The sequence below is a fragment of the Mesoplodon densirostris genome, chromosome 2 (genome assembly GCF_025265405.1).
Source record: "Mesoplodon densirostris isolate mMesDen1 chromosome 2, mMesDen1 primary haplotype, whole genome shotgun sequence".
NCBI lineage: Eukaryota > Metazoa > Chordata > Mammalia > Artiodactyla > Ziphiidae > Mesoplodon > Mesoplodon densirostris.
Genome location: NC_082662.1, coordinates 112014974 through 112240856, shown reverse-complemented (window position 1 = coordinate 112240856; position 225883 = coordinate 112014974). Strand labels below are relative to the sequence as shown.

The window sequence follows — 225883 nt, the reverse complement described above, 5'->3', positions numbered from 1 at the left end:
TAGTCATTTTCAGGGGACTTCTTATGGGGAACTTAAGCTTATAAAATACTGCAGGCAAATGAGCATCACAGTTTGGGTTCAAAGCAACCTAGGGGTCATAAGACCTAGGTTCTCCTTTTTGACTTTGAGCAAGTTATCTAACTTTGCTGGGTAACTTGAAAATTGGGGAAAACAATATCCATCCCTGTGGAGTTTTGTAATGACTAAATGCCATAATATATAACCCACACTGATTCTTTCCTACCTTTCTCCTTTTCAAATAGACCAGACATCTCTCTTCCCCTCAAGGTTAATCCCTCCTCCTCTGCTCTAGTTCTCAGCTCCTCCCTGACTTCTAAGAGATTTCACTCCACCAGTCATCTACTCTCTTCTATACCTTCTTCCCATCACTCCCTCTACCAGCTCATTCCACTCATTTCCATCAGTGTTTATGTATGCCTAAATCTTCCTACTAGAAGAAAAAAATACTACCTCAGATCCATATTCCATAAATTTCTTGAAAAAAATTAATCTCACCTGCTATCCCCATTTCCTCACCTCCTCCTTCTTAATTCTTTCTGCTCTATATTATGTCTATACCACTCCACTGAAAATGTTTTCGCCTAAACTACCAAAAAACTCCCTCCAATAGATAATTTTTAGCCTTTAATATATTTGACCTCTCAGCAGGATTCACTCTTGTTGGCTATTCGTTCTTTTAAAACATTCTCCCCTTGGGTTCCACAAGGTCTCGTTCTTCCGATTTTGCTCCTGCCTCTCAGATTTATTCTTATTCTCCCTTGTTGACATCTCTTCTTCCTTAAATGTTGATCTTTCTTAAGGATACTGCCTCGGCCCTTTTCTCTTCCCACATTAACTCTGCCCTGGGTAGTTTCATTCACCACACCTCTTCTCCCATTCAGTTACCATCAATATTGTAAAAACCCCACTTGGATGTTCCACAGGCTTCTCAAACTCAACATAAAAATTACAGTTATGAGTTTCCAGTCTGGCATGTAAGAAGTTTGGAAGTCACCACTCCACCTTAACAACAAGTAAAAAGCTGAACAAACTGAGAAATCAAAACTCTTCTTAGATCCATGGGAGAAGTGAGGTCACAGGGAAAACCACTGCCCCCCAAATTGGATAGGTCAACAGGAGAATATAAAGAATCACAACCCACTAGAACAGAAACGTCCATAAGAATCAGTGTCAGAGTAGGGAAATCTGAACTGTAACAGATAAATTACTGGAGGCTCAATGTGGGCAAGTCTGAAAGACAAAAACTCCAGGGAGGCCCAGTCATTGGGAGGCCCCCACACTTCTAAAAAGTTTAGCTCCTGAAGTTTCACCAGGTTCTCACAGTGACTATTAAAGAAAAATCCCAAAGTGCTTCCAGCAGGGAGAAGAGAAACGAGCCATTATGAAATACTCCAGAGCATTCTGTTTTTCTTAACAAGGTCTGTCCTCAGACGAAACTATTAAAACCAGAACTTGCTAGGGTTTTATTAGAGCCTAACTGACCTGAGGCAAGGGAACTACCCAACTCCAGCTGGCTCTATCCTTCCACAGTTGGGAGAAGGAAATACCAAACTTCAGCCCACGGTAGCCACGTTGTCCCACCTAAAGGGAGGTAGGGAGGAACTGAGAAGTATGTGTGAAGTCCACAGTCTAGAAGCACAGGCCTACCAAAAGACCGAGATTAATCAGGACTATAGAATGCTTCCCCTCCCCTGACACTTTACCGTTACTGTTACTAAAGGCCTATTTACAGCAGTTCCTTTTACCTAGTACATCATGTCTGGGTATCAAGAAAAAGTTACAAGACATACTAAAAGGCAAAAAATACAGTTTGAAGAGACAGAGCAAGCATCAGAACCAGACTCAAATATGGCAGTGTTGTTGGAATTACCTGACAGATAACTTAAAACAGCTATGATTAATATGCTAAGAACTCTAATGGATATAATAGATGGCATGCAAGAACAAATGGGCAATGTAAGCAGAAAGATAGAAATTCTAAGAAAGAGCAAAAAAGAAAAGAGACGAAAAACTCAGCAACAGAAATGAAGAATGCTTTGAATGGGCTTATTAGTAGACTGGACATGGCTGAGAAAAGAATCTCTGAGCTTGAGTATATCTCAGTAGAAACCTCCAAAACTGAAAAGCAAAGAAAAAAAGGTCTGAGAAAAACAGAATATTCAAGAACTGCAGAACGACTAAAAAAGGTGTACCACATGCGTATTGGGAATACCAGAAGGAGAAGAAAGAGAGAACAACAGAAGAAATATTTGAAACAATAATGATTGAGAACTCCCCCAATCAATGTCAGACACCAAACCACAGATCCATGCATCTCAAAGAACACCAAGCAGGATAAATGCCCAAAACACTATACCTAGGCATATCATTTTCAAACTACAGAAAATCAAAGATAAAGAAAAAATCCTGGAAGAGGCCAGAGGGAAAGAACACCTTACCTATAGAGAAGCAAAGGTAAGAATTACACCCAGCATTATGCAAGCAAGAAGAGAGTAGAGTGTAATATTTAGTGTTCAGAGGGAAAAAAAAAACCTAGAGTTTTGTATCTTGTGAAATTACCCTTCAGAAATTAAGGAGAGGACTTCCATGGTGGTGCAGTGGTTAAGAATCTGCCTGCCAATGTAGGAGACATGGGTTCGAGCCTTGGTCCGGGAAGATCCCACATGCCACGGAGGAACTAAGCTTGTGCATCACAACTAGTAAGCCTGCACTCTAGGGCCCATGAGCCACAACTACTGAAGCTCGCATGCCATAACTACTGAAGCCCGTGCATCTAGAGCCCATGCTCCGCAACAAGAGAAGCCACCGTAATGAGAAGCCCATGCACCGCAACAAAGACCCAACACAAAAATAAATAAATTAATAAAGTAATTTTTTTTAATGGAGAAATAAAGATTTTCTTAGACAAACAAAAACTGAAGGAATTTGTTGCCAGCAGATCTGTCTTGCAAGAAGTGTTAAAAGAAGTTCTCGGGACTTTCCTGGTGGTCCAGGGGCTAAGACTCCACGTTCCCAATGGAGGGGACCTGGGTTCAATCCCTGGTCAGGGAACTAGATCCCACATGCATGCCGCAACTAAAGATCCCACGTGCTGCAACAAAGGTCCTGCACACATTAGCGAATATCCCATGTGCCACAACTAAGACCTGGTGCAGCTAAATAAATAAATAAATATCTTTAAAAAAAAGTTTTCTAGGGAGAAGGAAAATTATATACAGCAGAAATTTGCAACTACATAAAGGAAGAAAGAGCATCAAAAATGGAATAAGTGAAGGTAAAATTAAAACTTTTATTTTTCTTATTCTTAATTGATCTAATAGAAAATAGATTGTTCAACATAATAATACTAGCACTGTATTCAATTATGCAACAGGAAAAAAAATCCGTAAGGACATAGTCGAATTCAACAGTACCATCAACTTGATATAACTGACATCTATAAACTACTTCATCCAACAACAGTTGGATTCTTCTCAAGTTCATATGGAACATACACCAAGATAGACCATATCCTGGGCCATAAAACATACCTTGACACATTTAAAAGAAATCATACAATGACTGCTCTAATACCGCAATGAAATTAAACTACAAATCAATAACATGGAGATTAAAAGAACACCTGGTGGCACAGTGGTTGAGAGTCTGCCTGCCAATGCAGGGGACGCGGGTTCGTGCCCTGGTCCGGGAGGATCCCACATGCCGCGGAGTGGCTGGGCCTGTGGGCACATGTCCGGAGCCTGTGCTCTGCAGCGGGAGAGGCCACAACAGTGAGGGGCCCGCGTACCGCAAAAAAAAAAAAAAAAAAAACTACAATGAGGTATCATCTCACACCAGTCAGAATGGCCATCATCAAAAAATCTACAAACAATAAATGCTGGAGAGGGTGTGGAGAAAAGGGAATTCTCTTGCACTGTTCGTGGGAATGTAAATTGATACAGCCACTATGGAGAACGGTATGGAGGTTCCTTAAAAAACTAAAAATAGAGCTACCATATGACACAGCAATCCCACTACTGGGCATATACCCAGAGAAAACCATAATTCAAAAAGAGTCATGTACCACAATGTTCACTGCAGCACTATTTACAATAGCCATGACATGGAAGCAACCTAGGTGTCCATCGACAGATGAATGGATAAAGAAGATGTGGCACATATATACAATGGAATATTACTCAACCATAAAAAGAAACGAAACTGAGTTATTTGTAGTGAAGTGGATGGACCTAGAGTCTGTCACACAGAGTGAAGTAAGTCAGAAAAAGAAAAACAAATACTGTATGCTAACTCATATATATGGATTCTAAAAAAAAGGTTCTAATGAACCTAGGGGCAGGACAGGAATAAAGACACAGATGTAGAGAATGGACTTGAGGACACCGGGAGTGGGAAGGGTAAGCTGGGACAAGGTGAGAGAGTAGCATTGACAATATATACACTACCAAATGTAAAATAGATAGCTAGTGGGAAGCAGCTACACAGCACAGGGAGATTAGCTCAGTGCTTTGTGACCACATAGAGGGGTGGGATAGGGAGGGTGGGAGGGAGGGGATATGGGGATATATGCATACCTATAGCTGATTCACTTTGTTATACAGCAGAAACTAACACAACATTGCAAAGAAATTATACTCCAATAAAGATGTTAAAAAAAAAACAATCTCCTAGGGCCTCCCTGGTGGCGCAGTGGTTGAGAGTCCGCCTGCCGATGCAGGGGATACGGGTTCGTGCCCCGGTCTGGGAGGGTCCCATATGCCGCGGAGCGGCTGGGCCCGTGAGCCATGGCCGCTGGGCCTGCGCATCCGGAGCCTGCGCATCCGGAGCCTGTGCTCCGCAACGGGGGAGGCCACAACAGTGAGAGGCCCGCATACCACAAAAAAAAAAAAAAAAAAAAAAACAATCTCCTAGAACTAACATCCAATAAAGATGTTAAAAAAAACCCAATCTCTTAGAACTGATAAGTGATTATAGCAAGGTTGCAGGATACAAAGTCAATTGCTTTCCTATATGCCAGCAATGAACAAGTGGAATTTGAAATTAAAAATACAATACCATTTACAATAGCACCCCCCCAAAAATGAGTACTTAGATACAAATCTAACAAAATATGTATAAGATCTATATGAGGAAAACTACAAAACTTTGATGAAAGAAATCAAAGAACTAAATAAATGGAGAAATAGTCCACACTCACAGATAGAAGACTCAATATTGTCAAGATGTCAGTTCTTCTGGGTGTGGAGGGTATTGTGTTTAGTGAAATAAGTCAGACAGAGAAAAACAAACACCATATGTTTTCACTTATATATGTAATCTAAAAAATAAAACAAATGAACAGGTAAAACAGAAACAGACTCACGGATACAGAGAACAAACTAGTGCCTGCCAGAGAGGAGAAGGGTGGCAGGAAGAGCAAAATAGGTGAAGGGGATTAAGAGGTACACACTACTAAGTATAAAATAAATAACTTACAAGGATGTAATGAACAGCACAGGGAATATAGTCAACGTTTTATAATAACTTTGTATGTAGTATAATCTATACAAATATCAAATTACTATGTTGTACACCTGAAACTAATATAATATTGTAAGGCAACTATATTTCAAGAAAAAGAAGAAAGAAAAAGTGTCAGTTCTTCCCAACTTGATCTATAGATTCAATGCAATCCTAATTAAAGTCTCAGAAATTTGTTTTGTGGATATAAACAGGTTCTAGAGTTTATATGGAGAGGCAAAGACACATAATAGCCAACACAATATTGAAGGAGATGAACAAAGCTGGATGACTTGGTGAAAGAACAGACAAATAGATCAATGGAACAGAAAAGAGAGCCCAGAAATAGACCCACATAAATATAGTCAACTGATCTTTGACAAAGGAGCAAAGGCAATACAATGGAGCAAAGATAATTTTCTTAACAAATGGTGCTAGAACAACTGGACATCCACATGCCAAAAGAAATTAATCTAGACACTGACCTTCATAAAAATTAACTCAAAATGGATCACAGACCTAAACGTAATATGCAAAACTATTAACCTCTTAGAATATAGCATGGGAGAAAATCTAATGACCTTAAGTTTAATGGTGAGTTTTTAGATAACACCAAAGGCACAATCCATGAAAAAAAGAACTGATAAGATATGTTTTATTAAAACTAAAAATTTCTGTTCTGTGAGAAGAGAAGGAAAAGACAAGCCACAGACTGGGAAATATCTGCAAAAGACATATACAGGACTATTATCCAAAATATTCAGAGAACTTTAACTCAACAATAAGAAAAAAATAGCCCATTAAAAAATGAGCTAAAGATTTTAGTAGATATCTCTCCAAAGAAGATACAGATGGCAAATAAGCATGTGAAAAGATGCTCCACATCATATGTCATTGGGGAAATGAAAATTAAAACAACAATGAGATACCACTACATATACACTAGAATGACCAAAATCTAGAACCCTGATTAACACCAAATGCTGACAAGGATGTAGAGCAACTGGAACTCTCACTCATTGCTGGTAGGAATACAAACTGGCACAGCCACTTTGGAAGACAGTTTGCAGGCTTCTTACAAAACTAAGCATACTCTTAATATACAATTCAGCAATCATGCTCTCCGGTATTTACCCAAACATGCTGAAAAAACTATGTCCACATAAAAACCTGCACATGGATGTTTATAGCAGCTTTATTCATAGCTGGCAAAACTTGGAAACAACAAAGATGTAGGTGAATGTATAAATAAACTGTGGTATATCCAAACAATGAAATATTATTTAGCTATTTATTTTAAAAAGAGCTATAAGCTTTGAAAAGACACAGAGGAAACTTAAATGCATATAAGTTAAAGAAGCAATCTGAAAAGGCTACATAGAGTATGATTCCAACTATATCTAGAAAAGGCAGTAAAAAGATCAGTGGTTGCCAGGGCTAAGGGGTAGGGAGGGATGAACAGGTGGTGCACAGATGGCAGTGAAACTAGTCTGAATGACTCTGTAATGGTAGATACATGTCATCATAAATTTTCCCAAACCTATAGAATGTACACCAACAGTGAACATTTTAATGTAAGCTATGGACTCTGGATGGTAATGATACCTCAATGTAGGTTCATCGCTGTAACAAATTTACCACTCTGGTGGGGGATGTTAATAAAGGGGGAGAAGGCTGTGTGTGGGTAGAGGCAGGGGGTATATGGGAAATCCCTGTACTTTCTGCTCAATTTTGCTCTGAACCTAAAACTGCTCTAAACAAATAAAGTCTAATTTTTAAAAAACCTATACTCATCATTTTCCCTACACTAGCCCACCCCACAAATAAAAAGCTGACCTTTTGGGGGTTCTTGGTTCAAACAATAAAGGTCACTTGGGCTTATTGAAGCAGAAGGGCAATTTTATTAAAGTAACTCTTAACTCATCTGTCTACTTCAGTTTTGCCCCATTCCAATCAACCCTCTCCATTCAGCCAAAGTGAGCTTCCTAAAATGCATTCCTGAAAATTCTGCAGTTGATTCCATTTGTTCTTAGGGCAAAGTTTAGACACTTAGGTGTTGCTGTTAGTGCCCTGCTCACAACCCATTGGCCCACCCTGGATATCACCTACAGACTGCTCCCATACAGGCAATGACTTTGTGCCTCTCAGCCTGCCTGAGGGCATTCTCTGAGAAGCTGGGGCACGCCCCCAGGAGCAACCTCCAACCCTCGAGGGACAACAGTGCTGGATAAATGTGTCTCCTTCCTCACATCAATGTGACAACTAAGAGGCATGTGCCACACGGTCTCTCAGGGGTCTCCAGTGGCACTGAGCTTCAGCTGTCCAGAGCAGTACCCTGCTGGTTAATACAGCCTTTACAAGCTTTCTTCCTTCTCTGTCTTACTTCCCCAATGCTTCACCATGCTTCCTGGAACCACCTTCCAAATAAACTACTTCTGCCCAAACCCTTGCCTCAGTTGCTGCTTTCAGGGTACCTCAACCTAAGATAGTGCCCTAATATGGTCTACAATTCCCTTCATCACTGGGGCCCTGCTTCCTCCTTTACCACTTCCCAATCTGCACTCTGTTCTCAAGGTGTGCAGACCTTCTTTCAGCTCCTTTCATGCTCTCGCTCTTCTAGGCCTTTACACATTCTATCTTTCTTCTCCTAGCACACTCTGTCTCCTACTCTTCATCTGACTAGTTCCTATTCAACCCTGAAATATCTGCTTAAATGTCACTTCCTCCAGGAAGCCTTCCTGAATTTCCAAATTCATGTTTTGTGTTCCTTCTATCTGCTCTCAGAACATCCTGTTCTTCCCAAACATAGCACTTATCATATCATTTTGTAAAAGTTTCTTCAATTCTCTCCCTCAGCACTCACTAAGTTTCAGTACTTGCTCATTACTGCACCAGAACAATCTAGCACAGTTCTCAGCCCAAAGCAAAACTTTATGACATGTGCCTGGCACAGGATAGTTTCCCAAAAATATTTGTGGAAATGAAAAGGAAAGAATTTGAAGCAGTGTTCAAAACAAGTTACAGCATAACTTAACCAAACAGGCAAGACACAGTTCAGAGAAGCAGCATACGATGCTATGGTTCAACTTCCTTCTGGTTGTCACATGAGATACTCTGTGGAACACAGAATGGACCAACCTCCAACTCCAGAAATCATGAAAATAGCTTTCAATAAATAGGACACAAATTATGTAGGTCTTAGGTCAAATTATGTAGTATCACTGTCAAAATAATCCATAACTGGATGAACTGATTTACGGTTAGCTTTAGTAAGTTAGCAGCAGATACTCAAAGTCTAATAACAAATTTCTGTAATTTGGCAACAGAAGAGAGGCTGTATCAGAGTAGGTTAACTGCTGCATCAAACAGTGCAATAAAGTCCAATCAGGCCTGGCAGCTCTCCTTCAAGTGGTAACTCAGGGACTTCAGTCAACAAGGGGGAGGAGGGAAAGAGGGAAAACAGAGAGTATGAAGGAGCCCACATCTGATATTTAACTGCCTTGGCCCTGAAGTAAACACCTTCCCTTCCACTTACATTCCTCTGTGAGTACCAGTCACATGTCCCCACCAAGATGCAAGGTCAGGGACTTGCTAACGTAGCTCCTGGCTGGGCATCTGCTTCCCAACAACTGCCCTAGGCCATGGAAGGGGAACACAAATCTTTGGTGGTCAGCTAGCTGCCTCTGCCACCTGCTGCAGGAAACTGAATTGTAGCTTACAGCTCCAATACCTTCATCGTATTGAATGGAGACAGAGTCAAAGATGGACATTGCTAGCTTCTCTCACAAGGACCGTTGCAATATTCTCTGCCCTTGTTGATCTCCCTGCCTCCAATTTCACTCTGTTCCACCCTCATCTCCACTTCCCATTGATCATACAGTTGCCTTTCAGAGTCACTGTTCTAAATTCAAACCTGCCCCATTTAAATCATATCAATGGCTCTCCAGTACTTTTAGGATGAAGTGTACATTCCTCAGCATGGCATCAAAGTCCCGCCAAGGTCTGGCTTCAGCCTACCCCTCCAATCTCATCTCCTGCCATTCCCTCTCTCACTCTATGCTCCAAACTACCTTCAGTTCCCCAAAGCATCAGGCAACTTCATGCCTTCAAGCTTGTGCACAAGCCATGCCTCTATCTGAAATGCCCTCTCCCCTTCTCCCAGGGCACCCTTATGTTATTCTTCGAGATTCAGTTCAAGTCCCTCTTCCTCTGCAAATCCACATCCCCCACCCTGCCCCACTATAGTTAACCATTTTCTCCTTTGAGCCACCACTTTTCTTGTACATACATGGACCATGATACTACACTACAACTACTTGCTTTAAACATCTACCTTACGTTTAGACTGTGAACTCCTTAAGTTCAGGGACCAAGTCTTTTCATGTGTTTTCAGAGTCTACAAAATATCCAATATGTACTAGGAGCTCAATAAATGTTTGATGAATGAGTTAATGCATGTATGTACATGTGAAGGAATCACAAGTCATGCAGAGTAAATCTTCAGTGGTGACATTCTTTTGCTGCTTATAGAAGCCAACAGATGAAGATAATATTTCCAAGCCAATAAATATGCCTCTGGGGCCTCTAATTTCAATGCAGCTTGTGACTAGAAAATTCATAAACAATTTCATTCTGATTTCAGATTTGGCTAGGAGGTCAAAACAGTATTTTCTCATTTTTACTAATCCTTTCATACATATTCATAAATTTAAACCAAACACGCAAAACCAACTCAGACACCCAGATGGAACAGCAAGCAGGAACAAGTTCCTGTCCAACGAGAAATCAACGCAATACAGAATCTATGTCCAGTCTAAACAACTTTCTATGGATGAAGATGGACTCAATTTTGTTTAATTTTTAATTTTCTTTATAATAACAAGAACGAGATAAAAATAGGTGAACTGATTTTATTAAAGAATTTTTTAGGGAAAAAGTTGAATACAGTCGGCCCTCTGGTATCCTCAGGCTCCGCATCCTTGGATGAGGACGGCCGACTGTACTATGCCATTTTATAACAGGGACTTGAACATCTGCAAATTTTGGTATCGCTGAGGGTCCTGGAACCAATCCCCCCATGGATGCTGAGGGACTAGTATATTAACACTTTTCCTCAATTAAAATGTCAATATTTCTACCAAAAATAGAAGTTTTCAAAGTATCAGAAGACAATGCCTTAATATAACCTTTCCTACCCTGCCTATTAAACTTTGATATAAATCATACATCATAGTTTCAATGCTTGAGTCTAACTATATTTTCACAGTCCTGTTAATTTTATTAACCAGGGAGATGCTAGGAAATAACATTGATTGAGATGTAATACATACCAGGTACTATGTTAGATGTTTTATATATATCATCTTTTTTAATCTCCCTAACAACCTCATAAGGAATTGTAGTAAACCCTGGACAGGTTTCAGGCTGCCCAGCATCTGAATTCCCTGCATGTGTTTGAGGAATTCTCTATCTTAGGAGTCTTGTGGGACGCAGTCTGGCTCCCTCTAAAAGGTTGGGAAGCCAGGTACTCATTTTCTAAGACTCCCTTACAACTAGGAAATTAGCAGGAGACCTGCGCCACCTATCAGATAGACAGATCCAGACTTGAATCAGAAGCTAGTGACCCAGAGAAGCAGGAACTATGAAGAATCTCTGCTAATTAAATGCTTACCTGTGGTCACGTGGCATAAAGAACCAAAGCAGGGAAGATATGACGGCCAAAACAATCATAGACCAATATGAACAGTATAGGGAATTCCATTCCAAGGACTATGTAGTAGAGTGGTTTCTTCTAATATTACTGGACAGAACGAAGACAATAATAAGCACAAATTCCTACATTTTACCTGCACAACGTAGACTGAAATCCAAAACTATATAACTCAAAAATTAAAGCTCTCATCTGTATTTTACCACAATTTTTTTAAATGCTTAAAAAATAAATATAAATCTCTTATCTCTTATGGCCACAAGACTGAGATAGTCATGAAACATCACAAAGTTTCATTCTGTGGGTCACCAAATTATATGTTTAATTCATAGCCTTGCAAGACCTTTTGTGTGAGATTCAGGGCACTGAGCATAAAGAATTTAACTCCAAGTACAGGCATACCTCGTTCTATTGCACTTCACTTTATTGCACTTCACAGATATTGCATTTTTTTACAAATTGAAGGTTTGTGGCAACCCTGCATTGTCAGATGATAGTTAGCATTTTTTAGCAATCAAGTATTTTTTAATTAAGGTACCATACATTGTTTCTTTAGACCTAATGCTATTGCACACCTTATAGTGTAAACATAACTTTTATATGCACTGGAAACCAAAAAATTTGTGTGATTCAGTTTACTACGATATTTGCTTTATTGCAGTGGTCTGAAACTGAGCCCACAATATCTCCAAGGTATATCTGTACTGGAATTGGGAAATATGGTATCATTTGGCCAACTCAGAGCACTCAAAAATCTCACTCTCACTGAATCTTCTTCATCAACCAAAGCTGCCATTCCCTCCTTGTCCAATGAGACTGTTACAGCCTCCCCTGATGATTCTGCCATTTGAGTGAGGCACTGCACAAGGGGAAGCCAGTTCATCTCCTATCAATTGACCCACACCGACACTCATTGTCCTGAGCCTTTGACCAGAGCAGATCTCAACATGCCCTGAAGAGCCAACTACAAGGTCAGACTCCTGATGCCACTGGTGAAACAGCTTTCTGCTTGTTACAGAGTTGTTAGAGATGGTTGACCCTGAATATTAAGAGGAAATAGGGATGCTGCCATATAATAAGGCTGGGAAGAGGATGGCTGGATGCAGGAGATCCTTGGGGTAACTCCTAGTACTGCCATGATGACCAATGGCCAGAATGAAAAGATACAGGTAGGACTGCCAAGGGCTTGGATCCCCAGGAGTGGAGGTTTGGGTCACATCACCACTGTATAAAGAACATCAGGCGAAGAGTCTGGCTGGGGCCCAGGCCGGGGGCGGGCTAGAAAACGCGTCGTTTGATTTTGGACAGTGACGGAGTTATCTGAGTTCAACCACTGGGCGGAAGGCGTTTGTCAGGGCCCCGGCCAAGAACGAGGCCCGCCAGATTCCCAGTGGTGTCCATGACTTTCAAGCGGAACCGCAGCGACCGGTTCTACAGCACCCGGTGCTGCGGCTGTTGCCATGTCCGCACCGGGACGATCATCCTGGGGACCTGGTACATGGTCGTCAACCTGTTGATGGCAATTTTGCTGACTGTGGAAGTAACACATCCAAACTCAATGCCAGCTGTCAACATTCAGTATGAAGTCATTGGCAATTACTATTCGTCCGAGAGAATGGCTGATAATGCCTGTGTTCTTTTTGCCGTCTCTGTTCTTATGTTTATCATCAGTTCAATGCTGGTATACGGAGCAATTTCTTATCAAGTGGGTTGGCTGATTCCGTTCTTCTGTTACCGGCTTTCTGACTTCGTTCTCAGCTGCCTGGTTGCTATCAGTTCTCTCACTTACTTGCCAAGAATCAAAGAATATCTGGATCAGTTACCTGATTTTCCCTATAAAGACGACCTCCTGGCTTTGGACTCCAGCTGCCTCCTGTTCATTGTTCTTGTATTCTTTGCCTTGTTCATCATTTATAAGGCTTATCTAATCAACTGTGTTTGGAACTGTTACAAATATATCAACAACAGAAACATGCCAGAGATTGCTGTGTACCCTGCCTTTGAAGCACCTCCACAGTATGTTTTGCCAACCTATGAAATGGCAGTGAAGATGCCTGAGAAGGAACCACCACCTCCTTACATACCTGCCTGAAGAAATTCTGCCTTTGTCAATAAACCCTATACCAGCAAAAAAAAAAAAAAAAAAGAACATCAGTCTGCCAAGATAAAAGGATGTGGAATGGGGGAATGAAGGAGGGAAGTCAAATACTTACTTTGGCCTTGTGACCTGATGCAGTAGCACGGAATATAGCATTTATCCATAGTTTCTTTCTTGCAATGATATATATGTAAATACATATTTAAACTAATTTTCTCTTTCTCTCTCTTACATAGGGTATGTTGGTGATGATTAACTTTACAACTCAGTCTATAATATTACAGAACACTGAGATGGGATCATGCTACACCTGAAGAAGGAATGGACACCACCTACAGATCTTGAATATGGAGATGAACAAATGAGATTTTTGTATGCCCCTTGGGGGAAAAGTGAAAGCATTTTAAATTATACAAATTATAGTTGCATTAGGTTGAGTGGGAGAAATTTTTTCTTTTGGAAGTATAAATATAGGGAAAAGGAGGTAGGTCACTGTTGGGCTACCAATGGAATGGGCTCCAGTAGGGGGTGTTTTTTGGGTTTTCTTAGGGGTTTTTTGAGCTACCTGGCATCTGGATCCTCTTCCTGTGTTTGGAAATTTTCCAGTCTTCAGAGTTTGGGTGAATGGGGAGAGCCCACCTCTCACTACTGAAAGCTGAAACACTACATACTTGCTTTCCCAGATTCCTTCACTGCTAGAGAACAGCAGATGACCTAAGTTCTCCAAGCAGACACACCTTGCCCCAAACATTGAATTGGAAGTTAGTGACACTAGTTAGAGACTGCAGAGAATCCACTGACTCGGTGGCGGGGCAGGGGGGCAGCAATCCTGAGTTTCCATAAGCAGAGAGGGTAAAGGTACCATATAACATCCAGTGTCCAGTGTCAGCAGCATCAGTGTCTAGCTTCAGGACACTGCTGTCTCCACCTGTGGAGGAGAAGTATTTGTAACATACTTCCCCTGTAGTCCTGGCAGCTGCCTGGCCTCTCCTGTTCCTATACATTTTCCTTTCTCGAGACTCCATGAGTTATCCAATACCGTTTTAATAAATCCTTATCTGCTTAAGTGTGCAATTAAATGTGTAGTTGGTTTCTGCTGTTATAAACTAAGAACCCTGGCTAACACAGGTGGATGTTATCTCATTTCCCTCACAGGGAAATCAAAATCTTAGAGAGATTAAGTGACCCACAAAATAAGATATAACCCAGGAGTGGCAGGGCTGGTTTCGATCTAGGCCTGTTTGTCTCTCTTCATCTGTGCTTTTCCCACTCTGGCACACTACAATATCCAGAACTGAAATCCTTCAAATCAAAGACACTGTTAAATTAACGTAGAGAAAGTCAGGCACAACATTTCAATGGAAGATCAGGAAAAATCATTTTTTTCCAGCAACATTTTCCAGATTCCACTTATCAGAATCAACCACCAGAGTAGAAAGCACTGGAATGCAATATTTCCATCCTCTTCAAAACAAACCTGTTTCCTTTCTCTGCCAGAGTGTGCCAGGAAAAAATGTTCCTAAGAAAGCTAAGAAAAATTCAAAAGACTGTATCTTTTTTCCTCCTGCTATAAAGTGGAAACAATCTTTTGAATAATTAATTGACTATATAATTAAGGGATATACCAGGGAGACTCAGAGTCCTCTCTTCCATTAAACAACTGTGGGAGGTACACACACTCTAAGTCAACAAGGCCAGCCCTTTCACAAGAACACAGAGTTGGCTCCATGCCTGTTTTGATTAGAACACCACCCTGCCTCTTCCTCTCAGAGATCTTTCGACTTGTTGTGTCTTGTATTCAGTGGGGACCCAATAAATACTTACTGAACAAATAGATCCTCGCCATTCCTGTATTAAGAGTTCAAAGCCATCTAACTTGGAGTTCATATCCTAAATATATGGAGGATCTGAAAATTAGAAATTATTTTCATCTTTTTTGAAGCTTCTTTCATTCATTTTGTCAATGCGCCAAATTCCATTCCTTGATGTTGTTAGTGCTAAAGAAGACGAACTGGAAGCAAATTAAGCATAACCAACAGGGCCAGACCTTCTTTCTAAAAATGATCCCTAGAAAAGCAGAGAATTCCATGGGACAGGGATGAAAAACTCTGCCCAGAAGGTAGGGTGTTTTTAGCCCCTGATGCCTGCTCTCAAAGAATGTACACTAATAGAATTAGACATGCTATTTCCTTATGCCTGAACTAAAAAGAAAGACAAGACCTATCATTCTCAGTGTCTGGGATTCCCTTCTACCTACTCTGGGAAATCATTTATATCAGATAAATATTTTCATCCCCTCCAGGATCAGTAGGCAGTGATTCTGAAAATAAAACTCAGACCTACCCCATACCACAAACTCCCACTCGTGTTTCTTATCTTTTTAAAAAATCTTCACCTAGAGGCATAGTGTGGGCAGAAAAATGCCTTATTCGCCCCATGCTCCCCCACCCCCACATCCTCATCCCAATCCTTGGAACCTGTGAATATGTCATTTTACATGGCAAAAGAGACTCTGAAGATGTGATTATAGTTAAGGACCTTAAAATAGGGAGATTATCCTGGATTATCTGCGTGGGTTCCATGTTATCACACTAGTCCTGAGAAACTTTCCTGGCTGGATTAGAGAGAAGAAAGGGGAGAAGGAGAGATTGGAAAGGTAAGGGGGACTCAACCTACCACTGCTGACTTTGAAGAGGGAGGAAAGGGGGCATGAGTCAAGGAATGTGGGTGGTCTCCAGAATAGCCCTCAGCTGACAGCCAGCAAGGATTCAGGGATCACAGTCCTACAACAGCAAGGAACTAATTCTGCCAAGAACCCAAATGAGGAAGGAAACAACTCTTCCCTTAGAGCCTCTAGAAAGGAATGCAACCTGTGGACACCTGGATTTTAGCCCTGTGAAACGATGTCAAACGTCTAAACTAGAGAACTGTAAGATAATGCATCTGTGTTGTTTAAACTGCTAAATTTGTGGTAATTTGTTACAGCAACAATAGAAAATTAACACAAGACATAAGCCTCCTGAGAGTTAATTATTCTTTGCCTGTTCAAGTTTACTTTATTTTTTTATTTTTTTTAATGTTGTATCTATTTTATTTATTTATTTATTTATGGCTGCATTGGGTTTTTGTTGCTGTGCACAGGCTCTTCTCTAGTTGTGGTGAGTGGAGGTTACTCTTTGTTGTGGTGCATGGGCTTCTCATTGCGGTGGCTTCTCTTGTTGCAGAACACGGGCTCTAGAGCGCAGGCTCAGTAGTTGTGGCGCACGGGCTTAGTTGCTCCACGGCATGTGGGATCTTCCCGGACCAGGGTTTGAACCCGTGTCCCCTGCATTGGCAGGCAGATTCTTAGCCACTGCATCACCAGGGAAGCCCTCAAGTTTACTTTAGAAACAAGGATGCAGGCAAGCCAAGGGAAGGTGAGTCTGCTTTTCTTGTTGCTATTATTTGTTTCTTTTCTCATTTGTTTTCCTGACCAGCCCTGCCTGCCTCTGGAGTGACTACAAGCATCTTCTTTCCGGTGTGAAATTCCTCCAGAATAAGTGGGCCATTGGGTTGTGATTGTGGACAGGTCAGTATCTGAGCTAATAAAGAAGGCAGTTTCTCCTCAGTGAATCACAGAATGTTGGAACTAGTTAGGGGCCAATCTTATTTAGTGAAGTAAACAGATAACCAGAGAGTCAAAATGACTTCCCTGAGGATAAACCGTGAGCTATTTCACACCAGGGACTCTAAAGCTAGTCTTTCAGCTTCCATTTCAGAACATGGTTTCCATCACACTGGTGGTTCAAAAAATCAGCCCTGGATGTGCATAAAATCATGGGGGGAGCTTTTTAAAAAAACAGTGATGGGTCTTCCCTGGTGGCGCAGTGGTTGAGAGCCCGCCTGCCGATGCAGGGGACGCGGGTTCGTGCCCCGGCCCGGGAAGATCCCACATGCCGCGGAGCGGCTGGGCCCATGAGCCATGGCTGCTGAGCCTGCGCGTCTGGAGCCTGTGCTCCGCAGCGGGAGAGGCCACAACAGTGAGAGGCCCGCGTACCGCAAAAAAAGAAAAAAAAAACCAAAAAAACAGTGATGCCAGGTCCCCACCCCAGGGATTCTGATTGATTCAATTGGTCAGCAGTGGGACCTAAATCAGTATTATTTTTTAAAAGCCCTCCTGTTCTAATGTGCTTTACATCAAGCCTCTGAATTGTGGCCCGATCTCAGCGCACACTGAATTCTACTTAAAGGTCCAGATTAATGATAATTAACGTCCAGTATAACAAAGAGAACAGTACCAGTTCTATTCATGGTTACATAGGGTTTCAGATACAAAGCAAAAGCAAAATATTTAGTTAGATTTCCACATGTTCTTCCTTATAAGACGTTCTCTTTTTCCCTGTGCTCAATTACCTTGTGAGAGAAGACCTTTTGCCACTTAGAATGTCTGACAGCTGACTCCATTTCCTGCCCGGGATCCTATGCTGTCATTGTATCTTGGTCCTTTCCATGCTTCCAGGGACTAAAGTCCCTCCCCAAACCTCAATCCCAAAGGTTGACAGCCCTCTTCTGGTGCTCACCACCTGCCTGCCTGAACCACCTTTGGCCTACCACGGACACCTCCATGCTGTGCTGGGCCTGCAGCCATCCCTGCTCTTCAGCGGCAGCCATGGACTTCCTCCCCAGAAGGTCTGCTACTGAAACCTGCCCCACACCAAGATCAGGTTGTTGGTGTCCAGTTGTACACAGAAAAAATTATTTGCAGATGCTTTGATTTTTAAGATTAACATCTGGTTTATTAAAGTTAAAATTTAAAGCCTAGTATTTCTAGTATAAATCTTCATATTCTAGTTGTTTTTTTTTTTTTTTTTTTTTTTTTTTTCGGTATGCGGGCCTCTCACTGCCGTGGCCTCTCCCGTTGCGGAGCACAGGCTCCGGACGCGCAGGCCCAGCGGCCATGGCTCACGGGCCCAGCCGCTCCGTGGCATATGGGATCCTCCCAGACCGGGGCACGAACCCGTATCCCCTGCATCGGCAGGCGGACTCTCAACCACTGCGCCACCAGGGAGGCCCCATATTCTAGTTATTAATCAAGCAAAATTCAACAATCACTTTTAAGGTGTGCCTTCACAAATTAATTAAATGCCCTTAAGTAATTTAAAATTGACTTCATAGATTTACTATATTTTGCTTTTACTTTTAATTTTTTTTCTATTAATGAGACCTTCTATTTGGCTCTCAAGTCATTGTAATATCATCAGATCTTCTGATCCTAATGGAATTACGTTGTAAACTTTTGTGCTTTATTGCATGATTTGAGTTGACCAAATTCTGTATTCTTCTCTTCTTTTCCTTTCTTGGCAAGGCCATAACTCACAAATTTTTAAATAGCCTCCTTTGGATTCTACATGTGTCTCCTGGTTTTGTTTGGCTCCACAATCATTAGGCTCTGGGCTGCTGACCGCCCCCCCCCCCACTATAGGCTAATAACACCCCACACCTATGCCTTGTCTTGTCCTCAGTTTCTGACCCTCCTTAGGCCTGTGCTAACACCCCTTCCTAGACCAAGTTCCAGTGCTGAGACTCGACTTTTGCATGTTGCTCTTGTCTTTCCCATTCCTGAGTGCCCTCTCCCCCTTCTCTACCCATCCTTCAAGGTTCATCTCAAATCCCACCTGCCTTGACCACAACCCATGGTAATTTCTCTCTCTTCCACACATGTATCACCCATTGCTGATACCATTCATTTTATATTACCTTGTGCATCATATTATTGCTAATTATTTTTTCCTGCTTTTTTTGTCTTCTCTCACTTAGATTAGAAACTCTCAGAAGGTAAGAGCTGTGTTTTAGAGTCGTTACATCTCTGCTCATGGCCTAGCCTGGTACCTTGGGCATGAGGACAGCTCAGTAAGACCTAGAGGGCATATGTAAATTCTGCTCCTGCCCAATATTCTATGGATGATCAATGACAATTGAACAATATTAATCCAGACTAACCACTTGAGACCCATGGCACATCCTAATCAGGGGATAGAATGTCACTCTGCTTCTCAGCTTGCTTGATGCTGATTTACTGACTTCAGCCAGATAGTAAATTCCAGAGGAGTCATATCTGGTACAGATTTTCCATCCTGAAATTACAATGCCTGTAGTTGTTTAAACACTTCTGTCTGAAAAATGTCCTCCCATGTGCTTAACTCCTACTAAAAAGAAAATGCTGAATAACACATTTCAGCATGGCTTACTTATGGATAATGAGTATGTGTGAAGAGACAGGGAATGAATGAAGAAGCAGCTCACAAAAAAAGCCTTTTCTAGGTTTAGTTGTGTCTGGACTGCACGGGAAAACAGACCTTATTTTTATCAGAACTAAGTTTGCAGTTTCTTGATATACGTGGAAGAGCAAAAGGGTATCTATAGTTCCCTCTACCCAGAGAAAGAAAATAGGAGAAAATGTTCACACGGTAAATGAACCATGTGTACAACCAAACCCCCAGACCTGAGATATCTCTGATTTACTGCAGGAAACAGGGGAGTCTCCCAACTCAGCTATTGGTCTGGCTGGCGGTTTTAATTGAAAGCAGTTGACCTCTCCCAACCCAGCCATGAGTATGACTCATCACATGTCCCCCAGGCCAAGTGTTTTACTAAATACTGTGCATCACCATGGCAACAGTCAAGCATCTGCCCTCACTTGGGTGAGGTTAGACTAAGTACTACCGCATTTTTATTTATTTTTTGTATCTGTTTATTTGACTAGTTATAGATTTGAAATATTAATCACAGGAAGAGGCCATTTGGTAAGAGAGCACTGTCATACAGCAGTGCAAGAGGCAAAAAGAAAAGAGGGAGACCCAAAACAATAAAATTAACTTTTTGTTACCAAAACAAATAACTTTTTAACTTTGTCACAGACAACACTGAACGACCTGAGGAAGATGGGAAATAGAGATAATAATTACTGAGGTCTTACTATGAGGCATCCTAATCCTCACAGCATCATTTATTATTATTCCTGTTTTACAGATGAAGAAACTGAGACACTCAGAGCTTAAGGTTATACAACTGGTAAGTTACAGAGCCAGGATTCAAACTCAGGCAGCCTGATCCAAGGACCCACACTCATAACAGCTATATCTGATTATCACAGCTTATAGGAGAGGAGGAGCCTCACAAGTTATCTGTGTTCTTTGTTGATTTACTTGTTTTCCCAACTAAAGTCAAATTATATCAAGGCTTTAAAGAGTAAAACAGGATGGATTTCTAATTTGAAGGTTAACTGATAAATAAGCAAAAAACGGAAGAAGTGGTACAGCAGAGACCCAACTAGTAGGATGGACATGCTCCATACACAGATGCATGGAGAAAGTTCTGTGTTTGGTACCAATCAACCTAAATTCCTCCTTATACCAGGCAGCTTCACTCTTCCACAACCACAGATTTGGCCCGGCATCTCACATATCCCAGCCCTCATTACAGGGGTGTTCTGCTGGGGACAGATCAGCACAAGTCTACTGCCATTACTGGAAACACAACCCACAGAACCCATCCTACCAACAGAGGGCCATCAGGGACACCAAGGACAGCGTTATGCCCTGAAGAAATGTCCTTATTTGCCAGGATGCCCCATCTGCTGTTTGAATTGCTTGAACTCAAGAAAGGGCTATTAACTCTGGGTCCAGAGCCATTATTTGAGAAGATGAAAAGGCAAGCAGTGACCACATTCATTTAATGTGCAGCTAAGAGTGGAGATTTGGTTGAACCTAAATTCAAAAACAAAGAGAATTAAATGTAATCACTTCTTAAGGCATTGAAGTGATTTAAGTATTCTGTCACTGTTGGCTAGCAGTTTTCTTAGACCTAATTCAGGTCATTAAAGGTAAGATGAAGTCCCTGTGAGCTTATGGCATTATGCTGTGTCATGATGCAAAATGGCTATGCCACAATAAACAAGTGCACCAGCCTGTCACTGTGAGGACTGCCCCGGAGAGGTCAGCAACCTGTGATGGCTAGAAATTCATCTCACCGTCACAGTGCGGACCCTGCAGTGGGGCTGCCTGGGCTCATCCCTTACCTCTGCCATCTACTAGTTCTGGGACTGGGCAAGTTACCTTATTCTCTGTCCCTCAGTTTCATTACTCAAAATAGGGGGATAGTAATAGTTCCTACCTCTTAAGGTGATTGTGAGGATCAAAGAAACTAATTCATGCCAGGTGCTTCCTGGACATCCTGCCACACATTTCCATCTTAGATTTAAGAACTTGCCGTTCAGTTGAGCTTACTTATTTCTACCTGAGCTCAGCCTGACCTCTGAAATATGCTTTGTGGGGGAGGACAGTTTGCTTGCTAACTGGGAGGCCACTATATAAAAAGGGGTATTAAAAATTTATCTAATTTGTCTCTATGTTCCTCATGTTCAGTTTTTCTCAAGTATTTACAGCCAAAGGGACCTCCGCAGAATACTGGAGCCCTAACAGGGCAAAGTCAAGCACAGTCGCTTTTTAAAATCCTGTAACTCAGATCACAGTCCCAAGCAAGCACCTGGATCAAATTTGAAGGGGAGTCGGGTGCAGTCAGATGGATTTCAGAAAAACAAATCATAAAGCCACCTCCTCCTTTGCTATGAATCCGCTAATGCAAGGATGGCCAGCTCTGAGGAAGGGGACCCAATCCCCATTGTTTTAACTCACAGTACCCTTCAGCAAGAGGGGTGCAAGCTGCCATCAGCCACATTTCCTCAGAATTCCTAAAAAGAAGAGATCTAGAGGTATCAGTCAGGGGGGCAGTGGGGGGCCATGGGTAACTTACCTTACAGCTTCTTTTGCGATAGTAAAAAGGATTATTTGACCTGTTTGCATATTTACTTATTTACTTGCAGGGCCTTGTGGCAGGTACTCATGAGGAGAATAAAGTGCCAAAGTGCCCCAAATTGCCCCTTGCTTACTGCCACTTCTCTCATTTCATACTCTATGGCAGAAGTGTTTAGTTACATCAAGGATGTCTATCAATCATGTTTTAAGAGTATTTTGAGAATTTCCTATTTTCCCACTCTCCCCTCCCCCATCAAGATCAATGAGGCATCCTGGAGTATTTCAAAACTAGGCTTTGTCTAGATGTATTAGAACAGGGAAAAGGACAGGCCATATAAATGCTATTTGACCAGAGCCATTCTCCTGATTCGAGAACTTCCTTTTGAATTTCCAGCTAAATACCCCAATGTGATGGGCATGTAAATACATTCTTGTCCACTAGCTTGAAATGTTTCTCACGAATGGGCCTAAAGCTGCTAATACTAGTAAGATTACTGATGTTCCAGTTCAGTTACAGGAGTTCTTGGATGATGTGACTTTCAGTAACTTTGCTTTACTGGGCTCTTGCTTCCCAGCTCCTCTACGTGGGAAGGGCTGGACACACAATGGCTATTACAGTTTCTAGGTACAGGCACTGGTTAAGATGTTCTGCATACCAGGTAGCAGCTAACTCAAACGCCTTGGAGCTGGCAGGTGACAAATGAAGAGAGAGTGCCTGGGGGTACAACCCCATCTCAGTTCAGGTTTATTGCTGCCAGGTAGGAAAGATGGCAGATGTACAGACATTCCCACATTTTTAAGAGAAGCCAGAAATTCAGGTTGTTATATGAAACCTCCTGCTTTTTAAAGTTGACAAATTACTAAAATGTTTTTCAGGGACTGCATGGGTGACTAAATATGTAATTCATAACCTCTGACGACTAATGACACCCCCTGAACATTTGCATCTCACCTTTAAAGGTCTGGTGACCTTGGAGCACTCGTGATATTAAGTTAGTGTCCCACGTTACTCCTTGCTTAGGTACCCACGGGCCTGGCTGTTGTACACCCATCATCTCATTTCACCCCCCACAACAACACTGAGTTAGAGACTAGTACTATTTCCACCCACAGATGAGAAAAGTGAGTCTTGAAGAGTTTGAGTAACCTACCCAAGGTCCCAGAGCAAGTACACCTTGGGGATTTGTCACGGGGCAGCCATGCACTCTAGCTGAGGAGTGGGGCTGTACTGGCACCTCGGGCCTAAAACCCTGGGATTCCACTGGGCCCACCTCTCAGACTAGGGGTACTACTACATTCAAAGTCAGTGTGGTAGGATGTTGACCACTCCAAATACAAAATGTATTTAATTCTTCTCCTTCAGTGAAGGAGTGTTACAGTTTTGCAGTGTTAGCAGTGTTACAGTTTTGCCAGTAAATATCTAAAATTAGCAATCTAAGAAGCTACTGTGAAGCAATTCCATGCCATGCATTCAAATGTCTGAACATAATTTGGCATAAAGAGTGTTAGGAGTGGCTGCCAAACCCAAGAAAGGAGTTAAGGGGAAAGATAAAGCATGGGGCTACTAGCGTTTTGTTTTCCCATGACAGTAGTGAGAATTAGAGATTGTAAAAGCGGTAGAAAAAGCCATGTAGACTTTTACCAGAGCCAGTTTCATTTTTTTTCAATTACGTAAAACGGTGAATAGTTACCAAGAAACTGTAACCAAGTTACTACATCTGTAATGAAAATACAGTACACACACACACATGATCTTTCCAATGAATGGCTCCTCATTCTCTCCAGTCCTTACTACCATCGCTCAGAGATCTGCAGTAGCTTTGATATCATCATTCCTTCCAGTGAGCCAGAAAGAAAAAAAATGTGACTGCCGTGTGTGTGTGTGTGTGTGTGTGTGTGTGTGTGTGTGTGTGTAAGTGAGAAATGGGGCAGGACAGCTAGAAAGGGAGTCAAATATCTTGATCAATTTCCCCAGCAGCAGGCTTAGTCAGATTAGCTTAGGACACGCTGATAAATTATAACGGAATCACTTTTATTTGGGGAGAAGTGATTCAAGACTGACCAGTTTCTGATGTAAAGCAGTGGGGTGCAATGGTTACTCACACAGGCTCTGGCACCAGACTGCCCAGGTCTGAGTTCCGATTTCTTTACTTACCAGCTAGGGTTTTTTTTCTTTCTCTCTTTTTTTTTTCTTTTCCTTCCAGGCCACATAGCACGGCTTGTGGGATCTTAGTTCCCAAACCAAGGATTGAACTCCGGCCCTCAGCAGTGAAAGCACAGAGTCCTAACCACTGGACCACCAGGAAACTCCCTTGCTAGGTTTTCTTGAATGAGTTGCCTAAACTTAGTAAGTTTCAAGTTCCCTATCTGTAAATTGGGAATAATAATAGACCCTACCTAGTAGGGTTGTTGTGAGGATTAAATGAGTTTAAATAGATTAAATATTTATTTAGAACAGTGGATGGCACATACTTAGTACTCAGCAAATGTCAACTTTATTATTATCATCTCTCCCAGTGAAAATCACTGGTAACTCAAAAATGCTGACTCCATCAACCAGTGTTTCTCATCAAGGATGATGTCACCTCTAGCCTGGGAAATTTACAAGTGTGATGTTTTGTTTTGGCTTGGTTGTCACAATGATCGGCAAGCACTGCCAGCACTCAGTGGGTAGGGTTAGGGCTGGCGTTAGACACTAGATGTTCTGCAATTCATGGGTCAGTGCAATGGTCAACGGCCCCACATCCTACACAACTTTATATATCCTCCCAGTCTTCATGTAGGTGAAAAAACTTTGATTATCTGAACCTGAAACCTAATTCCATTTCACATATAAATGCAAAGCATTTTTTACACAGCTTAAACATTACTGAATTTTCCAGGAATGCAACTATCATGTAAATCAAGTGAAGCTAAACTTTATGTTATTCAGAACCTTCCTAAGAAGTGTTCACATTTTGTAAAATTAGATGACCAACAACGATTTGAGTCATCAGCATACCTGTATCAGCCAGTATCTACAGCTATTGCAATCACAGTGATTCTATGTGTACTTGCAAGATTCTTACTGCATCATTATGTCTTCTAAGGGAGCTATGCCTGAGCAGTTACATATTGGAACTGATAGTGTTTTGTTATAAATTACTTCTCTTTTATTTCTCTTTTACATGACTATTTGGATGTTAGGTTTTTTTTAAGTTATGCATATAGATGTTATATTATCTATGAATTTTGTTTCAGGAGAGTAAAGGGATCATTACAAAGTATTTGTTATGAAAGGGGCGATGTTGGACCATAAGTGATGGAAGGACAATACTCAGAGCCCACGATTAAAAGAGAATTCATTAACCGACAGATTATGCAAACAACAAATTCTTTAGTCAGTAGAGGTTAAGTATGTCAGCTATGTTGGTAACTGATGTAGCAGACAGAATAATGCCCCCCACCAAGATGTCCATGTCCTAATCCCCAGAACATAAAAATATGTTAGATAACATGACAAAGGGGAATTAAGGTTGCAGATGGAATTAAGGTTACTAATCAGCTGACCTTAAGCTAGGAATTATCCAGGTATGCCCAATGTAGTCACAAGAGTCCTTAAAAGTGGAAGAGGGAGGCAGAACAGTGAGAGTCAAGGAAGATGTGATTAAAGAAAGGTACAGAGAAATGCCAACATTGCTGGCTTTGAAGATGGAAGAAAGGGCCGTGAGCCAAGGAATGTGAGTAGACTCTAGAAGCTGGAAAGGGCAAAGAAACACATTTTCCCACAGAGCCTCTAGAAAGGATCACAGTCCTGCCAACACCTTGATTTTAGCCCAGTGGGACCCATGTTGGACTTCTAACCTACAGATCTGTAAGATAACAATATACTTGTGTTGTTTAAACTGCTAAACTTGTGGTAATTTGTTACAGCAGCAATAGAGAACCAATATACCTGAAAATATAAAATATTATTAAATGAGGGCCTCCCTGGTGGCGCAAGTGGTTGAGAGTCCGCCTGCCGATGCAGGGGATACGGGTTCGTGCCCCGGTCTGGGAGGATCCCATATGCCGCGGAGCGGCTGGGCCCGTGAGCCATGGCCACTGAGCCTGCGCATCCGGAGCCTGTGCTCCGCAACGGGGGAGGCCACAACAGTGAGAGGCCCGCATACCGCAAAAAAAAAAAAAAAAAAAAAAAAATTATTAAATGAAAAAAGCAGAATTCAGAATACAGACACACACACATGGCCCACAGCTGGTTTTAAATTCAGGTGGACAGATGAGTACAAAGGTGGTGCTGCAGTGATTCAAGATGGACAAGCTAGACCAGTGAGCAAGGGTCAGGAGACCCCCATCTGAGTCCGGCTCCACAACAGACTTGCTATATGGAGTTATAAGAATCAGTCATCTCTCTGGGCCTCAAGTGTTCTCATTCAAGTAGTTACAGAACACCTGCTACTGATGAGGGTTTGGGCTAGGCTTTATGGAGTCAAAGAATGCGACCTTGTCCTTGGTCTCAAGGAGACTCACAGTCACTGCAGGAGAGAAAGGGGGTGACTAGATGCTCTCTGAGGTCTCATTCATCTTTAACTGTCTGTAATCCTTGAGTTTAAATAGAATTTAATGCTTACTACCTTTCATGGATGTGTTTGTTAGGTTGCCTGAGTCCGTAAGTTTTTTTAGATTGCAGAAAGCAGCTATGTGAAGTTAGATCACTGAAAAATTTTCTCTAAAACAGTAAAAGAAAGCATAATCTCAATGTATCTCAATTCAAAGCACCTTTGTTAAACTTTCCCTTTTTTCCAAATTAAGGTATAGGTATTGCTATTACTTTCCTTTTTTTTTTTTTTTTTTTTTTTTTTGGCGGCGCTGCGCGGCTTGTGGGATCTTAGTTCCCTGACCAGGGATTAAACCCTGGCCCCCAGCAGTGTAAGCACGGAGTCCTAACCACTGGACTGCCAGTGAATTACCCAATTCCATTTAATTTTAATTCAGCGCCTCCCCACCCCCCTCCCAAAAAAAAAACTACTAGCACTTAGCATTCTCCTCTCTTGGTAGTAATTATTTATAATGTTGGTGCTGCTGTTGTGCTCTTTTTTTTTTTTTTTTTGGTTGGGTCTTTGTTGCTGCGCGCAGGCTTTCTCTAGTGGTGGCGAAAGGAGCCTACTCTTCATTGCAGTGCGCAGGCTTCTCACTGCAGTGGCTTCTCTTGTTGCAGAGCATGGGCTCCAGGCACACGGGCTTCAGTAGTTGTGGTGCGTGGGCTCAGTAGTTGTGGCTCTCGGGCTCTAGAACGCAGGCTCAGTAGTTGTGGTGCACGGGCTTAGTTGCTCCGCGGCATGTGGGATTTCCTGGACCAAGGATCGAACCCGTGTCCCCTGCACTGGCAGGTGGATTCTTTTTTTTTTTTAAACATCTTTATTGGAGTATAATTGCTTTACAATGGTGTTAGTTTCTGCTTTATAACAAAGCGAATTAGCTATACATATACATATATCCCCATATCTCCTCCCTCATGTGTCTCCCTCCCACCCTCCCTATCCCACCCCTCTAGGTGGTCATAAAGCACAGAGCTGATCTCCCTGTGCTATGAGGCGGCTTCCCACTAGCTATCTTACATTTGGTAGTATATATAAGTCTATGCCACTCCCTCACTTCGTCCCAGTTTACCCTTCCCGCTCCCGATGTCCTCAAGTCCATTCTCTACGTTTGCGTCTTTATTCCTGTCCTGCCCCTAGGTTCTTCAGAACCTTTTTTTTTTTTAAGATTCCATATATGTGTTAGCATACAGCATTTGTTTTTCTCTTTCTGACTTACTGCACTCTGTGTGACAGACTCTAGGTCCATCCACTTCACTACAAATAATTCAATTTCGTTTATTTTTATGGCTGAGTAATATTCCATTGTGTATATGTGCCACATCTTCTTTATCCATTCATCTGTTGATGGACACTTAGGTTGCTTCCATGTCCTGGCTACTGTAAATAGAGCTGCAATGAACATTGTGGTACATGACTCTTTGAATTATGGTTTTCTCAGGGTATATGCCCAGTAGTGGGATTGCTGGGTCATATGGTAGTTCTATTTGTAGTTTTTTAAGGAACCTCCATACTGTTCTCCATAGTGGCTGTATCAATTTACATTCCCACCAACAGGGCAAGAGGGTTCCCTTTTCTCCCCACCCTCTCCAGCATTTATTGTTTCTAGATTTTTTGATGATGGCCATTCTGACTGGTGTGAGGTGATACCTCATTGTAGTTTTGATTTGCATTTCTCTAATGATTAGTGATGCTGAGCATTCTTTCATGTGTTTGTTGGAGATCTGTATATCTTCTTTGGAGAAATGTCTATTTAGGTCTTCTGCCCATTTTTGGATTGGGTTGTTTGTTTTTTTTATATTGAGCTGCATGAGCTGCTTGTAAATTTTGGAGATTAATCCTTTGTCAGTTGCTTCATTTGCAAATATTTTCTCCCATTCTGAGGGTTGTCTTTTGGTCTTGTTTATGGTTTCCTTTGCTGTGCAAAAGCTTTTAAGTTTCATTAGGTCCCATGTGTTTATTTTTGTCTTTATATCCATTTCTCTAGGAGGTGGGTCAAAAAGGATCTTGCTGTGATTTATGTCATAGAGTGTTCTGCCTATGTTTTCCTCTAAGAGTTTTATAGTGTCTGGCCTTAACATTTAGGTTTTTAATCCATTTTGAGTTTATTTTTGTGTATGGTGTTAGGGCGTGTTCTAATTTCATTCTTTTACATGTAGCTGTCCAGTTTTCCCAGCACCACTTATTGAAGAGGCTGTCTTTTCTCCATTGTATATTCTTGCCTCCTTTATCAAAAATAAGGTGACCACATTCTGAGTCAAGATCACCAGTCTCAGCTTGTGGCTAAGGTAGAACCAGAATTCAGGTCTGCAAATTCGCATTCCAGAGCTCTTTCCATGTCCTCTCCCACGTCACTGAAATTCCAGACTTCTGGGAAGAATGGCAGCTACACTGCGTTGACGGAATGCAGTTATGTCTTGATCCCTCAGCGAGCACCACCACCAATAGATGGTCAATCAAAAAAACAAAGAGCAATAATTAAAGTCATCATTATATACTAGGTATAAGACAATGTACTGTTTTATATGAAATATCAGAACCTCCATTTACTGTTGAAAAGCTGAGGTCTAAAGGGTGTAGAAAAGTGCTCAAGATCACAAAATAATGAGTTCCAGAGTCAGGAATCAGACCACTGAAAACCTGGTCCATCTTAAAGAGAAAGCAGGTAAGTTGCTGTCATGAAAACAAAGTTTACATGGACAATCTACTTTGCTTTTGGCCCGGACTTTCATAACCTGTCATTACTGAATACTCCAGACACCCTTCCACAGTGCAGAGACATTGTACAGGATGAGGGCGAGCCCAGACCATTCAGTCTCAGGCCACCTTAGCTTTGGGCATGATATTCCCTTTTTCTGTAATGCCTCCCCTTCTACTGCCTTTATCCCTCATGATTTACTTACTAAACTCTTATTCATGCCTCAAAATCTTGATTACTCAGTACCTACTCCCCAGCACCTTCTGGGAGAGTCTGCTACTTCTGAACATTTAAATTCTATATTTAATTATTGGATGTAATTTTTAGTTTAAATGCCAACTCCCTTGAGGAAGGCTCCTTGAGGACTGGGTTCATTAATTCAACTTGGTATCCACAGTACCTATTAGCAATACACCTGAAACAGGTGTTGTTTTATATTCAACTAAAGATTATTAGTTATTGAACTAAAGATACCTGTCAAAATTGACTTATAGCAACTATCACATTCTATCTTACATGACAAATTTCTACTTATGCCTTTTCTATACAAGAAATAGTTCATGTCTTGTTCCCCTCACCACACCAGGAGTACCTTATACATAACAGGTGTTCCAGAAATGTTTGTAGATTTGAAGTGCTTACAGGATTAAAAAATGGGGGGGAGGGAGGGCAAATAACTAAAATCTTATAGAGTGCTTTAAACCTAATTGAGGATAATAGCAAATTTTTCCCTTCCTGAGTCACCTTCAAAGAATGGGATTTTATCACATGAGGGTGTAGAATAAGTGCACTTAAAAACTCAATGACTGAGTCCATGGCTAAAATGCAAAAAAAAAAAAAAAGGTGACCATATGTGCATAGGTTTGGCAGGTGGATTCTTAACCACTGCGCCACCAGGAAAGTCCAGTGTTACCTATAATTTACATGTGTAGAGACAATTTTAAATGAGTACATTTTAAGACAAAGTTGAGGTTCTTAAAAATAAGAGAAAAGGAATTCCTTGGAGGTCCAGTGGTTAGAACTCGGTGCTTTCACTGCCACGGACGGATTCAATCCCTGGTCGGGGAACTAAGATCCCACAAGCCGAAGCTGCGGCCAAAAAAAAAAAGAGAGAGAGAAATAACCTAAAGGGAAGGGGAGAAAAATAGGGAGGAGAGTAAAATGCAATTAATGGTAGACAGGATTAGGAAGAAAGTTGAAAGAGCATGAAAATAAAACAAAAAATGTAAAAAAAGAGGAACAGAAATGTGGTAGGAAAACAGCAGGGAGCAAAGTGAGACATCTCCTTCCATCTGTCAGCTTCATTTCACTTTATTCCTGCCCCTCATCCCCACACACAGAGCCACACCCCTAGTCACAGTGCCCTTTGGCTTCTTTCTGAATTGTGCTCAGTCCTAAGGCTCAGTGGTCCTCTGATGCCCCCTTCAGGTCCTCAAGTCTAACTGCTCTCTCTCTCTCTTCTTTTTTAATGTGATTTACCAGATGGTACTTAATCTTTACATAGAAACCTGGGTCCAGTAATGAGAGAGAGCAACTACAGGCTTCAACAAGTATATGTTTCTGGGAATGATATTGAGATTATTCCTTGGAATTCCCCATATTTATGAAATAAGATATTTCACCATGATTTATATTGTCAGAAAGACCTGAGTTTGAATTCCTGCTCTATAACTTACTAACTGTGTAATCCTGGGAAAGTTCATTAATCTCCTGAAGCTATTTCTTCACCTTTAAAATGGAGATATCAAGACAGACCTTATCGGTTGCTATGAGATAAAGTGAGATATTATGAGTATAAAGTGCCTCATTCAATATCTAGTACCTGGTAGCTCCTCAGTAAGTGGTAGTTTTTATTACCTCATTCCAAAGAGAAAAATATTGAAATATTATATTAAGAGCTCTATATCCCTTGTCATACCGGAAACCAAGTAAATGTAAATAATAGTCTTATGTTCTTTATTCTTCCTCCCTCTCTCCTTTGGTTTTTTTGCCTATTCCTCCATGCTAAAGATGGTTGTAGTTTCTGTAGTTTGTGCTCTGAAGTGAGAAGTTCTAAAGGTAGAGCCCTTGCTACCTGCAGCTGTCGGCTCCCCTGTGAGAAAGTGCTGTCCTCCGTGTGACGCATTTTCCAGGAGGGCCCTTAGAGCTCATAGTTCTATCGTCTTGCAGCCCTAGAAAGTTGGCAGAGCCTCCACCTACAGACTTTTCACACAATAGATTTCTGTGCCTTGGAACCTGCTTTCTCTGACCTTAATCCCATTGGGGGAGGACATAGGTACTGCTCTTTAGCCACTCTTCATGTGTCTGCTGCACAGCCACACTGGCAGAGCACCCCAAAGTAACAATTCAAAAGTCTATCCCCTCTGCTATTCCAGAAGATTTGATGGTGACAAGCACTGCAGTCCAGGTTTCAAGGAGAACTAGTTAGATGGGTATTCTTCGTGGTAATTTCTGAGGTAGTTTGAATCGCTAAATATACTTCATCATCCTCTAGCATATTTAGTCCTGCCACGGATATAAGAATTGTAGAAATACGAGAGGAGCATCTTACCACTCTTTTTATGGAAGAGGAAAGAGTCACAAAGATCTCATTTTATATACCTGTTGGCTCTTTTATACCCAATTTGGAAGCCAAAAAGATTAAATAATGGAGAAATCTATCTCTGTGTGAGGCCCAGCAGACTAAATTTTGAAGTTCTTCTAAGCCCCTAATAAGACAGTGGTCATCAGTTAAAGGTACAAACTATTATTAGGTATTGAGATAAACATACCTATTAGCTTATTGAGGAAAAATAGCCTTAAAGTATATTAGGAAATAATGATGTATAAAATTTTCCTAATTACTCAAAGGATGTTTCTAATTACCAAAAATTTTACTGACCAGAAATTCAGAAGATTCAGGATGGAAGAATTAAATGTGGTATAATCTATAAAGATATGGATCACTATGTTTACACCTGACACTAATATAATATTGTAAATCAACTACGCTTCAATTTTTAAAGAGTAAATGGAAGAAATATATAATTATCTAAATGTATTTGTGGCAGGCAGAATAGTGGGTCCTCATAGATGTCTACATCTAGTCCCCAGAACCTTGGAATATGTTACCCCACATGGCAAAATGGACTTTGCCAGATGTGACTGAGCTAGGGTTCTTGAGATCCTGGATTGTCTGGTTGGGCTCAGTGTAATCACAACAGTCCTTAAGGTGTGAAAGAGGCAGGCAGAAGAGTTAAAGGAGTTGTGATAACAGAGAGGTTGGAGTGATATACAGTTGCTGGCTGGGGGCCCAAACCAAGGAATGAGGGCACCCTCTAGAGGCTGGAAAAGGCAAGGAAACAGACTCTCCCGCAAATCCTCCAGCCCTGCTTACATCTCGATTTTAGCCCCATGAGACCCATTTCAAAGACCCCAGAACTATAAGATAATAAAATTTTGTCATTTTAAGCCACTAAGTTTGTTTGTTTGTTCCAGCATCAATAGGAAACTTTTTTGGCTATTAAGGTTAATGTGCATTTTGGTGAGAACATATTGATCAAAATTGTCAGCAAATTCTGTGATGTTCTTTTTGTGTGTGCTCAGTGATACTATAAGGTAATTTTAAAAGAAATGAAAGGGGAAAAATTTTAAGAAAGAAATGGAAGGCAGAGTTACTATAATCTAAGTGGAAGGATTAAAACCACAAACTTTATGGAATATACAGCTGTAAGCAGTTCCACACAGAGACACAAAAAGAGGGTAATAAAAATGCTATAAGGAATCTGGTGTTATGCCCAATGCATGTCTCCACAACTAGTAAGATATCACAGACTTCCGGGTAAGATGGCGGAAGAGTAAGAGGCGGAGATCACCTTCCTCCCCACGGATACACCAGAAATACAGCTACATGTGGAACAACTCCTACAGAACACCTACTGAACGCTGGCAGAAGACCCCAGACCTCCCAAAAGGCAAGAAACTCCCCACATACCTGGGTAGGGCAAAGCGGAGAGATCCCCACACAGAGGATCGGTGCCGAGCGGCACTCACCAGCCCGAGAGGCTTGTCTGCTCGCCCGCCGGGGCGCGCAGCGCTGGAAGCTGAGGCTCGGGCTTCGGTCAGAGCGCAGGGAGAGAACTGGGGCTGGCGGCGAGAACTCAGCCTGAAGGGGGCTAATGTGCCACAGCTAGCCGGGAGGGAGTCCGGGAAAACTCTGGAGCTGCCGAAGAGGCAAGAGACTTTTTCTTCCCTCTTGGTTTCCTGGTGCGCGAGGAGAGGGGATTAAGAGCGCTGCTGAAAGGGGCTCCACAGACGGGCGCGAATCACGACTGAAAGCGCGGAGCCCGGTGACGGGCGTGGGACGCTGGGGCTGCTGCTGCCGCCGCCAAGAAGCCTGTGTGCGAGCGCAGGTCACTGCCCACACCGCCCTTCCGGGAGCCTGTGCAGCCCGCCACTGCCGGGGTCCCGGGATCCAGGGGCGGCTTCCCTGGGAGAACGCACGGCGCGCCTCGGGCTGGTGCAACGTCACGCCGACCTCTGCCGCTGCAGGCTCGCCCCGCACTCTGTGCCCCTCCCTCCCGCCCGGCCTGAGTGAGCCAGAGTCCCCGAAGAGGCTGCTCCTTTAACCCTGTCCTGTCTGAGCGAAGAACAGACGCCCTCCGGCGACCTACACGCAGAGGCGGGGCCAAATCCAAAGCTGAGACCCAGGAACTGTGAGAACAAAGAAGAGAAAGGGAAATCTCTCCCAGCAGCCTCAGAAGCAGCGGATTAAAGCTCCACAATCAACTTGATGTACCCTGCATCTGTGGAATACAGGAATAGACAACACATCATCCTAAATTGAGGAGCCCGGAGTCAGTGCTGTGCCTCTGAGGTGGGAGAGCCAACTTCAGGACACTGGTCCACAAGAGACCTCCCAGCTCCACATAATATCAAACGGCAAAAATCTTCCAGAGATCTCCATCTCAACACCAGCACCCAGCTTCACTCAACGACCAGCAAGCTACAGTGCTGGACACCCTAAGCCAAACAACTAGCAAGACAGGAACACAACGCCACCCATTAGCAGAGAGGTGGCCTAAAATCATAAAAAGTCCGCAGACACCCCAAAACACACCACCAGACGTGGACCTGCCCACCAGAAAGACAAGATCCAGCCTCATCCACCAGAACACAGGCACTAGTCCCCTCCACCAGGAAGCCTACACAACCCACTAAACCAACCTTAGCCACTGGGGACAGACACCAAAAACAACGGGAACTACGAACCTGCAGCCTGCAAAAAGGAGACCCCAAACACAGTAACATAAGCAAAATGAGAAGACAGAAAAACACACAGCAGGAGAAGGAGCAAGATAAAAACCCACCAGATCTAACAAATGAAGAGGTAATAGGCAGTCTACCTGAAAAAGAATTCAGAATAATGATGGTAAAGATGATCCAAGATTCTATTTCCCAGATCCAAAATCTTGGAAATAGAATAGATAAAATGCAAGAAACAGTTAACAAGGACCTAGAAGAACTAAAGATGAATCAAGCATCGATTAAAAACACAATACATGAAATAAAAAATACTCTAGATGGGATCAATAGCAGAATAACTGAGGCAGAAGAACGGATAAGTGAGGTGGAAGATAAAATAGTGGAAATAACTGATGCAGAGCAAAATAAAGAAAAAACAATGAAAAGAACTGAGGACAGTCTCAGAGACCTCTGGGACAACATTAAACGCACCAACATTCGAAATATAGGGGTTCCAGAAGAAGAAGAGAAAAAGAAAGGGACTGAGAAAATATTTGAAGAGATTATAGTTGAAAACTTCCCTAATATGGGAAAGGAAATAGTTAATCAAGTCCAGGAGGCACAGAGAGTCCCATACAGAATAAATCCAAGGAGAAATACGCCAAGACACATATTAATCAAACTGTCAAAAATTAAACACAAAGAAATCATATTAAAAGTAGCAAGGCAAAAACAACAAATAACACACAAGGGAATCCCCATCAGGATAACAGCTGATCTCTCAGCAGAAACTCTACAAGCCAGAAGGGAGTGGCAGGACATAATTAAAGTGATGAAGGAGAAAAACCTGCAACCAAGATTACTCTACCCAGCAAGGATCTCATTCAGATTTGATGGAGAAATTAAAACGTTTACAGACAAGCAAAAGCTGAGAGAGTTCAGCACCACCAAACCAGCTTTACAACAAATGCTAAAGGAACTTCGCTAGGCAAGAAACACAACAGAAGTAAAAGACCTACAATAACGAACCCAAAACAATTAAGAAAATGGGAATAGGAACATACATATCGATAATTACCTTAAATGTAAATGGACTAAATGCTCCCACCAAAATATACAGATTGGCTGAATGGATACAAAAACAAGACCCATATATATGCTGTCTACAAGAGACCCACTTCAGACCTAGAGACACATACAGACTGAAAGTAAGGGGATGGAAAAACATATTCCATGCAAATGGAAACCAAAAGAAAGCTGGAGTAGCAATTCTCATATCAGACAAAATAGACTTAAAAATAAAGACTATGAGAAGAGACAAAGAAGGACACTACATAATGATCAAGGGATCGATCCAAGAAGAAGATATAACAATTGTAAATATTTATGCACCAAACATAGGAGCACCTCAATACATAAGGCAAATACTAACAGCCATAAAAGGAGAAATCGACAGTAACACACTCATAGTAGGGGACTTTAACACCCCACTTTCACCAATGGACAGATCATCCAAAATGAAAATAAATAAGGAAACACAAGCTTTAAATGATACATTAAACAAGATGGACTTAATTGATATTTATAGGACATTCCATCCAAAAACAACAGAATACACATTTTTCTCAAGTGCTCATGGAACATTCTCCAGGATAGATCATATCTTGGGTCACAAATCAAGCCTTGGTAAATTTAAGAAAATTGAAATTGTATCAAGTATCTTTTCCGACCACAATGCTATGAGACTAGATATCAATTACAGGAAAAGAGCTGTAAAAAATACAAACACATGGAGGCTAAACAATACACTACTTAATAACGAAGTGATCACTGAAGAAATCAAAGAGGAAATTAAAAAATACCTAGAAACAAATGACAATGGAGACACGACGACCCAAAACCTATGGGATGCAGCAAAAGCAGTTCTAAGGGGGAAGTTTATAGCAATACAATCCCACCTTAAGAAACAGGAAACGTCTCGAATAAACAACCTAAGCTTGCACCTAAAGCAATTAGAGAAAGAAGAACAAAAACATCCCAAAGTTAGCAGAAGGAAAGAAATCATAAAAATCAGATCAGAAATAAATGAAAAAGAAATGAAGGAAACGATAGCAAAGATCAATAAAACTAAAAGCTGGTTCTTTGAGAAGATAAACAAAATTGATAAACCATTAGCCAGACTCATCAAGAAAAAAAGGGAGAAGACTCAAATCAATAGAATTAGAAATGAAAAAGGAGAAGTAACAACTGACACTGCAGAAATACAAAAGATCATGAGAGATTACTATAAGCAACTCTATGCCAATAAAATGGACAACCTGGAAGAAATGGACAAATTCTTAGAAATGCACAACCTGCCAAGACTGAATCAGGAAGAAATAGAAAATATGAACAGACCAATCACAAGCACTGAAATTGAAACTGTGATAAAAAGTCTTCCAACAAACAAAAGCCCAGGACCAGATGGCTTCACAGGTGAATTCTATCAAGCATTTAGAGAAGAGCTAACACCTATCCTTCTCAAACTCTTCCAAAATATAGCAGAGGGAGGAACACTCCCAAACTCATTCTACGAGGCCACCATCACCTTGATACCAAAACCAGCCAAGGATGTCACAAAGAAAGAAAACTACAGGCCAATATCACTGATGAACACAGATGCAAAAATCCTCAACAAAATACTAGCAAACAGAATCCAACAGCACATTAAAAGGATCATACACCATGATCAAGTGGGGTTTATTCCAGGAATGCAAGGATTCTTCAATATACGCAAATCAATCAATGTGATACACCATATTAACAAGTTGAAGGAGAAAAACCATATGATCATCTCAATAGATGCAGAGAAAGCTTTCGACAAAATTCAACACCCATTTATGATAAAAACCCTGCAGAAAGTAGGCATAGAGGGAACTTTCCTCAACATAATAAAAGCCATATATGACAAACCCACAGCCAGCATCGTCCTCAATGGTGAAAAACTGAAACCATTTCCACTAAGATCAGGAACAAGACAAGGTTGCCCACTATCACCACTCTTATTCAACATAGTTTTGGAAGTTTTAGCCACAGCAATCCGAGAAGAAAAGGAAATGAATCCAAATTGGAAAAGAAGAAGTAAAGCTGTCACTGTTTGCAGATGACATGATACTATACATAGAGAATCCTAAAGATGCTACCAGAAAACTACTAGAGTTAATAAATGAATTTGGTAAAGTTGCAGGATACAAAATTAATGCACAGAAATCTCTGGCATTCCTATATACTAATGATGAAAAACCTGAAAGTGAAATCAAGGAAACACTCCCATTTACCATTGCAACAAAAAGAATAAAATATCTAGTAATAAACCTACCTAAGGAGATAAAAGACCTGTATGCAGAAAATTATAAGACACTGATGAAAGAAATTAAAGATGATACAAATAGATGGAGAGATGTACCATGTTCTTGGATTGGAAGAATCAACATTGTGAAAATGACTCTACTACCCAAAGCAATCTATAGATTCAATGCAATCCCTATCAAACTACCACTGGCATTTTTCACAGAACTAGAACAAAAAATTTCACAATTTGTATGGAAACACAAAAGACCCCGAATAGCCAAAGCAATCTTGAGAACAAAAAATGGAGCTGGAGGAATCAGGCTCCCTGACTTCAGACTATACTACAAAGCTACAGTAATCAAGACAGTATGGTACTGGCACAAAAACAGAAAGATAGATCAATGGAACAGGATAGAAAGCCCAGAGTTAAACCCACGGATATATGGTCACCTTATCTTTGATAAAGGAGGCAGGAATGTACAGTGGAGAAAGGACAGTCTCTTCAATAAGTGGTGCTGGGAAAACTGGATAGGGACATGTAAAAGTATGAGATTAGATCACTCCCTAACACCATACACAAAAATAAGCTCAAAATGGATTAAAGACCTAAATGTAAGGCCAGACACTATCAAACTCTTAGAGGAAAACATAGGCAGAACACTCTATGACATAAATCACAGCAAGATCCTTTTTGACCCACCTCCTAGAGAAATGGAAATAAAGACAAAAATAAACACATGGGACCTAATGAAACTTAAAAGCTTTTGTACAGCAAAGGAAACCATAAACAAGACCAAAAGACAACCCTCAGAATGGGAGAAAATATTTGCAAATGAAGCAACTGACAAAGGATTAATCTCCAAAATTTATAAGCAGCTCATGCAGCTCAATAACAAAAAAACAAACAACCCAATCCAAAAATGGGCAGAAGACCTAAATAGACATTTCTCCACAGAAGATATACAGACTGCCAACAAACACATGAAAGGATGCTCAACATCTTTACTCATTAGAGAAATGCAAATCAAAACTACAATGAGATATCATCTCACACCAGTCAGAATGGCCATCATCAAAAAATCTAGAAACAATAAATGCTGGAGAGGGTGTGGAGAAAAGGGAACACTCTTGCACTGCTGGTGGGAATGTGAATTGGTACAGCCACTATGGAGAACAGTATGGAGGTTCCTTAAAAAACTAAAAATAGAACTACCATATGACCCAGCAATCCCACTACTGGGCATATACCCTGAGAAAACCATAATTCAAAAAGAGACATGTACCAAAATGTTCATAGCAGCCCTATTTACAATAGCCCGGAGATGGAAACAACCTAAGTGTCCATCAACAGATGAATGGATAAAGAAGATGTGGCACATATATACAATGGAATATTACTCAGCCATAAAAAGAAATGAAATTGAGCTATTTGTAATGAGGTGGATAGACCTAGAGTCTGTCATACAGAGTGAAGTAAGTCAGAAGGAGAAAGACAAATACTGTATGCTAACACATATATATGGAATTTAAGAAAAAAAAAAGTCATGAAGAACATAGGGGTAAGACAGGAATAAAGACACAGACCTACTAGAGAATGGACTTGAGGATATGGGGAGGGGGAAGGGTAAGCTGTGACAAAGTGAAAGAGCGGCATGGACATATATACACTACCAAACGTAAGGTAGATAGCTAGTAGGAAGCAGCCGCATAGCACAGGGAGATCAGCTCGGTGCTTTGTGACCGCCTGGAGGGGTGGGATAGGGAGGGTGGGAGGGAGATGCAAAAGGGAGGGGATATGGAAACATATGTATATGTATAACTGATTAAATTTGTTATAAAGCAAAAAAAAAAAAAAAGATATCACAGCTGTCAGTGGACTATTAACCATGCTTAAAGCCCACCTCTCCCCATACAGAATATCAGCCTAAGAATCCAGATTTATAGTTTCTCAAGCCCCCTAAAAAATGGCATGCACTGGAGAAAGAATATTTAATAAGCAAACAGCTTTATAATGTTGCTGTTGCTTCTCAGTATCTATCAACATTTTTATGTAGGATTACCTAAAGTATATATAAGTCTCAGAACAGGCATACCTCAGAGATACTGTGGGTTTGGCTCCAGACCACTGCAATAAAGCAAATATCACAATAAAGCAAGTCACATGAATTTTTTGGTTCATATAAAAGTTATTTTTATACTATACTGTAGTCTATTAAATATGCGATAACATTATGTCTTAAAAAGTACATACCTTGGGCTTCCCTGGTGGTGCAGTGGTTGAGAGTCCGCCTGCCGATGCAGGGGACACGGGTTCGTGCCCCGGTCCGGGAAGATCCCACATGCCGCGGAGCTGCTGGGCCCATGAGCCATGGCCACTGAGCCTGCATGTCCGGAGCCTGTGCTCCACAACAGGAGAGGCCACGGCAGTGAGAGGCCCGCATACCGCAAAAAAAAAAAAAAAGTACACACCTTTATTTTAAAATACTTTATTGCTAAAAAATGCTAACCATCATCTGAGCCTTTAGCAAGTCATAATTGTTTTGCAATGGTAACATCAAAGATCAATGATCATAGAGCACCATAACAAATATAATAATGAAAAAGTCAGAAGTATTTCAAGAATTACCAAAATGTGACACAGAGAAACAAAGCGAACAAATGCTGTTAGAAAAATGGCGCCAATAGATTTGCTCAACAGATGGCTGCCACAAACCTTCAATTTGTAAAAAAAAAAAAATAATACAATATCTGTGAAGGGCAATAAAATGAGGTATGCTTGTACATTACCCTCTGAGTTAGGCCAGATTATCAGAAAGCTGCATACATATATTATATTGTTTTGCCTCCCCTGCTGGGTCTCTTCCATTCGCCTTGAATTTCTTTCACTGGACTTCAGTGCCATTGCTTATATTGAGAGACATTACATGGTAGAGCCCTTGAGAGACTTTTTGCTGTCTTTGAGAATGTTATTTACTTCATTATATATTGAATATAATCCCCTCTACGAGAACCTCTGTATAAATCCATGTCTTAAGGTCTCAGTACCAGAAACAGGTAACTTGCTTCTAAGCAGAGGGTGATTCTGCTTTTTAACTCTTATAGAAGTATAATACACATCACATTACACAGTTGTCAAAAACCATAGAACTATACAACGTAAAGAATGAACACAAATGTAAATTATGGACTTCAGTTAACGTAACACTATTGTTACATAACGTAATGTAACGTAACACTATTGGTTCTTCAATTATAACAAATGCACCACTAATGCAAGATGTTAATAGTAGGAGAAACTGGAGGAGAGGGAGTATATATAGGAACTCTCTGTACTTTCTGTTCAATTTTTCTATAAACCTAAAACTTCTCTAAAAAATAAAGTCTTTTTAAAATATACATACAGGAGATTCTGGGAAGATAGCGGCAGCAGTGGCAGCAGCACAGCTTTTCAATCTCTGAATCCTCACGTAAAAACAGATAAGCAACTAGAAAGCAAAACTAAACCCTACGGACATTCACAGTAAAGCTTTAATGAAAGCAAGCAGGGACAAATCAACAGTGGTGGTGTTACCTCCCCAAAGGTAAAACCATCTTGAGTTCTATCATTTTAGTTTTGCCTGTTTTCAAAGGTTGTATAAATAAAACTTAAAAATACCCTTGCGTGCCTAGCTTTTTTCTCTCAATATTATGAGATTGACCAGGCTGTTGGGTCTATTCTTCATCATTGCAGTAAAGACACTGTATGCGTTTACCACAACTTTTCCGGTCTACTGCTGGTCGATATTTGGGTTGCTCCCACTTCAGTGCTATTATAAAGGAAGCTACTATGGACCTTCTTTTCCTTGTCTCTTTCAGTCACTTCTGTTAGGTATATACCGTAGGAATGGAACTGCTGGGTCATAGGGAGTGTATATGTTCAGCCTTAGTAAACACAGCCAAACAGTTTTCCAAAGTGGTTTTGTCAATTTAAACTCTTACTAGCTGATCATGAGGATTCCAGTTTCTCCACTTCCTTATCAAAATTTGGTATTGTCAGGGTTTTTTTAGCAGCTATTCTGATAGGTGTGTACTTGTTAATTTGCATTTCCTTTATGACTAAGAAAGCTGAGTACCCTTTTATTTGCTTACTAATCAATTAGATATCCTCTTTTTTGATGTGACTGGTCAAGTCTTATGTATGTGTGTTGTTAGACTTTTCCTTATTGGTGTGTAGGAATTCTTTATACTTAAAGTCCTTCATCAGATGTGTGTTTTTGCAAGTACCTTCTCCCATTCTGAAGCTTGCCTTTTCATGATTACTGGTATCTTTCAATTAATAAGAATTCTTAACTATAATGAAGTTCAATTTATCAATATATTTCCTTTATGGTTAGCGATTTTTGTATTTTGTTAAGAAATATTGCCTCTACAGTCATGAAGATCTTCCATGTTATCTTCCAGAAGTTTTACTGTTGTACCTTTCATGTTTGTATATACAATCCATCTGGAATTGATTTTTGTGCATGTGATATAATAGGGTCAAGGCTCATTTTTTTCCCATCAGCTATCCAATGGATCCAGCACCATTTGTTAAAAAGACCATATTTTCTCTGCCAAATTGCAATGACACCTTCATTGTAAATCAGGTGTCCACATATGTGTAGGTCTGTGTCTATGCACTCTATTCTATTGCATGGGTGTTTTTGTCTATCTCAAACCTAATACATCCAAAACTGAATTCCTGATATTCTTCCCTAAACTTGTTCCTTACTGTCTGCCCCATCTCAACTGTGGACAATTCCACACTTCCAGTTGCTTAGGCTAAAATCTTTGGTATCATCCTGACTTGTTTCTTTCTCTCACATTCCACTTGTAATTCATCAGCAGATCCTGTTACCTTTACCTTCAATTACATCTGGAATAACTACCTCTATCACTCCCACCCTGGTCCAAGCCAACATCCTCCCTCATCTAGACTACTGCAATAACTTCCTGACTGGTCTCCCTGATTAGTGGTAACTGATTGGATGTAAGGCATGGGAAAGAAGGAGGAGTCAGATGCTGTCCAGGTTCCTGGGCTTGGATGGTAGAAACTGCTTTCCAAAGTGGGATAGGAAAGAAATTGGCTTGGGGGTAGAGGGAAGAAAGTCACCCCTTCAGTCTCTTCTCTACCTAACAGCCAAAGTAACACTGTTAAGTTAGCTCGTGTAAGTCAGATTATGTCCCTGCTCTACTCAAAACCCTCCAGTGGTGCCCCATCTCATTCAGAGTAAGAGCCAAAATCCTTACAATGACCAAAAAAGCTCTACATAATTTGGCCTTCACCAGCTCTTTCCATACACTTCACTCACTTTGATGTAGACACAGTAGCCTCTTTGATATGCCTTGAAAAACCAGGCATACGCCCACCTTGGGCCTTTGCATTTGTCATCTTCCCAAATACAAAAATGGCTAGCTCCCCCATTTTCATCAAGTCTTTGTTTAAAATGTCATCTTTTCAGGGAGGCCTTACCCTGACTGCCCTATTTAATTGTAACCCAATCCCCACTCTAGTACTCCTTATCAGCTTTTCCTGCTTTAATCTTTTTCCTTAGTTCTGATCATCTTCTAACTCTGAACTCAACAAGAGCAATGTTGAGAAAGACCAGGCCAGATTCTACAATGAGAACCATACAGCAGAACCTTCTAAGGAATGCATCATAACATTCATAAATGACTTTTTTTCCCTAATAAATTTATTTATTTATTTATTTTTGGCTGAGTTGGGTCTTTGTTGCTGTGCACGGGCTTTCTCTAGTTGCGGCGAGTGGGGGCTACTCTTTGTTGCAGTGTGTGGGCTCCTCATTGTGGTGGCTTCTCTTGTTGTGGAGCACGGGCTCTAGGCGTGTGGGCTTCAGTAGTTGTGGCTCACAGGCTCTAAAGAGCAGCCTCAGTAGTTGTGGCGCAGGGGCTTAGATGCTCCGCGGCATCCTCCCGGACCAAGGCTCGAACCCATGTCCCCTGTATTGGTAGGCAGATTCTTAACCACTGCGCCACCAGGGAAGCCCCCATAAATGACTTTTTAAAAAATATTTGTATATTTTGTTGACTGTTCTATCCCTAGCACTGAGAACTTGATATACAGTAGATGTTCAATAAACACTTTATTGAATAAACTCAATGAATGAATGAATGAATGAATCAAGCACATCTTAAAGCCTGCCAACATTTAAGGGTTTAATGAAAGAGGATGAACTTTCAAAGGAGACAGAGGCAACAGCCAGAGATGGAAAAAGAACTAAGAGAGTCTAATACCCCAGACATAAAGGGAATTTCCTGAGTGACAGAGTGTCTTCTATTATTCATAATAAGCCCTTTTCAACCATACATGAATTTATACTAATGAAGTTACTCAGGGCAGAGCCCTAGATTATCTTCAGGATTGGGGAACCAACCATGTGATTAGAGGCTTGGAACTTTCAGTCCACACCCTGACCTCCAGGGAGGGGAGAGGTATTGGAGATTGAATTCAATCACCAGTGACCAATGATTTAATCAATTGTGCCTACATAATGAAACCTCAATAAAAACTCTGACAAGGTTTGGGGGAGAGTCCAAGTTGGTGAACTTGATGTGCTGGGAGGGTAGTATGCTGACAGGGCATGGAAGCCCTGCACCAATGCCCCTCCACCCTCTCACCTCTACCCTAGAACTTGCATTTGGCTGTCCCTGAGTTATATATTCTTTATAATAAAATTGTTATGGAAACCATATGCTTTCTTGAGTTCTGTGAATTATTGAATTGGAGTGGAGGGTACAGGGAGAGGGATGAGAATCCCTGAATTTATAGTCAGCCAGGCAGAAGTGGTGGTAACCTGGGCACCCCATTTGCAGCGGGCATCTGAAGTGGGAGCAGTCTTGTGAGATGGAGCCCTGAATCCAGGGTCTGTACTGACTCCAGATAGTTGGAGTCATAATTGAATTAAATTATACAACACCCAGTTGGTATCAGAAAATTGGAGAATTGGTCATTGTTTGAAAAAACCAAACATTCAGTCAGGAAGGGACAGAGTCTGATTTGAACCCAAATTTTGTTCCACAATGTAGTTAAAGAATAATTAAGGTCGCCAGATCATGCCACATGAAAAGAAAAGAGGGCAGAGGACAGATGTCACAAAATTTAATAAGAAAGTAAATGATTCCACAAAGAAGCAAATTTCCAGAGACATAGGAATTGAACTTGGATGAGTTGATGTTGAGGAAACCAAGAGAAAAGGAAGTTTAAGGGAAAGTAATCAATACTATTAAATGCTGTGAAGAGATTAAATATGACAAGGCTTGACAAATATCTACTAAATTTAGTAGTTGTGGATGACAATTCAAACAGTACCTGGGGCCTGAACATAAAGAGTTGAAAAATGTGTTGTTTTTTTTTCTTGAGAACTTTGGCCGTGGTAGAAAGAGAAGGGATAGAAATGGGTTAGTAGTATAGGAGTGAGGGTTTCTACTATAATTATTGATTGTTGTTTTGGGTGAAGGAGGCTTGAACAGGTTTAAACAGAAATGGGCCAGAAGTGGAGAGAGCTTAATGGTAGATGCCGGGCCCACAGCTGAAGAGTCTGGTCAAAAAGCAGGCTGACAAGTTTTTACTTTTATTTTTATAACTTCTGTGCTGTTAAATTTTCTCAGCATGTACAATTGATATTTTCTCTGTATTTAATAAAAAAAAACAAAGAAAGATCCTTATTTCAAAAAACAAACAATCCTTTCTTCACCCCTGGCTGCTGCCCTCTCCCCTCCTCAGTCATTCTATTCCTGTTTGTATGAATTTGTCCATATGCCACTCATCCCTCTGCAATCTCCAGTCTGGCCTCCAGCCTCACTTCACATAAGCAGCATTTGTTAAGGTCGCTAATATGTTCTATGTCATTAAATCAAAAGACATTTTCAGGTCTCTCTCTCAAATTCCTGACTTTTCTATTTGCACACTGGACATCTCCACAGGTATCTCTAAAACAGAGCTCACCTTTCTTCCCTCTGCCCCCAAACACTTCTTTTCCCACTTTAAAGAGTACCTTCCACCATCCCCCATCCAAGCTCAGAAACCGAGTGACACCCTGACTCCTCCTCTCTCCATGCCCCAGGTCTCATCCATTACCAAATCCCTTCACTCCCACCCACCCACCATGAGTCTAAAGTGTATTCCTGATTCCAATACAATTTTAATAGTCTCCATCATGATCTTTCTGAAATATCGATCAGATAATGACCCTCAGAGGACATAACAGTCCTCCTGGGCTCCCGCTGCCCAGAGTAAACCCCAGCATGTTAGTATGGGTGGTAATGATCCTTCAGGATCTTGAAGGCCTCACCTGCTTTTCCAGCCTCATCTCTCCCTACACCCCTGTCCTAACAATGCCCAAACCTCACAGAAACTGTTGGTAGTTCCCTGAATTTGAGTGACCCCCATGCTGTCCTCTGGCATGGAGGATGACGCCTGGACGCCCTGCACCTGCAATGTCCTGTCCTCTCCTACCTCATTTCTGGGCCAACTCCTATCTGCCCCTCAAGACTTAACTCAGACTTCACCTGCTCAGGGATTTAGTAATTCATACAGGGACCATGTTACTGTTAATCTACTGTAGCTTTCCTTTCCAAGACTCTTAAGGCATTTGGGTTAGTGTCTAATCCTAAATGGTTTTATACAAAAGTAAAGGAAGTATGGCCTATAGTAATGCCACAACTACAGAAGTGGATTTGTTTCTTTATGTACATGTTGGTGCCTTAAAATTTGTATTGGGCATTTGTAAGTATTTATAAATGGTGCTTTTTATTACTCATGACATATACCAAGGCGAAAATAAGCTTTGTTAAGAAGCATTCTTTACAGAATTCTGTTTATCCAGTACAACAGACCCCACTCATTACCAGAATCTTTATCTAACAGCTTGGATCAACCAATCCAGGTGTCTTTACATAACAAATCTTACAGGAGTCTTTAACTCTGAATTCAATGAAAGTAATGTTGAAAAAGACGGATTCAGCACTCTGTAATGAGAACGATATAGTAGAACCTTCTTAGGGATGCATTATAACATCCATGAAACCCTACATTTGATGATGGCACTGGAACATGTAATTTTCTCCAGGGGTTTTATCTGTAAAACAGGGATAATAATGGTTTTTTCACACAATTATCCAGATGATTAAGTAAAGAGAACTTTGAACTGGAGATAAAAAGTTGGGAGCATCAGCATATGGACGGTGTTTAAATTGAGAACTGATGAGATAACCTAAAGAGAGAGGGTTCAGAGAGAAAAATAAAAAGCCCCAGCCCTCTTTCCAAATGTTTCCCATTCATTTGTTCATTCAACAACTATTTTCTGAGTGCCCATGATCAGTCAGTTACTGTACTAGACACTAGGGATGCAGGGGTGAGCCAAAGGGACACAGAGAAAGTTTATAGTCTCCTGAGGGAGGCAGAGAAATATATATTAAACTACAAACTATAATAAGTGCTTTAAAGGAAAATTTCCAGCCATTATGGGAGAATTTAATGAGGACCTAATTCAGATTAAATATTGTATGTAAAGCACTTAGTGTAGTGTCTGACACACAGTAAACCCTCTAGCCAAGGAAGGCCTCACTAAGAAAGTGACAATTATGCTGACAGCAAAGGATTAGTTGGAGTTGGCTATGTAGAGAATGGAGTAAAAGAGCACTGCCAGCTGAAGAACATACAAGAAAGCCCTGGGGCAGGAAAGAGCCTGGGATGTTCCCAGAGCTGAAAGGGGACCTGTATGGCTAGAGCACATGATAGTTGGGAAATGATAACACCTTCTACCTGGTCACCCAAGGTAGAAATCTCCCTTTCCCCTAAGTGATGAAAATCATTTTAAGAAACCACACAACAACTCTAGATACTACACCAAAATAGTAATGATGCAAATGAATTGTATCTGTCTGAAAATTAGCCTGCAGTCTGCTTTCCAACTTCCCCTTTCACAGTCACCCTTCTCCCACTATGTACCCTCACCTACCCAGCATCTCACTTTGGTGCACTGTCCCGAGGATAAGAAGTCAAGAATAAGTCCTCCCTGAGGAAGAGTCCTGTGATAACAAATCAGAGAGAAATTCAGCAAGAAATATTAAACGAGGCAGCATCTTATTGTCATCCAGGCTACTTATAAATGCAAGGTTCCGAATTTAATTTAAAATTCAAAAGTGAAATGGTTATCAGAGGGATACATATTAACACCATTATTTGAATTGAAAAATTACAGACTTTTTCTAATAGAAAGATTGATTTCACTGACTGATTTTCCAGTGAGGATTGATTTTGCCAATTAGTTCATATGGCAAACATGTTCCAAAACTTAAATGAGCTAAATATGCAGCCATAAGATTTTGACAAAAATATATTTAAAGTACATATTCATTATACAATACACAAAAATTATAAACCTTATAACTAAGTTTATGAGAAAAAATTTAAATATCAATTTTAAGATGTATGAGAATACATAATTTTTCAAAACTATTTTCAGGTTATTCTAGCAAAAAACAAAAATGTGAAGACCACTGGCTTACAGGGTTAACTCAAGTGTCCGCTAACTGAATGGGGTATAGGAATGTGAAACAAGGAGAGGTCAAGGATGATTCCTAGATTTATAACCAGGAAATATAAATTTGAGATTAACTCACAATTCATGTATGTTTAATTTTAAAAATTCATCTATGTTCATGGTTCATTAAGGTACCTCTTAAATTTTTTCCATTATACCTCATTAATTTTTTTTTTTTTTTTGGCCGAGTCCTGTGGCTTGCAGGATCTTAGTTCCCCCACCAGGGGTTGAACCTGGGGCCCCCAGCAGTGAGAGTGCTAAGTTCTAACCACTAGATCACCACTGGTTCCCTATTTTATTAACTTTTAGAGGAGATGGTATATTACGGTGTAGGGGTGGAAAACTTTTCCCTTCTTCCTTTCTGGCTGGTCTAATAATTAAATTGACATAAAGCAGATTAACAGAAGAAAAACAAATTTCATGCATATCCGAGCCCCAAAGAGACTCAGGCAATTGAGGTTTATATGCCACCCTCAGCTAAGAAGAAGGGGTAAGGGTCTGGGGCTTCAAACGGGAGGAAGGCAATTCACAGGAGAATGAGAAGAGCAAATGTTTGGTGAGCAAATGTTTGATAAACAGATGTTTGCCATACCACATAGCTAAGTCTCTCTGATAAAAAGTTATCTTTGGTATTGGCTCTTTTCCTGCTGTCAATCTAAATTCTTTTAGGCAGTTAAGGGGAAGGTAAACAGCTCTTCCAAAGTCTGTTGGGCCTTGTTTGTCATCAACTTAAAATCCACATGCCAAAGTGGTATGTTTTGGGGTCACATATTCTGCTCCCCCTCAATGGTAATACTGGAAATTTTGGAGATTTGTGAAGGTCTTGAAACTTAACTCTCAAGAATACCTAAGGTCCACTATAGCTTATATGTTCATGTTCATTCTGACTTCTGTTTTATAAAGAGGTCTAAGTTTTCAGTTTTTAAAAAAGTAATGTAAAAGTTTACCGGGGGTGGGGGGGAAAGTTTACCAGGAAATAAGGCACCCAGTCTAAGGTTAAAAATTAAAGGACCGACTTGTAATCCAAGATGCAGTAACAAGGACTGGATTTACCCTCTCACCTTAAATAATAATGACCCTACCCCACTCCTCACAAAAAACACCACCACCACCCAAAATATATGAAACAACAATTTTCAAGATACTGGACATCAGCCAGTGAAGGACAGTGATCCCTGACAGACTGGAAACAAATGAGGAGAGAGCCCTACGATTTAACTTAAGAGGGTTTCCAGGCTGCCACACAGGGGAGGAGAACTCAGGTGAACCTGTTGGACTCCTGAGTTGAGGAAGTGCAGCTGAGAGTATGGGGAACCCAAGGTGGCTAGTGTTTGTGGGACAGAGTGCTAGAGAGGACAGACCTGTACAGAGAAAGAACTCTGGAGATCTGCAGAGTGTATTCAGAGTATTGATTGGTGCCTTTGTGTGAGGAAACTATCCCACAGATGCTGAGGAGAGAACTATTGAAAGAATGAGAGTAAACAGTGCCCAGCACTCACAGAGGGCCAGGAAGAGAGCCTGTTCCCAACAGCTTAGACTGGAAAACATCATGTTTCATAGGGCATTGGCTAGAGTATCAAAAAGGTCTTTCTTCAGTAGTGGGAAATCATTAACCCTTGACTAATGGTTCTCAGCCAGGGGTAATTTTGCTTCCCCTGCCCCCAACCAGGGGACAATGTCTGTAACATCTGGAGACATTTTTGATTTGTCAGGACTAGAGGCAAGGTGCTACTAGCATCCAGTGGGGAGGCCAAGGATGCTACTAAACATCTTGCAGTGGACAGGACAACAAAGTATTATCTGGTCCAAAATGTCAACAGTGCTGAGGTTGAGAAACCTTGCCGCAGACTCAGCACTGCTCTGGTCCTTCCTAACAAATCTTAAAAGCAAGACTCAAAAGGATCATACTGTTTCCCAGTAAATTAACTGCATCCCAGAGCAAAGCTCAAGATTTACAGGAATACAAAACTATCTGGCACCTGACAGGGTAAAATTCACAATGTCTGGCATTCAGTTCTTCCTCTTCTAAATAAAGATCACAAGGCTTGCAGAGATGCAGGAAAATACAACCCATATTGAGGAGAAAAATCAGCCAGTCGAAACCAACCCAGAATTGACACAGACATTAGAAGTGGCATAAAATGACATTAAAACAGTTATTATACCTGTATTCTATAAGTTCAACAGGTTACGTAGAGATATGGCAGATATAAAAAAAAACCCAAATCAAACTTTTAGAGATAAAAGTACAATGTCTTAGGTGAAAAATACACTGGATGGGATTTAACAGCAGATTACGTATTTCAGAAGAAAAGATTCGTTAACTTGAAGGTATAGCAATATAAACTACCCAAAATGAAACACAGAAAAGAGAATCTTTTTAATGACACTTAAAAAGAAAGAAAAGAGCAACAGTGAGCTGTGAGACAATGTTATGTGGCCTAACATACAAGTATTTGGAGTCCCTAAAAGAAAGGGTAGAGAGGAGAGAACTGAAAATAAAGTTGAAGAAATAACAGCCAAAAATTTCCCAAATTTGATGAAAACTATTAATCCACAGATCCAAGAATCCCAATGAGCCCCAAACACAAGAAATATGAAAAAAAAACAAACATCAAGGCACATCATAACCAAATTGTTTAAAAAAAAACAGTGATAAAGAGAAACTCTTAGAAGCATCCAGAGAAAAAAGACATCTCACATATAGACAAAAATAAAGATGACATCAGATCTCTCATCAGAAATAATGCAAGCGAGGGCTTCCCTGGTGGCGCAGTGGTTAAGAATCCGCCTACCAATGCAGGGAACACAGGCTCGAGCCCTGGTCCGGGAAGATCCCACATGCCACGGAGCAACTAAGCCCATAAGCCACAACCACTGAGCCTGCGCTCTAGAGCCTGTGAGCCACAAACACTGAGCCCGAGCGCCACAACTACTGAAGCCCATGCGCCTAGAGCCCGTGCTCTGCAACAAGAGAAGCCACCCAATGAGAAGCCTGCACACCGCAACGAAGAGTAGACCCCACTCGCCACAACTAGAGAAAGCCTGCGCGCAGCAACAAAGACCCAACACAGCCAAAAATAAAAATAATAAATTAGTTAATTTTTTTAAAAAGAAAGAATGCAAGCAAGAATATAGTAGAGCAGTATCTTTAAAATACTGAAAGAAAAAAAACTGTCAACATAGAATTCTATACTCAACAAAAATCTTTCAAAAGTGACAGCAAAATAAAGATATATTCAAACACATGAAAGGTGAAAGAACTCATTACCACACTACCCACTAGAAGAACCCCATACCACACACACAGACACACAATACAAGAAATAAAGGAAGTTCCCAAGCAGAAGAAAATGATACCAGATGGAAATCTGGATCTCCACAAATGAATGAAGAGCACTGGAAATTAAAACTACATGGTTAAATGAATAAGATTTTTTTCTTATTATTTAAAATTCTTTAAAAGACAAATGACTGCATAAACAAAAATAATAGCAATGTACCGTGAGGGTTTTAACATTTACAAACGTAAAATGCATGACAAAAAGAGCATAAAGGCCAGAAGAGAAGAAATTACACTACTGCAAGGTTCTTACAGTAGGAATAGCCCTGCACTATCAAAGAAAATGAATGCATGGCTAAAAGCCTTCCCACAAAGTAAACTCCATGCCCAGGTGGCTTTACTAGTGAATTATATCAAACATTTATGAAAAAAATGCCAATTCTACACAAACTCTTCCAGAAAATTAAAGAGGATAATACTTCCCAACTCACTCTATAAGGCCACCATTACTTTAATATCACAACCAGAAAAAGATATTATAAGGAAAGAAAAGTACAGACCAATATCCCTCATGTGGCTTATCCCTCATGTGGCTTATCTGGGGAAAGCAAGGTTAGTTTTACATTCAAAGTCAATCAGAGTAATTCACAATATTAAACAAATTTAAAAAGAAAAACGACATGATCATCTTAATAGATGCAGAAAAAGCATTTGATTAAATCCAACGTCCACTCCTAATAAAAACTCTCAGCAAATGAGGAATAGGAAGGATTTCTCCATGTGTTAATAAGCATCTATCAACACAACAAACGTACAACTAACATCATACTTAATGGTGAAAGACTGAATACTTTCCCCCTGAGATCAGCAACAAGGCAAGCATATATGCTTTCATCACTACTATTCAACACTGTATGTGAGGTTCTAGCCAGTGCAATAGGCAAAAAAAAGGTGTCCAGAGAGTAAAGTAAGAAGTAAAACTCAGATAACATGATCATCTATGTAGAAAATCTAAGGAATCTATTAAAAAGTTGCAGATAAAACGTTTGTCTATGTAGAAAATCTAAGAAATCTAATCAAAAGTTACTAGAACTATCTGCATGCCTAGAGCCCATGCTCTGCAACAAGAAGCCCGTGCACCAAAAAGAAGAGTAGCCCCCGCTCACCGCAACCAGAGAAAAGCCCCCACACAGCAACAAAGACCCAGCGCAGCCAAAAATAAAATAAGTTTATATAAAAAAATTAAAAAAAACAAAACTTTCTAGACCTAAATGAGTTTAGCAAGTTTACAGACATAAGATCACTATATTAAAAAGTAATTGTATTTCCATATATGAGCAATAAACAATCAGGGATTGAAATTTTAAATGTTATTTACAATAGCATCAATACATATGAAATACCTAAAGATAAATATTACAAAAGATGTACAAGACCTGTATTATAAATTATAGCTGAAGGAAATCACAAAAGATTTAAATAAATGGAGATACACAACCTGCTCATGAGAAGTTTTGTTGATGAGTATAACTTGCTTATGAGAACACTCAATATACTAAGATGTCAATTCAAAACCCCAACACGTTTTTTGTAGGTACTGACAAACTTATTTTAAAATTCATATGGTGGGCTTCCCTGGTGGCGCAGTGGTTAGGAATCTGCATGTCAATGCAGGGAACACGGGTTTGATTCCTGGTCTGGGAGGATACCACATTCCGCAAAGCAACTAAGCCCATGTGTCACAATTGCTGAGCCTCTGCTCTAGAGACCGTGAGCCACAACAACTGAAGCCAGTGAGCCACACCTACTGAAGCCCACGCACCTGGAGCCCGTGCTCCACAACAAGAGAAGTCACCACAGTGAGAAGCCCGCATGCAGCAACGAAGACCCAATGCAGACAAAAATAAATAAATAATTTTTTTAAAAATTCATATGGAACTGCAAAATATCTAGAATAGCCAAAACAACTTTGAAAAAGAAGAACAAAGTTGAAAATTATTTCAAGACTAGACACAAAGCTACAAGAATCAAGACGGTATGGTATTGGCGGGACTTCCCTGGTGGCGCAGTGGTTAAGAATCTGCCTGCCAATGCAGGAGACACGGGTTTGAGTCCTGGTCCGGGAAGATCCCACATGCCACGGAGCAACTAAGCCCACGAGCCACAACTACTGAGCCCACATGCTGCAACTACTGAAGCCCACGTGCCTAGAACCTGTGCTCCGCAACAAGAGAAGCCACCACAATGAGAAGCCCGCGCACCACAATGAAGAGTAGCCCCTGCTCGACGCAACTAAAGAAAGCCCATGTGCGGGAATGAAGACCTAATGCAGTCAAAAATAAATAAATAAATAAATAAATAATTTTAAAAACCTACAAACAAGAAATGCTGGAGAGGGTGTGGAGAAGAGGGAACCCTCTCGCACTGTTGGTGGGAATGTAAATTGATACAGCCACTATGGAGAACAATACGGAGGCTCCTTAAAAAACTAAAAATAGAACTACCATACGACCCAGCAATCCCGCTACTGGGCACACAGCCTGAGAAAACCATAACTCAAAAAGAGTCATGGGGCTTCCCTGGTGGCGCAGTGGTTGAGAGTCCGCCTGCTGATGCAGGGGACACGGGTTCGTGCCCCGGTCTGGGAAGATCCCACATGCCGTGGAGCAGCTGGGCCCGTGAGCCATGGCCACTGGGCCTGCGCGTCTGGAGCCTGTGCTCCACAACAGTGAGAGGCCCACGTACCGCAAAAAAAAAAAAAAAAAAAAGAGTCATGTACCACAATGTTCACTGCAGTACTATTTACAATAGCCAGGACATGGAAGCAACCTAAGTGTCCATCAACAGATGAATGGATAAAGAAGATGTAGCACATATATACAATGGAATATTACTCAGCCATAAAAAGAAATGAAATCGAGTTATTTGTAGTGAGGTGGATGGACCTAGAGTCTGTCATACAGAGTGCAGATAAGTCAGAAAGAGAAAAACAAATACCGTATGCTAACACATATATATGGAATCTAAAAAATATATATATGGTTCTGAAGAACCTAGGAGCAGGACAGGAATAAAGACGCAGACGTAGAGAATGGACTTGAGGACACGGAGAGGGGGAAGGGTAAGCTGGGACGAAGTAAAAGAGTGGCATGGACATATATACACTACCAAATGTAAAATAGCTAGCTAGTGGGAGGCAGCCACATAGCACAGGGAGATCAGCTCGGTGCTTTGTGACCAACTAGAGGGGTGGGATAGGGAGGGTGGGAGGGAAATGCAAGAGGGAGGGGATATGGGGATATATGTATACTTATAGCTGATTCACTTTGTTATAAAGCAGAAACTAACACAACATTGTAAAGCAATCATACTCCAATAAAGATGTTAAAAAAGAGTATATACTATATGATTCTATTTAAAACGTGAGAAATTGTAAACTATAAGTGACAGAAAGCAGACCAGGGACTTCTCTGGTGGCACAGTGGTTAAGAATCTGCCTGCCAATGTAGGGGACACGGGTTTGAGCCCTGGTCTGGGAAGATCCCACATGCCTCAAAGCAACTAAGCCCGTGCGCCACAACTACTGAGCCTGTGCTCTAGAGCCTGCAAGCCACAACTACGGAGACCGCATGCCACAACTGCTGAAGCCCGCCCGCCTAGAGCCCACGGTCTGCAACAAGAGAAGCCACCGCAATGAAAGCCTGCGCACCACAACGAAGAGTAGCCCCCGCTCACGGCAACTAGAGAAAGCCCGCGCACAGCAACGAAGACCCAACGCAGCCAAAAACAAATAAAATAAAATAAATAAATTTATTTTTAAAAAAAGAAAGAAAGCAGACCAGTGTTTGCCTTGAGGGTAGGAGGCATGAGGAAACTTTTGGGTGACAGGCTCATTATCTTGATTGTAGTGATGTTTTCATAGGTGTCTACATGTAGCAAAATTTACCAACTTGTACACTTTAAATACATGTAGTTTACTATATGTCCCCATTAAACCTCTATAAAGCTGTTCACAGTATTAAAGAAGAATGGTGAAAACACAAGTTTCACACAGTGGGCTTATTTCATTAAAGCATAGTTTTATCAAAAACAAGGATGAAAATTTATTCTTTGCGTGAGCCACACAAACATCCAAGAAAAACTTCCATTTCCAAGACTATCAATCCTATTCCTAGACTGTCATCCGCCCCATCTCCCTCCAAACTCGGCCAGACATTTCATGTGTTGTCAACATGAATACATCAGATAAATACCTGGTGAGGAAGCCAGGTCAGAGTGTGGGTGACTGATCCAAATGCACTGCCACTACCTGACAAATTTTAAAGTTATACTGAGTGTAACTGACCTAGAAGAGCTGTTGGTACATTTACAATCTTAGCAGGGCTGGAGTCTATTTATGGGTTTTGATGGACTCTAACTACATTGTAATTTGTACATATATACAATTTTAAGTTATCTGTATAACCTATCTTCTTATTCACTAACAGAAGTCATCTTGATTCATGGGTTTGTTTTATAATGTGCCTCTATCTGCATGCACCACATGGAAAGACAATAAACACAAAAAATACTTCAGGCTCTTGCTACTAAACAAGTATTGAAGCAATGTGTGTGAGCTATTAAAAGAAGTACTACAATTAACAAGACAACTTGGCACCGTCCACGCCCTCAGGAAACTGGAATACTATATTGAAAAGGAGACAACTTCTCTTAGAGATAGAGGGTACGGTACATGTGTTGGGGGAAGGGGGGCCATGAGACAGCCTCCTAAAATTACAGAATATCAACAGCCACCCCTTATGCCGAATCATCTTCAGTTTGAGTCGCTTTTACACGCCTTAACTCTCAAATTCCCTCTATCTCAGAATGCTATACCTTTACTCCCAGTTAATATGGTGGGTTTAAAATACACTGGGCATTCTTTCCTACTGACAAACTGATGGAGAAGTTCATGTAATCAAGGAAAATATCTGATACTAATTGCTCACAAAAAAAAAAAGTAGAAGGGGACTCTCTGAACTTAGACCCAAGCCCAAAGCCAAGTTTATTTATCTCTGATAAATCTCTCCTGATAATAATCCCTCCAGTCCCACCTTTACTATGTGAGTAGTTACACAGCTGTGTTGGTGGGAAAATACTGTGTAATGATGTGCTGGGGGTAAGCAATTCTAGTAACCCGTTATTCTAGTAACCATTAAGAGTCTTAAAACTTCACCTCGGGATGGACTAAGACTGTGGTATACTGGTAAATATTTAATAAGGTAAGAAAGGAAGGCCCTCATTTGCAGTATCTAAGTGAATACTCCCAGTCAGTCAATTTTAAGCTACCACTGTGATGTGACTAAATGCGATGTTGGGAAGATGTGTGCCTAGTATTCCCCCCATACAAATGAGATAAAGATAAATAACCTCAAGAGCACATACAATAGTAAAATGTAGTAAAAATAATTAGGTAGTTACAGTTTTTAGTATCTAATACTGTCACCGGCCAAGCCCATTAACAATTCCTGGGAAATAAAAATAGAATCTGGGTAATAAGACAGAGTTTAACCTTTTTCTTTTTCTTTGTGCTTAGTCTAGTTTCACTTGCTCACAGGGTGTTGCATGCAGAGATCTTACACCAGGCCCTTCAGACCAGAGTTCCTAGTGTGAAAAGGCTGGGCCTGGCACCTCAGCTCTGGGCCCCTGTCCAGAAGTGCTGCACAGGCCCCTGCAATCCAAGATGGCTGGAGCAGGCCCAGTGCAGATGTACTGCACCCACACCTCCCACACACTGCTTTCTGAAGCCTTGAGCAGCAAACGTGTGTGTGGGGGGGGTGCCTACGCAGACCTGCCCCCTCCCTGCTGACAAGAACCCTATAAAGCAACCCCAGCCAAACGCCTTTGGGGAAGAGCACGTACTCGAGAGCTTGAACTCCCACCTCTTCATTCTGTGACTTCCTTTGCGTCCGAACCAAACTCGGGTCTCCTTACTGGCTCCAAAATACCGGTCAGAAGGACACTTGCTGGGGACTGACTGGGGAGTGTCATTACAATACCTTCATTTTTTTAATATTACTTAATTGTAAGTTTATATAATTTAAATTTTAATAATGGCAGTGTTTAAGGATTGGCTAGCCGAATACTTACAATTTTAACGAGACTGTTCAAGTCACCTTCAACACACCACTGGCCTGGGGGTACTTTCTTTCTGAGGTGAATACAAGATAACTTCAAGTAACTTCTGACTTCGGTGACTCCTACTGAAAGAGAAGGTCCTGGCAACAAGTAAAACTTGATATATTCTTTTTAATACAACAATGAAGAAACAAGAGCCCAGGTACAATTAAAGAGCGTACAAGGTGTTAGGTGGTGGAGTGGGACTTGGAGCTCAGATATGTCTGCAAAGCTAAGAGGTGAATACATCCGTCAGGTGTTGCTACGACTTGTAGTTGAAAAAGCCAGACTCGAGGGCTTTTAGCTCTGCCCGGAGCCTTAAGGGTGTGTGTGGAGGGGCGGCGCAAGAGGTAGAGAACGTAGCTTTGTAAGCGTATGTCCTCTGCACCCAGAAGTCTCTCTACAGATCAATCCCAACCATGGATTTGTCCATGGCCTCCAAGAAAATATTATATTCCTACAATCCGCTGTGGGCGCTCCTACCCACCTGACAGCTTAAGTCTTCTGCGGGAGGTAGAACTACTAGGGAACAGAGAACACAGAATTCGGTCGGCCGGCGCGAGACGGGAAAAAAGCCAGAGAATCCTCATTAGTAGCGCGTGGCCGCCTGGGCTGAGGGGCTGAGGGCCGTGAGCTGTAGCCGCGGAGCCGCCCTCCCAGGCCCCGTCGTCCTCTCCAGGCCGCCGAGCTGCCGGCGCCGCGCGCACCTCTCCAGCCGCCCTCTCGAAGCTTGACATTTGCTCCGGAAGTGGCTCCGGCGCCCGAGGAGGGCCTAGCATTTTACCGGACGAAAAGACCGACGCCCGCGCTGCCTTCACGCCCCGCCCTCCGCTCCCCTAAGTTAAAGAGGAAGGGCGGGCCGTTGGGTGGCTGGTTGGGTGAGTTGGTCTCTGCCGCGGCCGCGAGCCAGCCGCCGCGCTTCCGGCGGCCGGAGCCCCGCGCACGCTCGGAGCCATGCTGAGGAGCTGCACCGCGGCACTGCGCAAGCTCCGGGCCCTGCGCGGCAGGCGGGAAGGCGCGTCCCCCGCAGCGAGGGACCCGGTACTCGCGCGGGTAAGTCCCAGGCGCTGGGCGGCGGAAGTGGGCAGAGGGGTGGGACTTTCCGTCAGGAACAACCATGTGATATGGATATGTTCAGCTGTTTATCCATTTCCTCAGCCAGCTGACCTCAGAATAAAAGCTAACATCAACTCCAAGAGGCATCAGTGTTAACGGGGTCACCGGATCTTTCGGTTCTGAGATTCAAGCCGTAAGAAATTGCACAGGAGGGTGACGCCGTTTGTTGGTTTTTTTTTTTAACATCTTTATTGGAGTATAATTGCTTTACAATGGTGTGTTAGTTTCTGCTGTATAACAGAGTGAATCAGCTATACGTATACATACATCCCCATATCTCCTCCCTCTTTAGCCTCCCTCCCACCCCCCCTCTAGGTGGGGTGACCCGTTTTGAAGCAGTGTGCAGGATGCTTGAGTCATGTTAGCAGGTCAAGGAATACAGCTGCTACTAATATTAATAAAGAAAGGTTGTGCCTTAAGCAAGGTCACATAGAAAACACGTGGTACAGTTGGAATCTGAACCTAAGCAGTCTGCCTCCTAACCATTACATTATACCTTCAGGAGAAGGGCACGTCTCTAACAAGGGTTTAATCCTAGTTCTCTCTACTAGTTTATCTACTACTTTACTTATCTACTAGAAAAACCGTTAAGATATTCTGTCTTACCATTTTTCAGTCAGCAATTAATACATATATTTGCCGCCTCTCACCAGCTATATCCAAGGAATATCTAAAGATAATAGTTTATAGGGATATTGGCTTAATTCTAGATAATTCAATTAAGTAGTACTGCTTAAATTGTCTTCTCTGAAGGAGATCCATTCAATGAAAATAATCATTTTGGACTCGGACACACACAAGTGGATCCCATATAATGATAGTTAAAACCATTTTAACATCTCTGATGTTAAATGTTAAGTTCAAGAATTTTTTTTTTTTAAATACTGATTTATTTTATTTTTGGCTGCATCAGGTCTTAGTTGCGGCACGTGGGATCTTTGTTGAGGCTTAGTTGTGGCATGAGGGATCTTTCGCTGTGGTGCACAGGCTTAGTTGCCCCGCCACATGTGGGAGCTTAGTTCCCCAAGACCAGGGATCCAACCCGTGTTCCCTGCATTGGAAGGCAGATTCTTAACCACTGGACCATCAGGGAAGTCCCAAGTTCAAGAATGTTAAAACAATTTCTATACAGTCCTTATTATTAAGCAGTCTGCTTGAATGAATAATGAAATAATGTTCACTTTGGGAGAGTCAAGGTAACTAATAATAATTTATAATGAAATCAGCTTCCTTGATTGTTTTAATATTAGAAATAATAAAGACAACCAACTTATATTAAAATAAGTAATAGTAAATGGTTAATTTTTTAAGGTGAAGTTTTTAGCAAAAAGAAAGGAGAGGCTGGCACTTCTAATAGAAACATTTAATAAATATTGTAATGGGATTCTAATGGTGTTAGCTTTAGGGAATAAGTAATAATTGATGGAATGAGGATGTTTTTATTGGCAGTTATTTAAATTTTTCCACTTGAAGTCTAAACACTTATGGTTGAATATACAAAAGAGCATTAAGTATGGGCCATTTATAAGAACAAAGACGTCAAAAGAGAATTCTAAAGTTACAGTCTCACTTCCAGGCTCGTGCAGAATATACTTCTCTTTTCAACTTCGGGTTAAAATAACTACAAGACTGTGGTTGGGAACCTCCAGATAGGGCTATGCGGTAGTCATGTTTCTTTCTTCTGGGCCTTTTGTCTTCTACCAGTTCTTCTCAATCCTTTGGAGACAGGAGATGATACCTCATTCCACTTATCACTATTTTAAGGCATTCAGGATTGTCTTGAATAAGTGGTTCAGCTTCTAGTGTCTTACTTCAGAAATTCTTCGATATAAGAGGAAACCTGACTTTAGCAAGGATGTCAACCATAAATGGCTGGAGATTAGGTTCATCATATTTCAACCACCTGACCGTAGCATCGTAAACCTGATCCTCTGCTCTCACAGTTAGAGTGTCCTGGTTGAGGAGATGTGTAACTCACCTGGCATCAAGTTGTAGAAATTCATCAGTTTTATAAAATTCAGTAAAATGCTGATGAATAAAGTCATCTGCAGTTGCATTCAATTTAGGACAGTCTAGACACTCTGCTAGCCCATTTATATCAAGACAATTGGAAGCATCAACTTGTTCTTTGAAAAAATCAACACACATTTCTTCACAGGTTCAATCTGGTACTGGTTTGCTCCATCTAACAAAGACTGAACATTGTTGCTATTCACAGAAATTCTAATGCTATAAGAGAATTCCACAAGTTATTTAATAATGTCAGGTTCAGGGCTTCCCTGGTGGCGCAGTGGTTGAGAGTCCGCCTGGCGATGCAGGGGACAGGGGTTCGTGCCCCGCTCCGGGAGGGTCCCACATGCCGTGGAGCGGCTGGGCCCGTGAGCCATGGCCGCTGAGCCTGCGCGTCCGGAGCCTGTGCTCCACAACGGGAGAGGCCACAACAGTGAGAGGCCCGCGTACCGCAAAAAAAATAAAAATAAAAAAATAATGTCAGGTTCAGCATCTTTGAGTTCTACTTCAAAGGACTTTGGTTCAAGCATGTTAGTTGTGAACATTAAGTTTAAAAATAACTGGCTGCAGCAAGGACAACAGAGTGAACAGCTGTCTTTTGTTCCTGGACCATAAGGATCACATCACACAGTGTTTTCTTTGGATTTATGTAGCTTGTCAACAAGGTTCTGCAGTCAGTCCCTCCCAGTGTGATTTCAAGTTGACCCTGGGTATAAATCCCTGGGTAGACTGTAGATTCAACTATAGTTGAGTGGTGGATTTAAATCACTGTTTCCGCATGTTATTCATGACGCCCATGAAGCTTGCCAATTTAGCTTCCTCTCGAGCAGCAAGTTTCTTCTCGGTCTTCTTGCCGCTCTTCTCCACCCCGGAGGCTGCCATCCTCAGTCAGCACGATTCACGCCTGAACCGCCGTTCCAGGCAAAGGGTTGCAGGCTCCCGGTACTCTGGGGCTTCTGTTTAACAAACACCTTGACCGGGATGGGTGGCTGCAGCGCCCTGCTCCCGAACCAGCGAGCCAGCGGCGGACCACAGCGATAGGACAAGGCCCTGTGGCCCCCTCAAGCTCGCCAGGAAGCGACGACGCGGGCTCTGCTGCGTCTCCCTTAGAACCGAAGCCCAGAGAAGGAGCCTGTGCCAGCTTACTTTTAAAGAATAATGAGTGCAGATCGGTTATTAATCCTGTACCATCGTGCACTTTGGAAAATAAAATGCCCTGTGCTAATCTCACAACAAAGATAAGTTTCTTTAATCTGTTGGTGTCTTGTAATCTATGTTGAGAATATTTATATTAACAGTATTTACGGGCTTTATAACAGTATTTACAGGGCTTACAAATCATGCTTCTTTTGGTTCAGTAACTTAATCTTAAAAAGAGACACATTAAAAAGTTGTAACTTGGGCTTCCCTGGTGGCGCAGTGGTTGAGAGTCCGCCTGCAGATGCAGGGGACACGGGTTCGTGCCCCGGTCCTGTAAGATCCCACATGCCGCAGAGCGGCTAGGCCCATGAGCCATGGCCACTGAGCCTGCGCGTCCGGAGCCTGTGCTCGGCGACGGGAGAGGCCACAACAGTGAGAGGCCCGTGTACCGCAAAAAAATAAATAAATAAAATAAAAGTTGTAACTTAAGCCCCACTTGAAAAATACATAATCAAATATCTAGCAAGACCTTTCCTCTATTCAGGGCAACAAAAAAAATAGTGATTATCCCTCACCTTTATCCCTCATGCACAGAGTCTATGCTGTGAATTTACAGGTGCCTTTACTTCAAGTATCTCTTAAATCTCATCTCCTTGGACTGAAACTTTCATTATTTTCATTTCTCACAACATCATAGTGTTCATCTGTGGTCCCAAACTCAACATGCCCCAAACTAAAATTAATGGTTTCACTCCTACTTTCCGCCTCCTGACATGTACATAAACACTAACGAAAACCTCCTCTTTCTTTTCCTTCTATCCACTCCAACCTTCAAACCACAAGTCAGGAATCATCCAAAACTCTTCTACATTCTCTTCCCCCATGATCTTGCGCCTCCCTCCCACCCTCCCTACCCACCCCAATCATGTAGTTTTTAAAGTACATAAATTCTGGAAGTAACCTAACACACACAATTAGTCATAAATTAATATGTATTGACTAATACCTGTCAAGAGGTAGAATAGGATGTGTAAGCTTTGGAGTTGTGAATTTGGGCTTACCACATCCATAGGTCTCATCTTAAATAGGGAACTCTAGGTTTGATCAGTTCTAGCATCCTTTCATGGACCAGTGCAACAGAGATAATAAAGGCTTTTAGGAATTAGAATGACTCCCTTGACCCTGGGCTCTCCTACCTGATTGTAACTTTGAAAGTCTGGGGGATTCAGCTAAATGCAACAATCTTTTTTTTTTTCCCCCCTTTTTTGGCACTGCATGGCATGTGGGATCATAGTTCCCTGACCAGGGATCAAACCCACGCCACAATCCTTGGTCCCAATATCCTAAATATCTCTTAAATCTTTTTCATTCCTCTCTACCTAGTTTACCTTCTGACCACATTTCTCCTGGACCTTTACAACAGTCTTTTAACTGGTTTCCTTAACATTGCTTCTCACCTTACAATTCATCCTTTACATCAGAGGGAGCTTTCTAAAACCTAAGTTCATGTTACTGCTTTGCTTAAAACTCCTTAAGCCTCCCCATAATGGAAAAAGTACTTTGCCACTCAAGTACCACCTTCATGATTCTTTAAAGACTCCTTTCTTTAATTAGCCTCATCCTAAGCAATAACATTTATGAAATCCCAAGTGTGATGTGCTATTTATGTCCTTTTATTGATATGATATTCATTTTAAAATACATATATCATTGTCCTTGTGCCAGCTAAAATCATCTTTCCTATTGGCCTTTGGAAACATTAACCCAGAAGATGAAATCTAAGCCTTCGTTAAAGCCAAAGAGCCACTGTAGTGTCATCCCTCTTCTGCTTTGCCATCCCTATCTTGCTGCTGTTCTCTTTGCACCTTTCATGTATGAAGACTGAAATCCTAGCAGTTCCCCATCTCTCTGTGCCTTTGCTTGGAACAGCCCTCCTATTCTTTCCTTAGTGAACTTTTCATACTTTAGAAATCACTGTATCAGTCCTCATCTTTCTGAAGTTTTCCCTGAAAGTCACTCCTTCTGTGTCTGTATCTATTTCTTTTGTAACATTTTTCACACTCAAGGCAGCAATCACTTCAGGACAGGGCCTAAGTCTTCTGTCTTTGTATTACGTGTTCCTGGCACAGAACCAGAGCATATAGTAGGGCTCAGAAAAGTTCATTGCAGGACTTCCCTGGTAGTCCAGTGGTTAAAGCTCTGCACTTCCACTGCAGGGGGTGTGGGTTTGATCCCTGGTCAGGGAACTAAGATCCCACATGCCATGCAGTGCCAAAAAAGGGCGGGGGGGAAGATTGTTGCATTTAGCTGAATTCCCCCAGACTTTCAAAGTTACAATCAGGTAGGAGAGCCCAGGGTCAAGGGAATCATTCTAATTCCTAAAAGCCTTTATTATCTCTGTTGCACTGGTCCATGAAAGGATGCTAGAACTGATCAAACCTAGAGTTCCCTATTTAAGATGAGACCTATGGATGTGGTAAGCCCAAATTCACAACTCCAAAGCTTACACATCCTATTCTACCTCTTAATTGACAGGTATTAGTCAATACATATTAATTTATGACTAATTGTGTGTGTTAGGTTACTTCCAGAATTTATGTACTTTAAAAACTACATGATTGGGGTGGGTAGGGAGGGTGGGAGGGAGGCACAAGAGGGAGGGGATATGGGGATATATGTATACATATAACTAATTCACTTTGTTTTACAGCAGAAACTAACACAACATTGTAAAGCAATTATACTCCAATAAAGATGTTTAAAAAAAAAGCCATCAGTGCATACTGGAATTTGATTGGAAGAATAGGCACATGAGTAATAGCTTTGAAAAATAAATTAAATAAAAAGAGAGAAAAAAAACTATATGATTGGGACCGGATTCTAAGGAAATAATCCAAAGTAGAGAAAAGACTATATTCACAGTGTTCCAATGATCCTTTTCATTTAAAGCAGCAAAAGATTGGAAACAATTTACATGTACAATTTAAATGGTTAAGTAAATTATAGTGTATCATTTTAAAGGACTGTTTTTCTGCTGTTGAAAATGGTGATAACTGAGATTAAGGGCATGAGAAAGTGAATACTAAAGAGTTTTAAGTGATGAAGCAAAAGAAAAATTATATTTCTTACTGAGATTACAAGTATATTAAGAAAAAAGCTATAGTTAAAAAAACTTGGAGGAGGGATTTCTGTGGTGGTCCAGTGGTTAAGACTCCAAGCTCTCAATGCTGGGGGCCTGAGTTCAATCCCTGGTCGGGGAACTAGGTCCCACATGCTGCAACTAAGATCCCACATGCTGCAACTAAAAGATCCCTCATGCTGCAACCCCGCATGCCTCAACTGAAGATCCTGCACGTGGCAACAAAGATCCCACATGCTGCAACTAAGACCCAGCACGGCCGAATAAATAAATAAATATTTAAAAAAATAACTTGGAGGAAATATGTCAAAATTTTGCCATTAGTTATATTAAGATGGAGAGATAATAAGTGGGTTAAAAATTTTTTTCTTTTCTTTCCTTCCCAGATTTTCTGAGCTGAAAGTCTGAAGGGATAAGCCAATCCAAAACCATAGGAAAAAACAAAGGTACAAATACTGAGCTAGGGAGTGGAGTGGTCTCAACCCAACTCATGTTTCCCCTCACGGATTCAAGACTTCCTTTTGTTAGCCAGGATGTTTTTAGTTCCGTAGAGTTCTTGGGACAGGCTCCCTAAATTCTTACCATCAGGCCAGGATCAGAGCCAGCCCAGAGGTCAGCAGAAGGCTGGTTGGCTGCTTCTTCCATCACAATAACAGCACCTCCCTGTACCCTGGGGTGTAGTCCAAGTGTTGTAGGTACATTGAATCTGAATGAATTGATAAGGGTGCCTGAAAGTAGAATGCCACAGAGTTGATAGCTTCTGTGATCTTAATGTTCCAGGATTTCTGCAGAAGTCAAAATAACTGATTTTCCTTTCTGGTGCCGATGGGCATTTGCTTTGTCCAGCTCTTTTGTAGGTGACACTTTGTCCCCCAAGTCCTCCGGGGCCCATGTACCTTCCCACCTGCTGTGTGGGCACTGGAGTGGTAGCAGTGCTAAGTGCTACAGAGAAGTAGCACTGGTGGAAGCTGTGATTATTATGACACCAAGAACTTTTCCCCTCCAACCCCCTCCTCCTCTTTCTTTGTATTCTCTTTCTTGGCATCTGGCTCTGTCACCTACTCCGTTGAACAGTTCAGAAACCTGAGATTGGCTCTTGTATTTTTCCTTTTCCCTCACTCTCCTTATCCAAATAGTCACCAAGTTCTGCTTCATGCATTCATAATTTTTCACCTGAGTTATTCCAGTAGCCTCTAGACAAGGCCCTCTGATTCCAATCTTGAAATCACTCCCACTATCTTTTGTATTATGGCCAAATCTGATCTTGTCACTCCCCTATTTAAAATCCCTCCGAGAGCACTGCAGATGCAATTCAAACCGGTTAACTTAGTGTGGAAGCTTCTCACAGTCAGGCCCTTGCCTACGTCTCTGCAGCCATCTGCTCCTCCCCTTGTACTGAAACAATGCCAAGCTTCCTTGAGGCCTTAGTTTCGTCATCTGTAAAATGGGGATAATAATTAGTACCTACTTCATATGGTTGTTGTAAGGCCCCTCAAAACTGTTTCATGCCTCCTTGCCTTTGCACACAGTGTTCCTTTGCCTACAATACTCTTTCTATCTGGCTAATTTCTGCTTGTCTAATGAAGATTCAAGTCAAAGAACCCCTACCTGAATACCCAATCTCAGATGAATACCTCTCCCCTGTGCTCTGGCTTCCTGTGTGTTTCCCACTGGTAACACTTTTTACATGGAGGAAAACTGTCCTTCATCTCTCTTTATCACCAGTTCCTGGCTGCTGACTTTAAAAAAATGCACCACATGAGAGTTGCAAATTAAGTTTTATTTGAGGCAAAATCGGGACTATAGCCCGGGAGACAGCATCTCAGATAGCTCTGAGAAACTGCTCCAAAGAGGCAGGGGAGAAGGTCACTATATATGTGATTTTGGTGAAGGGGGAGTACATGCAATCAAGCTAGTCTCTAGTGAAGGTTACTGCTAGTCACAAGGAGCAGACGTCACCAAGAAGGATTTTAGTGCTTTTCTAGATATGAGGAGATACAAGAATTGGGCTCATAGGCTTCCCTGGTGGCACAGTGGTTGAGAGTCCGCCTGCCGATGCAGGGGACACGGGTTCGTGCCCCTGTCCGGGAAGATCCCACATGCCGCAGAGCAGCTGGGCCTGTGAGCCATGGCCGCTGTGCCTGCGCGTCCGGAGCCTGTGCTCTGCAATGGGAGAGGCCACAACAGTGAGAGGCCCGCATACTGCAAAAAAAAACCCCAAAAAATCAGCTCCTGAAAATACCTAACTATCTGAAGACTTGTTCTGCCAGTTTTTCTCAGAGCACAGGATGCCTCATTTCTGTCCTCCACCCTGAACTCCTTTCAGGGGGTGTTGAAAATCAGCAGCTGCAGCAGCACATGATTTAATCCTTGTAGAGGTGGATGTCAAGTGCCGGTTTGTAGTTGACGTGGCTCACCTGTGCTTGATTAAGGTTTAAAAAAAAGAAGGGGGTCTGCAGACCTGGGCTTAATACCAACTCTACTAATGGCTAGTTGGATGACATTGAGGAAATCATTTATCCTCTCTCAATCTCCCAATTCTCCCAAGGAGAAAGGACCAGGTGATCCTAGAAAGTTGTTTCCACTTCAAAACAACAAGCTTTTTGGAAGAGGAAAAGCAGCAAGATAGTCTTAGAAAATAAGAGAATATGTTATGAAATAGGATGTACCTCCCATTACTCTCCTTTTTTTCCTTTCTTTTAGAGGTGGTTTTCTACGGAGAAAGTCATTCCTAAGGACCATGCTCTCCCCAACCCCAGCTGGAGCAAGGACTTAAGACTCCTCTTTGACCAGTTCATGAAGAAATGTGAAGATGGCTCCTGGGAACGTTTGCCTTCATATAAAAGTAAATATACTCAAAAGAGTGAAGATTTCAAAACCTATTTTCTTGGTAGGAATAGCTACACTCCCATAAGGAATATTTAAATATCAAATAAAAAACTAAGAACAGATTGAAGTACTTGTTACCACTTGAAAAAGGAAGGAGGATAGTGCAGGGGGGTTGCTATATTCTCCAGTTTTATAGGCCAGAAGTCTCAATAAATTTCACAGACTGTGGGAGAGCATGAAGTCTGTTGCCATTAATAAGAATGCCCCCACCATGGCATCATCATCACCATTATCAGGAAGGGGCCCCAGAAAGCCTCCACCCTACCACATTCTCATCACCTTTCTGTCTTGAGGCTGTCATCACTAACCTCAGTTTACTGTTTATCCCAATATATGGTTCTGTCACCCTAAGAAGCTCAGAATACTCAAGTCATCCCCTCATCTCCCAGACTCTAAACTCCCAAGGCAAACTACCCCAGCTCCAACACATGCACATTGCACTTCCTGTCCTTTGTGTGTGTGTGTGTTTTAATTAATAGACTTCTATTTTTTAGTAGTTTCAGGTCTATAGAAAAAAGAGTGGAAAGAACAGAGTTCCCATATACCCCTTAATTCCTTCTGCCAGCTCTCCATTTATTAACATCTTGAGATAGTAAAGTACATTTGTTGTAATGGTGAGACTGTATTAATACATTAAAGTCCATAGTTTACATTAGGGTTCACTGTGTAATACTTGATGAGTTTTGACAAATGTATAATGACATATATCATATGGAATAGTTCCACTGCGTTAAAAATTCACTGTGTCCCCCATTCATCTGTCCCTCCTTCTCCCGAACCCTTGGCAACCACTGATCTTTTTACTCTCTCCATGGTTTTGCCTTTTCCAGAATACACACAGTATGTGGCCTTTTCAGATTGTTTTCTTTCACTTAATAATATACATTTATTAAGGTACATTTATTTTTTCCACAGCACTTAACACCATCTGGCATGCTTTGTGTTTATTTAACGGTGTGTCTCTCACCACTAGAGTGTTTGCTTCTGTCCACTTAAAAAAAAATGCACAATGTGAGAGTTGCGAGTTAAGTTTTATTTGGGGCAAAATGAGGACTGCAGCTCGGAAGACAGCATTTCAGATAGCTCTGAGAAACTGCTCCAGAGAGGTAGGGGGGAAGGTCAGTATATATGTGATTTTGGTGAAGGGGGAATGCATGCAATCAAGCATATATTTTTTTGCAGAAGGTTACTGCTAGTCACGAGGAGCAGACGTCACCACGAAGGATTTTAGTGCTTTTCTAGATATGAGGAGATACAAGAATTGGGCTCATAAAATCGGTCCTGAAAATATCTAACTATCTGAAAACCTATTCTGCCAGTTTTTCCCAGAGCACACAGCGCCTCATTTCTGCTCTCCACCCTGAACTCCTTTCAGGGGGTGTTGAAAGTCAGCAGCTGCAGCAGCGCATGATTTAATCCTTGTAAAGGGAGATGGTAAGTGCCAATGGCAAATGCCAATTTGTAGTTGACAGCGCCTCCTCATGGTCATAAATTCGACCATGATTTGGGAGGCATTTCATGACCATTTTGTCCCATGGTGCTAGGAAGGCTCATTCCTAGGTCTGGCGAAGACTTTGCTGATAGGCCACTCAGTGTGCTATTACTGGACTAGGTCTTTTAACAGTAACTAAAGACTCTGGACCACCTGTCTTGCTAATCTGTTATGGTCCAGGAAAATTCCCTCTTGTTGTATCTTCCCGTATCTAGAGTTACAGTATTACAATCATTGATCTCCTATAAAACTATATATTTTTGTTGGAGGCTCAGTCACACATTTGGTAATGCAAGAAACAACAATCTTGTAAAACAGGAAAAATGCAAATAACATAGCTAGCAATATTATTAAAGTCATAAGTGAGAATTAAGCCAAGAACTTCCATTAGGTACAGCCCAGTATATCTTCAGGTCACCTGACTTAGTCTGTTCTGTACCAATTGTTATCTTTCAGGGAAATGGTATATTGTCACTGTCCATAAGGCTCCCAGCCCAATTTCCTAGTTACTACGCTGGTTATCCTTAGTATAATTTGATTGTTCCCAAGGTAAAAGGGTGCCTTGAAACTTAAATGACCATAGCCTGGTGTTAACCACATAAATCCATCCCATAATTGCGGGAGCTTTTATTCCTTGGCTGAAATTTTGCTGTTGCTCTGATTGAGCTTGAGTAACTTTAGAGGAAAATTCATTTTTTTATGGCCAGGGTCAAGGCGGGTATTATTAATTGTCTAGGTGAGGGGATCCCATCTAGTAATATCAAGAGTAGCCTAAACAGGACTGAACTTTCTTTCCTCTAAAATAAATGTCTTAAGGACCATCCAGTTAGAGCCTTGGAGTGGAGAAATGCACCAAAGTAATACAGAAGTGCTAGACACAGGTAACTGGACACAAACCCAACAAATGGATTGATTTTTTAAACTAGCATAGGATTGTGTCCATGATAGAAAACATTTGATTTATATGCAAAGGTCTGAGAAGTCAAGAAAACTTTATAAATGATTATACGAATCAGGTCCAGCATCTTGGGTAAGCTGTCTGCTTCTGATGTTGTCTTCTTCTCATCCTGGTGTGAGTGTAGTTTCCTCTGTTTGAGTGGTGTTTTAAGGTGAGTTTGAGGTCAGCAGTCCTCTCTATAGACCAGTCCGGTGCAGCAGCCCTTCTTAAGTGGGAAATATGAATCCAAGAGTGGATCCCTTTAGTTTTGCTGCACATGAGCTAGTTAAGGGTACCTGGTGAGGGCCTTTCCATCTGGGTTGTAGTGAGTCCTTTAAATGATGTCTTTTCCAATATACATAGTCACCTGGTTGCAGGTCGTGGGGCAAATGATCTTCATCCAAAGATACATTACTGAGATAAGCTTCAAAAACAAACTTAGAGTGTGCTTTTAATAATACAATTTAACTTTATACCAATATAACATAACAACAAGGAACTATCCTGGAAGTGAGTCTTAGTAAATACAGACCTCCATTAACAAAACTGGGATTTAACATTCATTGAAACATCTTTTTCTCTCTAAAATTACCCTCATTTCTACCAAATATAACCAAATTAAGACTAATTTGTTTGCAAAATAAATCTGGTCTCAATAAACTTGGCCTGATGATTTATATAACTATAATTGATCATATAGGCTTTTTGCTTGCTGAAACTTTTATAAGGAGTCTCAGGCTGGACTTTTGAAATACCTCTCAGGGCTAAGAAAGTCACCAAGGGCTTATGACAGATTTCGCCTAACAGATCTAGGTGAATTCCTCCCTTTTCAAGGTCCCAAAATACCTTGAGTTTTCTGTACCTGTTAGTGAGGTAGCCTTCCTAAATTTATCTGATAAATCTACTGGCAACCTGAGAGTTTCCAATGTCTGGAGGGGACAGATACCAAAGATAAATGTTTCAATTCTGCTTACAAAGGTATAATTTACCAAATTACTATAAGTCATAATTAGTTTGAGGGGAAGGTTTTCCTTACACCTGGAAAACACAGATTTAAACCAGTAATTTTTCAGATAGAAACCATAAAATTTATAACCATATTCACCAGTTCATTCAGTCCTATGTAACTAATCCTTTTTGTTAACAGCTTTATAAAGCCATCAGGTTTTTCGTTAGAATTCTTCAATTTCTTACCCAGTTCAGCATTATGGTCTGAAAGTCAGAAACTTGTATTTATCCAAAAGTTCTTTGTATAAGTTTTCTTGAAGAGGAGGCATTTTTGCAAAGGCATTAGAGTGAAACCGTAAGTGTCTATAATGACAAAAAACTTAAGGCAGGTTTAAAATCTGATTACAATGCAATTAACAAAGAAACTTGGTTACTACTGTGACATACAACACTTTAAGATAATAACTAAATTATGACTGATAACATTTTACCAGGACATATCAGAATTTTAGGAACTCCATATAATTTCTAGGATATCTTTATTAGTAACATTTACCATACAGTGTAACCTAAGAAGATTTATTACTCATTTGACATTACTTCCCATGCAATTTAACATACCAAATGAATCTAATTAGTTTAACATCTCTCTTTGGGATGTATCAGGGGCCCTTTGAAGCATCCCAGAGTTACCTAGAGGTCAAAAGGATGTCATTAAAATTTGATTTAGGAAGTTTCGTCAAAAAATATCAAAAAGGATTTAGAACACTCAGTCAGATAGGATCACAAGTCACTGTGAAACAATAGTTATTCACTTAGCCCAAGTAACAATAAAAGATTCCAAAGGCAAATACAGATCACTTAAAAGGTAAAGAAACTTGAAATCTGTTATCAAAGGCATTTCAACATTATCAGAAATCTTGCCCTCTTCAGAGAGAAAAACCAAATTCAAGTTTTGCACCCGCTTACTTTTGAAATTCATTTACGGGACTTTCCTGGTGTGCAGTGGTTAAGAATTTGCCTGCCAATGCAGGGGACACGGGTTCAAGCCCTGGCCTGGGAAGATCCCACATGCCTCAGAGCAACTGAGCCCATGCGCCACAACTACTGAGCCTGCGCTCTAGAGCCCGCGAGCCACAACTACTGAGCCCATGTGCCTAGAGTCCCCGTGCTCCGCAACAAGAGAAGCCACCACAATGAGAAACCTGCACACCACAACAAAGAGTAGCCCCACCCACTGCAACTAGAGAAAGCCCACGCACAGCAACAAAGACCTAACATGGCCAAAAATCAATGAATAAATAAATAATAAATAATAAATAAATAACATTCATTTACTCAATTAAATTTATTTTAACCTTAGTCAATCCAGGCCATGCACAAAACTCTTTTCTCAGGGTCCCCTTCCCACAAACCTTTTTATGACTTTCATATCCATCACTTTATTTCCCATTCAGAAACAGCCAGCTATAAGTCAGACCTACTTCCTTTTCCCTTAATAAAATGCAATTCCATTCCTCATGACTTCTTTACTGGAAACATACATCCTACTTTCCTACTGTATACTGAAATGTTTCCTTTATTATTTCTATTAGCTTTAGTTACATGTTTAAATTAGAATCCTCAGCTCTTAAAACCTTAATTTCTTGTGAAAACTAAGAAGTAAGCAATTATGAACTGTCCTTTACATTAGCATTCTGCAGATTGGTGAACATAAATACCAGTGATATTTTCTAAAAACATTTGCTTTCTTTAGAGAATGTGGCACCAAACGTATTCATTTATAATTCTAAATACCTTTTGTTTCTCTGTAAAAGGAAACCAATGTTCAGTAATTAATATTTCAGTATCTTATTTTATTTGGGAATGACCTAGCTATTCAATAAGCTTCCATCACTTAACTTAATTTAGCACAACTCTACAATTTCAAGTTCCAGAATCTGGAGAGACTATTTTAGATACACATTCGTAAAGCATAATTATTCTTAATGGAGTTTATCTAAAAGCTCCTATCTCATTTACATTTTCTTACCTTAAAAGTTTCTTCACATCAAGTTACTTTCCCTGCTGACATATTTGTAACAGATATAACAATATTTTATTTAGCTTATATTACACCTAGGTACAATAAAAGTATTACACTTAATGTTGATGACTCTAAAAACATGTCTGTATTAATTAGATCAACAAACTTAAAACATTAATACCAGATATTAATTTAATACTGAATATTTCCCAGTTCACATGAACCTGAAATTCATTTAGCTTAATTGCTCTTGAATTTAGAATTGTTTGATTTGTGCTTACTTTTTTTTTGAATTTTATTTTATTTATTTTTTTATACAGCAGGTTCTTATTGGTTATCCATTTTATACATATTAGGGTATATATGTCAATCCCAATCTCCCAGTTCATCCCACCACCACCTCCCCAACCCCACCACTCTCCCCACTTGGTGTCCATAAGTTTGTTCTCTACATCTGTTTCTCAATTTCTGCCCTGCAAACTGGTTCATCTGTACCGTTGTTCTAGGTTCCACATATATGCGTTAGTATACCATATTTATTTTTCTCTTTCTGACTTACTTCACTCTGTATGACAGTCTCTAGATCCATCCACATCTCTACAAATGACCCAGTTTCGTTCCTTTTTATGGCAGAGTAATATTCCATTGTATATATGTACCACATCTTTATCCATTTGTCTGTCAGTGGGCATTTAGGTTGCTTCCATGTCCTGGCTATTGTAAATAGTGCTGCAATGAACATTGGGGTGCATGTGTCTTTTTGAATTATGGTTTTCTCTGGGTATATGCCCAGTAGTGGGATTGCTGGGTCATATGGTAGTTCTATTTGTAGTTTTTTAAGGAACCTCCATACTGTTCTCCATAGTGGCTGTATCAATTTACATTCCCACCAACAGTGTAAGAGGATTCCCTTTTCTCCACACCCTCTCCAGCATTTGTTTGTAGATTTTCTGATGATGCCCATTCTAACTGGTGTGAGGTGATACCTCATTGTAGTTTGGATTTGCATTTCTCTAATAATTAGTGATGTTGAGCAGCTTTTCATGTGCTTCTTGGCCATCTGTATGTCTTCTTTGGAGAAATGTCTGTTTAGGTCTTCTGCCCATTTCTTGATTGGGTTGTTTTTTTAATATTGAGCTGCATGAGCTGTTTATATATTTTGGAGATTAATCCTTTGTCCGTTGATTCATTTGCAAATATTTCTCCCATTCTGAGGGTTGTCTTTTTGTCTTGTTTGTAGTTTGCTTTGCTGCACAAAAACTTTCAAGTTTCATTAGGTCCCATTTGTTTATTTTTGTTTTTATTTCCATTATTCTAGGAGGTGGATCACAAAAGATCTTGCCATGATTTATGTCAAAGTGTTCTTCCTATGCTTTCCTCTAAGAGTTTTATAGTGTCCGGTCTTACATTTAGGTCTCTAATCCATTTTGAGTTTACTTCTGTGTATGGTGTTAGGGAGTGTTCTAATTTCATTCTTTTACATGTAGCTGTCCAGTTTTCCCAGCACCACTTATTAAACAGACTGTCTTTTCTCCATTGTATATCCTTGCCTCCTTTGTCATAGATTAGTTGATCATAGGTGAGTGGGTTTATCTCTGGGCTTTCTATCCTGTTCCATTAATCTATATTTCTGTTTTTGTGCCAGTACCATATTGTCTTGATTACTATAGCTTTGTAGTATAGTCTGAAGTCAGGGAGTCTGATTCCTCCAGCTCCATTTTTTTCCCTGAAGACTGCTTTGGCCATTCGGGGTCTTTTGTGTCTCCATACAAATTTTAAGATTTTTTTGTTCTAGTTCTGTAAAAAATGCCATTGGTAGTGTGATAGGGATTGAATTGAATCTTCAGATTGCTTTGGATAGTATAGTCATTTTCACAATATTGATTCTTCCAATCCAAGAACATGGTATATCTCTCCATCTGTTTGTATCATCTTTAATTTCTTTCATCAGTGTCTTATAATTTTCTGCATACAGGTCTTTTGTCTCCCTTGGTAGGTTTATTCCTAGGTATTTTATTCTTTTTGTTGCAGTGGTAAATGGGAGTGTTTCCTTAATTTCTCTTTCAGATTTTTCATCATTAGTATATAGGAATGCAAGACATTTCTGTGCATTAATTTTGTATCCTGCAACTTTACCAAATTCATTGATTACGTCTAGTAGTTTTCTGGTGGCATCTTTAGGATTCTCTATGTATAGTATCATGTCATCTGAAAACGGTGACAGTTTTACTTCTTCTTTTCCAATTTGTATTCCTTTTATTTCTTTTTCTTCTCTGATTACCGTGGCTAAGACTTCCAAAACTATGTTGAGTAATAGTGGTGAGAGTGGACATCCTTGTCTTGTTTCTGATCTTAGAGGCAATGCTTTCAGTTTTTCACTATTGAGAATGATGTTTGCTGTGGGTTTGTCATATATGGCCTTTATTATGTTGAGGTAGGTTCCCTCTATGCCCACTTTCTGGAGAGTTTTTTCATAAATGGGTGTTGAATTTTGTCAAAAGCTTTTTCTGCATCTATTGAGATGATCATATGGTTTTTATTCTTCAGTTTGTTAATATGGTGCATCACATTGATTGATTTGCGTATATTGAAGAATCCTTGCATCCCTGGGATAAATCCCACTTGATCATGGTGTATGATCCTTTTAATGTGTTGTTGGATTCTGTTTGCTAGTATTTTGTTGAGGATTTTTGCATCTATATTCATCAGTGATATTGGTCTGTAATTTTCTTTTTTTGTAGTATCTTTGTCTGGTTTTGGTATCAGGGTGATGGTGGCCTCATAGAATGAGTTTAGGAGTGTTCCTTCCTCTGCAGTTTTTTGGAAGAGTTTGAGAAGGATTGTTAGCTCTTCTCTAAATCTTTGATAGAATTCATCTGTGAAGCCATCTGGTCCTGGACTTTTGTTTGTTGGAAGATTTTTAATCACAGTTTCATTACTTGTGATTGGTCTGTTCATATTTTCTATTTGTTTCTGGTTCAGTCTTGGAAGGTTATACCTTTCTAAGAATTTGTCCATTAATTCCAGGTTGTCCACTTTATTGGCATAGAGTTGCTTGTAGTAGTCTCTTAGGATGCTTTGTATTTCTGCAGTGTCTGTTGTAACTTCTCCTTTTTCATTTCTAATTTTATTGATTTGAGTCCTCTCCCTCTTTTTCTTGATGAGTCTGGCTAATGGTTTATCAATTTTATTTATCTTCTCAAAGAACCAGCTTTTAGTTTTATTGATCTTTGCTATTGTTTTCTTTGTTTCTATTTCATTTATTTCTGCTCTGATCTTTATGATTTCTTTCCTTCTACTAACTTTGGGTATTGTTTGTTCTTCTTTTTCTAGTTCTTTTAGGTGTAAGATTAGATTGTTTATTTGAGATGTTTGTTGTTTCTTGAGGTAGGATTGTATTGTTACAAACTTTCCTCTTAGAACTGCTTTTGCTGCATCCCATAGGTTTTGGATCATCATGTTTTCACTGTCATTTGTCTCTAGGTATTTTTGATTTCCTCTTTGATTTCTTCAGTGATCCTTTGGTTATTTAGTAACGTATTGTTTAGCCTCCATGTGTTTGTGTTTTTTTCCCTGTAATTGATTTCTAATCTCGTAGCGTTGTGGTCAGAAAAGATGCTTGATATGATTTCAATTTTCTTAAATTTTCTGAGGCTTGATTTGTGACCCAAGATGTGATCTATCCTGGAGAATGTTCCATGCGCACTTGAGAAGAAAGTGTTATCTGCTGTTTTTGGATGGAAGTCCTATAAATATCAATTAACTCTATCTGGTCTATTGTGTCATTTAAAGCTTGTGTTTCCTTATTAATTTTCTATCTGGAAGATCTGTCCATTGATGTAAGTGAGGTGTTGAAGTCCCCCACTATTTTTGTGTTACTGTCGATTTCCTCTTTTAGAGCTGTTAGCAGTTGCCTTATGTATTGAGGTGCTCATATGTTGGGTGCATATATATTTATAATTGTTATATCATCTTCTTCTATTGGTCCCTTGATCATTATATAGTATCCTTCCTTGCCTCTTGTAACATTCTTTATTTTAAAGTCTATTTCACCTGATATGAGTATTGCTACTCCAGCTTTCTTTTGATTTCCATTTGCATGGAATATCTTTTTCCATCCCCTCATTTTCAGTCTGTATGGGTCCCTAGGTCTGAAGTGGGTCTCTTACAGACAGCATATATATGGGTCTTGTTTTTGTATCCATTCAGCCAGCCTGTGTCTTTTGGCTGGACCATTTAATCCATTCACATTTAAGGTAATTATCGATATGTATGTTCCTGTTACCATTTTCTTAATTATTTTGGGTTTGTTTTTGTGGGTCCTTTTCTTGTGTTTCCCACTTAGAGAAGTTCCTTTAGCATTTGTTGTAGAGCTGGTTTGGTGGTGCTGAATTCTTTTAGCTTTTGCTTGTCTGTAAAGCTTTTGATTTCTCCATCGAATCTGAATGAGATCCTTGCCTGGTAGAGTAATTTTGGTTGTCGGTTCTTCTGTTTCATCACTTTAAATATGTCATGCCACTCCCTTCTGGCTTGTAGAGTTTCTGCTGAGAAATCAGCTGTTAACCTTATGGGAGTTCCCTTGTATGTTATTTGTCATTTTTCCCTTGCTGCTTTCAATAATTTTTCTTTGTTTTTAATTTTTGCCAATTTGATTACTATGTGTCTCGGCATGTTTCTCCTTGGGTTTATCCTGTATGGGACTCTCTGCACTTCCTGGACTTGGGTGGCTATTTCCTTTCCCCTGTTAGGGAAGTTTTTGACTATAATCTGTTCAAATATTTCCTTGGGTCCTTTCTCTCTCTCTTCTCCTTCTGGGACCCCTATAATGTGAATGTTGTTGCATTTAATGTTGTCCCAGAGGTCTCTTAGGCTGTCTTCATTTCTTTTCATTCTTTTTTCTTTATTCTGTTCTGCAGCAGCGAATTCCACCATTCTGTCTTCCAGGTCACTTACCTGTTCTTCTGCCTCAGTTATTCTGCTATTGATTTCTTCTAGTGTAGTTTTCATTTCAGTTATTGTATTGTTTATCTCTGTTTGTTTGTTCTTTAATTCTTCTCGGTCTTTGTCAAACATTTCTTGCATCTTTTTTTTTTTTTTTTTTGGCGGTACGCAGGCCTCTCACTGTTGTGGCCTCTCCTGTTGCAGAGCACAGGCTCCGGACACGCAGGCTCAGTGGCCATGGCTCACGGGCCCAGCCGCTCTGCGGCATGTGGGATCCTCCCAGACGGGGGCACGAACCCACATCCCCTGCATCAGCAGGTGGACTCTCAACCACTGCGCCACCAGGGAAGCCCTCTTGCATCTTCTTGATCTTTGCCTCCATTCTTTTTCCGAGGTCCTGGATCATCTTCACTATCATTATTCTGAACTCTTTTTCTGGAAGGTTGCCTAGCTCCACTTCATTTATTTGGTTTTCTGGGGTTTTATCTTGTTCCTTCATCTGGTACATAGCCCTCTGCCTTTTCATCTTGTCTATCTTTTTGTGAATGTCAGTGCTTACTTTTTTTTAAGCCAATTATAGAGGTCATTTACAAATTAACCTCAGCAGCATTATCCAAAGAGACACACATACTGAGACATACATATATCTAGACAGACACAACCAGAGATCTGTATAGCTTCATTTTCTAAACTTAGTCATGAATCAGGTATCAAAATATAAAACTCAGTAGTTTATAACTAACAGTTGGAATAAGAGAGAATTTTAAAGGCTTTGTTCCCTGTATTTTCCTCAGATTCAGGACTTAGAGATGGTCTGTATAAGATAATTGTTCCTGAGAGCCCTAGTTTCAAGGCATAGGGAGAGAAAATCAAGTTCTCCTAGTAGGACTTGTTCCTCAGAGTCAGAATTCTGAAGAGATATGTTTCTGTTTTGGGGAGTTTTTTTTCCTTCAAGCTAGCTTTCTCTACTAGTTGGGAATTAAATGGGGGTTGGTTAACCTTCGACTGGCATTGTGTACTTAACTGGCACAATTGAAGGTTCATAATTTTCATAGATACCCCTTTTCTTTCTTTTTAATGGTTTTGAAAAGTTGGTCTGATATAGTTTCAAGTAATTGATTGTTGGTTTCCTGAAAAAAAGTTACTCTATCATTTCCTCTTTTAGAAGCTTCTAGATACCAATCAAAGTAAGCATTCCTTTCAGTCTGTTTGATCTCATGGCTGGCTTTTTTCTAACTGTGTGTGCAAAAATATTAATTTTGGAATATCAAAAGAACCTCAGGGCTTCCCAGGTGGCGCAGTGGTTGAGGGTCCACCTGCTGATGCAGGGGATGTGGGTTCGTGCCCCGGTCTGGGAGGATCCCACATGCCGCAGAGCGGCTGGGCCCATGAGCCATGGCCGCTGAACCTGTGCGTCCAGAGCCTGTGCTCAGCAACGGGAGAGGCCACAACAGTGAGAGGCCCACGTACCGCAAAAAAAAAGAACCCCAGTTTGGTCATTTTAGGTTGAGATCTCCTTTGGTATATTTCCCCAATTAAGTAGGTACTTGCAAATATGAGTTTTGTACATACATAAACCTGCCTGGACTGTTAGTCGGAGGCTGGCTTTCTGATGCCCCTTGTTTCTGTGTTTGAGAGGCTCTATCTCCCATTTTAAGTTGAATTTGTCAGGGATAAAATTTACTAGTGAAATTGTGTGGTGGGCCAGTGTGCTGCTTGTGAGCTTAGCTCCTCTAGGTATCACCTCAGAGTTGTTTCAGCCCTCTTACATGTCTCAGTTTCTCCCTTCAGTGGTCTAATGCCACTGCAGGTGCTCGGATCACTGAATGGCCAATTCTTATGCATGCCTCTGGATGAGGAAGCCTTTTAATTAATGAGTAGGTTTCCCTATGGGATCACTGCATGGCATTAGGACTCTGCCTCCACCACTCCCGTAAATTTCTCAGTCACCTGAGAAAGCCAGAACAAGCCGGGAGGAGTCTTGTGCCCTTTCTTGGGAGCAAAGCTCTCATGTAATATCTTCACTTTTATCTTGACATTCTGTTAAGGCAGCTGAACTGAGGAAAAGCATCAGATCAGCCTCTTACCTAACCACTCAGTGCAGACCACTCAGTCTCCTACACCTGAGCAAACCCTGGTATCTTTCAACCAGCTCCCCCTCCACAGTATCTTTCACCTGGGTGGGTATTCCCTGGCATCTTTCAACCAAGCCTCCCCCAGTATCTTTCAACTGGGTGGATATTTCCCTGGTATCTTTTAACTAGGGCCCCCGCCCTGTATCTTTCAACTGGGAGGAGGCAGGTACCTGCTACTCTGCCAAATAAAACTCAGGATCGTCAACCAACATGAGAGACCTGAGAACCAGGAGAGACTTACCCAAATTCATCTGGACTCTCCAAGGAAGCAGATGGGTGCAAGGGGTCTCTGCTGGTACCAAGGCTCCGGTTCCTCGTAGAGTTTAGGCAAAGGAGAGAAGTCCACTCTGGGTCCCTTCGTGGTCGCCATAAAACTGTCAACTTGGAAAAAAAATGCACAACATGAGAGTTGCGAGTTAAGTTTTATTTTGGGCAAAATGAGGACTGCAGCCCAGGAGACAGCATTTCAGATTAGCTCTGAAAAACTGCTCCAAACAGGTAGGGGAGGAAGGTCAGTACATATGTGATTTTGGTGGAGGGGGAATGCATGCAGTTGAGCGAGTCTCTAGTGAAGGTTACTGCTAGTCACAAGGAGCAGACGTCACCGTGAAGGATTTTAGTGCTTTTCTAGATATGAGGAGATACAAGAATTGGGCTCATAAAATTGGCTCCTGAAAATATCTAACTATCTGAAGACCTTTTCTACCAGTTTTTCCCAGAGCACAGGATGTCTCATTTCTGCTCTCCACGCTGAACTCCTTTCAGGGGGTGTCGAAAATCAGCAGCTGCAGCAGCACATGATTTAATCCTTGTAGAGGTAGATGGCAAGTGCCAATGGAAAATTACCAATTCATAGTTGACATTTCATAAGGGCAGAGATTTTTGTATGTTTTATTCCCCACTATATCTCCAGTGCTTAGAACAGTACCTGATACATAGTAAGTGCCTTATACATACTTGCAGGATGAAGAAAGATAAGAAGGAGGGGAAGAAACACACACCAGGGAACCTGCTTAAGATGCTCTACTTGTTTTTTTTTTTACCTAAAATCTCTTCCCTCCTGTAGTGAACACTCTAGTGATGAGAGACAAACCACTAAAAACGAAAACAAAGTAGGTCAGATGGTGATACATGTTGTGAAAAAATAAATGCACTTTAATAACAACAAAAAAAAGGAGATCCCTCATATAGGAATTGGGAGGAACAGTGGACTGCCTTCTTTTCTGCCCGTTGCTTTCTTTAAAAAAGAAAAAAGAAAAACCAGAAATTTATTAGCACATATACCTCATGTATACCTGGGAGATGCCCAGGGAAAAGTGAGTAACTCCCCGAGGTAGCCTAAGCCACCAGTTTGTTTTTTGTTATTAATTAATTAATTTATTTATTTACTTTTGGCTGCATTGTGTCTTTGCTGCTGCGTGCAGGCTTTCTCTAGTTGCGGGGAGTGGGGCTACGCTTCGTTGCAGTGCATGGGCTTCTCATTGCGGTGGCTTCTCTTGTTGTGGAGCACAGGCTCTAGGCACATGGGCTTCAGTAGTTGTGGCATGCAGGCTCTGTAGTTGTGGCTCACAGGCTCTAGAGCGCAGGCTCAGTAGTTGTGGCTTGCGGGCTTAGTTGCTCCGTGGCATGTGGGATCTTCCCAGACCAGGGCTCAAACCTGTGTCCCCTGCATTGGCAGGTGGATTCTTAACCACTGTGCCACCAGGAAGTCCTAAACCACCAGTTTAAATACCATTTTCAGCTAAAGACAAAAGGAGGGTGTTGAGGGTAGGGGGCGTTGTGAAGAGATTACCAGGAAAAGATGTAAGTTGTTGCTTTCTCCATTGAAAACATTCTCTTGTGATTTAGAGTTGTTCTTCTCTTCCTGGTACTGAGAGGGAGACACCCATACCAATGGAGATTTCCTTTATAAATGTAAATTTTCCTTGCAAAAGGTTAACCTCAGTTGTTTTGGAATAGAAAACGGTTTGGGAGCTACAACTATAGTCTTAACCTTTCTCTGTCTTCTCTTGCTTTCTATTTTAAACCTTACAGCCAGTCATCTGGACTTAATTTGAACCCCTCCAATCATGGAGTACTTGGGATTGGGGTGCTTTTTTCATTTTGGACAGCTCTAACTGTATTGAGCTATAATCTCTCTTGTACTTTCATCCATTCAGTTAGTTCTACCATCTAGGAACACACAGAATAAGTATAATCCTTTCATTTGGTATCGTTTTATATGGATTAGAATACATCAATACATATTGGAATTTAGGAATCAGATCTATGTATCTCACTCCTGTGTACCTGCCAATTCTCATTGCCAGGCCAATCTTCTCTTTTGTTTTCTGGCTTTTTTCCCAGAAGGTATTTCAGTCTCCTTCACATTCCTAGTTGCTTTTCCCAGGACATGTTCCAGTTTCTCAGATCCTTAGTATATGCTTCTCAGAACTAAGATTGAAACTCAAATTATGGTTTTTCCATGCAGAGTAAGACATTAGCACTAAGTAGGATAGCCACGTCACACTGTTGACAGACAGTCAGCTAACACCCTGTGTCTTTCATTTGAATTATTTGTCTCCCCTCTTCTGCACCTATGTGGCTGACTTACTGAGCCTAACTGAAGAACATTATATATATACCTAATATATACACATTCTTCATTTTTAGAGTCAGCCTGTAAAGACCTTTTTCCTTTCTTATTCGCAACGTCCCTTATGTATTAATTCAACAACTATCTGTTGAGTTTCTGTACTGTGCAAAGTGTTGTATTCCTGAAACAAGCCTGAGTACATAGATAGGGTTCCTGACTGCATGAAGCTTATACAGATATTTCTTATTTTACTCATTGTCTTTTAATCATCTAAACATACCTTTAGTAGGTGTTTGGGGATTGTGATCTTTGGAGGGTTTTTTCTTTGTTTTTTTTTCTTTTGGCCACGCCACGCAGCTTGCAGGATCTTAGTTCCGTGACCAGGGATGGAACGCGTGCCCCCGGCACTGGGAGCACAGAGCCCTAACCACTGGACCGCCAGGGAACTCCCATGATGTTTTTTTTTTTTTAATGACCTCAAGTAGGCCCTTAACATTGCCTGACAATCATATTTCATTTTTCCCTTATCTACTCACTCTCCTGCTCTCCTAGATGACTATTTCCTACCTTCTTTTTCTCAAGCCTCACTCTCAGCTGATCTTGTCTCCTGTTTCACAGAAAATAAAAGCAATCAGAAGAGAATTTCCAAGCAACCCCTGCCTCATTTACCCCCTTCCCTGCGTCTGTGCCTGATGTTCTGCTTTTTCCTGTTATGAATGAACTGACCATACTCTTATGAGAGGCCAAGCCTTCTATTGATGCACTGTACTCTATCCCTTTAGCCTACTTAAGGATATCCCTCTCTGCTAGATCTTTCTCATCAGTGTACAGACATGCCACAACTGGGTTTCTCTCTTCCTGGTCTCTCTTAAACCTCTCCAAGCAGACTCTCACTCCCACCACTCCATCAGACCTACTGTCACCAGTGACCTTCATGTTGCTAACCAATGACCTTGCTCAGCTCTTGGCACAGCTGATAACTCCTTTCTCCTTGAATTTGGCTTCCAGGACACCACAGTCTTCTACTTCACTGGTTCTTCCTTTTTAGTTTCTTTTGCCAGTTCCTCCTTGTCCTCAAACTTAATGTTAGGGTGCCCCATGTCTCAATCCTTAGTACTCCTTGCTTCACTAAACTCTGTTGGTAATCTCATTCAGTCACACGGCTTTAGAGGCCATCCAAAAGCTGACAACTTAACTAATTTCATGGCTGAAATATAGTGAGTGGGTTCAAATTCTGGTTCTACAACTTAAAGCTGTGTGACCTTGGGCAAGTTACTTTACCTTTTCTTGCCTCAGTTTCCTCATGGTATTTGCTGAATACTTCAATATTTGCTGAAGAAATGAATGAAACGGGGGCTTCCCTGGTAACGCAGTGGTTGGGAACCTGCCTGCTGGTGCAGGGGACAGGTTCAGTCCCTGGTCCAGGAAGATCCCACATGCCACGGAGCAACTAGGCCCTTACGCCACAACTACTGAAGCTCACGTGCTCTAGGGCCCTCAAACCACACTACCGAGCCCACGCGTCGCAACTACTGAGGCCATGTGCTGCAACTACTGAAGCCCATGCACCTAGAGCCCACGCTCTGCAACAAGAGAAGCCACCAAAATGAGAAGTCCACGCACCTCAACAAAGCGTAACCCCTGCTCACCGCAACTAGAGAAAGCCCGTGCAGCAATGCAGACCCAACACAGCCAGAGAAATGAGTGAAACAAAAAATAAAACTACCTTAACCAAGAAAAATGGTAGAGTTTGTAAGTTTCTTTATAGAACCACCAATATAGAGAGAAATAAGAATTAACTCTGTTTTACGAATGAAGGGGAAAATTAGTAATTTTTGTTACTAATTCCATTCTAACTATCATATCACAAAATTAATTGAATGTCCTTAACCCAGTGCAATCTGGCTTCTACTCTAATAGCTCTACTGAAATTTCTTCACTTAAGCCCCTAGCGACCTAATTGCCGTATCTTGTGGGCATTGTTCAGCCCTTACTGTGCTGGACCTAACTGTTAATCTCATTCTCCTTGAAATGTTTTGTCTCTTGGCTTTCACAAACCTCTGACCAATTTTCCCTTTCTCCTTCTACCCACTCCTTAAATGTCAGTAGTTTCCAGGGTTCAGTTCCCACATGTTTCTGCTCATCCCTTCATCCAACCTAACTATCGTCTCTTGTCGGAAACTTGACCCTCTCAGAAGAGGGAGGAGTTTGAGGTCCTCCTTGCTACCCATACTTGCTTTCAAATTATTATTTCCCCTGCTTCTTAGAAAACCCCCATTCCTTTTGAGGTTTATACCATCTCACTTTTTCCGACTTTGTCACCCTCAACTTCCTCTTCTTATAGCTGTCATCTACCAACCTTTCCCTATATGTTGAGTATTTCAGCACCTGGTTAACTGTTTTCCTCTCTACCCAACTCTATTCACCATTCTCAGCAACCCACCCTCCACACCATGGCTCCTCAGTTTATTTACCTTCTCATCACCTATGACCTTTCTTTTGCACAGCCCCAGCAGTGCACTCCTGAGGACATCTTGAGCCTTGTCATCTTCAGAAAGGTCACAACCTCCAAATCCACACATTTAGACATCCTTTTTCTGACCACACCCTTTTTCCTTCCAGCTTACTTGTTCAAAGCCCCCACAGAAAAAATTCTTTGGCCTCATTAAGACCTTCAGTTCATTGAGTCCTCTACTTTCTCATTGTCCCCATAGCCATCTTTTAGCTGAACTTCTGTAGTGTACTTATCTAGGAAAACACCGGCCCTGGATGAATCTAAACATCTGCCATCTCTTATTTGCACAGGCCCTCATGTAGCTGAACATAGCTGGAGAAAATCACCCCACCAAGCAGAAAAGTTTGGTGATTGTGATTTTATAGTGTTTCAGTGATCTTCTCACTCATCTTTCTTATCCCCCTCCTTTCGTCCAGCTAGCAGAGTGATTCAAAATTCAAATCTGATCATGTTACTCCTCTGCTACCTTCAATGTTATCCCATGTCTTAAAAGATCAGTTCCTCTCAGATTTTAACATGAATATGAAGCACCTGGTAATCTTGTTAAAATGTAGGTTCAGCTTCAGTAGGTCAGGGGTAGAGCCTGATTTTCTGCATTTCTAACAGACTTCCCCACCATCTTTATTTTTCCTATTTTTATGAGGTAACCTCAAGGCTTAGTAATCTAAACCAGAAATTTTGAACTCCTAACTAAAAAATTAGAAGGGTTTGATGCCTATCTTATCCTGAAGTCCCAGAGTGTTAGAGTTGGAACAGATCTTAGAGGTCATTTAGGTTTATCTCCTCACTGTATGGATAAAGTATGGAGAAGGGAGCAAATTCTAGGCCAAAGCTAAGTCATGAAAAATTTCCCAACTTCCAGGACAAGGTTCTTTTCTACTGTACCACGAGACTGATTCTCAATTTTAAGTTTCTTTGTCTGGCCCTCCAAATCATTCAGTTTCTCAACCACTGCTAGAGCGCATATAGTGTGTGCCTATCTGCCAGTTGTTGAGCACACAAAGTCCAAGAGACAGGATGCCTGCCCCCAGATGCTCAAGTCCTAAATAATATCCTCCCTTGTCCTCCCCACTTCTCCCAGATCTTCTCATCTCATACCCTTTTCCAAGTTTGTAAATGTAAATTTGGTATCAATAAAAGAATCAGCGTTAGACATGGCAAATCATGATGAGCTGTGAAAGAAAGCTAAGAGTTTGGGGAATTAAATCTTAAAATGGGTATGAAAGAACAAACATGCCCTTCCCTCAGCAGTAGCTTTCAGTCTTTATTCTGAAATTACCTACATTTTGACTCACAACCCAGAACACACAACTTGTGCATAGTTGTATAATTGAAAAAACATATCTAAATGAGCACACTAGTACTTATCCAGGATATATGTGAAGCATTCATTTTCTTTTTAAAGTCTGCTTACAACCCACTAATTTGATTTCATGAACCCTAATGGTTCTAACCCTGAGTTGGAGACTCAGGAGTCATAATCACATTGAATACTGGGCTGACCTGCCTCTGTTTCTGATTCAGTATGATAACTGTCTTCTGCTCAGGCTAAACTCATGTCTGCAAGGAAAACCTCTCTACTGTTACATTACTCACTTTCTTTAAATCTCATTTAAATCACACTTATTCTAAGAAGGATTTCTGTCTATACCTTACTATTTTATTCCATATACCCTTTGTATTTATGTACTATATTTCCTGATTGCCACGTGTTAGTACTTTGTTTTGATTTCATTTATTTTTACTATGTTCCCAGTTAGACTGATTCCACTGGAGCAAAGATCCTGTATTCTGTTTCTTTGGGACCCTCCCAGCCCCTTCAGTTTTGCACCTGGTTGGCATTTTAATCAATCATCCACTGACCTGTGATTCTTGCAGGGTACAGATATTTGTCTCTGTCATGGTATTTTTCTCATACCTGTTTCTCATGTGCCCATCCACTTCATTTGCTTACAGACTCAAAGCTTGTGAAAGATCAACTGTCACAGGCCCAGCTCTTCACCAGAGGCTATGAGGATGGCCTGGGCTTCGAATATGTGATGTTCTATAATGATGATGAGAAAAGGACAGTTTGCTTGTTTCAAGGAGGTCCTTATCTGCAAGGGGTACCTGGGTAAGAATGATAGCCTAGAAATGTGGATCTAAGAGGTTGTTATCTTATAGTATCACCCTGTATCCATGGACTACAATGAAGACATTAAAGTGGTAATGTAGATTTATATTTATTGACATGGATAGATGTTTACTGTAAATTATTAAATGACAAAAGTATAGGACATAGGGCAAAAGAGTATAATTTTAGAGAGTATCATTAACATGTTAATATTGGTTTGTCACTAGATAGCCTTATAATTTTTAATTTGTTTTTCTTTTTCTTCTGTTTATCTTCATTTCCTAAATTTTTAAACAATGATGTGTATAGTTAGTTTAATAAAAGCGTAATATAAATTTTCTAAATTGGATTTTAGCTTTTTGCTTGCTTGTGACCTGGTTATCATTAGGTTCTGGCTTTGTTACAAATACTACAGTGTTATGCTATGAACAAAATCAAGGTGAGAACATGGATATAATTTGACATTCAGTACGTGGAACATGAATTAAGTGGAACTTTCAGAAGTAGATTATATGGGAGGCTTGGATAATTTTTCTCTCTTGAGGGGCTGTTTTCAGAACTTGTGAACACATTTCTCTTTTCCTCTTGTAACTAGATTCCTTCATGGAGGTGCCATTGCAACAATGATTGATGCTACTGTTGGTATGTGTGCAGCTATACCTGGGGGAATTGTCATGACTGCCAATCTCAACATCAGTTTTAAAAGGTAAAGTCATGGGTATCCTTTACTTCTCAGATGTCATAAGTCAGGTTCCGCAGCAGCAGACCCTGAGAAAAGGATTTCTATGCAAGAAAGGAAGTACTCCCAGAGGAAACTAGCTAGGGTGTAGGAGAAGAAGGACAGGGAAGGGGAAGAAGCCACCCAAGGTTAGGTGCTCAGTCCTGCAAAGGGTAGCTTCAGCCTGATCATGTAAGGAACTCTGGAGTGAAATGTGTGCCTCAGTATTTTCCCTACCTCAGGCAAGGGAGCTGGAGTCCTCATATTCTCCCACACGTTCATCATAGGATAAGGGCTATCCTGGGGACTGTAAATTCCCAGGTACTTCTTGCTCACTGTGTTTGAGCAAAGCAGGCTCTAAGAAAAATATCCAAAAAACAAAGGTGAAAAAATGATTGAAGGGGATCTGAGTGAAGCACCAACATCCACTACATAACAAAACATAAGTTTTACATAACTTCACACAAAGAAGTAAAAGGGCAGCAAGAAAAGTTTGGTATCCGTCAAAAACAAAGCTCAGCATGAGCTTATTTAATTCTTCAATTATGCAGCTATATCTCTACAGTCAAATAGTATGGATACCGGCATAGGCACAGAGAAAGAGAGCAATAGGGCAGAACAGAGTTTAAGAACAGAGTTCAATAGAGATCTCCAAATGAGGTTCTGTGGGTTATTATTTCACACGGTAGGAAGCATGTAGGAACAACTCCATTTTATACCCCAGAGAGTTGTATGGCTTATGTGGCAGTCATCAGGGAGCCATGCTTCATAGATTATGGGTTTACTTATTGAATACTTTAAGTAATACTTAGCCAGGCATATCCTACTCAGGGCATTCTATAGAAAAGGACTCTTCCCCCTAGCAAATATCATTAGTTTATTTCAGGGGTCATCACAGCTTTTTCTATAAATGTTTTATGCTTTGCAGGCCATACAGTTTCTGGCACAGCTAGTCAACTCTGCCACTGTAGCACAAAAGCAGCCACAGACAATATATAAATAAATGGGTATAGCTGTGTTCCAGTAAAATTTTATTTACAAAACAGGCAGCTGGCCAGTGAAACATAGTTTGCCAACTCCTGGTCTATTTACCTGCAGGCCCAGTGAGAAAAAATTAGACAGGGTCACTTGCCTCCTTTTTTTTCCCAGAAGTGTTTCTCTTTGCTCCCCAACACACACAAACACACACACACAGAGTGAATAAATTGGAGGCCAGCTGCTTTAACTTCCTCCTCCCCAGCTGCCAATATTAGTAACTTCAAAATAAAAGTGACTTAAGATAGACATTTATCATGTGAAAGAAATCTAGTATGGCAGCTCCCTGGTTCCCAGAGATGCAGGCTCTTTGTAGCTCATCTTTTTACAGTCCAGAGTGGCAGCAAGAGCCATCATCACATGTCCTACACAGCAGGATTGAGGAAAGGCGGAAGAGCTGTCTTCTCTCTTTCAAAGAGACTTCCTGGAAGTACTACACAACACACCTATTTAATCTCATTAGCATTAAGGGAGATTGGGAAAGTGGTCCCTTAACTGCTATCACTATCACCTCAAATAAATTCATTGTCAGCAACTAACACAACCACAGACATATTAATAAATCCATGCTTATAAATAATACAACAAATTATTTTAAATACTAAAGCATTAATTAAAAACATAATCAGATTTAACTAACTCAGTAAAGAAAATAACAAGCCTAGTATGGTAGTTTTTTCTAAGCAAAATTATCTCAGTGATTACAAAACTTATTATTTCAGCTACACTTAGCCTATTAAAATTTTTTCATTCTGGGTTTGATTAATTTCTTCAAGCTGTCAATACCTATATTTTCCTGAGGTTAGAATAACTCATTCTTATAAACTCCCCAGGCTTATGGCAATTGTGTCAGACTGTAAAGAAACCAACTCATATCAGCGAAATTTGTAGGTTCTAATCCGTCAACCTGGTGATTCTTTTTTTTTTTTTTTTTTTTTTTTTTTTTTTTTTTTTTTTTTTTGCTGTACGCGGGCCTCTCACTGCTGTGGCCTCTCCCGTTGCGGAGCACAGGCTCCGGACACACAGGCTCCGCGGCCATGGCTCGCGGGCCCAGCCGCTCCGCGGCATGTGGGATCTTCCGGGATCGGGGCACGAACCCGTGTCCCCTGCATCGGCAGGCGGACTCTCAACCACTGCGCCACCAGGGAAGCCCGACCTGGTGATTCTTGATGTGACAGGATTTTGCCTTTGAAGATGATTGGAACATGAGCCTGAATTCATGAGGCTGAGCTCCTCTTGGAGTTGAGGATTCCTTGCTGTGTCAGGGGGACTTTCCAAATCTACACCTGTCCTTACAACCTAGTACTTCCCCTTATTTAGTATCTAAGTCTGCTTGTCTTAGTCATATTTACTCTGCCTTGATTTACTGATTACCTACAATTAAATGCATCTCATTTAATTGGCAGAGGTAACATCTCTCAGGAGATAGGACAAGTGTCTATGTAGTTTTCTTTCAGGGGTATTCAACTGGGCAAGACATTCACCTTCTTTCTAGCTGGTTCTTTTCTGTAATCAGTCCTTTCTGTTAGAGGAATAATTCTTGCATTTTGTTAAGGGAATAATTCTTGCATTTTCCAGAATTGTTTGGCTTCCTCACAGTTCTCTGCCTATTGGTGCGGAGGAGGGGATTATTGGGAGTTCTTATGGAGATTATGCAGAACTTTGAACCCCCAAATGGCATACATCCATGGATGTAAATCCACTGAATGTGCATAAATATTCTTTTCACCTGTCAGCTCGCCTGCACCTCACACACTTTTGGGGAACATAAGAGGTAACAGTCCTGATGCAGATGCTCAGGGCTGTACAAGTCTTTGCCTTGTTCGTGCAGACTCTCAAGCCTTTTTGTCTAACACATGAAAGACTCCTTGATGAACATAGGTATCCTCTACATACCTCTACCCACACTTTACAGCTAAGAAAACTATTGGTTTGCTTATGCCATGGTGTGTGTAAGCATAATTCTTTGAATACAGCCTCCCCAAACCTTACATGTACACACCCCTTACTCTGTGTCTACCATTTCCTACTTCTACAGAGTAAAATATACATATAAGACAGATACATACTTCATAGAAGAAACACTTGTCAACACTCTTCTCTATGTGTAAACTGCTTTAAAAATTAAACGTATCCTATCATAGTCGTCCTTGAATTATAGCTATGGTTTTATACTCCTTGAGCTAGCTTTTCCTTTTTTTGAGAATCATTAGGAACTTTCCATAATGTAGTTAGCTATAATTATAACCCTCTTTTCTATGCTTATGTTACATTTGGCCGATAGAAGTCTCTTTAGACTGACTCCTTGTGCTAGCTTTTAAGTATTCTTGTCTCCTGAGAGACAGTATAATCACTAGTTAAGAGGACAGACATTGGAACAGGTTCAAATGCCCATTTTGCCCCTTATTAGCTGTGTGGCCTTCAACAAATTACTTAACCTCTCTGTGCTTCAATGTCCTCATCTTTAAAAAGAGGATAATAATACCTACCTCATAGGGTCATTGTGAGCAATAAATGAATTAACCCATGCAAAGCATCTAGGACAGATCTGGCCCCATAACAAGTACTCAGTAAGTGTTAGCTGCTTGTTATTTTTATCATTAACATTGTTGTTATTATCATTACTTTTACTTCTAACAACAACAAGGTACATCTGTGCCAAGACATAGAATAGCTAGTCTACAAAGATCCCTGATTCCTTTTAATGGAGAATAGTGCTAAAGACCAGAAAAATATTAGATTGTTCCACATGTATTCTCATGGTGGGCAGGATGACCTTGCTGCTAGGCTATTACAGTGTCAGAGCTGGAAAGTTATTAATGTTTAATAAGGTCATGAGTTCACTCTGATACTTTAGATTTAACATCTTTCATGCCTTATATTTTTAAAATATTTTTTAAATTTCTAGCTGTAGTTAAAAAAAGGCATAACATAAAATTTACTGTCCTAACCTTTTTTAAATGTACAGTTCAGTAGTATTAAGTATATTTACACTGTTGTGAAACAGATCTCCAGAACTTTTTCATCTTGCAAAACTATAACTCTATACCCATTAAACAATAACTTCCCATATTCCCCTTCCCTTAGCCCCTGACAACCATAATTCTACTTTCTGTTTCTGTGAATCTGACTACTGTCGTTACATCATATAAGTGGAATCACACAGTATTTGTCTTTTTATGACTGGCTTATTTCACATAGCATAATGTCTTCAAGATTCATCCATGTTGTAGCATATAACAGGATATCCTTCCTTTGTAAGGCTGAATAGTATTCCATTGTATGTATATACCACATTTTGTTTATTCTTTCATCCGTTGATGGATATTTGGGTTCCTACCACCTCTTGGCTATTGTGAATAATGCTATAGTGAACATGGGTGTGCAAATATCTTTATGAGGTCTTGCTTTCAGTTCTTTTGGATGTATACCCAGAGTGGGATTGCTAGATTACATGGTAATTCTATTTTTAATTTTTTGAGGAACCACTATACTGTTTTCCATAGCTGCTGCACCACTTTACAGTCCCACCAGCAATGCATAAGGGTTCCAATTTCTCCACATCTTCACCAACACTTGTTATTTGGGTTTTGTTTTGTTTTTTAACAGTGGCCATCCTAATGGATGTGAGGTGATAGCTCACTGTGCTTTGATTTGCATTTTTCGAATGATTAGTGACATTGAGCATCTTTTCATATGCTTGTTGGCCATTTGTATATCATCTTTGGAGAAATGTCTATTCAAGTCCTTCACTTGAAGGAGCATTTTTTTTTTTTTTTTTTTTTTTTTTTGTGGTACACGGGCCTCTCACTGTTGTGGCCTCTCCCGTTGCGGAGCACAGGCTCCGGATGCACAGGCTCCATGGCCATGGCTCACGGGCCCAGCTGCTCCGCGGCATGTGGGATCTTCCCGGACCGGGGCACGAACCCGTGTCCCCTGCATCGGCAGGCGGACTCTCAACCACTGTGCCACCAGGGAAGCCCTGAAGGAGCATTTTTTAAATCAGGTTTTTGTGAGTTTTTTGTTGTTAAATTGTAGGAGTTCTTTATATATTCTGGATATTAACCCCTTATCAGATATATGATTTGCAACTGATTTTTTAAGTTGCATTTTTACTCTGTTGATTGTGTCCTTTGATGCACAGAAGTTTTTAAGTTTGATGTAGTTCCATTTGTCTATTTTTTTATTTTGTTGTCTGTACCTTTGGTGTCATATCCAAGAAATCATTGCCAAACCCAATGTCATGAAGCTTTTCCCCAATGGAGGTCTGCAGTCCATTTCACATTATTTTTTGTATATGGTTTAAGGTAAGGGTCCAACATCATTCTTTTACATGTGGATATCCAGTTTTCCCAGCACCACTTTTGAACAGACTGTCCTTTCCCCATTGAGTGCTATTGGTCACTTGTAGAAAATCATTTGACCATATATGAGAGGGTTTATTTCTAGGCTGTCTGTTCTATTCCATTAATCTATATGTCTGTCTTTATGCCAGTACCACACTGTCTTGATTATTGTAGTTTTGTAATATGTTTTGAAATCAAGATGTGTGGGACTTCCAACTTTTTTCTTCTTTTTCAAGATTGCTTTGGCTATTCAGGGTCCCTTGAGATTCATGTGAATTTTAGGATGGATTTTTCTATTTCTACAAAAAATGCCATTGGGATTTTGATAGGGATTGCACTTAATCTGTAGATCACTTTGGGTAGTATTAACATATTAAAAATATTGAGTCTTCTAATCAGTGAACATGGGATGTCTTTCCATTTATTTGTGTCTTTAATTTCTTTTAGCAGTGTTTTGTAGTTTTCAGTGTACAAGTCTTTTGCCTCCTTGGTTAAGTTTATTCCTCAGTATTTTATTCTTATTGATGCTATTTTTTTTAATTTATTTTTTTGGCTGTGTTGGGTCTTCGTCTCTGTGTGAGGGCTTTCTCTAGTTGCGGCGAGCAGGGGCCACTCTTCATTGCAGTACGCGGGCCTCTCACTGTCGCGGCCTCTCTTGTTGCGGAGCACAGGCTCCAGACGCGCAGGCTCAGTACTTGTGGCTCACGGGCCCAGTTGCCCTGTGGCATGTGGGATCTTCCCAGACCAGGGCTCGAACCCGTGTCCCCTGCATTGGCAGGTGGATTCTTAACCACTGCGCCACCAGGGAAGCCCCTGATGCTATTTTTAATGAAACTGTTTTCTCAATTTCCTTGTTAGATTATTCATGGTTAGTGTATAAAAATGCAACTGGTTTTTGTGTGTTGATTTTATATCCTGCAACATTGCTGAATTCATTCATTAATTCTAACAGTTTTTTTGTGGAATATTTGGGGTTTTCTACAGATAAGACCATTTCATCTGTGAACAGAGATAATTTACTTCTTCCTTTCTGATTTGTATGCCTTTTATTTCTTTTTCTTGCCTAACTACTCTGGCTAGGACTTCCAGTACTTTGTTGAATAGAAATGGCAAGAGTAGGAGTCCTTGTCTTGTTCCTGATCTTAGAGGAAAAGTTTCAGTCTCTCAACCATTGTGTATGATGTCAGCTGTAGGCTTTTCATATATGGCCTTTATGATGTTGAGGTAGTTTTCTCATATTCCTAGTTGTGCCTTAGATTTTTAACCCCTCACCCAGACTGTTATTGTGCCTCTTTCTCTTATATAACCCTATGTCTCATCAACCACCTCTCTGTATCACTTGAGTGAAGCAAATTAATGTTAGAATAAATTTGTCAAAATCTACCCAAAAGCAAAATATGATTTTGATAGCAGTAATGTTGACCTTAAAGATTTTTTAAAAATAAGTTTATCTATTTATTTTTGGTTGCATTGGGTCTTTGTTGTCTAGTTGCAGCGAGCAGAGGCCACTGTTCATTGCAGCATGCAGGCTTCTCATTGCAGTGGCTTCCCTTGTTGCAGAGCACAGGCTCTAGGCATGTGGGCTTCAGTAGTTGTGGCATGCGGGCTCAGTAGTTGTGGCTCGTGGGCTCTAGAGCTCAGGCTCAGTAGTTGTGGCACACGGGCTTAGTTGCCCCATGGCATGTGAGATCTTCCCACTACTAGGGCTTGAACCCGTGTCCCCTGCATTGGCAGGTGGATTCTTAACCACTGTGCCACCAGGGAAGTCCCAACTTTAAAGATTAATTTGGGAGAAATTGTCATCCTTGCATGTAGTCAATATTTTATATTATTTATGACTAAAAATTAGATTCTAGAAATGGCTTTCTTAACATGATAAATAATATATTTTAAATTATGTTTTTAATATTTTTCCTTGTTTCACAATTTTTTAAATATTTTTCTATGTTCAAATAAAGGTGAAGAATGCAGTACAACCTCCCTTCTCAACAAAATAGGGGGTTCATTTGAAAACAAGCTCAGCAGAGTATTTCGATTACAGTTTAGCTCAACTTGTGTTTGTATATTGAGCACATGCTACTTGGCAGGTCCTATCCCTAGTCCTTGTCTCATCCAACAAACTATTCACATAAATCAGTTACTTAGCTATTCATTTGTTACCCACAATTGGAAAACTTACTGAAAACAAGTTTTACCTGAAGTCACATAGATAGAGAGAATATAGCCAGGATTAGAACTCATGTCTTCTGACTCTAAGTCTGGTTCTCTTCACTACAATGCACAACCTCCATTCTCTTCTATTAATTGATGATTAAAGACCAGAATAAAACATTAGATTATTAGATTGTATAAGTAGTCTAGTACTTTATCAGACCCTATATTTTTGTATAGGGTTGTTAGATTCATAATAATAATAGTAATAATAATAAAAACATGTTTAATCAATTTTTGGCCCTCCAGGATGCCAGAGACAACCACTGGAATTAAAATTTAATTGAAGATAATTTAAAGTGTCAATCATCAGGTGTCTTAATTTACCTTCCTTCTTCTAAGAAGCAAAACTGCTTCTTAATCATACCCAATACTTTCCAGCCCCCTGATCCAAATGTCACACTTGATTTATTCCTTGTGCTTAGCACATTTAGATAAGTAGACAAAGAAGCTCATGATTAGTGGTAGCTAGCCAGCTGAAAGTATCAATTATCTCAACATTTCTATAACCCATTCATGTCATATTGGTTGGGAAGGTCTGGATTAGACTTCTTCATGCAACAGGGCAGACAAGAAATTCTGAAGGACATTCCTTGTTCAGAACAACTAGATCCTGTGCCAAATGTGTAAGGAAATAAACCACCATAAGTGAGAACCAGCAGAAACGATAAATAATGGACTTGGACCCTCAGGGGCTTAAGATATCACAATAATTAGATACACAGTATAAAAGAACTATGTATGAGATGTTTAAAGAAATAAAAGATGAAATCACAAAAAGAGAAAGAAACTATAAAAATTAACAGATTTGCCACAGAACCTAAAACTTTTAGAAATGAAAATGTAATTGTTTAAAAACAGAAGCACCTCAGTAGATAGGTTAAAGGGCTATTTAAACACAGCTGAAAGTGAACAGAAATATAGAGCTAAAGAAATTGACCTGAATTCAGCACAGAGAGAAAAAGAGGTGAAAAACAAGAGAGGTTAAGCTAAGAGGACAAATGAAAAGTCCTAATGTGCTATAGTTGGAGTCCTAGAGGAAGACAGTAGAATGAATGGAAGATACCTAGTATTTGAAGAGATTATGGGTAAGCATATTCTAGAACTAAAGAAAGTCATGAGCCATAGATACAGAAAGTACAACATATAACAAACAAGATAAATAAAAATAAATCTGTATCTTGAGATATTATAGAGAAATTACAGATACTAAAGGCAAAGAGATCTTAAAAGTAGTCAGAGATAAAAGACAGGGTACCCATAACAGAATAGTCTTGTCTCTTAGAAGCAGTATACTTCTTATCAGCAACAGTGGAAGTGAGAAGATAATAAAATATCTTCAGGGTGCTAAAAGAAACATGTAACTTAGAATCATGCTCTCAGCAAAACTAGTTCAAAAATAAGCAAAATAAACACATTTTTATTTAAACAAAAATGGGAAAAGAGCAGAACAATACCTAGGGAACTTCTAAGGGATATACTTCAGAAAGAAGGAAAGTAATGCCACCAGGCAGGAGGATGAAAGAAAGAATGATAAACAACTACATCAGTAAATATGTTGATAACATAAATCTCAACAAAGTCTATATGTAAATAGTAATGGCTATATTCTGGGGTTTTTAAAAGGACAGCTAAAATACTGGACAAAAATAGTATGTAGTTTGGGGAGGAGGTGAACATAATTAATCTTTGTATTTTTCAGGGGGGAGGGTGATTAAAATAATAAAAAATGAGTGCACATAATTAAAGCCTAACCAGTAGAAGAGTAAAAACCAAATAACTAACTAAATAAATAGAAAATTTTAATTTTTAGAAATGCAAGAAAGAGGGGAAAAAAGCATCATTATAGTCAAATAGAACACCAAAATAAGATGGTAGAAATAGCTCTTAATAAATCACTAATTACACTAACTATAAATGGACCAAACCATCAGTTCAAAGAAAGGGACTATAAAATTGAGTTTTAAAATACAAAAAGCTATAAACTGTTTATATGAGACATATCTAAAACATGACACAGAAAACGGAAGAAAAAAATATGCTAGGCAAAAGCTAGTCAAAAGAAAGTGGAATATCAGGAAAAAATAATAAATTATCAAAAAAGTAATATTGGGGAGAGAGACTACTTCATAGTAATGAGATTCAATTCAGCAGCACATAGTAACAATTCTAATTCAGTATGTACATAATAAAATAACTTCAAGGTATATAAACAAAATTAGTAGATTCATAGGAAGAAATTAATCTATTTTCATAGTGGGAGATTCCAGCACACTCAATTATTGATCAAGCAGACCAAAAAATAAAAATAAAAAACAGAAAATTAGAAAAAAAATTTAAACACCACAAGATAACAAGTATGATTTATTGAACATATTGTAGACCCCTATATTTAGTAATTAGAGAAAAATACATTTTCTTTTCAAGCATTCATGGAACATTTGCAAAAACTGGTCATAGATTGGTCCATAGATCAAATCTCAATACATTATAAAGAATCAAAATTTCACAGACCAAGTTCTCTCCACATTAAACTAGGAGTAAAAAATAAGGACTTTAAAAAAAATTGTAGTAAATTAGTTGGGGTAGCACTAGGTACTATTACAAACCCTACATTTTACCTACTTAAATCAATAGACTTTTTTTGTTTACATATAGTCTTGTGTGTCAAAGTTAGTAAAGGACTCACCCCTGAAATGATTCAAAGACCTGGGCTCCTTCTTGGGTGTGGCTTCTCTATCCTCTTAGGGCTTCAATGTCTTTTTTTTTTTTTTTTTTTTCCTTTGCGGTACGCGGGCCTCTCACCACTGTGGCCTTTCCCGCCATGGAGCACAGGCTCCAGATGTGCAGGCTCAGCGGCCACGGCCCACAGGCCCAGCCGCTCCGCGGCACATGGGATCCTCCCAGACCGAGGCACGAACCCGCGTCCCCTGCATCAGCAAGCGGAGTCCCAACCACTGCGCCACCAGGGAAGCCCCCTTCAATGTCTTTTTTATTCAACTCTTCAGGCTTTCTAATCCTTTTCTGTCAATTTTGATAATTTTTCTTTTTGCATACTTTTCCATTTCATCTAAGTTTTTTTTTTTTTTTTTCTTTTTGCGGTATGCGGGCCTCTCACTGTTGTGGCCTCTCCCGTTGCGGAGCACAGGCTCCGGATGCGCAGGCCCAGCGGCCATGGCTCACGGGCCCAGCCGCTCCGCGGCATATGGGATCCTCCCAGACCGGGGCACGAACCCGTATCCCCTGCATCGGCAGGCGGACTCTTAACCACTGCGCCACCAGGGAGGCCCTCATCTAAGTTTTGAAATTTATTGACATGAAGTTATTCACAGTGTTCTCAATTTTTCTTACCTCAGTTAAGTATGTGGTTATATCCTTTTTGGTCCCAATTGTATTTATTTATGCTCACTCTCATTTTTCTTGATCTATTTTGCCAGAGATTATTAGCCTTTTCGAAGAGCCACCATTTAGCTTTTTAAGCCTCTCTGTTATATATGTATGTTTTCTCTTTTATTTTTAAAATTTATTTATCTCTATTATCTTTTTTTTTTTGCCTTTAACACAAGTCTAAGTAAGTTGTCTAACAAAACTGGATAAGTGAAATGATCTGAAGCCTGCTTTCTATGCCAATCAGACTTACCTGTGCCTAAATATTAGTTGCATTTAGAAAATTATACTCTATAAACAGTTATTATATTATTTTGTATTTCTCCTTTCTCTTTCTCTTATTAATCAAGGAATTTTTCATTGTAAGGGATAGATCTCTTTTTTTTTCAATGTATCGGTGGTGGTGGTAATGTTTTTAATATTTATTTGTTTATTTATTTGTTTGTTTATTTTTAATTTTTTTTTTTTTGTGGTATGCAGGCCTCTCACTGTTGTGGCCTCTCCCGTTGCGGAGCACAGGCTCCGGACGCACAGGCTCAGCGACCATGGCTCACGGGCCTAGCCGCTCCGCAGCATGTGGGATCTTCCCGGACCAGGGCACGAACCCGTGTCCCCTGCATCGGCAGGCGGACTCTCAACCACTGCGCCACCAGGGGAGCCCTTTAATATTTATTTTATTTATTTATTTATTTTATTTTTGGCTGCATCGGGTCTTAGTTGCGGCACGTGGGATCTTTGTTGTGGCATGTAGGGTCTTTCGTTGCAGCACACGAACTCTCTAGTTGAGGCGCATGGGCTCAGTAGTTGTGGCACGCAGATTTAGTTGCCCCGCAGCATGTGGGATCTTAGTTCCCCAACCAGGGATCGAACCTGTGTCCCCTGCGTTGGAAGGCAGATTATTAACCACTGGACCACCAGGGAAATCTCAGAGATAGATCTCTTAATTCACAATAGCTTAAGGAAAAACTGAACATATTGGCTTACATGGTTGAGAAGACAGTTATGGCTGGGTGCAGGTATTCAATGATGCCATTAGGAATCTGTGCCTGTGTCTCAGCCACACTTTTCCTTTAGGTCTTCTTCATCCTTGGGTAGCCTTTCCCAATGTAGTGCCACAGCTACCAGGCAGGCTTGTATCTTGCAAGCCTAGCAACTCCAGCAGAAAAAGAACCCAGCCCCAAGGGCTCCAGCGCAAGCTCCAGGATTTACAGTTTCAACCCATGCCCACCTGCACAACCAGTGACTGGGGGGGCGGGGGGTGCAGAGGGCATGGTGGGTAAGAATCAGCTGTCAACTCTAGTTAACCTACATGGGCTGAAAATTGAGGTGATTCTCCAAAGAAAGGGGAATGTAGGTGTGTGAATGAGAGAGTGTGGTGAGCGGTAGGACAGATGGATAAATGAAAGACGCAATGTTAGTAGGAAAGGGAGATGCTGAGCAGGTAAGTACACCTAATGTTCCCCGGGTCTTAGTAAATCCTGGATTGGCAAAGCTCAGTTGTTCCATCGAGAAGTTCAGGAAAATCTACTGGGAGCAAAAACTGGACAGAGGGGTAATCAGAGTGTTAATTTCCTTTCCACATGGAGTAGTTCCTTCACCCACATGATGGTACTATAGGAACATAAAACACATCTCCCTACTCTACATTATGAGTCTACCAACTAAAATTATACCTTTAAAGAGATACCTTTTTCATTATAGTACTATATCTCTAAGATTCCCAGAGGTGACTGTAACCACTAGATACATATAGCTATATAAATTTAAATATGAATTAATAGAAATTAAATAAATGTAAAGATTCAGTTTCTCATTCACAATAACCACACTTTGAGTGTTCAGTAGCCATCTGTGACTACCATATTGGACAACTCAGCTGTGGAACATTTCTGTCATCACAAAGTTCTGTTGGACAGCACTGAATTAGCACATTAAGCTGTTACCAGGAGTTTATTATTCGGTGTCTTTCTAGTGACAGTTACTCTAAAGGGGATTGAGTGAGAAACTTCAATTATGACAGAGAAAATGAGAGAAGCTGACTGGGACCATCCCATGGTCCTATTTTCATTTATTTAAAGGATTTCAGCTCCCTTCAGATGGGGCAGCCTCTGCCATCGCAGAGCTGGAATCATCTGGTGATTTCTTTGAACCTAACCCACGACAGCAGTTTCTGGACCGGGTGCCTAGGAGCCACCTGAGAGCAATGGTGCTTGGGAGGAAGGGGATGTGAGCAACTGGTGGTGTCAGCCCCTTTTAGCAGCATTTTATCTAAAACAGCACCCACTGATACCAGGTATCATAAATTTCCACTCCTGTCATACATTTGATCATCTCTCAGTGCTACATAAATCTGATAAAAGCTGGATTTTTTCTTTTTTTTTTTTCTGCAGACCTATCCCCCTCTGTTCTGTTGTTGTGATAAATAGCCAACTTGATAAAATTGAGGGGAGGAAATTGTTTCTTTCTTGTAATGTTCGAAGTGTTGATGAGAAGATCCTGTACTCAGAGGCAACAAGTAAGAAGCTGCCACTTTCTATTTTAGGTTTGGTTTAATTTATTTTGGTTTTTTTTGTTTCAGGGGGTTTTCGTTTTGTTTTGGTTTGGTTTTATAACCCATACATGCCAAGAAATTCTTAATTCCCTGCATGTAAAGAACAAGTTAAAGGTATTCTTACTCATTGCTGGTAGAGAGCTGGTATATCTCTCAAAATTATAGTCATGTACCTTTTGACCCATTTTCAGGATTTTATCCCATAGGTATACTACCATGTGTGCAACATTACAATGTGTAAGGTTGCTCTAGGGTTCCAGTAATTGTGCTACTCATGCAATGTTATTTGGACTAGCAAAAGATTGGTAAAACATAAATATCTATCAATAGGAGACTAGGTAAAGAGACTACAGTTCATCTATAAACTATATTGTGTGTGCCATAAAAAATATTGTGGAATATTGTGGTACCATAAATAAGAATAAGGAAACTCTTTTTGTATGATATGGAGCTATATATCATTACTATATATTGAATGGAAAACACAAGCTACAGGACAGTGAATGTGTTTATGTTATCATCAGTGTAGAAAAAGTAGAGAGGTTCTTCCCATTCTCTTGCCTTTTTCTTCTTCCTTCCATTTCACCCTTTCCTTCCTTCCTAAATATTTCTAAAGCTATTAGGTAGAGTCAGGCATGGTAGGCTGGGGTAAGGGGGAAGCCACAGGGAGGGGGGGCTACAGCAGCCCATCGCTGTCTGGGAGCCTGAGTGGAGTGGAGGGTGTCTGCACAGGGGAGTGGCCCAGCACAGGATGTCAGAGCCCAACTATGGGAAGGAAGGAGTCCCCATGGCGAGCAGTGTGGGTGTCAGAGCCCACAGGGAGAGGGTGGCGTCTGCGCAGGCTGGCAGCCGTGACGGGAGCTAGGTTTCTCACATCAGAGGAGTTCCAGATATGGAAAAAGAGTTAACAGGAATGAGCCCTGTTGTGTTGGATTGGAGTTGGAGATACTGGACATGGATATTTTCTCAGTCTTTTGCTCTTGCAAATACTGTTGTAATGAGTAACTTTGTATATCGTCAGCTGTCGTAGGGCCTTTGCAAGTGAGGGGTCCTGGAAGCCTCACCTTCAGTAGCTGCAGACTTAGACAAGTTAATTTAGATATCCAATGCTTTTTGTTTTATTTATTTATTTATTTATTTATTTATTTATTTAATCTGGCTGCTCCAGGTCTTAGTTGCAGCACACGGGATCTAGTTCCCTGACCAGGGATCGAACCCGGCCCCCTGCTTTGGGAGCATGGAGTCTTAACCACTGGACCACGAGGGAAGTCCCTTTTTGTTGTTTTTATTTTTTATTTTAATGGACCTCAGATGCACATGTTTGGGTTACTCAGAATCCTTGATTTAGGATACAGAGCCATTATTGGTACGTGAATGGTCATCTTTTACTTACTCATTCACTAATGTATTTATTTTTCTAATTTAATAATAAACATCCTGAAACCTACAATCAAACAAGAACCAGAATCTTAATAATATTATATCCCTACCTAATTACTTTTCCCCACCTCATCCTCCTATTTTTCCTTCAGAGGTAACTCTGATCTAGAATTTTGTGATTTTCATTCCTTTATACCTTATTGGGGTTTTTTTAAGTTTGATTAAGAATATATTTGTGCCTAAGTAATATATTGTTTAGTTGTTTGTTTTTGAACTTTGTAGAAAAGAGATTGTGCTATATGTGCTTTTCTGGGACTTGATTTTTTTTTTTTCTACCCTGCTTCATGTTACTGAAGTTCACCCATGTTGTTGGCTATGAAGTTTGCTCATTTACTGCAGTATAATATTCCATTGTGTGACTATACCACAATGGATTTATCTCTTCCTCTAATGGTGGGCCTCTGACTATTATGAATGGCGCTACTATGAACATTCTTATTCATGTCTCCTGCTGGTGTATATGGGCAAGAGCTTGGCATATACTTAGGAGTGGAATTTCTGGGTTGGAGGGTATAAGAGTGTTCAGCCTTACAGGGAAGTGCCAGATTGTTTTCTAAAGCTGTACCGAATTACATTCCCACCAGCAATATATGACATTCTGTTGATCCCTATCTTTTCTAGCAATTGGTAAAGTCAAATTTCTTGATTTTTGCCAATCAAATTGTTATAAAATGGTATTTCAGTGTGATCTAAAGTTGCATTTCCCTGATTACCTATGGAGCTGAGCATCTCTTCATATATTTATTGACCATATTTGTTTCCTATTCTGTGAAATTCCTGTTTTCTCAGCCTCTTTTATTGTTTTATTTCCTTTTTTTTTTCACTGATTTATAAGAATCCTTTATCTTTTTTTATAAAACGAATCTTTTTGTTGGCTATATAAGTTGCACAGATTTCCTTCTAGTATATAAGTTGTCTTTTATTTGCTTTAAGTTATCTTTTTTATGAGCAAGTTTTTAATGTAAATGTAGTCACATTTATTAAATATTTTCCTTTATGGTTAATGCTTCTTGTATCTTGTTTAAGAAATTCATTTTTCCCTTAAGTGTCAGCTGTTTGCAGGAATGATAGATAAAAGAAGCAGGAGGAAGATCATGAATAATTTGAATCCACAGTCAATTTAAAAATCCTATTCCAGGCTGTGGTTTATACTTTCTGTCTCACTAAACCTTTCAGTATCATAAAGGTAACAGATGGCTCAGTTGTAATTTTACTTCCTTTCACTTCCTTGACTATCTCTAATGGAAGTGGTAATGAACCATGAAATGACCAAGTGGCAGAGGACCTGGTTACCCAGGAGAGCTAATACAGTATTGTGAGAATCAAAAGTTGATTCTTTTTTTTTTAATAAATTTTCTTAAGGTTCTTTCCTTTTTTTTAATTCTATTATTTTTATTTTATTTGTTTTTGGCTGTGTCGGGTCTTGGTTGCGGCACACAGGATCTTCATTGCAGCTTGCAGGATCCTCCACTGTGGTGCGCAGGATCCTCCACTGTGGTGCGCAGGCTCCTCATTGTGGAGTGGAGCTTCTCTCTAGTTGTGTCACACAGGCTCCAGAGCACGTGGGCTGTGTAGTTGCTGTACGTGGGCTCTCTAGTTGTGGCCTGCGTGCTCAGTAGTTGAGGCACGTGGGCTTAGTTGCCCTGCGGCATGTGGGATCTTAATTCCCCAACCAGGGATCAAACCCGTGCATCCCTGCATTGGAAGGCGGATTTTTAACCACTGGACCACCAGGGAAGTCCCCAAAAGTTGATTCTTAATTTGGCTGAAAAATGAGAGTGGGCAGATATCCTGAAGGTACCAATATGAATCAAAGTGCTTTTGTGTACGTATATATGTATTTCTACTTAGAGGAGTCCCATCAGATTGAAGTCAGTTGACTTATAATCATCTTCTGTTATTTTGTTGTTTAGGTTTATTTATAAAGCTGGATCCTGAAAAAAGTTTGACGTAAAAGAGCTTCTGGTGAATTCCACGCCAATCTGTGTAAGGCTGTCCCTCCTCCAGAAGAAGCAGTTGTCTTCAGTCCTGTTCTACTCACCCACTGTTGAATCCCCCATCGGGTGAAGCCTGCTAACATGGACCTTCCTAAACAAGTCTTTTGAATACAATTCCAGGAGCTCCATTTCCACCTTCCAAACTTTTTTACACAGAGACACTCCCTGTGAGAGTATCAGCAGTTCTTTCTGTCTCCTTAGGTTAAGTGTCTGGTTCTCCTAAAATTTGAATGGGCTCCTTAAGTTTGCGTAGGTGTGATGTCTGATCCATTGCATTCTGGAGAAAAAAATCATTGAAACTTTTACCACAAACTTGGAAATGCCAGAAAACCAAAGGAAGGAATAAATATGTGGGTGCACGAATATGTATGTATGTGTGTGTGTTGTGTGTGTGTGCATTATAAATTACAAAACCAGCTTTGTTGTATCTAAACAAATCTTTTTGGCTACAGTAGGAAACACAACTAGTTCCTATAGGATTGGATACCTCACATCTGTTGTCTTGGATTCTAGGGATTAAACTACTGTGCCATTTTAACATAGGCTGTGTTATTGTATCTTACCAATAGCATGGTATTGGTAATAGCATCACTGGAAGGAGCCTGTATTCATTTCCTAAGTGTTTTAATCCATTTGGACTTCTGTAACAAAATACCACAGACCAGGTAGCTTATAAAAAACAGAAATGTATTGCTCACAGTTAAAATGGAAAGTCCAGGATCAGGATGCCAGCATGGTCACCTTCTGGTGAGGGCCCACTTACTGGTTCATATCTGGTACCTTCTCACCGTGTCCTTATTTGGTGGAAGGAGCTAAAGATCTCTCTGGACCCTTTTTTATAAGGACACTAATCCCATTCATGAGGGCTCCACCTTAAGCACTTCCCCAAAGCCCCACCTACTAATACCATCACACTGGGCATTAGGATTTCAACATATGAATTGGGCTGGGGGTTGGTGGTGGGGCAGGGTCTATATGTAGATAATCCCAAAGAATCTACAAAAAGACTAAAGCTAATAAACGAATTCAGCAAAGTTGCAGCATACAAGACCTCATAAAAATTTTAAACTTTTGTGCATCAAAGGACATTATCAAGAAAGTAGAAAGGCAACCTATAGAATGGGAGAAAATATTTGCAAATCATATATCTGATAAGGGTTTAGTATCCAGAATATATAAAAAATTCTTAAAGATCAACCCAAAAAATGCCCACAATTTAAAAATGAGCAAAGGACTTGATTAGACATTTCTCCAAATAAGGTATACAAATTGCCAACAAGCACATGAAAAGATGTTCAACATCATTGGTCATTAAGGAAATGCATATCAAAACCACACTTCATATTCACTGAGATGACTATAATCTTTTAATGGAAAATAACAAGTGTCAACGAGAATATGAAGAAATGGGAACCCTCCTACATTGTTGGTCAGAATATAAAATGGTGCAGCTGCTGTGGAAGACAGTTTGGTGGTTCCTCAGAAGGTTAAACAGAGAATTACTATATGGCCCAGGAATTCTACTCCTAGGTATATGTCCAAGAAAAATGAAAACATATGTCCACACAGAAACTTGTACACAAAAGTTTATAGCAGCATTATTCATAATAACCAAAAGGTGGAAACAACCCAAGTGGAAAATAAAAAGTGTTGGCATAACCCTCAGACAATGCTAGTGGGAATATAAATTGGTGTGACCACTATGGAAAACAGTTTGGCAGTTCCTCAAAAAGCTAAACATAAAATTACCATATGACCCAGCCATTCCAAAGGAATTGAAAAGAGGGACTCAAACAGGTACTTATATGCCAGTGTTCATTGTAGTATTATTCACAATGGCCAAAAGGTAGACGCAATCCAAGTGTCCATCAGCAGATGAATGGGTAAGCAAAATCCATAAAATAGAATATTATTCAGCCATTAAAAGGAAGGAAATTCTGACACATGCTACAACATGGATGAACCTTGAAAACATGCTAAGCAAAATATGCCAGACAAAAGAGGACAAATATTGTATGATTCTACTTGCGTGAAGTCTCTTGAGTAGGCAAATTCATAGAGACAGAAAATAGGATAGAGGTTAAAAGGGGACTGGGGAGAGGGAGGAATAGGAAGATATTGTTTAATAGGTACAGAATTTTTCGGGATGATGAAAAAGTTTTGGAAATAGAGGTGGTAGTTACACTATATTGTGGATGTAATTAATGCCACTGAGTTGTACACTTGAAAGGTCTAAACGGGCTAGTTTTATGTTATATTTTTTTACCACAACTTTTAAAATTTAATGTAATATACAGAAAGCGTTGAATTATATACTTTAACGTGTGAATTGTATGTTAAATTTTATCTCAACAAATCTGTTTAAAAAGATAATACTTAAAATGAAAGTACAGGGACTTCCCTGGTGGCGCAGTGGTTAAGACTCTGCGCTCCCAATGCAGGGGGCCTGGGTTCAGTTCCTGGTCAGGGAACTAGATCCCACGTGCATACCTCAACTAAGAGTTTGCATGCCGCAACTAAGGAGCCCGCCTGCCACAACTAAGACCCGGTGCAACCAAATAAATAATTTTTTTTAAGTAATTGAAAAAAATGCAAGTACGTGTTTCCCCCATTATCCCAAAGTACTATGTTCCTATGAAACCTTTCATAAACTGAAATAGTGTAAAGCAAAGAAGCAATTACCTAAGGACACATCTTGCTAATAAACTGAGATAAAGCACAGATGCTCACAGACACAGTTCAAAGCTGTGGCTGCTTGTTGCTGGGATACTGAGTGTAGTTCCCTGGGAAGGAGTTGGCAGTGCCACTCTCACTGCTGCTCCAGGTACCCACTGCATCTAAAAGACTTGCTGTAGGGACTTCCCTGGTGGTCCAGTGGTTAAGACTCCATGCTTCCAATGCAAGGGGGTGTGGGTTCAATCCCTGGCCAGGGAGCTAAGATCCCATATGCTGCGCAGCACGGCAGCCAAGAAAAATTTTAAAAATAAAAAAAATAAAAAGCTGGCTGTAAAATGCTGAATGCTACTTTTGCGTTTCAACTTTTTTCATAAAAGCGAAAATCCTCTTCAGGTATCTTTCAGTTAGTGAAAACAGGTACTAATATAGGTCTTTTGTAAAATCAAATTTGAGTAAAGCAAACTTTTGAAGAGCAAACACAAGAAAACAGCAGAGCTGTCACTTACATTCCAGGAGTCCTTTGTCAGTCACATTACAAGGATAAAACTGACTGACGTATTCTGTTTCATTGATCTCATTAAAAATACTATTATAATAAGGTGTTTCTAGTAAAAGCAAAAATATGATTTGTATTGATACTAAATAAAATTTAAATTATTTTAATTGTTTAAAAATTAAGTGGGCTGGAAAATATATCAATTTTGTGTTTGTGATATGTTTATTTTGCAGATCTTGTTTAATTTATTGCTCAGACGAAATCAAAATTGCCCAAGCAAGAGACTTTAAAGTTTTCTTCGAAGAAGAAACTTTTCTTCTACTCCTTCTCGGCCAGGTTCTTCCTAGGCTACAGCCATTCTCAATAGCAGAGCTTTTTCAAACGCATTCCACTTATCTTTAACTCTCAAAACCTTTCAGTACTATGACCTGAATCTTACCAAATTGCCTAGTTATCTGACAAAGTAATAAGAAATCAGAAAGTTTTCCCACTGATATCTTAACCTCAAAATCTTAATAAAACTACTTAAACCCTTTCCCTGAAGGAAGGGAATTACAGAATAGGAACAAACTGGTCTTTTTTTTTTTCTTTAACATCTTTATACAACTCTATCTAGTCAATTCTGTTATTTAAACAGGGCAGAAGTCAGCGAACTTTATCTTAAAGAACTAGATGATAAATATTTAAGCTCGTAGTTCATACAGTCTGTCACAACTGTGACACTGTAGCACAAAGCAGTCACAGATAATAAGCACTAGTCCTCCTTATCCATGGAGGATACATTCCAAGACCTCCAGTAGGTGCCTAAAACCTTGGATAGTACTAAACCCTATATATACTATGTTTCTTCCTCTGCTTACATCTATGATAAAGTTTAATTTATAAGTTAGGCACAGTAAGAGAACAACAGTAACTAATAATAAATAGAACAATTATAACAATATACTGTAATAAAGTTATGTGAATGTGATATCTCTCTCTCAAAATATTGTATACATTTAATGCCTTTTCCATCTTAACTAAGCACTTACCATGCACTGTGGCCATAACTTTTGCAGTTTGAGGTGCAACAGCAAACTAGCATGAAGTTCTTTTTCCTTCTTCACAATTTCACGGATAGAAGATTCATTCTTGGGGCTTCCCTGGTGGCGCAGTGGTTGAGAGTCCGCCTGCCGATGCAGGGGACACGGGTTTGTGCCCCAGTCTGGGAAGATCCCACATGCCGCAGAGCGGCTAGGCCCATGAGCCATGGCCGCTGAGCCTGTGCGTCCGGAGCACATCCGTAGCCTGTGCTCCACAACGGGAGAGGCCACAACGGTGAGAGGCCCGCGTAATGCCAAAAAAAAAAACCAGATTCATTCTTACCACAGATCTTAGCAACCTCGGCATACAATTTTTTTTCTTTCCTTATTAAGTTGAGAACTTTCACCTTTTCACTTAAAAGAGGGACTGTCTCTTTGGCAATTCTCTTGGGCATATCTGAATTGCCAACATCACTACTCTTGTGCTTTGGGGCCATTCTTAAATAAAATAAGGGTTACTGGAACACAAGCACTGCGATACTATGGCAGTGAATCTGTTAGGGAAATGTCTAAGTAACTAACAGGTAGGATACGCCAGACAAAAGGATGATTCACCTCTGGGGCTGGATAGAGCGGGACTTGAGCTGTGATAGTTCACTCACCACCTTTTATGCCTTCAGCCTTTTGCTTCCAGTGCAAGGCAATCTAGCCAAGTACAAAAGGGGAGGGAGAAGGAAGAGAGTCAGAAGCTAAGGGCTGTCAACTTCCAGGTGGCAGTGATTTGCATTGGCCTTAAAGAATCTTTACAAGCACATGTACAATAGATTTTAATGCCAGGATTTTGCCCTCCTCAGCTGATGGTGTCCTGAGTTGCCACAGGGGAGAAGCAATGTTCAAGATTACATGCAGAGGCTGCCTGTGAAGAGGTTGTATTCATGAGTGAACCAAGGTGAATTGGCCCATAAGTCTCCTCCAGAGTGGTTCAAGCCTACTGCAGTACAAGTATTGTAAAAAGAAAAAAATGTAGTAGCTATTTCTTAAAATTACAATTTTCCAGGCATTGTGTAAACACGTTATTTACCTCACCCCCTTTCCTTCTTAGATGCTACTGATGGCCTTATTTTACAGGTGAGCAAACTGTGTGAGGTTAAGTAAATTTCCCAAAATCACACCGCCACCCTATGAAATAGGTACTCTGATTATTCCCATTTTACAGATGAGGAAGCTGAAGCAAACCTGGGATTTGCATCTGGGTCCTCCTGACTCCAGACCAGATCCCCAAGCTTCCAACACTGAGATTTATTGTCCCCTGTGATTACTGACTCAGACACTGAAGTGTGTAAAAGTGTGATGGAGTAAGTGCTAGGCCCTGGTGAGAGATCCTGGAGAAGGCAGAGGTGGAAGAGACATTTCTTTTATGTCTGAAGGCCAGAGTTTTCAAATTTGAATTTTGAAAACTTTGTACTTTATAAAGAATGATACCCCAATCAAGAAATTGATTAAAATTTAATAATAGGGCAAAATTTGATAGTAGATATCATTAGTTTCCATTTAGGATCAGGGAAAAAACAACCTCTAAAATAATAACAATAATAAGTAAGTAAAAGTGTAGAGGACTGGAGACAGACGTTATAGAGTTGTAGCTAACTGTCTCTAAATGTACATTAGCTGACTCAGGAATATAAATGAAATAAATTTTCTAAGGAGAAGCACTCGGCCAGCTGTCAATTCCCTCTGAAGTAACTTATTGTTCTCAAAAAAAAAATAAATAAATCCTGCACAGGTAAGGATAAATGTGATAAAAGGAAAAGTACTGAAGTTAAGACCCAGGAATAATATCTACCTCACCCATATCTAAAATGTGGGGGGGAAATGCTTCCATAAAGTCACCCACATCCTCAGCCATTTGTGACATGCCCCACAAACTTTCCCACATTTCTGAAGAACTCTGGAGTTACAACCTCTGAACTGTAGTGCTTCTAAATGAGCCTCAGTAGAGAGAGAGCCACTTTTACTCCTCCTTTCTTTTACTTTGTCTCCATTTCATCCCTTCTCTCCCAAAAACAATCTTTATACTGGGGACATGCCTCCTCGGCCACCCTTCCCCATCATGACTGACCTCTTTGTTTACTTCTGTTCATCTCTGGGGCAAAAACTTCTGGACCACTGCTAAGATACAGCCATGGACGTCAGTTATTTTTTGTCTGTCCATCATCCCTTTCAGGATCCTATGTAAACTAAGAAGTAAAATAACTAACTGCTTACATTTAGTAAGCTCTTTGAAGAGCCTCTTCGCTGGAATCTTCACATTTTAAAGGAGAAGCAAAACGTTAAACCATGATGAGCAATGTGTGGGGCAATAACTCTCAATATCACAATATGTAAACGGGTGAGTGTATGTGCATACGTGTACATGTATGATATTTATGTGAGTCAGTGTGTGAGTGAGCATGCATGTATGTGAATGTGGATACTTATGCCATGTGTATGCATGCACGTGCATTTGTGTCTCTATGTGCATGTGAGTGTGTTCATATTTGTGTTTTTGTGAGGCTGTGTGTTTACACCTGTGTGTATTGTATATATAATAAATGCATACAAGTATTGTATATACATGCATATGAGTATGCATGCATGTGTGTAAATGTATATATGTGCGCACATAAACCCATGGGTGTGTTGTGTGCATGAGTATATACACACATGTCCACATCCGTGTATGAGTGTGAGTGTGCATGTGAATGTTAGTGCGTGTGGGCATGCATAGTATGTTTGTGAGTGCGTGCGCGTGCCTCTGTGTGTGTGTTCCTGTGCAGGCACTAAAAGAGCCAGGTAACTCTGGAACTGTAGTTGCCGAAGGTGGGGGCAGGGAGTAAAGCACTGAGGTCCACGGTGTCCAGGAGCCAGGCCAGCTCAGCCTAGCAGAGGGCACTGGGGAGGGAGAAAGGCTTTCTCTGCACCAAGGAACTCTACACCAGAGTTGTAGCAACATTGTTCTTTGCTGATGGGGCCACCAAGGAACAGTGGTCATGCCGTGTGTCAAGTGCCTGGTGCCCAGCTGTGGATAGGAGAGGAGGCCACATCTCCCAAGCTGCCCCGCCTTGCTTTAGGCCAGGAACCACAGCAACAGGAAGGAAGAGACCTCCCAATAGGTCCTTTTCTCTGTCTTAATAGACAGAATCTAGGGCAGAGCCCCAGAGCCAGATGCTCCTGGACAACCTGGCTTCGAGGATGGAATCCATGGTCAGGCCAGTTTAATATGAAACTTGATCTTTTCCCAGCACTCAAAGAATGGAATGCCAGTGTTTCCCCTCAGTCCCCCGGAAGTATGAAGATAGAGCCCTACCAGCCCCCAGGGAAGTAAGAACCAGTTTTTTTTGGATGCTAATCATTCTGGCTGGGTTTTTTTTTTTTTACCATCTTTATTGGAGTATAATTGCTTTACAGTGGTGTGTTAGTTTCTGCTTTATAACAAAGTGAATCAGTTATACATATATATATGTTCCCATATCTCTTCCTTCTTGCGTCTCCCTCCCTCCCACCCTCCCTAACCCACCCCTCTAGGCAGTCACAAAGCACCGAGCTGATCTCCCTGTGCTATGCGGCTGCTTCCCACTAGCTATCTATTTTACGTTTGGTAGTGTATATATGTCCATGCCACTCTCTCACTTTGTCCCAGCTTACCCTGCCCCCTCCCCGTGTCCTCAAGTCCATTCTCTAGTAGGTCTGTGTCTTTATTCCCGTCTTACCCATAGGTTCTTCATGACCTTTTTTTTTTTTTTCCTTAGATTCCATATATATGTGTTAGCATACGGTATTTGTTTTTCTCTTTCTGACTGAGAGCTCTGGGAACTCTTGTGAAAGAGGGAAGAATTCAGAGAGGAAAGGGGCCTCCTGCCGACTACGTGGAGGTCTGAGGGCTGGCTGGGGATAGAGGAGGTCGAAAGTGTCATTATGGGGTGGGAGTAGCAGGAGAAATTGCCCAACAAAGGCGAGGCCTCCCTGTTTGGGAAGCACAGAGATGGAGGCTGGAGGTGGGAGAGTCTTGGGAGGCTCCCCTGCAAAGGACAGTGTTCAAAACCTCCTCCAGGGCTTCCCTGGTGGCGCAGTGGTTGAGAGTCCGCCTGCCGATGCAGGGGACACGGGTTCGTGCCCCGGTCCGGGAAGATCCCATATGCCGCGGAGCGGCTGGGCCCGTGAGCCATGGCCGCTGAGCCTGCGCGTCCGGAGCCTGTGCTCCGCAACGGGAGAGGCCACAACAGTGACAGGCCCGCGTACCGCAAAAAAAAAAAGTGGCTCCTCCAGGAGCCACTTGGGAGCCGGATCACCTAGTGAGAATCTCCCTCCACCTGCCCCCAGGGCTTGACATGGTTCCTCCTGGGAACCTGAAGAGGACTTGCCCTCATGGCTCTCACCAGGCCCTCGCCCCACCCCATCAGGGCCGTGGGACTTGACTCCATACCCATCTGATTAGCCTGTGTGGACATACTCCAACCCCAGGATGCCCATGGCCCTGAGGAAGAGGTCAGGAGTCCTGTGCACCTAGCAGCAGTTGGTGATGTCACCATCACCTATACTTGGAGGGCTCATGAACTTGGGCCCTGAGCCAGTTCAACAGTTAACAAAACCCTGCTTCAGAGTTTTCAGGGGAGAAAGGGGCTCAGGATATCATGGGGGCAGGTGTTAGTCATTTAATATGTTTTTTTAAATTTTATTTATTTATTTATTTATTGGCTGTGTTGGGTCTTCGTTGCTGTGCTCAGGCTTTTTCTAGCTGCGTCGAGCAGGGGCTACTCTTGGTTGCGGTGCATGGGCCTCTCACTGCTGTGGCTTCTCTTGTTGCGGAGCATGGGTCTAGGCAGGTGGACTTCAGTAGTTGTGGGACACAGGCTCAGTAGTCATGGCTCGCGGGCTCTAGAGTGCAGGCTCAGTAGTTGTGGCGCACGGGCTTAGTTGCTCCGTGGCATGTGGGATCTTCCCAGACCAGGGCTTGAACCCGTGTCCCCTGCATTGGCAGGTGGCTTCTTAACTACTGCGCCACCAGGAGGTTAAGACTCTGTGCTCCCAATGCAGGGGGCCCAGGTTCGATCCCTGGTCAGAGAACTAGATCCTGCATGCTACAACTAAGAGTTCACATGCCACAACTAAAGGTCCCGCACATGACAACGAAGATCTCGCGGGCTGCAACTAAGACCTGGCGCAGCCAAATAAATAAATAAAATGAATGTGACCTTACTTTGTACCCCACGCTTGGAAAACAGATGTGACTGTCCCATTGGTTTTGAAGGTACCACCTCTTAAGTGACTGGGTATGAGAAAGGGGGAATTTCAGGTGCAGGCCTGGCCAGGCCTATGAGCGCACATGTGCACGCTCACACACACACACACACACACACACACACACACCTTCAGGATTTGTCACTTTCTGAGCTTAGAGATCCTGCCTCTCTCTGCCTCTTAGCATTTCACAAATAGGAAATCAGTTCCAGCTGAGCAGTGGTGGGGGGCTCTCACATTTCTGGGAGGAGCTCAGGCTTCCCTCGGTTGGCCTAGTTCCCTGACCCTGTACTCTGCCGGGGGCCCACCCTCTCCTTCAGCCCAGTGACCACACCAGGCAGCAGCACTTGGAGCCAGCAGCTGCCTATCAGCTGCCCAGCTCCCCTGGGCATGGGGTCTTCTGCCACAGCCCCGCCCTCCCTGTGTTATTCTTCTCCCAGCAGCCCACCCAGAGCCCCCCTCTGGGCAGAGTACTTAGCAAAAACTGCTTTTAACTCCACCCAGTATCCCAGGTTTGGTGAAGACAGCTTTTTCTCCTGTCTTGACCAGTCTGAGGCCGAGCCTCCCATCAGCACTTCCCACCCACAGCAAAGACCAAGAACCTTAGAAACTGGATAAAACAAAAACCCTGAAGCACCGTAGAGCCAAATGATTAATCAGTTCCAACATATTTTCCTTTCCAAAGGGCCCACTGTGGGCACCAGAGTATAAAATGAATCTCAGGAAAGTCCCTCCCAGAGGGAACCAGGAAAAGACAGCTGACCTAGGAGGACTCAGAGAGGAGAGATCTGGGGCAGACAAGCAAGAAATGTCTGGAAGAGCGATGTGAGAAAGGCCCAAGAATGAGCTTAGAACCAGGGGGCATGATCAGCTGCGTGCAAGACAAGATCCAATCAGAGTCTGGATCATGCAAAATTTTATACATTAGTTGCAACATTTAAAAGTTAGAAGTTTTCACATAAAAATCTGGATTTGTGCTGGCTTTTTTGGGAAAATGAGAAGAGCTGGCAACTGGGCCTGGATTCTATGGTGGCAACTCCTGAATGGAACGTGGCCAGCACAGACCCCTCTTAGGGCCCTCAAGTTTGCCCATCGCTCTCTGAGTGCACAGCGGCTCGTGTCCAGCCTGCCCCCTGACGCTTAGCTCATAAGAAGGTCAAGAAACCAAGTGTCCCTGAGGGCAGGACCAGCCTGCGCGGGAGTCTGGAGATCAGCCATGAACTGATAGGGAGATGGGCAGTCGGGGAGCCCTCCAGAAATTGCCCTGTGTGAGCCTATAGGGCCGAGTCTTCAGGAGGGATTTGAGTTCACAGTGCACTAAATAGCAATGGTGTCTAGGAAGGCTACCAGGGAAGTTTCTTCCTCATCCAGAAAGGCCAGATGGGTGTCATCCCAGGCAGAACCCCTCCAAAGTGCTGGGAATCCCCCATCACAGCAGGGAGCCAGCCAGCCCTGCTGGCCATCAGGGGAGCTCCACCGCATGTCCAGAATGATCTGAGAGGGCTTCCAGGTCCCCCCAAGATGAGGAGGACTTTGTAAGATTTCTGGAAATGTTGTAATTTTCCTCTTTAAATGTCTTGAAACAACACAAAAATCTTTAAACAAAAAAATGTCCTATGAACTTGTTTGACGGGCAGCAAGGGAGGAGGGCAGGCTGGGGAGACTCAGTGCTATAGCCTAGTCAGTCTTGTGAGGGAAGGGAACTTGAAAAGAGAGAAGAGGGCACGAGTTTACATTTGGGAGGACCCAGGACCGAGAAGTGACCTGCCAAACCTACGACGGCCTTGGTTACCCGTGTTGCTTTGCTCCAAGCCAAAGAATTTTCCAGTTCAGTGGTGTGCCGGAGCCCGTGCCTACCAGCTTGCAAGAGCTGGTTGAGCACACCTCTTCCCAGCCTCATGGTCAGGGTCAGTGGCATCATAATGTTAGCCTGAAATCAGCCACCATGGGAATATTTACACAACAAAAGCTGGCAAATGCTACCAATTAGAGTTCTCCGCCCACCAGGAGCTGTTAATCCCTTACCACTTACCAGCACACCACCGCTGGTTCTTCTGTGCACCACCTGCCAGGTCAGGCCCAGGATGTGCTTCTGAGGATTTGCCATAGCTCAGCCAGAGAAGCCCCAAACTCAACATTCCCCCACAAGGTCCCAAACAGGAAATGCACCAGGCAGACAACAAGCTAAATGAGAATCCAACAGGAGTTCTGAATTATGCTGAACCTTCACTGACTTCCCTGTTTTCTAATTGCTTATCCAGGTCTGGGGAGAAGCTTTTTCTCTGAGCCGAGTGTTCTTTGTTCTCTCTGAGCTGAGTTCACACAGAAGGAAAAGGGCTGTGGCCAAAGACCATGTTCAAGGCACTAGCCAAGCACCTTTCCACCTCCCTGGGTAGCTGAATTCCCAGCCCACATGTCAGAAGAGCTCTGTGTTGCAGAAAGAATCCACAAGATGTGTGAAATGGTGGGAAAGGAGTCCAAAAGGGGGAAAAGAGCGCTTTCTTCACAATCCTAATCTTTCTCTTCCTAGATGGCCTTGGACAACCAACTTCCTCCATCTTATGCTAGCCACCAGAATTCAGCACCCTACATACGATTTTGCCATCACCATAGACGTTCTCCTCAGATATCTTTCTCTCTAATTACCTTCCATCTGTCATACCTTTGATCCCATTATTCCTGCTCTTAAATATCACATACATTGCCAGATCTTCATGTCTTTTATTTTCACTCTTCCCCCCTCCCAGCTGGGAAATGAAGGCTGGTCATCTCAACCACTGTCCTTTAATTTCCCTGTATTCTCCTGGACCACAGCATCCAGTTGAACCTTGGATATTAGCAATTCAAGGAAAATAAAAGTTATACAAGAAAGAAAAAGTAACTAGAGCATATGGCAAGGCTGAGAACAAAATTTTTGTAATCATAATGATGTAAGGATTTGAAAGTTGATTTAACCAAAAATTGCAAAACAACTAGTAAAGTAGGAGGGTGCCTAGAGGAAAAACTTCCTGTGTTTCCCCTTTACTTTCACACACACCTCTGATGTCAGATGTGTGGGGTTTTCCTCCACACCAAGCAATTCTCTGCAACACCAGTTGGATGCCCTATAATTCGATTCTGACACTAACCAAAGTTAGTGCAGACCCCACTGGTTAAAGGCTCAGTCCCACGAGACTGTGCCCCACTTCAAATGCCAGTCGCAAGTAATAGGTCACCAAGGTACCCACAACTTCTGTCTGACTTGGCTACAAATCAGAGGTTCCCATGAGCCCTCCTCTCCTTGGATTTGATTGTTGGCTAGAACAGTTCACCAAACTCACAGAAACACTTACTTACATTTACCAGCTTACAATTTAATGGAGGGTATGATAAAAGATACACATGAGGGCTTCCCTGGTGGCGCAGTGGTTGAGAGTCCGCCTGCTGATGCAGGGGACGCGGGTTCGTGTCCCGGTCTGGGAGGATCCCACATGCCGCGGAGCGGCGGGGCCCGTGAGCCATGGCCGCTGAGCCTGTGCGTCCGGAGCCTGTGCTCCGCAACGGGAGAGGCCACAACAGTGAGAGGCCCGCGTACTGCAAAAAAAAAAAAAAAAGATACACATGAACAGTCAGATGAAGAGATACATAGGGCAAGGTCTGGGAGGATCCTGAGCTCAGGAGTTTCTGTCCCCATGGAGGTGGGGTGTGCCAACCTGGAATTTTTTTAAATTTTGGGATTTTTATGGAGGCTTCATCACGTTGGGATGATGGATCATTAAGTCAGTCTCCAACCCCCTCCCCTTCCTGAAGGATGAGAGGTGAGATTGAAAATCCCAAGCTTCTAATCATGGCTTGGTCTTTCTGGTGACCAACCCCCCTCCTGAGGCTATCTGGAGTCCACTCAGAGCCACCTCATTGGAACAAAGGATACTCCTGTCACCCAGGAAACTTCAAGGGATTTAGGAGCTCTGTGTCAGGAAGCAGACAATGAACTCAGGCAATGAAACAAGGATTTCCATTCCCAGGTTCAGCTACTGATTCTTCTTGGGATGACAGCCCCCGCCTCCTCCTGGGGCAACCTTCCTGGGATCAGCTTCCAGCCTCCGGGGCCCCCTGTGGATCCCTCTCCTTCTCCCTACTCCCTCTTCCTCGGCCTCCTCTTCAGTCCATCTACCCTTTCTAAGATTCCTCTTTTCACTCCTGTCTCCTCCTCGAGTCCCATCTCCCAAATCAAGTGTCACACATAGAGGCTGGCAGAGGGAATGAAGGAATGCTCAGTAACAGGGGAGGGTGGGGCAAGCCAGAGGACACGGGGCATCCACTCCAGCCCACGGCTACTGCATAGGAATGAAGATCCTGTTGCCAGATTTTTCCACTTATCTGGAGGTCCTTGGCCTTCTGCTTTGTATGAAACTCCCTGTTTTATTTTATTTTATTTTATTTTATTTATTTTTGGCTGTGTTGGGTCTCAGTTGTGGCACGTGGGATCTTTTGTTGTGGCACACAGGCTCCTCTCTAGTTGTGGTGCGAGGGCTTCTCTCTAGTTGCAGTGCACGGGCTTAGTTGCCCCATGGCATGTGGGATCTTAGTTCCCCAACCAGGGATGGAACCCACGTCTCCCACATCGGAAGGTGGATTCTTAGCCACTGGACCACTAGGGAAGTCCCAACTCCCTGTTTTTAAATGTTGACAACTAACAAATATTTATGATTAGACCCAGAGACTATACCAACCAAAAAAACTGGGTTCCCCCAGTCCTTGAAGAAGTTTCCTTCAGACCTTGACAAGAGATGAGGAAAATATTTATATCCTAGTCTTCTAGGACAGCTAACTACAGAAGGTGGGATAAAATCTTTAAATTTCCATATTAAATCAGTACGATCTTTCAGAACCTACCAAACTCATCATCATCATCATCATCATTATAATTCCATCTTTGCATAGTTCTGACCTTTAGAACACACTTTATTCTAGTGCATTAAAATCTGGGACTTTTAGTTGAAAACTGGCAGTTTTAACTCAGTACAAGAAATACCACCACCAAAAAGAGTCCGCACCCTTGCAGATGCTGACTGAGCACTCCTCCCCACTCCCCCACTCAAAGCTGGCTCTTTTCCAGGCTCGTCATCAGCAAAGCCTCCTCTGCCCTGCTCCACACACCCCGCCCCCCGCCTCACTCCCAGCATTGTCTGCTGCCATCACCCGCTCCCTGGGGTTCCCAAAGCACAGAATGCCCTTGCTAAGCTGCTTCCTCCCTGAATGATTTTCTGACCTCCCCTTCCAAGGCCTCCCCCCACCCCACCCCACGCCTCCCCACCCCGTCCTCACCAGGGACCAGCAGGTGGAGGCTTGCCTGGGCTGCCCTCTGTATGAGGTAGAAGAAGGGAGTGGCTGAGGGCTGCGAGTTGGTTTTCTGAGTCCCAGGATCATACCAGAGCTTTCAGAGTCTTGCTGCAGAGCACCTGCCACAAACACTCCACCAACACACGCGGACACTCCACCAGTAGCCTCCAATCAAGGATTAGACCTCCCTTATCTTTCTGGGAATATTACTGGGTTCTCCCCAGAAAAACTCCAGGGCAAATCTCCAAAGCTTCATATACGCTATACTATTTCATTATGTACTTTTTTGCTCCTTTAATAAATATTTCTTTCTGAACTCAGGACAGTCCTGCTATGCATTCATGCCCAAGCAGCATCTGCCCCTCCCCAAGTGCTGGGAGTGGGGGGCTCTGGAGCAGGTAAAGTCCCCAAGCATCTATGGATGTTGTATCAAACCAGCCCAGCCTTGCCTAATCATCTGCGGTGGCAGCTTGCTAATGAAAGCCTTGTGACAGAGTGAGGCTTCTCTCAGAGGTGGCTGCCCCGACAGCCCCAAGGTGCAGCCGAATAAGTGCACTCACTTCCCTCGCTGCCACAGCCCTGCCGACCCGATCCCAGCGCTCAACCATAATAAGAAGAGGCCTCCAGGTGGCAGCAAGACTTTGGCCACCACGGAGGCCTTCCTGGCGGCCCCTACATCCTGCCCACGTTCAGCCCTGCCTCAGCATTCGGATCCTCCATGGACTCCCTGGTGAGTGAGTGCCCCACTCAGCCAGATGCACAGCCCTTCTCCTGGGGGCCACGGGTGTAGGGAGCACCCCAAATCTCCTCTTCCCAGATTGTGGCCAGGGCAGGTGAGCAGTTTGTTCGGAGCTATTTGATTTGGCAAAGGAAACCAAGCAGCCCAGATCCATAACTAAGACTACCAGGTTACTTTCATCCTGATCTGAATCTTGTGTGGCCACCACTCACTTTCCCCCTATGGGACTCCGACTGTTGCAGCTGAGTTGCGACACCCCCAGACAAAGGACCCTGTGTGTGGCCGACTGCCCATGGGTGCATTTGGCGCGTGAGCATCCGGCATCACAGAGGACCCCTCCTCATCCCACAGAAGGTACCGCACCATTGTGGGCACCCAAAACAGGTTTCAAAGGAGCCCCCCTTCCCCGGGCAGGCCCACAGCTATGGACAGAGCTAGAGTAGCCCCTGAGGTAAGGGGGTGATAACAGTGGTCCTCACCTGTGGTCACACCCCCAGGGTAGACAGTGTCTCAGGGTGAGATCTAGTCTGACCATCAGCTCTCACACTGACAAGCTTGGCAACCTTAGCCGTGTTTCTTCAGTTTCCCCATCTGCAAGGTGGGGCTAATACTAGCCGTTCTCAGCCTCAAAGAATAGATCACAGGCTTTAAAACAGGACAATTTTAATGCGCCACCACAGAGCAGCATGCCTCTGTCAGCCCCCATGCCTTTCCTTCCCTTCCTTTGCACATTAGTGTCCCCTTCCCTGGTCACCCACAGGAGTCCCCAAGGGCCATTTCCCTCAAGTCAACACTGGCGGAAGGGATTGAAGAGCCCAGGAACCCAGGAGCACACTACCTACAGGTCCCGAAGCCCAAGCAGAAGCCCAACTCCTAGGAAGCTCTCTAGTCTCCCTGATTTTTCCTGCCCAGGTCTCAAGATTCTGTCAGAAGAAGACAGATTTGAAGAATTATGCCCTCCCCGATGCCAGCTGGTGTCCAGACATCCTGAACCTGTACCACGAATTTCTGGAGAAGACTAAGGCCGATGGCTGGATCAGACTGCCATCCTTCAAGTCCAACAGAAACCACATCCAGGGGCTCAAGCTCCCATTAGTGTTAACGGTTTCCTAAGGTAAGGCCTGGCTGGAGAGGGCCCATCGGCACACGTACACCCCAGCCCACCAGGGTAAGATCAGCCAGCCCCTTTCCCTGTGGTCAGAGTTGCTCAAGAAGGAAATTCACAAGCTCTGTGCCAGTTCTCAGCCAGAAGTTTTTTCTGCTAACTCCACCCCTCCCACTGCAGCCCCAGGCAGGTGGATGAGAAAAGCATCCTCTCAGGGCCCTGGCTCCCCTCCTCCCAGGGGAAGAGAGCACACCCTAGCAGCTGCCTCTGCTCCCAGCCCAGAGTGCACCCACTGGAGAACGGCTGACTCAGCTCCCTGCCCCGCTGCCTTCTCTCCCGGGGTGCTTCCCTTACTGTCAAGCCTTATCCCAAGTCCTCCTCCCCACCCCACAAAGGTCTGAGGACTCCCCCTTGCCCACTGCAGACCTCCGCACACCATCCCTGCTCTGCTAGGCCCAGAGGCTCTCCTGAAACACCCGCAGATCAGAGTGATAGAGTTTTCCACTTTGATCTCCCTGCATGTGCGTGTGTGTGAGCAAGCATGTGTGTTAACTTGTCTCTCTCATTCACGTATGTGTTCTTCCAGCCCAGTGATGAATGGGCGGTACATTGGGTTTAGGGAAAAAACAAAGCAGGTGCACCAAAATTTTTTGAAGACTTTGGATTCCATCCAAAAAGGATATAGTTCTTATAGTCGCCTTGAGAAAAATAATCAGAACTTTGGGGGACTCTTCTGCCCTTATTTTTCTGTTCAGTATTGTTATTTTGAATTATATGTGAATTAAATGCCATACACTTTAATTTTCAATGTTTAAGGTCTCTTAAAATCTGACCTTCCCCTGACCCTACATCTATTCTCAGCCAGCGAACTTCATGAGTGTTTCTTCCTCAACACTCAGGGCTCCCTGAGGACAGGGCTGTGTCCCCACAGACTCAGGGCTCCCTGAGGACAGGGCTGTATCCCCTTCAGACTGAGGGATCCTTAAGGACAGGGCTGTGTCCCCCTCAGACCGAGGGCCCTGAGGACAGATCCATGCCTTGCTCTCCAATTGAAGGCTCCCTGAGAGCAGAGCCTGTATGTCCTCTGGTTCTCTCCTAAACCCTATACCTGAGGCCGGGCTCCATCCATCTGAAGGGCCAGATGAACGACTGGCCCTTCATCCTGACTGGGCCCCATGCCCTCACGCACTCCTTTCTTCAGCTGTGTCACTCCCCATCTCTCCCCAGACAAAAGTGACCGTCACATCTTCACCAAGTGTATTGAAACGGAAGGACAAGACTACTAGTATGTCACCTTTTTCCACCCATCCAAGAAGACGTCTGTCTGTCTTTTCCAACCAGGCCCCTACCTGGAGGGGCTCCCAGGGTAAGGCCACAGGCAGGCCCGGTGGGGGATATCTTTGGCTGCTTCCTGCGCTTGACTCACGAGATGGATTGGGTGCAGCCAGGCTCTGGGATCTGTACCTCTCTCTAAGGAGTTGGGTTGGGAGTGGGAGGCTCTGGGCTCCAGTCTCACAGTATCAGACTTAGAAGGATATTCTGTCATCTGGTCCAGTCCCCACTGTGCAGATAATAAAGAGCATCCTTATTCAGGTCTGGGAATTTTCCAGTAAGAAGGGGTCTTAGAAACCACTTTGAGAAGGATGTGTTGGACTTGGAAGAAGACAGGATCTGGAATTAGGAGCCAGGTTTCCAGTCCTGCTCTGTCAGGCTTGCTTGGAGACACCAAGCAAGCAATTTAACCTCTAGCCTTTGGTCTCCTTACCTAAATCTTGGTGCAATAGTATCTACCTTCCAGAAGAGCTGACAGATATGATATTATGGGCCTATATGTATGTGCTCATAAACCATAAAGCACAATATAGCTCTCAGGCCATACTGAGGCACACAGAGATAAGTTATCTTGCCCAAGGTAACACAGGCAATCAAGGTCAGGACCAGGACTCTAATGCAGGAGCTGGGACTCCGAGTCCATTGCTTCTTCCACTGTACTCCATTGCCTCCAAACTGGGAATAGACCCAGAAAAGAACTCACACTGGACATAAATACATTCACGAGGGAAATAAGGCTGGCCCTGAGCTTCTTGCCCGAGAATACTGGGTCACCATGTCCACGGTTGTCTGCCTTCTCCATCCTTGTTCCTGCTTTAGACACTCACTGGATGCTATTGTTGGTTTCAGAATTCCTGCAAGGGAGAAGAGGGAGGAGGGGGAAGGAGAAGCTTTAGGGTCCCAAGGCCTGAGAGAGACTCAATTGCAGTTATACAGAATTCAAAGAGCTTAATAGATGTCAGCACCTCTACAGGCCATGGATTCAGACTGCAGCCCTTTGTCACCTTGGCCATCCTTAAGGTATCTTCCATGGGCACACTGATTTCCATACTAGTGCAGGCAGACACTGGGGGACTAGGTCAGAGCTCTACCCAAGCCATGGGTCCCCTCCCTTCTGAAGAGGAACACCCCCAAGAAGGCAGGGATAGGGTGGAGTGTGGCTGACTTTATTTAGGGCCTCATGGAGGTGGGGCAGTGGAGTCAGAGGAGGACCACCCAACACTGAGGCCAGAGGACTGAGGGGGTCCAGAGAAGAAATTAGCACCAAATTAGAAAAACCCAGTTCAGTTTATCTCCTAGGTAAGGAAAAACCCAGTCCTTCCCTGTCTTTCCCGTGAGTCTCCTTTACTCTCATATAGAACACTTCCCTTCCGACACTTCTGGTCACCAAATGTTCTCAGATTTTTCCCCACAACAAGCAATGCTCTGTGACACCAGCTGGGTGTCCTACAATTTAACTCCATTCTGACCCCGTCTACCTAGAGGTAGTGCCAGATGCCACAGGTTAAAGTCTCAGTCCCACAAGACTGCTCCCACCCTTCTTCAGATGCCAATGGCAAGTGTAGGTCCCCAGGTTACCCACAACTTCTGTCTGATTTGGCTACAATTGGTGGTTCCCAGAACCTTCTCCTGTGGTTGGATTAATTTACTAGAACCACTCACAGAACTCAGAGAAACACTTATAGTTACCAGTTTATTAAAGATATGATAAAGGATGAACATCCAGGTGGAAGAAACCCATAAGGTAAGGTCTGGGAGAATCCAAAGCACAGGAGCTCCCGTCCCTGCGGAGTTGGGGTGTGTCACTCTTCTAGTGTGGATGTGTTCGCCAACCTGGAAGCTCTCTGAGCCCCATACTAATTGGAATTCTTATGGAAGCTTCAACACATAGGTATGATCAATCATTAACTCCATTTTCAGCCCTTCTCTCTTCTCAAGAGAATTGGGGGAGGGGCGGGGGGCAGGACTGAAAATTCCAAGCTTGCAATCATGGCTTGGTCTTTCTGGTGACCAGCCCTCAACCAGGAGCCGGCCGGGAGTTGCCTCATTAGAACAAAAGACACTCCTATCACCCAGGAAATAGAGGGTTTCAGGAGCTCTGTGCCAGGAATCAGGGGCAGAGACCAGTATATTTTCTATTATCTTGAAATGAGGCCGGGTAGGCTTCTGGCTGACCAAGAGCTACCCTGCAGCACCTACACACTTGCAGATGGGTCTCCTGCCTGGCCAGTGAGGACAAGGGAAGAGCAGGCTTAGGGTTCTTTGGCAACAACTCTTCCCCTCCTTCAAGCAATATGGGAAGGGAGGTGACTAGAAGCATACATGAGGTTTTGTAAACATTACCTCATTTGATCTAATGAGATAGAAATTATTTTTATTCACAATTCACAGTGAGAAAACTAAAGCTCAGAAAGGTTTAGCAACTTTTACAAGATCAAACATGTAGTGAACATGGAGGCAAGGAGTCAAACCAGGTGGGTGTGGTTGCATGGCCCCCAGCTGGGTGCCTTTCTATTGTCCCCAGCTTAACCAGCAATGGAGCTTTGGCATGAAGGTCAGCTTACACAAGTGAGAATGAGAGTTTTATGTGCTGTACATAAAAGCAAGTGTTGGCATCAAACTGCTGAAGCCGGCTCTCGGCTTTCCACCGGCAGCACTGCTCGGGAGTCTATCTCGTCAGCACTTTATAGGTCCTAAGTTAACTTCCACGTTTACCCATCTTGAAAATGTGGACTCAACATTGGCCATAGTGACTAGTGAGGTGAGAGCTGGCCCAAGGTCATGGTTTAGAGACTAAAGCCCAAAAGTTCAGGGGCTTTATCATTCCCTGTAGGAGTGCACCTTTCCAAATTATGGTAGTTGCCGCCAGTAATTAGCTGATGAATCTGAAAAAGGTTTTTCCATTAACTCTAACAACAAAAAAAGTTTTTTTTTCCTGGTGAAATAAAATCATGGTATCAGTGGTTGCTAACACATGCTGCAGCAACATGGAAGACAAATCAGCTGATTTTGACTGGTTTGATCAGACGGGATCCAGATCTGTTTCCTTTCCTTTCCTGGGGAAAGATGGAGGTGGGGTTATTCCAGCCCTGGCCTTGCCCCCTGCCCCCACCCCTAGGTTTGCCCACGGAGGGTCACTGGCAGCCATGATAGATGAGATCTTCTCTAAAACTGCTTACCTGGCTGGAGAGGGGCTATTCACACTAAATCTCAACATCAGGTTCAAAAAGTAAGTACAGATCATTGGGGTGTTGGCCATTGAGGGGACAGCCATGCATGGCAGTTGAGGTGTAGAAGTCCTGCCTGTCACTCTCCTTCCCCAGCCACACGGTCCTCTGGTTCCCAGCCGGAATGCAACCTCTGCTCTCAGACTCTGGTTGCTGGCAGATCCATGAGCCCAGAGCCACTTTAGTCCTTGAGGCAGGGTGGGATGAAGAGAAGGATGGGGCGACAGAGAGGTAAAGGGATGGCGGCCAGGGGTTCATGTGAAGGAGGGGCTGTGCTGAACGTTGACGTGGAAAAGGTTGAGGACCAGCAGCTTTACATATACTGCGTCGTCCAGAGCACAGACCAGCAGACCGTTTATGCCAAAGCTTCAGGTAGAGAGAGCCTCAGCCCCAGACCCTGTCCTGCCACCCCGACACCCAGAACAAACAGAAGGGGAATGTTAAGGATCCAGTCCCAAGCCGGGGTCCAGCTTTTTAGAGTGGGGTTGGGTACTTGCAGGAGACACAGACAAAGTGAGGGAAAACCCAACTAGGGTTTTTTTTTTTCTATGTATGAGTGGCCCAACCTGTACCACAGGAGAGGACCCAGGTACTGAGTAACTGGGTGCACATGCTCTGAGCACCCCATCAAGCTCCTACCATCTGTGCTCTGGCTCCTGCCACTTGGCTCCCCCTTCTCTTGCAGGCACTTTCCTCCAGCTGCAGCTGGAAAAGGATTCATCTCAATACTAGACACTATGCCTTCAGGAGAGCCTACTGCCAACCGCCTTGCCTACCTGGGACACACCCCAGAGCAGCGGGGGGTGTCTGGGAAGTAACTGGTGAAGTGAGGGAGAAGGCACTTTCCTTTGCATAAATAAAGTCTCACAGCCCCGTTCACAGTCCAAGACCCTTCTGCAGTTGGAAATGAAAATCCTTCCAGGGCCTTTCACATACCCACCTTCCCATCCAGCACCAATAGAAGCGATGTACTGAGACCTGCCAGGGACCAGGCACTGGGCGAGGCACCAAGCACACAGTGATGAAAGACAGGGCCCCTGGCCTCGAGATGCACAACTGTGGGCCAGAAGCAGAATGCCCCATCGGCTCCTCCCACCCCACCGTGGCTCTGGTTGTGGGTGCAGTGCAGACACAAAGCGGGGGGGCGGTCAATTTTACTCTAGGAAAGGAATCAAAGAAGGCTTTCTAGAGGAAGCTGTGCTTGAACTGAATCTCAGAAGTTAAGTGGTGTCCACCAGGCAGGCAGGGGACTATTCCAAACAGAGGGACTATTGCGAGCAAAGGCACAAAGGGATGAAAGAGCACTGTGACTTTGGAGAACAGCAAGGTGTTGAGTGGGGCAGGAGTTCAGGGAAGGAGAAGGGGGCAGGGCAGGTGCAGGCCATGGAAGGCTCCTTAAGCCCTGCAATGGAGCTTGAACTGTGTCTTGTAGGCAACAGGGAGCCTTTAAAGTGTTTGGGCTAGGGAGTGACATAAAGTTTTGTTTTTTCAAAAGATGACTCTGGTGGCAATAAGAGGTCAGCAAGACTGAAGGTGGGAGCACTGGTTAAGAGACCCTTGCAGGGCTCCAAACTAGAGATAGGAAGGAACTGACATGGTTCAAAGCCATGAAGATGAGAGATATGGAATATGTTGCAAACAAAAGAGTACAGAACTTTGCCACTAATAGTATGTAGTGGACCTGTGAAGGGGAGCCTTCAAGGATGACTCCAAGTTTCCAGCTTGGTGGTTCCAGGTGGCAGGCATTATGGGGAATACAGGAGAGCAGGTTTGAGGTGGGGAAGATAATGAGTTCAGTTTCACACGCATTGAGCTGGAAGTGCCCATGGAACCGCCATCACATGGTGATCACCAGCAGGAGCCTGGATATTGTCATTTGGAACTCAGAATTGATGACATAGTGACTCAATTTGTAAGTCATCAATATAAAAACCGACATGGAATCCCTGGGAGTGGATTATGCAGAATGAAAGTGAAGAGGAGGCAAGGGGAGTGAGAGTGACAGGATGGGAGAGAAAGGAAGGACAGGGAAAGAGGTCAAAGACAGAACCTTTGGTCACACTAAGGCTTAAAGCTGGGGCAGAGAATCAAAAACCCACTAAGGAAGCCAAGAATAGGACAGGATGGACCATCCTTAAGAAGGTGAGGTCAACAGTATCAAATGCTAAATAGAAGGCCAGGCAGATGGGAACTAAAAAGAGGCCTTTGGACTTGGCAGAGAGGAAGGTGGTGGTCTTCTTTGCCAGGAGGTGGGAACAAAATCCAGATTATGGTGGATGAAAAAATGAATGGGAATGACAAAGTGAAGCTAGATGATTCTTTCTAGGAATTTTGTTGTTGTTGTCATTGTTATGTTATTTAAGGAAAGAGATTTGAGTATATTTATAAATTGTTTTGGAAGGAGCCAGTGGAGAGAGGCTGAAACCCTAGGAGAGAGAGAAGTGTCATCCAACAGAACAGCTATATGGTCTTAGAGATGGATCAAGAGCACAGTGGAGACAGGAGTCACAGGACAGCATCAACATGACTCTGAGACCAAAAGGAAGAAGTGGGGGGTGCAGAGCAGGATGGAAAGTTGCCGGGATCTATGCCAGAGCACCTCGACTTCCTCAGTGAAATAGGAGGCAAGGCCATCAGTGGGGAAAGAGGTCCGGAGGAAGGGCAATGACTTGGATAAGTCACAGTGGGGCTCAGGAAAACAAACTGACCAAGTACATGTGGGCTGAGGCATGCTGAAGGCCCAGCTGCTGGTGAAAAGCAGGTATCTGGAGTGGCACCAACCTGGAGTGAAAGGAAGGTGTGAACCAGCTGGCAAGACCCAAGGGCAATGGCGGACGAGTCAGGTGAGAACAGTGGTAAAGGAGGGAAAAGAGCAACATGGCTGGTGCACATTTCTAAGGAGGAAAGGTTTGATGTGAGGGGGAAGAACAATGGACTGGAGGAGGCAATGGCCACCCAAGAGAAGACCTCCTCTGGGCCTGCAGAGGAGAGGGGTGGGAAACTGAGCCACTTCCACAGGGATAGGCAGGATTCCATCAAGCCCAGTAGGTGGAGGGGATGTCCAGGAAGAGGTGAAAGATTAGAGGAGTTTTACCAAAGAATGAGAGCTCCAAGTGATATGTCATAAAGGATTTTATTATTAGGTATGGTAATGCCAAATGCTGAAACAGATAAACCTTTACATACATCTCCATAATCTAACCTGTATCTTTTTTTTTTTTTTTTTTTTTTTGCGGTATGCGGGCCTCTCACTGTTGTGGTCTTCTCCCGTTGCGGAGCACAGGCTCCGGACGCGCAGGCTCAGCGGCCATGGCTCACGGGCCCAGCCGCTCCGCGGCATGTGGGATCTTCCCAGACCGGGGCACGAACCCGTGTCTCCTGCATCAGCAGGCGGACTCTCAACCACTGAGCCACCAGGGAAGCCTCTAACCTGTATCTTAAATAGACTGTAAGTTTCACTCACACAAAGTCCAATTTTTGGTGTCTAGCAGTCATTCAGGAACCTGACTGACAAGCATGATTCAACACATGATTTCCAAAGTCATCCTGGGTGTTGACATCCAGTTGCCAGAAGAGACAATAACAAGGGAGGTTTAGGGGGCCAAACTTCAAAGTGTTTCCTCAGTCACAAGACCCCACCAAACTGCAAGGGAGGTTGGCTGGAAAATATGATCTAACTACATGTTGTAGAAGAAAGAGAAATAGGTTTGGTAAGTAGCTAGCAGCCACTGGCTCAGTTTGAAAGGATAGGCAGAGGACGGATGGGTCTGTGTCCAAACCCTCATCCTGACAAGTGAAGAATTCAAGTTCAGGCCTCAGCTAAGATTCCAGGACCTGGGACTAGGGCTGGGGATTCAGGGGATCAGAGAGAAGGAAGTTTTTGTGGCATGGAACAGGGTCAGAGAGTTGGACACAAATTCAGCAGTGGTGGAGAGGTGGGTGGGTCAGGTTCTCTTTCTAGTAACTAGACCACACACTTCCTAAGCCATCAGTCTTGAATAATGAGCAAAAGATTGGTGGACGTGGATTTGAAGGCACTTGATCCAGTGCCCTCCAAAACCGGGAGACTTACTAGAGGCCATAACAAGAAATCCTGTGGCAGCCAACTATGCCCTCCCCCATATACTCACATAAACACTCTTTCTCCTGTGCTTTCACAGTTGCCTTTGATAACCTATTAAGCCCAGAGTCTAAATCAGTGTAAACCAAAAACATATTGTCCTTTATTCATGGTCAAAAAGGACCTAATCTTCATTTAAACTCTTCCAAGAGAAGAAGGGAAATATATTCTATCCTCCTATGCAGTCAAGTAAACGAAGGAAACCAAAACAGTGGTACTTGGAAACTCAAGTACAGCTTGCTTCTCTCTTCCCTCATCTGGAAACTGGATGTCAACACCCAGGATGACTTTGGAAGTCATGTGTTGAGGATGGCAGAGGTTGGATGCACACTGTCACTTCTCTACTGGGGCCAGCTTCTAACAGAAACAGGCAAAAGCTGGAAATCTACAGAGGTAGGAGGCTCTCAGGCAAGGCCCCACAGCCAGGCTGGGAGTGTCAGCCTTGAATGGAGAAGGCCAAGTGGGCAGGCAGGGATCTTGGTAAGGGGAATGAGGTCATCAGCTGCTGGAATACTTCTCTAGTGTCGAGGGCTTTGACAGATGCCTCTCTTCTCCCAGGAGGCCAAGTATTGCAGCTTTCTAGGCAGAAACAAGGAGAGTTTCTGCCTCCACACTTTAAAAACCAATTCCATGTGTAGTGCATTCATTGGAATTACAGCTACTACGTAGGTAGATGGGGTGGAACCCAACAGGCCATCCAGGCAAATGTGGCAGGTTATTCTGCTTGAATCAGTTTATTCTGCTTGAAGGATATGTGTTCTGCAAATGTCTGAATCAAATGCCAGGAGAAACGAAAGAGTGAATAAGGCAATTGTAAGACCAACCAGTTCCAGAAGGCAAGGGACATCAATAATTCATACCAGCTCTTAAAGAAAGGGCCCCTAAGGTCTTCCTGAAACTAAGACCACAGAGTTAGGTCATTTATCACGGGTCCTGGGTGAGGAGCCAGAGGTGCAAGACACAGTATATGACCAACCCTATCACCTGCTAGCACCTACAGTGAGCATTGGTGGCCAAGTCATGCTGCCCGAGGCCACCACTCAAGGACACAGGACAATTTAGCCTAAAAGCCCAGGGAGTCTTGTAGCAGTTGTCTGCCGACCAGGAGGAAAGGTCTGTCCCCTCTGTGTCTCTTCATCTGGCTTGAACCCAGGAAAGCACTCTGTACTGCCCAGTCCTCTAAGTGTCCCTCTACAATGGCACTGGCGAGAAAAAGGAGGTCAAGGCCCTGGGTCACCTACATAGTTCTTTTTCCTTTTCTTTTTTTTTTAAATAAATTTTATTTATTTATGGCTGCATTGGGTCTTCATTGCTGCGCGCGGGCTTTCTCTAGTTGCAGCGAGCGGGCGCTACTCTTTGTTTCAGTGAGCGGACTTCTCACTGCGGTGGCTTCTCTTGTTTGGGAGCACGGACTCTAGGCACTCAGGCTTCAGTAGTTGTGGCACGTGGGCTCAGTAGTTGTGGCTTGCGGGCTGTAGAGCGCAGGCTCAGCAGTTGTGACGCTCGGGCTTAGTTGCTCTGCGGCATGTGGGATCTTCCCAGACCAGGGCTAAAACCCGTGTCCCCTGCATTGGCAGGCAGATTCTTAACCACTGCGCCACCAGGGAAGCGCACCTATATAGTTCTTGAGTGGCAGCAATGGTGCTGGAAGAGGTGAGGAGGCCACACCCTGGGTCCTCATTCAAGGGAGAAGCTCTGCTCAATTATGAAGACCCCTGGGGTACAAGAAAGAACCGTGCTGTTTAAGATAGAAGATCTGGGTTCTAGTCACAACTCTGCTACTGTTTGGCCATCATTTCATTTGGGTCTGTTTCCTGCTCTATAAAAATGAAAGAGTAGATGAGGTGATCTCCAAGTTCCTGGTCTGATGTCTTATTGTTTGGCTACCCAGTGTGTCAGTCATTTGCTTGATTGCTCTCAGATCCCTACCCTTCCCCTACTCTGTGTTAGACTGCAGAGGGCTAGTGCCTACAATCTACATTTCCCAGTCTCCTTTGTCATCTGGCTTTGGAAGGCTCTGGTGGAACACTGGAAGGTGGGAAGTAAGGAGATGTAAGGGTATTTCTTCCCTTCTCTGTTTTGGGAGGCAACTCAAGTAGTGGCTGTGTCTCCATGGTTACAGATTCTGCTAGACAGCCCTCACCTTCCTATTTGCCTTTTTTGTTCTTCCACCACCTTGGTAACAAATTCCCTGTGTCAAACTCCCTCTGTTGAACCATCTAGCAACTGCTGTTTTCCTCACGAGACCCCAACTAATACAGCCAGGTTGTGGATTATCTGCAGTCAGTTTTCAATCCCACTGCTGTACACCCTTGTATGCATCCTTAATTTAATATCCACCAAGAGAAGGAAATGGAAGGCAAGAGAAAGGAGGAAAATGAACTGTCAAAGACTGAGCATAATCCTGGCTAAATCCAAATCTCTGCCTATTTTTCCCCAGTGCACTGCACAGTTGAACACAGCTGGAGAAAACCCACACAACCTTGCTGTCTGGTCTCACTTTAAAGTCTAGATCGCTATCCTAAAGTGGGCCCGTAATACTGCCCTGCAGTCATCCTAGTGATACTGCCCAGCAGTCATCCTGCAGTTTCCTAGATCATTCACTCTCCTGCTTTCCTAGGCGACTGTTTCATTCCTGGGCCTCTCTACTCAAATGCCTAGCACCACCTCCTCCCCCATCATCACTCTCTGCTAAAGACCTTGCTTCCTGTTTCACTGAGAAATTAGAAGCATTCAGAAAGAGCAAGCTCCCACTACCACATCTCTCCACCTACTACCTCCACCAATTTATTCTACTTCCCCTCCAGTAACTGTGGGTGAACTGTTCACACAGCAGGCAGGGGACCACCCTTGGCTCTATTTCTTATGCATGACACCTATTTCTTCTCGTCTACTTGGCAATATTGCTCCAAATATTCTCCTTTCTCTCTTCTGCATTATCAGTTGTCCTTTTCTATTTGATTTTTCCCATCAGCAAACATACCATATTTCTGTCATTTAAAATTTTTTCTCTTGATTCTACTCCCTCTCTGGCCACTGCCCCGCTTCTCCCTACTCTTTTAGCAAACTCTTCCAGAGAGCTGTCTTTGCTCTCTTCCTTCTATTCTTTCTCAAGCCCACTCCAATCAGGGTTTTGCCTTCACCACTCCATTGAAACTGGTCTTGTCAAAGTCACTAATGACTCTGCAGGGCTAAATCCAATGGTCAACTCTCAGTCCTTATTTTATCGGACCTTCCCACAGCATCTGGCACAGCTGGTTCCTCCTCCTCTCCCACTCTAACTGTTGGGCACCCAGGACTCGGTCTTTGGATCCTTTTTCTTTTCTACCTTCAGTTCATCAAATCTTGTGACTTTAAATTCCATCTACATTTCTCTTGGTGCCCACATTTATACTTCCAATCTGGGCCTCTCCTCTGAGCTCCGGATTCGTATATCCAACTGCTTACTCAACATCTCCGTTTAGATGTCTAAGAGACATCTCCTCGTTTAATAGATCTAAAACTGAGCTCCTGATATTTCCCCCTCTCAGTAAACGGCAACTCCATTCTTCCAGTTGCTTAGGCCAAGAACCTTGGATAATTCTTTCTCTTAAATGGGGATGGATCCATCAGGAAATCCTACTGACTCTATCTACAGAATATATCCAGAAACTGACTACCACAACACAGATCCATGCCCCAATCATCTTGTGCCAAGATTATTTCAATATTCTCCTATCTGAATTCCCTACTTATGGCCTTACCCCTTTTATTCTGTTCTCAACGCAGCCACCAGAGCAACCCTTTTAATGCATAAGTCAAGTCATATCACTCCTCAGCTCACCACAAGGAGAAGCTTAAATTGTTACAAATGCTGCAAGCCCCCCAAGAGTCTGGACCCGCTCTCTCTGATCTCACTTCCCCATCACTCCTTCTGTTCCAGCTACACTGGCCTCTTGGCCTCCTTGAACACTCCAGGCATACTTCTGCCTCAGGGCCTTTGCATTTCCATTGCTTCTGCCTAGGATGCTTTTCCCTCAGATATCCTTCCTCCTTCCTTCATATCACTATTGAAATGTTACATTCTCAAGGTGGCCATCTTTGACCACACTATTTAAAATTGCATGCTCTCCTGACACCCTCTATGATCCTCCCCTAATTTAAGTTTTTCCCCAACAGTGATTTCCATCTAATAAACTGTAGTTTTTACTCAGTTATTTTTGTCTGTGGTCTTTCTTCCCCCACTAAAGTATAAACTCCATCTAGCCAGAAGATTTCTCTATTTCCTCACTGCTATATCCCCAGAGTGCAGTATACAGTGCCTGGCACATAGTAGGTAGTAAATAACTATGGATGAATGAATGAATGAATGAAGCCACAGAATCAAACTTCCTTAAATCCTACCCTTCCTCTGGACTGCTTATCATAGAAGACAAAAATGTCCTCATTGTCAAGTCAGATTGAAGTGGGGTTTCTCTTTTCATGTACTTTTAGCAGAAGTCAGCCTAACTGATGCGCATGTGTGATCTTATTTAATCTTCATGCCAACTCTGAGTTAGGTATTTTCTCTCTATTTTTCAGATGGGAAAGGTGAACCCCAGAGAGATTAAGTTACAGGCCAGAGGTCACACAGCTAGTAAGTCCCAGAGCTCAGATCCCCAACCCACCTGACTGAGGCCACAGCTGTGAGTTCTTGGCTGCAGCACTCCACACAGACCACCCTCCCCAGAAATGACACCAGGGCTGAGCTGAGTCAGCAGCCACAGGATTGGAGGGTCTGCGTGCCATCAGGGATCTCCATAAAAGAAACATTTGCTCCCCCAAAACCCTCAAGTATCAGATGTCAGAATAATCATCCTGTTTCCAGAGTTTCACAATTTGTCTTGTTGCTGTCGTTATTGCCTGTCTGCTTCCCCATTCTATGTCTCCCCGGCACCTAGCACAATGAAGGGATAAATGAACTAATTCAGACACAATTCTGCTTAATATCATTCAACTATCCTGCTTGAGCACCTGCCTTGTTCTAAGCACTGTCTTTGTGATGCTTACAGTCTGCTAAGGGAGGAGGACATTAAATAATCACAGAAATAAATCACAGAAAAAAACAAAACAAAACAAAACAAAACTGTGAACAGTACCATAAAGGAAAAGTATGGGATGCTGTGAAAGTAGACAAGAGAACCCCCTAATTTCAATGGGAGCATGTCAGTGAGGACCTCCAGATCTGAAGGGTGAAGGGGAAGTGGTCCTAGAAGAGGAAATAGCTTATGCAAACATCCTAAGGAGTGAATGAAGGATAGTGAGGGTGCCTGGAGTACAGCTGATGGTCTCATCTTGTCAGTGGTGGCCTGTGTCTCCTAGGATCTGCCTTCAAGGAGGGGAAGGAAGGGGGAGACATCCTCCATGTTTACAGTTTAACACACTTCTGACAAGGATGGGGGGCAGGTGGACACAGCCTGACCTTGACTCACTGATGGAAACAGCTCTGTCCTCAGTGTCTCTATGTCCAGAAATTTCGAGCTTGGTCCCTTTTCCCGGTACAGTGTAATTGGGAGAACCAGTCACTACAAATCACTCTGTCTGGGAGCAACTGGGATGTCTCCAGAACTGAACAATGGGGGCCAAGGCAGGATTCCAGCAAGGAGGGCTTTGCAGAAGTTACCATTTGTGTCGCAGTGGCTGTGGCTTTCACCTAGGAGGGCTGGGTGGGGCCAGCGTAGCATTAAGGGATGGAGGCCACTGCCCACTAATGGCTGTCTCCCTTTTCACTGCAGCCCTCCCCAACTCCCAAGCAGCCGGGGCCCAGCAGAGAAGGCCCCAGGGCACAGGGCTGGCTTGCTGCTAGCAACCTGAAGGAAGGAGTTAAGAAGGCTGGCCTGATGGCCGCAAAGACAGAGCTGTGTTTATCCAGGAAAAGAGGTTGTACGTAGGCAACGGAGGCCCCTGCCAGCTCCTCCCAGGACTGGGCTGGGGTAGCAAGCTGGAGAGGAAGCTGCTTCCCCCCGGGCTCTGAACGCCGCCTGGCCAGAGGCCAGGACCCAGAGGCAGCCCACCGGTGAGGCCTGCACTCTGGGCGCCTGACCGAGCCTGCTGCCATGGGCTCAGACTCCCAGGCAGAAAGTCGGAACATCGCGCTCCCTGAGGTTCGGCGAGGGGGTGCGGTAAGCCCGCGCTGGAGTCAGCTCCCGGAGTCAGCTCGGGGGGGTGGGGGGGTGGCAGAGGATCAATGCTGCCTTTGTGCTCACTGGTTTCCTAGGGAGAAAGGGAGTGGAGAGTGGGAGGGGCGGCCCAACGGCTGGGCCCGCGCCGCAGAACTCGGGATGCGGTAGGGCTGGGACGCAGGGAGCGGAGCAGTCAGGGCTTTAGGAGGGGTGGGATTCTGTGCTCCCGAGAGGTGCGTCTCGAACCGGCCTTAGGTGCTCGCTCGCAGGGCAGCAGCAGCCAAGTGTGCAGCGAGTCTGCTTCTGGCCTGGAACGACTCGGGAAGGCGAGGGAGGCGCGAGAGGAGGCAGGTGTGGCTAGGGCCAAAGGATGGCTCAGCCTGGAGAAGCTTGCTGTGCCGCCCGGGAGTGCAGCCTGCGGGGATGGGGTGCTGGGGAAAGGGGAGTAGTCCCAAGGGGCGCCAGATCAGACACTGGAGGAGAGCCTTAGTCTTCTGGAATGGGCATGGGAGAAGGCCGTGAACCCTCCAAGGGCCGCGGTGTCTCTTCAAGCGGAGAGTGTATATGAGCGGGGGTTTCGAACCCGGGTCGGTGTCTGCGGCTACAGACCTTTTGTTAATGAGGGTGTTACTCTATTTTCCTAATAGGAGTCTAGGCTTCTAGTGGGTGTGTTAGGCCTTCTAACTCTGAAGTGGGTGTACATCTTCAGTACCAGCGGGAGCAATGGGAGAGCCTGTGTACTCGGATGTCCAAGGCCTGATCTGAAAATGTGACTGTCTAGCCCTGGGCTCCCTCTATTTCTCCCCGGACCCCCAGACCTCGCCGCCCTTTGTCGCTCCCCATCCTCCCCCCACCCCGCTCAAACAGGGGCTTGTGCACCCCGTGGGCCCGTAAAGAAGGGCATGGCGGCAGACCACCCGGTGCTCGTTTGCAGCATCACCCACCTTGGGCTTTCCTTCTTTCCTTGTCCAGGCCTCCACCTGAGACGCTGGGTTTGGACCCTTTCGGCCTCGTGGAACTCGGACTTTCAGCCCCCCCACCCTACCGCATGTGGCTCTTGGAGAAAGCTGGCTACCGGTTGGGGGCCGCGGAGCCCAGGGCCTGGTGGGCGCCCTCCGGCCTGTTTCCTAAGCGCCGCACCCCGTGCCCGCTGGCTCGAGCCTGCCCCAACGTCCTCACCCCCGATCGCATTCCGCAGTTCTTCATCCCGCCTCGGCTCCCCGACCCAGGCAGCGCCGAGCCCCTCAGCGGGCGCGACGTGGGCGGCCGCGGCCTCCCCGCAGCCTGTTCGCTGCCTCACCTGGCGGGCCGCGAAGGCTGGGCCTTCCTGCCCGAGAGCCCGCACACGCGCCGGCGCGAGTCCCTGTTCCACTCGCCCCCGCCCGCCCCCGCCGGGGGGCTGCCCCCCGCGCAGTCCAGGCTGCACGTCTCCTCCCCGGACCTGCGCCTCTGCCGGGCCCCCGAGAGCGACACGGCCTCGTCGCCCGACTCGTCGCCCTTTGGCTCGCCGCGGCCAGGCCCCGGCCGCCCAGGCCGCGCTCGCTGTCCCCGGAGGAGGCGAGCTCGGCCGACACCAGCCCGTACGCGCCGCGCCGAGCGGGGCCGCCCACGCCGCCGCTCTTCCACCTCGACTTCTTGTGCCTCCAGCTGCGGCCGGCCAAGGAGAGCGTGCTGCGCCTCGAGCCCCTGGGCGGGCAGCTGCGGCTCTCCGCCGAGTACCAGGCCTGGCCCGGGCGGCTGCGGCTGCGCCTGGTGAGCGCCGAGGGCCTGCCCGGGTGCGGCGGCGGCGGCTGCTGCGTGGTGCTGAGGCTGCAGCCGCGCGCCCAGGCTCGGGGCCAGCGGAGCCGCGTGGTCAAATGCAGCGCCAACCCCATCTTCAATGAGGACTTTTTCTTCGACGGGTTCGGCCCGCCTGACCTGGCCGCCCACAGTCTGAGGGCCAAGGTGCTGGACAGGGGAGCAGGCTTCCGCAGGGACGTGCTGCTGGGGGAGTGTGAGACGCCCCTGATTGCCCTGCTGCCCGCCCTGCGTGGTGGGCTAGGTCCCGGAGCCTCCCTGGCGCCTGCCCACCTCAGCCTGTAGCCTGAGAGACCGTCTCTTCCTCAGGAGGTCTCCACCGGGTCTGCGGTCCTCGTTCTTTCCATCTGCCCGGCATGTATTTATTTTTGCTAATAAAATATCTGTTTGTCTCTAGCGGTATCTCTCCCACTTGTTGGCACCCTACGCTCTCAGATCTGCAGCCTACCCTCCTCCCTCTGCCCTGGGCATACACGGGATGGAGGAAGCTCATTCAGTTGTCTGATTTGGAGCAGACCTTAAGCAGTGGTTCTCAAACTTGAATGAGCATCACAATAACCAGACATCAGAAATCCTGGATGAGCTTGATAAACATGCAGAAAGAATCCTGGGCTCCATTCCTGAGAGACCCTGACACTGGTTCAGTAGGTCTGGCCTGAGTAGGTCCTAGGTTCCCTGCTCAACAAGGTCCCTACCCCTTCAGGGGGCCCTGCAATCACTGAGTCACTGCAGAAAAAAACTCTGTGACTGAAACCAGCATAAGCCACCTTCCGCTGGGGGTTCCTTGGGGCTGCACAGGGGAAAGCAGCACTACCCCACCCATCTACCCACCCCCCGACCTGTTCTGAAGAGAAATGAAATTTCCGTGTCTTGGGAGTGAGTCAGTGGATGTAAGACTAGCACACTATGCCTTTAGGTGTCCTCTCTCTTGCCTGTCCCTTCCACACCTGTGCCATCCTTGGGGGTAAAGCTGGAGCCAGGAGCTAGAACAGTGCTTGGGTAATGAAAGACCAAGATAATGTCCCAGGGATTGAGGTCCTGGGGGAGGAGGGGGTCCCACTGGACTGTGAGAGCTGTTCTCAGGGGTGCCCAGAAAAGGCTACCCCAGTGAGTAAGGGCAGAATGTGGGAAATGGATAAATGTAGGTCACATTGTGTTTACCTCCTACCTGAATGTCCCTGACGTCAGCAGTGACCTTCTTCTCTCTCCCCCACCTTCCCTGGAGCTGGTTCCTCTTGGCTCAGGCCAGGCTTGGAGGAGGAAAGAAGAGAGGGGGAGAGGGAGGGAGAAAGGGAAGCGCTGTGCCAACTCAACTTCTTTCTCCCTCCCCCCTTTCTCATTTTGCCCGGTGGCCCTAACCAGGGCCAAGCCTGCTGGATCTAGATAAACCTCAGCATGTGTAATGCTAGCATCACACACACACACACACACACACACACACACACACACACACACACGCACTTGCATTCAGAGCACCCCTCGGTTCCTTCTCCCTCCCCTGATTAGGTTCCTCCCCACCCCACCCTCAACCCCCCAGGCCAGGGAAATCTTGCTCCAGATGTCCACTAGGTGGTAGCATTGATCAAATAATATTAAGTGCTAACAGCTGAGCCAAGATAATTGCCATGCAAGGAACCGTTCCAACAACTTGCCAACAACCCCATTGAGGGTTAAGTACTATTGCTAATATATTTTTATCCAGTGTGACCTTAGGTTTTACTCATACAGTGAGGGGTAGAACTAGGATTCAAACCCAGAGAGTCTGGCCTTAGAATCTGGGTTCTTAATCACTTCACTATAATATCCCTAAGTGCCAGCTGCCACCTCCCGGTCAGGTCACTTCCTTCCCCAGGATGATAGCTCTCCGATCTTTTCAGCCTGTGAAGTCCACCCATAGGTCCAGCTCTATCCCTAGTACTGTCCTACTCCTCCCCTAACAACCTTTGGTGAGTAACTGGATTTGATGACCATTTGAAAGTAGCTGGAAAGAGAAGTAGAGGCCATTTACCCTTCATTCATGCAGTCCTTCAACAAATACTTAGGGAAGGCCAGGAGGTTCTGGGCATTGGATACAGCAGTGATCAAAACAGACACGGGGATCAGACGATTTACAAAATGAATAAGTAAAATGTAGAAATGTTACCTGGTAATATGTTCTAGAGAAAAATAAAGCAGGAGAGAGATTACGAAGATTAGTCAGACAAAGAGAAGAAAGGAAGATTGTAAGAATGGAAAGAGGGAGGGAGGGACCGAAACATTGCTTTTTAACCACAGTACTTTGTACCAGTAGGTCCTGTACTTTATTGTTATGCCAGTTAATCATTGCAACCACTCAGTAAGGTGGCTACTGTTACCATTTTATGGAGAAGATAGATCAGAGAGGTTAAGTAAACTTGCCTGAGGATCAGCCCTGACTGCAGGGAAGTTTTAGGACTGTGGCTCCACCCAGACCTCCTACCTCACCTGCCATTCAGAGGAGGCTCGCAAGGTGAGAATTCAAGTCCACTCCAGTCAGGAGCAGTTCACTCAGTATTCACAGCTGTGACCCTCCCCCTCCCCACCCCCCCATGGGGACCACAATGTCCCTGGAGGAACTTCCAGGCTAAACTAAAGCCACAGAAGCATGCCCTGGGGCAAATAAGGTCGTAAGAACCCCTCCTGTGTGCAGACTGCTCTGGCCTCAAAGCATGTTCACAGACACAAGTCTGGACAGATATTACTGTCCCCTTTTTAACAATGTGGTAATTGAGACCTAATAGTAGGCTACATTCTTACCCGTCTTTCCGCTACAAAAATCAGAGCTCCTGCTTTTCAACCCTCCTTGCTACGTCCAAGTCTAAATGACCACAAATGTTAATTGACAGATGAGTGCTACAGGCAGGGTCACATGGAAAGTTCAGGGCCAGGAGCTGAGGTCAAACTCCCACTGGTCCCTCCACCCACAGTGGCCTTTGTAACAGGAAAGGGGAGGTGTGGTGACTGTGAGATCTACAGATGTTTATAGAGCTGGAGATGTCCTTTTTTTTTAATGGCTGAGGGGACTGTGCCCCCTCCCTGAGTCCCTCTGGTGGGTTGAGGTCTCCCCAGGAATGGACCTCTTAGGAAGGACACAAAGGAAGGTGTTCCTAATCCCTGGATCAGGCCTCCCAGAGCGGGTGGCCCTCGAAGGATGGAGCTGAGGTGGTATGTGGCATGCAAGCTGCCCAGGCCCCACAAACTTTCCACCTTTACACCCCAGGCCCTCCCAGGAGGGGCAGGCTTGCACGAGCTTTAAGTGGTTTCTGTGGTCTAGGGGGTGGAAAGGAAGGGAAGAAGAAGTTGGTGACTGCTCCCCAGTTCCAAGCCACCACCACCACCCTCCACTCCCCCAGGCTGCTTGCCCCTGGCGTTCAGATTCCCCTGATAAGGGAACTTGGGCACGTGGTGGGTGAACTGATTCTCTGATCCCTATCAGCCTCTTCCTTGCATAAGAATGTGAGAATGTATTTGGGGAGGAAATAACCACTGGCCTGCTCTGAAAGGACTGATTCCTCCGGAAAAGCAGCTGTGATTAGAGCAGGAGGGAGGAAGTGTAGGCATGAGGTGGGGGGGACACGACAGGACACTTCCCAAAAGGATGATCAGGGTACCTACTTGCCCCAGGGAGAAAGAACACCAGCCATGCATGCTTAGGGTAAGGAAGGCGTAGAGATACGAGAATGTCTGGGAAGCATGAGACTACCTTAGGCCTAGAAGCCAGGACCCTGTCTTCCCAACCACCAGTCACTTCCTCCCCACCTTACACAGTGGCACGAAATGGCATGGCTGAAAGAGGCAGCCAGACCTACCGTATCTGGGGTGGGCAGGGCTGCCTGGCACGATGCCAGGGCCAAGTGCCCATCCCCAGGCGCTCTGCACGGCCTCTACTCCATGCCCATGATTGGGAGGTCAAGAAGGATCCTGAGGGACCCAGAGTCACAGAGGAAGAGAGGCGTAAAGAGGAGAAAATAGAAAGAGGGATGAGCTACCGAGGCACAGAAAACAGAAGAGCCATAGGCATGGAGGGGTTGGCAGGCAGAGACACAGAGAGAGGATACTGAGAGGAAGCAAAGCCAAACGTGGGCAGGGAAGGGGGCAGCAGAGCAACACTGCCCCAGCACCCCCTGCACCCTGCCCCTCTGCCTCTTGCTGGCTCTACTTGTCTGCTGGGCACTGGCCTGGGTGGTGCTTTAGAGAGCTTTGCTTCTTACTCCAAGCTTGCCCAAGGGGCTGAGCCCCAAAACAGACCAACATCCTGTTCTGTGCAGAGAAGTACACACAGACGCATGGGCCATGCATTTACCAAAAGGACGCGGGGATAATCAGGGTCTCAGAGGAACAGACACACGTTCTCAGACTCTCGGTACAGGAAGGTCCCCAAAAGTTTCCACTCCACTCTTCCTCACTCCCTGCACCCTTGTCAACCATCCTGGGAGCTGGAAAGTCCTTTTCCACTTCTAATCTTTGTCCTGTAAGCTGCAGCCCTCCAGAGTCTCTGGGAGCTACCCAGGAACAGAGGTGTTGATGGTAGCGGAGCGTGCGGTTCCAGGTTGGGGCACGAGTGGGTGAGGTGGGAGGGTAGGTGAGGGAAGGGACAGCTGCCTGCCCTCTCCACGCCAGATGCCACGTGCACCATGCTGGGGGGAGTGGGCTGCAGTCACGAGGCTGAGGCGTGGCTGGCTCCTGCTCTGCTGTTTACCAGCTGGGAGTGAGAGCTGGAGGAGGTGCCAGGGAGCCTCCCCACTGCAGCCTGGCCTCTGGCCAGCCGGCCTGTTGGGTAAGCAGGAGAGCCAGGCCCAGCTAATCAAACTCTGGGCCGAGGCTGTGCAGGAGATTAGTGGCATCCGGGTCCCGCGGAAGCAGTATCCTGTAGCTCTCCACAGAGCCCTTCCTCAGCATGGGTCTGTCCAGTCTGGGGGGTCTCCTTCTGGCAACTAGTGTAGTGCAACGTGGCTCCCCTCCTGCCCCATCGCTCCTCTGCCTCAGCACACTCCTTCTGGCCTGCCCACAGCCCCCAGCAGACCAGGAGGACGTGGAGGCACCAGGGAGCCAGGGAATTCTAGAGAAGGGCAGCAAAGGGCAGAGACTAAGCAAGCAGAGGCCTCAAGGAACCCAAGAACCATGGAGATGAGTCTGACCTCATCCTGTAGAAGAGGCACCATCCCCCGAATAAGCCATCCCGTCTTCATCTCTCCCCTCCCCACTTCCCCTGTTCCTGTCACCTGTCTTGGTCAAGTAGAAAGCACATGATTCTAAAGTCACAAAGACCTGGGTTCAAATCACAGCTCAGCCACTTATTGTCCTTGTGCAAGCCCTTGGGCAACTCATGACTATCTTTGAGCATCACTTAGCTTATAAGCATCACATAGTTATCTGGAGCAACTCTGCCGGCCTCATGGTGGATGTTGGGAGGATTGGAGAAAATCACAGATTTACATAAGTGACCGGCAAAGGGCCCAGCACACAGAAGGTAATCGATAAATGCTAGCCCCCTTCCCATCACCTATCCTGTTTCTCTTCAAGGCTCCAAACTCTGTTCCTCCCGTCTCTCCCCTTGTCCCCTCCTGATGCCAGGATGCTCTGCCAGCCACTCCTTTCCCCTGCCTGATGCTGGGCCAGGTGCTCCCTCCCTCCTCCCTCTTCCCTCCCCTGGGCCCTGCTCCCTGCCCTCCTGGGCAGCCAGGGCAGCAAGGACGGCACCAAGGGAGTTGCCCCATGGACAGGGCCCCACAGAGACACCACCGAGCCTCGCAGGGTAAGAGGCCCTACGGCCCTGCAGGCAGGTGGAAGGGGCTGCCAGGAGGTTCAGAGGAGAGGGAGAGATGGCAAGAGACTGGTCGGGAAGTGAGGAGGGAGGAGGGATCAGCAAAGAGAGAAGGAGAGAAAGTCGGCAGGGGAAGGCAGGCCGGTGAGAACAGGTCTCCATAGAGACTGAAGGAGAAATGGGAGGAGGGGCTGGGGACCTGACAGAGGAGGAGAAATAGGAGGGGGGAGAGACAAGAAGCACAGGAAGGGGAAAGAAGGGGAGAGCTGAAGAAGGAAGAGACGGGTGGGAGGGGGGAGGAGAGGGCAGCAGAGTCAGGGAAGCTGGAGGGAGGAAGGGTCCACGTCCCAAGTGTGAGCGCCCCCTGGGAGAAAAGGCAGACACTGCTCATCTGGCTGGGACCCCAGGCAGCAGTGGGAGGCTGACCACTCCACCTTCTTCTGTTCATTCAGCAACGGAGGAAGCGGTCCTGCCTTTAGGGATGACAAAGGGTCGGGGAGAAAGCAATAGAACCCTGTCCACCGCCCTTGCCCACCAGCCCAGCACATTCCTCCCCACTGGCCTGGGGGGATGGGGTCTCATTTCTGCAGAAAATGTGGGGCACTCAGCCAGGGGCAGCGGGGGACGGAGCGTCAGACGGTCCTTGGGCCCGCAGATGGTCTAACTCAGAGACTCTCTCGGCAGGATCCCAGGGCCACGTGCTAGGTCAGGGTGTGAGCGCTGAGGGGAAAAGCTGCAGGGCCACCTGGTGTAGGAAGAACTCCACTGCCGGGGCAAGCACGAGGACCATCCCTACCCCAGGCCTGCTCTGAGGCGCAAGCCTGGAGGCCAAAGAGACGGTGCCACGTCAGGGAGGAAGCTGGGTGGAGCCAGGCAGGATGGGTGGGGAGGCGGGAGGGGCCGGATGGAGCCACGCCCTCTCTGGGCAGTCCTCCCCCCCCACCCCCACCCCCAGCAAAACCCAGGCCTTCAAGCCCACTCGCCCGCCCCCGCCCAGCCCAGTAGAGGAAGCCTGCTTGTAAGAAGCATCTCCTGGGCAGAGGGACAGTGTGTGTGTGTGCAGGGGGCGGGGGGAGGGTGTTGAACGGAAGCGGGCGGGGGGCGCTGTCAAGGGCTGGACAGGTAGAAGGAAAAAAACTACAGGAGAGCAGTCAGAGGTTAGGGAAACTATCAGAGACATAAGGCAGACCTGCAGCGTTTTCTGAAATGAAAGACTGGCCCTGTGCTCTGTGAGAAGACGCTGTGTGGATGTAAGAAATGCACCAAGGCCTGGCAGGGGAAGCTTCTTCTCAGGGGCTCCCTTGGTAGGTGTTTAATAAAAGCTATAACCATATGAATGAATGAACGACACGCTCCTCCCCACTCCAACGATGCTCCAGCTAAGGCCTTCCCCTCAGCAGCTGCCCCTCTGGAGGTCTGTGCCTCCCTGCCCACCCCGCATCAACCCGCCTGTGCTCCCTACTGCCTGCCCTCCCCCTGGACCAGCCACACACAGCAGGGGGTGGGGGGATCCCGTCCTCTGCAGGCTGGTGAGCCAATGGAGCCAGAGCCTGCAGGAGGCATAGCAGGGGTCTGTGCTTGCAGCTCTCCCTTCCTCTTCCCCCTAACATCCTCACTCCCCTACCCTCAACCACCACACCTCTGGAATTCCCAGCTGCCCTCAGGCAGAAATAAGCCACCAAGAGATTGAACTCCGCTGCGGAGTATTTGAGTATTTATTGTGCACCTCTAAGGGGCAGGCACAACAGAATAACAAGATGAGCAAGGCAGACACGGTCCCTGCCTCCATGGGGCTCACTGTCTAGCAGGAAAGCCCCGTTTCACAGATTTCACAATTATAGCAGTGAGATGATGTGGTGAGTACCAGGAACTCAAATGGTTGTGCTGAGTATGTAAGCACAAAGGCAGGAGGAGCTCTCCAAGGAAAAGACATAATCAGGAACCTGGGGGATGAAAAGTTATCTAGATCGAGGAGGGGCAAGGGAAGGGCATTCCAGGCAGAAGTAATAGTGTGGAGTGGTCCCAGAGTAGTCAGGAGCTTGGCACTTCTGAGGACCTGGAAGAGGCCTCGTGTGACTGTAGGGCAGAGAGTGAAGAGAGGGGTGCAGTGGAGGGTGGTCCTACCTTCTTCTCAGATGGCAGGTTCTGATGGGAAGGAATGGGGTGGGGATGAGGGCCTGGGCATTGGGGAGTGTCTCTCGGTCCTCCGTGGTCCTCAACCTTGGGCCCTGACCCCCTCTCTTCTCTTCACAGAGCTGCTGGCTGCAAAGAAGACCCACACCTGTGAGTAGAGAATTGGGGTAGGAACGGGTGCTGGGGCGTGGAGAGATGGCAAAGAATTCAGCAAGGGTTCCAGGGAGGTCCGTGTAAAAGAAAGGCGAGTGCCTTGCGCAGAGATGGAGCAGCTGGGCAGAGATGTCCGGGCCTGAAGGGAGGTGGAGCCTAGAAAAATGGGGGAGATGGGGAGATGGGGAAAGGAGGGGCAGAGGTGAAGAAACCTCAAGATCAGGGCCATCGGAAGAGGTAAGAAAGAAGCCTGAAGAGTGAGAGGGAACATCGCAAAGAAACAAGGAGAGAACAGTGAAAGCGGGCCACGGTAGAAGGAGAGGAAGCTGCTGGACAGAGGCACAGGAGACGTAAGGGGGTGGGGCAGATCGCTGGGCCAGCGGGGAGACGGGGAGGCAGGGTGGCCTCAGGGACTCCAGGAGCCTGCACCAGGCTTTGTGGCGGCAGAGCCAGGTTTAGTGTTCCTCTCGGTGGTTAACACATCCCGAGGTGTGAACAAGCCTGGGGCCAGCCTGTGCAGGGCTAGAGAGCAGGAAAGCCTTCATCTCTGTAGGAAACACATAGATAGGAACACTGGGTCCTGGGGCCCTGAAAGACTGAGGCTACAGCATGTGAGAAAGGGGTTAGAGCTCAGGAAGGACTTCCCAATGGATACCAGCAAGTAACGTCCGCTCTAGGGAACTCTCAGCACATCAGATCTATCCTCCTAGTTCATGGGAGAGGCTAGTCCCCCAGAAAATGCACCCACTGCACCTTGGTCTCAAAGCTCATGTCGAATCCACATGCCCTTACCAGCCTGAGGGCACTCTGAGGAAGGCCTTCTAAGCATCCTTGAATTGAATAGGACAACTCTGGGGTAGGAGAGGCCACCTGCATTTCTCTATGGCCCTCCCTTGGATTGCCTACCAGTTCCCCCTGAGAGCTCACTGCGGCTCCTCCTGCTGTCAAAACTGCTAGAGCTCCCTGTTCCAAGCAGAGAGATCTCAGAGGGCAAAAGCCTCACCCTCCTCCCTGAGCTGGTCACACAGGGGCTGGGGGGCCACCGGGAGGCTACATCCTTCTGGTGGGGGGGGTGCTTTGCTCAGCACAATCCTGATCGGTGCCTCGCCTGCCTCTAGCCACAGGGCCCCACGGAAATGCTGAGCAGGGCCCTGGGAGGAAAGCGGGTCAAGGAGTGACGCGGGGGAGGTGGGGGAGGTGAGGACCAGGGACCATATGTGGGTGGGGGGAGATGGGGGACTTTCGGAGCATCTGGAACTGGAAGAGGCTCAACTCCATTCCTACCCTTAACCCCTTACCGCAGAAACCTCGGCCAGGACCACACCCCCTTACCCCTTCTCAACCCACTGGCCCCGTGCAGCCACACCCTCACCCCACCCCCACCGATGAGTGTCCTCCCCCAACCCACTGCCCAGCTCCTGAGAGCCCGAGGAAGGCCAGCGGGGAAAGGCTTGTGCCAGGCTGAGAAGTCGTGGAGTCCCGGCAAGATCAGAGACCTCTTAGGAGTTTTGGCCCAGAGAATCCAGGAGAGATGAACACCTCCCCCAGGCCCAGAGGCTCTGAAAAATGGGCTCCAGAATTGAGACAGCCCCCCAAAAGGGGGTCCGAGACAACCCCAAGAAGGGAGGACCCCGAGGGGGACCCCCCAGACCAAGAGGGGGCCTGATTACTAAGGGATCCTGAAGAGGGAACCCCGAGGCTGAGGTACCCCACGGAGCAGATATGAGGCTCAGAGAGCTTCTGACGTTGACTGGCTCCACAGAAGGACCCCAAGGCCAAGAAACTCTACAGAGAGATTTGCACACCAGGAGACCCTCGTAAGCAGACCTGAACCAGAGAAAACTTTCCATTCCTCAGGTGGTATCTGGGGCCAAACTGCCTGATTTTGAATCCTGACTCCACCACTCTACTAGCTGTGTGACCTTGGGCAAGATACCTAACCCCTCTGTGTCTCACTTTCCTCATCTTTGAAATAGGCATAATGGTACCTACCACATAAAGTATTTTTTGAGGATTAGCTAATCCACATAAAACATTAAGAACCATTTCTGGCATATGGCTAAGCAGCAGCAGCAGCAGCATCATTATCATCCGCATTCCAATTTCAGCAGTTTTGCTCCTGAGGAAATTTCTGATGGACTAACCCCTCCTACAGATAGTGGCATTTGTCTGATGATTATTACTGCTACTATTATCATTTATTCCCTAGCCCAGGGCATGCACCGTGTCTGTAGGGAGGGTGTGAGCATGGTAGGTGGTGGGGCAGCCTCCCAGACTGCATCTCACAGAGCTCGGCTCTCGGCAGTCCACAGGGTCGCAGGTGGCCCCAGGCAGACTTTCTGTGACTTACCTCTAGAAATATCCCTGTCCCTGGAGTCACCTGGCAAAGAGGGTCAGGCTCTGGGATCCTCGGGGGGAGGGGGAGTAGGGACCTGGCCCCAGGCTCGTGTGAGCTCCATTCTGGCTCCCCAGCCAGAACTACCCTGGCGGGTGGAAACAGCTTTTACCGCGTGTGTCTTTCGCCTGTGGTTTTGGAATTTTCCAACGCCCCCTGCGATTGGCTGCCCCGCCCCTCACTCTCTGCCCCAGGCCCAGATTGGCCACATGGGGCGCCTGTCATCCTACCCACTACACCCCAGAGGGGTGGGGGGGTGGAGCTGGGGGGTTGTCACTCGGCCACCTGTGGGGTGCAGATCTTAAACCCCCTGCCCAGAAGCATTGGGGGAGAGCTAGGTGCAGAGCCACGGCCCGAAGCCCCACTGCCATCTGCGCCCCATCCCTGGAACACCCCCGCTGAGAAGGACAGGGAGCCCAGGCGGCAAAGCCCACGGCTCAGTCATGAGAAGTAAGTGAATGGGCCACCCGGGAGAGGGGAAGCCTGGGGCCCTCTGGAAAGGACGGGCGCCTTGGGAACAGTGTGAGCAGAGCTGAGTGCTCTTCCCTGGCAGGGTGTGTCCCGGTCAAGGCCAAGGTCTGTTGGGAGATGGGTGGAATAATCGGGGAGTCTCGCTCCCTGAGCAGTTCTCTTAGAGCAGCCACAGTAAAGGGACTATTGAGGAACTCCTGTGTCATGGGCTCTGGAAAGGATCTCCAAGAGTATCTGAGGTACCCTGCCCCTCGTTTTACAAAAAGAGACTGAGACCCAGAGAGGCCCAGTGCTTCACCTCAGATCACACAGCTGTAGTAGGTGGAGGTTGGTAATTAAAAGGCAGCCTGAACTCACTCCCCCGGCTCCCATGGCAGTGTTTCCCTCCGTGCCTCCAAACTGCCTGAGAGTAGGGTGAGAAAAGAGTCCGGAGGAGTTGCTGTACCCTGAAGCGGTGGGACAGTAAGGGTAAAGCCAGGTCAGCAGACAGAGGCGGTCAGAACCCCAGCATCCAGGCCTCTGAGCCATCACACTCTCTGCCCAATGCAGGAACATGATGACCAAGTGGAATCCAGCCAGGGTGCTGTGTGTGTGTGTGTGTGTGTGTGTGTGAGAGAGAGAGAGAGAGAGAGAGAAAGAGAGAGAGACCCCCCCCCCCAGCCCAGGTTCAGATGCCTGTTTGATAAGTAGGATCAGACAGTGGAGATGGGAGCAAAAAGCCCTCAGCTTCACCCGTTTCCTGGCCCAGAGCCATGGGCCAACAGCTGGTGGGCAGATGTCTGGGGTCCCTGTGCCTTCTAGCAGAGCAAGGGTGGGCAACTCGCCCTTGTAAGGGAAGCCAGAGGACCTCTCAGAGCACAGGGTGAAGGAGGAAAAGGGAAGTCCCATGCCCCTGTGGCCTGAGGCCTGAGGTACCCCTAGGCTCAACCTGGGGTCTTCCCACAACCCACAAAAGAGAGGCCATATTAGATCCTGGAAAGACCCGTGGGCTAAGTCTAAAGACCATGTTCTGGTGCCACCTCTCGCAGACTAGCCTTGTAGCCTTAGGCAAGTCTTAGGCCCTTGTCTCCTGTAAAACAAGTAAGCTGAATTTTAAAACAAAACCAGCTTTGGGGAAGCACCCAGTTCTAAGGGCCCAGGACCAAGGAGAGAGCACTGGTCTCTGAGTTAAGCACCTCCAAGGGTAGTGGAGGAAACTCAGCTCTCCCAGAGGGTACACAGAGAGGCAGCCAAGGAAAGGAAAGAACTTCACTTCCACGTTTGGGATGGAGACTCCAGTGCATGTGTATGAGCTGGGGCAGGTCAGGAGGGGTGAGGAGAAGAGCTAAAATCTTCCACAAGAAGAAGGGCCTCTTGGGGCTTCAGTTTCCCTTCTAGCTTCTTCCCATTAGCAGCAAAGGTTAGCAAACCGGTCTTCCCAGAATGGTCTCAAATCAGCAAATCCACCCTGGGAAGCAATGATCAGATGTGCTTCAGAGCCTGACAGGAGGGCAGGAGTCCCTGGGACTAGACAGGGGAGACACTTGGTCAGCTCTACATGATATCCCCCTGGGCAGTAGGCAAGAGAGGGGTCTCCTCCAATCTGGGGGTTGGTACCACTGGTCCTTCTCACTTGGACATCCCTGGGTATCTCATAGCCCCAGATTATCTGACTTCCCTGACCCCCTAGTGAGTACCAGCCATCACCATGTTCTCTGACCTTAGCTGGGGTGGGCAGAGCACTGGGGTCTTGGGACTGTGACACACCCAGAGACCCAAGGGCCAGACACACAAGGAGCAGAAATAGATCAAGAAATAAAGAGAGATGCAGAGGCCAAACTCAAATGACGAAAGATCTACGAAACACATGGGGAGAGAGTGATGTCCAGATAGAGATATAACTGGAGAAATGCCAGGAGAGTCAAAACATTGCGGTGTCTAGCCTGAGACAGAACTGGAGTGCAAAGATGGAAAGGCACACAGACGCAGGGAGAGACAGAGAGGAAAGAAAGCTGGCAGGAGAGGGGAGACACTGAGTATTGATTGGGTCTAGGAAGGCAGAAAGTGGGAGGCATGGGATTTATAGAAGTTCTGAAAGAATGATACAGGCTCTCTGCCATGGCAACCTGCTGGTCAGTAGAGGGGAAATGTCCATTAGCCAGAAAGACTCCCCAGCCAGCCAGAGGGACGGTGGCCCCGTCAGCTCACTCTGGGGCACGGCCGGTGTGGAGCCAAGAGACACGAGGCCCCGGCATTCGGCCTGGATGGGGAGGTGGGAGGACGAGGGGTACGAGGTTGCATGCCTGTCTTTGCTGTGCCCTGATCTTTCTCCAGTCTGGGCATGATAACGAGGAGCCGTGGGCCAGAAAGAAGTCCAAGTTCCCGGGAGCCACAGAACTCAGCCTGAGAGCCCGGGGCCGTCTGAGGACTTTACAAAGGGCCCCCTCCTTCCTCGCATCACTGTTGCACCTTCGCCTTTTCCTCTCTTCCCATTCCTAACGGGACTCCCAAACACCCCCAGCCCAAGGCCCTAGATGTTGGGAACATCCCAGCCCGTAGTCCCACCACAATGAAATGTGGGTGTTGGTGCGGCTGCCCCTCCCAGGGGCTCCCTCTCCCTCCCCGCCCCCAGGCCACTACATCAAACAGGGAACAGGGACTTTCCCATGCTAAGAGCTCTCCAAGAAAGGCAGCCCTGGGGTCTCCTCTCGTCCTCCAGTGACTAGTCCTTTCTGAGATCTAATCTCTACTCCTCCTGCTGCTGCAATGCTGCCCCTCCCTGGGACTCTGGGCTCAGAAAGGATGGAGATGTCTATCTGGGAGGAGGGATGGCAACAGGGCAGGGCCTCAGGGCCAGAGCCAGAGTCCTCCTGGGTCCACTGGTGTCCTGCAACAGCACAGGCACTCTGGAGAGAAGATGCAGCCCAGAGGCTGAGAAGGCCACTGATTGTGGCGTCTGGGCTCCCACCCCTCACAGCTTCCTCCTGGTGATTCATGCCCTCCCCCCAGCCACTGGTTGTTTTCACTCAGTTTTTTTGTTTCCCCTCCTTTCTCCTGTCCCAGACTGCGGGGGTGGCAGGGCACCAAGGGGGGGTTTCAGGTAGCTGGCTGTCTTTCGTGGCTTTTCAAAACCCCAGACTCTCCCTCGCCCACCTGAGTTTTAGCTTCACTACTTTCTCAGCCTGGAATCTGGGTGTATCAGCAGAAAATTCTCACCATGGGCAGGGAGGAGCGTTCACCAGGTACAACTGCTTCTCTCCTGACCCCCAACCCAACCCTCCCCCTCCTGCTCTTTGCGGCAGAGCCCACCGCCGTGGCTTCCAGCTTTGCAGAAGCTGTGGGAACTGAGAGCTGAGAAAGGAGGGAGGCTGGTGACAGGCTGGGGTACACAGGGGTTCCCTGGCCGGAGCTGTGGTCTCCGTGGGAGGAGAGGGACTAGTTGGGGCTGTGGGGTGAGGGGGCCCTAAGCTAAGAAAAGAGATGCATTCCTCTTGCTCACTCACTCATTCGTTCCTTCAGAGAGACCTACCAAGATGTGTGAAAGCCAGTCCACACCCCAAGGGAGCTGTGGTCTCCCCAGGAGTCCCAAGTCAGGAGCTCTGGTGGGATGGGCGAGCCATGCCTCCTTGGCCTTAGAAGCCAAGGATAAAGGCAGGAGGGGGCTGGCACCACAGAAGGTGTGGGACAGAGGGAATAACGTCTCTCTGGATCTTTAGACTAGACATGAGTCTTGGCTTTAGTTCCACGGGTGTCCTCCCTGAATTCCGTTCCTAGCCCACCCCCTCACTTCACACTTTCCCCTGCAGCCGGTAACCTTGTCCCCCATCCCATTCTGCCCAGTGCATTTGGGCGTCTCATACTTATAGAGTATATGGCTCAATGGTCGGGGACAATGGCTCTCAGGTTACAGAGACCTGGGTTCACATGCCAGATCTGCCACTTCTGGCTGTGTAACCTTAGTCAAGCCGCTTACTCTCCCCTGGACTCAGTTTTCTCATTTATAAAATGGGGACAATACAAATAGTACCTACTTCACAGGATTGCTGTGATCATTAAATGAAAAATGTATGTAACGCCTGGCACAGAATAAGAATTCAGCCAGTGCTGATGTCTATCTTTATTACTCCCCCTTAATCAATGTCCATTGGAGAAAAGGAGAGAGAAAGAGAAAAGAGGAAAAGCCTAGCTTTAGACTAGATGGGGCACCAGGAGAAGATGAGGACCCCAGATAATCTGGGTCCTCTGGCTGCATCCTTTCTCTACCAGAGCTGGGGGGTGGTTCCGGGGTTTGAGGGGAGAGATCCCCCTGGGTTGCAGCCCCTCCTTTGTTCCCACCACTTCCTCTCTGTGGCGTAGGGCACCTGGACAGGGCCCAGGGCTGGCTTCCTAAGGTGGCACAGGGCCAGGTTCTGGATGCATTCAAAGAGCCCTATCAATGAATCTCGCAGCTGTGAGAAAGGTGAGATTAGAGGAGGCTGGAGGGAGGGGGGACAGCCTACTTTGTCTCTACCATATTTCCTCACATAGGAGGTGCTCAGAGGAAGCTCACTGGGGATCCTTCAATCCCCGAAGCAGTCCAGAAGAGATTCATTTTCTTTTCCTAGTACCATGTCAGAATAAAGTTTTAGAGGTCACACTGGATGGCAGGGAAGATACAAGAATGAGCTGGGGAAGAGACCACCAACCCCACCCTTATGCCCCAGAAAGAGGCATAAACAGGAAGAGGGACTAAATTCTTGCTACTCAGAAAGGTAGGGTGAGGACCAGCAAGCTTGGGCACCAACCGAGAGCTTGTTCAAATGGGAGAGCCTGGATCCCCCTCAGACCTGCTGCGTAGGGACCTGCATTTTAACAAGCTCCCTAGGTGATCTTGTTTAAGACTCAGAGGTCTAGAGTCACGCAGTCACTAGGTGGTTTCGGGAGGTATCATGTGCACAGGGGCATTTCTCCCTCCTTGGAATTGGAGGGTTTCCTTTGGTGGGCCCTGGGAGAGAGCTACAGTGTGAGCTACAAAGCTCTTCCCGAAGCAGCAAGTGAGGGCGGGCAGAGTGAGGGCTGCTGCAGGAGCCGTGCTGCAGAGGCTGGCCTAGACGTTCCTGACCTCGGCTTGGTTCTAGTTCCTGGCACTGGCAGGCCCTTAGATGGTAAGTTCCTGGCAGGCCAGGCTCCCGGGAAACAGCTTGAGTAATCCTGTGATTACTCAGCTCCCCTCCCCAATTTGCGTTCCCACCACCTGCTGCTTCAGGGACAGGGCTCAAGGGGGGAGGTTTTGAAGGTGAGGTATCCGAGGTGTTTTTCAGCTCTGGCTCACCCCACCTCCACCTCTGCCAGTCCTCTTCCCGTTCTCTCCCCTCCCCTCCTCCACAAGTCACACTCATGTGCACCGGTACTTTCTCTTTGAGGTTTTGGGTAGATGGCATTGCCGGGGGACAGGTGGCAGGACCAGGTGGGAGGAGTAGGATAAGAGGGCCTGACAGCGCTGAGAGGGCCAGGGGCTGGGCATGGGCCCAGGACACGAGTGTGGGTTTTTCTGTGTTTCTGTGGCTCTCTCTCTCTCTGGGTCTGTCTCTGTTGTCTCTGGGTCCCAAAACTCTTGGTCTTTCTAGCTCAGAGGCTAGAGGGTCTGACCCTCTAGCCCGAAACCCCTGATCCTATGTGCCCCTCTCATTCCCTGTGTGCCTGCCTCACTGTGTACCTCTGTCTCGGACTGTGGTTGGGGAGCACGGGGGAGTGGCTGGCCTGGTGGCTGGGGTCTAAACTCTGGTGTCCCCCAAACATGGGTATTTGTGAAGGTGGTTTGTGGCTGGCCACATCATCCTATGAGAAGGGCGAGGTCTTGGTGACACTGTTGTGAGGTTCCTAGGGCCAGGACCAGCAGTGAGTCAGGCTGTGGGGCAGAGAGATGTGTGTGAGTTACCCGTGTGGTCAGCTCACACACGCACACGGATGTGGCTCTTGGAGAAGGGAAGAGGCAGGGAGGCCTGTGGTTGAGGACTGGGCTGGAGCCCGAGTTCCCACTGTGGCTTGGCCTAGTCTCCCTCCCGCTTACTTTTTTGGGTGACCCATGTTGGTTTCTGCCCTCTCTGGGCTTAAGGCCACCGAGGAGGGAGATCCCACGGTGTTGGAGAGGAAATGCGTCGGGGAGAGGCAAGAGCAGACTCCACAGGGCACAAGCACTTCTCTTGGGCCTCAAATGCCTTCTGGGTTCTGTGCCCACTGCTGTGCTTGGTGGTAGCCAGCACACACAGTGCTCGCGGCCGCGCTGCGCTTTCCGCAGGTGATACCACATACCCACGGTGCTACCGCCCTGGACAGGCCGTGAAGGCTATGCTTACCTTTTACTGGCAACGGAACTGAGACCCAAAGAATCCAGTGGCTAGATGTGCATGTGCCCCCACGTTCTCTGCCCCTTTTCCAGGCACCCAATCCCCGCCTTGTTCTCTCTTCCCTCCATTCATTCCAATCCGCTCTTAATTTACTGGAAAGAATCTGAAAGCTCCCTTGCTGTCTGTGCTGGATGATCACAGCCTGTTGTGTGGGTGCTGGGCAGACTAGCGGGGCTGGGGGTGAGGAGAAGGCTCGAGCTCTAATGGAGGGGCTTCAGACACCTGTGCAACCCGTCCCCCGTGAGAAGGCAGCTGCTTCCTCTGACTCAGCTCAAGGCTAGCCTGAGGGGATGATGGAAACAATATTTCAGGGAGTGCTACGGAGCCATGGTCACCCTCCCCACCTCACATCAGCAGGTCCTACACGCAACCAGGGTCCAGGCCTGGACCAGAGGAGAGTTCACAGGACTGTGGATTTGCCCTATAGGCAGGCTGCCGCTTCCTCTGACCCTTGGGATCAGAGATGAGAAGGGGCTACGGTCCTAGACCAATTTATGACGTGCTCCACCCCAGGCATGCCCCCTCGGAGGGGAGGCAGCAGGTGAGCAACGGCAGAGGAGAGACCCACATGCCCTTAGGAGTGATGAAAGCACCTAAAAGGGACACCAGCTCTGGCCAGTGCCTTCAAAGATTGGCTGGGGGGAGGCCAATGCCTGGTCCCTGAAACGCAGCAGAGAGCTGTGGGCATTGACAAGGATGGGGCAAACCTGGGGCCAGTAACCAACCACAGTGAAGGGAGTGGGGAGGTAGGTTATAGAGAGCTCAGTGGGAGAGAGGGGGGGTCCTGGCAGCCAGTGAACAAACACCAACAAATACGCACGTGTGCACACTGGCTCAAGCAGACATGCCTATTGGCTCACGAACCACATGTACCTTTCATGTGTACACACACACACACACACACACACACACACACACACACGAGCACCCCTTCAAACATGCAACATGCCCACTGATGTGTGTGCCCCAAAAGTCATATACACAGAACAGCTGAATGGAAAGCTATGGGGAACTGGGATATAGACCCAACTCCTGGGTAAACTAGCGGTATGAACCTGGGCCAACCACCTGATCTCATTTGGCCTATTCCTTCATCTGTGAAGGAAAAAAAGAGGTTGAATTTGATGGTCCGTAGTCCCAGCCAGTGTTAACCTTCATGATCTGTACGCACACGGTTGGACGCAGAGGCCCTCGTACACACATAAGCATTCACACTCTCATACGTGGAGACATGCACAGCCACCCTCTGCTCTGGGGCCAGGAACCTAGGAGGCCTGTTTGATCCGCTCCCTGGCTCTCAGACATCTGGCAGAGCTGGCTTGTTGACCCCACTTTCCTGGGCTCCATCTTGGCTTCTCCTTACCCTCTCTGGGGCCCACCCAGTGGACCCTGCCCCCTTCGGCCCCTGGTCTCTGCACAGCCCCTCCCTGAGCCTTCACTGCCCAGCCGAGGATGGCTGGCATCTCTACCTGTCCCCCAGGTGCCTCCTGCCTGGTGGACCACATCTTCCCACCATGCCCCACACTCTGCCCTGTGGGCTGAGCCCCAGTGGGGGAGGGTGGCACAGAGGAAGCCCCCTGGGCGGGAAGCAGGTGTTGTGAAGCCGTGAGGACTCCTAGGTCCCCAGGCAAGAGGGAGGCAACTAGAGCTTTTCATCTTGAAGGGCTGAACAGGTGGCCTCTGCAGCTGCTTTCTCTGCCCCCGTAGAACTTATACAACCCCCGGCCAGCCCGGGAAACTAAAACAGCCTCCACAGACACGTTGCTGAGTGGCATTTGGCATTCACTCCTTCATCCATCTTGCAAGAGGGAAACAGCAAACTGGAGCGGGGGAGGGAAGCAAGGGAAGCACCATGTCCCTGTATCTGCCCCCCAGGTACAGGCGGTAGGATACACCAAAGGCTCCTGGGCTGACCTCTGCTCTTTCCCTCTTCTAGCACAAATTGAAGTGATCCCTTGCAAAATCTGTGGGGACAAGTCATCTGGGATCCATTACGGGGTTATCACCTGTGAGGGGTGCAAGGTGAGTACACACACATACACAGTCTCTTCAGAGATGGGGAGAGGGGGCTCGGGGGCCTTTGTTCTGCCTGCAGGGCTGGTCTCCTGAGACAGCTAGGGAGCTGCCCGGGTGGCACCTTGCCTGGAGAGCCCTGCGCACAGGAGGGCCTTGTCTTCAACTAGGGAAGTGATTGCAGGACAGATTACAATGGAGGAGAGAAAACTGAGGCGTCGTGTAAGATCTGGAAAAGGTGGGGCTAGAGCTTGCGGGCTGCAGGCACTTGGTCCTGAGCTGGGCCTGGCCCAGATCAGCAGCCCTGGTCTCCACCTGCCTTCCCCAGGGTTTCTTCCGCCGGAGCCAGCAGTGTAACGTGGCTTACTCCTGCACCCGTCAGCAGAACTGCCCCATTGACCGCACTAGCCGAAACCGATGCCAGCATTGCCGCCTGCAGAAATGCCTGGCCCTGGGCATGTCCCGAGACGGTGAGGCCAAACGCGCAGCCCCCCGGGCTTCAGTCTCCAGAAGGGCAGCCTGACCTGCTGTGCCAGACAGGGGTTAGAACGCCCTTCGGGGAGCTCCGTCCCTCCCTCTGGCAGGCCCTTGTCTCTTCCACCGTTCACCGAGGCAGTGGGCAGGCTACCCTCATCAAAGGTCTTCACGGTCCCCAGCTTTAGGCTCTGCTACAACAACCCTCCTTTCCCCAAGGTCCCAGACTCTTCATTTGCTCCTTCCTCGGGATGGAGTTTCCTCACCCCACTCCCCTGTGACCCAGATCCCATCCGCATTCCACATCTTTCCCTCCTGCCCCATGGCTCCAGTTCCAGCTCCGTCTCCCTCCCTAGTGCCCCATCCCCAGCCTGGGCCAGGGGGCGGTGGCTGCGAATGGGACCACGGTTGGCCTTTGAACAGCCCAGAAGGCTGAGGCTGGGGAGGCCGGCTGTTCCTGGTGGCTTTTCTCCACCTTCCTCAGCCACTGCCCCCTCGCAGCCCCCAAACCACTCCCACGGCAACACCGCAGAAGGAGCCCAGGCCGGGGCTGGGGGAGACCTGAGGTGATGAGGAGCCAGAAGGAGGCTGTCAGCACTTTTCAGCGCCCAAAATAACAAAGTGAAAGGAAACACGCAGGGTTGCAAAGGGGCAGGCGGGGCGACCAGGGGCTGTGTCCCCACACCTGGGAGGGGTGGCGGGGCAAATGAAAAGGCAGGAAAGAGAGAGCAGAAGAGGATGTTCAGAAACAAGCCGCGGAGCCTGGGTTGGGCTGTGGTGAGTATCTAGGTCACCAGGGAGCCTGCAGGCCTGACCACAGGGAGACCTGTGTTCTCGGCTCTCCTCTTCCTCCGACCCTCCTAGACAGGCGAGGTGACCCCAATACAGCTTGAGGCCCCCCACTCAGCCACCCCCAGCCCCATATCAGGAGGCCAGGGCCCTCAGTCAGGACTCATTTCTTGAATTCTGCCACTAGTAGAAGCTGGTTTCGAGCCAGAAGCGTTTGCCCGGGAGACTCAAATGTCTGAGCTGCGCTGAGCCCCGAAGCAAACCAGAGTGAGAGGTGGGAGGGGTCTTGAACAAAAGTGCCCTGAAGGGAGGCTCTCAGGCAAGACTGAAGAAGCTGTGCTTGGAGTCAGCTATTCAGGGAGCAGCGAGTTAATCCTGTGATGATGCAGATGCCTACTCATTCTGCCCTGTACCCTGTCCTCCCCCCTCAAAAACTCCTGATCCCCAAACCTCTTTCAGCTGTCAAGTTTGGCCGCATGTCCAAGAAGCAAAGGGACAGCCTGCATGCTGAGGTGCAGAAACAACTGCAACAGCGGCAACAGCAGCAAAGGGAACAAGCGGCCAAGACCCCTCCTGCAGGAGCCCAAGGAGCAGACCCCCTCGCCTGCACCTTGGGGCTCCCAGATGGGCAGCTGCCCCTGGGCTCCTCGCCTGACCTGCCGGAGGCCTCAGCCTGTCCCCCCAGTCTCCTGAGAGCCCCAGGCTGTGGGCCCTCCTACTCCAACAGCTTGGCCAAGGCCGGGCTCAACGGGGCCTCGTACCACCTGGAATACAGCCCTGAGCGGGGCAAGACCGAGGGCAGAGAGAACTGCTATGGCACAGGCAGCCAGCCGACCCCTGACAGGTGTGGACTCCACTTCGAGGACCCCAGGCACCCTGGGCTTGGGGAACAAGGACGGGGCCCGGACAGCTACTTCAGCCCCAGTTTCCGCAGAACCCCAGAGGCACCTTATGCCTCCCTGACGGAGATTGGTGAGCCCCTGGGGAGGTAGCTGGGGAGGAAGATAAGGGAGGGGCTTCCAAGAAAGGGGCCCTAGTCAGCACCCCGTGTAAACCAGACGTGCACAGGGGCCTCGGGGGGAGGCAGAGCAGCGCTGGGCCAGGCAGTGGAGTGCCCCTTGTATGGGAAGGGTAGGAGCTGGCTGAGATCGAGCCCCCGCTTTCCTCCTCCTCCTCCGGCCCCAGAGCATCTGGTGCAGAATGTTTGTAAGTCCTACCGAGAGACGTGTCAGCTGCGGCTGGAGGACCTGATCGGACAGCGCTCCACCGTCTTCTCCCGAGAGGAGGTGGCCGGCTACCAGAGGAAGGTGAGGCCAGGGGACTGCGCGGGGAAGGGAGGACCTCCCACCACCACTGGGGGGTCCAGAGACAGCCACCTCCACACGCAAGGGGGCTGGGGCGAGGCAGGGTATCCCAGAAAGACACAGTGGGTACCGCTGTTAAGTATGCACCCTAGTAGATGGATGAGAGCTTCTCCTTAGCTCCTGCCTATGGTCATTTTACGCGGCCTTCATCCTACCTCCCCCATCACCCCGACCTTGGCAAAGAGACCTCGGCCTAAGCTCCTTCCTCCATCAACGACGACAAGAGTCAGAATCCTGAGCAGCATTTGTTAAGCGCTCCGTCTCTGCCAGGCACTGTGCTGAGCGCTTTACATAAATTATCCTTGACCCTAAGGACAACCAACCTATGAGGCTGGCATCTATCTCTGTTCTTAATGGACCGAGAAACTGAGCTCAGAGGAGTTCGTAGACTTACTCCTCGTGGCAGAGTAGTGGATCTGAAGGCAAATTCAGATCCCTCGGGCTCCAAAGCTTGTTCTCTCCCTCCTGTCACTCTGACAACAGCTCCTGCACTAAAACTACTTGTTTGGTACTGAACTTGGGTATGTCTTAGTCACCTCAACAAGATGCACACTCTTTGAGGGCAAAGGTGTATCTCAGACGTTTGTTAATTCCCCACAACAGCTAACTCTGGGCCAGTGGCTGGTGGGCGCTAAGTGCGTCCAAGTGACAGGAATTAACCTGGAGTGCACATTTGTGCTAAGAATAGGCTAAAAACACGGGTGCTGAGAATGTGGCAGTTCAGAATCTACCCCCTGCAGTTTATCTGTCTGGGTTCCCAGGGCCTTGGGTGGGGGGGCCCGGGGTCATAAAGAGGGCTACAGTGGAACCCCCTCCTTCCCTGCAGTCAATGTGGGAGATGTGGGAACGCTGTGCCCACCGCCTCACCGAGGCCATTCAGTACGTGGTGGAGTTCGCTAAGAGGCTCTCGGGCTTTATGGAGCTCTGCCAGAATGACCAGATTGTGCTACTCAAAGCAGGTGCCCAGGGAGAGGGGGCGGGCCTGAGGGCAGTGGGGACAGATGAGGAAACGGGCAGGGCTGAGTGGAGGGAGGTGCCTTAAGGGAACTGGGACACTGAGGGAGACAGAGACAGATTCCTGGCCATGTTTGATGGTGTACCTGCCTTTCTCCCCACTCCCCAGGAGCCATGGAAGTAGTGCTGGTCAGGATGTGCCGGGCCTACAATGCTGACAACCATACAGTCTTTTTTGAAGGCAAATACGGTGGCATGGAGCTCTTCCGAGCCTTGGGTGAGGGGCAGGGGGAAATGAGAGAGAGGAGTCGGATGCCAACCCCATCCGAGGCTTGGAGACCCAGGGCCCCCTCTTTTCAGGACAGATTGCCCGCTCCAAACACCAAGGGGGCGGGTGTCCTCGGGCACTGTGGCCTCACCCACCTTGCTCACTCTTTCGTTTCCACCCCACCAGGCTGCAGCGAGCTCATCAGCTCCATCTTTGACTTCTCCCACTCCCTGAGTGCCTTGCATTTTTCCGAGGACGAGATTGCCCTCTACACGGCCCTCGTTCTCATCAATGCCAGTGAGTCACTGGGCTCGGGTAAAGGACATTCAGGCAGTGGGGGGGGCGCAACAGACACTGAAGAGTCTGGACCTTCGCTTGTGGTTAAATCTGGGGAGTCACTTTAAAGAGCAGAATGAGCCCCCCACCCCCCGAGTATTGCTGTAAAAATATGAGCTAAAATAAAGATCCAGAGGAGCCTGACAGAGGGAAAAGAGCAGCGCAGGCAGGGTTGGAGAAGTGGGGAAACGTGAGGAAGAGCGGAAGTGAGCCATTTCCCTGGGAGAAATTAGTCTGCTTGTGAGTCCCTGTCAGTGACTCCATTGCGGCCGCAGGTTGGAATCGCCTGGGGAGCTTTAAAAACGATTGCTGCAACTCTGAGGTCATTGATCTGGGGTGCTGCCGGAACACCAGGAGTTTTAACAGCCTCTCACAAGTGATTGTAATGTGCCACCAAGCTTGAGAATCACTGCTCTGTGTGAACTCATGTCAAGACTACATGCCATCGGGAATTCCCTGGCGGTCCAGTAGTTAGGATTCCACACTTTGACTGCTGAGGGCATGGGTTCAATCCCTGGTTGGGGAACTAAGATCCCACGAGCCCCATAGCGCAGCCAGAAACAGAAACAGAAACGAAAAACAAAACAAAACAAAAGACAACATGCCATCATGGCAGGACTCTGGATGTCCGCTCCGCTGGAATGGAGTGGGCTGGTGAACCAGCTGAATGCTAAGGATTCAGAGAACCTGGGGAAGGGGCTTGAGCTGCTAACCTGAGTTTGCAGACCAAGATTATCAGTCTTCTGGCTCTGCCAATGAGCAGAACTGGAAATAAAGACTTAAAAGATGACTTCTGGGTATTTTATGGAGTCAGGGCAAAAGGTGGTTTATTTCTTGAAGTTAGCCACAGACTGCTGTAGAGGCCTTGATGCTGACCTAGGTGGCTTCACAAAGTCCATCTCCTAACTGGGGCCATCCCTGCCAGGTGGCGGGGAAGAAGGGAGAACTTTTTTTTTTTTTTTTCTTCCCCACAGCAGAGTTTTGGTGCCTAGCTTTGAATTAGCTATGTGAAATAGCAGGGTACCAGGGATAGGGCAGCTTGGAACTGGGAGATTGGAATGTCTCATCCTTTCATCTCTCCCCAGTTTTCCTTGTAGAAAGCTAGCCCAGCCCAAGGCCCCATAGCTTACCATTATCAAACCAAGACACACACATTCACACACACACACACACACACACACACACACACACACACACACACTCTCTTACACTCTCTCACTCAGCTAGGAAGATCTATATTCAGCACAAATGTCCAGAATGACACAACTTCCCCTTTTGGGGAAGCTAACGTCCATGTTCTTTCTTCTTCTTGCTATGGTCCCATCCCCTCCTTCAGACCGGCCAGGGCTCCAAGAGAAAAGGAAAGTAGAACAGCTGCAGTACAGTCTGGAGCTGGCCTTTCATCATCATCTCTGCAAGACTCATCGCCACGGCATCCTGGCAAAGGTAGGAGCAGTCCCTGGGACAGAGGAGGTCAGACCCAGTGCCAGATCTGTGACATCAGGGCTTGCGAGGGCCATGGTCTGAGTGTCCAGAGGAGGAAGTGCTTGAGTGCTAAGCTGTGTGAGAGAGCTTGCAACAGCATGGGGGCAAGGGGACTGATCAGTCACTTCCATGTGGGTAAAGATGGGAAGTTAGGGAGCCTGGAATTGGGAGGGACCTCCAGGGAACAATTCAGATTAATAGAGCCACCGCTTACCCAGCACCTGCTTGTGCTGTGGAATGGAAAGATACAGAGGTACCATCCTTACCCCCACCAAGAGTCTTTAATCTGCTGTGAAGAAGAGACTTATGTACCAATGACCCTAAGATAGAGGAGAATGTGTTATGGGATATAATAAAAATGCGATTAACAAAGTGCTTTCACAGATACGCTCATCTTTAGGACAACTCAGTCAGTAAGATAGGTGTTAAAACCTCCCTGTAGTGATAAAGAAACTTAAATGACTTGTCCAAGTTTATGCAGTCATAAGTGATAAATGTAAGGTTTAATCCCAGGGCTTTTTCTACCATATCCCTGTGCCCCTAATATAGTACTACAATAAGAGATATTGGGGAAATGTGAGAGCATGGAAGAGAGATTAAAAATAACTTGAGGGTAAGAGGAGTGGGTCATAAATGCTTCCTAGAGAAGGTGGCATTTAAACTAGGCCATGAAATATGTAAGATTTTAACGGGCCTTCAGGGGGTGGGGCAGGCATTCCAGGCTTAGGGAACAATATGGACAAAAATAAGGAGGCAAGATAATGCATATACAGAGAATAGTTCATTGAACATTTTGACTAAAGTGTAAGGTCAGGAGCTGGGATAGATTGATGGGGGCAGAGAAGTAGCAGAAGACAAGCTTGAAAATTAGGTCAAGCAGCAAATCAGAGAGGACTTTCAAGGCCATATTAAAGAGTTAGGACTTTATTTCCAGGCAATGGAGAGCACCAAAGGCTAGAGGAATGATATCATCAGAGCTATTATTTAGGCAATTTAATTTGGAAGCAGTGTAAAGGAGCCATTTATGTAACGGTTCAAGCAATGGGCACTTGCTATGTGCCAGGCAGAGTGCTAGGTGCTGAGAATACAGAAGTGACTTAAATGACAGGCTCTGCCCTAAATAAACTTCAAGTCTGGTAGAATAGATTAGGAGGAAGAGAACCTGAGAGAGCAGTTGGAAAGCAAATCTCTGTTGGATCCACTTTCAGAATACATCACCTCCCGCTGTTACCCCCTAGCTGTCAGTTCTCACTTGGACCTTTAAAGAGGCCTCCTTAACTGGACCCCTGCTCCATCCCTGTCTGTCCTACGGCAGCCACACAGCACTATTCTCAGTGCTCCTAGAGCTGCCCATCATGCTGAATATCAAATCTAGAGTCTGTGTCGTGGCCTACTGACCTCATGATGTGTCTGACCCCCGACTTCTTTTCTCACCTCATCTCCTTCCACTGCCCTCTCAGTCACCCATTCCAGCAACACTGGCCTCCTTGCTATTCTTTGAACACATCAAACCCGGTTGCTTCTCAGGACTTTGACGTTCCAGCTGCCTGGAAGTTTCTTCCCTAGCTTTCCAAATGGCCTGCTCCATCCCTTCACTCTGGAGAGGTTTTCCCAGACCACCCCATACAAAAAGCCCTCTACCCATCACTCTGCTTTATTGGGTTTTTTTTTTTTGCGGTACGCGGGCCTCTCACTGTTGTGGTCTCTCCCGTTGCGGAGCACAGACTCCGGGCGCTCAGGCTCAGCGGCCATGGCTCACGGGCCCAGCCGCTCCACGGCATGTGGGATCTTCCTGGACCGGGGCACGAACCCGTGTCCCCTGCAACGGCAGGCGGACTCTCAACCACTGCACCACCAGGGAAGCCCTGGTGAGAGGTATTTTTAAGCCTCACTTGCTTATACAGGAAACTGCAGACGATAAATGGTTTTCTCAGCCTTTCTCCAGTGAAGTCTCCCTGCCTCTGTCTCCTCATGGCTCTCTGGGCCTTTTTCATTCCCCTCCACCAGCTGAGTGCTGGCAGTGTTCGTTTACTATTTGCAGTGTTGGGTACCTGCTTGGAAATTGCTTAGCCCAAACAAACAGTTCCTGAGCATTTGCCATGTGCAAGCATTTTGATAGGTACAGAGGATACAGAGAGAGGGAGGGAGGGAAAGTAGAGAGAGAGACCCTACCTAAGGAGTTTAAATCTAGGGTAGGGAGACAGACAAATTGGATCATTTTCCTAAAATGGGATTTCAGTGCTGCACAGAGGGAAGCCCAAAGGAAGGGCCCTTAACCCAGGGAAATAGTCCTAGAGGAGGTAACACTGAAGGTGAGTAAGAATTAACCAAGCACAGAAGAATTGGAAAGGCATTCCAGGGGAGGGGAACAGTATCAACAAAGGCAAAGAGGCACGTAACATTATATAACAGAGAGTGACAGAATTTCACTATTATAAAAGCATAAAGTGGGCCTCCCTGGTGGCGCAGTGGTTGAGAGTCCGCCTGCCGATGCAGGGGATATGGGTTCGTGCCCTGGTCCGGGAGGATCCCATATGCCGCGGAGCGGCTGGGCCCGTGAGCCATGGCCACTGAGCCTGCGCATCCGCTCCGCAACGGGAGAGGCCACAACAGTGAGAGGCCCGCATACCGCAAAAAAAAAAAAAAAAAAAAAGCATAAAGTGTGAGTTAGAGAGTCTTTAACAGGGCTCATCTTAGGAGTAGCAGGAACACCATTTGGGGGTTTCAGCCAGAAAACATGTCCCTGTCCCATAGCAGTTCTCGCTAGCCTCCAGTTGCCTGAACACAGACCTACCCCTACCAATGGGATCTGGCTGTTCCACAAGTGCCAAATGTGCCGGGAGAAAGCAAGGAGGGTTATCCCAGCCCAGGAAGGATGGGGGTACTTCTCTGCTCTGGGGACAGAGCTGTAGTACTGACCCTCCTTCCCCATGAACCCATGTCCAGCTGCCACCCAAGGGGAAGCTTCGGAGCCTGTGTAGCCAGCATGTGGAAAAGCTGCAAACCTTCCAGCATCTCCACCCCATCGTGGTCCAAGCTGCTTTCCCTCCACTCTACAAGGAACTCTTCAGCACTGAAATCGAGTCACCTGAGGGGCTGTCCAAGTGACCTGGAGGAGGGACTCCGTTCCCTTCCCTAGAGCCTCGTGGCTCACCTTCCCCTTGGCCTTTTCCTTTCCTGTGCGCCCTGGAGGGTGGTCTCTGCCTTTTTGGGGGGGTGAGCAAATGCGGAGACTGGCTTTCCGCCCACCAGCCTGCCTGGCAGCGGGCCAAGAGCTAGAGGGTGGGGATGGAGGAACACCATCTCCAGCCTCAGCTTTGTCCTGGCTCCTCTCAGCTTCTGGGAGACCTGGGGTGGGATACAAGGACCTCTAGGAGGACCTAGGTGTCCTCAGGACAACAGGGGGATCCAGGACACCCTGGAAAAACAGAACTCAACTCTGGGCTCAGAAGCTAAGAAAAGGCCTTTGAAATACCTCATTGCATTTCCCTGGGGGCTTTGGCTGGGGAGATGCATCAAGCTCAGAGACTGGCATCTGGAGCCCAGAAGGACCTGTATATAACATGAATCTGGATCTTTAGGTTTTCTGCCTTCCCCCTTCCTCCCAGCTCAGGAAGGAAATTGTTGGGCACCCTGGGGTCTAAAAAAGACTAGATATGTGGAGGGTAAGGACGGGATGGGGGTAAGGGAGGGGCTGGGGATAATATTTTTATGGGATTTGGGTATAAAGATAGGGTATGATGAAGGCCAAGAGCATCACAGACAGACAGACAGACAGTTAGAACTCAAACTTTTTATGTGCACTTTAAAAATAGACTTTAGGGCCTCCCTGGTGGCGCAAGTGGTTAAGAGTCCGCCTGCCGATGCAGGGGATACGGGTTCGTGCCCCGGTCTGGGAGGATCCCACATGCCGCGGAGCGGCTGGGCCCGTGAGCCATGGCCGCTGGGCCTGCGCATCCGGAGCCTGTGCTCCGCAACGGGAGAGGCCACAACAGTGAGAGGCCCACATACCGCAAAAAGGAAAAAAAAAACAAAAAAAACAAACAAACAAAAAAAAATAGACTTTAGTGGTTACACAAATGTGATCAGAGACACACGTCCACATACATGTGAAACACATACTCACACACTTAACCTGTAGTCATGCAGCTCTATAGACGCATTTAATCTGACACAATCTCTGTCTTCACTGAGGTCACAGATCAGAGGAACTTAGTGGCCTCAGGGAAGATCCCAATCCTGAGGGACCCCAGAACATTTGCACCTGGTGCCCCAGTTCACCAATCTTAGACGTGGGGTGGCCCAAACTCTATCCCAGCCCCAGCTGTCTTCTGTCAGAGGAAACCCTAAAAGAAGAGATGGCTGGACACTGATCAGTCAGAAGGCCAAGGACAGACCCTCGGAGGACTGTCTGGGCCCCATCCTCCAGCCCTGCTCTCGTTATGGTGAAAGGCAGCAGATGCAATTCCACCACTCTGTGCCTGGGTACCACCAAGTCTGGCAGGGTGAAGGAGACCTGTTTCTCCAGCCGTGATCTTGCCCGAGAACTTCTCTTGCCTTTATAAATAGCTGTGAGCCCTCTTCTGAGGGATAAACAGCAGGTGGTCAGGAGGGTTGTTTTCTTTTTTCCTCTCAGGGGAGGGTAAACATAAACCCTAACCTGTGCCATTCTTTATAAAACGACTTCAAAGGCAAGAGGTGTTGGCGCTCTGCAATCTCATTCCTGTGTGAGGACCCAGGTTCCCAGCCCTGCCAGCTGTCACTATTGTGAGGATTCTGCACCCACCCTGAGCGGTCCCCCACTGAGGCGTGGGGGCTGGTCCTCGGGAGCCCCCCATGGAAGCCGTCTCAGACTAAGCTCCGCAGTGGGCGTTCTGGGCTGAGAACTTTCCCCACAAATGACACCCACAGGGAACATTTAGAATGAGAGGTTGCACAGAACTGCCCCGCATCTGGGAGACTGAAAGACAACCCTACGGAAAGTGCCTGGCCCCAGAGCTCCGCAGGGGGAAATCAGGATGCCCGAGAGACCCTGCGGAGCTGCCCAGCAGCTTCCACCGCCGACCCCTCCACCCCTCGGGGCTCCGGAGCCTCCCTCTGCGCTCCCTCCCCTCCTCTGCCATCCTGAAGTGGCGCCTGCTGCAGCCCTCCCTGGTTGCTTTATTTATTTATTTTGCACCAACAGGGTTGCTGCAGACTCATTCTCGTCTGGTTTAAAAAGAGAGAGAGGAAAAAAAAAAAAAAGGAGAAATGCTTTCTGGCTCTTCTCTCTACCTCGGTCTTGGCAGCAGCCGCTGCAGCAGCAACAGCAGCAGCGGCGGGCAGGGGGGCAGCGGGGAGAGAGGCGCACGGGGAGGTGCGGGGCAGAGGTGCAGCTCGAGTGGGACGGGCCCCCAGCCCTGCACAGATGCAGTGCCCGACTTGATGCCACCCTCCAGCTTCTCTGGTAAGTGCACCCACCTCCTGTCCCAGAGCTGCAGCTGCCCTTCTCCATAACGTTCTCAGAGACAAGGCCAGACCCGTCAAGGCTAGAGGGTCTGTGCCCACCCCAGACCCAGCCAACCATCGATCCTGGCCCCATAGGACTTTGATGGGAAAACTAAGATGGCCCAGGTTCTCCGGAGGGAAGGACTCCAAGGAGACCTCCCTCCGTTTCCTGGGTGCTCTCTCTACCTCTGGCAAGGGTTTTCCTGCAATCCGTGTGGATATTCCAGAAATCTTACCTCCAAGAGCCCCCTCCCCGTGTAGGTCCCCATGCCTCACTCAGGTCTGCTTTAAAGAGGATATCCAGGATCAGATGTGTCTCTGGACTGCCACATAGACAAGAAGAAGAAAGCTCCCTGTTCCTTGAGGGTGATGCCCCAGACCCCAGCCCATACAAGGAGAGAAAGTAGTGGTCCTGACACCTATCTCTTCCTGCAAAGTGGCCGGAAGCCAGTCCTGTAGCCGTGGAGATTGGCAAGGGAAGTTTATGATTACATTAGTGACCTTTAAAGAGAAGGGGCCAGATCCCCAGCCCCTGGCCCAGCGAGCTTCAGAGACTAAGAGGACATTCAGAGGAGTGGCAAGGAGGGAAGCTAGGTTACACGCTTCACTGCACTTTTGCTGAATGCAGGAAAGAAGGCCGAGCAGCAACTGCAGCAGTAGTGACAAAGAGCTAGCTGTCAGGTGGACTTACCAGGGGAAGGAGGGTGGCCGGGACATTTCTCTACCTGGAGGACTCTTAGCATGCCATCCATACCTGTTAGGTTGGGATAGAGAACAGAGGGGTGTGCTCAGCAGCCTCTGCCGTGCCATTCTTTCTCATGCCCAAGCCTCAGTATGGTGTCCTACATCCCTCTGCTCTTTGGGCCTCTTTCTTCAGTTTCTGAGCTACTACAGTCCTCTGAAGTAGCTATAGGGTAGCCACCAGAACGATCCTTCTAGGAGAGGGTATAGAGTGGGAAAGAAAGGGGAAGAAATCACACCATCTCTTAAACTGCCTCTCCTAAGTTCCACCTGGGAGAAAATGGGCCGTGGGGTAGAAAGCTGACCCTGTAGGGCCCAGAAAGCCTGAGACCTGAAAGGTCAAAGGTGATTGGGATCTGCGGCTAGAAAGAAACCTAGGCCTCCTGCCTCAGTTGGCTCTTGTCCTATCTTTGTAGCATCCCTTGCCAATTCCAATACCTCCCCTCCCTTGGGGTCCCGGTTGTCACTAAACAGGGTGAGTCTATGGGACCTCTTCTCCTTCATCACCTCAGTCAGGCTCCAGTGGTCATCCGCCTGATTTTGCCCAGGCCCCTGGCACCCAGAAACCACGTTAAGTTGACGGGCTGTGCACACAGCCTGTGCCCAGAGATCTGCTGTGCCAGCCAAGGGCTCCTTTGGTCCCCACCACAGCGTCTGGCCAGGCGCTCTTTCTCCTCACTTGTCTATGCCTACCTGGCTCTCAGTCTGTCTCTTGTGTTTTTCTCAGGCAGCAGAGGCCAAGGGGGACAAGGGATCTCCCTCAGACTCACACACTAGGCTTGAATCAAAACACCACGAAGGAGGTGGTGAGAGAAGCCTAAGTCTGAGGACCAAGCAACAAAACTGGGGCATCTCTTGGGTCCCTCACACCCTAATGTCATCTATAGGGGAGGCGGGGTTGCCCTTGGGGTTCTTGTGAGGGATTCATGTACCCCCCTGCATCCTGTGCTATATCTAATGTGCAGCTTGGGTGTCGTCCACAAGGTGTTCTGGGGAGATTGGATCTTGTTAGTCTGGGGCCTCAGGCCCTGGGCCAGGCTAGAGGAGGGCAGAGAGGCAATAAGTGGAGCCTGGGGGGCAGAGCTGAGGCCCACATGCTTCCCAGCCTTGGATGACTTAGTCAAGGTGATGCCTGTCTCCAATCAGGATCCAGGGATATGATCCCCCTTAAGCTGTAGACAAAGCTGTGGGTAGATAACCTGGGAGAAGGGTGGGCAGAGAGGGACAGAGCAGAGATTGGGAGGGCAGCTATCAGGGAGAAGGGACCTGAGGTATTTCTGGATCTCACAGATGCAGGGAAACTCAAAAGTTACTTCCCTGCTGCTTCCTGTCTCCCGCCCCTAAAACTTTCCCCACTTGACTAGGGTTCCATGAGCTAGTAAGTACTTGGCCTGTTACCCAGGTTGGGAGGGGGAGGAAAGTACAGAGTCCCCAAAGAGGAGCTCCACAAGGCTCCAGGGAGGTGTGCACCAGAATTCCTCCCAGATCTGCACCCTAGTTGCTGGCCATGCTGAGATGGGTAGCTCAATATCTCTCTCTCCTCTAAGGAGGCCCAGGGAAGTCCAGGGTCCCCATCATCTGAAGCCACTTTCCAAAAAGGGCCATGTCATCGTCTATTCCAGGACTGAAGAGGGGATGGCTGCGGCCACTACTCCAAAGCAAGCCTGGCCCCCGTGGCCCCCCATCTTTCTCCTGCTCCTCCTGTCTGCGGGGAGCAGCGGCGGCTGCCCTGCTGTGTGTGACTGCACCTCCCAACCCCGGGCAGTGCTCTGTGCCCACCGGCGACTGGAGGCTGTACCAGGGGGACTCCCGCTGGACACCGAGCTCCTGGACCTGAGTGGGAACCGCCTATGGGGGCTTCAGCGGGGAATGCTCTCCCGCCTGGGCCTGCTCCGGGAACTGGACCTCAGCTACAACCAGCTGTCCACCCTCGAGCCAGGGGCCTTCCATGGTCTACAGAGCCTGCTCACCCTGAAGCTGCAGGGCAACCGTCTGCGAATCATGGGCCCCAGGGTCTTCTCAGGCCTATCTTCCCTCACGCTGCTGGACATTCGCCTCAACCAGATTGTCCTCTTCCTCGATGGAGCTTTCGGGGAGCTAGGCAGCCTCCAGCAGCTGGAGGTTGGGGACAACCACCTGGTGTTTGTGGCTCCGGGAGCCTTTGCTGGACTGGCCAAGCTGGGCACCCTCACCCTGGAGCGCTGCAACCTCAGCACGGTGCCTGGCCCGGCCCTGGCCCGCCTCCCAGCGCTAAGCGTCCTAAGGCTCCGAGAATTAGATATCGGGAGGCTGCCAGGAGGGTCGCTGCAAGGGCTGGGGCAGCTAAAGGAGCTGGAGATCCATCACTGGCCACCTCTGGAGGCTCTGGAGCCTGGGAGCCTGACTGGGCTCAATCTCAGCAGCTTGGCCATCACCCGCTGCAATCTGAGCTCGGTGCCCTTCCAAGCGCTGAACCACCTGAGCTTCCTCAGGGTCCTGGATCTGTCTCAGAACCCCATCTCTGCCATCCCGGCCCGGAGGCTCAGCCCCCTGGTGCGGCTCCAGGAGCTCCGACTGTCAGGGGCATGCCTCACCTCCATCGCTGCCCACGCCTTCCATGGTTTGACTGCCTTCCACCTCCTAGACGTGGCGGATAACGCCCTTCAGACACTGGAGGAAACAGCCTTCCCTTCTCCAGACAAACTGGTCACCCTGAGGCTGTCTGGTAACCCCCTGACCTGTGACTGCCGCCTCGTCTGGCTGCTCCGGCTCCGCCGCCGCCTGGACTTTGGCACGTCCCCCCCTGCCTGTGCCGGCCCCCAGCACGTCCAGGGGAAGAGCCTGAGGGAGTTTTCAGACATCCTACCTCCAGGGCACTTCACTTGCCAACCAGCCCTGATCCGAAAGTCCGGGCCACGATGGGTCATTGCAGAGGAGGGGGGGCATGCCGTTTTCTCCTGCTCTGGAGATGGAGACCCAGCCCCCATCGTTTCCTGGATGAGGCCTCAGGGGCCTTGGCTGGGAAGGGCCGGGAGAGTAAGGGTCCTGGAGGATGGGACACTGGAGATTCGCTCCGTGCAGCTACGGGATAGAGGGGCCTATGTCTGTGTGGTCAGCAATGTAGCTGGGAATGACTCCCTGAGGACCTGGCTGGAAGTAATCCAAGTTGAACCACCAAATAGCACTCTCTCTGACCCCAACATCACCATGCCAGGGATCCCAGGGCCTTTCTTCCTGGATAGCAGAGGCATAGCTATGGTGCTGGCAGTCGGCTTCCTCCCCTTCCTCACCTCAGTAACCCTGTGCTTTGGCCTCATTGCCCTCTGGAGCAAAGGCAAAGGCCGGGTCAAACATCACATGACCTTTGAGTTTGTGGCACCCCGAACCTCTGGGGATAAGAACTCTGGGGGTAACCGGGTCACTGCCAAGCTCTTCTGACCTTTCCTTCCACACTGGGGACCCATCCAAGCCAGCTTCAGATACCAAAGGGGAAGAGAACCAAGGCTGCCTGGACCAGAAGCTAGTCCCAAACAGCATAGATCTCCCACGCCTCCTGCCTGCACCATGCCAGCAGCTAAGGCCGCCTCCTGATAGCCGGCCTCCTTGTGCTTTTGCAGTTTGAGGATAGCATTGTCATCTCTTCCCTGAGGGTCCCAGGAAGCTGAAGGTGTAGACCCTGTAGTCAGCCCAGTCCTCCCCCCACCACATACAAAGCAGGAAATATAACCCCCCAGTCTGCTAGTTTAAGCTCCAGGCTTCCTTCACACCCACCTACACATACCTCAATAACCAATACCAATCGCCAACCACAGCCATAGGTTACTTCAGAGATGGGGCTGGGAAGTGCCACTTGCTTCTTGGAGTCTCTGCTCCTCAACCAGGTGGTCTCTCTCTCTTTTCTGCTCTGTCCCCTCTCTAGGGGCAAACAACTAGGGCCAATGACCTCAAGCTAAGGAGAAGAGGATGTGACAGGGGAGTGTGGGACGGGAAGAAGGGCAGACTACACACTGGCACTGAGTGTGCATGAGCCCCACCACCTGTCTCTGTCTGTCACAGCATTAAACCTGTTGCCAAAAGGCCATGACAGTAGCAGCCACAACTAAATGTGATCTCTGGAGTTTCCTTTAGTCTTTTCCACCCCTTATTTCTGTCAGATCTCCCCCTTCCTACCCTTTCTGCCTGCCCATTGAGCCTGTATCCTAATGGCCTTGCCTGAATCTAACGAGCCTGACAACCAGGGGTTTACGCAAAAGGTTGCCAGCCGTGCCTGGAGAGATCAGCACGCCCAGCCCATTTCAGTGTCAACCCTTTCCCCTGTACTCTCCCTCTCCAGAGTTGGAGGAGAGATCCTCTGCCTTCCAAAGGATCCCTCTGCAGAAATTTCAACCCAGGGCACCCAGCTCCTTCCCTTCTTTCTCATTCCGGTTGGAATCTCCCTAACATTCCTGTATTGCAGATCCCTAGTGCCCTTGATGGAGAAAGCAAGAGAACTCCTAGAAAATGACTAACAAAAGCAAGAATCTGCAGCTGTCAAAGGAGAGAGACCCAGAACACAGCAGGACTAGGTTTGAAGGAACAAGGTGGGAGGGGCACTGCAAGCTGTAGTGAAAAGTGGAGGGAAGAAGCGGCAGCAGGAACCACCTGCCTTTCCACCGTCCTTCAGCAGTTTCCCCTGGTTCCGTGTTTAGTGCAGCCCCGGTGGGAAGCTGTGTTGGATAGAGGTCGCTGTCTTATGGTGCCCCAGATGCAGAGGCAGAGTGGGAGGAGGAGATGCTGACTGCCTCTGTGTGTACTCCAAAGAGAGGCCAAAGCAGACCTAGAAAAAGTAGAGATGCTGAGAGCTCAAGGGACAGGGCAGCAGCGTCCGCATCACCGGAAGGGGAGGAGTGAAGGGAGAGGAAAGGAGCAGGGAGGAGGGGCCGAGAAGTGGAGATTCACGAGGTCCCTGGGAGTCTCTCTCTCTCTCTCTCTCTCTCTCTCTCTCTCTCTCTCTCTCTCTCTCTCTCTCTCTCTCTCTCCTCTCTCCCTCCCTCCCTGCCTCCCTCCCTCCCTCTCTCTCTCTCTCTCTCTCTCTCTCTCTCTCTCTCTCCAGCAGCTGTTCTCTCTCTCTCTCTCTCTCTCTCTCTCTCTCTCTCTCTCTCTCTCCAGCAGCATCTGCACAGCGTCCTTAGTTCCCCTCCACCCTCAAGAGCCCCCACCCACCCCTCACCCAACAATATGCAAGAGTCATCAGCTTCCTAGCCATTCCTGCTGCCCTTGTCCTTGCTCTGAGGAGACTCATGAGGAGATTCCCGGCCCAAACTGTCCCTGACAGGTGAGAAAAGCTGGCGCCATATGGGGGCAGCCAGACTTCACCAGCAGGCAAGCTCTTCGGTGGGAATCTGGGGGCAGGGGGCTGTGGGCAGAGGTGAATGTGAGACAGAACCCGGCAGTTTGGAGAGTGAGGCTGGAGAATCACACAATCTTGAGCATCCGGAGCCTCCAACCTTGCTCCCGGCACCGTGCACACACAATTCTCTTAGCATTGCAGCAACCTCCCCTCTCCAGTTTATTAGACAGCAGAAAGATTTCCCTGGGGCACAGCCCTCTCCCTCATTTCTAAAATCTTCCACCAGTAGCTTGTGAGATTGGGACTTGTGGGGGTCAGGTGCTAGAGGTTCTCATACTAGTTGCCCGCACTGCAATGCAGAAAAGGGCAGAAGCAGCATTGCTGTTCAGAGAAATCTACTCTGGGAAGCCCCCTGAGGCAGTGGGGAATGGATGACATGTGTCTGAATTGGGAGATGCTGCTGCCTGAGTCACTTATGTGAGTCACTTATGTGATTTCAAGTTTTCTAGTATCACATTAAAAAAGCAAAGGAAACAGATACAATTAATTTTAATACTCTATTTTATTTAACCCAGTGTACCCAAAGTATGATCATTTCAACATGTTACCTATATAAAAATGAGTAATGAAATATTTTACAATATTTTTTCATATTAGGTCTTTGAAATCTAGTGTATATTTTACACTTACAATACATTCCAATTTGATAACTAAATTCTCACCAGAAATATCTGATCTGTATTTAGGTTTCATAAAATTCACTGTTGAAAAAGTCAATTCACACGTCCAAGTTGTTCCAACCGAGTTGTTCCGTATTAAAAGTTTTCCAATAACTAAATCAAGTATTGGTTTTAACATTTAAATTAATTGAAATTAACTAAATTTTAAATTCTACTCCTCAGTCACACTGGCCATCTTTCAAGTGCTCAGTAGCCACATGTGGCCAGTGGCTATTATACTGGACAGGACAGCTCCAGACACTGTAACTGTGGGTGTAGACTAGGGCCTCCTCAGCAGAGGTGGGCAAAGTGTCCCTCGAGAAGCACATTCAACCTAGAGGAAACGCCTGTGGGGTTCCCCCACTACCACCCCTTGCTCTCCTGACATAGCCTTTCCAGAACACCTTCAGAGAGGGACACTAGTTACCATAACAAGGTTACTGCAATGAGCATTTCCACAGCTTGTCCAATCATCAGAAAGCCAGCCCCTTACCCCATCTGCCTGGAAAGGCTGCCCTTAGCTCAGGGGTGTGTGTGTGTGTGTGGACAAGTGTGAGATGGCAACCAGGGACGCAGGCGGGTGGTGTGTGCACATGTGCAGGGATGTTATGGTCCACATCAGAGGCAATCCAATGGCAGCTCTCCCCTGGAGGGACAGTCGTGGAGATAGAAGAAAAATAACATTTATTCTGTGTTAGTGGTTACATGTATGTTTTCTTATTTAATTCTCACATCAACCCTATAAGACAGGGAATCTTGGCTGATGGAACTAAAGGTCAAATAGATTAACTTGCTCGGGTACACAGAGCTGGTTAGTAAGGCAGCTGCTTGCTTCTGGACTCAGGGCTAACTCAAAATCCAAATGCTTTCCACCACACTGCCATACTGCTCCAGTCACTGTCTGCTCTTATAACCCCCTTCCCCAGGGTCTCTCAGCTGCAGGAACTGACCTGTGAGAAAGGTAGAATCCAGGGGTCATCCTCAGCGCCACCCACCCTGAACAACTCTTTTAAGGGGAACTGGGGTCAGTTGTTGGTCCTCACCTTCCTTCAGTAACTCTAATGCACCTGATTCAGGAAGCTGAGGATTGGTTGTTAGTTTTTAATCTTTCTTTTCAGTCTCCCCCAGCATCCATCTCTCAGAGAGAGGCAGGAGACTCTGGGTAGGACTTTTGCTCTAAGAAGTGAGTGTGGTGATGATTCAGGCCGGCGAGCATGTGAGATCAGAGGACTCCTGAGTCCTCTTCCTCCAAACTGCTTTGTAAAGGGGAGTTAAGGAAGAAGACTTAGAGCTGGATGGTGGTGGCCAGAGAAGGTGAGGAGAATGTCTCTCTCCTAGGACACCCTGCCACAATTCATCAATCTGATCGAAAGACGAAAGAGTAGCACCAGCATAATTTCTGATACTAAGGCCCACACTCCCAGTTGCTGGTTTCTGGTGAAGAGCCTTGAGTGACGGGGGAAGAAGGGGTGATTCCTACAATGGACAAAGGGAGTGCGCTGTTTTCCAAAACCTCAGATAGCTGAATATCATTTGAATGGTTTGCATGTTATCCAGGAAGGGAACTCTGTAAGCAGCCAAGGCTCTAGAACTAGGCTACTGTGTTTGAGAACCCCTCCCTGCCCAGCCCTTTAGCTAAAGTCAACTTTCCTGCTTTGGCTTACTGAGTGGAAACACCTGCCCACTGAACTCTCTGGACAACCCACACTTTATGTTAATTAGGTTCACCTACTGTCACCTGCACCTTGTTCAGAACACCCTTCAGGGAAACAGAACTGGACTCTTCAGAACGGGAGATGAGAATAAAGAAATCACAATTCACCCAATCCTAGTCTCTCACAACTCAATCTTTCAATCCTGGTTTGGGCTCTTAGAGGGGGAATGAAATGACAAATCCCAAATACACAGTGACTTGAGAGTGAGTTTGGAATCATCTCACCTAAAGTTATCCTTTCTACTCCCCAGTCTCCCTACCCAACCAATTAGAAGTCCACCCTCCTTCAGAAAATTTCCAGGAAAAGTGATTACACCTGGCTTTTCACTGCTCTGATTAAGAAATTAATCCTGTGGGGCCTCCCTGGTGGCGCAAGTGGTTGAGAGTCCGCCTGCCGATGCAGGGGATACGGGTTCGTGCCCCGGTCTGGGAGGATCCCATATGCCGTGGAGCGGCTGGGCCCGTGAGCCATGGCCGCTGGGCCTGCGCGTCCGGAGCCTGCGCGTCCGGAGCCTGTGCTCCGCAACGGGGGAGGCCACAACAGTGAGAGGCCCGCATACCGCAAAAAAAAAAAAAAAAAAAAGAAATTAATCCTGTGGTTTAATTTTTAATTTTAATCCCTCTTTTTGGACTTCCACTTCATTTCCTCTTCTTTGCTCACCAGCTCCCATTAGAGCTGGAAGATGATGAGCCCATAAAGTAGGCCTGTGCTTTTTATAGCAACAATGGACACTCTTCCTTAGGTCTGAACTACTCTTTACCTTTTTAAAAGTAAAAATAGCTATAGCAATCAAGGCACTCAAATACTTAGAAATAATCTTAAAAAAATATGTAAATTTTACATGACAAGAACTTTAAAACGCTATTGATGGAACATCAATGACTTACACATGTTTATAGGAAGATTCTATATCATAAATATAACAATTCTCCCTTATGTAATCTAAAAATATGTGATTCCAAAAAATAACATTAACAGTATACTCAGAAAGGAAATTGTGGTATATTCCCAAAATATAATACTACACAGTGATGAGAATGAATGGACTAAAACTATACACAATAATATAGCTGAATGTCACAAAAATAATGTTGAACAAAAGAAACCAGACACAAAAGAGTACTTACTGTGTGATTCTCTTTGTATAAAAAACAAAACAAGCAAAACTAGTTTCTGCTATTAGGAGTCAGAAGCAAGTTTACTCTTGAGGGGAGTAGTGACTCGGAAGGGATAATGTTCTGCTTTTTTGATCTGGGTGTTGGTTACACAAATGTGTTCCATTTTTGAAAATTCATCAACATGTATGCTTTTCATCTGTGCACTTTTCTGTGTATATATTGTACATCAATTTTTTAAATTGTGGTAAAAATAACACATAATGTACATCAATTTTAAAAAACAGTATGGTACTAGAACATGAATAGAGAGATCATTGGAACATGAAAAACCCAGAAATAGACCCAAATACATGACAATTTGGGTCTTATGAAAGGTAGCATTCAAAAACAATGCAGGAAATATGTGTTATTCAATAAGGGTTGGACAAGACAAAACTGGATCACTATTTCACACCTTAACACCAAAATAAATTCCAGGTGAATCAAATATTTACATATGCAAAAAGACACTATAAAAATATTTAAAGAAAACATAGGATCATTTTTAATAATCTTAGGTCATAGGACGCTTTTCTAAATATGATATGAAACCCAGAAGTTATCAAAGAAAATGCTGACAAATTCAGCTACATAAAAATAAAAAATACTTGCATAACAAAAAAGTCACCATGAAAGTAAAAAGACATAGGACAAACTGGGAAAGGGGAAAAATATTTTCAACTTATACATGAACAAAAGGCAAATATTAAAAGTCTTGACAACCAAATAGAAATATGAACAAAGTGTATGAACAATTTACAGAAAAATAGAAAGCAATTGTCACTTAAGCATATTAAAAGATGCTCAACCTTATAAGAGAAATGAAAATTTAAATTGCAATGAGATGCCATTGACACTATCAGATTGTCAAAAATCAGAAAGTTTGATAACAGGCTGTATAAGCTTGCTGATGGGAGAGAAGATTGGTAAAACTTGCATGGAAGGCAGCAATTTGGCAATACTAACCAAAATCCTTTTCAAACATTGTTGGTGGAATGAAAATGAGAAAAATCTTTGTGGGAGAAAGAGAATTTGTGAAATTGTATCTATCCAAATGAAGAAAAAATACACACACTTCTCAGACAGTGTTTGCAGCCCTAAGTATTTATTGTACAGATATACAAGAGCCAAACAAAATATACTTGGGTATCAGTATAATGTTAAAGGGACTGACTGAATATATCTTAATACATCCCTCAGGCTTACTACGAAACTTAACTATTAGGCAGATACCTATGTGCTGCTATGGACAGATATCTAGACCATATAAAAAGAAACTGCAAAATAGTAATGTATAACATGTTACCGACTGTGTAATATATATAAATGTATTTAATGTATACATGTTTACTATAGAATATCTTGTGAAAAATCCACAAGAGTCTAGTAAAACCGGTTGCTTCTTAGGGAAGAGAGACCTTTTATTCCTTTGTAGAATGTCCATGTACTACTTACTTAAAACATATATATATATTTCAAATTAACACAAAACGAAAAACTGAGGCCCACTGGCATCTCCTTAGCTGACCAGAGATATAATTTTGCATTTACTCAACAAACATTTACTGCGTGCGTATCATGCGCCAGGCATTGTGACAGAAGCTGGTGCGAAAGATCCCCGCATTACAAGGAGCGCTCAACCCCTGTCGAGGGTGAGCCCCTAGTGCGGGGCGGGACTGGAGGCCGGGAGGGGCCAAGGGCCAGCTCGCGAGGCTCCCGGCGGCTCAGAGTCCGTAGCAGGGTCCAACCGTCTCTAACGGTCCAAGGACCCAGACGGCGGCTGGAATGCACTCTTCCAAAGCAAACCGCCGTCTGCAGAAACCCTCCCCATTTCTCGCCCCCACAGAAACGGCCCGGTGGCTTGTGCCTTCGCGCCTGTTGCCCCGACCCGTCTCCCTTTAATCCCCAGAAAAGGGGGGGGGGGCTGATGACCGCCCTACCCACAGCTCCCTTACCACGGGGTGCTCCGAACTCGGGTCCCTCGCCATCTCTCCTGCTCCAGTGTCGTTGCTCCTCGTCTGTTCATTCCTCGACAGAGAAGTAGAGTGAGCCCCTCACTCTCTGCCGCGCAATTCCTTCCCCTTGGCTTTCTCTCCATCTCTGCGAAGCCTATTTAATGTTTTCCCGCAAAAAACAAAAATGTTTTCCGTGTCTCCTGAGTATGGGGGCCGATCGAGGCAAAAGATCGCAGAAGAAACAAGTGGCGGGGCATCGCCCATCAGAAGGCGGCTGCCCCAATGGTCAGTGGGTTGTAAGGTCGCACTGGCTTTGTACAAAGGCACTAATTTTGTGCGAACGGTGATGCGGCTAAGTGAGGCCACCCCCTCGCACCTTGGGAGCGCGATTTTTCCGCACTGGCTTAGGAGATGGAAGCCTCCTCGGTAATTGGCCTAGAGATTGGCAGGGAGTACTCCGGGAGCCTCTAATTGGCTGTTTAATACTCAGCAGGTGCAATCTCAGTTAACGATGTCGGCTTTCCCTGGAGCCTATTGGCTGACCTGGTGGGCCGGCTTTGAATTCCATCCGGGTAATTGGGTATCAGCACGCAGCAGCGCCGTCGCTCAGGGGCAGCCCCCGCGAGGATTGGTTATGGGGGGGAAGACTGATTGGTCGGGCTGCGAACCGGGCATTGATTGGTGCGGGCGGGCTGCGGGGGCGGTGAAGTGGCGGCTGAAGCTAGGACCGCGGTGTTCCGAGTGGCGGTGCGAGTGAGAGGGGACGACGGCCTCCGGCTTGAGGTGTGAGGCGGAGCGCGCGACGGCTGACTCGAGGAGCAGTAAAGGCGGGGACCGGGAGCGGAGGTTTGGGGAGTGAGGGAGGCTGGGTCAGGGGCGCCAGTGGCAACAAGGAGGCGGAAATGTGGGGCTTAGGGAAGGGAGGCGCCCCCGGACGAGGCGAGGGTGTGGGGAAAGCTTTCCCCCACCCCTGAGGCTAGTAACCGTATCCAGGGGAAATGCGCTTGTCCCGGGATTAAGCCTCGACGGACCCTTGGCACCAGTGCTGGAGGGTTTGCCCCAAACCAGTCACCATCAGTTTATCATTTTGCCTTTTATTTTCCACAGCTTTTTCTTTAATTATCTCTGATAGGATGACTATTTACAGTCATCAGAGTAAAGGGGTTTTGTGTTTTTCCAACTTCCCTCTTTAGTTCTTAATACAGATAGAATCGTGGGTTTTGGCTCAAGACTCCCGTGTCAAAGCTACTCTTTCCTCAGCTTGCGAGAAGTGGGTGGAGGCTTCTTTCACGCACTGCTTTAAAAATAAATGTAGCAAGGATGAGAAAATTGAATGAGCTGCTTCATTTCAACAAGCCGATCACCATGTTTTAGGTACTTTGTAAGTTCTGGTTGTTAAGAGATACTGGAGTGATAGATCCTTGCCCCCATGGAGCTCACTTTGTGTTTTGAAATGCATATCAGATAGTTGTTAGCAACTGTTTAATACAAATGTCAGGAAACTTCAAAGTTAGGTTTTTCTGAAAAGCGTCGTCTAGCCATATTTCTCAACATTGAAATGACCCACATGTCTCCTCTTTACCTGGTTTCCCCTAGAAGCTATGCTCTTAAGTTCTAGTCTCTTCTTCACATTCAATTTGCAGTAATAAAATCAAACATAAGCTAGCATTTGGTACTATACAGTTATTCCCATTTCCATCATATTTCCCACTTTTATTTTTCTTAAGAGAAACTTAACAATATGAAAGGATATGTAAATTGTAAACAAAACTATACTTGATCAATATTAATCAAGTAGATTTTCTGTGAGACATCAGCTGATAACAAAATTAGCACAGACTTCATTTGTAATATTTGAAGAGGTGTTAGTAAAATTTAGGTTTTGGTTCAAATAGAAGTCACCCGATAAATTCATCCTTGTCACGGACATTCATCTTCCTGCCACCCACACTCCCTCCACCACCAAAACATCAATATTCTATCTCAAATGCTACCATCTACTCAAATGAGAAACCTGATAGCCAGCTCCTTGGCTCACCCTCTAACCTTTCCATAAATCAATTGCTGGGTCTTGTGTGTTCTACCTTTGAAAACTCTCTGAACTGTCTGTCTACTTCTTTCCGTCTCTATCACTGACACCTGGACTAGCCTCTGAATTGGTCTCCCTACACCTGCTGTTGTTGCCTTCAGTTCATTCTCACTACAGACATAGCTGTTAATCAAGAATTACAAGCAATGCATGTGTTATGAAGGGATGGTTGGTGTACTATGGAAACCAGTAGCAATGAAACCCAACTCAGTATAGCAGGTCATACTAGGGTCATTCTGTCCTCTCTCTGAGATAGAGAGAAATACATTTTGAGGTGTTCCAGGGACCCTTTGGAAAACCTCAAAGTTAGCTAGAGGTCAAACGAACTTTCTTTAGAATTTGATCTTTGCGAAGTTTGTCAGAAATATCAAACAGTTTTAAAACACTTGGTCAAGTAGGATCATAGGTCACTGTGGAACAATACTTATTCACTGAATCAAAGTGACAGATCTCAAAGGCAAATACAGAAATGTATTTCCATTCCTCATTCCTTCTTTTTCCTGAAAACACTCCTCTTTCCTTGTATACTGAAATGTTTCGCTTATTCTAGTAGCTTAAATTACGTATATTAATTAGAAATCTCAGCTCATAAAATCCTAATTTTTAATGAAAACTAAGAAGTAAGCAATTATTAACTGTCTTTTACATTAGCATTCTGTAGATTAGCAAGCTTATAAATAGTATTTATGGTTTCCAGAAAACACGTGCTTTTTTTATAGTAAGTGTCTTAGTGTGGCACCAAACATATTAAATAGTTTCAAATATCTTTAGTTTCTTTGTAAAAGGAAGTCTATGTTCAGTAACTAATGCTTCAGTATCTCATTTTATTTGGGAGTTATCTATTCAGTAGACTTACATCATTTAAATTAATTTAGCAAAACTCTAAAGTTTCAAATTACCGAAATCTAGAGAGTATTTTAAATAGACATTCCCAAACATAATTATTCCTAAAGAGTTTACCTAAAAGTTCTTATCTCATTTACCTCTATTTTATTTACTTAAAAGTTTCATCATATCAAGTTATTTTCTTGCAACAGATATAATACGGTCTTGTTTGATTTCCAGTAAACCTAGGTACAATAAAGGTATTATACTTAATGTTGATGATTCTAAAGGTATATGTTGTTAATTAAACCAACAAGCTTAAGCTAACTTTAATACCTGATATTAATTCAATACTGAATATTTCCCAGATTGTTACCGGAAAACTGGGTTCACCTCTTGGTGGCTGTCAAGCCAAAAAACACAACCAAGCCAAAGATTGGGAGAAGGAAGGAGTTATTTCTTGCAGCAAGTGAGGAGAACACTGAGGATGTTTTCTAAAGCAGTGTCTCCCCAAATAGCAAAATAGGGGAAGTTTTAAGTAAGGGTACATGCATATTCATGAAGGGGTTTGGGTGGTTGAGAGTCCAAGCTTTAGTTGATTGAAGTTGGGAGGGTCAGAAAAAGTCAACATCATCATCCCTTAGGTGCCAGTTGATCTGGTGGTTCAGTGCTTCAAGCTAATCTTTACCACTGAAACAGAACCAGGAATCTTTACAACTGATATATTATCTTTGCCATTGTTACTTCTTGTGCCTGATAAGTCATTGTTTCTGCATTCTTTTGTTCCTTTAAAATCATTATTTACTGAGACCTGTTCAATGGCAAGCATTGTGGCCAGGCTTGGATCACATAATGACTTGGGCCAAAAATGGCTTCTTTACTGTCAAGAAAACCATGCCCAGGGACCTCTTACCCTATCTGCTTACAAGATCATGTGAATCCGAAATTCCTTCTGGCCAGTTTCTTTTATATTTCTAAGTATTTATATAAGTGCTTAATTTTCTTTAAGCCAGTTAAATAGAGTTCTTGTACAAATTAATTTTGGCAATACAACACACATAGATAGATAGAAACAGACACCCCATAGTTTTCATTCCAAAATTTCAACCATGAATCAGGGACAAAAATATTAAACCCATCAGTAACAAGCTGTTGTATTTAAACTGGGTTTCTGGCACATGGAACAAATCAAAGTCACCTGCTTAGATGGCTAAACCTTTTTACTAATACTTATGGAGACAGTTAAGATTTTGTCATTGACAAGTTCCAAATTACCTACACCCTTCCTGAAACTTGCATTTTATCTTTTTTTTTAAATTGAAGTATAGTTGATATACAGTGTTGTGTTAGTTTCTGGTGTACAGCAAAGTGATTCAGCTATACATATGTACACATATTCTTTTCTCGTATTTTCCATTATGGTTTATTACAGGATATTGAATATAGTTCCCTGTGCTATACAGTAGGACCTTGTTTATCTGTTTTACATATAGTAGCTTGTATCTGCTAATCCCAAACTCCCAATTTATCCCTCCACTACCTGCTTTCCCCTTTGGTAACCATAAGTTTGTTTTCGAAGTCTGAGTCTGTTTCTATTTTGTACATAAGCTCATTTGTGTCATATTTTAGATTCCACATATAAGTGATATCGTATGTTATTTGTCTTTCTCTTTCTGACTTACTTTACTTAGTATGATGATCTCTAGGTCCATCTATGTTGCTGCAAATGGCATTATTTCATTCTTTTTTATGGCTGAGTAGTATTCCATTGTATATATGTACCACATCTTCTTCATCCACTCATCTGTCGATGGACATTTAGGTTGTTTCTGTGTCTTGGCTATTGTGAATAGTGCTGCCTGTATCTTTTTGAAGTATGGTTTTCTCCTGATATATGTCCAGGAGTGGGTTTGCTGGGTCATATAGTAGTTCTGGTTTTAGTTTTTTAGGAACCCCCATACTGTTCTCCATAGTGGTTATACCAATTTACATTTCCAACAGTAGTGTAGGAGGGTTCCCTTTTCTCCACACCCTCTCCAGCATTTATTGTTTGTAGACTTTTTGATGATAGCCATTCTGACCAGTGTGAGGTGATAACTCATTGTAGTTTTGATTTGCATTTCTCTAATAATTAACGATGTTGAGCATCTTTTCATGTGCCTTTTGGCCATCTGTATGTCTTTGGAGAAACGCCTATTTAGATCTTCTGCCCATTTTTTGATTGGGGTGTTTGTTTTTTTGATATTGAGCTGCATGAGCTGTTTGTAGTATAGTCTGAAGTCAGGGCTCCTGATTCCTCCAGCTCCTTTTTCTTTCTTAGGATTGCTTTGGCTATTCAGGGTCTTTTGTGTTTCCATACAAATTAAAATTTTTTTTGCTCTAGTGAAAAATGCCATTGGTAATTTGATAGGGATTGCATTGAGTCTGTAGATTGCTTTAGGTAGTATAGTCATTTTGACAATATTGATTTTTCCAATCCAAGAACATGGTGTATTTTTCCATCTGTTTGTGTCATCTTTGATTTCTTTCATCAGCGTCTTATATTTTTCATACTACAGGTCTTTTGCCTCCTTAGGTTTATTCCTGAGTATTTTATTCTTTTTGATGTGATGGTAAATGGGACTGTTTCCTTAATTTCTCTTTCTGATCTTTCATTACTAGTATATAGAAATGCAAGAGATTTCTGTGTATTAATTTTGTATCCTGCAACTTTACCGAATTCATTGATGAGCTCTAGTAGTTTTGGGGTAGCATCTTTAGGATTTTCTATGTATAGTATCATGGCATCTGCAAACAGTGACAGTTTTACTTCTTTTCCAATTTGGATTTCTTTTTTTTTTTTAATGTTGTATTTATTTATTTTTTACTTATTTTTGGCTGCATTGGGTCTTCATTGCTGCATATGGGCTTTCTCTAGTTGAGGCAAGCGGGGGCTACTCTGCACTGTGGTGCGTGGGCTTCTCATTGTGGTGGCGTATCTTGTTGCAGAGCATGGGCTCTAGGCTCGCGGGCTTCAGTAGTTGTGGCACACGGGCTGAGTTGTTGTGGCTTTTGGGCTCTGGAGCACAGGCTCAGTAGTTGTGGTGCATGGACTTAGTTGCTCCACCGCATGTGGGATCCTCCAGGACAAGGGATCAAACCCATGTCCCCTGCACTGGCAGTGGGTTCTTAACCACTGTGCCACCAGGGAAGTCCCGAATTTGGATTTCTTTTATTTCTTTTTCTTCTCTGATTGCCATGGCTAGGACTTCCAGAACTATGTTGAATAAAAGTGGCAAGAGCGGACATCCCTTGTCTTGTTCCTGATCTTAGAGGAAATGCTTTCAGCTTTTCACCATTTAGTATGATGTTAGCTGTGGGTTTGTCACATATGGCCTTTATTATGTTGAGGTAGTTTCCCTCTATGCCCAGTTTCTGGAGAGTTTTTATCATAAATGGGTGTTTAATTTTATCAGAAGCGTTTTGTGCTTCTTTTTGAGATGATCATATGTTGGGTTCTTTTTAACATCTTTACTGGAGTATAATTGCTTTACAGTGGTGTTAGTTTCTGCTTTATAACAAAGTGAATCAGCTCTACATATACATATATCCCCATATCTCCTCCCTCTTGGGTCTCCCTCCCATCCTCCCCATCCCACCCCTCTAGGTGGATCATATGGTTTTTAGTCTTCAATTTGTTAATGTGGTGTATCACACTGATCAATTTGCAGATATTGAAAATTTCTTGCATCCCTGGAATAAATCCCACTTGATCATGGTGTATGGTGCTTTTAATATATTGTTGGATTCAGTTTGCTAGTATTTTGTTGAGGATTTTTGCATCTATGGTCATCAGTGATACTGATCTGTCATTTTATTTTTTTTGTGGTATCTGTGTCTGGCTTTGGTATCAGGGTGATGGTGGCCTCATAGAATGAGTTTGGAGTGTTCCTTCCTCTGCATTTTTTGGAATAGTTTCAGAAGGATAGGTGTTAACTCTACTCTAAATGTTTCATAGGATTTGCCTGTGAAGCCATGTGGTCCTGGACTTTGTTCATTGGAAGTTTTTAAATTACTGATTCAACTTCAGTACTGGTAATTGGTCTGTTCATATTTTCTATTTCCTCCTGGTTCATTCTTGGAAGACTATACCTTTCTAAGAATTTGTCCATTTATTGGCATATGGTTGCTTGTAGTAGTCTCTTATGATCCTTTGTATTTCTGTGGTGTCAGTTGTAACTTTTTTCATTTCTAATTTTATTGATTTGAGCTCTCTCCCTTTTTTTCTTGATGAGTCTGGCTAAAGGTTTATCAATTTTGTTTATCTTTTCAAAGAACCAGCTTTTAGTTTCATTGATCTTTTCTGCTGTTCATCTCTCTTTCATTTATTTCTGCCCTGATTTTTATGATTTCTTTCCTTCTACTAACTTTGGATTTTGTTTGTTCTTCTTTCTCTAGTTGCTAGGTGTGAGGTTAGGTTGTTTGAGATTTTTCTTGTTTCCTGAGGTAGGATTGTATTGCTATAAACTTCTGTCTTAGAACTGCTCTTGCTGTGTCCCATAGATTTTGGAGCAAATTGTGTTTTCATTTTCATTTGTCTCTAGGTATTTTTTGATTACTTCTTTGATTTCTTCAGTGATCCATTGGTTGTTTAGTAACATACTGTTTAGCCTCCACTTGTTTGTTATTTACAGTTTTTTTTCTTGTAGCTGGTTTCTAATCTCATAGCGTTGTGACTGTTGTGGTTGGAAAAGATGCTTGATATGATTTCAGTTTTCTTAAATTTACTGGGGCTTGCTTTGTGGCCCAGTATGTGATCTGTCCTGGAGAATGTTCCATGTACACTTGAGAAGAATGTGTATTCTGCTGCTTTCAGATGGAATGTTCTATAAATATCAATTAAGTCCATCTGATCTAATGTATCATTTAAGGCCTGTGTTTCCTTATTGATTTTCTGTCTGGATGATCTGTCTATTGATATAAGTGGGTTGTTAAAGTCCCCTACTATTAGAGTATTACTGTCCATTTCTCCTTTTATGGCTCTTAGCATTTGCTTCATATATTGAGGGGCTCTTATGTTGGGTGCATATATATTTACAATTGTTATATCTTCTCCTTGGATTGATCCCTTGATCATTATGTACTGTCCTTCTTTGTCTCGTGTAAGTCTTTATTTTAAAGCCTATTTTGTCTGATATGCATATTGGCTACTCCAGCTTTCTTTTGTTTTCCATTTCCATGGAATACCCTTTTTCATCCCCTCACTTTCGCTCTGTACGTGTCCCGAGATCTGAAGTGGGTCTGTTGTAGACAGCACATATATGGGTCTTGTTTTTGTATCCATTCAGCCAGTCTATGTCTTTTGGTTGGAGCATTTCATCCATTTACATTTAAAGTAATTATTGATATGTTTGTTCTTATTGCCATTTTGTTAATTGTTTTGGATTTGTTTTTGTAGGTCTTTTTTCTTTCTTTCCTCTTTTGTTCTCCTCTCTTGTAATTTGATGACTATCGTTAGTGTTGTGTTTGGATTGCTTTCTTTTGTGTGTGTGTGTGTGTCTATTGTAGATTATTGGTTTGTGGTTACCATAAGATTTTGATATAGCAGTCTGTATATATATATATATATACACACAAGATTGTTTTAAGTTGCTGGTCTCAATTTCAAATGCATTTCCAATATCCTGCTTTTGTACTTTCCTCTTCTCATGATTGCTGGTTTTGGTATCATATTTGTGTGTGGATGATTTCCTATGTTTAGTGTATGTTTGCCTTTACCAAGCTTTCCCATTCATAATTTTCTTGTTTCTAGTTATGGCCTTTTCTTTTCCGCCTAGAGAAGTTCCTTTAGCATTTGTTGTAAAGCTGGTTTGGTGGTGTTGAATTCTTTTAGCTTTTGCTTGTCCGTAAAGCTTTTGATTTCTCCAAATCTGAAAAGAGCCTTGCTGGGTGGAGTATTCTTGGTTGTAGGTTTTTCCTTTCATCACATTAAATATATCGTGCCACTCCCTTCTGGCCTGCAGGGTTTCTGCTGAAAAATCAGCTAATAACCTTATGGGGATTCCCTTGTATGTTATTTGTTGCTTTTTCTCTTGTTGGTTTTAATATTTTCTCTTTGTCTTTAATTTTTGTCAGTCTGGTTACTATGTGTCTTGGTGTGTTCCTCCTTGGGTTTATCCTATATGGGACTCTCTGTGCTTCCTGGACTTGCGTGTTTCCTTTCCCATGTTAGAGGAGTTTTTGGTTATTATCTCTTCAGATATTTTCTCAGGCCCTCTCTCTCTTTTTTTCTCCTTCTGGGACCCCTGTAATGTCAATGTTGGTGCATTTAACGTTGTCCCTGAGGTCTCTTAGACTGTCCTCATTTCTTTTCACTTTTTTTCTTTTTTCTGTTCTGTGGCAGTGATTTCCCCCAGTCTGTCTTCCAGCTCACTTATTCATTCTTCTGCCTCATTTATTCTGCTATTGATTCCTTCTAGTGTATTTTTCATTTCAGTTATTGTTCATCTCTGTTTATTCTTTAAATTTTCTAGCTCTTTGTTAAACGTTTTATGTATCTTCTTGGTCTCTGCCTCCATTCTTTTTCCAAAATTGTGGATCATCTTTACTATCATTACTCTCTTTTGTCTAACTTTCTGTGTTTGTGGCCTCTGTTCCTCAGGTTGCAGGATTATAGCTCCTCTTGCTTCTGGTGTCTGTTCCCCGGTGGGTGAGGTTGGTCCAGGGGCTTGTGCAGGCTTCCTGGTGGGAGGGACTGGTGCCTGCCCATTGGTGGGTGGAGCTGGGTCTTGTCCCTCTGGTGGGCAGGGCCATGTCAAGGAGTGTGTTTAGAGGTGGCTGTGGGATCAGGACGACTGCAGGCAGCCTATCTGCTGATGGGTGGGGCTGTGCTCCCATCCTGTTAGTTGTTTGGCCTGAGGCGTACTAGCACTGGAGCCTGCAGGCTATTGGATGGGGCCAGGTTTCAATGCCAAAATGGTGACCTCTGGGAGAGTTCACAATGATGAATATTCACTGGGGCCTCTGCCAACAGTGTCCTTGCCCCCACAGTCAGCCACAGCCAACCTCTGCCTCCCCAGGAGACCCTCCAAGACCCACAGGTAGGTCTGGCCCAGGCTCCTATGGAGTCACTGCTTTGCCCTGGGTCCCAGTGCATGTGAAACCTTGTGTGTGCCCTCCAAGAGTGTTGTCTCTGTTTCCCCCAGTTCTGTGGAGCTCCTGCACTCGAGCCCCACTGACATAGCCAAATGCACTAGGGGTTCCTCTTGATGCCAGGCCCACAGGCTGGGGAGCCTGACATGGGGCTCAGAACTCTCACTCCTGTGGGAGAACCTCTGTGATATAATTATCTTCCAGTTTGTGGGTTGCCCACCTGGTGGGTATGGGATTTGATTATATCGCAAAAGCATCCCTTCTACCATCTCATTGTGGCTTCTTCTTTGTCTTTGAATTTAGAATATCTTTTTGGTAGGTTTGAATCTTTTTTGTAGATGGTTGTTCAGCGGTTAGTTGTGATTTTGGTGTTCTTGTGAGATGAGGTAAGCTCAAGTCCCTTTGTTCTACCGTCTTGTCTCCCCAACACCCTTTAGACTTTTTAATCATGGCCATTCCGCACAGTGTGAGGTAGTACATCATTGCAATTTTGATTTGCATGAAATTTGTGTTTTAAAAAGATGGTCCAGGGAATTCCCTGGCGGTCTGCACTTCCATTGCGGGGGACCCCATTCGATCCCTGGTCAGGGAACTAAGATCCCACAAGCCACAGCAGCCCGGCCAAAAAAAAGAAAAAAAAAAAAGATGGTCCAGATAAGAGTTCCTAGAGAAGATCAAATAGAATATTTGCATCTCAAAGGCATAGGAGGAGAAAGGCAAGTTCCTCCTAGGAGGACTTTGTTCCTTAAAGGCTAGATTTTTGTTTTTCAATACTTACAAGCCTCGGGACTTCCCTGGTGGTGCAGTGGTTAAGAATCCACCTGCCAGTGCAGGGGACACAGGTTCAAGCCCTGGTCCGGGAAGATCCAACATGCCGTGGAGCAACTAAGCCTGTGCACCACAGCTACTGAGCCTGCGCTCTAGAGCCCACGAGCCACAACTGTTGAAGCCCGAAAGCCACAACTACTGAAGCTCACACGCCTAGAGCCTGTGCTCCACAGCAAGAGAAGCCACTGCAGTGAGAAGCCCATGCACCACAACGAAGAGTAGCCCCCACTTGCCACAACTAGAGAAAGCCCATGCACAGCAATGAAGACCCAATGCAGGCAAAAATAAATAAATAAATAATAAATAAATTTTAAAAAATACAAGCCTCTTAATAGGTGAGGTTGGGGAGTGGTGAAAGGTTTGGTGGGTTTTGTATTGTTTCTGGAGCCACATCTCTGGTCCTGTAAAGAGTAGAATTTTAAAACAAGGACAGTTGTTTTTAATTCCTCAAAGAGTTGGGTGGCCACCTCAATGAAAGGACTGACATACCCATTCACCTCTGTTGGAATTTTACATTCCCTCATTTAGCTTAGGGGACAAGGACCCCCCCCAGTAAAATTCCTATCAGACTCTGAATATCACCTATGGTCAGTTTAGTCAGACTGGTGGCCTCCCATGTTGGTAATCCATTTACAAACACTTTTGAGGATCCTGCTTGGTTTTAAGAAATTCTTTAACTATGGCCTACAGCCTCAGATGGTCCCATTTCTTTTTCTTTTTCTTTTTTTTTTTATTGAAGTATAGTTGATTTACAGTGTTGTGCCTATCTCTACTGTACAGCAAAGTGACTCAGTTCTACACATATATATTCTTTTTTTTCCATTATGGTTTATCCCAGGAGATATTGTTTATCCATTCTAAATGTAATAGTTTGCATCTACCAGCCCCAAATTCCCAGCCCATCCCTTTCCCTCCCTCTCTCTCCCGGCCTTGGCAACCGTGAGTCTGATCTCTATGTCTGTGAGTCTGTTTCTGTTTTGTAGATAGGTTCATTTGTGCCATATTTTAGATTCCACCTGTAAGTGATATCATATGGTATTTGTCTTTGTGTTTCTGACTTACTTCACTTAGTATGATAATCTCTCAGTCTGTCCATGTTGCTGCAGATGGCATTATTTCATTCTTTTTTTATGGCTGAGTAGTATTCCATTGTATATATGTACCATATCTTCTTTATCCATTCATCTTTCGACGGACATTTAGGTTATTTCCATGTCTTGGGTATTGTGAATAGTGCTGCTATGAACATAGGGATGCATGTATCTTTTTGAATTATAGTTTTGTCCGGGTACATGCCCAGGAGTGGGATTGCTGGATCATATGGTAATTCTATTTTTAGTTTTCTGAGGAACCTCCATACTGTTTTCCATAGCAGCTGCACCAACTTACATTCCTCAGGTGGTCTCATTTCTAAAGGTAACCATTTAATAGTGTCTTCAGAGTAGAAAGGCAATTCAGATAGAGGATTACTAGAATGAGTACTCAAAGGAGGATAGAGGGGAGCAGTAGTTAAAGTTTTAGGTACCATTAATCTTTCATTAGCCTTCTACAACAATTCTTGCAATGAGGCTATTTTGAAATTTTGGAGCTTTTTGGGGCTTCTGCATATCAATTAAATGGGTACAATAGTTGAAGATGAGAGCTCTCTAAAATTTTAACAATTTAGAAGTTTTTCCAATTCAGAGGATCCAAAGCTTCAAAAAACTAGCCCTATACAAATATTTCTCCCTGCTAACCTAATTTGTAAAAGAGAAACTCTTACCACTGTTACCAGTAGACCCTGCAGGCAGACATCCAGGAGACTGCCAGCTTTAACTGCATGCAAAAAAATCAGTTTTGGAATGCAAAAAGAGAACCTAATCTTGGCCATTTCAGGGTGGGGTTTCCTCTAATTTCCAATTAAGTACTTGCAAGCATACATAAACCCAGCTGGTATTCCCATAGGTGGCTGTCTGTCTGCACAGGAGCTGTTTGGCCTTTGAGGCACGATTTCCCATTATTAATTTGGTAACCTAATTCAGATATGAGATATGATCTGAACAGCGTTATGGGGACAGTGTGGTGGATCAAATGTGTGCTGCTTCTGAGTCTAGCTCCCCAAGAATGTTATGCTTTATGGTTGGGCAGGTACTTCTGCCAGTGGGGAGTTTTGGTCAATGCATGGTGCAGATACACAATGCACAGTAGAGAGAGGAGGCCAAAGGGCAGAGAAAATTTTTTATGTTTAAATTATCCTTGACTTGCCTTAGAATATGAAATTTTATTTCATCACATGTGATTTTTTTTTCCTTTTTTTTTTTTTTTTTTGCGGTACGCGGGTCTCTCACCGTTGTGGCCTCTCCTGTTGCGGAGCACAGGCTCCGGACGCACAGGCTCAGCAGCCATGGCTCATGGGCCTAGCCGCTCCGCGGCATATGGGATCCTCCCGGACCGGGGCACAAACCCGCGTCCCCTGCATCGGCAGGTGGACCCTCAACCACTGCGCCACCAGGGAAGCCCACATGTGATTTATTAAAGTGAAAAACAGAATGGTTGTAAGTGTATTGATGGGCCAGGGAGTAAGACTATGAAGACGGAAGTGACATGTCAGAGCGAGGATACTTAAGAGGGTACATCCTGTTCCCCTCGTAGGGGTAGGTTTAGAATATAAGGCTGTGAAGATGGTAGGCAGAGATTAGATTATAAAGAACCTTTCATGCCACTGAGCTTACATATAGGCAGGAGAGTTGCTGAAGAATAAAAGGATGTGTATTCATTCAACAAATTATTATTGACCAAATATTTATTGAGTGGCTACTAGGTGCTAAGTACTGAGGAACAAAACAAAACAAAAAAATTTCTGCCTTTGGGGAGTTAACTTTCTAATGGGGAGACAATCAAAGTGAACACCTTCCAGATTATTATAATGACTGACTTTTAATCATAGTGAAATGGAAAACTGTGGAAGGATCTGAGCAGATGAATAGCATTATTTGACTTACTCCAGCTGTTGTGTTGGGAATAAACTGGACAATGGCAAAAGCAGGGACGTAATTAAGAAGCAGTTGCAATAATCTAGACAAGAAATAGTGGTGGTTTAGAGCAGATGGTGGTCATAGCAGTGGAGAGGTTAAAAAGTGGTCAGATTCTGGATAATTTGAAAGTAGAACAAATAGGATTTGCTGACAGGATGGATGTGCCGTTTGAGGGGAAGAAGAGTAAGATTTTTAGCCCGAGGAGCTGAAAGAATGGAGTTGCCATTAACTGAGATGGCACAGACTACAGGAAGAGGGTAAGATCAGGAGCTAGGTGTTGCACCTGTTAAGTTTGAGATGCCTATTAAACATCAAATGGAGACATCTCATAGGCAGTTGGATATACAGACCTGGAGTTCATGGGAATGGTCCTAACTAGATCTGTGAATTTGGGGATTAAATCAGCATATAGATGAGGTTTAAAGCCAAGATTGACTGAGACTTGATGAAATCTCCGGAGAAGTGAGGTAGAACAAAGAGGGCAAAGGACAGAGCCCTGGGACACTCCAGTGTTTAGAGGTTAGAAAAAGGAGCAGGAACCAGCAAAGCAGACTGATGGAGCAGCCAGAAAGGGAGAAGGAAAACCAGGAAAGAGTGATGTGAAGCCAAGGGAAGAAAGTGTCAGAGAAGAGGGAGTCACCAGCTGTGCCAGACCCTGGGAGGGGTGGGGGGTAAAGGGAGGAGTGAGAATTGATCATTGGATTCAGCAAGTCCAAGTCACTGGTGACCTTGACAAGAGCAGTAAGAGTGGATTCGAGAAGAGAAATCGAACACAGAAGTATTGACACTCTTTGAGTTTTCTTGTAAAAGGAAGGGAAGAAATGCATAGTATTTAGAGGAGTAAGTGGAATTGAGAAAGGATTTTCTTTAAGAAAGGAGAAATAATAGCATGTTTGTCTGCTGATAGATTCAGTAGAGAGGAAAACATTAATGATGCAGGATAAGGAAGGAGAGCAACATTTATATGGAGCAGAGATAGTTCATCAATGGCCACACAGGAAAGAAGATAGAATATTTAGGCACAGATGGAGGTAGGTGGGTCAGTTTGGAAGTTTGTTAATATTTTCTCTGAATGCTTTACTTTCTTAGTGAAACAGGAAGCAAAGACATCAGTTGAGAGGGAGGATGGAGAAGGAAGCACTAGAGGTTAGAGAAGAGGCGGTATGAAATAATTGGGAGGGTGAGAAAGTACATGGAATAAGGAAATAGAGTGAGGGACATATTGAAATATGCTAGGTAGGGCTCCCCTGGTGGCACAGTGGTCGAGAACCCGCCTGCCAATGCAAGGGACACAGGTTCGAGCCCTGGTCCCGGAGGATCCCACATGCCATAGAACAACCAGGCCCGTGCGCCACAACTGCTGAGCCTGCGCTCTAGAGCCCGCGAGCCACACCTACTAAGCCCACACGCCACAACTACTGAAGCCCATGTGCCACAACTACTGAAAACTTTGCGCCTAGAGCCCGTGCTCCGCAACAGGAGAGGCCACCGCGATGGGAGGCCTGCGTACCACAACGAGGAGTGGCCCCCGCTCACTGCAACTAGAGAAAGCCCGTGCGCAGCAACGAAGACCCAACACAGCCAAAAATAAATAAATAAAATAAATTTAATAAATAAATTTAAAATATATATATGCTAGGCAGCAAAATGAAGATACAGTGTCAGAGAGAGACTAACAGCAAGAAGGCCACTGCAGTGGTCTAAATGAGATTTGATGAGCTTCTGAATCAATTCAGGTACAATATTGGGCTCATTAGCGTATAGGTAGTAGTTCAAGCTTCAAGTATGGATAAAATTGCCCAAAGAGGGCCTCCCTGGTGGCGCAGTGGTTGAGAGTCCGCCTGCCGATGCAGGGGATACGGGTTCGTGCCCCGGTCTGGGAGGATCCCATATGCCGCGGAGCGGCTGGGCTCGTGAGCCATGGCCGCTGGGCCTGCGCATCCGGAGCCTGTGCTCCGCAACGGGAGAAGCCACAACAGTGAGAGGCCCACATACCGCAAAAAAATAAAAAAATTAAAAAAATTAAAAAAAAATTGCCCAAAGAGAGCAGACTGACAATAGCAATGGATAGAGGCCACTGGAAGACAAGCTCAAAACTCAGAAGACTCCTCCAGGTAAACAGGAAAAACCATGGGAAAGAGGGCACAAAGGTAAGATTAGTTAAGGCTTATATGTGCCATCTAGGTTGACTACCTGGGAAGTTGTAGTTTTGATGAAGGAACAGGAGAGAACCCCATTTCACTGTTAGATGAGGAGTAAGTAGAAATACGGAGTACAGATAGTAAATAGACCACACTTGCAAGAAAGAAAAGTAGAAGTAGCAAAGCCTGAAACTAGGCCTGGAAAGCCATTTCTTCCAGACACAACAGCTTCTGGAAAGACCAGGAGGTATAGAAGTGCACATATAAGGAATTTTAAATAGTTTGTTATGAAAACTAAATTTTTAAAAATATTTGATTCATTTAATTTTTTATTCCTTTGTCTTTTAAAACTGATCAGTGTATAGTTCTCCTTGGGGGAATTGGGGAGGGAGAAGTAACCTTCCATTTAGTTGTATGTATATGTGTCCCTTAGCTAACTTAAAAAAAAAAAAATACTGAGACTTTCACATGAAGTAGACTTTGAGACTGCTCAAGCTCTTGAAATGGGAAATTAGGCAGTAATATTCTTCTTAATATTGTAATGTGTTCCCATTCTCTACCTGTCCTAAAAGTTGTATGAAAGCTCCTTTTCCTTCATTTGCTTATTTTAGGAGGCAGCAGAAAATGTCCACTGAACGGACTTCTTGGACAAGTTTGTCCACTATTCAGAAAATAGCACTGGGCCTCGGGATCCCAGCCAGTGCAGTGGTTGCCTATATCCTATACCGCAGATATACGGAAAGCAGAGGTATGTGAATCCATGGCTGTACATATGGAAATGTTTAAACTATGTTCTGGCCTTGTTAAATTGAAATGAAAACTTTTCTTCCAGCCTGGGTATCATTTGTTGGGATGTAATTGGCTTTCTCTGAGGGATCTTTTTTTTTTAAAATAAATTCATTTATTTTTTATTTTTGGCTGCATTGGGTCTTCGTTGCTGTGTGCGGGCTCTCTCTAGTTGCGGCGAGCGGGGGCTGCTCTTCATTGTGGTGCACGGACTTCTCATTGCGGTGGCTTCTCTTGTTGCAGAGCATGGGCTCTAGGTGCGTGGGCTCCAGTAGTTGTGGCTCACGGGCTCTAGAGCTCAGGCTCAGTAGTTGTGACACATGGGCTTAGTTGCTCTGCAGCATGTGGGATCTTCCTGGACCAGGGCTCGAACCCGCGTCCCCTGCATTGGCAGGTGGATTCTTAACCACTACACCACCAGGGAAGTCCCTGTGAGGGATCTTTGAAACAAAGTTTTTTCTTTTCTATGTTAATGTGAAGCTAGTCTGTGAAATAAAGAACTCATTTTATAATTCTTTTGATCTCTTCCCTTCAGCAACACCAACACTACAAAGGGTTCTTTCTTTCTCCTTTTTTTATACCCATACACTTGTTTATATTTTCCTTCTATTGTTAGAAGGCTAACTGTCCGGTCCAGTTTCCCCACAGGTTGGACCTAGGGAGTAGGGCCTAGAGAAATGATTTACGTACAAACAAGAGAAATTCTGAGCCTAGTGGGCTCCTCAGGCAACTTCTAGCCTTCATTCTTCTCCAGGAGTCGTGTCTTGGGAGAAGTAGTTTGCCCAAAATCCATCACCCCTTCCTTGCAGAACCAAATGACTTTTCCCATTTTAGCATATGAAAACAGTAGCCCAGAGAGAATGCCCATCTTCTGGTCTTTCAGGACCTTTTAATTCCCACTCAGATGCTACTTCTCCTTCTCTTTATGGTTGAGATCCTCAGTTCATCACTTGCATCCACATCTCTTTGATAGCTAGATTCAGGGGAGGGCAGGTGGTAGCTTTGGGTGTTATCTAAGTATGATCTGATGATCTGTGCAGAAGAGCGGCTGACATTTGTTGGGGAGGATGACATTGAGATAGAGATGCGAGTCCCCCAGGAGGCTGTGAAGCTCATCATTGGCCGGCAAGGAGCCAATATTAAACAGGTAACCGTGTGAGCAGGCAACGGTTTTCCCAGGGATTGATTCTGCTTTCCCTCCTCTGCCCCCATTCCATAAAACCCACTCATACTATGTATATTTTAAACAGAAAAAATACAGGAACTTTTTAGGTAACTGCTATTCTCCTTCTAGAGATGAGTACTTCTCCCTAGAGAATGGGTGACTTAACTTGAAATGGGGATTTTTAATTGCATGATTCTCAGCCTGGTATAGCTTGAATCATTCCTTTCTTCTATGGAATTATGAACTCTCATTAATTGACAGTAACTAATTAATTGCTCCCTGATTCTTTTTACCATCTCCCGTTGTTCAGTTGGAATGTCAATAAAATAAAATAATTGATTCTCTAATCCAAATTAGGGGGAAAGAGTGTTCTAAACACAGAGAAACTGTTTTGGATTAACTGCTATTTGGGGTTACCTTTGTCTCTAATCTTCCATAAGTACACGTAATTGAGGACAGCTTATAGCTCCCTGATTTCACTGATTACTGTGTCCAGTTCCATCTACCTCCAGGGTGAGGTTTAGAGTATCCTTAGCTGACCCAGATGAGAGCTCGTCCAGAGCGTACTACCACATATCCTTTTCTCTGCAGCTACGAAAACAGACAGGTGCTCGGATCGATGTGGACACGGAGGATGTAGGAGATGAGCGGGTGCTGCTTATCAGTGGTTTTCCTGTTCATGTGTGCAAGGCCAAAGCAGCAATTCATCAGATCCTGGCTGAGAGTACCCCAGTGTCTGAGCAGCTCTCAGTTCCCCAGAGATCTGTGGGCAGAATCATAGGTACCACTGGACAGCTTCCTCTGCTGTTTCCTTTTTTGTTTACCTTTGCCTTTCTTTCACACCTTCCCAAGGGTTTCTCCTGACCTACTTCCGCTTCACCTTGCTGAGAAAAAAAGGCAGGGACATTGAGACGAGAGCTGTACTTTTTTACAGAAGTAAAATCAGTGGTAAAGCAAAACTCATTACCTCAAGAAGTTGTATGATCTGAACCTTACAAATAGGTTCCAGAAGGGTTCAGGTAAATGTATTTACCTCAGAATTTTAAAGGGAAGCTAAGGATACTCATTTTATCCCAAATCTTTCAAGACAGTGCTCTAGAAAGCACCTATTATGCCTTCCCCTGGAGCATTCCTTACGCTGCTGGTAGAGGCAGAGAAATGTCCTGTCCCTGGTCCAGTGTTTCACACACCATGTAGGGTATCTTCTAATGAAGTGGGGATGTAAAGTATGCCGAGTCCCAAAAAATGCAAGTGACATGACCACATTAACCTAGCCAATGTGTAGAATTTAAATAAAATGGATAGAGCAGATAATCCCGTATTCCCCTTAGTATAGTACAGATTTCAGTAGCTCCTGCTTTCCATTCACTATCTTCCATTCTGTTTAGTTTGAAAATGAGAACTGACTCTCCCCTCCTAGTATGTACAAAACAGTGGTGTCTCTAGTAGTTAAGGTTATCGAGGAGGGAAGGACAGGTTTTTATGTATCATTCAATGCAGGGAGAGGCGGCGAGACAATTCGTTCTATCTGTAAGGCCTCGGGAGCCAAAATAACCTGTGACAAAGAATCAGAGGGGACATTGCTACTATCAAGACTTATAAAAATCTCAGGAACACAGAAGGAGGTGGCAGTAGCTAAGGCAAGTAGCTGATAGATTTGAATTGTATCTAAGAGTGAGAAGAACACTTTACTCCATCCCAGGTCAATATCTGGCCACGTAGATATCATCCCTTCCTTGTCTTATTTTCCACAGCATTTGATATTGGAGAAAGTTTCAGAAGATGAAGAATTTAGGAAGAGAATTGCTCATTCTGCAGAAACCAGAGTCCCACGGAAGCAGCCAATCAGCATAAGAAGAGAGGAAGTGACAGAGCCAGCTGGGGCTGGAGAGCCAGCTTTATGGAAAAACACTGGCACTAGCTTGGAGCAGGCCGCACCTCTGGCAGTTCCTCCCCGCAAAGGAGGTGGCGCCATGTCTGTTGTAGGACCAGGAGAGCGCTCCTGCAGGAAACCTAATGATGACAACTTTCAGAAGGTTGGAGCCCAGACCAGTCCAGAGACATCCATGTTTGAAAGTATGTAAGAAAGAGGGAACCCATGAGCCATATGGAAGATAGAAAAAGTGGCTGAGATAACCCAAAATAGGGAGCAATAAAAAAAAAAAATTTCTATTTTCTCGACTACACTTACAAGTCTTTAATCACAGATAGGACTTTCTGGCAGTATTTTACTTGGGATTAGTACTAAAGCACAAATACTTTTTTTCTGAATACAAACCAGCTAATAATGATAGAAAACAATATAGAAATATGCTAGTTCACAGGAAACTAGTCTGTGAGGAATAGATCAAATAATTGAATTACATGGTATTCTTTCTCCAAACCGATTTATTTAAATAAGTAAAATACTGAGTCCAGTTTTTTTCCTGAATCATTACTGTTTTAAAAAATCTACACCAGGGCTTCCCTGGTGGCGCAGTGGTTGAGAGTCCGCCTGCCGATGCAGGGGACACGGGTTCGTGCCCCGGTCCGGGAAGATCCCACATGCCGTGGAGCGGCTGGGCCCGTGAGCCATGGCCGCTGAGCCTGCGCGCCCGGAGCCTGTGCTCCGCAACGGGAGAGGCCACAACAGTGAGAGGCCCGTGTACCGCAAAAAATAAAAAATAAAAAAAAATAACTACACCATTCAAGAAGAATAAAAAGGCTATGGGCTTTTTCTTCTATGTATAGGTACTGGGATGGGCAGGGAAGACCAGGGCCCCTAAGAGGTTCATAGACTTGTCCAGGGTCACATAATGAGTCAGTGGTAGAAAGGGATCTGGAACAGGCCCACATCTGTCCATGTATCTTCTCCCTGGTCCATGCTGCAGCTAGCATATCGGGATTTCCCTTCATTATAACTGGTGGCTGATTTGAATACATGGCAGATGACTAAGAATGAGACTGAACTCTTATTACTCAGATAAATAGAAAGGAACAGAACATAGCTTAGTATTTTTCTTCAGGATGTTCTTGTATGATGCATCCAGTTGTCCCTCTAGCCACTTTTTTTTTTTTTTTTTTTTTGCGGTACGCGGGCCTCTCACTGTCACGGCCCCTCCCGTCGTGGAGCACAGGCTCCGGACGTGCAGGCTCAGCGGCCATGGCTCACGGGCCCAGCCACTCCGCGGCATGTGGGATCTTCCCGGACCGGGGCATGAACCCGTGTCCCCTGCATCAGCAGGCGGACTCTCAACCACTGCGCCACCAGGGAAGCCCCCTCTAGCCATTTTTAAATGGTAATAGCCACTTGGTATTTGTACCTCTCACCCTCCTGATGCAGTCTTCCTATTTCAACCAGAGATGATTCTAATAATGGTCACCATATTAGGTAATAATGATTCTGCAGCTTAACTTGCTTATCCCTGTGGTTAGTCCCCAGTCCAGACTTCAGTTTCCATGCTGATGAATTCCTAGAAGTCTATGTCTCTGCCTCTGAACATCCTAACCACTTCTGGATCCAAATCATTGGCTCCCGCAGCCTGCAACTGGATAAGCTTGTCAGTGAGATGACCCAGCACTATGAAAATAGTCTGGTGAGTTGCCATAGGGACAGGGCAGGGGTTTGATGGAAAGGGGGCATATCTTTTTCATTGTGACATATTCTCTTCCCTTTTCTGTGGAGCAGCGGCTTGTTCTTCCTTCCTTCTGGTATCCACTGTTTATTTTTTAGCGTACCCCTTTCTAACTCTTCCCTCTCCTGCCTCCTCATCCCCTTGTGTAGCCTGAAGACTTGACTGTGCATGTAGGAGACATTGTCGCAGCACCTTTACCTACAAATGGTTCCTGGTATCGAGCCCGGGTCCTTGGCACCTTGGAGAATGGGAACCTGGACCTCTACTTCGTTGACTTTGGAGATAATGGAGATTGCCCACTGAGGGACCTCAGGGTGCTCAGGTCAGTGTGGGGGCCAGGCTGGAGTCAGGCTGGAGTCTCACTTACTGACTCAGTCCTGGCCATAGGGTGGTGAGCTGTTGTACTTATCACCAGGGGGTGTTGGAAGAGAACCTCTTTACAGTGATCAGATAATTATCATCTGCTGCTGGGTTAACCACTGTCTAGAAGCCAGGAATATAAGAAGGCCCTTCTGGCACTAGGATTCTAATTTCAATTTCTTTCACTTTAGGAGTGACTTCCTAAGCCTTCCATTTCAAGCAATAGAGTGTAGTCTGGCACGGATAGCCCCCTCAGGTAAATTAGTCCTATTACCTATTGACTTTGCCTCCATATAGAATAACTTTCATAGAGCACATGGGAGGGAGTCTCACATCCCAGGCTTTTTGAGTTCTGGGGGCTCAGGTGCCTTTTCATCCCCAGTGCTAGAAAGCAATGGTCAGAAACTTGCCTGGCAGTCAGACATAGGTGCCTTTTGAAGTAGACAAATGAAGTTCCAGTTTTCCTCCAGGACATAATCCCACCCCCATCAGCACTGACCCCTTCTTAGGCTCTCTCTACAATTTTTTACGAGGTGAACAATGGGAAGAGGAAGCTTTGGATGAGTTTGACAGACTCACTCACTGTGCTGACTGGAAGCCCCTGGTGGCCAAGATCTCTAGCTACGTCCAGTCTGGGATCTCAACTTGGCCCAAGATCCACTTATACGACACTAGCAATGGGAAGGTAAGACTGGGGTTCACACGTTGCTCACTGTCTCTTCAGTGTATTTATAGCCTCATTTACTTTTTCTCTCCCAGAAACCCTTATTTGATGATATTCCTAACTCATAAGATCCTGCTTACTGAACCACCAAAGGAATTTTTTAAAGTATCAATCCTAGCTCTTCTGCCTTATTTCCTCTGATTTGCCCTTCCTTCAGAGAGAACATCATTCCCTTTTCATCTTTCTTCTCAGAAACTTGATATTGGGTTAGAATTAGTTCGTAAAGGATACGCAGTTGAGCTTCCTGAAGACATGGAAGAAAACAGAGCTGTCCCAGTAATGTTGCACCATGTGGTGAGTGAGCCATTGTAGTCATTCAGGGTGCTGCTTTGGGGCAAATCTGGTGCCTTGAGACAAGAGGGCTTCTAGTCGTGCATGAGAGTTTGTAGAGTGTTCTCTTCTCTTAAGGACTCTGAGTTGCTCCACTAGTTGATCAAAGGAGGCCTTGTGTGCCTCAGCAACCAAACCAGATTCTGTGAGCAAAATGATGGGGCGGCTTCTCCTTTCCCACCAGCCAAACACATTCTTCCTTTTTCTCTTGTTTTCATCCCTTCAGGACACAGAAACAGATGTCTCTCTCCGCAGCACGGTCACTGAGACCAAGGAGAGCCCTGGAGAGATGGCAAATACCCTGTCCTGCCTCAGTTTATTAGGTACAAACAGCATTTGCTCCCTAGAGCATCTCTGGAAGTTACCATTTCTTAATCAGCCTCTCCAACTACAGAGGTTGTTAAGACTTACCTCTTAACCAAGGTGGTCATGGAGCACTAAGAAGCCCATTTTTTTCCCTGAGCCCCAGTGGCAGTGCTGCTAAATTAGGGAAGTGTCTAACTTTATCCTCATTTCCGCTAAATAGAAGCTGCCTCTCTGTCTGGTGATGATAACCTTGAAGATGACTACTTACTCTGAAGTCACCTTCAGTTGCCTCAGCCATCTGCTTTGCGGTAAGTAGAGCTATCATCTATCTGTAGCAACAGGAAAGTAATGAGGGTGACAACAGGGGCCTTGCCTCTTCCCCGTAGCCCATCTTACTACTACTTCTCTGTAGCTGCTTTCCTGCAGCTTTACTTTCAGACTGAGCTCTTTCAAGCTTTTTGTGTCTTTGTGTGTTTGTGTCTTTGGCAGGATTTGGCATAAGATTTGGTGCCTGGAGAGAGGAGCCTGTGATAGAGATCAGTGCAGTTCTTCCTTCATTATATACACGATCTGGCTTGCTGTGGACCAAATGCATTTGCTCTTTCCACTGGACTACCAGAAAGTGTGAGGGGTGGAGAGAGACAAACACATGCCCCTGCTCCCCCACCACCCCTGTGCCCCTTCCAGTGTCTGAGTCCTGCTGCTCAGTGTGCAGCTAGCTCCCCTCGGCCACTCACAAAGCACACTACTGCTAGGCTGTGTCCTTTGGAGGCTGGGAAACAGCCAGGGTTTGGTTATTGGAAATGATGATTCTGCAGACTCCTGACTCACCTCATCAGGTGACTGGTTAAGGAGTTTTTTGAGTGGTGAACTCAAAGACTGCAGTTGAGTCAGGAGGCAAAGGCAAAACTCAGCATCATTATATTGAAAAGCCTCGGAAAGTGGGAAGAGGATACTGCCTCCCAGCCTCAACTGCTGACATGTTATTGGAGACAAGATTTTTGAAACAGTGCTCCAACTATTTCCCAGTAAACTTTGGTTAAAATACAAGTAGACAAGGAGAGAGGTAACTCAGGAAATATTCTAAATTTTTGGTATAGTATCTATAATATATATGTATACACACACAGCCATAGAGAGAACTTACGTAGCTGTTCAAATCACTTGGGGGTCCTTTGCTGAATAAAGTTCTCAAGAAAATTATTTAAAACTAAATGCTCGTTGAATCACAAGGTGGAAACAAGTCTATGGGTATCTTGTGAACTGAAATCTGGTGAAAATTGCCAAACACCTCACACAGAGGAGCCCATCTATGAAACATCTGTCCCTCTCACACACAGATCGTATTCTTGCTGTAAAGCAACTTCAGAATTAATCATTCACTAAGACCCCAACTAAAAGGAGTAGATTAGGATTCTAGAAACATGGGTTCTAGGGATAGATCTTTGCTGTGCACTTATGGGACCTGTTTCCTTATAGCATCTCTCCATTTCTGACAGTATTTTGAGGATCCAGTGAGAACTGTGAAGGTATTTGAAAGTAATGTCAGTGGTAGAATGGTGGCAAATGAACTTTTTTTTTTTAAAGATCAGCAAGGTAAAGTAGAAGACTTAAAACTGGTATATAAGGCTATCATATGCAGGATTTTTTAAATCTAGTAATTAGTGATGTCCACCCCTATACACATGGCAACTATATTTTCCCATAGACGCAATTTTCAAATTTCATTGTCTTAGAAAAGTCTCAGTACCAAGTAGCAGAAAGGCTTCAGTGAAGGAGCATCTCTGAGTAGCTTGGGTAGTCCCACAGGAATCAGTGAAGGGCTGCCATTGATACGACATTTCAGACCTTGGCTGCACTCACTCAGTGGCGCAGGCTCAGCCCTGGAATTGGAGCTGCTGTACAACAGGGTCATAAGGCCAGTTAGTCCCCAGTTTCCTCAGCCTTTATGCCTTTTTTTTTTTTTTGGAATATTTATTTTTTTAATTGAAGTGTAGTTGATTTACACTGTTGTGCCAATCTCTGCTGTACAGCAGAGTGACTCAGTTATACACATATACACATTCTTTTTTTATATATTCTTTGCCATTATGGTTTATCACAGGATATTGAATATAGTTCCCTGTGCTATACAGTAGGACCGTGTTATCAGCCTTTACTCTTGAGAGGTCCCCTGATAGAAATCATTCATAGGACTTCTTGCTCTGGAAAATGAGTAGTGTCTCATTCTTAACTGTAGTTTGTTACTGTGTATGAAAGCCTGTTCCTTTAATATGGCCTTTAAGCCTTGTCAGTTTACATTGCATTCTGATGGGTTCCCTATTCCAATATAACTCTCTACTTTTCCTGCTTCCTGGGATGCTCCTCCCCTTGAGCCAATGCCACAGGAACCATGTACCTTCTCTGATTTCCTCCACATCAGAGGGAAGGAAATAGCACTTGTCTCCAATTTGAACCAAAATATATGGATGAAAGTCTCCCAGTAAGGCTTAAGTCTTCCTGAATTCCCTAGTGCTTGGTTTTGCTCCTGGCAGGTGCTCAGATGGTTAGAATAAATGGGGGAAGGCAAAAACTGAAAATCCTTGGGTCCTTTCTCTCTCTGGCTCAGGCCCCTTTGATCTTTTCAGTCATCAAATATTTATCTATCTATCCTACAGTGAATTCAGCTCTGTAAGGCTCAAAGAAACAGTGAACACTTGAGGATTGAACTACCCTTTGTTCCTAAGATGGAAGGTGTTCTGAATTACATCCTGGGCCCCTGGTTCTCATTTATCAAGGTTCCCAGCCCTTCACAGAGTAGGAATAAGCATGTTCAGGGAGTTTCACTGGGCAGGTGGCCTAGGTCCCTTTCAAGGGGATACACCATAAAGATGACATTGTTCCAGGAAGGAAGGGCCAGGTGATCTGGTTTGACCACTTCAAAGCCCATGTAGCTGAAGGCCCGTAGCAGGGCACCTGTGAAAAGAGAGAGGAAATTAGAACACTCTGAAACTCAGTACAGCTGTTCCCCCAGCCTTGGCTTCTTCCAGTAGGGAATGACCTGGGGGGTGTGGGAAACAGTGTAGTGCAGGCACTGGGATGATGTGCTTTGGAGTCAAACTAAACCTAGACTCTAACCTGGCTGGAGTTTACTATACCGGGAAGGTATAGTAAACTCTTGACCATCTTTGTCTGAAGTATAAACTTCTTGAGGGAGGAGGTGTAGTTTCTGTAACGTGTGCCTAGCATCTGGTTAATTATATTCCTATCCTCCTGGCCTAATGCCTGACCCTTTCACTCTATAGGTGTTTAATACACTTGAGATCCTTTCTGTCCTACCAGCCAGATCCCTTGAATGGCTTCTTTGTAATTTCACCAGTGCTCCTTCAGTCTAGATTCTGAAATCTACGTGCAGGCCTTCCTCATAGTCTAGTTATGACTTGAATGAACGGAATGCTAGATGCCTTAATTTCCTTGGCGGGGAGTAGGGGGTGGGTGTTGAATCCCTGAACTGCCTGAGCATGCCCTTTTTTAAAGAGTGAGGGGAAGAAAGTCTACAAAGGAAAAGTCACTTGTCAGCTGCTTCAGCACAAAGGGCCAGGAAGGACAGAGCAGATCCCCACCTCTGTCATTCCGGTGGTTTTGGAAGTTTACAAGCACAGAATCCACATTGGTCTTCTCCTCCACATACTCCAGTGTTGCAGTCAAACTAGGGACCAGAGAGAGGGAGAATGGTCAATGTAATGTTCAGCAAACTCAAAATCCAGAAAGATGCCTACTTGCAGCAGCAGAAGTCTTATTACTCAGTTTTTCCTGACCCAAGCCAGGACATGAAAGTTGCTAAACTAGTTTTGATAGATTTTTTCTCTGAAGCCAAGGGATTATACACTACTGGACTGACACCCATGCCGTGGAAGGGGCTTGGGGTGAAGGGGCCACTCTATAATAAAGACAAACAGCTAGAGAGCACTTCCTTTCAACTATGTATGGATTCCCACTTGTGTTTCTGAATCAGTTTAGCAACCTCCCATGGGCTGTTATCCTTTGAACCCCAGATCCTGGCTCAACTCACAGGCTTGTTCAGTGGTTTGAGTGTATCCAGCTCCTGAATAAGCCCTCACTGGTTAGCATGCCCACTACCTGATTATGACATAAGAGCGAAATCCCCTAACCTCTTTCCTCCCCTCTCCCCCGTACAGGCTCAGTCACCTTTCCCTGCTGCCTTGATCCAAGGCCCGGTATGGGATATCTAGGAAGAGTCTGTGGTCACAAAGAAGGCCGTGCCAATGGGCAGAGGTCTGGGGGGTGAGGCGGAAGTGGAAGTCTAACTGCACCGGGTCCTGGTGAAGCAGGGGGTCAGTAGCCAGCACCGTCAGGTTCCCAGCCTAGAAAAGGAGTAAAAATAAGAGTAATAGTCTCCTATTTCTGTGCTCACCTAACCCTCAAGTCATATCTCAGGCCAGTTTGGGTGTGTCTGTGGAAGCAAGGCAGGGGCTGATGGAGAGCCTGGGAGAAGTGGAGCCAAGGTCTTACTCAATATCCCTTAGTCCTGGGACCTAACTGTTCCTATCATGGAGTTCTCTTTGATACAAATAATTTGGAATCTGGAGTCAATGGAGTATTACTGCCTGCTGACCTCACTCGGTGTGCTCTAACCATTCAGAAACTTACATTTACATCAGAGAGTGTATTCTTTAAACAAAGCGGTGCCATCTATTTACTGTCTCACTGATAATACTCTTCTACTCTTTTCCATCATATAAGTTTTCTCTAAATTCTCCCATTTCTTATTTAAAATGCATAGCTCATACCCAGGCATGTTATTGAGATATGATACAAAGGCAAGGGCAGGAGTTCTGGGTTCTAGTCCCAGAACTTAGCATCTAAACAGCTTTATGTCTTCATATAGTCTCTCTTTCTTTCCACTTTCTCTTTTCCCATCCTGCTTTTCACCACCAGCCCTAGGACCTTGCCTTAAGATCTCTGGACCAGAATCCTTGTCTGTAAAGTAGCTTTTACACATGAGCTCCGAAGTCTCATCTAGCTCTCTAGCTTCTTATGATTTATTTCCCAACTAGCTCATGTCCCTTTGCAAGATATCATTACAGCAAGGGGCTGCCATGTCACAGCACCAGCTCCCAGTCCACTTACCGAATACAGTTCTTTAAGCTGGTCTTGATCACCCTGCTCGCTGCTTCTGCCCCCCTGAAGGCCCCCTAGGGACTCAGGAGCACTGAAGGCAGCAACGGGGTCGGAGTGTCAAGTCCTTCTGTTCCTTATAAGTGATGCTGATTGGGAAAAAGAGGTCCAAATTAGTTTACTTCTGAGTCTGAGATGGGGAAAGACTCTTAACTTCCAGGTACACAGGGCCAGGCTCTGGCACCATCTTCTGTATCTTACGCGAACCAACCTATCTGTTTCCATTTTCCCAAGTCAGCCAGATAGAAAAAGTTTATGAAGCTCCATGCCAGCCTTCTACCCTATTTTGGCTATTATCGTCTTTTGCCACTTGGGAAGTTCTTTCGAATTCTTTTTTCTTTACAGTGTATATAAACAACTACAAGTAGAGATGAAAACAAGTACCTTTTATAACAAGGCAGCATCTTTTCCCGGAGGGTGATGTGGTATTTGTAACAGTAAAGGTAATAGGTGTATGGTGACCAGATCGGGTAGAGGTAGTTCCGTGTTTTTCCCCTCTTGATATAAGAAAGGGAGTAGATAGAGGGGCGCGACCTGTTACAAGGCAGTTTCTTAGTTCAGTGCCTCCCCAAGGCAAAGTGAGGTTCAGGGATGGGTGGCAGAGGTTCAGGCAACTGGTGCCATTGTGACATGGTGAGCACTATGACATGGACAAAGCGTCAGCCCTTATGTCACCTCAGGACTCCTCTCTGCTGCTCCCTACCCCATTACCCCCTTAGGTAGCCCCAAGGCTCCTGTTCAACTAGTATGCACTTCACAGCTATACCAGAAGTTAAAATACTTTGGCTTCTGTAGTGGTTGGTAAACAGCCCTGGCTGACCACTTGTGCCCACACAATGTGGGCTCCTCTCTGGCATGTGCATGTGCAAACACACACTTCAGCAACTAAAGGGTTGGGGTCTGACACTGCAGGAAGCTTCTAAGGCCCTGATCCAGCATCTGACCTGACTGGTTGGTTCCTGGTTCCTATCAGTTAAATATTTTTATTATCATCCCTACCTTTAATAAGCCAGTGGTGCTACCCGTTGTTGAACTTTCTCATTCTCTTATACGTAGGAATTGCAAACTAAATGCCTCCAGGGGCCTGGACAGCTAATGGAAATTAGTGGAGCTGCTGGGCGGGGCTGAAGCCAAGTGAAAAGCTCATACCCTAAAAACGACACAATAGCTCCAAACAGCTGCCATGCAGGAATGCAGACTCAGTGGTACCAGATCATATGATTTTTCAACAGACACTGGATAGATTTTTGTGATAAATTTCTCAAATTAAAAAAAAACCTGGCTACTAACTTAAATAAAAATTGTTGATTAAAAAAATCAACATGGGGGCTTCCCTGGTGGCGCAGTGGTTGAGAGTCCGCCTGCCGATGCAGGGGACACGGGTTCATGCCCCGGTCCGGGAAGATCCCACATGCCGCGGAGCGGCTGGGCCCGTGAGCCATGACCACTGAGCCTGCGCGTCCGGAGCCTGTGCTCCACAACGGGAGAGGCCACAACGGTGAGAGGCCCGCGTACCACAAAAAAAAAAATCAACATGGTGAGTAAAATTTGGTTCTGGGGCCACCAGTTTGAGACCTCTGCATATTCATTTATTCATCCATTTAACAAATATTTATTGAGGGCCTACTATGAGCTTAGGATACACAGTAAACAAAACAAAGATCCCCTGCCCCATGGAACTTCTGACAGTGAAAGAACAAACCTAAACACTAAGCACAAGAAAATTATTTCATATGTTAGATGATAGCTGCTATGGAGGAAAATAGAGTAGAATAAAGAAGGATCAGGAGTGTGAAGGAGGTGGGGCAGTTGCAGTAATAAATAGGGTGATGTAAATAGGCCTCATTGAAAAGGTGACATTTAATCAAAGACCTGAAGGGGGTGAGGGATTTAGGCCAAGCGAACATCTGAGGGTAAAAGCATTCTGTTGCAAAGCAACAGCCAGTGCAAAACCCCTAAGGAGAATGTGTCACATGTTTTCCACAAACAGCCAGGAGTCCACTGTGGGTGGAGTAGTATAAGCTATAGGGAGAGTAGAAAAAGAAGAGAGCTAATGGGGCCAGATCATTGTAGGGCCTTATAGACCATTGTCTGGCCTTTTTCTTTTACTCTGAGTAAAGGGGGAAGTCATTGCAGGTTTTGGGTAGAAGAGGCATGATCTGACTTGTGTTTTTAGAAAGATTCTGACTGTTGTATTGTAAATAAACTGTAGAGCTTTAAACGATGTTTGTTAGGAGACTCTTGCAGTAATCCAGGAGAAAGATAGTGTCTTATTCCAGGGTGGAGCATTGGAGGTGATGGGATGTGGCTGGATTCTGGAAATAGTATAAAGGTAGCACCTACAGGATTTCCTGGCATAGGAGAGAAGTTGTGTCCAAGAACTGAAAGAATGGAGTTACCATCAACTGAGAGGGGAAAGGCTGCAGGTGAGGCACTATGGGGCAAGGTATAGAGATGGATTTAGTTTGGACCATGTTAACTTTGAATTGTCCATTAGACATATAAGGGGAAGACGACAGGCAGTTGGGTATTCATGTCTGGAGTTTAGAAGACTAGGGTGAAGACAGAAATTTGAAGTCATTGGTGTATAAATGGTACATTAAGCCATGAGACTGAATGGGATCACCAAGAGTGTGTACATTGAGAAGAGTAAAGATCCAAAAACTGAGTCCTGGGGGCCCTCTGAGAAGTGGGGAATAAAAGAGAAATCAGCAAAGGAGACTGTGAAGGAAAATAGTGAAGTAGGAAGGAAATAAAAACAAATTGGTGTCCTGGAAGCTAAGAAAGTGTAATTAGGAGGAGGGACTACTGGTCAAAGGCTGTTTATGTGTCAAATAACATGATGTATAGAGCATCCTTCCATAAATCTCTTCTGCCAAACAGACCCTATTCACTCCATTTATATGGTTTACTCCCCAGTACTGAGACCCTCCACGGAGGGAACCGTCTCCCTTGTGATTTAGAATTCTTTAAACATGAGCCTAAATACTGCAGTGTCACGATTAAGGATTAGACGACTTCCTGGGGCTTGCAAGTTTTCCAGAGGATCCCATCCTTCCACCACTTTTAGGCAGGTTTGAAGTAAGGAAAAATGAGAGCAGCCCTCTCCCCTCAGCATCCAGTTATCACAGAATGTCAGAATTGGAAGTGCCCTCAGAGAGCTACTAGAGCTCAGTCGAAGCCCCCATCTTAAAGACAAAGTGAAGCCAAGAGGGAGAGGGTGTCTTTCCCCGTGTCAGTGCACCTAACAGTCACTCCACTATGTGTCAGTGACTATGGGTGTCCCTCCCCCGAAAAGAAATTGGGAGAAGGGAGTAGAGGAATGCTGAATCGTGGAGCATTCATCCCAGATCTCTGGTCTCGAGGCAGCCAAGTCACGGCCCAATCCGGGTCCGGGCTTTCCTCGGGCTTCCTCCGGGCTCAGCTTGGACAGAGCCTCGCCGGCTCAGGCGCGCCGCGGGCACCCGGTGGGGGCCTTTCCTGCCGCCGGCGCTGGGGGCCTTCTACGCCTCCTTCCGCGCCCGAGAACATGGCGGCGGCCCCAGGCAGAGCTCTGCTGCGGGCGGGCACTGAGCGGCTGGTGCGAGGAGGGGTTTGGGAGCTCCTCCGGCCGCGACTTGAAGGGGGCACCTCCGGCTCGGAGCGCGACTTCAGCCTGTCTCACAGTCGGGTGAGGGCCGGGTGTGCGTTCTGGGGCTCCTTGACTGGGGCGCGTTGAGACCTGGTGGGGCCTCGGCCTGCGGGTGGTGGGCTCTCCTTGAGGGGCCGGCGGTCAGAAGAGGAGGCTTCTCCTTGGAGACTCGCTCACTCTCGCTCCCCCGGCCGCCAGGGCACGGTCATTGTGGAGCGCTGGTGGAAGGTGCCGCTAGCGGGAGAGGGCCGGAAGCCGCGCCTGCACCGGCGGCACCGCGTCTACAAGCTGGCGGAGGACACGAAACACCGGCCCAAAGACAACCTGGAGCTCATCCTCACGCAGTCGGTGGACGGTAAGGCCCAGGCAGAGGTGCTTCCTGTCTCAAGCTGGTCCTGTTTGGCATCAGCTTTTTTCTGCCCTTTCATTAATTTGGGGGAATGACCAGCTCATATTTGAGAAGAGGAAGCCATAAAAAAAGTACTGTGATGGTGACATTGGCCTCCTACATAGAAAATCAGAACATGAATGCAGCAGCATCATTAACAGTGTGTGGGGAGAAAGAGGCCTGACAGTATGTGCCACAGATACTGAAATCCCGTGATGGGACAGTGCTTCACTTTGTACAGGGAATATTCAGTTTCTAAATCCGGTCCTAAAGAAATGAATTAGAAATCTCTTAAGTGTTGTCCTAGTGAATACTAATATTTCTTCTAGGAAGAATAAGCACTGTGAGAGAATAAGAGGTCTTTTTTTCCTTTGATCATCTTTTTTAGGGACTGCTCGATAATTCTGATCCAGTGTCTCTGTTCTCTGTTGGCAGAACTTGGAGTCCGAGGTGACCTGGTCTCAGTGAAAAAATCTGTAGGCCGTAATCGACTACTTCCTCAAGGACTGGCTGTATATGCATCTCCTGAAAACAGGAAACTGTTTGAAGAGGAGAAATTGGTGAGCCCAGAAGACGGCAGAGGGACTTGGAGGAATTAAAACCTTAAGATTACCTCTAGCAACTTCTTCTAGTCCCTACTTCATTTTCAAATGAAGTAGGGGCTAGAAGAACAGGAATTCAGAAGCCCAGCCTATGCCGAGCATAGCAAGAGTTTGTTATTAGTTACCACAAACTCATTTTTCTTTTTTTTTTTTTCATCTGTAACTTTCTTTTCTAGCTGAGACAAGAAGGAAAATTAGAGAAGATCCAGACCAAGGCAGGTGAGACGGTGAGTAGAAACACAGAAACTCTTTATTTATTGGTCACCTACAAAGTCACCAACCTCTTCCTGAAAGACTTCTTGATTTCCTTGAAGTCTCCTGATTTCAAGCACAAGGTAGGGGCAAGGGGAAGTGTTGTGGCTACCATAACTGGTATTGAGATATCCTAGGATATCCTGACCTGTTGGGTGAAGTGCTCTAGTTTATTGAGGGAGGCCCCAACCTGGGTATCAGGGGACCCATGGAAAAGTGAGATGAGGACTCTGCCTTTGGGGTTGTTTACAGACAAGTTGGAGAGAAAACAGACACATGAGAAAGTGATCAACTCAAGGCAGTAAATTATGAGTGACATGGACCAAAATGGATTAGGGTGATTGGGAAAGGATTTTTTTTCAGATGGGATTCAATTAGGCCTTATGGGATTAGTAGGCTTTGGATAGACCAGGAGGGTGGGAAAGGTATTCTTTTTTTTTTTTTTTACCATTAATTAATTTATTTTGGGCTGTGTAGGGTCTTCGTTTCTGTGCGAGGGCTTTCTCTAGTTGTGGCAAGCGGGGGCCACTCTTCATCGCGGTGCGCGGGCCTCTCACTATCACGGCCTCTCTTGTTGCGGAGCACAGGCTCCAGACGCGCAGGCTCAGTAGTTGTGGCTCATGGGCCTAGTTGCTCCATGGCATGTGGGATCTTCCCAGACCAGGGCTCGAACCCGCGTCCCCTGCATTAGCAGGCAGACTCTCAACCACTGCGCCACCAGGGAAGCCCCGGAAAGGTATTCTTAAGGGAGAAAAAGTAGATAGTTAAGGCACGTTGTTGTTGTTAATTTTTTTAAAAAAATTATGCAATTTTTAAAGGTTACACTTCATTTACAGTTATTATAAAATATTGGCTATATTCCCCATGTTGTAGAATACGTCCTTGTAGCCTGTCTTACACTCTATATCTGTGCATCTGTTTTTTTGTTATATTCACTGGTTTGTTGTATTTTTTAGATTCCACATATAAGTTATCATACAATATTTGTCTTTCTCTGACTTCACTTAGCATAATGCCCTCCAAGTCCATCCTTGTTGTTGCAAATGGCAAGATTTTGTTCTTCTTTATGGCTTAGTATTCCATTGTGTGTGTATGTGTATGCACATACATATTTGTGTGTGTGTGTGTGTATATACACGTATATACTACACCTTCTTTATCAGTTCATCTGTTGATGGACACTTAGGTTGCTTCCATATCTTGGCAATTGTAAATAATGCGGCTGTGAACATTGGGGTGCACGTATCTTTTCAAATTAGCGTTTTTGTTTTTTTCGGACATATACCCAGGAGTGGAATTGCTGGGTCATATTTTTAGTTTTTTGAGAAACTGCTATACTGTTTTCCACAGTGGCTGCACAAACTTACATTCCCACCAACAGTGTATGAGGGTTCCCTTTCTTCCATATCCTCTCCAACATTTGTTATTTGTGTTCTTTCTTTTTTTTTTTTTTTTTGCGGTATGTGGGCCTCTCACTGTTGTGGCCTCTCCCGTTGCGGAGCACAGGCTCTGGACGCACAGGCCCAGCGGTCATGGCTCACGGGCCCAGCCGCTCCGTGGCATGTGGGATCTTCCCAGACCGGGGCACGAACCCGTTTCCCCTGCATCGGCAGGCGGACTCTCAACCACTGCACCACCAGGGAAGCCCTATTTGTGTTCTTTCTGATGATAGCCATTCTGACAGGTGTGAGGTGATATCTCAGTTAAAGCATGTTTTAAAATAGAAAGTAGACCAGTCTAGCTAAAACAGAGGACTTCTATTAGGAAATATATTACTGGAAAGAGGGTTGGGGCATGATTTACAAAACATCTTTAATCCTCAGCTAATGAATTTATACTTCGTTCTGTAAGCAGGGAGGAATCGTTATGGTGTAGGGGTAGGATTGAAGGGCCAGAATATTGTGTTAAGACAGTCTATGAAAATCATTCCATCCTGAGATATACCAGCGGCCCCCATTGGTGAGCCTAACCTTGGTTTGGGAGTTTTTTTTAAAAACACTTTTAAATTTTTTTTAAATTTTTTCTTTCAGCTGCGCCAGGTCTTAGTTGCAGCATGCAGACTTCTTAGTTGCAGCGTGCATGTGGGATCTAGTTCCCCGACCAGGGATTGAACCTGGGCCCCCTGCATTGGGAGCATGGAGTCTTACCCACTGAACCACTAGGGAAGTCCCTGATGAGCCTAACTTTGACATGGCCTGTTTCTCCTTGCTTAGGAATAGCCACGTATAGGCAGCATTTCCTTCCAGAGCATCGCTAAAACATCCTTCCATAATATCAGCCTTGAGACAATGAGAATTTTTATCTTTTGTATTCATCATCTCACCTATCTTGGCTATGAGGCAGAAATTGTGCTTTGCCTGAACTCTCAGACTGTGTGCCTCTTGGCCTCTTGCTAACATGTTTCCTCTCTTTTGATTACAACTCTAACCTATCTTCTGTGTACAATTCCTCTCAGACAGTGAAATTTCTGAGAAGATGTCACCTGCAGGTAGGGATGAAGAACAATGTCAAATGGGAGCTAAACCCTGAAATAGTTGCCCGCCACTTCCTCAGAAATGTGAGTATTCCCAAACACTGCTATACCCCTGAGGATGGAAACTACCCCTGGGAAGAAGCAGCTACCCCAGGATTGATCCCTCTGTTAGGAAAGGGTATGATCATCCAGCTGGAGTTACGGAAAGCATTCTTTTTTTAATTGAAGTATAGTTGATTTACAATATTGTGTTAATTTTCTGCTGTACAGCAAAGTGATTCAGTTATACATATATATACATCCTTTTTCATATTTTTTATTGTGGTTTTTTTACAGGATATTGAATATAGTTCAGTAGGACTTCGTTTTTTATCCATTCTATACATAATAGTTTGCATCTGCTAATCCCAAACTCCCAATCCATCCCTCCCCCACCTGGCAGCCACAAGTCATTTCCCTCCCACACCCGTGTAAACCAATCAAGAATGCTTTCCCTAAGTTGGACAGCCTCATGTAAATCAATGCAACCTGCCCCTTGGCAACCACAAGCCTGTTCTCTACGTATATGAGTCTGTTTCTGTTTCATAGATCTTTTTTCTAATATAAATTTATTTATTTATTTATTTATTTATTTATTTATTTTTTGCTGCGTTGGGTCTTCGTTGCTGCACGTAGGCTTTCTCTAGTTGCAGTGCACAGGCTTCTCATTGCGGTGGCTTCTCGTTGTGGAGCACGGGCTCTAGGCGCGCAGGCTTCAGTAGTTGTGGCACGCAGGCTCAGCTGTGGCTTATGGGCTCTAGAGTGCAGGCTCAGTAGTTGTAGCGCATGGGCTTGGTTGCTCCGCAGCATGTGGGATCTTCCTGCACCAGGGCTCAAACCCATGTCCCCTGCATTGGCAGGTGGATTCTTAACCACTGCACCACCAGGGAGGTCCTGTTTCATACATCATTTGTGTCATATTTTAGATTCCACATATAAGTGATATCATATGGCATTTGTCTTTCTTAGTTCACTTAGTATGATAATCTCTAGGTCCATCTGTGTTGTTGCAAATGGCATTATTTCATTCTTTTTTATGGCTGAGTAGTATTCCATTGTATATACATACCACATCTTCTTTTTCCATTCATCTGTTGATGGACATTTAGGTTGTTTCCATGTCTTGGCTATTGTGAATAGATCTGCTGTGAACAGAGAGGTGCATGTATCTTTTTGAATTATGGTTTTGTCCAGATACATGCCCAGGAGTGGGATTGCTGGATCATATGGTAGCTCAATTTTTAGTTTTTTAAGGAACCTCCATACTGTCTTCCATAGTGGCTGTACAATTTACATTCCCATCAACAGTGTAGAAAGGTTCCCTTTTCTCCACACCCTCTCCAGCATTTGTTATCTGTAGACTTTTTAATGATGGCCATTCTGACCAATGTGAGGTGGTAGTTCATTGTACTTTTGATTTGCGTTTCTCTAATAATTAGCAATGATGAGCATCCTTTCATGTGCCTGTCAGCCATTAGTTTGTCTCCTTTGAAGAAATGTCTATTTAGGTCTTCTGCCCATTTTTTTGATTAGGTTGTTTTTTTGTTGAGTTGTTTGAGCTGTTAGTATATTTTGGAAATTAAGCCCTTGTCAGTAGCTTCATTTGCAAATATTTTCTCCCAGTCCATAGGTGGTCTTTTCATTTTGTTTATGGTTTCCTTTGCTGTGCAAAAGCTCGTAAACGGTCTCAGTTGTTTACTTTTGCTTTTATTTCTATTGCCTTGGGATACTGACCTAGGAAAACATTGGTACGATTTATGTCAGAATGTTTTGCCTACGTTCTCTTCTAGGAGTCTTATGTTGTCCTGTCTTATATTTTAAGTCTTTAAGCCATTTTGAGTTTATTTTTGTGTATGATGTGAGGAAATGTTCTAACTTCGCTGATTTACATGCGGCTGTCCAACTTAGGGAAAGCATTCTTGATTGGTTTGCAGGGGTGTGGGAGGGAAATAACTAAGGATGGTCACATAGAATCTGAAGACTGATAGGAGAAGATGGTGGGATCATTTATTTTCTCTAGCTAGGGAAAACCTGGGGAAATGTGACTCACTGGAGAATTTTTACTTTTGTGGGTGAAGTGAGTTTGATCTCAAGCCCTGTTTGTCTTTGTGAATCCACCTCCCTTTCTGAGAAATTAGGACTGAGTTATTCTGCCACTATTTATGGAGGTTTGTGCCTTTCCATGGGATCAGCCAGGGTAAACCCCCCAGTTTTATTCACCCATGTACAGGAAAATCTAGAGGTTGCCTGGAGTGGCAACCATGTAAACAGAGCTCCCTTTGGCTGTGATTGATTTTTTTTGCAGCTTGGTATTGTGGTTGCCCCACATGCATTAAAGTTACCAGAAGAGCCTATCACACAGAGGGGCGAGTACTGGTGTGAGGTGACGGTGAGTGTTTCACATCCTGTCTCCTTTTTCTCACTGGGTAGAAAGCTGGGATTGGATGGTGTTAGTTTGTATCTGCCCCACTGATCTGAAGATTCCTGTTGTTTTGTGTACAGGTAAATGGGCTTGACACTGTGAGGGTACCTATGTCTGTGGTGAACTTTGAGAGGCCCAAGACCAAAAGATATAAGTACTGGTTAGCCCAGCAAGCTGCCAGCTCCACAGGCTCCCAGACCATCTGAACCTGTTCTACCTCGAAAGCAGCAAAGCAGAATCAGAGGAGCGGTGGAGCGAAGATGGGCCCGCACCGTGATATCACTCCCAGCTCTGAGCAAACAAACTGGAATTTTAGAAAGCATATGGAGACAACGACAGCAGACTAGACTGAATATACGTTGAATTGTCCATATTTGCCATCTTCAATGGTCATCACATCTAGCGTTATTGGGGCAGGCCTGCTCCAGAAGTACCAGGCTGTAGATTTGATAAGCTAAATATTAATAGACCAAAAGAGTCTAGATCTATTTAGCCTCTTCCTACATTGGAATTCATTGGAATAAATGATAGAGCTAGCTCATTTTCATCATCCAAACTAAATATTTGTATCTGAAAAATAAAGAGGTTGTGTTCTTTTTAGGTGGTGTTTACTGGACTGAGTAGACTGGGGACAGGACCTCTAAGTGGGATGTCCTCTTGAGCCACTGGGGTTTACTGCTAAAAAGGAAAAAAGAGAATACATTTGCAGGCTACAGCCCACAGTTGCTATGGACAAATTACTCAACAAGTTGATATGCCTTATGGTCTTAAAACTTATTAGGTATGCTAATAAAGCCCTCAGTATAAATAAGCACAATGGAGTCTACTTTTCTAAGGAGATCTGAATAAGGCCTAAGGGAAATTGTTGGAGAAAATGACGCTGGGATGAAAGAAGTTTAAAAAGGGAACTTCTGTTTTATTTCTTCAACCAGCTCCTGAAATTTTGAAAAAGAAAATACCTTGGTTTCCAGACCAAGGTTAAGATATGGGGCTAGTTCATAGGTAATTATGGAATAGGAGATGAGGCAAGTAGATAGTTGTGCATAAGTAAGTTCAAGGTCCATTCCTGGAAAAAAGACCAACTGTTGACAAGTGGATTGTGCCAGAGTCACTCAAATAAATATGAGATTTTTCAGTTTAGGAAGGATAAAGATGAGACCACTGAGTCTATTGCTACCCATACCAGAGAAATTGGTTTCTATCATCCTATTTGAGCTCAGCTGCCTTGCCAAGCCAACTAACTACTTTCATCCACACAAAGCCATCCCTGCTATTGAGCATTCTGTCATCAGTAGTTGCACTAATATCTGTATCCAACCTCACACTTGCCAGAACTCTGTAACAGGTCAAGCACTAGTATTGTTCGCAATTACCATTTGATTGTCAGATTTGCTATCAATCCCTGCTGTCCTTGAAATGGAAAGCTTACTTAATACTGCATCTTTCCACACCACCACCATCACCATGATGATGACGCTCTGTGAAACTGAGCACAGGAGCAACATTCCACATAGCGAATCTCAAAAAGTGTTCAAATACTTGTCATGGGGTGAGTTCCTGGTGAAACAGACTGAGTTGGAGATCTAGGTGCAGGAAGTTTACTGGGGGTGTCCTCTAGATGAACACCTGTTGGGGAGTGAAGGAAGCAAAATTCGGTAGAGGGAGAAGTTGAGCTGACGCAGTCTCAACAAAGGCCTTAGTCCCCCGGGGAGCTCCAGCTAGGGTGGCTTGAGCCATCTAGGTGTGTACCATGTTGAGGCAAGTGGCCAGACCTATAGGACCCCACGCTGACCAGGAAGGGGTCTTGGGTGAAGTGACTGAATTTAAGGCACAGGCAGTTCCCAGAGGGGAACTCAGATGAGAGCTGTGCACATTCTCAGCAGCTTGGGAAGTGAGTGCTTCGGGGCTGAAGGGAGCAATCCGGGCAGCACACCATAGTCTCCACTACAGTCCACTTCTTGTGCTGTCAGGTCAGTTTGTTCGTAGGTTCTAAAACGGTCCCTTCGGGATCCTGATGGGCTTCCTTTCCCGGGAAAACTTGGAGGAAGATCTGGGACAAACTACAGCCCCTGCTGCTGTAGCTCAAGTCTACAACTGGTACTTACCTCCTACTACCCATTCTAGATTCTTCCCGCCCACCCCCCACCCCCCAATTTATACTTCTGTTAGTCCACATGGGTTACCTGATTAAGTCCTCAGAGCCCAGAGTTGGGATAGAAAGTATAGTTTTCCCTAGTTGGGTCACTGAGAGTGATGATAATGGGGGGCTGCTCCTACATCCACGCCCTGTTTCCCAGACCCATATATTTTACTTGGGGATAGCACTCTAGGTTGTCTGTTGATCCAGGGTATACACTGCATCCTGGAGGACAGTGTCTCATCTTTACAGGGTGTCATCTCCAAGCTGGTGTCTCGGCTCTCCCTTTAACAAGATGTTCCATTATTGTATCAGGTGGGTTGCTTCTGGATGGTGTGGTATATGATCAGACCATGGATCCTATGATCATGTACCCAGTGCTGTACCTCCTTGCTATAATGTGGTCTCTTGCTCCAGTGCACTGTTATGCAAGATCTCATGCCAATGGATCAAATATTCTGTAAGCCCTTGGATAATGGTGGCAGGAAAGGTAAACCCATACCCATAATACACATCAATTTAGGTCAAGATGGAACAATGCCCCTTCCAGGGTAGCAGGGAGTCAATGTAATCAACTTACCACCAAGTGGCTGGATGGTTTCCTTGAAGAATGGTGACATGTCAGGGACTTAGTGTTGGTGTCTGTTCCTGATGAGTTGGACCGTCAGTCACAGTAGCTGTAGCTAGATCAGCCTTGGTGAGGCCATGATGTTGGGCCCATGCATAGCTTCCTTCATGGCTCCTCCATTCATAGGCCCATTTTGCCATCATTGGGCTGCCAGTGACCAAGACTGGCTAACATCAACTGGCTAAGTCATTCAATCTACTTGGTTGTTTGGTGACTTTTTTGTGGTGGATGTTCTCTGGTGGGAATTAACATGCAGTACAAAGATCATCATACACTGTACCCATTCTCAAGTAAACTACATACCTTTTCCTCAGGCTTCCTTGTCTTCAGCCTTCAAATTTTTCTTCTAGGTTCCTGATCAACCAGCCAAGCCATTCACCATTGTCTGTGAGTCTATGTTCTTTTCTCAGGCAGGTGTACTGCCTGAAGCTCTGCCCATTGGGAAGATTTCCCCTCACTGCTGTCTTTCAAGGCTACCCCAAAGTGGGGCCATAGTACATCCACAGTATTTTCAGCTTACTTCCACCTACAGGGACAGCCCATATATTAGCCAAGCCCAGCCTTTTGTCATATGGTCATGAGGGATTCCTCCACTCCATGTGGCTATAGATGTGAACAGAAAAAGCAGCAGCAGTGCAATAGTGGTGGGTAACAGGGGCCTGGCCACCTGCTTATGCAGCTTACTTTGACCTTCCAGCCCAGCTTATGCCCAGTTCTGTGCATATCACTTTTATCTTATGAAGCACTGCTGATGGACCCACCCAATCTTATGACTTGGGTCTGACAGAACCCAGGTCATAACAGGCATTTTTGGCTACATGATCACTTGAAGCACTTTGTTTCAACTAGGACTCAGTAGCCTGACAGGAGCTATCTTTTCAAAGGTATATAATACCCTTTCAGAAGGCATGGCCTTGCTCAAGCACGGTAGGGGTCTATGTGTGACTTGCTATTGTGGCTTGCCATAAACAGCATGTGGCATCTTTTCCCATCACTGACGCCTTTAATACAATAGGGTGTCTTGTGGACCAAGCAACAGGAACATTTGCACCACGGTCTGGACCTGCTGCAGAGTCCTCCTGCTCTAGGCCTCACTGTCTTTTGTGGCACCCAATATATGAGTCAGAGCAGTATTCCCAAGTGGGGAATAAGCTATCTGTAGACCTTGAAGATATTACCCAGGCACTGTGCCCCATCTTAGTGGCGAGATGTGTGAGATACAAAATTTTTCCTTTACTTTGGAGGAAATGTCCTAGCATTGTCCAAACTACTGAATCTCTGAAAACTTCCCTGAACATTTGCAGGGTTTATGTACCACCACTTGAGAATGTTTATCCTATCAAGGCCTCCAGTGGACTTGCTATTTCTTGCTCATCCTGTACAATTACCATGATGTCATCAATAGAGTAATGTGGTATTCTATGGAACATCCAGATGGTACAAGTCTCTTCAGATTATATTACGACAGATGTGGGAGTGTTTACATGTTTCAGGTGCAAGACTGTAAATTGTATTCTATTGCTCACCTCAATAGTGAAAGCAAACTTTGATCCTCGTTTCTTATAGAGATGGAAAAGAATATATTGCTCAGATTAACGGTCACCTACTGCCTACCTGAGGCTGTTAATCTGCTCCAGCAAAGAAGCCACATTTGGCACGGCAGATAAAATTGAAATTACTTGACTGAGATTACCATAATCCACTGTCATTCTCCAGGAACTGTCTGGTTTTAGCAGAGGCCAGACTGGTGAACTAAATGGCATTACGGTGGGGACCACCATCCCTGCATCCTTTAGGTCTTCAAGAGGGGCACTAATATGATATTTTTTAATTTATTATTTTAGCCTGAGATGGTGGAGGCAATTTCAGGAACTTCATGTTGGCCTTTCTCACTATGATAGCTCTTAACCTGTTGTGGTTAATGTAGGTCTACCAACTATTAACTATGTCCATCTCAATTGTCCAATTAAGGACAGGTGAAATGACCACTAGGTGGATCTGTGAGCCCAGTACACTTACTAAGAGCCAGACCTGGGCCTGGAATACATTTGTTACCTAGCCCCCATACACTGTCACTCTAACAGGGGACCATGATGATGTTTCAGATACTTGGTTTCAAAGTCAAATAGGACCCTGTATCCAACAGTCTTGAAATAGTTGGATATTCCTCGTTCTCCAAAGTGTATTATGCAAATAAATGGTCATAAGTCCCTACAGGATAGGACTGGGGGAATTATTACCTTATACTCTTGACATGATGTTTCATGGTCCTTTCTCCTAGGGACCTAGCATCTTCTTTCATTAGTTGTTTCCAACTGAAAAACTGACTCAGAAAGATTTCCACTTCTACCCATAAAGGAATTACCGCTACCTAAATTGCTCTCCCACTATAAATAACTATAAAGCCAGAAAAGAAATTTTTAAAGAAATGTTTATAGGGGATTGCCTGGCGGTCTAGTGGTTGGGACAACACGCTTTCACTGCTGTGGGCCAAGGTTCGATCCCTGGTCAGGGAACTAGATCCTGCATGCCGCAACTAAAGATCCCACACGCCACAACAAAAATCCTGCACGCAGCAACTAAAAACCCAGTGCAGCCAAATAAATAAATACTTGTTTAAAAATCTGGGACTTCCCTCGTGGTCCAGTGGTAAAGAATCCACCTTCCAATGCAGGGGACGCGGGTTCAATCCCTGGTCGGGGAACTAAGATCCCACATACCGCAGGGCAACTAAGCCCACGCACCGCAACTACTGAGCCTGTGTGCCGCAAACTACAGAGCCCATGTACTCTGGAGCCCATGCGCCACAACTAGAGAGAGAAAACCCGCACACCACAACTAAAGAGACGCCCTCGCACCCCAATGAAGAGCCCATGCACCACAACAAAGATCCCGCATGCCACAACTAAGACCTGATGCAGCCAAAAAATAAACAACTATATCTTAAAAAAAAAAACACTAAACAACATAAAATTCCCAATGTCTGATACCCATTTAAATATTACCATAGGGCTTCCCTGGTGGCACAGTGGTTGAGAGTCCACCTGCCGATGCAGGGGACGCGGGTTCGTGCCCCGGTCCGGGAAGATCCCACATGCCGCGGAGCGCCTGGGCCCGTGAGCCATGGCCACTGAGCCTGCGCGTCTGGAGCCTGTGCTCCGCAGCGGGAGATGCCACAACAGTGAGAGGCCCACGTACAGAAAAAAAAAAAAAATTACCATAAAAAAGAGACATAGAGACAGGAAAATGTTACCCCAAACCAAGAGAAATCTTCCTAGAAATGACAGTGATGGTGGAATTAAAACAGTTATAAATATGCTTCATACATTTAAGACTAAAGGCGAATAAAATATAATGAGAGAAATGGAATATAAGACAGACCCAAATGGAACTTCTAGAGATGAAAAATACAATACCTGACATGAAAAATACACTGATGGAATTTTACTTCTAGGAAGGTAGATATACTTTCACCATTCTTAGTACAACTATAAACCCTAGAAATTATACATAAAACAAACATAACTTTGAGAGGGGGAAAGAAGAACGCAAACTGCCTAGGAATGGCAGGACCCAAGGAACAACACTGCAGTGAGTTCCCTGGGTTTTCTTTTTGCCTCATTTATCCCAGACTTGGAGCTGAAGAACCAGCAATTTGGAAATGCCAAATTGGGCCACAAATAAAAATAATAATAAGCCTCAATAAAAGCCTGCTCCTGCTAGCCAAAAGAAAGGGGCAGCCTAGCAAGAAAACTTTTAGACAATAACTGCTCCACTCTAGCCAAACACCACAGACAACACTGTGGTCCTACTGCCCACCATGCTAAGGCTGAGTGGGGAACCTAGACTTCCATCCTCATAAGGTTATAACA

General features: G+C 44.8%; 9 protein-coding genes and 1 pseudogene across 15 annotated transcripts; 8 read left to right on the top strand and 2 right to left on the bottom strand.

Moving 5' to 3' along the window:
* The first annotated feature begins 12369 nt into the window (after positions 1-12369).
* On the top strand, positions 12370-13354 carry LOC132503607 (lysosomal-associated transmembrane protein 4A-like; annotated as a pseudogene).
* Positions 13355-27653: 14299 nt separating this feature from the next.
* On the bottom strand, positions 27654-58938 carry LOC132484243 (uncharacterized). Of its 5 annotated transcripts, none has more exons than XM_060090546.1 (6): positions 58458-58938; positions 57944-58071; positions 40200-40344; positions 40042-40073; positions 33369-33637; positions 27654-29121 (listed from the first exon to the last, which is right to left on the bottom strand). In XM_060090546.1, exons 1-6 carry the CDS (start codon positions 58747-58749, stop codon positions 29049-29051), a joined length of 939 nt encoding a protein of 312 aa, XP_059946529.1. In that variant the 5' UTR covers positions 58750-58938; the 3' UTR covers positions 27654-29048. The 5 variants fall into 5 exon arrangements, 3 of the variants coding, with proteins under 3 accessions (XP_059946529.1, XP_059946530.1, XP_059946532.1); XM_060090547.1 differs by having other exon boundaries at positions 57944-58056; XM_060090549.1 differs by having other exon boundaries at positions 57944-58053.
* Positions 58793-106138, top strand: THEM4 (thioesterase superfamily member 4). 2 transcript variants are annotated; one of them, XM_060090550.1, is made up of 6 exons: positions 58793-59023; positions 68079-68220; positions 87790-87946; positions 88542-88652; positions 102034-102185; positions 105548-106138. In XM_060090550.1, the coding sequence occupies exons 1-6, from the start codon at positions 58925-58927 to the stop codon at positions 105586-105588; spliced, it is 702 nt and encodes a 233-aa protein (XP_059946533.1). In that variant the 5' UTR covers positions 58793-58924; the 3' UTR covers positions 105589-106138. The 2 variants fall into 2 exon arrangements, with proteins under 2 accessions (XP_059946533.1, XP_059946534.1); XM_060090551.1 differs by having other exon boundaries at positions 58795-59023; positions 102034-102158; positions 105548-106137.
* Positions 106139-120765: 14627 nt separating this feature from the next.
* On the top strand, positions 120766-127559 carry THEM5 (thioesterase superfamily member 5). Its single transcript, XM_060120204.1, is given in 8 exon segments — positions 120766-120822; positions 121022-121066; positions 121068-121154; positions 122076-122277; positions 123496-123634; positions 126719-126850; positions 127078-127199; positions 127513-127559. Coding segments are annotated over 8 exon segments (831 nt in total).
* A 10576-nt stretch (positions 127560-138135) lies between these two features.
* On the top strand, positions 138136-139169 carry C2CD4D (C2 calcium dependent domain containing 4D). Its single transcript, XM_060087744.1, is given in 2 exon segments — positions 138136-138613; positions 138616-139169. Coding segments are annotated over 2 exon segments (1032 nt in total).
* A 10387-nt stretch (positions 139170-149556) lies between these two features.
* On the top strand, positions 149557-166974 carry RORC (RAR related orphan receptor C). Its single transcript, XM_060087733.1, is given in 12 exon segments — positions 149557-149608; positions 149611-149705; positions 149707-149797; positions 158120-158205; positions 158525-158666; positions 159919-160431; positions 160645-160766; positions 161650-161782; positions 161947-162054; positions 162232-162342; positions 163718-163827; positions 166813-166974. Coding segments are annotated over 12 exon segments (1725 nt in total).
* Positions 166975-169271: 2297 nt separating this feature from the next.
* LINGO4 (leucine rich repeat and Ig domain containing 4) lies at positions 169272-173511 on the top strand. The gene is made up of 2 exons (XM_060087722.1): positions 169272-169331; positions 171727-173511. The coding sequence occupies exon 2, from the start codon at positions 171730-171732 to the stop codon at positions 173509-173511; it is 1782 nt and encodes a 593-aa protein (XP_059943705.1). The 5' UTR covers positions 169272-169331; positions 171727-171729.
* A 24074-nt stretch (positions 173512-197585) lies between these two features.
* On the top strand, positions 197586-204552 carry TDRKH (tudor and KH domain containing). Of its 2 annotated transcripts, none has more exons than XM_060087703.1 (12): positions 197586-197724; positions 198803-198909; positions 199519-199708; positions 200428-200567; positions 200682-201003; positions 202342-202502; positions 202691-202863; positions 203093-203157; positions 203435-203586; positions 203818-203919; positions 204182-204278; positions 204482-204552. In XM_060087703.1, the coding sequence occupies exons 1-12, from the start codon at positions 197601-197603 to the stop codon at positions 204532-204534; spliced, it is 1686 nt and encodes a 561-aa protein (XP_059943686.1). In that variant the 5' UTR covers positions 197586-197600; the 3' UTR covers positions 204535-204552. The 2 variants fall into 2 exon arrangements, with proteins under 2 accessions (XP_059943686.1, XP_059943697.1); XM_060087714.1 differs by having other exon boundaries at positions 197601-197724; positions 199519-199608; positions 200463-200567.
* Positions 204553-207073: 2521 nt separating this feature from the next.
* On the bottom strand, positions 207074-213279 carry OAZ3 (ornithine decarboxylase antizyme 3). The gene is given in 6 exon segments (XM_060090545.1): positions 207074-207216; positions 207864-207949; positions 208450-208625; positions 209392-209466; positions 209468-209528; positions 213248-213279. Coding segments are annotated over 6 exon segments (573 nt in total).
* On the top strand, positions 212952-219846 carry MRPL9 (mitochondrial ribosomal protein L9). Its single transcript, XM_060090544.1, has 7 exons — positions 212952-213109; positions 213269-213425; positions 213894-214018; positions 214237-214287; positions 216768-216869; positions 219130-219213; positions 219327-219846. The coding sequence occupies exons 1-7, from the start codon at positions 212969-212971 to the stop codon at positions 219450-219452; spliced, it is 786 nt and encodes a 261-aa protein (XP_059946527.1). The 5' UTR covers positions 212952-212968; the 3' UTR covers positions 219453-219846.
* Positions 219847-225883: the final 6037 nt, after the last annotated feature.

Excerpts from the sequence above, each read along its gene's own strand:
- LINGO4 (XM_060087722.1), top strand. The coding sequence starts at position 171,730 with ATGGCTGCGGCCACTACTCCAAAGCAAGCCTGGCCCCCGTGGCCCCCC.
- THEM4 (XM_060090550.1), top strand. The coding sequence starts at position 58,925 with ATGCTGAGGAGCTGCACCGCGGCACTGCGCAAGCTCCGGGCCCTGCGC. Across the intron at positions 59,024-68,078 it reads GGGACCCGGTACTCGCGCGG|AGGTGGTTTTCTACGGAGAA; the intron begins GTAAGTCCCAGG and ends CCTTTCTTTTAG. Across the intron at positions 68,221-87,789 it reads ACGTTTGCCTTCATATAAAA|ACTCAAAGCTTGTGAAAGAT; the intron begins GTAAATATACTC and ends ATTTGCTTACAG.
- LOC132484243 (XM_060090546.1), bottom strand. The coding sequence starts at position 58,749 with ATGCTAGGCCCTCCTCGGGCGCCGGAGCCACTTCCGGAGCAAATGTCA. Across the intron at positions 58,072-58,457 it reads CAGAAGACTTAAGCTGTCAG|GACCTTCTCTTTCAGTAGGA; the intron begins GTGGGTAGGAGC and ends ACTTGTTGCCAG. Across the intron at positions 40,074-40,199 it reads CACCACCAGGGAAGCCCAAG|TGGTCTGGAGCCAAACCCAC; the intron begins GTATGTACTTTT and ends GCTTTATTGCAG.
- TDRKH (XM_060087703.1), top strand. The coding sequence starts at position 197,601 with ATGTCCACTGAACGGACTTCTTGGACAAGTTTGTCCACTATTCAGAAA. Across the intron at positions 198,910-199,518 it reads AAGGAGCCAATATTAAACAG|CTACGAAAACAGACAGGTGC; the intron begins GTAACCGTGTGA and ends TTTTCTCTGCAG. Across the intron at positions 204,279-204,481 it reads GTCCTGCCTCAGTTTATTAG|AAGCTGCCTCTCTGTCTGGT; the intron begins GTACAAACAGCA and ends TCCGCTAAATAG.
- MRPL9 (XM_060090544.1), top strand. The coding sequence starts at position 212,969 with ATGGCGGCGGCCCCAGGCAGAGCTCTGCTGCGGGCGGGCACTGAGCGG. Across the intron at positions 214,288-216,767 it reads AGACCAAGGCAGGTGAGACG|ACAGTGAAATTTCTGAGAAG; the intron begins GTGAGTAGAAAC and ends AATTCCTCTCAG. Across the intron at positions 219,214-219,326 it reads AGTACTGGTGTGAGGTGACG|GTAAATGGGCTTGACACTGT; the intron begins GTGAGTGTTTCA and ends TTTTGTGTACAG.